Source organism: Zosterops lateralis (genome assembly GCF_965231275.1).
Source record: "Zosterops lateralis genome assembly, chromosome: 11".
Classification (NCBI taxonomy): Eukaryota; Metazoa; Chordata; class Aves; order Passeriformes; family Zosteropidae; genus Zosterops; species Zosterops lateralis.
The window spans coordinates 2,931,800-3,141,946 of record NC_139771.1 but is presented as its reverse complement, the minus strand read 5'-3'; the positions used below and the strand labels follow the sequence as shown (position 1 = coordinate 3,141,946).

The 210,147-nt window shown below is 43.5% G+C and overlaps 9 protein-coding genes across 23 annotated transcripts; 4 read left to right on the top strand and 5 right to left on the bottom strand.

Annotated features, from left to right (window-relative positions):
* Positions 1-1,942: 1,942 nt before the first annotated feature.
* Positions 1,943-22,124, bottom strand: LOC310913778 (inter-alpha-trypsin inhibitor heavy chain H3-like). Its single transcript, XM_083869468.1, has 20 exons — positions 22,010-22,124; positions 18,048-18,071; positions 16,726-16,892; positions 15,603-15,707; positions 15,014-15,176; positions 14,148-14,258; positions 13,560-13,685; positions 13,021-13,137; positions 12,114-12,282; positions 11,674-11,799; positions 11,243-11,424; positions 10,078-10,263; positions 9,633-9,772; positions 9,123-9,277; positions 5,574-5,624; positions 5,093-5,206; positions 4,309-4,513; positions 3,058-3,230; positions 2,480-2,591; positions 1,943-2,380 (listed from the first exon to the last, which is right to left on the bottom strand). Exons 1-20 carry the CDS (start codon positions 22,097-22,099, stop codon positions 2,251-2,253), a joined length of 2,646 nt encoding a protein of 881 aa, XP_083725594.1. The 5' UTR covers positions 22,100-22,124; the 3' UTR covers positions 1,943-2,250.
* A 1,943-nt stretch (positions 22,125-24,067) lies between these two features.
* Positions 24,068-37,820, top strand: NEK4 (NIMA related kinase 4). 3 transcript variants are annotated; one of them, XM_083869323.1, is made up of 17 exons: positions 24,068-24,209; positions 26,557-26,823; positions 27,813-28,010; positions 28,876-28,983; positions 29,645-29,799; positions 30,422-30,563; positions 31,385-31,810; positions 32,221-32,274; positions 32,490-32,630; positions 33,457-33,582; positions 33,897-33,960; positions 34,352-34,458; positions 34,561-34,649; positions 35,266-35,471; positions 35,604-35,737; positions 36,053-36,129; positions 36,428-37,820. In XM_083869323.1, the coding sequence occupies exons 1-16, from the start codon at positions 24,117-24,119 to the stop codon at positions 36,104-36,106; spliced, it is 2,364 nt and encodes a 787-aa protein (XP_083725449.1). In that variant the 5' UTR covers positions 24,068-24,116; the 3' UTR covers positions 36,107-36,129; positions 36,428-37,820. The 3 variants fall into 3 exon arrangements, with proteins under 3 accessions (XP_083725449.1, XP_083725447.1, XP_083725448.1); XM_083869321.1 differs by lacking the exon at positions 36,053-36,129 and having other exon boundaries at positions 24,069-24,209; XM_083869322.1 differs by lacking the exon at positions 36,053-36,129 and having other exon boundaries at positions 24,084-24,173.
* On the bottom strand, positions 36,314-40,594 carry SPCS1 (signal peptidase complex subunit 1). Of its 2 annotated transcripts, XM_083869325.1 has the most exons (5): positions 40,431-40,594; positions 39,445-39,504; positions 39,030-39,116; positions 38,010-38,135; positions 36,314-36,433 (listed from the first exon to the last, which is right to left on the bottom strand). In XM_083869325.1, exons 1-4 carry the CDS (start codon positions 40,464-40,466, stop codon positions 38,013-38,015), a joined length of 306 nt encoding a protein of 101 aa, XP_083725451.1. In that variant the 5' UTR covers positions 40,467-40,594; the 3' UTR covers positions 36,314-36,433; positions 38,010-38,012. The 2 variants fall into 2 exon arrangements, with proteins under 2 accessions (XP_083725451.1, XP_083725450.1); XM_083869324.1 differs by lacking the exon at positions 36,314-36,433 and having other exon boundaries at positions 37,952-38,135.
* Positions 40,595-40,676: 82 nt separating this feature from the next.
* Positions 40,677-47,796, top strand: GLT8D1 (glycosyltransferase 8 domain containing 1). The gene is made up of 10 exons (XM_083869672.1): positions 40,677-40,789; positions 42,803-42,858; positions 42,952-43,050; positions 43,510-43,726; positions 44,372-44,489; positions 44,990-45,074; positions 45,289-45,401; positions 45,911-46,077; positions 46,198-46,310; positions 46,944-47,796. The coding sequence occupies exons 2-10, from the start codon at positions 42,843-42,845 to the stop codon at positions 47,132-47,134; spliced, it is 1,119 nt and encodes a 372-aa protein (XP_083725798.1). The 5' UTR covers positions 40,677-40,789; positions 42,803-42,842; the 3' UTR covers positions 47,135-47,796.
* Positions 47,797-49,363: 1,567 nt separating this feature from the next.
* On the bottom strand, positions 49,364-56,932 carry GNL3 (G protein nucleolar 3). Of its 2 annotated transcripts, none has more exons than XM_083869505.1 (15): positions 56,875-56,932; positions 56,537-56,595; positions 56,290-56,427; positions 55,593-55,706; positions 55,341-55,424; positions 54,964-55,099; positions 54,402-54,505; positions 54,005-54,140; positions 53,454-53,541; positions 52,882-53,065; positions 51,629-51,771; positions 50,803-50,939; positions 50,076-50,299; positions 49,799-49,880; positions 49,364-49,709 (listed from the first exon to the last, which is right to left on the bottom strand). In XM_083869505.1, exons 1-15 carry the CDS (start codon positions 56,885-56,887, stop codon positions 49,621-49,623), a joined length of 1,731 nt encoding a protein of 576 aa, XP_083725631.1. In that variant the 5' UTR covers positions 56,888-56,932; the 3' UTR covers positions 49,364-49,620. The 2 variants fall into 2 exon arrangements, with proteins under 2 accessions (XP_083725631.1, XP_083725632.1); XM_083869506.1 differs by having other exon boundaries at positions 50,085-50,299.
* A 162-nt stretch (positions 56,933-57,094) lies between these two features.
* PBRM1 (polybromo 1) lies at positions 57,095-114,086 on the top strand (the record flags this gene model as incomplete). Of its 6 annotated transcripts, XM_083869504.1 has the most annotated exons (30): positions 59,520-59,567; positions 60,576-60,731; positions 61,464-61,561; positions 62,139-62,286; positions 64,579-64,719; positions 65,359-65,475; positions 65,950-66,018; positions 66,788-66,886; positions 67,297-67,382; positions 71,481-71,572; positions 74,816-75,032; positions 80,524-80,665; positions 81,138-81,235; positions 83,880-84,156; positions 84,942-85,047; positions 86,459-87,101; positions 87,998-88,209; positions 88,998-89,183; positions 90,026-90,183; positions 90,750-91,016; positions 92,803-92,948; positions 93,237-93,394; positions 94,083-94,266; positions 95,435-95,645; positions 98,071-98,272; positions 102,036-102,194; positions 105,883-106,038; positions 108,339-108,409; positions 109,910-110,126; positions 112,683-114,086. In XM_083869504.1, 30 exons carry the CDS (start codon positions 59,520-59,522, stop codon positions 112,853-112,855), a joined length of 5,037 nt encoding a protein of 1,678 aa, XP_083725630.1. In that variant the 3' UTR covers positions 112,856-114,086. The 6 variants fall into 6 exon arrangements, with proteins under 6 accessions (XP_083725626.1, XP_083725630.1, XP_083725625.1 ...); XM_083869500.1 differs by lacking the exons at positions 59,520-59,567; positions 102,036-102,194 and adding an exon at positions 57,095-57,128; XM_083869499.1 differs by lacking the exon at positions 102,036-102,194.
* An 850-nt stretch (positions 114,087-114,936) lies between these two features.
* On the bottom strand, positions 114,937-122,091 carry UQCC5 (ubiquinol-cytochrome c reductase complex assembly factor 5). 6 transcript variants are annotated; one of them, XR_014590909.1, is made up of 5 exons: positions 122,036-122,091; positions 121,609-121,785; positions 118,775-118,847; positions 117,099-118,124; positions 114,937-115,985 (listed from the first exon to the last, which is right to left on the bottom strand). XR_014590909.1 is itself a non-coding variant. In XM_083869509.1 (4 exons), exons 2-4 carry the CDS (start codon positions 121,757-121,759, stop codon positions 118,034-118,036), a joined length of 315 nt encoding a protein of 104 aa, XP_083725635.1. In that variant the 5' UTR covers positions 121,760-121,785; positions 122,036-122,091; the 3' UTR covers positions 114,937-118,033. The 6 variants fall into 6 exon arrangements, 5 of the variants coding, with proteins under 5 accessions (XP_083725635.1, XP_083725636.1, XP_083725634.1 ...); XM_083869509.1 differs by having other exon boundaries at positions 114,937-118,124; XM_083869510.1 differs by lacking the exon at positions 117,099-118,124.
* Positions 122,092-122,276: 185 nt separating this feature from the next.
* On the top strand, positions 122,277-149,933 carry NT5DC2 (5'-nucleotidase domain containing 2). Its single transcript, XM_083869705.1, has 14 exons — positions 122,277-122,607; positions 129,633-129,817; positions 130,522-130,596; positions 132,379-132,434; positions 134,106-134,199; positions 137,830-137,958; positions 140,987-141,047; positions 141,303-141,405; positions 141,889-141,990; positions 143,210-143,291; positions 146,290-146,376; positions 146,806-146,946; positions 147,178-147,242; positions 147,680-149,933. Exons 1-14 carry the CDS (start codon positions 122,364-122,366, stop codon positions 147,939-147,941), a joined length of 1,686 nt encoding a protein of 561 aa, XP_083725831.1. The 5' UTR covers positions 122,277-122,363; the 3' UTR covers positions 147,942-149,933.
* A 400-nt stretch (positions 149,934-150,333) lies between these two features.
* STAB1 (stabilin 1) lies at positions 150,334-203,471 on the bottom strand (the record flags this gene model as incomplete). The annotated part of the gene is made up of 70 exons (XM_083869272.1): positions 203,402-203,471; positions 202,187-202,339; positions 196,382-196,518; positions 194,829-194,944; positions 193,670-193,755; positions 192,576-192,645; positions 191,678-191,773; positions 191,054-191,170; positions 190,128-190,324; positions 189,798-189,931; positions 188,024-188,151; positions 187,735-187,826; positions 186,667-186,789; positions 185,067-185,213; positions 184,429-184,491; positions 183,647-183,760; positions 183,190-183,243; positions 182,309-182,389; positions 181,869-182,027; positions 180,907-180,969; positions 179,506-179,607; positions 178,456-178,542; positions 178,012-178,123; positions 177,326-177,509; positions 177,046-177,139; positions 175,992-176,150; positions 175,033-175,128; positions 174,579-174,674; positions 173,895-173,942; positions 172,922-173,052; positions 172,445-172,556; positions 172,140-172,217; positions 171,666-171,767; positions 171,078-171,185; positions 170,456-170,587; positions 170,133-170,261; positions 169,367-169,423; positions 168,474-168,569; positions 167,217-167,412; positions 166,648-166,743; positions 165,663-165,708; positions 164,938-165,017; positions 163,820-163,945; positions 163,264-163,337; positions 162,842-162,916; positions 162,153-162,272; positions 161,144-161,191; positions 160,938-161,021; positions 160,189-160,335; positions 159,930-160,067; positions 159,254-159,313; positions 158,986-159,162; positions 158,405-158,491; positions 157,780-157,926; positions 157,558-157,623; positions 156,820-157,045; positions 156,076-156,225; positions 155,391-155,495; positions 154,847-154,954; positions 154,496-154,689; positions 153,730-153,874; positions 153,205-153,338; positions 152,726-152,891; positions 152,403-152,509; positions 152,084-152,203; positions 151,570-151,722; positions 151,335-151,451; positions 150,991-151,137; positions 150,656-150,814; positions 150,334-150,384 (listed from the first exon to the last, which is right to left on the bottom strand). The coding sequence occupies exons 2-70, from the start codon at positions 202,259-202,261 to the stop codon at positions 150,334-150,336; spliced, it is 7,824 nt and encodes a 2,607-aa protein (XP_083725398.1). The 5' UTR covers positions 202,262-202,339; positions 203,402-203,471.
* Between the last annotated feature and the right edge of the window lie 6,676 nt (positions 203,472-210,147).

The window sequence follows — 210,147 nt, the reverse complement described above, 5'->3', positions numbered from 1 at the left end:
CTTTGAACAGGCAAGTTGTGCTAACAGAGATTTCTGTGCTTTCCGCAGCAGCCTGAAGTCGCTGGTGTGGCTGGCTGCTGCAGCTCCCAAACCCCCTCTGCAGATGTGCTTTCCATTCTGTAAGTTGGTGCCATTCCACTCTTCCCTTGAATAATTGTGTCTTAATTTGTTGTTTAGTCACTCTCCTTCTGTGCTTTCCAAGCCCCAGAGTGAGTTCTGATGGGTTTCTGATTTCCTATATTCCCTTCCCTTGCTCAGAAGCTGAAGGCAGATGCAGTAAAGAATATTTGGCATTTTGTAATTCCTAATTCCAATGCAGAATAGTGTCAGTGTATATGTAACAGATCTACACATATCTCACAGGATATGGCCCCATACTTCTCTTTTAACCAGCACTGTAGCCATCAGTAGGAGGAGTAAATGTTTTATCTGTGAGCATCTGTCTGCTGCTTCTCTCTCCCCTCTGTTACCTTTAGCTACCTTTGCTGTTACCTCCTGCTTGCAGGAATCTCCCACTGCTTATTGAACAGAAGCCTTGACAAAGCAGACCAGAGCCCCTGAGAGCAACTTGTGGCTCCCAATTCAGTCACAGACAACATTCCTGACACCTCCAGAAATTTGCTTCATCCCCATAAATCAAACAGGAACTCTGGCTGGCCCAGGACTGCCTTGTCTCTGCCAGCCAGGTAGGTCAAGGTCTGCTGTCCACTGCTCTGCTTTATTGTGTTAATGAGCAAGTGAGGAGGGGACCAGCCCCCATGGGCAGAGCCACAGTTCCTGTCTCAGGATTCAAAATGGATCATTGATTTCATTCTGTTCCATCTAATTGATTTTCTTACAATAAAAATTTAGAACCATGTAAACTTGAGCTTACTAGTTTCAGTGTTCTGGTCTTCTCTCACTCCTTTCTGTTGCTCTTCCTGCCTTCCTTGTTTTCCAGTCACTTATTTCCTTCTGTAGAAATTACTGTTTTCTGTCACCATTTCTGTCTGGGTTTAGCAGGCAAAGATCTGCAGCCACTGTGACACTCTCTCTCCTATTTTTTTTTTCCTACAAAACTGCTGCTTTCAGTAAAGGATTCTGCTCCTCAAAAAGGCCCGTATATCTCCCATAAATTTAGCAATAAGTATATTTTTCATCAATTTTTTCCCTCTTTTTCTGTTGCATTTTTGTTCATCTCTACCCTTGTTCTTTCAATTTAAGCTATCACATCTTCTATCATCTGTTTCTCCCACTACACTCCTCTTTTCTCTGTGTTCTCCATTTCAGTTTTCCATACAATGACTTTCTTTGTCCTATTACTCTTGGGGGATTTTCTGCTTTGCCATGTGAGACCACAACTGCCTTTTTGTGGCTGATTTGATTAAAAGAAATCTTGAAGTAAATAAGAAATATGGGGAGAGAGAGAACATGTTTTTGGTTGGCTGGTTTTTTTTTTCTTCTTTAGAAGTAAGAGCTTGCAATTTCTTGCAGTAAAAAAAAAAAAAAAAAAAAAAAAAAAAAAAAAAAAAAAAAAAGAATATATAAATAAATGGGGCACCTGCCCTGAATGTGTTAATAAATTATTTTATGGGAACAGAAGGAAGGGTCTTCCTGAAGAAAGATCCAGTCCAAAAGAGCTATCATAACTCAAATGTGAGTGCTGCTTGCAACCTTGGTGTTACATTCATTTATAAAGATTCAGACATTCAAAAATTAGGTTCAAATTAAAATGCTAAAATACAGAAGTCCTGGATGCCAAGAATCCCCTCCTGTGCTGGCAGCAGCCCTCAGCACTGCACAGTCAGGAGGTCAGGTCGTTCCAAGTACCATGGGATTATCCCAAAATCTGCTCTGGGCTGCCAGATGTCCTCCTGTGCTCAATTCCAAAATGCATCTGGCACCCCAGGCTTTGTGAAACTGGCATGAGAACATTGAGCTGTCAGAATAACAGAACCAGACACTGAGTACTGATACTTTAATTTAATCACTCCTGACACTCAATTATTGACTAAAAATTGGGTAGGGGGTTTCTGTTATGTTTCACAAAGTAGCATTTAAAGTCAGAATTTTAAACCTAATAGTGAGGACACTTCAGAGTATGAGGGATCTTGCTCTTCAGATTGGATCAAATACACAGTAAAACTCTGTAGGAGAACCATCATACTTTGTCCTTGCTAAACACGGTGTGCTCATATGCTTTGAATTGTTCTTATATGTTCTTTCAGACAAATATTGTCTGCCTGTGCATTTGGAGGAGGTTGTAGTTGCTTAAAAGAGAGTGGAGACAATATAATCTGTGTGAACACCATCTATGAGCCCAGCTCCGTTGTCATGGACAAACCAGCAGGGAACATCAACGCCGTGTTTAGGATCTCCTCTGTAATCCTTCTGCCAGCCCCTGGAAGGGAAAACACAGCCATGACAGTACTGAGGTGGGAACTGCTCCTGAACAAACAATATTGCCTAAGTCTTTGCTAAGGACTTCATTATTTTGTACCTTGTTACAATCAGTTCATTGTTTTTAACAATCATTGTGGCATCTGGTTTCTTGGGATCAGACCCAGGATGAACCTCAAGTATGGTGAAATCAATGGGTCGGAAAAACTGGCCTGAAAAGAGAAGTGAAAATTACCATTTCAGGCATAAAAACAGAAGCAAACCAAACAGAAATCCCAGAATTTCTACATTCCTGTACTGGTTTCCATGACCCTTCAGGGTTTTGACTGGATGAGCAAACATTAAGTTTCAGGTAAGGCTGAACATATGCCTGTGGTATTATTGTAACCCAGAATTGCATCCACATCATCTGGATGTAAGTTCCAGCTTCTGACTGCACAGAACAATTACAGCCTTTTCTAGATATCTTTCAAGATATCTTCACTTGATGTGCTCTCTATTCAGTTGAATTTATTACATGTTTTCCAAGTCTTCGGTTTTTTAAAAATCAAATAATCCATATGTTGATCTCTGAAATTTGTGGGAGTGATTATTCTCAGCACAAGTACAATATTCTGTCTATAAACTATGTAGCCTCATAAGGAAAGACCATCAGGGAAACACTAAACAAAGTCATACCTAATAATCCATGGGTCTGGTCAGACAGTTTATCACTTTTCAATGTATACAGTCCCAGGAAATCTTGGTGGAGAGGATGTTTCTTCCATACTTGGTGCAAAACAACAACAAATGAGGCACCACTGCCCATTGAGAGCACCAGATTTTTTTTCCTGTTAATTATCAAAGTTAAACTGAGGAAAAAAGAAAAACATGACTTAGAACATTGTGTTTACCAGAGTTAACAGCAACAGAAAGAAATGTGAGAAGAAGAAACAAATGCAGCTTTATAAACCGCTCAGCGTTTTTTAAGAGAGAGGGTGTGCTACCTGTTTTGGTCCATGGAGTCTCTCTGTTCACAGTCACAGAATCATATTAAAGGACACTGGAAAACGTTACCTGGCCTTTAAACTTTTCAGTAAGATGTTTTCAGCAAAACCTGTCCTTTAACAGTGTAATTAGTCACAGATAGGTTGGTGATATGTACATACAGCACCTCATGCTCAGTGATACAAATTCCATTGATAAAACCATCACTTCTTTGCCTGGATGCTACATGACACTTTTTCCTTTAGTTTTTCAGAGAAGTCAACTCCCAAACTGCCTATTTTAGTGCTGGGATAGAGAGGATTTGTTTCTGATTATGTCAGTGATATCATCCGTGTGTTTATCACAATAAAAAATCATGTCTATGAATGACAGCTCTGCTGCACTACCAGGCCTTGAGAAGGCAGAAATTTTATTCTACACAGTGAAATGTAAAGGAGGAGGAAGAGAAAATGTTGCCTGTTCCTTCTATAAACCTTTTGCATAGGTATAAATGATTCTGTAACAGATCCCATGAGAAATATACCTGCTGACAAGAAAAAATATACCAATTCTGTAACTGCCACAAGTTCCATTTTTAAAATGGAGATCAGTTTTTGGAACACTGTTACGCCACTGAAAGATCACACACTATGTCTGAAGTTACTACTTAAGTATTTGCAAGACAATCCTACACATAGCACAGTATCAAATCTAGTTTTACCTGAGTCATAGCAATAGAAAATCAGGGAAAAGTCTTCATTCAGTTATTTCAAGCAGAGACATTTGTGACTAATTCAGCAGTTATACAATAAAGTAGAGAGCAGAATCCAGTAGGGCTTGAATCAATTGCTTGTGAAGATTCAGACATGAATCTTAGAAGTATATTATTGGTCAACATTTAAAAATATTTTAAGAAGAGTAGAAAGTACTACAAGAGCCTGATACCCTTTCTGTAAGTCTTACCCTGCTTGTTGCAAGGTGACTGAGTCCAGCCAGGTGAAACCTGTTTTTTCATCCCCATTCTGGATTGTGATCCTCTCAGGAGTTACTGTCAGCTTTACATCCAGCTGCTTATTTGCAATACCAAGCCTTCCAAAATACGAGTTTTGGACCTTTGCATCACTATTTGCTCTCTTATCACCAATAAGTTCTCCATTGACTGTGATGCCTAATACAGAAATGAAATAAGTATTGTTTTATAGACAGGACCTGACCAACTGATGTCAAGGAGTGTCTTGAAAATTTAACAACTTAACACATCAACCCATTAAATATGAGTTGAAAAATAGATCAGAATTACTTGTGCATGATTGTACCAAAGCAAAATAAAGTTCTGGGGGTTATTCTGTGAATTTCCACAAAGCCAACAATCATTTTGTTGAGAAAAGTTCAGTTTTTCCCAAAGCACAGAGGGTTTGTGATGGGTACAAAGTCTGAGTGACATCAGTCTCTCTTTACCAGATATTCCAAAAACTGGTGCCTAAGGATTATTTTATTGCTTCCACTACAACTCACTGAGACAAATTACTACTCTCAACCCTCACAGTGGTTTTTAAAGTAAGTTTAAAAGTTCATTTTGCTACAAGAAGTGAAAACAGTCATGGTAATGGTATGCTATCATAGCTACAGGACCTCCTGCTAACTTTGCTGGGAATAAAAGCTTATGCATTATAAAGAGAGAAATAGCCTTTAAACACATTTTGTTAGAAGTACCCTGTATTAAAAAAAAAAAAAGTTTAAAACTCACCTGTAACTGGGTCATTTATTAAATTTAAGATCATGCCAGGGTTTTCATTGATATTGAAACAAATGGCATCTTTTTTTTGTGGTACTGATATAATGAAGTGTGGATCTCCATCAACTGTAAAGGCAAATCACTGGTGTCTGTATAGTGATACACAGGGTCAAAGCTCCACATGAACATTTAATAATGCTAAATATTTAAATTTAATAACTAAATATAAATTATTTAATAGAAAACAGGCAGTTATCAACATGAAACCTACTGATGGGAAGGAGGACTGAGAAAATGACCACATATAATTTCAATCACTTGATCTTTATAAGACATTGAGAGATGTTTAAAAAGTAAATTAAAATACTTGCCCCTTAAAAATTAAAAATGGCTGCTTTTATGGAAGGGAATTATTGAAAATATTAATAAGAATGTGTAATTTAGCCTTAAATACTCTCTTCTGTTCTAGACAGACACTACTCCAGCTACTCACCACTAGTATACCATGTGGGTGGTGATGCATATGTGTGATACAGTGGTGAAGCTGCAGAAGGAAAGAAAGTTGTTAGAAAAACTCACACCAAAATGGAAAATTGCATGGCCCATGTAAGATGTCAGGGAGTTAATATGGTAGGTAAATCAGTAATTGCATCCTAGTTTTTCAAGCATGTAATCTATAGAATGACAGTTTGTGTGCTGGTTTTGAAATAAAAAAAGCTTCAGGATAGAGACAGATTTCACTTGTAGTCTAAATTGCTCTGAGGGTTTCCTTATAGCCCAAGCAACCTTTCTGTAGAACACAAAGGTTTCAGACTTGAGGATTAAGTTATCAGCAAGGAAATGCAACATCATCCATTGAAAATTTCTGACTTTTTGACATTTGGGGTTTTTCGTTGTTTGGGTGGGGTTTTTTTTGGTTTTTTGTTTGTTTGTTTTTGTGGTTTTTTGGGGGGAGGGGGGTTGGTTTTGTTTGGTTTGATTTTTTTTTTTCCCAGAATGAATTACAGTCTTTTCAGTGAAGACTTGAAAAAAGCCAGACAGAGACAGAGACTGGCACTAATCTCCAGAGGGAAAAAAAAAATCTAATTCTCCCATTTCCAGGATTGCTCAGCCAGAAATTTGGTGGATCTGTTGCTGTCTCTTGAATAAAACAGATGCTTTTTGCACAAGTGACTGAACATGTTAATTTAGCCAGAGATGCTGACATCACAGTCCCTTGTTTTACATAATTCCAAAGGAAATGCAGAGTGAAGTCCATCCTCTGTTCTTGGGAAATAGCTTTCAGGAAAAAAATGGTGGTTTGATGAACAGGCATTTACACTTTATAAACTATTTAGCTGAAACTCTGTCACCTCGTATTGTTCAACCTTTAAGTGTGCTTTCAGCAGTGAGCAGAATTTGGTAGTATTTGTTTAAATGCAGTTGTGCTGCCAGAAAAGGCATCTCTGCCTCAGGTAATTTTAGTTGATAGATCCTGCTCCTTTTTAGAAAAGTAAAGTAAATGACTTACCTGTCAAAGGACCTGTGAACATCCCTGCTTGAATGAAACAAAATGGTATTTTAGGAGCTACAAAGACCAAAACTCAATCTCACCTACTTCATTCCTTCTTCTTTCCAAAATCTTGTAATTATGTACAAATTTCTAAACATTCCAAAGTAAAAAATTAGTCAAAGCAGTTTATTTAACATTTACAAAGCAACAATCTTGAAGGGGCTGAAAGCACATCCTGCTTTCCACCACAAATGTTCCTTCTCCAAGAGCATGGGGTTTGCTTTGTCTGGGACTGGCACAACCTGCTGTCCTCTGATCCCTCTGTGCCGCCTTGTTCTAAACTGCACTTCCAGGAAGGAAGAATTGCCCACCTGGTTCCACATTTTTTTGCTCTTCTGCTTTTTATATCTGAAATTCTGTCAGAGTGTCTCTGTGCTCTGGAAGTGGCAATCATGGCATGAATTAAGGCATCTTTGTCTGAGATTGCTACACAGGGAAGTCCCCAGTGCCAGCCCTGCAGAGCAGCTAACTTGTACTGAGCCTGAGTTCTATGGGATTGATTCTGCAATCATCAGAGACAGGAACTAAACTGAAACCACTACATACAAACTCATCCATATGAAAAGTTGTTTATCTATTTATAACATGATCTTGATTGATTCCCCATGAATTTTATGAAAATACTGCATTCTAGATCAAATAAGTAATGTAGGAAATCCATCTCTATTAAAAATATTAAGTAATTTTAATAAGAAATGTACATACCTTCAGCTGTTACCACAGGTAAGAAGCAAAAGGAAGAAAAAGAGAAATTTACAGTTTCAGTTATGCAATTAAACAGCAAGGATTCTGATTCTAATAAAACATTGTAAAAAAACTGTTTGAAAACTCAGCTAGCTATCTTCAGTATTTTGTAATGCCATTTCTTTCCAGTGATAAAACTCAGTATTTGTAGATCAAATGGAAATGTACTGGAAGTAAAAATGGGTTATGTGGTGTAGCAGAACTGCTACTTGTTATGTATGGGACAAGAGCTCTATTTGGATTTGTTTTATTGTTGTGCCATACCTATACTGCAAAATGTTCCTTACTGGTTTTAGTATTTTGTGGTTTTCCAGGCATTTGGATGATTCTGTTAATACTGACTGGATGATTCAGTACATTGATTTGTGAATTGAGACTCCAGGGTGAGTAAAATTGTTTTCTTTTCTTACACAGGGGCAGTGCTTTGAGTATTTTCTCCTATTACTGTTCTATACTCTCTATATACAGAGAGAATTTCTTTGGAAAGAGGTTCAGAAAAGAGGCTCTGTACTACAAATACCTGAAAGGGAAAGCAAAGAACTGAAGATGACTTAGTGGATGCCACTTGTGTCAGATGTTTGGGGGTTCCCATCTTATGGAGGAAAGTTTCCAGTTGCAAACTTTAAAGTCATTATGTCATGTAGTAACTCGAAGGTTAAATTAATCATGAAGGGGTTTTATGTCAGTATTCCATTACAAGAGTCATGAAAAATAGTGCAAAAATTTATCAGCAGAATTCCTGGAGAAAAATTCAGAGTTGAAGGGCACTTAGCAAGTCACTGGTTTCAGGATTTACTGCAGCTGAAAAAAACCACATGAATCTCCAGTATCTCTGTTATGCTAAAATGCCTGAAGTTCCTATGCCAAAATCAGGAGATTAGAAAGTTTTTCATCCAGAAGGCAGCAGAGAGCCCACACAGAGCCTCCAAGGAACTTTTAGGGGCCTTAAACAAAAGTTGGGGAAAAAATAAAGGATGCTGACAGAAGAGACTGGAAAGCCTCTGTCAGACCTGTGGGATGAGGGTGGCTCCAACAATACATGGAGATGAAGTTGGGATGGCTTGGGGCCACTGAGCAGAGAGCACTGCCTTGCTTGGCCAAAGAGCAAAGAGGAACAGAATATTTGTTCCACAGGGGTTAAACTGAGAGGCTGAAGTGTAGAAAAGAGTTTCACTGAGTTCATAATTAGCTAAAATATTGGAGGAGTTGAAAACAAACTGTGTGCTTTCAATATAATCGTTTCTCTTTCTGCAATATATATATGACTATTGTGTTTTACATATGTAATCTCAATCTTTTTACAACCTGATACATCCTGCCTGAGAAAGAGCTCTTGAAAATTTTCCCTTTTCATGCGGAAAGAGGTTACTACATCTATCCCTAGGCTGAAGTATATAGAAAAATAAAGGAGAAAGTGAATCATCTGAATATAGCTGGATTATTAGATTAAAAATGCTTCTTGGTTTTCAGGGTCTTTTTCTGAAATAGTTTTTCTATTTAGTTTAAAATACATTTATTTTAAATTTATACTGCTTTGCCCATATGATTTAGTAATGAAGGATGGTTTGATGGAAATGAGCTTTACAATGAGAAGTAATTTTGCATAAACGACACACGTGCCAGGCTTGGAAAGTAGATTTTTCAGATACATATTTAAAACTGTGCCCACATGAAAGCCTTTCTTTAGGGGAACATCAAAGAACTCTTGGCTTCTCAAATACATTACAATTGTGAAGATGTCTATACCTTCAGTGGGTTTATCAGCAATCCCCTCTTCATTGCCATTTTCTTCTGGTTTTGTTACCACCATGGATGTCAGTGGTGTTACAAACTTGTACAATAGTGAGAGGGCCAGGGCTTGAGCTGTAAGGTTTTCCTTTTCTTCTCCTGTAGCTGTAAGACTGAATACAGGAAGAGACTCCCAACATCAGATTGCTCAATCAAAGTAAAGTCATTTCTCTGCAGGTAATTTATCAATAAGATATATCTGTCACAGTCTAAGAGCACTTCTGATTCTACTGGCTGTCCAAGAGAAAGGCAAAACTGTGATTTATACTTGCAATAATTTAAAAATGTTTCATTTGCAACCTGAAACAGGAATATTGAGGCTAGGGAGCTTGGTGGATCTCCCTCACTGATTTTTATGCTTTCCCATTCGCACCTCAGCTTCACATCCTAGAAACTGCAGGGTCAGAGGGTGTGAGGGGTTTAGAGCTAAGGTATTATTCCAGCTATAATTATTCCAGATATAATTACCGTTTTTCCAAGAGTTGTTCAATGGTAAGATAAGCCCAGAGCCTTTCAATGTACTCTCCAAAAATGTATTGTTGTTCTTGGAAAGCCTGAGCTGTTTGCTCAGCATCTTGCTGTGTAGTGTATGACAAGGCATCATTAGCCTGTTGGGAGTAAGAATATTCTCTGTATCACAAGTGGCAAGGCACTGGCAGAACTTCCCAAAAATTAAGGCCTTCACACCTGAAAATCTTATGGAATTGAAAACCAGTCTGGTTCTACACCAGAAAATTGCCAGTGTTGTATGAGGAATTTTGTCCCATTGCTCCTGGGAATTTAAGAGGTATACACTACAGAACATAACCCAGTTTTTCACATTCACATGGCATTTTTGTTCATCACAATGGAGGCAAAAGAAGCATTCAGAGATTTTGTGTAGCTTACAGAAGTCAAAGAAATCCATACTTACACCTTCACCTCTTACATCTACAGACAAATGGTTTTGGTTGCTGTCTACAAAGCGCCCAGCCACCACAATCTCAGACCCATCATAGAAATGCTTAAAGCTGTTAGTAGTTAGGTCTGATATTTCATTTTCTGGGTAGTTTAACTCCACATCTATGAGCATGGGATTTGACACTTCATCATAAAACCCCTGTAGGATTGAAAAAAAAAAAAAGAAAACATTTAACTATCATTGTTTCTTTAATTTATGAGTAGATCTGTAACCAGAAGCATCCTGCTATTTCAGCAATGAAAACTAAAAGTGTATTTTATAAGAAATTTTTAGATATTTAGTTAAATCTCAGAGAGCAAGGCCTAGAAATCTACAAATAATGGAAATAAGAAAGGACATACAAACTCTTCAGTCTTGCTAAGAGAGAAGAGAAATACTTGAGAATGTGCTGTGAATGATGAGTTCCATCAATATAAATCAAGAGGAATACCAAGCCTCCCATTATTTGATAGAGATAATTTTCTATACCCCTTCTCTGCAAAGATTGACACGAGAACATAATCAAACGAGACTGGTATTTGATTTTAGCAGAGCTTGCAATGAAATCTAATATCTAATTCTTTGGTGAATTCTTTGAATGGCTGCTATTGGAATATGAGAAGTAAAAAAAGACTCTGTATGGCCTATACCAGTTTCCATGTCTTATGCAACTCCAAAATGCTCCTGGTGTGTGGTAAAGATATACCTGCTTGCAGTAAGTTTCTAAAGGAAGAATATCTAGAGCTTTATGATCTTCCTGTCCCTTGACATGACATTAACCACATGATCTGTGAGGTACAGGAGATTGAATGACTGCAGCAATTCCACCAGAGTGTCCTTCAGAACTGTGGCTTGTGTCACCCTATACCAAGTTTTAAACCCCCTGCCATAGCCCACAGTATCTCTCTTTTACTGTCCCTGCACTTCCTGCTTATATAAGAGAAGGGGAAAATTAAATGCAACTGAAGGTCCCTTCCAACTCAAACTATTCTATGATCTTAATACTCTGATCACAGTAGACTCCAGAGTATCTCAGTATCAGATTACACACTGGGATTTTGATTATATGAAAACAATAACAGGAACAGCTTTTTGACCTAATGTATCTCTGATCTCATGTAGATGGTAATTACTGCACCTGAAGCTGCAAAGCTGAGTCAGAGTCAGGATAAATTCGCCGGGCCAATCCTTTATTCTCCAGTGCCATCCTCTCCAGGAAGCCATAGTCAACACCACTGCCAAAGCCAAGATTGTATAAGGTGTATCTACCATCAATGGCCTCCTTCACTGCTTTCTCAATATCATGAGTATTTGATACACCTGCATCAGACCACGAAATAGTTGTTTTCAAAACAGATAAAATGATCACAAAATCAAATGTGACTTGACATGTTCAGGTTTCTTAGGAGACATTACCAAAAGCTGATTTAGTACTATGATGCTGGTATAGTAGCATTCAAATCATGAAAATAACCAAGAGTCAAAGATGTAGGCCAATATTAACTAGCATTGTTTTTTAGTTAATGAACTCTCTTTATTATTCCATCCAACAGAAACTTACCTACTTACCTACATTTGGTTGGCCATCTGTTAACATGATAATTATAGAAGCGCTTCTCTTGGGCACAAGGTTTTGTTCATGAGCAGCATTCAGAATATCAATTCCTCTCATCAAACCACCATGTAAATTTGTCACTGTGAGGCAGACATAGAAATTTGGGTTCAGCAAAGGCTGTCAAAATAAAGACCCCATTTTTCACCGGGGTCTGAAGAGATTTCATTACAGTAAGAATATGAAAGATTTGGATTTACAAGCAGGGAGATGTCTAGATAGAAAAGTACCTGGAGTTTGGAAACATAAAGAGAAATAGATGTTCTGAGTAAAACTGAACTTCGGGAGTGCCTCATCAGTAATCTGAAACCTAACAAACTGTAGCATTGCATTCACAGAATCAATCAATAAATTAACTTACTCAATGACCTATTGGCAAAACCAGTCAAGTACTTACTGCCTTGAGCAGAAATTTGCCTAACAAACTTCCTCGCTTCATCCAGATTCTCAGGAGTGGCCTTGATTAATGTTTCTTTCCAGGTAGATATGTCACTGTCAAATAATATGAAATTGAAGAAGTCATCTTCTTTAATGTCATCTAGTATTTTTAGTAGTGCTTCTTTTGTCTATAAGACAAAGAGATTTAAATATATGATTCAACATTTAACAGAATATGTGCTTACAGATTTTACATCATCAATCTCTCAGCACTGGGCTATTTTTTACTCCTGCACAGTATATATTGCAAAAACTCTTATTCTGTTCTTGTAGTTCCTGTGTCTATTTCAGAGTAACTCTAGAGAAGTCAGCTGCAATAACATCTGGTAAATCTTTGTAGCTGAGATGAAAATCAGCTTTCCTGTCACAGTTGGTTGCTTACAGTGAGAAAAGCTAGCATGCCAAATGGGCTACAGGTTAGTGGAGAAGCTCATAAACAAGCATGCCTGGATATTTTGATGCAGAACCAAAACCTGAAAATTCTGAACATTAGCTCAGTCATAACTCTGAAAAGAGCTGCTGCTTCCCAGATACAGAATGAATAGAGAAAATGCACATAATCTGTATGCATGGCTTATTTTGGAACTGTCGAACACACATGACAACACTCTCTGGAAATGTTGACATTTAGAGTTTTGAACTAATGACATTTATAAGTAAATATAGGCTAAATGTATAGATTTTGTAACACTGCAAACTACTACATCTGGCACTGGGCATTAGAAAGGCCCCACCACCGAGTCACTTTGTACAGCTTGAGCAGCATTTGTGCACTGTAAGGCACTGTGTCCCTCCCAGCACCATCTCCCTCCCAGCACTTTGTTCCAGCTCTTTCACTGGAACTCTACACTAATGTAATAACTCACTTGTTCAATTTCTCTTCCACTCATTGAGCCACTAGTATCCAATACAAAAATAATATTCTTGGACAACTTTGGAAGATTTGATGGTGCAAAGAAGTGCACAAAGTAGCCATTGACAATCTGAAAAAAAAAAAAGTTAAAAAACCCCACAGCACCACTAAGAAGTTTGGTACATTATAAAGGTAAAAGAGATAAAGGAGATATTACTTTCATTTAATTTCTAGCCTCTGAGTGGCCTAAAAAGTTTTAATGGCCCTGGCCAATCTCACTTCTGTCCATGGGCTCAGGAGTGTCATTTAATTGCAAGACTGGGCCTTTAGTCCCTGCCTGAGCTACAGTGTCAGAACATCTGTGTCCAGCTGTGTCACAGCTATACCTGTTCCCATCCATGGACTCCACTCCTGGATCCCACCCTGAAGACTGACTCCTGCTCACACTCAGCTGTCTGTCTCATAGGAAACAGCTGGCCCTCTCTGCTCACTGACTTTTACTGCGCAACTTAAACTGTTTAACAGTTCGGAATTTCAGGTTGTTACACTTACTTGCAAATTATCTGGAGTTGTTCTCTTCACATCATATCTTACAGTAAAATCCCCATCCAAGACAGACTGTGAGCAATTTGCACAGGTTCGCTGCTGATCGAGGGTTGGCTTGAAAGAGATGTGGCCCTGAAAAGAAAAGTCTTCCTTAGATCTGAACCTTAACAGCTGAAAATTTTCTACAGAACACATCTGCATTTTTTTAAGCTGGTATATTTATTTTCATAGACATAAGAATAACCTGTTTTATCAGGTTAGCTACTAGATTGTTTGTATCCATATGTATTTAGAAATTTATTGGTAACTGACACATGAAGGCTGCTATCCAGGGCTTTCTCCATATGCTCACTTCCCCATCTGCTTTGGGCCAGCTCTTCACTCTCAGCACCACCTTTGATAAAACTGCTGTATGTTTTAGGAATTCTACCACCCCCATACAAGAGAAAACTACTTGTTAGCAATCCAGTTTTTCTGTAAGAGATAATCTTACTGGTATCCAGGTTTCCTCTTGCTGCCATTGCTAGCAATGAAATTATTATTTCAGAATTATAACCACAATAAATAAATCATGGAATGTAGTAATCAATGTACCTTTTTTCCTGAAAAAGTTTTTTTAATGGTATTTAGCAGCTCATTGGTGATGAATGTTCCTTCTGCTTCCAGCTCAGTGATGCCCTGGGGCTCAAAGATATCTACTTCAATCTGAAATAGTAATTGAAAATTTACTGTCATTAATTAAACCATGATGCATCAACTCAGCTATTTACAGGAGGATAAGCAATTACAGATGTGAAAGAGGTATTTTCAGAAAAACAAAGAAATTTACTTTTTAAATTTAAAATAGCAGTCCAAATCTATACTTGTTCAGACATATTTTCAGCCAAAGAGGCTTTTTCAAACACAGAAGTTAAAAACAAAGCTAGAAATAAGTAAACTTTAATAGAAATATGTCTTGTTGTAAAGCTAGATAGTGGTATCCTGTGATGGGCACAAAAAGCTGCAGTATTACAGAATGTGACATATGCATCACTGTGATTTAAACATGGTGCTGTTTCACAGTGGTGTGAGAAAGCTGGAGTTTATGCTATAAAGGTATATACAGTTATTCATGTTGGAATTCTGGAAACTTAAATTTTAAGTATTAATCCTGGCTCTAACACAAAGAAAAGAAGATAAGAAGACCAACAATTCCAAGGCATTGTAATGGCTTTTTCAGGTTTCCATTCAAGATTTCTTTTGGAATGCTCAGCAGATGAACAAATTTGTCAGGTTTACAAGTAAAAACCTGGATTAAAACATGCTGGTGAGTGCCCCCCATGGTACTCATGAGAAATGTTATATGGCCTTTAGCTCACCTGTGAACCAACGGGAATGACCATGGTACTCCCCTTTCAACAGATTTACACAATTTCATCATCTCTTAAATTACAGTCAAATTTGATCAGTTTGCCATTTACCTCAAAATCTTTGACAAGCTGCTTTGGTTTTACTTTGATGAACATTTCATATTTTCCAAACTGTCGCTTCAGCAGTTCCTCGTATGTGAGCTCAAATGTGACTTTACTGGCTGCTTTAATGTTGACTGAGACAGTGAATTTTTCTGTTTTTCTTCCTGAAGCTCTGCATTTAAGTGGGTAGGAAAAAGATCTTTATCCTCTTTCACAATATTTATTGTTGGTGGCATATGATTTTTGAAAGGAAGTAAAACAAAGATGAGAATTTTGATCTATTGCTAAAAAAACATCAATCAATTCTCAGAATCATACTCAACCCATAGAATTTATCCAAGTTTCCCTGTGAAATTAGTCCCTGGAATAGGTCACACAGAGTCAGTGGAAGTTGCAGGAATAGCCTGTCCATAGTTGCAGACAGTGCCTGTGCAGTCAGAGGTTGTATTTCCTTTTTACAATTTGTGTTACAATAACTATAACTTAATGATTGTTCTTTGGTCCTATAACGTCAGCAAAGTTCCAGAACACAGCATTCCCAATCTCACAGCCTGCTATGGAGTGATGCTGTGGAAGCCACACAAGATGTGATCCTTACTTGACAAGACCAGCAGTCTGTCCTCTTGAAACAGCCTTCGCATATTGCTTTTTTGCAGCTTCTTTTTCCTTTATAGTTCCAGGATAGGTGACACCATCAATTGTCCTGCAGATGAAAAAGTCCTAGTTCAATTGGAGGTTATCACAGGAATTCTCCCTTTATTGATCTGTTTGCTAAGAACCACTTTCAGAGACCTGCTAGTGCCAAGATTTGGGCGCTTTCACTGAAGACAGGCTCCTCAAAAAATTCAGCTGGAATGAAGAGCTCTGTGCTCAGTATCATAAAAGAATCTAAACCAATTTTTACTTTGAATTAGATCAAAACTGGGCTACAGCAACACAATTTACACCTGCCATATTCCTACACTTCAGCAGCTTCACCATCTCATATCTCATCTCATCTCATCTCATGGCAAACCAACTCTGGATGTGACTCATCTGTCCAGATGTCATTGTCTACAGAGGAGCATTTCATCCTTGAACTCCTTAGAGGACTAAGCAGCCATTTCTCATCACCTCATTCTATCACAGAAGTTCTAAAATGCATTATGAGTGGTTGCGCCCTAAAACTACTGCTCTTCTTCACTGGAGATAAAGCAGGCACAGTGTGATCAGCAGAGATGGATGTGCTTAACTGAATCAAACCCCATCATAGTGAACTGCACATGATTGCAAGTGAAGGCACATGTAAAGGAATAATTCTACTTTCTGTCTTTCATTCAAATATGATTTTTAAATGAAGAGATACATTAGGCTATAATGCCATCAGGGAAATTAAGTAATGGAACTTTCCTGGTTTGATAATACCAGAGTAAGTAACAGGTATTTCTGAAAATGTGGATGAATCTGCAGGAAAGGTCCCCCATTCCCTAAGGTTCCCTTCTATTCATGATGATGAATAGATATAATTGAAAATTAGTCATCTTTTCTACAGATGTACCAATGTTTGCCTTTCTCCACATATCTTGCACGTTAAGTGAATAATACCAGAAAATTACCCAGGAGGTATTTAGAAATCTATTCAAATGGCAAAGTAAAAAAATGAACATTTGGGTTCAGTTTTTTTCCAGTTGAATTAGCATAGATTTTTAGTCTTCTTTAACAATATTGTAAAGAGTACACACATGCTGAAGTTGGTAATGAAGGCTGTCTTAGGGAGTTCAACATCAAAGAAGACTTCCTTGGACGCATTGCCACGATTGACAGCTCGACTGGTGATGACATTGTGCGCAAACCGAGAAGTTACTTTACTATCAATTTTCACGCTATAGATTTCTATCCCATTGACAACCTGTAGATTGAGAAATGAAAAAACACAAAAAGAGCACTAACTGTTACACTCATGTATGTGTTAATCAGTTATGATCATATTTTTAAAGAGAAACCACAGCAGGACATTGATCACTCCAAAGCAAAAAGAAAGAAAGACCTAATATAAGAATTGGTACACAGTTGTGTTTCCTTGGATTTCTATTTCACTGGCATGATGGTGCTATTCTACAAGTTATAACTACAGACTTTAACAAAATACTACCACCACAGCAAAAATACTGCCATTATAAGAATAGGTTTTTTTCTACAGAGAGAGTGAGTTTTTATGGTTATTCAAAGAGCACAACTGTTTACTGCTGCCTCAATTGCTGTATTAGTGACTGTAGGTAACTACAGTCACTAATACAACGACTGAGGAGTGGTTGACTCCTAGAGCAGGGATGTAAGTAATCCTCTTGTTTAAAAATAGACCAAATGCCTCCAAATTCCCTTATATGTTATACTCAGCTTCCTCCCAGCTGGAGCTCAGTCTTTTTTAAACAAGGAAATGGGCAAGGCAATACTTATTTTCTTTGAATGCACAGGTATAAGGTTTCTGGACACTAAATGAAAGCATGGGTAACAACAGATTTTCCCATTGGGAACAACAAGGTCTGCTTCTTGCAGCAAAACCAGCACTGGAAAGAACCTTGGAGATTTTATGGTGGGCCTGATCTCTGATGATTGATTAAAAAGGTCCCCAAACAATCAAAACATTTAACCCATGCTGAAGGGGAATTCAGGTGCCAAGTGGAATCAACCCTAGAGACAAAGTCTCTTGCCTTCCTTAGCAATAACTGCAATATAAAAGGAAAACTAAAACCAAGACAGAATAAAAGTCTGTAAGAGATACAGGTGGCTTCAAAAAACGTAGGTATTTATTCAAATAAAATGAGATTAAAAATAATTCGTTCATTCTCTTTCCTTGTCCAGGAGCTCCCATCAGAGCTTGGAAAGAAACTGTCTAGTTAGTCCTACTGCCTAAAACAGGCAGCTCTGGGCTGTTTCCCTTGTCACACACTCAGAAATATCCATTTTCTCAGACTGGATTCACAGAAACATTTTGTGAACCCAGTAAGAACATTCTTGTCACTATAAAATCTTGGTAGCCCAGACAAAACCAAGCCTTACTCACCAAGTCATTATCAGCATTTCGCTTCTGTAAAGAGAAAAAACAGGAAAAAATCAGGACTTAGGTAGGAAAGCTGCATTTAGAAATAAATCTCTTAGCATCTGTGTCATTGTCACAAGTCAAAAGAAGACCACGAGAAGGAAGGCTTGAGAAAGGTCTTAGTTAATAAACTGAAGTAAATATGAGGGAAGAGCAAGTAAGGGATGTGAGGCAGGTCATAGTTATTTTGCTTATGGCATTCCCAGCTCTGTTGAATCTTGGTTTTCACTTTGTGGTTTTGAAAGGTAAGTTAAACTTTGAATGTGGCTCACTTTATGTTTTGCTCCTGTGCCACAAAAAGTGTCTTCTTCCAGCTGAAAATAAATGTGGACCCTTGAAATATGAGGAAGAATGAGAGGAAAAGAGGCTCAAATGCTCAGTGCCATTTATAATTAAATGTCATTGAGACTAAAGAATAATACAGTAAAATCTGCTTAATAAATAGGTCCTCCTCAAGTATAGATTAGCTCTATGGTGATCTCAAGTAAAACCAAAATATCTTGTTCTCAGAGTGAAATATTTTTCTTGAGAATTCCTAGATCTGGGTCCTGCAGTACATATTTTCTTTTCAAGCTTATTCTCCTTTGGAAGAAATAAAAGGGTTGTATCAAAGCATAAAAAACCCAGTTTACACCTTTTTTTCCCCTGTCACACAAGTCCAAACTATCAGGCAGATGCATCCTTACATTTTTTCAGACTCCTAAATTTTTCCCATTTCAGCCCACCAGCCTCTCATCCTAACATGACCAGGTAGGAAGGTAATTCAGCAGGATTAGAGAAGAGAGGCTGTCATTACAAAAGGCTGCATGGAGGGGGGGAAAACAAGCAGTTAAAACGTGGGGGATGTTCCCATATTTGGTCCCAGAGTAGGTGCAAATATCAGAAGTTGTCCAATATCACGTACTCTGCTCTGAAAGAGAGGACAGGCATTAAACAAACTTCCGGAGTGCTGTTAAAATAACAGCTTGTGTAACTCAATTCCCATCAGCTCAGCTGCAAACACCTTATCTCTTCTGGCTCCAAGAGCCTTGGGGGTCAAATTTTGTGGAATTGTGTTTACCTACTACACCAAATGCAGGGGGAAGGACACAACAAATCAGATACACATCTCAAGTACACTTAAGACTTTCATACCTTTCATAGTTGGAAACTGAGACACAGAGGGTTATTTTTTGTTTATTTTGGGGTTCTTTTCAAGACACTATATTAAACCTATGGTAATGCAAGGTTTGAGGGTGAAGGCTTCTCTTCTGCTGTTATGAGTCTGGCAAAAAAGCAGTCAGTGTGCTTTTCTTTAAGTTCATCTTTCAAACTGTTACTGCCACCCAGATGATTTCTGTGCGTTCATCTCTCCTTTACACAAGCATTTTTGGATTCATTTAATACCTGTATAGAGTGTGCACCGACTCAAATCTGACCTTTCAATATTGGAATTATCTTTTCTCTATCCATACTGTCTTACAGCTTGTCATTTCCCCTTACAAAATACAAACTGAGGCATGAACCCTGGGAAATGAAAAGATGGAACCCTGTGAAATGTCAGTTTGCTTGGCTGGTGCAAACTTTTCCTTACAGTGGAACTACCAGGCAGTTTATACAAAATACAAAAACCCCCAAACAAACAAACAACAAAACCAAAAAACCAACGAGACAAAAACCCAACCAACCAACAAAAAACTATAAAAATGTATATAACTACAAATTCGGCAATTCAACTGAAAGATACTGTATCTGCATTTAAATTTTACAGAATTGCTGTCGTGCACATTCTTTATCACAATTATGGCTTCAACAGTAGGTTTGAAGGAGTTCTGTTTTGGTTCTGTAAATATTTTGAGGGGTACTCTGCAATTTCCATTGAAACTACAGAAAAATGTCTCTGTGAAAGGCACTACTCACTTTGCACTTGGGCTGATCTTCAAGGGAGATACACAATCCAGCTGGACATCACCCAGCTACCTGCTCTAGCTGACCCTGCTTTGCACAAAGAGATTACGTGACTCTGATTTTGTTCTGGATTTTTTCATTTTTAATGATTCACTTGGGTGTAACTTGAGCCATCACTGACATCAAGGTCATTTTGAACTACGTGGGCAAAAAGCAATAGTGTGCCAATCAAAATGATTATGCAATTCTAGACTAAAATGAGAATTAACATCCTCTACCCTGGGTAATTGTTACTTGATAAAATGCTTCTGTATTATTTTCACATATTTGCCAGGTGCAACAATTATAAGAATTTATTATTTTTCAGTTGTGTGACAGCAACAAACTCTTCTTTTGTTTAATACTGTTTTGCTGTGGCAGTAGAAAAGAATAGAGGTGCAAAAAACCTACAGAAATTGGAGAGGAAAAGAAATTTGAGCTCCCAAGAAAACAGAGAGAGAAAAGAGGACTCCATTACAGTACTTGCTGAAAGAAGCCCTGATTGTACAGCTTGGAAAACTAAGCCACAGCACTACTAAAAGACTCAGCAAAGACTGTACAATTATCTTGCAGTGACTGCTGGGAATCCACAACACTGAGCAAGGTATTTGCATATACCCCTGAAGGCTACATAGGAAAACAAGGCATGGAAATTATCTCTGAATCTACAACAACACTGAAGATTTCATAACCCCAAGTGATGCTGATTGGGTGCCACGGAGAAGAGCCCATAATGCAGCTCATTGAAGCACGGTGTGCCAGCACACCCAGGAAACCCTGATGTGGATTTTTGTTCCACTTTCAGCAGAATTTCTGCCAACTGTATCTGCCTGGCTTTGGTTCTAAAAGCAGCTTTGACATATCAAAGGTCATCAGGCAGCCAGAATTGCAGCCACGCTCCAGCACTGGATACTGCTTGCTCAAAGGGGCCAGGACACAGATGGGCACTGAGACCTTCACCCTACAGAGCAATCTCCTCCATTTCAATCAAATCGCATTTGCATGAAGTACAGAACAAAACTGTGAAAATCAACTGACTTTTCCACAGTGCTCTGCATTTATGGATGGAGCGTTACACAGAGCTTTGGCAGATTTCCATTTAGAAAGGCTTTAGCATTGCACGACATACAGAGAACCACAGGCACTATGGTAATCAGCAGGAAAAAGCTATAATATATCTAGGCTACATGATGGTTAAATAATAAGAATCTCTGGCATTTCCAGTTTGCAGCATTAAATCTCATGTTGATTTTTGAAAGTTAGACATGTTATTATCCTGATTTTTAAAGAAAAAGTCTTGGCAAAGATCATAACCTGATCAACAGCAATCAACCGTAAATTGCTTTGTCCTGTTCTACCCAATAACTCAGAATGTCCCTAAAGAGATTTGCCCTCTGTAACTTTTCAGAGTCCATAGCCACTGAGAGAGAGGAAAATAATTTATGGAGGCGAGGAGTAGTGGCCAGCAATTTAACCAAAGAAAATTAGGCAAAACATCAGGCAGCACTGCCTTACACAGAGATCCAGTCAAAACCAGAATGGCTTCTTTGAGAGATCTGTCTCATGTTGTGATAACATGCAAATCTTTGGGAAAAATCCTACCATGTAATTTGGATAGTGGGCATTTATCTTGATGCCACGTTACATCTCTGTTTTCTGCTTCTCAGAGCCAACTTTTCACTTGTATTCCTTGACAAAGTCAGTTCCCTGGCAGCACTGATTGCTTTACACATTTAAATATTTTACTAAAATATGTCACCATTACGTGGTGACAATGATAACAGAGGAAAGGGATGTTTTAAAAAGACAGAGAGAACTTCAGAGCTGGTTTAAAACTGAGACCTACCAGCCTGAGTTCCAGCTTTTATCCTGTGTCCAGCAGTACCAGAGAACACAGAGCTCCTGCTGCCAGCATTGTATGAACTCTCTGATAAATGCTGATAAACTGCAAGAAATTAATCTTTGAGGAATGGGAGCCACACTCACGGTTGATTACTTACCTTGATGTTTCTGACATGTGTTAGCAAAAAGTCTGAGGATGCAAGGGCAGGAATCAATACTAAAATAAAAAGCAATAGACTGTTCCCCATTTTGGAAAATAAGTGAGGTCCCAATTGGAATGATATGAATAAGTATCTAATGCTGTGTTTACCAAGTGTTAATAAATAACCCAATGACAGAAGTGAGATTAAGCATTAGGCATTTGGGAAAAATCAGACACTAAATTTTGAATTAGTATAATCTACAGAATACCGTTAGAAAATCTGTTAAAGAATTCACAGAATATTTCAGCAATGTCTCTTCTGTATAATAGCTCCAAACAGAAAATCACAGCCATTTCTGTACTGGCAACTGAGATTAATCTCCACCCCAGATCCACTTTTTTTCCTAAATGAAAACTGTCATTTTAGATACGTCCTTAAAGGCTTTCCCTGGCTCAAATTTACTGTAGCCATAACACAGCTTGCAGTCTGTGAAAGCCATTTAAGCTCCATTTCAGAAGTACCCCTGTAATCCTCCATATCACTCAGGTACCCGATTTAGGTATCGTTATTTGACACGTATCCTGTCCAGTCTAGAAACTTCCTATTACATGGGCTCCTATTCATCTTAATGCCTGAAACCAGGTTTGAGCTCCCAGGTCTTGCATCTTGCACACTCAGTGTGCACCCAGCCTGTGGTGCAGAACCATTTTTTCTGTGTTTGTTACCTTGACAGTGCTAATTCTCTCTTAAAACCTTTTAGCTGCTTCATTTCACCCATTAATGAAAGACAGACTTCGAGGACTGGGGGGTTACGTGCTCAGCAATAACAAAACACTCTATTTTCTGCTTTTCCTGCAGTCACTGTTGTGAGGTGCCCAGCCGCGGGAGAGCTCCAGGAGCTCCTTTTTACCCAGCCTGGAGATTTTTTAACTAATTCTCTACCCCATCCAAAGGGACGCGATGGCTCTGTGGACGGGCTCAGGGCAGGTGGGGGGTGTTGTGGCACAGCCGTGTGGGCCTCCCTCAGGCTCGGTATGATTTATTTAAAAAAATATGGATATTGATCTAATACCAATATCTAACTATGATGGACAAAGACTCTCTAACAGTTTAAAGTTAGAAAGTGTATGTTTATTACGACGCCGGGCAGCGTGCGGGATCGCTCCCAAATACACACGCGCAATTTACAGATGATCACAGGGTCTTTTATGTACAGGAGCATTGAATACCCAAAACACAATTGTATATTCATAACTCTGGTACATCTCATTCCCTGCTTTGTATGGTAATTAGCCAAAAAGCCATTAAGCATGTGTGGTTTGTTCTTTGAAATGGGTCGGTGTTTGTTTTTTTTTTTTTTTATGGGGTGGGGTCTTAAAATGATGAAGAAACATTGTTTTCTTCAGCTCTGACTTTCTAACCTTTAGTGTTGCGTGACAAATGAATTCTGTTTTTCCAGGACTGTTTGATTTATGATTGTATTGTATTCATGGAGTCTATTGATTATTCAGGATGTAAAAGCTTAGTTTGACAGGTTTTATGATTTATCAGTTTCTTCAATCTGCCTTCTGTTAACAAAAGCGAAGCTTAGCTACTTTACCTCAGCAATACTTATTTTAACTAAAGTCCTTAATTCTTCTAAATCCATGCTTCAGGCACAGGGGTGTCACAAAGCAACCCGGCGGGGACACGCCACACGCGGGGCCATGAGGGGACAGCGCTGTCCCGGGGACACGCCACACGCGGGGCCGTGAGGGGACAGCGCTGTCCCGGGGACACGCCACACGCGGGGCCGTGAGGGGACAGCGCTGTCCCGGGGACACGCCACACGCGGGGCCGTGAGGGGACAGCGCTGTCCCGGGGACACGCCACACGCGGGGCCGTGAGGGGACAGCGCTGTCCCGGGGACATGCCACACGCGGGGCCGTGAGGGGACAGCGCTGTCCCGGGCCCGCTCCCTCACCCCGCTGCCCGCTCTCAACATGGCAGCCGCGCCCGCTTCCAAAATGGCGGCCGCGGCGCCGCGCCCCCGCCGGAAAGCTGCGCGCCCGGCGCCCCACGGCCGTGGCCGCCCCGGGCATCTCTATGGCAGCGGGCGCTGCCCCGGCCCGGAGGCGGGAGGATGTCCCTGGCTGCCTACTGCTTCCTGCGGGCCGTGGGCAAGGGCAGCTACGGGGAGGTGAGCCTGGCGCGGCACCGCCAGGACCGCAAGCAGGTAGCGAGGGGCTGGGCCGCGGGCGCAGCGCAGCGTGAGGGGAATGGCCGGGGCTGGGCTGGGGGTGCCGCGGGGTCTGGTTGGGCTGTGACCCGCACCCAGCTGTGGCCTGGCTTTGGCTGGTGGCCGTGACCTGCCCTGGGCATCGTCTGGGACGTGGCATCGTGTGAGGTGCGGGTTTGACCACGGCCAGGTGTCAGGGTGGGGCTGTGACCGTCCCCAGGTGTTGGGGTGTGTCTGCAGTCCCCCAAGCTGCTGTTTCTGTTCTCTTCCCTTGTCTGTAAGGGAAGAGTACACTTTTTTTAAAGGTGCGGAGAAGACTCTTCCCGGGAAGATTTTGGTTGTGTCAGAATAGAAGCACAAGCATTTTTGTCGGAAAACTGAACTAATGTGTCTGGTGTGGCCAAAGCAGAGGTGTTTGATAGGGAATGTGAGGGGGCAAAGAGATGGGGATGGAGAACATGCCACAGGAACCTCCTGTGCGAGGCTTCTGCCCGGGGTTTTACTGGAGATGATGGAGAAGGTTTGTTCCCAGCAGGGCTCAGAGGGTGTGCCCTTCCCGGATGGGGGCAGTTCCCTGTTTGGAATCCAAAGGCAAATCCCTGTGACCCGTGGCCTGGGTACCCGTGATGGCAGGACTTGTTCCCTCCAGTCCAATGTCCTCAAAGAGCTGCTAACCTCGTCCTAAAAGTAAACAGTTCATTGAGGTCACTTTGACTCGGATACAGGAATCACTTGGATTTCGTTGTGGCGCTGCTGGTCATTAACACTGGCCAGAGCCTTGCTTCCCGTTTGTAGTTGCCTCATAAATATTTTGTGTGGTTTATTGTGTTTTATCTTTTGCCAACTTTTACAAGCTTTCTTCTGTAGCAGGATGATCAGGATTTTTTTGTCGTGGCTTTGGCACAGTGCCACATGTTCTGTGAAAGAAATTGTGTCTTATTTAGGCATATTTGCTGTTAACTGAATGCTGTCAAGTAGCTTTAAGTGTTTAAAACAAAACAAAGTGGAATTCATACACAAATTGGTATCAAGTAAGGTAGAAGAGCATTGCAATAGACTTCAGTAGAGAATCTTGCCAGGAAAACATCCTCATTAAATTAAATATAATTGATGCCAAGTTTAAAGTAAAGCAAATATATGCTAATTTTTGCATTTTGGTGTGTATTTTCTAAAAGATGCTGATATAAGCTTTAATGATTTCCATGCCCAAAGACAAGTTGACTTGTCACATAGAACACAGTAGTTGGAGCATTTCTATTTTGTTTTGAAGTTAGGTGATGCTGTACAGAATTAGCTGTGTGATATTCCTCAAGGAAGCCGATAGTCACAGGCTCTATCCAGCAGGCTTCTGAAACACAAGGTCACAATGTGCTGTGGATTTCCTGGGTAATTGGTTCCCTTGGTACATAGGGGTGTCTCCTAGGCACTAATTAAATGGGCTATTTAATAGGCACAGCCTGGAGAGCAGACACTGAACTGTGTCTGAGGAAGCCAAAATTCAGCAAGTAAAAAGATTTTAAAAGTTTTGATTTAAAACCTCTCTGATAAGAGCAGGTTCAAGTGTAACCACGACATGATTGTTCTGTGGGAAGCTGATAACCCCTAAAGTGATGTCCTACAAAATTTTCATGAGGATAGGGCCAGGTCAGACCTAAATATTGGTGTTGTGGGTGCTGAAAGTGTTCTATGGATTTTATCATCTCATCTTCAGCTTCATGAATGTTTTTGCTGAAACCCAAAATTCATTAGAATTACATTTAATGTAGGACATAGTAAGGAAGCAGATAACTTTTGTATGTAGCTTTGAAAAATTCTTGACCCCTCTTAGTAAAGAATAAAAGAAATTTAGGAATGAGCAAGTGAAGTTTTGTCTTTTTCAGATTACTTTTATCATTGGTTTACACATGACTACATAGTTTATATATATATATTATATATATATATATATATATATATATATAAGTTCACTATTGATGTGGCCTTTCTGAGAGTAATTGTGGTGCACAAACAGGTACTTCAGGCTTAAAAGATGAACAGACACACATTTAAAATGAGATCGAGGAGAAAGAGAAATGTGAACATTACTCAGAAGAAAGGAAAACACCACAAAATTCCTGAGCAGAGCTGTAGTCAGGTGGATGAATGGAACACATCTGTTCCATTTTCATGGTGTAAGGGCAGAAAAGAAGAAACTGTGCATAACTTTCAGCCAAACTGCAGCCTCTATGTTGAATAATGAGTGGAGATTTCAAATACTGCATTTCCTTTAGGTCTGGGGGATTTCCTAGGGCTCCTGCAGAGTGACTTTCATCTCTTACCCTATACCTTGCCTTGTCTTTTGCAGTATGTCATCAAAAAGTTAAACCTTAGAGGTGCTTCCAGCCGTGAGAGGAGAGCAGCAGAGCAAGAGGCACAGCTCCTGTCCCAGCTGAGACACCCCAACATTGTCACCTACAGAGAGTCTTGGCAGGGGGACGATGGCCACCTCTACATTGTGATGGGCTTCTGCGAGGGAGGAGACCTCTACCACAAACTCAAGGAGCAGAAAGGAAAACTCTTGCCTGAGAATCAGGTGGTGGAGTGGTTTGTCCAGATTGCCATGGCACTGCAGGTACAGTGAAGTGTAATTTTGTCACCTTCACCTATAAACTTAATTTGACTTTTTATATATTTAAAAATTCCAGCTAAACTACAGCCTTTGGATTCCTGTTTGGCTGGGTTAGCAGCTAAATACAATGGTTATTAGTACATTAAAAATGGATAATTGCAGTAAAATCAACTATTTTAAATAAGAAATTGCTGGCATATTTTATGTCCACATGTAGCACAGTAGACAGTGGTTACTTTTGGGGTGTTTGCAACTCTTGTCTGAAATGCTTCTCTGGTTTGAAAGTTTACATTAAATTTACAAAATGTAGTTTTTTGGGGGAAAAAAAGCATGTTATTTCAGAAGCATTTTGTGTTCAGTCTTTTTATTGCTGATTATAATGGCAAATTTAGACAACTAATGCATAATTTCTATTAAGCCTTATCCTACTCTTTTAAATTTCTAATTGGAGGTTATCAGACTTTAAAGGTAATAGTTACAGCAATAAAGACAAGATACAGATGTTAATATTAAAGAATAAGAAATTGGATAGAAAATTCTATCTCAAAGTTGGTTGTCGTGGTCAAAAATACACTAATTATGGGTATTGCCTGTTGTTTATTATGACAAATTTTCTTCCCTGTTTACACAAAGCTCACATTGAAATTTCCTCTGAATTTTTTTGTACTAAGATTGTCAAGAAATGAAAGCAGCCAAAAGTGAGTTACAGTCTAAACTTTACATTTTTATTTCCTCTTTTCTGCTGATTTGCAAGAGCCACGCAGGGAGATTTGGTTTAAGTGGTGCCAACTTTTGGGCCCCTGCCTGTATCAGTCACTTTTAATGTTATTTCACCAATACTTTCTTAGCAGGCCACTCCTGACCTTCAGAGTGATTCATGTGTTCTGCTTTTGTGTTTTCTTTCTTTGACTTCTGTAATGAGATTTTACTTTTCAGTTTAAAAAGAACCAATTAGGAGTTAATTAACCTTATTTATATGATTTTTCCCCTAGTATTTACATGAAAAGCATATTCTGCACAGAGATCTTAAAACTCAGAATATTTTCCTGACACGAACAAATATAATCAAAGTGGGAGACCTGGGAATAGCCAGAGTTCTGGAGAACCAGTATGACATGGCCAGCACTCTCATAGGCACCCCATACTACATGAGCCCTGAACTCTTTTCCAACAAACCCTACAACTACAAGGTGCAGTATCAAAGTGTCATTTCTCTTTCCTTAGGAACATTATTTTATTTGTCTGAGATCATTACAATCTTATCTGTGGATTTTGGTTTCTTATTGTTTCCAAGTCCTTTTAATCTTACCAAAGACCAAACAAAAAAAAAAAAATAGGAGAGAAATTTGTAGGAATGTTTGTTTCTGGAACTGTGTTTAGTAATTCATAGCAGGTGCTGAGTTATCACAGGCAAGGTGTTCAGCAGGCTGCCTGTACCTCTCACAGCTGAAGAGATAGAGAATGGGAACAGAAATATCAGTCTCTGTTTGAGGGATGCACTTTCTGAATTTATTATATTCCAGACAGGAAGTTTTACACTCAAAAGTTGTATTAGAAATAACAGTAGCATTAAAAAAAAAAAAAAAAATGAAGGAAATTTTAATGAGAGAAATAAACAGTGTTGTTGTGAATTTAAAATATAACAGAATAAAGGAAACATGTTCCCCTGTTCAGCTCTTGCTGTAAACCACACACTAAATAAATAGGAGTGCAATGAGCAAGAGCTGAGGGGAAACTTCTTCCAATGAAAAATCAAGTGTTTTCATTTGCAGATAGGACTGATATTGTACTAAAAAAGGAAACAAGCAACTTTCCCTCTAAAGATAGCTGATTTCTACACTTCCTGTTGGAAAAAACTTGGGGATATTAATAAAAAAAATAGTTCACTTGATCAAAATTAAAAATAGAAGAGTGAGACTGAAGCCAAAAGTTTGCAATGGAATTTGGGCTTATTTAGCTTTGTGCCATTAAAAGCCTCTTTGAAAGCAGGTAAATAGATAAAACTTGTACAACTAATAAGAAGTTCCCAAACATTTTCTCTCCCCCTTTTTTCAGTCTGATGTCTGGGCCTTGGGCTGCTGTGTTTATGAGATGGCCACACTGAAACATGCCTTCAATGCCAAGGACATGAACTCCTTGGCTTATCGAATTATTGAAGGGAAGGTAAAAACTCCTGATATTTTTTATATGTGTTTGAATTTCTATCTAGAAATTGAGATTATCTTTTTTAATCAGAAATATTGCATGGAGTTAAAAACACTTGCATGTAACATACCCCATCATATGTAAGACTGTTGTTTTGTGATGGTGGATGATAAGATACCAGACCAAGGAAGTTACTCCTTTGTAGATATGGCTAGAGTTCCTCATTATCTCATCCTATAATGAATATACTGATTAATTTTCAAAGTTGTGAGATGACTTTCTTAATTTGCTTCTGGTTTTGCATAAACATCGCATAAAAATTAAATTACTGTGTGATGCCATTTTCCTGTTGTTTAAGATTAGCTTATTTAAGTGTCTTCTTGCTTTGGTATATAATGAAGTTTATATGGATGTATGTTTTTATAAATTTTAAGCCTATTTACAGAACGTTTATTGTTCATAGTAATAAAATTAGGAACAGTTCTTAGACACACAGTTGGAATTTCAGTATTTTGTTTAACATTAAGTAGTCAGGTAAGTTTTAGTATTTGAATAATGAGTCTGGTTTTTATACACATTTTTTATGTAGCTGATCATAATGGTCACAAATAAACATTCTAGCAGTAGCTCCTGTTGATGAATATATTAAATAATATCAGGTGTCCCTTTCCTTTCACAGCTGCCACCCATGCCAAAAGATTACAGCCCAGAGCTGGTAGAAATAATACAAACTATGCTGAGTAAAAAACCTGAGGAAAGACCTAGTGTGAAAAGCATCCTGCGACAACCGTATATCAAACGACAGATTTCTTTGTTTCTGGAAGCCACGAAGGCGTAAGACATTTTCATTTGAATGATTCTGTGCAAAATAGTCATGTTATGGTGGTCTTTTACAACTTCTCCTGGGTTTTGTAGCAGGAAGTAAGTAAGTTATGTTATGTGCAGCTGCAAAGCATATGAACATGAGTTTCTTTGAATTCTTTGAGAAATATGAAGGAATTAGAGTGGAAAATATTTTTTTCTGCAAATGCAGAATAAAACTGTAGTGATTAGAAATACAGACTTGGTAGAAAACACTAACCTTTCCATATGGTTTTTTGAGGCCATTTATCATCTGCGACTTGAAAAACCAAGTGCCTTTTGATATACACTGATATAATTATTTTTCTTTATCAGGTTTAGTCAGTTGTTTTACTGCTTCCAGACAGAACTGACCTTGGTTCTCTGCAGAACAAGTGTATATTGCTGGCAGAATCTGAATTGTTTTTAAGCTCCTTTTCTAGAACAGAAAAAGAGGTTGTTGTGCACAGTCTGTTGAAAAATCCCAGTATCTGATACTCTTTGTATGAAAGCTCTTTAGTGCAGTGGATTTATTTTTTAATTAGTATAATCAAAAGAAATATCTTAAAACCTTGTTGATGGTGATTGAATGAGCAACTTACTTTTTTTTTTACAGAAAAGCTGCTAGAAATCATAAGAAAACAGTGAATTCTAAACCTAAGGACCCTTGCTCTGTCATCTCAGCAAAGAATGAATCCCACAGTGGGAGTGTTACACACCAAAACCACTCCTCTGAGCAAGCCAGAAAATACAAAGTGGTAAGATATGGATTTTTTTATCTTAAAAGAAAAAAAAAGCCAACAAAATCCAAACCCCTCATGTTTTTTCTCTATAAAAAACTCAGTTTTATAAGAAGTGCCTTGAACGTGCCTGAGAATATTAGATCTGAATCCCAGCAATGTGTAATATTCATATTAGGGAAAAAACTGTTTTTAGGTAAGAATGGAAGTAATTAAACACCTGTGGATCAGTGAAACTAATTGCAAGATCTGTAAGATGTTAACTAAACAACACCTGTGAGTTACTCTTGGAGTATTTGGGGTCATACAATTTTTCAAATATTTCATGACAAGTGGTAATAGCTTTTCCCAATCAAAAGCATATATTTAAAACCTAATTATACTCAAAACCAAAACTGTTTGTTAAAATTCCTTCCAGTGGTTATAACAAACCATTTGCAATGGTTAATCATGTGCATGTTTTTGTTTCCTGTAATAAGTCTGTTGTTCTGGGTTAGCGCTTTCAATGTTGAAATACTGAATATATGTGGTGGAGCACATCCTAAAAACTCTCCTAAAAGAGCCAAGGGAGTAGAGCTTTTCTTTCATGGTCCTGGTGAAAAGTAGGTGTATTCCATGTATATGAATCAATACCTGAAACAGGGCATTTGCAAATCTGTATCTCTTTAAAAATGTGGATTTTGACTTTTTTGAGGCTCTTAATCTGTTATTGATCATAATTTCCTTTCAGTTTATGTGCTCTGGTATGTTCTTGATTTTCCTTAAGTGCTTAGAGAGTTCTTTCATATGTGTGTAAAACCCAAAAGACAGTGACTTTTTTGTTTTTCTTTTAATCCTAGGATGAAGAAGTTTGCATCAGCAAATGTAAAGCCACCAAATTTTGTCCCTCGGAGAAACCAGCTGTTGAGTTGGAAAGAAAACCAAGCAAAAATGATCTGAACAGCTTGGGAGACTCCATAGCTACAGTCAGCAGAGTGAACATTGATGTCGCCCTGTCTGAAAGGATGAACTGTGTCAGTGACAAGTGTGGCAGTGAGAGTATTCCAAAGAATAATAAAGCAAAGCATTTACATGTTCCAGGCCATTTTAAAATAACATCTAATAACCCACCAAATAAGGAGGATGGCCAACAGCAAAGAGCGAAACAGGCTTTTAAAGCTGCAAGTGTTGAGTCTAAGCCATCTTCTGTTGATTCTGTAGAAGATGATGATGACACTTTGAAACTCCTGCAGCCTGTATCAAAAGACCGAAAGCAAATTGACCTGGTAATACATTTATGTTTATTTAAAGTAGATTTAACCAGTGGCCAGCTCTTACAATTTAGAGAGCTGCTGCACATATTTTTCTGTCAAAGTAGGATGTTGCTGATGCAATTATTAAGATTATTAAGATTCTTAGGTGGTTAGGAGCCTTGGGTTCAGATTTGCAAAGGGAATATGGTGAAGTAGTTTTGGGATTGCATCTATCTAGATGATTGGAATTCTGTTTTTTATGGGGGAAAAATGTGGTTTTCCAGCTGAGAACAGAGAGGGTAAGAATAGTTTTGTAACTTTTGTTCTATGTTGTAAATAGGCCTGAATAATCTTGATTTGGATGGGGGGCTAAGTGGTGATGTCCTCTCACTGCATTTTGGTCTACCATGAGATTTTTAATGAGAAATCATTATTTGTTGTAGAGCTTGAATTCTACTGAAAAGCTGCTGGCTCCCTTTGTTCCTGTTGTAATTGAAGTAAGTGCCATTCTTTGAAGATTTAGTAGCTAAAGATGGTGGTAGAGCAGGTATTTTATTCCCAAGCAAGAATTTATTGTGGTTGTACCTGTGCTATGTTAAGGAGGTTGCAGTCCAGATATTGAAGCAGCCTGTTTTGGTTTTTTTTAAAGTGTGTTTGTGTAAATCTGGAAATGACAGGTCAGAATTTTTTAAAAAATGCTTTTACTTATTAGGACGATGTCAGTCATGGAGCTTCAGGAGATGCTCAGGGAAAAATGACCTTCCACATGCAGCCTCACAGCTCTGTCAGTGAACCCACTCTCTCACAGCAGCAGCAGCAGAAGAGAGAACTTGCTGAAGGCTGCTCAGAGAAGGTGCAGATACTTGAAAAATACTTCTCTTTCCTTTAAGACTCCTGTGTTTTTCCTCTTTAAACGTGGGACCTATTTTCTAAAGAAGGGTGGGTGTTTTAATGCTATTCTTGTTTCATGTGTGTCTGTATAACTTCAGTGGTGACAAATGCAGCTCACTGCAGGTGACTGTTAGAAGCAGCCCGAGTAAATCTTTGAAAATCCCAGTACCTCACAGGGATAAGGTTGATGTGTTAGATGGGCTGTGCCTTTACTGGGTTGCAGTGTTTCCTAGGAAATTCCATCAGGACTTCTCACTATTTGTGACTACAAGTCAGTACCTTTGTGGATAAGACTACTTGTGGTGGGTAGTGGCTTAGTAGTGCTTTAGAACAGATGTGTAATGGCTGCCCTGAGCTTCTGAGTGCAAACTGTAGGAAGAAAATCTTGGCATGGACGCAGGATAGAGCTCCTGTCAGTTCTTCCACACTGAGCAGGGAGGTTTCTTTGGGGAAAGGCACGAAGCTACAGAAAAGCATGACTGATGATTGATAACCTGGTTTTCTCTTTGGGTTTTGCTATTTGGGGGTGGGGAGAGTTGTTGCAAAGGCCTTGGCTAAAAAATAGTCTGGGAGGAGGGGGATAAGATGTAGGGATGGAAAGAAGGGAAATGGATGCAAGCAGAGATGTGGAGAGGGAAGGATCAAGCTGGGAGATGTGAAGAGGTTACAGTAGGATTCAAAATCTCTGGCATCCAGCTTTACCATGCAAAAATGTCTTCTAGATTGCAGAGTACTTAAACTTTTAATAATAATAAAAAAATAAATTATTGCTCACTTTTATTGTCAAGTTCAGAGCAGTTTCTCCTCGGCCTCTACCTGCTCCTTCTGATGAGACGCCAAAAACAGCCCAGAGGGGTGCAGAACACCCTGAGCCTGCAGATAGTGCCAAACCCAGCCAAGCAGCCATTCCAAAGGTTAGTGATGGAAACTGTGCCTGCTTGTTTTTGTCTCATTCCTTCTGAGCCGTTTGTTCCATGAGTGTGTGCACAGTGAGTAAAGAAATATGTCTCAGTGTGGGATGAGTCTTGCTGAGCCTTGGAGGTCAGAAGCCCATTTTCTAGAGTTCAGATTGGTTGCGTTGAAGACAGTTTTGTAATAAATAATTAAGCATTAAATAATAGCTCCCTCTCCTATATCAATTGAAAAGGACTTTTTGCTTAATAGGTGATTACAAAACAAAAGCCATAATTGTGATTGCAAATTAATATCAATTTAACTTCCTTTGAAGGAGCGGCCCTTGTCAGCAAGAGAACGGAGGAGGCTGAAGCAGTCTCGGGAGATGCTTCCCTCTGGTAATTTTTATGTTTACATGTTAACAGTTTATGCATAAGTAGGCTAATAACTTCTTTGTGAAGAATTGATAACTTCTTTTCTGTTCTTCACTGCCATGTTCAGAATGGTACACTAAAGGGCTAGTTCAGTGTTAAATAAAAAGTTCTGTTAACATGTCTGTATTTTTCTGCTTTTTAGTTATGTTCAGTTGTGTTCTGTGTTGACAACTTGTCTTTGAAATGTACATGAAATGTACAATATTCACTTTCAGACAGAAGCTTCAGTGTGTTATTTTGGCATACCTACCTCCCTGCCTGCCTTCTGCTAGGTGATAAGATTTTTTCTTGCATGAAACTAATTCAGAATACACACAGCTAAGTGGTAATTATTGTCAAAATGTCATCCTTTCAGTGGTTCCAGCGAGACAGTCATTAAATAGTGCAGGAGTTGAAGCGAAGTCACTCGTGGAAAATTGTGTTAAAGTTCCTCAGTCCTCATCAGATCCCAGTATTTCTCAGGTAAACTTTGTCAAAAGTATTTCCTCCATGTAGGAACAGTAATTTATGCCATATTGCTGAATTACTTTCAGCTATTTGAATTTTTGTTATTGATTCTCTTAGAGGAAGAGAGAAGCCCATTGCCTGTCTGATGATGAGCTAAGCTCTTCCACAAGCTCTACAGACAAGTCTGATGGTGATTCCAAGGAGAAGTAAGGATTTTGTTTAATACTGTGCAAATGTTTTCACTTGGACCTTGACTTGGAGTGAAAAAAAAAGGCTTTCACGCTTTGTCTCTGCATAGTGAGTGATTGAAGAAGTATGTGATGTACAGAGGAAAACATTGAATTATTGTCTCTCTGTGACCATACACTTCCCATGCAGAACTTCTGGGCCATGGGATTGTGTACTTCTGGTTTTGTGAACTGTATCTTTCCAGGAAATCAATCTTCCAGCACCAAAGGACATCTACTGTCAGGATGCATTAAAAGCACAAGTTAGAAAGGTGCCAGTGTGCTTCCTTTCCACTGCAAATGAGGCTGAATTTATCTCTGATTTTTGTCAGTGTAAGCAGCTTTCAAAAGATGCAATTTATTTTGTTACCAGAGTCAGCAGCAGCCAGTAGGATTGTGGAGTTTTGCAGTGACTGAGCTCTGAGCCTTGGTTAAATGAAATAGTACTGTTGTTGCTATTGATAAAACTGCACCACAACAAGGAATTCAACATGGAATACTTATTAGGACCTCAATATACTCACAGAAAGGCCATGGAAAGCAGGGTGGAATTACATTATGATGGTGACTGAATTATTTCTTCCTTCTCTCCTAGGAAAAACAATGTGAATGAAATGAATGATTTGGTGCAGCTGATGACGTGGACACTGAAAATGGACTCCAAGGAGAACTCTGAGTGCTGTGTAACCTCAACCCCTGCCCCAGAGTTTAAACTTCATAGAAAATACCGAGATACCTTGATTTTGCATGGAAAATCACCTGATGAATCAGAGGAATTAAAAATGGAAGAGATTCCTTCAGGTCTGTTGCTCTGAGATTCTGTGGAAATACTTAAGAGTCATCCCATATTCTTCTGCAGAATATGAAAATTGTCTGTATACTGAAAGTAAATACTACTGCACTGATTTTTTGATTGGATTTTATTTTTAATAGATATGGTATTGGTCCCTTGCAAGATTAGGAGAATGGTTCAAATCCTGAGATCCGATGTGGTGCAAGGATTGGGAGTGAAACTTCTTGAGAAGGTGTACAGAATCATGGAAGAAGATGATGAAGTGAAAAGAGAGGTGAGTCTTTCATCATAAAATGGTTTAATTTCTTTATAAACCTAGATAAATGAGCAGGGTCTTTACCCTACTGAGATAGGGTAAACCTCGATTCCAGAAAGTCTTTATGTAGTCATGGGAGGCAAGGACCTAAGTATATTGCAATTTTCACTCTTAAGTTTGATTCTAGATGTGGACTATGTTCAACTGCAACTTCTTTAGAAACCATCAGAGCTTTAGAATTACACCATGATCCCTGAGATTGGGGAAGGTATGGGGGATGCAAATAATTTTATTCTGTGCTGTTCCTCCAGTAATAATTCCTTCTATCTCCAGTTTTTACCTTCACATTACTGGCCTTATGCCTCTTATGTCCAAAATAAGAAATAATTTAACATCAATCCCCAGTAGAGGTGAGTGAGGAATACCTCCAGTTCCTTTGATTCAAAACTAGGTTACACTGACCCAGGCAGCATTTGATTTGTAACCTGTGAAGATCTTATATTTTAAATTTTTGGGTGGGATTTGAAAGTCTCTTGCTTTTAGACAACAACAGTGTTCATTTTCCTTCTCTCTCATCTACATTGCCAAGCCTTCACAGGCTTCTTTCAGCTGAGTGCTTTGGTTTTTTTTTTTTTTTTTTTGTCAGTATTTTGGTAGCTTCTGCTTTATTTCAATGCCAGTAAATGTTGTGGGGTTTGTTCTGAACAGCTGCAGCTGCGGGAACACATGAGAGACAAGTACGTGAGTTACTGTGCAAAGGCTCGGCACCTCAAATTCCTTGAAGAAAACATGAAGCTCTGACCAGAACCTTTTCCTTGGAGAAAAGAACTGTTTTCTAGCTCCTTTGACAGACTGAACCAGCTTACAAAGCATGTTCATCCATTGATCTCCTTTGCTGGAATAAGGAGGTGAACTTGCAGAAAACGTTAGTTTGTAGTAATATTTTTCATGTTAAACTGTGAACCAGGCTATAACTTTCTCAAAGAGAAACTGTTTAGTTTTTATTCTCTTAAAAAGTTGCTTTTCATAGATGCAAATAGGAGTGGATACCAAGTTTTGTATACTAAGGAGTGTCAAAAAAGATTATGTTCTGGTTTGAATTTGTCATAGCAAAAGGTTTTTGGTATGGCCTCATACTAAATACAGTAACAAAATCTTTGCCAAGGCTCTGATGCGTTAAACTATAATCTATTACATCAGATAGTTGTGAAAATTTAGCATGAAGAGGCAATTACTAATTCTTGTGGAACTCAGGGTCCTCAGGTTGTGTAAATTGCCAAGTCCAAGTGCTGACAGGGGTGGCTGTATTGCTGTAAGGAGAGACTCAGCTCTTGTGTTTTGTTGCTGAGACAGTCACCAAGGTGGGGGAAAGCATTTGGTAACTGGATAAAAGAAGTCTGAAAACATTTGGCAGGAATGCAGCCATGATTACCATGGTTCCAGCTGGAGAAATCCCTTTGCCTTACAAATACTAATTCCTTTTAGGAATGAAAGTGCCCAAGACCAGAATCACTTAGGGAAAAGATAAAACACTTATTTCTCTTTGTTTGCATCCAGACTGTCTCGCTTCAGCCCCCCAGGCATTGTTGTGTACCATCCCTACAGGAAAAGCACATTTTTTAAAATAATAAAGAAATCAAATGGAACTGAATTTGTAAAATAAAATTATAAATGAACAACCTGTCTTTTCTCCTGCCTGTAGCTAAAATACTGTAACCTCCAGCAGCTGTGAGGGAGGTTAGTGACATCACAGAAGTAAAATAAAATCTGCTGCCTCTCACACAGGACATGCTCAAGTTACAATGTTTCAAGAGCTATTCTTACTTGCTCTTCCCAGGGAAATTTATTTTAAACAAAAACTGCCACTTTGCAATCTCCTCTCCTAGAACAGTTATTTTCAGAACTGTGGGGTATGTACCATTTCACAGTATTTGTTACAACCTGGCACCACTGGCACCTTGTTTTACACACAGAAATATTTCAGTAGAAGTCCAGCTATTTATTACCTTTTAGGCTATGGCAACAGCTTAACTAGAATTAATTTGATTCACTGTTTTCCTGAGATGTGACCTCCAGTAGCCTCCTGAAGCTAATCCCCCAATCCCTGTGTTCCCAGTGCCTCCTCTGAAACTCCAGACCCGTTTCCCAACCTGCGTGCTCCCTGAAGAGCTTGGTTGTACTCATGATAGTGTACAAAGTACTAAGAAAAAACCCAAACATAAAGCCAGCAAGTATTTAAGTGGAAATTAATTTAACAAAACTTAACAAAGTAACAGCCTGGAAACCATACTTTTTAGCTTTTAGAATGTCTCTTTGGCTTCCTGTCTGCTGCTTTCTTCTCTTCCGTGCCCGACTCCTGGACAGGCAGCCACTTGAGGGGGTTGCGGCGGTACATGGGCCACGGAGGGAGGGTCAGCTGGGGGCAAAGGAGGGCAGTCAGAATGTGGACACAGATGTTAAAGAGCTGGTTTGTTCAGCTTATTAGGGAAATCCTCATCCCTAACTCGGTATCGATTAGTCCTAAGAAAACTCATACAATTTCACGTACAATCACAGTTTATGTTGTCAAGTCATGCTTTAACTGTGTGACTAAAACACCCTAGGTTGTTGCAAGGAGGAGGACAGCACCCACCCCGAAGAAAAAAGGACTCCTGAATTGACACCAGCATTCCCAGCACCTCCCACACTGCATTAAGACTCTCCCCTTGCCTGGCATCACAGGTAAGTAACTCAAGGATGTTTAAGTAAGGAGCAGATGGATGATGATGTCAGAGAATTACAGGGGCTTTTCAAAACGTGACATGTGTGCCTTGGTCAAATCGTGCTGTGTCTGAATGCTTGAATGGTGTAAGAACCATGTGTAAAACTGGATTGGGAGTGCCCCAATAGGAATGGGACACCTCTCAGGCATGAATAAGGAATTACTCCTGAAATTCTGTATTCTGCCTCCTTGTCTCCTCAGAGAGCAGGGGACAGCTGCAAAATTGTAATGACAAGCTGCTACTGCACAGAAAGCCTCCCTGTCCTTTCTGGTACCAATGCTGTCAGCTGGACTTAACTCTAACTTTTATTGAAGTGAAAAATGAACTCAAAAGTGGTATTAAATGGCAAAAAAATTTGCTAGCATTTCAAAAAAAGCACTTAATGGGCTGCAAAGCACTTTATGCAGATCAAAGGAAGCACAAATATGTATTAATAAATCAATATCGCATAGCACACATTAGTCTGTGCTGACAGCCCCTCAGTTTTGCAATTATTCCAGATTAACCAGAGCATGTATTTTTTTGGTTTGGGGAATAAACATTCTTACCAAACATGATAAAGCAAATCCAGCCATAACTATGTAGACAGTCCATCCAAACTGTTCAGTGATGTATCCATAGATAAAACCAATTACCTGGAAAAACAAATAACAAAAAAAAAAAAAAATCAAACTTTAAATTAAGAAAAACATTTCCTGGTACATGATTAAGCTACACGGGGGTGGATTTAGGTAGGAAAATACAAGTTTTTCAAAAGCACAATTCATATATTTTTCTAACCTTTCCAAAATTGCCAGACAACAATGAAAGTAAAAGATGGGAAGAAGAAAAGTTTTAATCTGTGACAGTCCCTCTGACTTTATTTAAAGCTTTTAGTGATCCCAAACAATAAGAAAAATACTTTTTAAGATCAGAAAATAAAATAGTCCTTTATGTTCTCACCCACAGGTCTACTATACTTACTGCAGAGACAAGAATGATTCCTTGAAAAATCTGTTCTGCTAATTTTTGGCCCTTGTAGTCCTGTGGAAAGAAACACTTTTTAGTTGGTTATTCAAAACACAGACCTGCTGACTTAACTCTTTCAGGTTAGATCCTACAGTCTACCTGACCATGGGTTCTCAGCGTTTTTGTTCAACTTTCAAACCAGATTGGAATTATTTTTCTTACAGTGGCTGAAAACACCTCCTCTGCAGGCTTGACCACATCACCTAGAAACAGAAGCAAGCACTGACTGATCAGGGTAAGTAATGCAAGTTCAAAATATCACTGTAGCCACTTTAACATCACTAAGTAAAAGCTGTATCACCACAGAAGAGGGTGTGCCCAAGAGGGCACGGTGTGTGTGGCACCCGTGTTTTGGAGAAGACTGACAGATAAATATCTCTAGGGTGGGTGCCAACAGGATGGTGCCAGACTCTCTTCAGCGGTGCCCAGCCACAGGATGAGGAGCAATGGCCATAAACTAAGCCACACGAAGTTCCACTTCAACACAGGGAAGAATTTGATGTTGAGGATGGCAGAGCACTGGGACAGGCTGCCTAGAGAGGTGGCGGAGTCCCTCTCTCTGGAGATGTTCCAAATCCACCTGCTCCAGGTGACCCTGCCTTGGCACGGCTGGACTGGGTGATCTCCAGCCGTTCCTTCCAAACCCGACTAACCTATGTTTGCATAGAAAACGGCCCTCTGGGAGCACACACTGCCTTCTGCCCGTCTATAGCGGAGACAGGAAAGCACAGATGGGCTTCCCCCACACAGCTGCGTAATGCCTTCCTTTTACGGCATCCGAGTCCCAACTCCCAGGTCAAATCCGGAATTACATGGATTCATCCTGCATCCCCCTAGCCGTGCCTCGTACACGGGTGCCAAGATCGCGCAGGGCACACTAAAACCCGCGCCCGGCCGTGCCGCCCGCAGTGCCCCAGTGCCGAGGCCCGGGCGGGCCCTACCATCTGCGTGGGGATGGAGCGGAACACGCTCAGCATGGCGGCGGCGCTTCTCCGGCTTCCTCTCGCTCCTCTTGGCAGCAGTCTGGGCACTCCCGGGCGGGGCCCTGCAGCTGGCGGGCAGCGTCGCGGCCTCTCCGCGGCCCCCGGCGCTGGTCTCGGCGGAGCGGAAGGCGGCTGCTGAGCTGGCCGGAAACACGCCCCGCCCGCCCCGCCCAGAGCTCCGCCGGCCGGGGGTGCCGCCTCCAGCCTCGGGCATCGCGTCCGCTCCGCAGCCGCTACTCCGGGGCCGCTCCGCTCCCCGCAACCCGCCGGACGCGTCTCCTCGGCAACGGCGGGCTCGCCCCGCAGGACCCCGGCAGGTGCGAGGCGCCGCGGGGCCGCCCGTCGGGAACCCGCACTGACTGGGCAGCCCGCGGGCCGCCCTCCCGCCCGACCCTCGGGCTCGTCTCGCGGAGCCGCCGGGCACCGCTGCGGCCCCGGCAGCGCGGAGGGGCGGGCGCGGCGCGGGTTCGGTGCCCGGCGGCGTCGGGCAGCTGGGCGGGCACACCCGCGGGCCGAGCGCTGCCGCGGTGGCGGCGCGGGGGGACGGTCCGTGAGGGGCCGGGGCGGTGCGGGAGAGCCGGAGCGGGATTGTGCCCCGCGGTGTGCGCTGCAGGGAGGCGGCGGAGCGACGCGGTGTGTGTTTTATTGTGGTCCGTGGCCATCCATCGTTCTATCACTGCCCCTACCCGGCTGCCGCGTGTCGCTGAGGCACCGGCCGCGCTGTGTGAGGAGACACCGGCCGCGCTGTGTGAGGAGACACCGGCCGCGCTGTGTGAGGAGACACCGGCCGTGCTGTGTGAGGAGACACCGGCCGTGTCGTGTGAGGAGGCACCGGCCGCGCTGTGTGAGGAGACACCGGCCGTGTCGTGTGAGGAGGCACCGGCCGCGCTGTGTGAGGAGGCACCGGCCGCGCTGTGTGAGGAGGCACCGGCCGCGCTGTGTGAGGAGGCACCGGCCGCGCTGTGTGAGGAGACACCGGCCGTGCTGTGTGAGGAGACACCGGCCGCGCTGTGTGAGGAGGCACTGCCCGTGTCCGTGCCCACCTCAGCCCCGGCGCTGGGAATTGCAGAAGGCTCCGTCCCGCAGCGGGACGTGGCATTGTGGCTCCCCAGGCAAAGCTCCGTGTCCCGCCCCGCTGCCAGCAGTGCGGTGCTGCTGGAGTCAGAGCTCAGCGCAGGGAATTGTTGGGCTCCGCTGATGTGTCTGCCTTGGGGGAGAAATGCAGCAGCGGGAAGGGGGTGGTTCTGGTACATCTAATGGTCACAGCACGGTCTGAGGTGTTTTAATTTAAGGGGTTTGGCGTCTCTCTTAGTTTCTGGAATTTTGCGTGTTGTTAGAGAGCTTTCTATGTGTTACTTGAGAGCTTCTTCAGGCGCCAAGATACACAGCTCTTGTTCTGATTTCACTTTGACCCTTAAATAATGAACAGGCATGTTTGAATTTCTTACCAAAATTGCAGTGGTGTTGTGTTTGTACCCCCTTCTACACGATGGCACTGCCTTCTTTCCCACTTTTATAATCTGTTCTGTGTGATGACACTTCAGCTGAAACTCTGATATATGTATTTTATGTAGAGAGTATAATAGTTTTTAAAGCATATAATGCAGTTTGTTAAAATCTCATAAACACCAGAATCTTGCTGTTGGTTAAGTATGGAAAGGAACCTATAACATTTTATCTTATTGTTCAGGTGCCTCCAGTTCAGATAGTTAAATAGTTTCAACAGTAGAGAAAATATACATAATTTTCCAGATCTTCACAGATTACTTTTGACTAGCAGAAGGAGTTTGGGTTTTGAGGGTTTTTTCTGTCAATGAAGTAAGTGGCAAGATCTGCATGTCTCCTTTTTATCTCTGAGATCTTCTTTAAATATGTCATTGTAATCGGGGGTCCTTAACATGAGAAGGGACTCCAAGAGAGCTGGAGAGGCACTTTGGACAAGGGCATGGATGACAGGACAAGGGGCAATGGCTTCAAACTGACAGAGGGCAGGTTTGAATGAGGTATTAAGAAGAAATTCTTTCCTACGAGGGTGGTGTGGCCCTGGCAAAGGCTGCCCAGAGAAGCTGGGGATGATGTCTGTGCCCATGGCTGGGTTTGGAACCAGGTGATCTTGAAGGTTCCTTCCAACCTGTGATTCTAGTTAGGTACTTCCTGACACCACACTCACTTTTTAAAATGTGACATAGAGTTTTATTTATGTCATGAAACTGACAGAGGGAAGCATTCACTGCCTTTGACACTGAAATTGTTGTGATACTCCTGGTGATAGTGTGCTATGCCTCATGGAAGGATGCACTGGCAGTGACTGCTGTATTTTTTTCTTGCAGGTTTGCAGGAACCTTATGCTAATAAAATAAGAATAGAAAAATGACATTAAGGAAAGGTATGTGTATATGTGCTTGTCTGGTTTTTTTATATCTTTTGTATCTGAGTTTCTCTGGTTATATTGATAAAGATTTTTCTTCTTAATTTTCAGTGAACATTTCCATCCTTATAGTGGCTATTGTCATATTTTTGCTAGTTATTCATCATAACTTCCTAAGCCTCAGTGACTTCTTGAGGAGGGAATTGTCAGGTATGTTGGATTTTATTTTAATTTGAAAAAAAAGAAAAAAAAAGAAAAAGAAAAAAGATTTGGTGGGAAAACACCTGCTCTGGTCAGACAGAACCCACCATGTGGTTTGGGTGAATGGGAGGGGGAAGTTAATGAGGTTTTAGGCATGGCAGGAGGGACCAAAGGTAAGTGCAGACTACTGTAGCTCAGCCTTTTAATACCTTGTGCTGTGTGTGAGTATGTGTGATTAAATGTGTGCAGTTTTCTGTAAATGTGTTATTCTATTCATTAGTATCTCAGACTCACAAAAGCTGATGCTCTGTTTGATCCTGGCTCACTGTAATCCACACGTCCAAGTGTAATCCACACGTCCAATCAGACATCCAAGTGCATGGCAGAGATAATTGAAGTGTTGGGAATTTTAGCGTGGTAATAATAATACATAATAATAAAAACAAGTATGCCATTTTTACTCCACAGATCCAAGTCCTTTAGGACTTCAGCCTATAGATTTCATTCCTGCAGCTCCCCAGAGGCTGATAGATGAGAGCAATGACAAGGATATTGCTGTGGTCATTGCAGCCTCGGATGAGAGGCTTGGGGGTGCAATTGCAGCCATGAACAGCATTTACCAGAACAGCAGATCCAACGTGGTTTTCCACATTGTTACTTTGAATGATACTGTGGATCACTTGAGGTAATGATCTTTTCATTGTATTCCCACAACACGGTGAACTTCTGTATTTCTGAGAGGAGAGCAAGCTTCCTTTCTCTGGAGCTGCATTCCCCTGACTCCCAGTTCCCATCTGCTGCTCCTTATGGCAGCTTTTTGACATAAAAAAGCTGTGGGAGTCCCACCATTCCTCCTGGTCAGGTTTCAGGGATGGAAAAGAAACTTCTTTCCCAGTGGGCTTATATCCAGACAGTGAGGTCGGAGTTTATTGGTGCAAAGGTTGTAAAAGGTACTTGTACATTTCATCTAAGCACTTCAGATGCTGGCAGTCTTGTTTCTCCATTTTTGTAGATTGTTCTTTGATCCTGTTACTCTAACCCCCTTCTGACCACACTGATGGTTTTGGGAAGGCCCTGTGATAATAGAATTGTGTGTCTCTGATAAAACAAGAAGTGACCTCATACCTTTCACATGTCCCAGGTGTGCAGTTGCTGACCCTGGACTTGCCCCTGTGCCCACACAGGACAGCACCAATTACATCCCAGATGTGTTTGTTGGGCAGGGAAGTGAGTGGCCACATCAAGATATGTATCACTGTTAGCTGGATCTTCTCATTTTCCCTTGATTTTATCTCATCTAACAAGATCTGTGCCTTTATTCTTCTTGCAGGACGTGGCTGAGGAGCCCTCTTCTGAAAAATATGAGATACCGAATTTTGGAATTTGACCCTCGTGTCTTAGAAGGCAAAGTAAAAGTAGATCCTCAAAAGGCAGACGCCTTCAAACCAGTAAGGATGACGCTGATTACTTCTTGCAATTAGTAGTTAATAACAATATATTTTGATGTTGGCTTTTGAACACAGCTGGAGATCAAAACCAGATCTGTTAGCATAGAAGCAGTCTTTCATAATCAAATTCCTAAATTTCAGTAAAATTAAAATTCAGTAAAATTAATGAGTGAAATTATCTCTCACTAGATAGTGAGAGATGTCAAGCATGTCAACACTTCAGAGATGCTGCAGATCTATGTGGAGAAATAAGAAATTCTTATATAGACCAGTTTTAAAGTTAGTTTATCAATGCATACATTCATGGTAAACCAGGAATTGATGGAACTTGTTTATTTTAAAATACTTGTAGGATATTACTGCCTGTTTTACTTCCTTGATAGGAGTTGTCCTGGACATTAATGCCATAGATAAGTGCCAGAAAAATCAGTCAATTTCACGTTTATTTGGACACTTTTTTAATTTAATTCTTCACTTCTTTTGCCTTGATGTTCTCACAGTTAACTTTTGCAAGATTCTACTTGCCCAGCTGGGTACCTGATGCAGAGAAGGTCATCTATGTGGATGATGATATAATAGTGCAAGGTATGGGACCTTTGTTATCTGCCACTGGCCTTTTGCTGAGGTCAGTATCTTATCTCTCACAGAACCTAAACATTTATCTACAAAGTTTGTAAATATGAGTGAATTGGGTTAAACTGAGTAGCTCTATCTGCTATAACAATGGACTGAACAAAGCCTAACTTGGCACTTAGTCAGGATTGCTTTTGATTTTTCTGTGCTTGCTTCCATTTTCCAGATGATATTGTTGAACTTTACAACACTCCATTGAAACCTGGACATGCAGCTGCATTTTCAGATGACTGTGACTCAACCAGTAGTAAAGTTGCTGTCCGTGGAGCTGGCAATCAGGTTGGTTTTAGTCTCATTCAGTGATAACAATACTGTAGATCTCAGGCATTTGGAAATGTTCCAAATGCTGTAAACCTAAACGTGACTGTCCCTGCCCAAGCCACTTTCACAAATGGGACCTGCAGTTTCTGTTCAGGCACAGTAAATTACTTGGAACTTTTGCTGTATTTTACAATGAGAGTAATTCTCATTGTAGAACAGCAGGAGGTCTGAGAACATTGAAGGGCCAATTTTTCATTTCTGAATGTATTAAAAGTACTTTATCTGAGACTGGTACCATATTAATAATACAGTATTATTAAGACCATGCAGCATTCTTTAAAATATGCAGTCTATATAATCATATTTTTTAAATGTTACCCCTCTTAAGCTTTCTTTCTCTCATTTTAAAGGAAGGGATATTTACTCTAACAACTTCAACTTATGCCTGTCTGTTGTGACTTGAGCAGGATTTTACTTTAGGAATTTCCTCATATATTTTAAGCTAATTTCTACTCTCTTCCCCCCAGTATAATTACATTGGGTTTTTAGATTACCAAAAAGAAACCATCCGAAAGCTTGCCATGAAAGCCAACACCTGCTCTTTCAACCCCGGGGTTTTTGTTGCCAATTTGACTGAATGGAAATTACAGAACATCACTAAACAACTGGAGAAGTGGATGGCACTTAATGTGGTGTAAGTACCCCAGGCTGGGGCTGGGTCCTGCTGGTGGCATTTCCCTCTTGAATGGAGGACTGTGTGTGTATCTCTGCTGCAAGTGAAAAACCAACTCATCAGCATCCTTTCAACTTCCAGAGAGGAACTCTACAGTAAGACTCTGGCTGGCAGCATCACAACACCTCCACTGCTAATTGTATTTTACAAGCAACATTCCAGTATTGATCCCATGTGGAACGTCCGACATCTCGGTACGTGTGAAGCATTTCTGATGCTGCTCCCCCAGGGGGTTTTTCCAGGTCTGTAGCTGGACACCTTGTTGATGATGTAGCAAAGTGACCTTTTATTCCCATATTCTGTCCTTTGTTCTTAGGGAAAACAGCTTTGCAATTCCATCTTGGGGCTTGTGGGCCTCAGTCTTTCTTGAACTGCTGGGGGTTAGTTCTTGAACTGACTTACAAAATCCCTCTCATTTTCCACAAATATATTGTATCTGATGTGATCCAAAGTGCTTCTTCCAAAACTGTTGAGAAGGACAGTCACATCTGTTCTACTGGTGAAACCCCAGTGCTGGAGGAGCCTTTTCAGGTTATGTTTCTGATGAACAGTACACAGGCTGCTGAATTCATCTGGGTGTTAAGCAGGTTTTAAAGAACTTGGAAGTTAAGGCAGTGTATGAAAATAGACACAGAGAGATCAAAGTGACATTTAGTTCCACCTGATTGTTTTTCACTTTACTCTTATTTCTGCCTCCCCTTTTACCTCTTTTCTCCATAAATGATAAGATTTCCTTCATTAAATCCTTTGCTTTGCAGTTAACATTTTGCATGATGGTGTTTCTGCTGCCTTTATTTCAAACACTAATGCTTCTTTTTCAATTGAAGGGTCTAGTGCTGGGAAAAGGTACTCTCCTCAGTTTGTGAAAGCTGCCAAGCTGCTTCATTGGAATGGACATTTCAAACCCTGGGGAAGAACAGCTTCCTATGCAGAAGTCTGGGAGAGGTGGTATGTCCCTGACCCTGCAGGCAAGTTCAACCTGCTCCGCAGACACTCGGAAGCCTATGAAGCAAAGTAGAGTCCATTGGAATAATGATGACGTTTTCTCAGGAAACCTCTGGAGCCAAGCAGAACTTTTTTTTTTAGCCAACTTGCATTACAGAGCCGACCTTGCCTTCTGGAGTACAAGGTGATGCACTTATTCAGGTGCAGTTCTGAAATGCACAGGTCCAAAGGAAGCTCACGTCACCTGTGTGACACAAGATGCTACTCCAGCAGCACTACAGAAAGCAAGGGGAGATCTCCACAAACTAGCACTTTTGTTTTTGTCATTTCTGTTGTGTTCTCCTGCTCTTTAGGACAAGTCTTCTAGCAGGGGATCATTTTGTCAGTTACAAAGTTTCTAAAGAACAAGATAAAAAGTCAGCTGGTGCTTGCATCAGTAAGTCTTGCACAGCAATGTACTGTAATTAAGAGCTCCCTGGGTTTTGTTTCGTTGTTTTGTTATCCTGTGAAATAATTCCCTCAAGAACCCTTTCTTGCATGAAATCTCCTCCCAGCCATTTCTGTTTAAGTCTTTCTTACAGAATTCTGCAAAATTGAATCCTTTTTGGAAGATAAGTCCTTCAAGTATTGTTTCACTATGCAAAATGATTTTAAATGCCAGTGAACACTAAACCATTTTTTGTAAAGTGGTGGATGAAACTTTGTTCAAAAATAAAGCTAATTGTAACATGCTGACTCCAGCCTCAGGTAAATGGCAATCTAATTCCAGTCTTGATGCAGAAGTGTTTCCTTTGTACACAGCAGCAAGTGATTAAAGCCAAAGTGAATCGATCTGGTCTTTGTGAAAGCCATCTAATTCTAAAATAATACAAACTACTTATTTTGGGGACCAGGCTCTATTAATTAATTCAGATTAATTTTGTTATTGTTGTGTTCCTCATAGTTCTCTCCAGTGAGCTATGCTCTATTTTTTCCTGCTGTGCCTTTCTGCATCTGGAAACTCATCAAGTGAGATGCCTATGCCACAGATAAGTTGTTTTGTTTTTTTTAATAGTTGTATTGTTGTGTGATAATTATTATCAGCTGGTCTATCCCTGCAGCCACTGTGCCAACTACTCAATTTAAGAGAGATTTGCATTCAGGCTTGTGAAGAGCCTCTCGGTGGCAGCTGAGTCTGCCTGGTCTGAAACCAAGGGCAGCAGAGGTAAAGCAATCCTTCATGACTGAGAATATGGTTTTAGTTCTGCTTTAAAGGGATTTCAAACTGCTGCTCTCATTTGAGTCACTGCCTGTAGTTCTGTCTCTGTCACAGATACCTCGATCTGGTTTGTTAGCTGTTGTTTCTTTTCCTGGATTTTGATGAACCATTAGAACAAGAACCATTCTTGCCCTTGAAGCAGTTAGGAGTAATGAAGTAAATTCACTTACCCACTTAGAAAGATTTTACTTGGATTAGCTGACACCAATGTAATTCAGCTGAGCAGGCTGTGTTTTAGCAGGCTTAAAGGAACTGCCTCTTTGTGTATGCACTTTACACCTTTTTAAGCTGCCTATGAGAATCTATGCCTCAGCCTACACTGAGGGAAAACACATTTATCAAAGAAAACAGAAATTATACTTTTCAGTTAATAGGAAGAAAACAGATGCATAGGAGTTATGTAGTGTAAGGCATTAATTGTGAATTAATTTCTTAATTGTATTCTTAACACTTGATTCTTTGAGCAGCTGCAGGGCCTCTTGGCAATTCTCTTGCTATCCTACTTCTGCTACAGGTGAGCACAGCAGCACATCCTTATTGCACAGGGCCTTGTTTTTCTTTATATTTACCAGTTATTGCCACGTGTAACAGGTGCCATCAGGAAACAACACTCTTGTTCAAGAGCACTGTAAGATCAATCAGCTTGTTCCCCAGTAGAGATGGATTACTAATAAAATCTCATTTACCATGCCCAGTGAAAGTTCAGAACATAAAACAGTGTTTGGGTAAAGTACTTTGTATCTAGCTTAAATAGGGAGCATTTTCTAGCCAACCTTTACATGTGAAAAATTCTACAAGTTTGGCAAAATTGTATACCGAAAAGTCACTGTCTAAAATCATGCTCTAGGAGTAAAATCTTTGTAATTCTCTAGGAAAACTGAGATTTTGTACAGGAATGAAAATTTACTGTGAAATTTATTTGTTTGAACGTGATTAGAATGAAACATTTATCATTTATTTTTCAAAGACAATGGGTTTATCCTCTTGAAAGGTCTTTTTATAAGGCAAAATGAACAGACTAAGTGAGTCTATTAGGATTTTTTTAAAATAGGCTTTAATATAGGAAATAAACTTTATGAGAAAGCTGAATAACAATCAGTTTCCTAGGCCAGTATAAAATCTGGAACTATCAAGGGAGATGCACTATGATGTACATTATTTGACAAAGCAATGATTTGAGTCTTTGCAGCAGCTCTGGTTCTGCAGCACTCCTACAGCTTCTGCTGCAACCCCAGTCCTCCTGACTGTTCTGAAAGCCAGTAGTAGCTCTGGCACCAAACAGTGCCTTCCCACCTGATTTGTTATACATAGTCTGTATTAAAATCATAGGCATCATCTTCATCTGCTGGTTTATCTAGGCTGAAGGACAGTGACCTGGAGCATTCATTTCCTGAGAAGAGAAAATCGTGTGTTAGTGAAACCAGTGCAGATCCTGGAGGTACCAAAGCCCATCCTTGTGCCAGGGTTCTGAATACACACCTGCCCTCTGCTCTGTGGAATTTGTAAGAGTCCTTTGTTGTTTTCCAGGCTTTGCTTTTCTGGTGACCTGGACTTGGCTTTCCTACAAGTCAATGGTCAGACATTATTTAAACATCACTAATGCAATCTCCCATGCAAATGAAGCCTGACAGAACCTGGGGAGAGTGTGGATGTCCTCTTTTATAGCTGAGCCTCACTGCTGAGGCCAAGTGACTTGGAACAATGTTGTTTCCTTAATTGAGGAAAAAAGCCCAACCCCAGTGAAACCCTCATTTACCTCTTTGACATCATCATCATCATCATCATCTTCTTCCACATTATCTTCATCATCATCACTTTCTGTGAATTCTTCCTCCTCTTCTTCCTCTTCCTCCTCCTTGCTTGTTTCCATGTTTCCCCAGTCTGATCCTTCTTCTATCACTTTATTTTCCTCTATTGTCCCATTTGTCATTCCAGCTGACTGAAAAGCAATGCTGCTTGCTGGGCTGGGGTGCTTTAAAGCTGCAGAGAACACAGGGAGTGTCTGTTCAGTCCCTTTTATTCAGCACAGACATAATGCCCAGCCCCCAAGAAGGGACACTACAGTTCTGCCCCCTCCTTGCCATAGACAGGACTCCCACACAGGGTCCTGCCACCAAGGCAAGGACAATTCTCTGAGAAAAGCTTTCCCTGAGGCATCTACAGAAAACTGCTAGGATCTGGAAAACCTGGATTTGAGTATAGGTAAGTTTCCCTAAGTGGGTTTAGATTAGATAGCAGGAAAAAATTCTTTGCTGTGAAGATGGTGAGGCCCTGGCAAAGGTTTCCTAGAGAAGCTGTGGCTGCCCCACCCCTGGAAGTGCTTGAGGCCAGGCTGGAGGGGGCTCTGAATAACCTGGAGTGAGTGAAAGGTAGCCCTGCCCACTGCAGGGGGTTTGGACATTTTGGTCTTTAAGGCCCCTTCCAACCCAGGCCAATCTGTGACCCTGTGGTTATAATGTAGTCTATCACAGGAACAGTCCTACCTTGAACAGTGTTGCTGTTTTCTTGGTCCAGGTTATTTAAATTAAAGCCTTCCTGCATTTCAGCTATTTTTTGTTCTGTAAGATAGGGTGGTGGTTTCTGAAATTCGGGTGGTTTTGAGTAGTACTTTATTCTGGCTCTGAGAAAATAAAAATCAGCATTAAAAAACAACTCAAGATAGCACAGTTAAATCACAGTATTTAAAAATAAAACCCAGAGTACAAAGCTCTCAAACTAGTAACTGTTTAACAGCAGTTCAATTGATACTAAAACTTGACTCTGAAGTTGTCAACAGTATTAAGGGGATAGCCCACTCCTGAGAGGAAAACACAATGGCACTTTGTCACCACAGATCACCTGCCTGTAAAAGCATCAGTGTAAAAGCAGCTGAGCCACTTGAGCAAGGGAGACAGTGACAGTCAATTACTGAATCTGTGTTACATTTATTCCTACCCCCAGAATATAGGAACCACCCTAAATTTCCTCAGAAAGTTTGCCACATCCTTTCCTGTCCAGAAGAGGACAACATGGACTTGGTATTTGAGAGGAAAGCAGATTTCCATTACAGAAACTATCTATGGAGTAAAGTACAACAGGCTGTGACTCTTCTCATGTATCTTTCACTATTTTAGAAAATTATCTGTGGATGGCATTCCCTAAATCTGCTGGACAATCCAGCTCTTTACCCAAGTAAAATGTGAGAAAGGAAGGGAAAAAACCAGCCTCTCCTTTTTAAGTACTTTGCTGGACTCAGTGCTTCTGCTGTGCTGGTTTAACAGTGAGAAGAAAAAGGTGAGCAGCACAGAGCAAAGTTCACAGCATACATACCCTGTCCAGTCACAAAGCACTAATTTAGCCGTATTTTCTATGTCAGGAACACCTCCCTTTTTCAACATGCCCCTCTTCTGAGCCAGTAAAGATAAAAAGTCTTCAGGGTCCCTGAAATCTGGAATATTATAGTGCATCATTACCTAGGGTAAAAGAAAATGGCACATTTAGAAAGAGATGCCCACCTTTCTCATAGTTTTAGGAATAAAAGAGCAAATAAAGTTGGAAAACAGTGAGGACAGAGTAAGTGAAAAGCTGTTTTTCTCTCACATGTGGGAGTAAACATTACAAAGCAAAATGCCTACTTCATCAACAAACTCATCTGCCATTCACCCAGACTCGTGGGTGTACAGAGACAGCAAACTGGTCTGTGAAAACAGTTCTCACAGAACTGAAAGGCAATTAGGCTTAGGTTAATTTGCTTGAAACTAGAGTGAAATCAGAGTTGGATCTGAGGTCTTCACTGTAACCATAAGACACAGAAAATAATCATCATTTTTCACTCTCTGATTGTGTGGTGATGAGGTCTTAAAAGCAATGTTTACTCTGGCTGTCAGGATTGTGGAATGCTGTTCTGCCTTGTGTTTGTAAGGATGAAGGATCCCACTTGGCATTACCACTTTGCATGGTTAGGTAAAGCAGTTCAAACCTATCAGAATTAGCTAAAGCAAAATTGTTACAGTGCATTTCCCACTTCCAAGCAAATGATTCTATATAAGGAAAAGTTTCCATTTACCTCTGAACATGTAAGGAAGCAAAGCTACAAAGTTCTGTGCCCTCTTTACCATGGGTGGCTCAGTGCCAGGACAGGGCACCCATTGACTGGGCTTTGGAAACGTTTCTCAAAACCTGTAGCTGTTGCCATTGGCAGTTTGCCAAAAGAACCCTCCTTGATCGTTGTGTACTTAACAGGGAGCACAGAGGTGCTCAGGACTTTTTGGGGTGTCTTAGCCAGGTGTAAGGGGCTTTCCTACATCTGTGCAGGGCATTTGTTTTGTTTTTGTATAGTTTGTTATTTTCTCTCTTTAATTAAAACCTTTTGCTTTACAAAACACACCCAAGGAACCCTCTGGCAATTATTCTAAGCCATTCTGAGAAGTGCTGGACCCTCAGAACTTGATACATTTTCGAGGGCTCATTACATGCTGGCCTCGTGTAAGATTGTATCACAAAATGAACTTTCATTATTGGGCCTAAGAAATCTACAAAGAAGCGTGATGCAGTGAGAGATGCAGAAAAAAGATGGAGCTCACCTGCTGCTTACTGCAGTGATTTATGATGGCTTTTACTCCTTCAAGCACATCTGCTGAGTCTGATCCTTCAGGGTCTATGATACTTCTCAAGGCCAGAGCCAGGGCACTGTTGGAATGATCTGCAACTATACTTGGACTGTCCAGCATCTTTGTCTGCTTATCAAGGTGCACAGTTTGCACAGACCTGTTCAGAGAGAAATGCACTGTGAGCAGATAACCAGTGAAGGGCTGGTAATGGTGAGGGATGCAAGACACAAAGCTCAGTGTTGGATTGAATGTACTTCATACATTCAGTTTCAGTGAAACATACATACAGTCAGTTTCAGTGTTTTGTCATCATGTGCTTTGTGTAGGATAGAAATTTAAACAAACAAAACATCAAGTTTATACACTGTATCCCCGGAGAGAGCTTGCATCACACACATCAATACCTTTCTTTCATCTTGCGAATTTTAATGTGCATTTAAAACTGCACACTGGTGGGCTTTGCCCCTATGAATTGAAACACAAACTCAAGGTAACTGAAACAAAACAAACAAGGAAAGGAACAGCTTTTATCAGACTGAGCTTACTTGGTAACACCTCTTGCCAGGCCAACATTGCAAGCACGCTTTCCTTTGAGGCTGTTGATTATGCTGCTCTTTCCCACATTAGGGAAACCTGAGGAAAAATCACATAAATCCTTGTAAGTTAAATAAGAAAATGGCTTTTTAACACTGATCAAAACAGCTTCTTCCAGGTATCTTTGCTAAGGTAAGCATCAGTGTGAGATCAGAGTTGGATCTGAAGTCTTCACTGCAGAAGTAAGACAAAGAATGTATCCTCATTTCTCACACTTGTAGGATTTGTGGTGCTACATTCCCTGGGATTTTTGTCAGGTGTGAGGGAGGCAGTGCCAGTGGAGCACATATCCTGCCTTCCTTGTGCTCCCACAGATCCCTATGCTACACATGATAGTGCACCATGGATCACTGTCAGCTGAAGTACTACAACACTGAGAGCCTTAGATCCAAGGACAGTGACTAGAAAGGTCATTAGCAAAGCAGGTGTTAGCAGTTTTACCCAGTCTGTTATACAGGATCCAAAAACTTTACGGGAGAAGGAATCTCGTCCAAACACTTACCTACCACCCCAACCTGAATGGCTTTGTCTTGTGTCTTGCAATACTCTTGAAGAAGCCTCAAAAGGCATTTGCTTCCAAAATACTGAGAAGTTTCTGAGAAATCAACACGTGCACGTCTTTTTGTGACCTGTTCCTGCTATAGGATTCGAAACAAAAAAACCCTGTGGTCAGGAGCTATTAATGAAGATAAAATATGTATACTTAGATGTATTTATCTACTGTAATTTCAGTAGTAAGAATTCTTCCACTGTACTGAAAAGCTCAGTCAAAGTGTAAAGGCACATCCATCAGTCACAGAAGTGCAACCAAACCAGGGGAAAAGGAATTTTAAAGATGTTTCAACATGTATGACTGCAAACACATGACTTTCTCATGGGACAGCCTGCAGTGCTCTTACCATAGTCTTGTCCTTCGTCATTGTTGCTGACTTAAAAGCAACTGTTGGAAACTCTTTCTTCAGATAATTCAACCATTTCTCTACGTTGTCCTTTGGCACTAAATCTGGAAAGAAGAGCAGTTCTTTCACTTCTTAAATTAATCTTATCAGGACAAATAACATTTGGCTGAGAACTCCAGTATAAACTGGGTACATTCCCCAAAGGCACACAGTCTCTTTTTCTGCCCTAGCAGAATACATCACAATTACATTTCTGGCCTCTGTATTTTAATGCTGGGTCCTGCTAGAAGACTTTGTATGGTACAGAATGATGTTCTGTGAAGGATTATCTCACAATTCTTGCAAAGGCTACTCTACCACAAAGTTCCCTTTGGTCTTGTTGTTGTTCTTGGTATTTTATTTCCTTTATTTAGCTGCTGGTAACTTGGTAATTTCCAGCCTTTTTAGCGAGCTCAGAGTTGGATCTTATGTCTTCAATGGAATCTCAGATTCCTTTAAAATCTTCATAGCTCACCTACCACAGAACCACCAGTAACGCTTTGAGAAAACCTGTGTTTCTTACCAATTTTGTTCAGAACCAAGAGCAGCTTTTTGTTTCCTCCAGAGCAAGTGACAGCCTGTTCCAGCTGAGGACACCGACAGCCCATTGGATCTCTGGCATCCAAAACCTCCAGAACCACGTCTGAGGCCTCAAGCACCTGGGTCAGGAAAAAGACAAGAATCAAATACAACATCACAGACCAGATGACAACTCTGCTACAGCTGGGGCTTACGTAAATAGTTGTTAACACTTTTTGTTGTAAAGTCCTTTACTTCAGTGTTCTGGTTTATCACAGACAGACTTGATGTTTTAAACAGTACTACAAAAAAAAGGAAAATAACAAGTAGTTTTATTGCTGACTCTCATCGAATGATCTAAAAATAGTTAAAGCATTTCACCTTCATGAGCTCTCTGCAGAATGATTTCTTAGAATTTTTATTCAGCGGCTTTTTTGTCTTTCCTTTAGATTTGCCAGAGGATTCCTAGAGCAATAAAAAACCAAAAGGAAATTATTAAATGAGGATTAGTGTAATATTTGTGTACTTGTGTGCATATTCAGCATGAAAATGTAACACATAACATTTTAAGAAGGTGCAGTTTCAGGATGACTTCTACAGGGTCAAGGAATCAAAATCATTCAGGACCCCTACCTTTCCCTCTGCTTTGTCCTTGATTGTGGCTGCATTCTTTTTAGCTTCCAGCTTCCTCTTCTTTTCATGTTCTTTCTGTCTGTTGAGCTTCTGCTTTTGTTTCAGTTCTTCAAGCTGTTTGCAAGCAAAAACCCAGGCCAGATAAAATATCTCTGAAGGTGGTAAGGAAGAATGTTCTTTCTCCCCATTCCTGACCCAGGCTCCTGAGACAGCTCAGTCAGAAGTCCTGACTGTCCAGGTGACTCTGGGAACTCTTTTTTTTGCATCCATTAGCTTGATGCCAAAACAGGCGCTCTGCAGCCACCAGTGCGGCTGATAAAGGTGCTGCTCCCATGTCACACCAGTGCACACTGTAGACTGCAGATCCCCATTTTCTGTGTAATCACATAATACCATGATTTAACTCCCAGCACTCTGATCTCTGTATCCCAGCACAAGGAAGTCTGACTGCATTAGAAATAACATCTGCAGCATGTTCACATGCACAGTGAGGAAACAAAGATTAAAAGTAAAAGACCAAACCATTGCACACTGTACAAAGCTGGATTTTTTTTTTACTTTTCCAAAGCACAAGTCTCCTGGGACCATCTACAATCTGCCAAAACTGCGCCTCAGAGTGGAGACTTATGCCCACAAAGCTTCCTTAAAGAAAGGGATGTCTCAGCTCGTGTCCTCTTTACCACAAGCCCTGCTTTACCCTCTGCTTTCTCTGCTCTGCTTCCCGCAGGAGCTCTTCCTTAAACGGCGCAGCGCTGGGAATTCCGGGGTCCTTCTTGGGCTTTTTGTGTCCACGTTTCTTGGCCTCCTTCCTGACTTTTCGGTGGTGTTCTCTGATCTGAAGACATGCACAAGAAAACTTTCTCAGTCTAAGGCAAAAAACTTCCTCGTACCGTCCCCCAAATCACCAAACACCGCGCCGGGGGCCGCGCCCGGCCGGGCCTCACCTTCTTCTGGATCTTGAAGCGCTTGTGGCAGCTCAGCCTCTTGCTGGCCTTCCTGAGCTCTGCAACGCAGCGCGCCCGTCAGCGCCGTGTACCGACACACACACACCCCGCCACCGAGCCCCGGGCCCCAGCCCCGACTCCCGCTCTTCGATCACTGCCGTTCGCTCGGCCACGGCCGGCCACCACCCTCCCGTTCCAGGCCACCAACCGGTGCCTGCCCGGTGCCCGGCCCTCCCTGCCCGCCCGATGCCCGGCCCTCGGTGCCCGTCCCGGTGCCCGGCGCTCCCTGCCCGCCCGATGCCCGGCCCTCGGTGCCCGTCCCGGTGCCCGGCGCTCACTCGGCCGCTTCATGGCGCCGCCACGTGCTCCCGCCGGCGGGCGCTGCCGTAAAGCGTGCCGGCGCTGCCCCGCCGGGGTGTCGCGCGGGCTCGGCGCGTTGGGCGGCTGGGCGCGCTTTGCGGCAGCGGCGGCGGCGGCACCGGCGGTGTCGGGACGGGCGGTACCGGCGGGACGGGCCGGGCCGGGCCGGGCGGACCCCGCGTACCCACCCCGGGTCGGCCGCGGCTGCGGGAGGCGGAGCGGAGCCGGCGGGGTGAGCGGCGCGGGTGGGGCGCGGGCCGGAGCTTGGAGGCCGCTGCCTCTCTTTGTGTGGCGGCGCCGCCCGAGCGCGCAGCGGCCCCGCCGGGCCCGGGGCGCCGCCCGCCGCTGTCACCTGCCCCGGCCTAGGCCGTGTCGCCGGCTCGGGGGCGCCTCGGCCCTTCTCGCCCTGTCCCCGCCGGGATCCCCGTCCCGGGCCGGGCCCGCGGGTGACAAGGGCCGCTCCCGGGGCGGGCCCGGGGACAGCGGCGGGTCCTGCCCGCTCTGGCGGCAGCGCGGGGCGGGCCCGGGACACCGAGCTGTCCGCCCGTGCCGGGAAAGGGGGTTTCTTTGTCTCCTGCCGGGAATAACACCGAACCTCCCGGGCAGGGCTCCGGCGCTTCGGAGAAATTACATATTTGGTATCTTTGTTTCTTGTCCCGGTGTGGATAAAACGATGGATGTGTTATTCCTCTCGCTTTTTCGCCAGCTTTGCCCTTTTCCAGTGCCTGGTTGCTGCCAGCCCCCGCTTCCCATCCCGTAGCAGATTTCAATGGGATCGGGAACCGGGGGAAATTCTGGCTGCGTTTCCCTCCCTTGTTCTCCCTTTGCTAAATTTACCGTGTTTTGTGGTTTTGGTGAAACGTGGGAGATCCAGATAGCAATAAGTGCTGCCCGTGGTATCTATTGGCTTTTAGCTCTCCTCTACCTAGAGGCAGAAAATGAACCGTGTGCTAGAATGCAATGCTTTATTTTAAGTATATTTTAAGTGTGTAAAACGTGTTCGTGTCGGGAGATTGGAGGGAGTGACACTCGTGGTCCTTCTGTACATCTTTTGGGAGAGACAACCTTTCTCCCGTTGTGTATATCAGCATAGATGTGGATTCGTGATGGCCAAAGCGTTTCTCGCTGTGGTTTTGTGACATTTTTATGGCTGGTGGGGGCAATTACCGAGGAGATGCTCAAGCTCCTGTTGCACTGGAGGTGGTTCACTGGTAGCGGTGTTGATTCTCGGTGTGACTGTTGGGGGATTTGTGAGCCAGCAGTGCAATTGCAGAAGCAGCTCTGGGAGAGAGGTTCTTCAGTAAAACTGTGTCCTAGTGCACAGCTGGGTTGTCTGTGCTTAGGAGTGTGGCAGTCTAGGGAGAAGTTTGTGTTTTGGTGCCTCACCTTCAGTGAGAGTGTCACATCAGCAGGTCTCTCACTGGGTGAGTGTGGTCTTGTCCAGACTGATACATGTTCTGCGTGGTTATTAAAGGAGAAAAACGTGTTTTGGAGGCTGTGTATGAGTGCTGAGGGCATCCTGATCACAGCAGTGTCAGAGGATGGCTAAGAGCCACAGCACTGTGCCTCAGACAGTGAACATGGAGCAGTTTGCAGGCTGGTGCTGGTTGGGAGGTTCCCAGATCCTTATTTCAGGACGGGACTGGACTGAGTGTACTCTTGGGTTCCTGACTGAAGCAGAATTATTGATTCTGGTAGTCCCTCCTGCCTTCCTTCCACAGCCAAGGGATGTTTCCCAGCACGTGTCTGGTGGAGCCACTCCAGCCTGTAGCCCTCAGATAGAAGTTGGAGGCAGTGCCGAAGCACAAGGCTGTTGTCAGTTCCCAAAGTGAATTGTCTGCTGATAAACCACAGAGCTGCTCTGCATGTCCATGTTGTGAAAATGTCCAGAGTGCTGAACAGGAAAAGAATCTCTCTGGGGTTTGATTGAAGGCAGGAGTTGGAAGAAATACATAAAAGCAAACATTTTGCCATAAAATGGTTCTGTTTATTTCGCACAGAAAAAAAAAATCAAACTTGGAGACTGCTTAGAAATTGAAACAGTGTATTTTTAGTGTATGGCTGCATACTTATTGCTTACTTCTGAGTATAAAAATCCACTCTGAAGAGTGATGGAGGTGCATCATCTTAGAGTTTATTAAGTGTTTGTTGACCTTAAGATTATGTTGTTATAAGCACTGTGCTGCTTTGCATTCTCTAACTTTTACAGCTTTCTGGTTTGTACTCTCAGGTCAGGTATCACTTCTGTTTACTTTCTGCTCTGCTTGATGAATCATTCTCTAGCAAGTGGCTGTGAAATCTGTAATGCATATTCAGGAACATTAGGGAAATGTATTTTTACTGTGACAATGACAGAAGTGTCTAGCATTCTGTGTACAAAATTACTTCGTAGAATTTCTGCTGGGCTAAAAAAAGTTGCCTGCTGTTGCTTGCTTTTTTTCTCTGTCACTGTAATTATCCACTTTATTCTTTGATTTTATTCTTCGTCTACCTACTCTGAATTTTCTTTCCTCTGTCTTTCCTCTTTCTTGTCTTCCAGTTGTGGCTGTACTAACACCATTACTGGTTTGGCACTCTTAGAGTGTCCCCCTCTGGCAGTATCTGTGCTTGCCCATCAGACACCATGAGGAGATTGGCTTTTCGAGGTGCTGGTTCCACTCTGGTAAATCTGGTAAATTATCGATCGTATCTCCATCCCTCTGCCTTGGCCTTTTGCTTTTCTTTTTCCTGACTGTTAATTATTCCTTATTCATCTCATGTGTGTGCCTGAAGTGATCTCTGTCTCTAGCAAAAATGTTTGAACAAAGTTATGTTGTGCTGCCACACCTTGTCAATTGTCTGAGTGCCTCCTAAAAGAAATCCCTGGATTTGGTTAGAAAATGAGGATAGTCTGGGATAGATGCATCTGTTCTGTCCTCAACCTTTGAGATAGCCACAATAAAGATACTTTTCTGATGCTGTCACTGGAAATTGGGAAATAACCAACAACTTGTTCCATAAACTACCACAGTTGTTGGATGGTGGTTATTCATTTGTCACTGCTTGTCTTGGTAAATGCAAAATTATGGCCAAAAGAGAAGGGGGCTTTATCTGCTTCTCCATGGTTGAGCCATTCATCCCACACATCAAGTGGGAGTGGGAGGTCCCATGGTGATCCAGACCTTTTTTTTCACTTGAATATAACACAAGGTATTCTGTGGCCCTTTTAATTTGTAATTTGTTTTGGTTGTTTGTTTTTTTTTCCTTTGTTGGTCTGGTTTTTGTGGGTTTTTTAGTTTGATGTGGAATGAAGTGTTTTTACACCAGAACTGAGCATGTGTCTCTGTACAGCTGTTTTCTTGAAAATAGTGGTTCTTGGTTAGTTGTCTTGCATGGGATGGGGTATGAAAATGTAGAGAGTTTGAGAATATATTCTGCAAAGAGCTGCTAAGTTCACTTCCATCAGTGTGAGCTTGGGAGTTTCTGGCTTTGCTGTCATTGGTGACTATAAAACCAGGAGCATTTTGATTTCCATTTACTCTTGGGAATTTCCACAGAGTTGGAGTTCACAGAAATGGCTTAACTGACCTGTAGCATTTGGCAAATGCACCATCAGCAGCTTTGCTAGCTCTGCAGGCAGCTCTCAGCAGAGGGTTTGAGTGCAGGGCCAGGGCTTTAAGAATGTTTCTGTTCATTATAGAAGAAGTTGGATTCCATGGGTTCCAAGAGGCGAAGAGCTACCTCTCCTTCCAGCAGCGTCAGCGGCGGAGACTTTGATGACGCCCATCACTCCACCAACGTTCCAGGCCCCAGCAGGAAGAGGAGGAGACTTTCCAATCTCCCAACTGTAGATCCTGTTAGTGCCTTCTTACTGATTGCACCTTTTTTTCTTGGGGGCTCCCTGTATCCCTGTCTGGAACGTGCTGGACTGTAAAACTAGTGATCATATGGAGCACATGTACACTGGTCCTGAATCACTTCCTGCCTTGGTTTAGGGCCTCATTCAGCTTTGGCTTTCACTTGGGCTTGGTCACCACTTCCATCTTTTTCTTTGCTGTTTTGTTTTTGCTGCTTTTCTCTTTTTGCTGATGATTTTGGCAGATGGAAGGATGTTGGAGAACGAGCTGAAATCATGATGTGCAGAAGTTGAGAGCTGTGTCTGCATAGCGAATATAGAGGGATGAGTGGCGAATGGCCCTGAATGATTGCTGAAGTGTACAATGCGTCTGCTATGCCTTTGCATGAGCAGTCAAATGTTAATTAACTGCAGGGCAGAAGAACCCCTGTTGTTATTGTAGATGCCTGTAACTCGGAGAGAATTGCACTGAGTTAATTTACATTTTGGGTGTTTTACTTAGAATTAGCATTGAAATAAAGCTCCCAGTGTTCAAAAAATTAGTGGAAATCCTGCAGTACCTGGCACACTTGTCAGGTATCCTGCTAAAGTGTGAGGTGCTCCAGTTGCTTCTCACTTCTTCTTTAGGGCATGCTGTGGATTGGCAGCTTGTCCTTCCCTTTGCGAGCAGGCTTTTGTTTGTTGCCTCCTTCAAATTCTCTCCCTTTTCCTTCTTGTATTGTTGCCTTTCAGATTGCTGTCTGCCATGAGCTGTACAACACTATCAGAGACTACAAGGATGAGCAGGGCAGGCTCCTCTGTGAGCTCTTCATCAGGGCACCCAAGAGAAGGTGAGGCCACAGCTCTGGTTAAACCTTGAACCTGAGATTTAATCAGGGCGAAGTGGAAACTGATAAATACTTCAGCAAAAAAATTGTGAAAAATCTAAGCTACATTTGTCATGTTTCACATCAGTGTTTGATCCAAGTGTTTGATGTAATTATTCAAGGGGACGTGCTTACATTGGTGCTCTTTTTTCAGAGGGAAAAAAAAAAGATACACTGAATTAACTAAAAATGTTTTTTGTGACTCCTGCCTAAAACATCTATGCCTTTGATTATTAGATACTCTGTATAAGTGATGGGATGTAATACTAAGGACACAGCTTGGGAAGGTTAATAGAAGTGACCCTTGAAAATGCAGGAGATAAGTAAGAGGCTGAATTTTCTCTTAAACTCAGAAAATTGAGGACAGTAACAGAACATACATGAAGTGAGCTGACTGATAGAGCACTGTCCAGATCTTTTAGCTGTAACAAAAATGTATTGGAAGTTTCTTAGGTTTATTTAGTCATAAACATGCACAAGCTATGCTGTGGTTTGGGTTTTACTGCTTGGAATATGATGCTTGTTTTTGTCATTGCAACAGAAATCAGCCAGATTATTATGAAGTGGTTTCTCAGCCAATTGATTTAATGAAAATCCAACAAAAGCTGAAGATGGAGGAATATGATGATGTGAATGTGCTCACTGCTGATTTCCAGCTTCTCTTTAACAATGCAAAGGCTTACTATAAGGTGAGCAAACTACATGTAAAGGCTCAAATCCATTGTAAAAGGAGTAGAGATGTTCAAATTCTGCCTTGGTTTGGCCAAACCTCTTCAGTTTAGCCTGAAGTATTATTGGTAAGAGAACAGCACATATTGCAGTTATTTGGATATATTGCCGTAATGTTGACTGTGTTTTTCTAAGATGTCCTAGTGTAGCAATTGTTCTGTGGAAAATTGTAAAATAATGTGGGGATGATCTTCATGTAGTTTTCCAAAAGAGATCAAAAGCAAAAATGGAGATATAAGCTGAGAAAAATATTCCTCTGTTAATGCCTTCTCATTTTACAACACCCTCTGTGTAACCCTTTGAAATGGAGAAAGATTTATTTTTTTTTCCTCCCAAAAGGAAATATTTATGCTAAAAGCAATCTTATGGTAGGAGTGTTGAATCTTTCTCTTCCCTTTGTCACTTAATAAAATGAAAAAAGAGGCACATTGACTGTCATGGTTAGTGATGATAGATGTGAATGTAATGTCAGGAAGACAACCCCCTTGGCAATTCCCCCAAACTGGCTGTGTGTTTTATTGTGGATGTTAATGGGTTTTATTGCAGTTTTCATAAGGAAGTGGGGGGGGAAATTGGATTAATATTGGTTAATGAAAGACTATGTTAAATCCATAAACCATTGAAATTGTATGTGGTGAATGAGATGATACAGCAAATCTGAACCTGCTAATATTGCCTTTCACATGTCTTTGACTTTGGAGATGATCCAGATGGTTGCCTTCTGAATAGCCCAGCTAGGGTAGCCAGGTGACATCCAGAAATGCAGTGTTTGTTTTGCTTGTGTGTGTGTGTAGCAGCTTCTTGAAAATTATCAGATTTATGGGTTAATGCATTTGCACATTCAGCTTCCAGGAGGAAAAGTACAAAGATTTCCAAATCCATTTTGTACTCCTGGAGCTTTGCAAGGCACTCAGTGTGAAAACCCCAACATTAATGGGTTTTATGTGAAGGAAAAGGACTTGATGGCAGGAAAGAATGATTGGGGTTTTACAGAATGTGTGCTGCCTTTCCTATAGAATTGTGGCCTCAAAATTTAACTGTGTCGTAGAGATCTTGCATTGGACTAAAAATAGGCATCCATTATTCCACGATGAAAGAGTGTTGGCATTTCCAGAGAATTATGGGGCTGTGAGCTGGAAGTGTGGCACACAAACTTAACCTCTTCTTTTCGCCTTTTACCTTTCCCAGGCAGCTCCATGGCATGGACAAACCAGGGACAGTGATTGATTGTCAAGGTCTTTATTCCAGCAGGTGTTTTATTGGCAGTGCTCCAGCAGAACAGCAGCCTTTGGGTTTTTTTGTGTTTCTAGTCAAGTCTCTTACTCCTGAGCATCTTGCATTAATACAGAAGGAAGCAGATTTGTGGAACAGGACACCCTTAAAAAAATCTGCTCTTCATAAGAAACACCTGGTCTAATGTGCTGAGAATGTTTAAGCCTAATAAGGCAAGATGGAGAACGTTTCTCATTAGTATTACAAGCTGTCAGAGGTTGAGAGAGTGAAGTAAGGGTGCAATCAGCAGTAATAAGGTGACATTATCAGCAGGATTACCTGAAATAGAGCCTAAATGACAGAGGAAAGGGAAGGAGAAATACATGGGTGGAAAAGCTGTCTTTGTTCTGGGTAATGTTAATATGCACCTGCTTGTCTGCCACTACCAGCTCTGTATTTTTAAAAGTTAATTTTCTAACTAATGCTTCTACCTCTTCTAAAAGATTTATCTGGAGGTGTACCCAGGTGGTAGTGTGTTGTCAGGTTCTTTGGAATTTCCCAGTTAATGCTGAGTGTAAACCATTGCAGTACTTTCAAAGATATTTATTGGCATTCTGCTGCAGAAGTAGATTTTCAAGCGCTGTGCAGTGACAGCAGTATTGGCTTAAATCAGATTTCTGGGATACTGAAATTTAGTCTGTTTTAAATGTTGGTGTTGTACTTCAACAAAACCCAGTGTTTTCTCCAGATTCATCTAATTGTCTTGTCCAAGCCTCAACTCAGCTAATTTTATTGCTGAGTTTTCAGAAAGACTTGGATGTTTTCGAGTGATACAGATTATATTGTCTATATGTTTTCTGTATTTTCTAATGCTTATTGTGATTCTTAACTCATCTGTTGAAAAACAAGTGAAGCAGGAATTTCCCAAGTTTTCTATTACTCATTTAATATATTTAATACCTTTCAGCTGATAACTTACAGATTTCCTCCAGATGAGAATGCCCTGAATTTTGACTGGAATGTTTGATTTGTTTTTGCAGCCAGATTCTCCTGAATATAAAGCTGCCTGCAAACTATGGGAGCTGTATTTGCGCACAAAAAATGAATTTGTTCAGAAAGGTGATGCTGAGGATGATGATGATGATGAGGAAGGACATGACAATCAAGCAAATTCTGAATTAGTAAGTGTGGGCATGACAGCTGCAGAAAGGGGAGGCTGTAAGTGGATGTCAGCTGACTCTGAGAGGGTGAAAAATCATTGAGTAATATTTTCATTGTTAAATTATGCCCCAGAGGGTATTTCTTATGCAAGTCTATTGGTTAATCACTTCAGAGCATTGTATGTGTGTTTATTTTTGCCTAGCAAAAAAAAAGCTGTGAGGGTTTCTGATCTGGGTAAAAGCACAATTCTGGTTTAGTTGGAATAATATGAAGTGTGCTTGAATTAATGCCAACATTGGGTTTGTTACATGCAAGATTCATGTCTAATGACATCAGTTATCAGCAAGTGCCCCGTTCAGTCAGTGCAGCTGTTCCTGGAGTGTTATGAGAGGAAATTTAGGCTAGCCTGGTTTTTGTGATGCTGGGATGCATTTTCAGTAACTGAGATGCGTGTCTGCCAGTCTGCAGTGTAAAGCTGAAATTAGTTTCCTAGTGTACCTTTACCTACATAAACAATGGTGTCTTCAAACATTGCATCCATATTTTGTAGCTCATTTTTTTCTCCCTTTGAAGTGTAAATTCCTATATTTCAATGCAACTTGAAGCACTCCACTCTGGCTGCTATTAAAACGTTTTGTGATTTTTGTTCCCTACGTTAGTCATCTCCAGGTTACCTGAAGGAAATTCTGGAGCAGCTTCTTGAAGCTATAGCTGTTGCCACAAACCCCTCAGGACACCTCATCAGTGAACTGTTCCAGAAACTTCCTTCTAAAGTGGTGAGTATTTTAATAATATAGGTTGTGTTCTAAGTTGGAAGCCTGGACATTTGTATAACTGATGTTACTGGCTGTGGTGGCCATGCTCAGGGCAAGCCAGCCAAGTTTCTCTGTTTCTGCCTCATCACAGCAAACTCCACCTTTTTTTACTACTGTTTTGGTTTTACTACTGTTTCACAACAGTGGTGTTCTGTTTTTGTGGTGAATGTTTTAACCAGCAGAATAAATATTCTGAAAACCATCACCATGGATTTGATTTTCAATCAGAACTGGTCCCTTATGTCAGTTTATTGAGGAATTATAATTCCTTGTGTCTGCCTTATGACCTGGTTTGTCTAAGTTGAAGCCTAGTGCTGTATTTTGAGGCTTACATTGTTCTTATCTTCAGTTCATCTAATGGCTTGTTTTGTGAGCTGTTAGAACAAAAGCTTTGTGACTGTTTATAGTAATACATAAATTATTTCTGTTTTCCAGCAATATCCAGATTATTATGCAATAATAAAGGAACCCATAGATCTTAAAACTATTGCCCAAAGGATACAGGTATGAACATACTAATGTGTCAGAGTACAGCCTTTTTTAACAGTATGCATTCCAGAGTTATTAGAAGTCAGGATATATAGTGGCAGAAAAGGCAATGTGTTTGCCTCCTGCTCTTAAAAAACCTGCCCACTGTGGTGATTCAATGTCCTGTGCTGGGTTAGTGCTGCTGAAGTAGCTGTGTGGAGGATCAAGCATTGGGAGCTGTGGAGTTCTGGCTTTGAGCCAGAGTATCTCAGGTTCCTTGATATTTAATGGCTTAAAGCAGTTCCTTGGCAAGTGCTGCTCATGTAAAACATTGGAGTACTGGGGTTTGGTTGTGCATTATCATCACCTACTTCTGTTCTAGTGCTATAAATAGATGTTTTGTACTGATGCATTTTTCATCTTACTTCTCCAGTAATTTGAAGTACAGTTCCATAATTCTAACATTTTGTATAGTAGGGAGAGGTGGGACATAGACTGATTGAACTAGAGAATAAAGTTAAAACAGCATTTTGTCAGAACTCTTTAAATGAAGGTAGTATGATCTACTGAGTGGTCTTTTTCAATCTTAGCATTCATGAGTTTTATAAAGACTTAGCATATATGTATGTTACTGTCTTTGTCTGATTACTTTTTCTAGATACTTATCTGTTGTCTTTACAAATAAATTGTTTTTCCATGAACGTTTCCTTTATTGAATATAAATTCCTTTGCTTTTCACTATTGGCTTAGTTCTCATGCTGTCTGAAGGTTGCCATTTTAACCAGTTCTGCTTCTTGTTGTATAGAATGGAACTTATAAAAGCATTCATGCCATGGCCAAGGACATAGATCTTCTGGCAAAAAATGCCAAAACCTACAATGAGCCTGGTTCCCAAGTGTTCAAGGTTAGTTTCAGTTGTTCATAGTGTGATTTGAGTACAGATTTTCTTAACTACTTTCTGTGCTGGTTCATACTTAAATAAGTCTTGAGCACAAAGCTCTCAAGACCCTGTTTGCATTTTTTTATTAGCTTTTACTGGGTTTTTCTTTTTTATATTACTTTTAGTAGAATTAGGTACAAATGACAAAAAATCAGCTAGAAGCTGCTCAGGTCTTCTATTCAGTTTTTTCAGGCCACTTAAAAATACTGTGTGGGAGTAATTCAGGAAGACTTTGTTCCATGCTTCATTTCTCATGCAAAATTGTTTTATATCTAAATGTAAAAACACTTCAAAATTTTTTTAGATAGCTGGATATATCTGGTTACAATATTACTCACTTTCAACATTAAACAAAAAGATCTTTTAATTGACAGGATGCAAATGCGATTAAAAAGATTTTTAATATGAAAAAGGCTGAGATTGAACACAGTGAGTTGGCCAAGTCAAGTCTCCGAATCAGGTACTGCAAATAGAGTTCTTTCTATAATCTCATATAAAAACCTCTGTTGGCATTCCCTTAATTGTGCTGTGGAGAATATTGTGGGAAATTTATGGTTTGAAAACTTAATATTGTTATAAAAGTTGTACATTGGTTAAAATATTGTTTGAAAGAAAGCTTTTTTCATTGAAATACTTCTGTGATGAAATATTTTTGTGATGCACTTGATTATGAAAAACAGTGTCAGTGGTTCTTTAATAAGTTATGGCCATATTCCACCACATTATTAATAAGTTAATAACAGAAAATGAATAATGAGGAAAATGCTTTGTTTTATTGAAAAATGCTGGGTATTCTTGAACCTTGTTAGGAACTGAAACCAAAGAGCTCACAGGTAGAGGCAGAAACATAGGAACAGAACCTTGGGCAAAAGATACTTAAAGGGAAGTCTACTCCTGTTTGAAAAGCAATTTTAGCTATGAAAAGAGGCACAGGAACCTGAAGGTCTGGATTTATGAATCAGTGAAGCAGAGATTTGGCCCTGAATATGCAGGTATAAAACAGAGTTGATAGCTCTATTTGTTTCATGGAATGATTTTACTAAGGAAACAGCATTTTCTTCCTGTGAAAATCCATAGTGTACAGGGAAGTGATGCAGTCACCATAAATGTTTCTTAACTGAAATGCAATTAAATTTCTTCTCATATAAACATTTTACTCACTAGTAACACTCAAAAGTAGGTTTAGATATTATTTGCCAATGTGAGCTGTGTCATTTATCCCAAATAAATTAAACAATGTCCTGCAAGCCATTCAAGAAGCTGGGAAACGCTTACAGGGTGGAATCTCTTTATATATTAGAGTTGTTTATTGCTGTTTGGTGCTGGGAAACCACTGTTGTCCTTTCCTGCAAAGGTTTGCATGGTACAACTGGAAACACTGTCACTGCCTTACTTAAGTGGAAGGTAGTTTAATTTTTTCTGTGTTATGGTGGTAGCGTTAAAAGTGTTGCCTTGGATTATTGTGTGAAAGAAGTGGAAGTTGCCTGGTTGATTTTTACTGCTTGATGTTTTGGGAAGTGGTTTTTCTGGTTGGTTTGTTCAGCATCAGCATCCTTCCCATGGTAGGTGAATCATTGTTGGAGCATATAAAAATAAAAAGCAGAAATACTCTTTAAGGAGTAATTCCTGAATAATTTTCCTTCTTAAAAGTATGTGTAGTGCCAGAAGACTTTGATTTTACAGATACTGAACATATATATGTGTTTGCTTAGCAGTAACTAGAATTACACAGAGGTTTTCTATTTAAATTGTGATTGTATTTTATTTTTCTCACTGGCCATTGATGAAGCTCAGGATGTTAGGGGGTGTGTCATATTTATTTCTGAGACTTAACAGTTTTTCTTTAAAATAAAGCTGATTGTGTAAGAAGGGATGACAGATAAATCACACTGATATTTGTTAGCTGAATTCCTCTCTTGCACTGCCAACCCATTTCCACTTCTCAGCTGCCTTATTCTAGATGTTCTCTTGAGTATTGTGTTCTCAACAGACCTTCAAATACTGAAGTAATCTGTCAGAACCATTGACAGCTCCCTTCTTTGTTTCTCTAACTTGGGGGGAAAAATAATGCCTGAAGGTGGCTACAATAATATTGGGCTGAATGCAGAAAAAAATTTGGGATAAGAGAAGAAGTGTCATGAAAACCAAACCTTTCACCTGCTGTTGTGTATTGCGTTTTCTATTGAACCATTTGTTTGTTTGTTTCTTTCTTTCTCAAGACTCTCAAGCTCCACAGAATCATTATTTTTATTTAAATTCCTAAATGTTTAATTGTCTTAAAGGGGAGTTCTCCTTTAGCTATTGCTGATTAGAGTAAACATAAGTTCACTTCAAGTGCATTTTCTATATTTTTCTTCTGAATTTACATCTGTTGTTCTTTCTCATTGATGGCTCAAACTCAAATAATCATAATGTTTCTAATCTAAGTTTTATATGTTGCCCCTGTGTCAAAAATGTTTTTTATTGCAGAGCTCGTTGTCTCCTTTGCCATACTAAACTAATCTTTGTGGGTGCATTTAACTGTCCTCCCTTAAAGTGGCAAAATTTAATTGCTTGATAATAATATGCACTGTCAACCAACTTGACAGTGACTTGAATTGTTGATAAAACATGACTGGACCTGTATGATTGGCTTATCTGGATGCTAAGGAACATTTTGTTGGCTCCTTTCACTGCTGTTTAGGCTGAGCTGTGTGTACAGCTATCAGTACTTGACCTAAACATTTCTTTCCTCTGACTTTATAAAAAAAAATCCACATAAGTGCTGGAGCACTGAAAGGATCTCAGTATTACTTATCTTTTAGCTTCCAGACATCTGTCTCTGAACTTTTTGGCTGATCTATCAAAGTGATTCTGTAAAAAGCTTTTTTCTTGCTGCGTCTTTTCATGGGTTTATGGTGGGCCTGTTTCTTTTCCTCCCCCTTCCTTGGCTTGCCTCTCCTGCCTTAAGGACTGCATCAAATTTGGCTGCTTCCAAGCTGACAGGTCCTTCCTCACAGGGTAAAGGCAGTGTTGGGGATGAGAGAAATTCTTCTAACAAATATTATCGGTAAGTAAATTGTGCCCTTGGAGGAAAACCTGAGTCATTATCCTATGGAAATGCGCTAAATTTTGTTCGATTTTCTTCCTCATCCTTGCTGTGCTGCTGGGCTTTGGGTTAGGATGAGATTAATGCTGTACAGAGATACTGTAGTTATTGCTGAGTTATTGCAGCATGTGCAGCCCTTCCTACTGGCTGATGGACAGTGGCAGTGCTCTGTGGGGGTACAGAGCACACTGTGCAGTGTGACAGCTGCAGCAGCTGGCACAGGGTTAAAACCGCCTGGGCTGCTCAGCTGGAGAACCTGCTTGTGGAAGTGCATCCTGGACCCAAGAGCTGAGCCACTCAACAACAGCAGAGCAGGCAGGGGTGGGTCAGGATGCTGGGGCTGGATCTGCACTGGCAGTGGGAAGGTGAATTACAGCTCCAGGGGCCCCTGGCACCTTAGGGCAGCACAGAGGAGAGGCTGCAAATGGATGTGCTCATGATCCAGGTGTGGACTTGCACACCCTGTCAGTGGTATTGCAGTAACAATGACCCAGGTGAATGAAGGTTTTCTGGTGAAAAGAGGCAAAGCACAGCAAGGACAGAACCAGAAGTGGCTTCATCAGGCCACAGCCCAGTACTGCACACCAGCACTGCTGCCCTGCAGGACTGTGCAGTCATGGACTAAAGGAACTCAGTGGGTGTTTTAGAGGCATGGCTCACAGACTAAGGGAATGATACCTGTGTGTTTGTATCAAAAGGCAGGAAAGGATGTATAGGAAAGTGTAGGGCCCAGGCATGCACTCAGCCCATCTGCTTTTCCCCAGTCTTCCCTTGGCTCCTGCAGGACAAGGCTGAGCCTCTTTCTGGAGGTGCCTGAAGAGCTGATCTTGTAAAAAGGCAGAGAATGTCAGGCAGAGCTTATGTAGTGTGATATGAAATACTGTGCCCCAGGTTTGGGACTAAAGAGAGGGATGCTGAAGAAGTCTTGGTGAGATTGTAGCTAGTGTGGATGCCAGTTTAGTCCACCTAAGAGGCATAGGAGCAGGCACTGTGTGTGCTGAAAATGCCAAAGGTGGGGATGAGGGAATGGAAGGAGATAGAAAATACAGCTTTTAGTGTGTTGAAATCCTTCCTGCAGACAAATCCCAATAAAACAAGGTCAAATAACAAAGTTATTAATTGGGAGAGACTTCTTATCATTCCCCTTCACTTGCAATTAATCAAATACTTAAGTATACAAAATAGGACAGAAGATAGTTGGCTGGAGCTCAGTTTTCTGACTGTGTTGGATGGACCAGCTCATAAAATAGAGGCAGACTCATGGCTTGGTAAGAATTTCTCCTGTTAAAGGCTCCAGCCTTCTTTAGTCATGGCTGTGTTCCTGCTTATGGAGTCATGAGCTTCACTTGTTTGCTCACACACTCTGGGTGACTGTTAATGGATAATGTGATAACATTTTCCTTTGTTTTCATTTTAATTTTCTCTTTTTTTTTTCGTTGTAAAATTTCTTTAACTTTTTCTCTTTCATAGTAACAAAAGATCAGCCCAAGGGGATCGTTTATCAGCAATAACCATGGCATTGCAATATGGATCAGAAAGTGATGAGGATGCAGCTTTGGCTGGTAGGAACTGAAATGCAGTTTCTCTAATTCCTTTCATTAAAATGTTCACAATGAGCAAATCTGTAGAGCTTCTGATAAACTCAGATACATTTATTTCAAAAATATTTTGCACTCAGTGTGTAATTCCTTTGAATCTTAGAGCTGGTGAGATAGGGTAGGCTAAACTTGCTGGCATACTTTGATTTTTCTGTGTGTTTCCAAGTATACTTATACAAGCTTTAGGAAGCTCTTGCTTGGTTGTATTTCTTCTAAAATGTAACAGAAAATACTGGAGAAGGCATTGGGTGCTCCATGCAGCAAAAGGGATTGGTAGCGCTGGAATTGTTTCTTCGTTTAATTTTTTTGTTTACATTGTTTCTTCATTGATGCTGAAAGATGCATCTGTTCAATATGTATTATTGGGGCATTTATTTCTTACCTGGTAATTGAACTACACTCCTCACAGTTTTCTAGTGGATAGGTATGTAGAATCTTTTGCATTTTAGCTCTTGCTGTAAGCAAAAGCATTTTAATTCCATAGCTCAGAGTTTGCTTATTGCTTCAGAGCAGCTGTTTCCTGGGATGTGTGGGGAGTATTTATTAGCTGGGTTTTGCTTGTTTGTTAGCTGTTATTTTTTTCCAAATCGCAATGCTGTAGAAACATGTAACTTCTTATGTTTTAGTGATTTAAATTCTTGCACAGATCTTGAACCACTTTCAGGTGTCACCTTTGCTATGGACATTATTGTAATTTTCATGGGACCTCTGTGTGTGTGTGTGTGTGACTTTTCTCTTGCTGCTGTTGGAGCTCTGCTATCTTTATTGCATTCACCTAAGAGGCAGTGTTATTTTTTTGGGGCAGACTTGTCACCTCCTAAGATTTTCTGTCCTTCCAGTGTATACTTGGACAACTCTATACTGTCAGTCTCTGGGTTTATCTTTAAACCAAGTGATATTTTTATTAATTGTTCCACTGTCTTTTTTTTTTTTTTTTTCATTCCTCTGATGCTTGTTAAAGTAAATGAGAACAGGGCTCCATGACTGAACATTAATAAACTCTCTCCTTCCTGAGACAAAGTACTGAATCTTTATGAGCTTCTGTGGTTATAGCTGTTGCCTAAGCAATGAACAATATCAGTTTCCAACTGAGCATTTATCCTGACAGCTGCAGATGGTGTTTTGGTGCGATGGACTGTGTAGAACATTTCCAGCTCCAGAGTACAAGGAACTTTGGCAGCTCCCTTGCTCCTCATTATAAGTCTATAGAGACAGGCATAGGTGGTCATTAGCTATTACTTGCATGTATTTAATTTTGTAAACAAGGGTGTTTCGTTTTTACAGTATCATTTAGAGACTGTTGAAGACTGGATACTGCTTTTGTTTTTACTGGCAACCATATTCAGTTGGACATTGAGCATTTATTGTTGTTTGGGTGCTTTGGGACCACAAAGGAGACAGTGGAGTTTGTTGTGGTATCTGCAAACTGTGTTTGTGATAACAGCAGCACAAAAGGGCAATAACTGCCTGTCCCTCTCCTCTGCCAGTCCTGGCTGGAACCTGGTGCTAGTGTACGTTAAAGAATGTACAGTCTTGCATCACATTGTTTCCTCTATAAGAGCAAAAATATTATTATTGCAAAAAAAAAAAAAAAAATTTTTGTCTTCTAGTCTAAATAATACATTCTTCTTTGGCTCTTAATAGAGAGGTTCTTAATAACCTTAGCCGAGGTTTCATATTAGGAGATCACTATAATTTTCTAGATATGTAAGAATATATGATGTTTACACATCACTTCTAAAAAACATACACATCATAATGAAAATATTTATAGCTGTATATTGTATAAATATAAAAATACAGTAAAACTGTAATACATAAATGCTTTCATTTTAGTACATTTTAAAATTACTAATTAATACCTAATTTACGTAGATTTCTATTTAAGGAATGCCTTGTGTTCTACTTTCAACACAAAGAAAGTACATTTCTTATTTAGGGTATTAAACTGTTTTGTTGCTGGCTCACACATAGCAGAGAGCAGCAAATACCTGACTAGTCCCTTTATGTTTTCTCTTTCTTAGAAACAAGTTATTCTGCTTTTTCTGTTTGTTTCTTACTTTTTGGTGGAGCGCTCAGAACTGAACAATTTGAGCAAACAGACCAAACTCTTTGAGCAAACTAAACCATAATCTATTTTTGAAACTTTACCTGTTTTCAGTGATAGCTCCAGTGGTTTGTTTCTACCTGAGTTATTCTGTCCAGCTCCTGCTTTGCTGGCTGTGGTGTAGTGAATGCTGGGTCATTAAGTGATGCTGATGCCTGGTTGTGTTTTAGCTTTACCTCTGACCCTGGTAGGTCCCACACACTGATGTAGATCTGGAGTCAGGCTGCAGAGGAGCAATGACAGCACTGTGTTTTTACAGTCTGAGTGTCCCCTGGTTTAGTCACCATTTCTAGATGACTTTACTGAACATGGATAGAGAGCTTGAAGCTGTACAGCCTCCTCTGAGCAATAATAATGGAAATGCCAGCTGGAAACCTGGTGTTAGAGAACTGTTTTGTGTAGCTGAATTACCCAGTGAGTCACCTGCCAGGCTGTCCTCCAGACTCACAGAGGGGAAAAGGGGTGAATAATTTAACTCTAGCATGTGCAAAGCCATGTAGGTTTTGTTATGTCTGTCTGCAAGGTACAAATTGCACTGTTTGTGCTACTTAGAGGTGTAGAAGAATTGGCCATTTATTGCTTCCCATCTTGTGTTTCCAGTATCAGTGTTTTCTCATTCCCATTGTGTTTTGATTATTCATGTAATGTTTCTCCTCATTTATCTGCAGTAAGTGTTAGCTCTTCATAGCTTTTCTTTCATTGATCCTAATCCTGAAACAAGATAACCAGAAAAGTTTGCTATGAAATTTTAAAATACTTACTATGAATTTTTTAGGCTTATTACATCATCACTGTAAAACGTTTATTTCTTCTTCATTTGCTGTATGTATTAGAGAGGCATCATCAGGCTTTAGTGTCAATTTTTTTCTGCTTCACAGTTTTGTATTGAGCTGTGATTAATATTGTCTTAAGGATTGCAATGAAGTGCCTTCTTTTTGTCAGCTTGAAGCTCATTAGGTATGTGTTGTGTCATTTTCTGAGGTATGAATCTGACTATCAGAGTGGGGTTTCCTTTTCTTCTGCTTTAGACCTTTATCCACCAAAAACCCCACTCTGAGTTGCCCTGCTGAGTTTCCTGTTTTTCCTTTCTCTCTGTGCAGCTGCTGCTCGTTATGAAGAGGGAGAGTCTGAGGCTGAGAGCATTACCTCCTTCATGGACACCTCTAGTCCTCTTTACCAGCTTTATGACACAGTCAGAAGTTGCCGGAACAACCAGGGCCAGCTCATCTCTGAACCCTTTTTCCACTTGCCCTCCAAGAAAAAGTATCCTGATTATTATCAGCAAATAAAAACACCCATTTCATTGCAGCAGATCAGGTAAGAAAACAGAATGCAAACTATATCTGATGTGAAACTATTCAAGAGTTTCTTTTATTCTCAGGATCTTCTTTTATGGTCAGGTTGTTGGTACCTAATGCAGTGTTTGCACCATCTCTCCTCTACATCTGATTGCTGCTTGTTTCAGCTCGGTCTGCATTAGTCTTTAGATCATCTGTGATACATGGCTGCTGGTCCGTTTATTTTTCATTGAATTTCATTTTTTATGTGCCTGAAAACTGCCATGTGGATCATTCTGAAGCCTGTATGTACAGCAGAGATTAAGGTTTTCGCAGGACTCCCCATTTTTCTTTCTCCCGACCATGATGGCTTGATTACCTCTTACTGTCATATTTTTTAAGTTAATACTCTTCAGTGTGAATTGTAGGAAGATGGTTGCAATTACAATCCTCCTGTCTAGGTCACTGAGTAACTGTGGAGAGTAATTATTTTCATGATGCTGTAGCTGGTCTGGACTGAAGCCAGCAGTTCAGCATTTATAAATCTGTGAGCCATAAAGGTCCGTGAGCTGCCAGAGTGCAGTTGTCAGATTAAAGACCTGAGTGAAGTGAGCAGTGACTTTTTTTAGTGGCTCAAGATAAACCAGTACGACGGATGTGAGCAGGGTCCTGGGAGCATTAATAGGATTTAATGGTGCTGCCCAGGCTCTGGGGCCCAGATCTCCTGCCTGAGCCACATCCTGGCTGTACCAGTCCTTCAGCTTCAGTGAGGAAGCCCTGCACCCTCCCACTGCTCATCCCTTTGTCATCCACTGTGATCCACAGGTCTGTACGTTTTAGTTATCCATAATACAAGCTGTCAGACTTGATGTAACTGTTGAATGAGCAGTGTCTTTGTTAAATCAGAAGCTAACAAAGGTGCTTTTTGGTTTGTCAGAGGGTGTTTTGCATGTGCTGGGGAATAAAAGCTGCCACACTGGTTATCTCTCCATCAGTGGCTTTAAAGCATTTTTTCTTATGCCTTAGTACAGCTATAATAGTGGCAAAGAAAGTGTCTTGCCTTGAAAAAAGCACAAAATCTACTTGATGAAAAAACAAACAGTGAAATGGAGAAGAATCATTGACAGTTTGTGCCTAAATGTACCTAAAAGTATTGGCTTGAATTATATATAAACAGATTTGTTTGGGAGAGATTTTCCTTTAAAAATACCCTTGATATCAGTTATAGAAGAAATAACTTGCCATAGAGAGGCAGCTGCATTTCTGCTTTGCTTACAGTGTAGGCAGATTGCATCTGGCTGTGTGAGCAGCACAGAAATTCCATACAAGTGTATGAAGAACTATAGAAAAAAGTAACTTGACTTACTGCCTGGGGGCTTAGAAAATAAAAAAAGGAACAGCCAGGCTTTTTAGAAATATCACCAATTAAAGTACAATGTTTGTAGAAGTCTAACGTGCTGCAAATTCTGAAATTCAGCTGTCTTTTAAATTACCATGTAATCTTCACTTCTTGCTGTACCTAAAAAGCCTTAAAGTCATGCATATGTACACTTAATTGATGTGTTTTAGGGAAAACTGAAGCATCATGGCTTTGCTGATACTGCTAATATGCCTTTAAATATTCAAAACTGCCACTCATTAGGGGTTGGAGATTGTTTTTGGGGGTTTGGGGTGTTTGGTTTTCTGTGGGTTTTTCCCCTTCTTTTCTTGTGGTGGTTTTTTTTGGTCTTTGGTAGTTTGGGGATTTTTTTTTTTTTTTTTTTTTTTTTTTTTTTTTTTTTTTTTGAGATATACATAAATAGAGCATATCTTCTGTTCCCAGATGGGGAGGGAAAAGCTTAGTGTCCCAGTGAAAAGCTGAAGGAGGTGGAGTGAAGCCTGCCATTCCTGTTCCATGTCTGTTTGGCTCTGGCATCTGGCTGCCTCAGCTGTCCTGCCAGAGGGAGCTGTGAAATGTGTGCCTGTTGCAAATTTTACAGCTAGTCATGTATTTTAGGAGAGGTTGTGTGTGCTAAATGCAGGAAAAGTCTTTAAAAGAATACACCATTTCCAGAGGGAGTATGTGAGTGTGTTTTGGTTTAGTGAGATTTTACCTATCCCAGCCTCTCAGTCACTTTGAGTGTTATGAACCTCAGTCATTTGAGCTGAATGTTCATCCTGAAGTTGTTGTGGATGTGGGAGGTAATCATGCTGATGGCTTTTAGTGTCTTCTAATTTCCTCCTGGCTTGCTGTTGACAGAATGACAGAACAACTGAGGCTGGAAAGGAGATCATCCCTGCCCACAGCCACAGCCTCGTGTCCAGGACATTGTCCAGTCAGGTTTTGATGATCTCCACAGATGGAGGCTCCACATCCTCCCAGGGCAACCAGTGCCAATGTTTGACCACCCTCACAGCAAAAAACATTTGTGTTCAGCTGAAATTTCCTCTGTTTCCATTTGTTCCACTCACCTCTTGCCCAGTCAGTGGACACAGCTGAGATGACCCTGGCTGTCCCTTCATTCTCTCCCACAAGGTGTTCAGCACATTGATGAGAATTCTTTGCCTCAAAGGGGGCAAAGCTCAGGGCTGGAGAGCAAGAAAATCCCGTTTAAAAAGAGAGGCATGATGCTGTCAAGGCTGTGACTTTGAGATGTGGTAAAAGTGCCTAATGCAAAGTTGACATTGCTGGGGAAGAGTCATTCTGTTAATTACAAATAACCACACGAACAGTCAGGAAATGATGCAGGAGAATATGTTTGGTTACCAAGTGCATAAGTGCTAGATTCTGGCAGGATTACAAGAACACTGTTCCTCATTAAATTTTACAGTGTTGAGAAGTATGATCCCCAAGGCAAGTGGGTCAGGCTTTTCTATACCAGAGGAGGAAGGTGTGCCAGGGAATTCTCTGGCAGCAGCTCCCTCTGAAACATATGTGGGAGTTCAGGCACTGAAATTGGGATCTTCACGACACACCCTGCCTGGGGTTGCAGTGAGATTTAAAAATGTGCCAGGATCTGGTGTAAAACACACTTGGGTTTGTGTGATAGGTCCTTTTTGGGGAATTCAAATGAATTTTTCTTATGAATGTGACCCTTTTTGGACAATGCTCTGTGCCACAAGAATCTAAATGTTGCATTTATGTGATGTGTTGAGGTTATCTTGAATTTCATGGTGGCTCTTGGTGGTTTTGGATTAGTTATGAATGGTTTGAGTGGAGTTTATAGTAAATGTCATCACCTGGTTAAGCGTATTTTGCCATATAACTTAAACAGTTTTAGCAATATGGCAAATCAAGGAGTGGAACCAATTCTGAAGTAGTACAGACTGCTGCCTGGGCTAAAGTTTGAAGGATTTATGGACAACTTTTGTGGTTTTGTTTGCTTGATTGAAGAATGAGTCAATTGGGAAGAGAACATTATGTCCATAATATTTTGAATACATTGTAAATTTTCACTTTATCTGAGATTTAGGAGTTCTTTCATTCATTTTGTCACTTAATGTAAGTTATTATTTGGTGAATATTGTATATTTCTTGAAATCTTCTGTTTCTGTGACCTGTTTTTCTACCTTAGGAAGTACTTTCAGTGCATGTTGTATGTGAGACCTTTATAAAATCACAGGTTCAAGTAAAGAAGGTTCCCAATGTATTTTATAAGAAGACTGTCATGTTCAATAGGACATTTGTCAAATGCATCTCTTGATCCCACTCATTCTTTGTTGGTTGTTTTTCCCTGAAGAGGCTGGAGTAGCACTTCACAATTTCTGAATAAAAGAAAATAAGTTGCATAACTGATCTTAGCCTGTTGTTTGGATTTTTTCAGTAGGAAATTTTTAGGCTGTTTTTCTCGTAAATGGAGCTTTTGGTTATATGGAAAGAGTATGTCTCACTTTCAGTCCTTGCAGATATTCCAGCTGGAAGGACTGATGAGTTTGCAGTAGACATTTTAGGGAGTTGAATGCCAACTTACAGTATTCTTTTAATTAATATTCTGATTACAACCAAATTAACTGTCATGCCAGCGTTGTTTTGGGCTTAGTGGTTTTATGAAACTGTAGCATTACTTTTAAACTTTTTTTCCTCATTTTGCAGAGGTAATTTTGTTTAAAGGGAAATTCTTTCTCATTTTACTCATGCTTTCAGGTACAATTATATCCCTGTCAATAATTTTCACAGAAATTTCTCTTAGTTTCTGGGATATAATTTGTGTTATGTTGGCAGTGGCTTTCTGTAGAGCCGTGGGTTTGCTTAGTTTCAGCCTCACTTTGTGAAATAAACTGATGTTTATAAAATCCTTTCTTCCCAAGATTGGTGAGATGGCTTGTTAAAAATTTATTGTGAAGCTGCACTTCATCCTCTAATTCCGGGAAAGTCATAGTGCTTGAGTTTTGTTGAGTTTGAGTGTAATTAAATCTGTTCAAAGTACTTATGTAAATAACCTACCTAATAAAATCATCCTATTGTTTGCACCTACAGAGAATGGTTGGAGAGGAGATTCTTTGCAGGCCAGAACAGGATTTCTTCTGTGCCTGTACATTTTTCATTCCTCATGTCCCTGGAAGTTGTCACTTTTCAAACCATTTAGTCTAAGTCTGGATTTTTACTTTTGCTTCAGGCCTTTGATGAGCACAGCTGGGAACGTAAATTGTTTGTTTAAAATCAGATTTAACTGCACCTTCATTGTTGGGCAGTCGATAAGCAAATGGTGGTAGGAGCAAGCTTGGGACTGAAAGGTTTTATGTTAAATTCATTTTGTGGTAGTGATAATAATGCTCCGTCCAGCAGGGACACATTCAGCCAGTCCTGCAGAAACCAGCCTGGGTTTAAAGGTGATGTGTGCCTGGTGAATGTGCCAGGAAGGAGGGTGAGGAAGCTGCGACAGGTTTTGGAGCTTGTGCTGCTGCAGATTAATATTTTCTATTGTGTATAATGAAGTATTGGAAGGTTTAAAAAAAATTGGCTCTAACTTTCAGCAGTGTGCAAGAAAACACATTAAGTTAAGCATTAGCTCATGTTGATTCATTTGTTTAGCATATGAAAAATGATTTTTTTTTGTTGTTATTACTCTTCCTGTAACTGCATTTAATGTGAAGTGCACTTTGCACATATCACCAATCATCAACTAGGTGTTTTTTAAGAGAAGGCACAAATTGGAGGGTTTAACAGGAGAGGTGCTGGGTGCTCTTGGCTCTCCCTGAAGATGAGTGGAATTGATGGAGGGAAGGCGGTGCCTGGGGCTGTGCAGAGCTGGCCTGGGCAGCTCAGGGGGCTCAGCAGGCTCTGCTGCTGCCTCACCTGTAACATCTCATGCGAGAATGAATACAGGACCTCAGTCTCCACAACTTCCAAAGTTACCAAAACCGTTCTTTGAGGAGATGTGTTTCTCTGATATAGTTACAAGTGGAAGATGTTACTAGAGAATCAAAAAGTAAATCTCATTTCTGTAATTAGAGCTCCTCGACTATTGATTTGTCATGAAAATGAGGATACTAAAGAATTGTTTTGCACTGTGTAACAAGTGAAATAGCTGACTGGTATTTCTCTCTTGCAGAACCAAGCTGAAGAACCATGAGTACGAAACTTTAGATCAGTTGGAGGCTGATCTGAATTTGATGTTTGAAAATGCCAAGCGCTACAATGTCCCCAATTCTGCCATCTATAAAAGAGTGCTGAAAATGCAGCAGGTTATGCAGGTATGTGGAGGAGAACAAGCAGAAGGATATAATTTCACATGTAAATTTATTTCCCTAATAGATATTTTTCCAAAATAATTTTTAACTGGACCTTATTTGCAGAAGTATTTTCTTGCTTAGGGGGAAGTATGGGAATGGAGAGCATCATTAAGTGATTTTTCCTCAGCCCACTTGCTGCCTTCTGTGATTTCTTTCAGTCACTTTATTCCTTACTGTGCCTCCTAACCTAATTAAATTGTGAGAAAATTGGTGATGTAGGGGTTTTGTAGAGTTTGCATGTAATTGAATAAGGCTAAAACCCTTCAGATTTCATTAAGTGTTCCAGCTAACTGCTGTAGTCTGAAATGGCATTGTTTTCAAATTGGTTCCTCAAAAGTTGATCTGTCAGTTAGAAAGAACTCTACTGCTCTTTAATTCTGTTCTGAAAGTGTCAAGCAGTGAGTTTGGCTTCAGGGGTTTGTTCTTTTTTCAGGCAAAGAAGAAAGAGCTGGCTAGGAGAGATGACATTGAGGATGGGGACAGCATGATTTCTTCTGCTACATCTGATACTGGAAGCTCAAAAAGGAAAAGGTATCTGCTTCTGTAGTTCCTGCAAGCCATAACATTCCTGCATCTCCTTCTGTTAAAAGGAGTATTAAACCAGGGTTTTGGCATTTGTGTAAGGATTTGTAATTCTGAAGCATCATTAATTGTCGTTTCTAATTAATTCAAAACTATTTGCTGACTATTATTTCCCTAGTTTGGTCTTTTAGTTGGCACTTGTTAACATCAATTCAGTAAGTAAAATGGGCACTGTATATGCACTGAATTAGATGATTTTGTCAGTGGATTTCAGGATTTTTTGGGGGGAGTTGTTTTATTTTACCCTGACAAATAGATAAACTGGTTATAAGAGGTTGATTGCTTAGGGCCCTGTAACAGAAACCAAATTCTCAGTGATTTGCAATAGACTCTTCTGCTGAGCATAATGATGGCTTATGGAAGGTATTCTTTACAGTGATAGCTGATAGCATTTCACTCCAGCCAGAGGTAGTTTCTCCAGTCTGCCTTATGGTGTCATTTGAAATAAATCCCAGCTCAGATAATATTATTGCAGTGGTAGCAACAGCCAGTGTAAAATTGCAGTTTAGCGTCTTTCTTTGGTGTTGCCTGTGAACATCCTGGATATTTATTTGTTTTGTCAGAGGAACAAGAGTTGTGGGGGGAGGAGGGGAATGGAGTAGAGCCATCAGCAAAGGGTCATTGAAGAACAATCAAATAAATGCAAAAATGTACAGTTATTAAAAATCTTCAGAGAGAAAATGTGAACATGGATTTAGGAGGTGGTGCAGTCTAGGGATGCTGGGAAGAAGAAATGTAATGGAAAAGAAAAGCAGACCACAGAATCAAGTAATCAAGAAGGAACAAACTGCAAAAATTGCTAGCTTTGTGATCTTCAGATTCAAAAAGGAGTACTAACCTAATCAAGCAAGTCAAATTGTCATCAGTGAGCTGCTAACCTCATGCTGCTTTTGATCACCTTGTGCCAGACAACACTGAAATGCTTAAAAGGAAAAAATCTGTCAGGTCTTTTCATCTAAGAACAATATAAGAGGGAAAGGAAGAAGGGATTTCCTGTGTTCATAGGCAAGGGAGATCAGAATGATGCCTGAAAGAGCACCTGAAAAGGCTTTTAATGTTGTTTCTTCGATACTTGTTATCCATTCACTTGTGGAAGGATAGCAAGGAAAAGAAGATCATAAATGCTGCTGATCACAGAAGTGAAGCAATGGGAGGAATTCCAAAATGTTACTGGAAAAGGAAACCAGTAAGCCATGCAAAATACATCCTATTGGGAAAATAACAATTACCCAGAAGAAAGTTGTTTGAATGTCCCCTTTTATGTATCAGATGCATGACATGAATCTTGAGTACTGGCAGGCCTTTTGCTGTTTCTGCTTTGGTTTTATTTTGCCTATGTCTGTTGAAATGAGTGAGAAAACATGTTAAAAGGGGGAATTTGGCATGTTCTGGCATTGCTCATCTGCTAGTGGGAACAGCTAACCAACATTTGCCAACAGTGGCAATTATTGGCCTATAGAACATGCATGTTGAAGGTTTTTGTTACTAGTTTTCTTCAGTTATTTCACTGATCTCATCAGGAAGTAAGAGGTATCTGAGGCATGAGACTGTGCTGAATTAGGTATATTTTAAATGTGTGATGAAAAGATCCACATAATGGGAAAGCTGTGTTGCAGTTTGGTTTCTAATAAGTTGTACTGGGATATTTTGCACATTTTGCAAGGTAGTTTTTGTGATGGTTGTTGTCTTTGCAGATAATATGACAGTCAAAGTTATAACTACTTGAATTAGTTGTAAGGACATTGCAGATTGGAAGCCTGTTTACAAGTGCCTCGTAATGAGTGCATTGCTGAGTGCCACAGTATCTGAGCTGAGACTATATATTATTGTCATAAATTTTCTTCTCTCTTATTTAATTTGCTTATAGGCCATGCACTCTATGTGTAGGAAGCCATATACTATTTTGTGATAAGCTGTGTCTTGGTTGTGCTGTCAGATTTCTTGCGATAACCATAACAGCTACACAAAGGGTGACTGTAAAATTTGTGGGGATAGCATGAACCATTTTCTACCTGGGTTTGCAGTTTTGGTGAGCTTTATTGACTTCAGACTTCATTTGGATTGACAGATATTTAAGCAATTCTTTCTACTGCATCCTTGATATCCTTACTTGGTACTGAAGAATGTACAAAATTACTCTGCGATAAATAGCTCATGTCTTTGATATTCTGTGTTCATTAGAAATAATCATGAAGGTACTGACTGGAGGTTTTTACCCTGTTCACTCTGGATCTCGAGATCTTGGATTCAGATGCGTGATGCTGCCTGGTCTGTTCTCTCTGCAGCTGGAAAGTGCTCAGAGCTCTTTTTGGCCTTTGCACATTTGAAAAATGAGTTAGTTGGTTTATTTTGTAGGACATGTGAACTGAAGGCCAATGAGAGAATGGAGTTGTTTCCTGTTTCTGTGTTAGGCTCCTGGTTATGATGCTTGTTGTCATTTGCAAATTCTAGTGCACTATTGAACTTCTTGTGTGTGTTTAGGTGGTTCTGGTTGTTTCCTCATGGTAGAGGGTACTACCATTTTGATATTAGTGTTGGAAGTGGGGATAAGTGACATTTATTCTTTTCCTTTGTGCTCTTCTTACCCTGACAGTAAAAAGAACGTACGAAAGCAGCGGATGAAGATCTTGTACAACGCGGTTCTGGAAGCTCGAGAGCCCGGCACGGGCAGGCGCCTCTGTGACCTGTTCATGGTTAAACCATCCAAAAAGGACTATCCAGACTATTACAAAATTATCCTGGAGCCAATGGACTTGAAGATGATAGAGCACAACATCCGCAATGACAAGTACGTGGCGGAGGAGGCCATGATTGAGGACATGAAGCTCATGTTCCGCAACGCCAGGCATTACAATGAGGAAGGCTCCCAGGTACTCACTGCTGCTTTGCAGACATAAACTGCTGCCAGGATGGTTTAAATTGGGCTATTGCTTGTATTATTTATTGTAATTGTTTATTGAACTAAAGTAGAAATTCTTAGAACTACTGAGAAGGGATGTCTTAGAAGGAGAACAGCTTTGTTTTCATGGAAGTGGAGAGCATGAGATACCAGACTAGAAGGCCCAATTTGTTTAGTTCAGCAAAATGAGTCTGAAAGGAATGTGGTTTTCATCTAGAAGTATTTTGTTGGATGTGTCTCTATTATGATGTTTCTCAGGCAGTAAGAATGATGTGAAGCAGGGTGGTGGTAAGAAACCTCCAGCTGTTTCTGGTAAGGAGTTTGATCAGCTACTGCACAGGACTTCATCACCAGGATTGGGTTTGAAGACCTCAGGGCTGTTTCTTTGTACCTTGGTGGAATCACAGTGGTTCAAGGAGTCTTTCATTGCTCAACAAAAGGGTTTGGTGAGGAAGTTGATAACACAGCTGCCCCTTGCCATTTTGTAGTCTTTGGAATAGAAATGCAGCTTAACTGGATAATGTCTTCAACATTTGTAGCTCTCTGATTTAGACAGTGCCATCATTCTGTTTACCTGTGCAAGTCAGTTAAAAAGAAAGGCTTATTTCTCAAATGTACACTATAATTAAAATACTCAGTTTTGCTTTCAGCTTTTCCAAACTAGCATTTAAGTGTTTCTTAGGAGCTAGTTCTAAACTAGTCTAAACACAACAAACCTTGTTTTGGTTGGATTGTGTTTACTTTATTAATTAATAGGTGTACAATGATGCCCATATGCTGGAAAAGATCCTTAAAGAAAAAAGGAAAGAGCTGGGACCCTTGGCTGAAGATGATGATGTTGCATCCCCTAAACTAAAGCTAAGTAAGACAACCTTGTGCGTTACCTTGTCTCATTTCAATACTTAAAACACAATATAGGTGAACAGATCTTCCTTTTATAATAGACATGTTCTGCACAGTTGATAACACTGACAAGGAAAGCAGAATTATATTTTCAAAATCTTGATAGCAATGACATGTCTATTTTTTACAATAGAATTAAGTTGCTGCATGTAGTGATTTCTAAGAAAAGTGACTTAAAGTAAAGAAAAAGACTTGGGAATGGGTGGAAAGATTAAGATTTAGTCATATAATGTTATCCAGATGTTAAATGGGCATTATGTGCTCAGTCAAGTAAGAGGCTTCTCAAATTGAACAAACCTTTTAATTTCACTGGTTAAATGTCTGCGATTTCCACAGAAAAATTAAAAAAAGTGAACTCAGTTTGACAGATTATTAAAAGCCACGAAAAATGTGGAAATGAAGTTTGCCATGTCTGTTCTCGAGCTGTTGCCCTTACAAACTTGCTACTACTCAAATCTTATGTTGTCTTAGTATGTGTTCAGAACTGAGCAAACTAAGATGGATAAAATTGCACAAAAACCTTAAAGAAAATAACTAGAGAACTCTCAGGCAGAGTCTGTGCAATGGAGTAACAGAGATCCTGAGTTAATCAAAAAGTCAACCTGATAATCCCATGAGAGGCCTTGATTTACGTTTTACTTGTACTAATCCTTTCTAATGTGGCATAAACGTCATAAAGGAATCTGATAATATTTTGAATACTTAGTGATAGCAAAACCCCTGGGATGACAGGATTTTTAACAGCTACAGAGACAAATTCATGGAGAGCTGTAAGACCAAAATGAGTTTAGAGGAATTTGTTAACGATATTAGGTAGGAAAAGATGTTTTCCATGCTGAAGGCTGAGGAGGCCTTTGCCAGGTGGAGCATGGAGCAACATATTCTGTGTTTGCCAGAGAGAGCATTAAAAAAAAAATTCATAGAGTTATGAAAAATAAAGAAATGGAAGGGGCTCCATGTTGTGCTCACACCATGAAGTTCTTCCATGAACAATTCTCCTGTGGAAACTGGAGATTGACAAAGAAGTGTGTCACTATAGGACACAAAACGAATGACACGCACACCATCAGGTTGTCAGGGCAAAAAGAGAGAGGTTTATTTTTCAGCTTCGACTTATATAGATTTTGGACAATGACCAGGGATTGGACAATGAGGTTGCCACCTCTCCAATCCCACTGGTCAAACTAGAAATCCATCAATTATCCTTCCTCCATAGAGGAATGTAAATATCACTTTGTTTACATAACAATCCGTGAGAAACTCTGCTACAAAAACAGAAACATCAGAAGGCTGAGAAAGATCAGGGCGACAGAAGTGTATAAGTTCTCAGCTTTGTCATTTTAACTGCCTTTTTGTTTCTGTCATGTTAGGTAGGAAGAGTGGCATTTCTCCCAAGAAGTCCAAGTACATGACCCCAATGCAGCAGAAGCTGAACGAGGTGTACGAGGCGGTGAAGAACTACACGGACAAGCGTGGGCGGCGGCTGAGCGCCATCTTTCTGCGGCTGCCCTCCCGCTCCGAGCTCCCCGACTACTACCTCACCATCAAAAAGCCCGTGGACATGGAGAAGATCAGGAGCCACATGATGGCAAATAAGTACCAGGACATTGACTCCATGGTGGAGGACTTTGTCATGATGTTCAATAACGCCTGCACGTACAATGAGCCGGAGTCTTTGATTTATAAAGACGCCCTGGTCCTCCACAAAGTTTTGCTTGAAACTCGGAGAGAAATAGAAGGAGATGAGGATTCTCATGTACCCAATGTCACTTTGCTGATTCAGGAACTTATCCATAACCTCTTTGTATCTGTTATGAGCCACCAGGATGATGAGGGCAGATGCTACAGCGACTCCTTAGCTGAGATTCCTGCTGTTGATCCCAACTTCCCGAATAAGCCTCCTCTGACTTTTGATATTATCCGAAAAAATGTTGAAAATAATCGCTATAGAAGATTGGACTTGTTCCAGGAGAACATGTTTGAGGTACTGGAGAGGGCACGGAGAATGAACAGGTGAGCAAACCCTTATTTTTCAGGAATCCTTTATCACGAGTTTTGCATTTAATGTTAGACAAAACCTGAAGTGCTTTTTAAAGTGTTTGCTTTCCTTGATATGGGTGTTTAGAAAACTAGATCTCACAAGCTCTTATCAGGTCTTCAGGGGAATGTTTGCTTTGATTTGAAAACAAGGAGTGAGTTAGTTTTCTCCTAAGAGATTATTCTGACAATTATCTTCCAAAGGAGCACCTTACGACAAACAGATTCCTGCTAACTTTCAAACTGAAAAAGTGAAGAGAGCTGTTCTCTAAGTGCTCAAATAGTGAATTATTCTTTTGAGGCAATCACACTTGGGAGAGTTGTGGTAACACTATGCAAAAACACTTGCAACAATGCAACAATTAACGCTTGCAGCTTTTTGTAGTGTTTTGCTTGAATTCAGTAGCCTTTTAGGGAATGCGCAGATGAGACCTTGACTGTGGAGAGGAGGTAGAAAATTATCTTAAAACATCTACTAAGAGGAGTATGGACAATTAAAATAAGTCAATTTTGTTAGTAGTGCTGTTATTACTCAAGTTTTCAGAGGTTAACAGATTGTAGAGGTCCAGTGACAAGTAGTCTTGGTCACAACTAGTTACCTTTGATTTTCCTGGCATTTCAGGACTGATGTATACAAAAATACTATTTTGGATAAACTGTAATGCAAATTGACAGTGGACTAACAGGTGAAGCTTCACTTAATGCTTCATGGATTTAAGTCTCTGCTGCTGCTTATGAGTAAGCACAGAAATCTGTTGGCAGAGTGAAGCTTTCAATTGATCACAAAGAGTGGTGGTTGATGAGTGTGTTTAGGCTCTGGTTTGACCCTGCACAAACTGTGTTTTTTCTCTGTTGCTCATGTTTTTGTACAGGACTGATTCAGAGATCTATGAGGATGCAGTGGAACTTCAGCAGTTCTTCATTAAAATTCGAGATGAACTGTGTAAAAATGGAGAGATTCTGCTGTCACCTGCTCTCAGCTACACCACCAAGCATCTTCACAATGATGTAGAAAAGGAAAAGAAGGAAAAGCTGCCCAAAGAAATAGAGGAGGATAAGCTCAAAAGGGAGGAGGAGAAGAGAGGTAGCTACTTTTGTTTCGTTAATTTCAAATGTACTAAATGAAAAATATAGCCACACGTCTGATATGTTGCTGCAGCTTTGCCTGCTGAAAGGACCTCAATAGTCTGCTTGTCCCCCAGTCTTCCATTTTCAAGTTATGAGAGACTTACTTTGTTATGATCCTTATCAGCCAGGCCAGAGGGCTTCAAGAAAGAGAAGTAGGTAAATATTAACCCTATGTGAACTCTTTAATCAGAATGCATTGGGGTAGTAGTAATATTTCAAAGATATTAAAAAAGAAACAGATTTTTTTTACTTTTGTTTTCTGCTGATAATAAACCTAACAATGAATATTCCCATTGACCTTTTAGTCATTCTCTTTTTGACAAATACTGATGCTGTGGTCTATGATCAGGCTCAGTTGCTAAAGAATGGAGGTTTGAAAAGCCTTTTGTGTTTTGGCTACTGTGGATGTGAAGAGAAGTGGGCTTGCACTGTTTTGTAGGGCATGAGGCCTACTCTGAAGGTCCTTTATTTCACAGTTCCTGGTTGTTTCTGTCCATGTTCCATTGTGCACCATGTTTAGAGGAATAAATAAGGTCTCCAATTGCTCCTTTCCACAGAAAGGAGCAGAGCTGTTGGCAATTTTGTCCTTGAATCCTCTTTCTAACATGGTCATCTTCCCTCATAGATGGCAGCAGCAATAAAGTCTGGTTACTTCAGGCTCAGAGTGAGGCACTGACGTCAGGAATCCTGGCTAATATGGAAATGTGACATTACTAACATCTGTTTTTCCCTTCTTGAAACAAGAAGCTGAAAAGAGTGAAGATTCCTCTGGATCATCTGGGCTGTCAAGTTTGCATCGGACCTACAGCCAGGACTGCAGCTTCAAGAACAGCATGTACCATGTGGGGGATTATGTGTATGTGGAGCCTGCAGAGGCCAACCTGCAGCCCCACATCGTCTGCATTGAGAGGCTCTGGGAAGATTCAGCTGGTAAGGATGTCCTTGCTGCAGGAAAACACTACAGTGAAACTTATTATTATTATTTTAAGCTTCCAATTTAACTTTTTTTCCTGTGTAGATGTTATTTACTTTATTTGTAGAACTGTTTGGAGCAGTGAGGGTGTTTTTTTTTGTTGTTGTCGTTTCTGAGTTGTTTTTTTCTAAAGAATAGTACAAATAGAAAATTCTTTGGACAGCATGTGCTTTTTTTGGTGTTCATATCTACCTACCCTCAAATTGTAATCCTTGCAGGGATGGGATTCTGAGTGGGATGGACTCCTTGTGGTTTAGGTGCAGAAGAACTGTTTTTCTGTGCTGAGAAATCTGAACCAAAGTTGGGCACTGGTTTCCTTTGATTTAGAAAAATAGTACATATTTGTAACTTCTTTATAAATCATTGTTATCAATTTGAGTTTGTCATCATGTAATTTGTCACAGCATAAAATGAAAGAAATAGTTCTTAAAAATCTTAAAAACAGTTACCTCAGATTCTTTAAATAACCAGGTGATTGTTGTGTGGACTTCAAAGCCATTTCAAGGCCTGAAAGTCAAGATCTATAAATAAGAACAAATTTCTCCTTTAGTTTGCTGAGTCAGGTTTTACTAGAGAAATAACAATTTGCAGGCTTTTTTAAAAACCTTGTTTTCCTTTTCTGAAAAGTTGACTATTGCCCTGTTGAAAAGCAGATTGCCCTTAGTATAAATGACTACATGGTCATTTGATTAATCAGTCAATTGCTAATTGTTCTTACTTGGCTCATGCACTAGAGAATGTAATTTTACATTTTTTTCTTTCTATCTCCCTTCTCTTTTTTGTGTTTTCTATTTTAAAGGGGAGAAATGGCTCTATGGCTGCTGGTTTTATCGACCAAACGAAACTTTTCACCTTGCAACACGAAAATTCCTGGAGAAAGAAGTTTTTAAAAGTGATTATTACAATAAAGTTCCTGTTAGCAAAATTTTAGGCAAATGTGTGGTCATGTTTGTCAAGGTGAGAGACTGTTCAGACTAATTTATAAAACAAGTAAAGCTTTCTGCTATTTCCTGCAGAGCTGTAGGCACCCTTAACACAGACACATTCCACTAATACCTAAATAAAGTATGACTTGCTTCTGTGGGCTGTTGGGATCTTCCTTTGCTTCCTGAGATAAGTGGTTCACCCAGGTGTTGGAGTTTCCCTGTGCTGGTTGATTTGTGCTTATGGTCACCCCTGGCTTGGTGAATGCGTCCTTTATCCAAGTCAAAGCTCAGAAATGTTGTGAAGCTGGTTTTAGGCTGCAGATCTTGTACTTGTTAATGTACTGGATTGGTAAATGAATAAAACCTAACTCTTCTCACATGCCAACCCGTACTGAATTAGCTCCTTCTCCAAGGGTGACATTTCTTGTTTCTTGTTATTCTTAGTAAAACTTGGACGTCAAACTGGAAGAAGAAAACTCAGCAAAAAGCCTTCTGACAGAAGCATAGAAAGCACTAAATCCATGAGAGGGTGTTCAGTGTGAGTCTGTGGGGTGTGGGCGTTGCTGAAATATTTCCTATTTTTCCTTCAATCTGCAGGAATATTTTAAATTGTGCCCTGAAAACTTCAGAGATGAGGATGTCTACGTGTGCGAGTCTCGCTATTCTGCGAAGACCAAGTCTTTTAAGAAGATTAAACTGTGGACCATGCCTGTGAGCTCTGTCAGATTCGTCCCACGAGATGTGCCCCTGCCTGTGGTCAGAGTTGCTTCTGTGTTTGCCAATACAGACAAAGTAGATGAGGAGAAACACAGTGAAACACTGGAGGACAGTAAGGTGGGAGAAAGTATCCTTCATCTTGAAAAGGTATGCAAGGGGAATGTTGTTTGTATTTGACAGATATAGAGTGACAAAATATTAGCCCTCATGGTTTGGGTTTCACCACAATAAAATATAAAGAATGTTGCTGAATTTCTTAGGGAAAGAAAACATGATTTATATATATAGATATTGAACTACCTTGACTGAGGCCTAACCTGAGGCCTAAATTGGGGCCCAAGGCCTGTGACACAGCAAAAAATTTCTCAGTTAGCTGTGGCATAGTTAGAATTAGGTATTAAGGTGTTTGGGAAAGATAATAGGGTGTTGAAGGTCACTGAATAGAATTGTTAGCATGCAGGTGTAGGCCACCTTAAGGGTGAGCCAAACAATGTATGTTTACATTTTTTACTCTGCTGTGTGCCAATGAAAATGTGTCTGTATTTGTAAACTATCTGAAAGAGTATATAACCTGCCATTTTAGATGAAATAGAGGGACTTTGTAGAATTAACCATATTGGTCGTATCTACGTCTGTCTCAGTCCAACCCTCTCTTAAAATTGGGATCCCTGGCTTTTAAAGAATATAATATTTCTGTTATAAATTGTATTACAGACATTTGTAAAATAACACAAAATATAAATAGATGTAACAGAAAACAATAAACTGTGTAAATATTTGTTATAAGCATCTTTCTTGTGGCCACGTGATGGGGTTGGTTGGATTTTTTACCACTCCAGAAAATAACACTTTTACTGTAAAGCCTGCCCTAAGCCTAAAGCACCAGTAAAACAAAAAGTCTCATTTTAGTTCATGGCAGTGCTGAAATGCTTTGTGGTGTAGCACTTCAGTAAAGCGGTCAGTAGCTAGGCAGCAGTAAGAAATACATATATTATTGTATTGCTTGGGGCCTGTCTGTAGTTGATAACTAAGTAGTTTATTGCCAAAATGCTTAAGAATATTTCTGTCCAACATAGTGGATAAAATGGTTATTAATTATACTTAGACTAAGAAAACAAATAAATTTAGGTAAATGTATTAAAATCAGTTAAATTTAATTAGTTTTGTCTGAAATAAATTTAGAGCCATGAAAAAATAAGAGACATTAAATATCACAAATCACTAAAAAAACCATGAAAAATCCACTTTGTATTTTCTAACAGAACCTGAGAACACAGTACCCAGCACACCCATTCTCAGATACCTAGTGTGTATTAGTCTGTTTATTCACATCATGACAAAAGATGAGAGAAGGAAAATTCATGGTGTCTTTTCCTTCCATGCCTTGGTGAGACAGCCTGTGTTTCTTTGGCTTCCTGGAATCCCAGGCTGAAAGATTAAATGAGGCACAATTTGAGTTTTTACTAAAAAGTAAGAAATTAAATAGGGCAGATGGTATGAATTTGTAAACAATACAGGGAATGTTCATATTATTGTATAAGAGAGTTGAATCTTTTTTTGTGTGTGTCTGTTAGCTTGGCCATATATTCAGTTCTTGCTTCCTAAGCACGTTATTGGGCTTCAAACCATCAAAGCTGACAAGGCTTGGCTTGGCCACTTGACATTGAAGGACTTGAACAAAAAAGACCCCATAAATTACTATCCTGGCAAAATTAGACCTTTGTGAAATACGAAAGCTTATGACAGACATGGAAGGTGTCTTCAGCTTTGCAGTTTTAATTCAGGAAACTTGTGCACACATCTCTGCTTAGTGCTTAGTTGTTTTTGTTAACACCAAGATAGGGCAAAGCCCTTTACTGGTACCTGGCATCTCTTTATTTCCGTGCTTGGTTTTGCTCCTTCCTCAAGTTTCTAAATGCTTCTTCTTTTGCAGGACAAAGAAGATGTTCCAGTAGAAATGTCCAATGGGGAACCTGGTTGCCATTACTTTGAGCAGCTCTGCTACAATGACATGTGGCTGAAGGTTGGGGACTGTGTCTTCATAAAATCACACGGGCTGGTGCGGCCTCGAGTAGGAAGGTAGGGGCAGCTCCTTTGTTTGCAGTTTACAGCTGTAAAAATAACTTGGATAAAAGGGGCTGGTTGCAAAAAGGTGCGAAAGAGAATGGGAAAAAATGTGAGTGAAGTGTTACAAAGTCTTGGTAGGTTGAGGTGGAATTTTAGCTGCCTAATAGAAACCTGGTCCACTTGTACATTGGAATTGGCTGTTCTGTCTTCGTTTTCCACTGATGGTCTTCCTGAACATCCTACTGCCTCATTTGGGAGAAATGGCTTTGCATTTATGTTGCTGGTTTGGTTTCTGTGCAGAATTGAGAAGATGTGGGTGCGAGATGGAGCCGCCTATTTCTTTGGTCCAATCTTTATACATCCTGAAGAAACTGAGCATGAGCCAACTAAAATGTTCTACAAGAAGGAGGTGTTTTTGAGTAACTTGGAGGAGACCTGTCCCATGACTTGCATTTTAGGTAATTATTAACAGCTTTAATCTGATGGACATCTTTTCCTACACAGTCTGAAGTGATTGAAGGCAATGTGTAGGCTTGATTCCAAGTATGCCTTTTTCACTGAGGGAGGGAGGAGATATTGTTCAGTGAGTTTCTAATATCCATTCCTGCCTGTGGGACCTGTGGTGAGAATTCACTATAAGGAAGCTTTCTTACAATGAGGGAATTACTTGTATGATATGAAAGTGAACATTGTTTGCCGCCAGAGAACAGAGAACAGAAAACTCCCATTACTCTTGGATATTAATGTAATTACTCCAGTACATATTACCTGGAAAGTTGAAAGGAGGAGGAAGAGGAGGAGGTTGAAATTTCATTTGTTGCAGAAGATGATGGCTGTGTACTGTGTTTTGGAATTATGATGCTGTGATAAGTATGGTAACTGACAGTGGTCATGGGGGCTTGTGATTTTGTGGGTTCTCTAGCTCTTAAAAAAAAAAAAAATCCAAAAGCTGCATTAAGTTGCTGTAGGTTTCTTGTGAGCGCCATTATTTGGTTGGAATATCAGTTGATGTATTTTTCGTAGTTGCGCTAAATTCCAGGAATCTTCCAGACTTACAAGACAGGCAAAAGAATGGACTTTCCACACTTTTGAAAAGAAAGTCTGCAAGTGTGGCTGCCTTCTTACCCAGCTCTTTCATTTCTGCAGGAAAGTGTGTGGTTCTGTCATTCAAAGACTTCCTCTCCTGCAGACCAACAGAAATCTCCGAAAACGATGTTTTTCTTTGCGAGAGCCGCTACAACGAAAGTGACAAACAAATGAAGAAATTCAAGGGGTTGAAGAGGTTTTCACTGTCTGCCAAAGTTGTAGATGATGAAATATACTATTTTAGGTAAAAATGTGAGGGGAATGAGGGGCTCACCTGAGCACTCTTCTGGATTGTTGTGGACTGGCAGCTAAGCCCCCATCCAGCTTCTTGGTCACTGCCCCGCAGTGGAATAGGGGAGAGAATTTGAGGGGCAGAAGGAAGAAAAACTCCTGGCTCAAGTTAAAAACAGTTGGAAAAGTGAAGCAAAGCTACATGCACAAGCAGAGCAAGATAAGGAATTGATTCCCCACTTTTCATCAGCAGGTTTAGCTTATGAAACAGATGTTTAGCTTTTTCCTAGAAAGCAGAGCCTTGGCACATGGAATGGTGCCACTGGGAAAGACAAATGCCATAACCCGGAATGTACCCTGTCCTTTCCTTCTCCCCATATTTTATTGCTGAGCACAGTGTCAGAGTATGAAATATCCCCTTGGCTGGTTTGGCTTAGCTGTCCTGGTTTCTCCCAAATCACTGCCCAGCCCCAGCCTGCTGGGGCACAGAGTGGGGAAGAGGAAAGCCCTTGATGTTGAGCTGTTCAGCACTAATTAGAGCAGAATGTGTTATCCACACTATTGACTCACAGATCCAAAACAATTAACCCATCCCAGCCTGACCCAGGACATCATAGAAGTCAGAGGTGTAATTTCAGATAACCACACTCTTGGGAAGAAATCCAGATAGCATCAGTCTTTTTATGGTCTTAATACCAATGGATGTTTTCTTTTTCTTCCTCTGACTTCAAGAAAAGTCATTACTTTGTCAGATTGGTGCATTCTTATGGATATTGTGAAAATACTTAAGTGGTCATTATGAGTAAGGAAAACCTGTTGGTGAACATTCATATTAATAAAATAAAAATATTAAGTTCTAACTTAAGTAAAATGTGAAATCTAAGGAAGCTGTGGTGTTAACTGCCTTCTATTGTAGAAATTAAGTAGTTGTATTGAAATCCCCTTCTAACTCATAAAACATCCTTCTAACAAGTGACTGAAAAGAAACACTGGCCATAGACACAAAATTAGTTCTGCTCAGGGTTCTGAAATGAAGCATAGGCACCTCTCGTCACCATTATTTCTATATTGTTCAGTCAGAAATTAAGAAAAGTTTATTTTCTCTTCAAAAACAAGTTCTTTCTCTTGGAAGATATGAGTCTGTTCTCAGCTGCTTTTTGTCTTCCTCCTCCACCTTCCAGAAAACCCATAGTTCCTCAGAAAGAGCCATCTCCTCTACTGGAAAAGAAGATTCAGCAGCTGGAAGCAAAATTTGCTGAGTTGGAAGGAGGTGATGAAGACATGGAAGAGATGGGAGAGGAGGAAGGGGATATGACTGAAACACCTTCTATGCCTCAGCTTCAGGCCCCCTTAGCCAGTGATTTGGATATAATGCCTTATACTCCACCACAGGTAAGGACTTTCCTTCAGGACCCCTTAAACCTTTATATTCCACATTCTTTTCCCAATCCAAATGAAGAAACTAAAATTTTATCATATACAAACAAAGGATTTGTACTGAAGTTTACAAGTATATGGAGTAAATGACATGAAACAATTTTGGCATATCCAATACGTTATCCAGGTGATAGTGTTTCATTCCATTAAAATATTTTTAAAGAAAATCATTCAGCTGAGAAAAATCCAGGGTATATTTTTATGTATTAGTGTTGTTTCTAATAATGGGGTTTTCTGTGACACTTATTCAGAAGTATCAGGCCTTTACATAAAATTCAAATGAATATATAATATAATGATTTATATAAATTTTCTTACACAAGCCCTGGAATTTGTGTAACTGAGTATGAAAGCAGAATGAGGAACTGCTTTAGCTAGAAAATTCAACTAACCAAAAAAGTTGGTTTGCAACTGGATTAAATCCTTTATCTGTGTCAGCACACGCCCACATCCAAGCTAATGCCAGTCTTAAAGAGGCAATGGGAATGATCTGCTGGGAACAGGAGGGAGTTTCAGACACTTTTGTGACCAGCAATGTGAATTTCTGCTGCATTACGTTGAAAGGATGTGACCCCAGGGTAGAAAGAGTTGCTGAAGTTGAAAGCTTTTGCCTGGTTTGAGTGTGATGTTTTGCTATGTGGGCAACCACCAAATGCATTTTCCCTTGCAAGGTTGCTCACTGCTCTTGTTTAATGTGATGAATTTTATAATGGCAGCTTGAAAAATCTTGAAGAGTGTTCCAACAGAAGTGGAATTTTATCTAACAACTGTTAAACCCCAGAACTTTTAAGCTTTTTTTTTTTCTTCTGCCAACAAAGAAGCTCTTACAACACCTAAGTGAGGAGACAAGACAAGTGAATTTGTGGTATTGTGAGGCCTGGCAGATGGGTGGGTGATGCTTTCCTACTGCAGTTTCTGTGAATTGAGTCAAAGTGCTTGGAAAAAAGATGTGCAGCTTCATTTGCTTCAGCAATATGGCTGAGAAAAGGCATAAAAGGGGCTCTGATTGATTTCTTCTTTTAACAAGCCTGAAAGTAAATATGCATTTATCTGGCTCCAGTGGAAAAGACTGTCCATTTAAAGTGTGTGTATGGGAGATGGAAAAGAACTGAGAATGCAAGAACCAAATTCGGAATTCTTATGATTTCTCCAAGTCCTGTTTGCCCTCCCAAACTGGTGGGGAGGCTTTTACATTAGGTTACTGTTACCAAAATTGTTGCAAGAACTACATAGGCTAAAACAGCTGGTAAACTTGTAGCTCTCTATTTGCAGATGTATCAGGGGCCAAACATATAATTAGATTTCCCTCTTTTTGGTTTGAGAATTCTCCATCTGCCAGTGTGGGCTTGCCGAAGAAGCCAGGATGGAATTGTATGTGCTCTGTTCATCACCCCAAACCCTGGGTGAAGTTTTCTTCACTTTCTGCAGACAAGTTGTCTTTAGGTTCATAATGACAACTTCAAGGGTGGATTGCAACTTAGTACAGTGACGTTTAGAATCACATTTAAATGGGCCCTCAGTTCATCTTGCTTAAACTGATAAAACTTTTTAAGAATTTTGGTATTAGTAAAACTTTGGTTTTGGCTGAGTGGAGAGTTGAACTGTGGGCTCAAAGCAGCAAGTAGAAGGAGTCAGTAGCATGGTCAGGATTTCAGGAGAGGAAGGAAACAGTTGAATATATTTTTGTTTCCTTTTTTACCTCCACCAGATACTTGGAAACAATGGCACTTTTCAAGCTGTGACAGATTTGTAATGTTTAGGGTATGAGAAAGCCCTTCAGAGCGTTTTGATGTGATGATACATTTATGGATCTTACTGGTCAGAGTATGGATAAATTAGGGTCTTCTATGACAAATATAGGTGGAAGCGCCTTCAAAAAGAGGCTCCAGCTGTGCCATCTCAGTACAGAGATGTCAGAATAGGTTAATTTTTTAGTGGCTGAAAACATCAAGGAGCTCTCACCAAGGGGCATCCATAGTAGGAAAAGCAAAGGAGCAGAATTTTTGTTGCTCATCAACATAAGGACATGATGTGAATCTGTGGTGCAGGTAAACAGTGATCAAAACTGGGCTTTGGTTTTTCAGGGAGAAATGGCTACTTACGTAATGAGAAGTGAACACAGGAGAGAAAGGAAGGTCTGGCAGGCAAAATAGCATTTAGAAGGTGGAACAAGGGAGAGTAGGCATTGCAAAGGCCAAGGAAGAAGTGGGGAAGCATTTTCCTAAAATGTGCAATGGCAAATAAAATATTTTACTCAACCTGTGTTGGCAACATCTCTGAGCAGCTCAATGGATGAAATCTGTGACATGACACAATTCCTTTTGTTCTCTTCTGGCCTTCTCTTTTGTACACTTGTGGTCATAACTGCTTTTTCTCACAGTCCACTCCCAAGTCTGTTAAGGGCAACACCAAGAAGGAGGGATCAAAAAGGAAGATCAACATGAGTGGGTACATCTTGTTTAGCAGCGAGATGAGAGCTGTGATTAAAGCTCAGCACCCAGACTACTCCTTTGGAGAGCTCAGCAGGCTTGTAGGAACTGAATGGAGAAACTTGGAAGCAACAAAGAAAGCAGAATATGAAGGTAAGTAAAAACTGAAATGCTGAACTCTTTTCTGCCTTTTTTTCTTTCTCAGCACTTTCTGTTGTTCACATGACGGGCTTAATAAAAGAAAATACTTACGTTTGTGTTCTGGACATACTTTAACGAGAAGTTCATATTGAAGGATGACTAAAGAGGAGCAAAGAGCATGTTTCAGTTATGTAGAGCACAGCTGATAATTTAAATGTCTTTGCCACAAGTAACCAAATTAACAAAGACCAAAAAATGGGGACAAGGTAGAAGTGATGTGGAGCTCCTGGGCTAGAAGTCAGTTGGAAAAATATTTTGTCAATGTTTCCTTAAAGAAGGACTGATGGGTATTTTGGACAAGAAGCTCTTGAGAGCTGTAGCAGCAGGTAAGAAAAGCTTACAGGAGAGCAGGGAAAGTTCATTATTAACAGTACTTAGAGCCCTAAGAGGCTTTGTAGTGTACTGTAAATACAACCTATTTTTCAGTACAGTATTAATCAACTTTTGTAACTGATTTTGTCAAGAGGTTTCATATCCTGAATTAAGCCTAGGAATATTTCATAATCATGAGATACTTTAGACCTATCTTTCATCCCTTTCCTCCCTTCTTTTCCTCAATTCCTTCCCTCCTTTCCTTTCTTTGCCTCCCTCCTTTTCTTCCCTCCCTCCTTTCCTTCCATTCCTTCCCTCCCTTCTGATAAATAATCATTGTGTTTTAACTTTTATTTGATTAAAATAAAATGCAACTGATCTTTAACAGCCAGCCCTTACCCAAGCCAAATACATGGGCTTAACATCCATAGTTATTTCTCTAGTTAATAGCATGTCAACCCTATTAACTACTGTACTGATGCAACATTATTGAAAGAAAATGCTACTTTGGATAGGAACATTTCTACACCCTTGAAAGTCATGGCCCAATTAAGTTATAACTTTTGAAATGAGATTTGATAGGTTTTCTGCACACTCATAACTTGAAGGCAGCTTTGATCTTGAGGCTGGAAGCTTGCATGCTGTCACTGTCCACTCTCAGCCACCACAGTCCCTTCTGACTTTTCAGTAGCACCTCTTTGCAGCTCTGGAGGATAGCACAGTACCCTTTGCTCTGTGCAAGTTTGCTTTGCAAATGCTGCAGAGGGAAATGGTAACACACTTTCTTTGTGAGACTACTGGGGCCTTACTTTGTTCTGTAGTTGTTTCATTTTACATCCTTCTAGGTGCATGTGTGATCTTTTTATTGGCAGATCCCTCCTTAAAGCCTCATCCTTCATCAGGAGGATGGCTGGCATGTCACTGCTTCTTTGCTTAGAGCAGCTTAAATTCCTGCACTTCTGCAGGAAGGCTCTGTTTGTCCACTGTGTTAATGACTGTCTGTGTGCTTCCATTTTAATCTTCCTTCTCAATTAAAATTTTCCGAAGCTTTTGGAGTTTGAGCTTCAGTTTCCCTGGCTTGGTGTCTGTCCCAAACTAGACTTACTTTTACTTGGTTTGGAGGGGTTGGGATGGGGTAACAAAGTGTCCAAACTGTGTTTGCTTACCCTGTGTGAAAGGAGAGAAACTCCACTCCTTCCCCTGTGAAAAGTCAAAATTCATGAGTTCCCTGGTGTGAGTGTGAACCAGGGAGCAGGGAGTGGGCTTGGTTTGACACCTCAGTTAAAAAGGGCCCTTCTGTTTTCTGGTGAAAAGTGGTTTACATTTTAGATCCATTTTGACCCACAGAAAGTTTTGTTGGTTTATGCGCAGGGTATTAGTTGATTTTTTTAGCAATAATTGAGTAACAAAGAAGCAGTGTTAGTGCATGGCTAAATAAAGTAAAATAAAAGGGATTGAGGGAAAGGCCTGTTGTAAGGAAAAGCTCTGTTCAAAGCATAAGGTCTCTTTCCTGTCTCTTGAGATGTGTTGGAAATGTTTGAATGTTCTCAAGTCCTGGCCTATGTGATTTGGGTTTATTATTGAGTATTAGAGTGAATGCTTTAGGCTGAACTTTCAGATACCTCCTCGAGTTCCCTTTGGCAGTGTTATTCCATTTGTTACTTCTATGGTAGTCAGGGCATGGATAGGGGCTAGATAAAACTTGAGTACTGTCCTACATCAGGTCCTTCTTCAAACCTCAGCACTCTGAATTCTGATAAAGCTGAACAGTTAACAGTAATTTCTCATTCATCAGAGTGTCTCTTTTGCTTTTGTTTGACCATTTTTGTTTTTTAGCTGCCCAAAAGTAAGTGAGACTCAGAACAACTGCTTCATCTTTTCCCGAAGTGCTTGCAGTGCTCTGGAGAGGATTTTCTCATTTTTCAACTTCAGGATCTAGCTTTAAATATCTTGTGTATTTTGTGCTCAACTGCATCTGAGTTGCCTGTATTAAATATAGGAATTTCGCTGCGTCGTCATCACTCCCTGAAATTGCAGAAATGGGAAGAAGGAAGGAAATGCCTTTGGAGATGAAGCTGATCTTTGAGTGTATGGAAATAGTGCTAGAAGCTGCACAAACAGGTTCTAGAGGAGTCAAAAGTGTGATAGATGTGAGAGCAGCGGCAGGATGCATAACTTAATCTCCTTGATGAACTTCTTAGCCTTCTTTTGACAGAGGACCTTGATTGCTGGCTTAGTGGCAGTTTCCATCTTTCACCAACTGCAAGAGAGCTCATAGCCCTGCATTCACTGTCGTTAAAATTTGCTGGAGATGTATCCTGCATCCATTTATTCTTCCTTATTCCTCATTGTGCCTGTCAGACACAACATTCAGAATAAACAAAGCAGGAACTTACATGGCCCTGAAGCACCTGGAGTGGTCATTCAGTATTTCTCCTTTTTTGTTTGCTTGGCTTTTGTTTTTTTCTTTCTTCTTCCCATGACCCTTTGCCCTTCCCTTAATATAAAATTGTCCTCTGGTCAGATTACCCTGCAGTAGATCTTTTGTTCTTGCAGTCACAGTGAGAGACTTGATTGAGATAATGACCAGATTCATCCTACAAAGGACACACATGACCTCCAGTGAGCAGCACAATGTGAGTTAGACATCTTCAGAAAAAAAAAAACCAAAAATCCTCATAGGGGACAAAACGGGGAAATGACAGAAAGAAGCAGAGAAAAAATATTTTTGGTTTATCAAACAGCTGCTTGTTATGTTCCAAAAACTAAGGACCAGTATGCACTAGGGAAACTTTCCAAATGCTCCCCGATTTTGCCACCACTTTTCAGCTGCATCAGTAGTAAAATACACGGGGAGCCTACAAATGACTGTGCCACCAGCTGGCACTGCTGTCTGCTCTTGGTAGCATTCTTTAAGGCACACCTGGCAGATGTGGGGCTTCAATTCCCACAGCAGCTGGTAGAGGATCCACCCAAGAGCTGCTGGCCTTGGCTGCAACTGCTTTGGCTGAGCCAGTGGTGTCAAAAGAGGGAATGTTTTGCCATGTCCTAGTGCGGACCGAGCCTAGTGCTGGACTGCTGCTTCATGTTGGTAACACTGGTGTTATTATCATCAAATTTGTTCTTTTAATTCTTTTTTAATTTAGTTATTTATTTTAATTATTTTAATTTTTTTAGAAAGAGATAAAACTTTGTGGAATATTTTTCATGAAAGGTTCTCTAAAAGTCTTAGCTGCAGCCACATGAAATCAAATCATATGCTGTATAAAAAAAGATTCATCTGTTCTACTTTATATTTGACTAAACTATGCCAGTGTCTGACTCTAGTCCTTTTTAATGAACAGATAATATTTTGAAAGTCTGGGTTACAAAACAGAACTGAAAATCTAAAATACTTTTACAGAGCGGGCAGCTAAAGTTGCTGAGCAGCAGGAGAGAGAGCGAGCAGCACAGCAGCAGAATTCCTCCCCCCGGGCAGGCACTCCTGTCGGGGCTCTTATGGGGGTGGTGCCGCCACCAACACCAATGGGAATGCTCAATCAGCAGTTGACACCCGTTGCAGGTAAAACGTAGGAGCTATGACCATTTTTTCCTCATCCACTTTATCAACCCCCTTCATAACTCTGAACACTCTCTTGGGTCACATTGGAAGCAAAAGCTCAAAACTCTTCAGTCCTTCTTCATGATGAACGTGCCTAGTGCAGCGGTGGCCTGGTGTCCAGCGTTACTTGCTCCAGTGGAGAGTAGCCTGTGGAAAGTGCAGGGAAGCAGGGTGCTCCTCCTGCAGTGCTCCTGTTCTGGTAGTGTGCAGTCGTGTTTATTCACTCTGCCCTGCAGAGTTCACCTTTAGCCCTGCTGGGGCAGGAAGGCAGCAGCTAAATAGTCTTCTAGTGCATGCAGCATCTGTGGCAGTGGTAAAGCAGGAGGGAGATTGTTGGGGGTTTAATTGTCAGGGAGGTGAGAGGCCAACAGAGTCTAACCCAGATTTTAAATCCAAGCAAAAGCTTTGTAGAATTGCCTCTTAGGCACTGGCAAGCAGAGCAGATGAGGATCTAGAGCCGTTGCAGAAACAAAGACAAAATGACAACATTGCTGGTTTTATCAGGTTATTTTTCAGAATAGAACTGAGCTTGGAGAACTCTTCCACGAGGTCCCTGTTGCTGGGTGTTGAGCTCGTTACCAGTTGTAATCCGGCTTGATTTCATAGGGAGTATGCTCAGAGTAAGTATTTTCAGGATCAGATCTGAAGACAATGTAGTCCACTGAAGATTCTTGTATGGAGATCAGCCATACATGGGTGAGAAAATTAATTAGATGTGACCTGATAGGTTATTTTCCTTCCCCAGTTTCTAATTAAAATAAGAAGTTGCTTCAGTCAAGGTCAAAATAGTGCCAAGTAGATAAAAGTGAGTATTTGGAGGGTTTTGGTTTGAGTTTTGGGGTCTTTTTAACTTTCTCTTAAGACATTCCAATTATTCCATTTATTCTTTTGTCATTTTTCTTTGTCTTTCCCATCTCATAGGCTGTGGCCTTAGTTTGAGCTGACAGCCTGAAGTGTTTTTCATCATGATCTCTAAATCCCTTTTCAGTAAATAGGCTGCATGGATGTTTAACTGAAGGCACATTCCTTAGTTGGTTCATGATCTCCAGGTCACAAAGCATTTGTCTACACTGAGTTGCATTTTTCTTTTGGCTTTTTTTCACTCTGTGGTAATTTCTATCTGAACTGTTTACAGTTGGTGTATGTTTGTGTGTGTGTGTGTACACTTATCTGTGCATATATTAAGGAAAAGGAAGGGGAAAAGAAGAGTTTCCCAGTGCTGATCTCTTTTGTAAATAATTTACTTCAGTCTAGAATATGTAGAAATACCATCCTCTTGTGGTTGTTTTCTTGGTTCGGTTCTTGGGTTTTTTGGCACTGAGTCCCTTCTCCATTTTTTGGAAGCAGGTGTTGATGGGCAGTAATACTTGCTCTTAACACTTGCTTAAAACTTCCCCCAAAATGTGCATTCTGCCAACTACACATGCTACCTTATTTCCTGTGACAGCAAACTTCTATTTCAGGCCATTATCTTATTCAAGCAGATCAACACTCAAGGCTCTTCACTTAGGCTTTGGGAAATTCTTCCTTAAAATAGATGATGGAACAGATCCTTCTAAACTCTACTTTTGTGGCCCATTTGAAAAACAGTCTCATCTTTTGGTTTTCACAAGTCCTACTTGGAAGTATCTTGTTCTGTTTGGACCTCTTTCACATCCTCCTCCATCTTTGGATTGCTTTTCTCTAGTTCAGAGAGCTTCTCCATCACAGAACTTCTTTATGGCCCACAGGGCCAGGAAATCTGGAAGCCTTCTGAGATGTATTTCTCTTAGTGTGCAGCACTTTAGTGTCTTCTACATTTAGGTATTGAAAAAAAATTTACTTAACCTTATGTTGTTATAATAAAAAGCAGGAGAAGTAATTTCAAAGACATCCTAAATCACAGTCGTGGGAGCTGGAAATAGTTTGACCATGATTGCTAATTTAAAATAATAGTTTGCAGTTCATACATGGGGTGAGAAAATGCTGCTCTTACTCAGACTGAGCTACAAGAACTGATTTCTCATGGAGATTTGATGGCACCTTTATTAGCCAGTTGTTGAGTATTACAATTGGAAATGTAGAACTGTGCTTCCATGATTGATAAATATGGGTTTGATTCCTTGGAGAGTTTTTTGTTTGTTGCTTCTAAAGCTTCAGAAGTACATTAACTGCACTGAAGATGTGTCAGCAGCTTGGGTGCACTGGAGGTACCAGGCAGCAGACACAGTGTGAAAGCTCTTTATGCCAAGCAGGCTTTTGTTGTGTTTCTTCTTTTCCTTTCTCCATTGGAAATACAGATTTCCCTGTAATAAAGATATAAGGTTCCAGATATTTGATATAGGTACCTACAGCATATTTCACATGTCAGTCTAGGTGCCCTGTGGAAAATGAAGACTTGAGTGAGATTAGTTCTTCATTTTCTTGGTGTTTTCTCCATGTAAAGCTTTTGAGATTAGAGATTTCTCACTTCTGTAACACCCTGAGGAAGTGACAGGTTTAGCTTTTATTTTGGAGCTGCTCCTCCTGTTTAGACCCTGAGCTTGTGACAGCTTTGGCCAGTCTCATTCCAGAAATCTCTGTTTTGAAAGCCTTTTATGAATTACAGGGAGCATGGCAAAGACTCGGTGGTTTCTTGGAGCAGACTGTAGAAGCCCCAGCAAATCTGCATTTCTAACTTACCTCATCTCTCTAGACCTGCTTCTGTCCTCTGTCATCTTTTCATTGTCTTTCAACCCCTTTCCTTGCTTACCTGGCAGTGCATCCATTTAAATAAAACATTCCAGGGCCTAACAAGCATAGTGCAGTTATACTGTGTAGGTTCACTACATAGATAGCAGAAAATCTGAGCCAAAGCCAGAGAAAGCTCTCGGTTTTCTTCCCTCCCATACAGAAAACTAAATTTTTGAGCAGCAGCACAGAACAGTGTTTGCAGTGTCACTGAGTTTCCTCTAAAAACACCTTACAGACATGGACAGTGAAATTCTGTGAGGGACTGCAGCTGCTCCTTTTAAGTCCTTTCACTTCAATATAATGCCATGAGCATAAGTTACTGCAGCCCAGCACTTTAAACACAAGTATAAAATTTGTGTTACTGCCTTAGTTCATACTGGAGATGGTTTAATAAAAATCACCCATCACTGCCATTAGTTTCAAGTATGTGAGTGTTGTAGGGCTTTTGTGCATCAGTTTTGCATGTGTACTGCAGGAAAATGTCTGGGGTTTTCTTTTTGTGGCCTCTGAACTAGCCCACAGAGCAGGACTGTCCATGGGGCTGGCCAGTCAGTGTTGTGTTTGTAATCTGTATGCAGATGGCAGAGCTTTAAGCTGTATTATAACTGCTTGCATTAGTAACATTTAATTGTGGCTGAATTTATTCCTCGTGTTAACATATCTGAGTATTCAACATTTATTGCCCCATGAGAAACATACAAATACACTAAATACTAATTCATCAAAAGTACAGTGTTTCGTATTTACAGCTTTTATTTTTAGTTTTTGTTCTTTTTATTTTTTCTTTTGCAAGATACTAATTGTAGCGTTGTCTTGCTGTACTAAAGGTGCTTTTTGTGGCGTGTGTTGTGTGTGTGGATAGTGCATGTCTGTGCGTACTGTGTAGACCATATTGCATGTTATTGATGCATGTTTGAAATTTATTGTGTCCTTCAAGGCATGATAAGTGGCTATCCACCGGTGCTGCCACCTTTGCAGGGCCCAGTTGATGGCATTGTTAGCATGGGCAGCATGCAGCCACTTCACCCAGGGGTGCCCCCACCCCACCAACTCCCGCCAGGTATGCCAGGCATCCCAGGCATCCCACCACCCGGTAAGAACCTCATCCTCATTCCCTCTTTATTTTCATGGTCATGTACTTGGTCTAACCCATTGTTACAGGAGTTCTCTGCAGCTTGTTCTGGTCGTGGCTTTGGTTTGTGAGCAGCAGCACTGCTGAATATGAGGAGTGTGCAAGACACTGGCACAAGAGCATGTCCATAAAGGGTGCTGGAGAAATGTGGTGCTGCTCCAGCAGTTTTGCTCCAGCCAAAAAAAGCCTCACTGACTGTGTTTGAGTTTATCAGAGGTGTGAAAAGCTGAAATTAGCCTGTTCATATCCTTATGTCATTTGAACAGCATCTCTAAACTCATCCTTTTCTTATTTGAAGTGGGCTTATATATGAAATTTATTGTTCTTATTCCTTACCAAAGTCTTTTTCAGTGTGTTAATGTTGGACTGCACTGAAATGAGCCTGGTCATGTAAGACTCCTTGGCCACTGGGGCACTGATGTGTTATTGTAAAACAGTGTTCAGATTAAACCTTGCTGATAGAACAGTGACTGGAAACATAGGGACAAGGTGAATTCAGTATTCTCTATGCCCAAATTTTCAATTGATTTTTGGGAGCATTTCTACAGCATTTGCTCTATTTTTGCCACACTTTTGATGAAAAGTGAGGCTTAAATGAAACAAACGTTTTTACCAGTGCTAATGCCATTAACATGTCCCAAATAAGGGAGTAAACATTCATCTGCCCTCTGATCCTGTTTCCTACTGATTCATTTTTTACCTCTGATAACCTGTGTGCCTGTGAAAAAGATGTCATCCCTCTTTCAGCAGTAAACAAGCTGTGGACAAAGTGGTCTCATTTACCTCCCCCTACCCCTTGCAACCATGTTTATCAGAAGCTCTGTTAAGAATTTTATCTGTATGTAAATCATTTGGGTTGGGGAGTTTTTGTTTGCTTGCCTGGTGTTTATGAAATCCATCAGCATTCCACGTGCAGCTTGGCTGGAGTCCACCACTCTCAGCGATGGCGCCCAGAGGGAGCAGGACAAAAGCTGTGCAGTGACACTTAGCACACATCAGCCAAATGTGTGGGAGGTGAATCCAGGACAGTGCATCCCTCTGAAGGGCTGTTCCCACTGCCATGGGCTGGATGTTTGTGTTTAAATCTGACAGGATGTGGATTAGCAAAGAAACAATGTCTGGGAGTGGAGAACCACGTGTGAAGTGGTGCTCAACTGGGCACAGCAGGTTAAGGGTGAAGATGTGTTCTGGTGGTGGGAAGAGGAGGATGCCTCCTCCAGACCCCTTCCCTTTGGACTAAAAATAATTCCACAGCTTGTGTTACCAAGGTTTTTTCCCAACTTCTGACATGCTGTTGGTACAGACACATTTTAAATGGGAGCTGTGATCAAATGGAAAGTGCATTAAAAACACTTTAGTGAGTGAAACCCAGTGGCACATCCTTTGATCACTGATACAGAAATCATGCATTTAATTCATGTAAATTAAACCCTCAGGAAAAGCACAGTTAGTCTGCAGCTTCTCTGATGAATGAACACAAGAAGTGGCACAAACAGAAAGAAAGGCAGCAGCACATGTAGTTTTGGGTTTTTTTCCAGACCAGAGCATCTGTATGTAAAATATCAGGAACTGCATGACTCTGATTTAGATCTGTACATTTTTGTATGTAAGACTGACACAGTTGTGCTGCACTCTGCACAGCATGGAGAAGTCCCAATATGCTTGAGAAAAACAGCTTTTATATTTTTGACGTTGATTTTAAACATTCATTGTTCTGTATTTAAGGCTCTTTTGAAGCTTAACCTGCAACTTGCAATTTTTATTAGTGAGATCTAACAGAATTTGTACAAAGGCTTGAATTTCATCCTGCTGTGAGCATATTTTACAAAACTGAAAACAAGGAGATGTTAAGTGTTGCTAAAACAGATCAGGATTTCCTTTCTTAAAGGAAAGGACTTCAGGAAGATCCTGTCAAGCCAAAGATGTATATTATAAACGAAAAGATGCAGTCAGGCAATCACTTAGTAACATGAAAAAACCTGAAAAGCAAAACCTATTCACTTTGCATTTCTCTAATTAAAACAATTCAACAGGCCACATATCAGTGTTTGGTAGTTGTCACGTTGGCTTTATTTATTTTTTTTCATTCAGAAACTTGTTAAGTTTTTTACTGGGGGCGAGGGGAATATTTGAATGTTGAACATCTACTTAAAATAACTGTGAGCAGTGATATCAAAGTATAAATTCTTACTGTAGAAGACCAAAGAGGTATTTGTCACTGCTCTGAAGTAAGACTAATTATTTTATATTTTGGAATATAGGTGTTATAGGCCAAAATGTGTCCCCTGTGGTAGGCACTCCAGCACCAGGAGCAAGTCCTTTTGGACAGCAGGTGAGTCATTTTTGTGTTATTTATGAGGCTCTAAGGCTCAGAATCAGTATTTGAGCAACATCCCAGTTCAGACATGTAGGGATGCGCATAGACTTTCCCAGGTAGAACAGAAATGAAGTGTTCTGATGTGTTTAGAACCAGTTAACATCTCACACTCAGAGAGGATGTCTGGATTTGCTGGTTGAATTGCTACACTCAGGAGGTTTGTCCAGTGAGATAACTTCAGTATAAACAAGGCAGTGTTTTGTCTTAGTTTTTTGCTAAACTTAAAAAAAAAAAACTTAGTTAAAAAACTTGTCTAAGTTTTTGCTGAACTTAAACTTAGTCTTAGTTTTGCTAAACTTTATCATTTCAGCATACTGTGAGCTGCTGATAATTTAGGTTTTGCATGCTTCATGACACAGACAGGACACTGCCCATTTTATCAGCTGTTGACTAGGTAAAAAATATTTGTATTTCACAAACTGATGAAGCAGATATTCATTGACAGTTCAGAATTTGTGAGCTGGGTAACTGTGATGATGTGATGTTTCTTCTCAGTGATTAATGCAGATTAACTGCTCAGAACATTTCCAATTTTGTTGACTAAATTTTTGCATCATAGACAGACGTGTTTTTGTCTTGAGGGTTTAAAGAAAGGGAGGGAGAGTGGCTATGCATGGGCAGATAGTGCTAGGATGGAGGAGAATGGTTTTAAACTAAAAGAGGAGAGGTTTAGGTTAGATGCTGTGAAGTTTTTTTATTCAAAAACACTGACACAGGTTGCCCAGAAAAGCTGTGGCTGCTCCACCCCTGGAGTTGTTCAAGGCCAGGTTGGATGGGGCTTGGAGTGACCTAGTCTAGTGGAAGGTGTCTCTGCACATGGCAGGGGGTTGAAATGAGATGAGCTTTAAGGCCTCTTTCAACCTAAACCATTCTGTGAGTACCAGAAGTGGTAAAGTGTTGATGTCATGACATTGAGTTATTCCAGATCATGGGATATCTGTACTGAGAATTCTCAGTACTGCTGGTTAATCACAGTGGTAGGAATTCTTATGTGTAGCTGGGAATTTCCCTGCCTGAGATTTTTGCCTGACAGTGATTCTGTGGAAATAACCCAGTTGTCCAAGGATCCGTGTCCTTGGATACAGTTTGGATTAGATGTTTTAGAGTTAAATTTTGCACTTCAGAGACCACAGTATTTCAGATCAAATTGGAGAAAGCATGAAATAAAAAGGAGGCAAAAGGTGTAATTAAGGTTAGGAGAGAGGAGTTATGGTGATGATAACCAGAGTATATTTACATAAATCAGAAATACGAACAATGTCTATTGAGTATGAATGGTCGGTTTGCACTTCCTCCCTCTGTGCATCCCCTACACAAAGCGTGTGTCTCCGGGGAAATTTTCTCAGGCTTTTGCATGTAACCTCCATTGCATGAGAATGCCCCAAGGCTGGGGAGTTCCCTGCAGCCCCCCTGTGTGGCCCCTGTGGTGTGACCCGTGCCTGGCTCTGATTGCAGATCGGGATCCTGGGCCCACCGGGCCAGCAGGCGCCGCCACCGTATCCCGGGCAGAGCCCCGCCAGCCAGCCCGTCATGCAGCAGCCCAGCACACCCATGTTCGTCTCCCCCCCACCAAAGACACAGAGGCTCCTCCATTCTGAAGCCTACCTGAAATACATTGAGGGGCTCAGTGCTGAGTCCAACAGTATCAGCAAGTGGGACCAGACCCTTGCAGGTAAGGCTTTGGGTTCCTTGCAACCTGTTGTTTTTGCTTTTATAGAAAATGCGAAGTAAACCTCCTGTTTGCTTATTAAAATATGTACATGCAGTTAATTCTTAAAGACAAGTCAGCAGACTGAGAATATATATGTTATCCACAGGCAAATTCCACCAGTGTTGTATAAACCTAAGAATCAATAGTATGGGCTTAAATACTAAGAGAAAAAAAAGAGTATTATATATCGTAGAGTTATATTTGCCTTTTTCTAGAATACACCACTAGGTAATTGTTGCAATGGATTTCCCACACCAAATAATTGTCTATGAGGGAAAGAGTTTTGGTTTTCTTCTGCACATATAAGGATGCCAAGCTAGAATCTTCCATAGCCTTCTCATCTGTGCCAGCACAGAGAAACCTGTTGGACCTTTTAGGTTCTCCTCAGAAATATAGTTAGTTTCTATAGGACAGCAAGCCAAAAGCCCTCCTAAAACATTAAGTACTTGAGAAGGAGCACAGAGGTGCTCAGGGCTTTTTGGGGTGTCTTAGCCAGGTGTCAGATGCTTCTCTGACATCTGTGCACGGCTTTTGTTTTGTCTTTGTATCATTTGTTTCTTTTCTCTTTTATTAAAACCTTTGCTTTACAAAACACACCTGAAGAGCTGTCTTGCTGTCGGGTTATACCTTTGTCTGACCCAGAGGTGGGGCAATTGAGAGGCATTCTAAAAACTTTTATTCTATTTTCAGTCATGAAGGGTGAGATAATACAGGTATTACAATCCATGCCATCACAATCAGAAGCCAAACTATTTCCTAATTACAATACATTATAAGTGTTTCTTGGCCTATCAGCTTTTGCCACACAATGTTATAAATTCCTTAAAGCCAATCATCTAAAATTACCCCTCATGGGTCCTGCTACAATGCATCTTTCATAGTTCTGTTTCTCCAGAGTATCTAGTCTATTTGCAAGGCCATAATTTGAAATTTGTTTCCAGTTCCATTTCTCTCTCAACAATATCTGTCCTATTCCATGGAATTTCTAAGTCAGCATTTTTTTATCTCAAAGTTTGCATACAGATACTACTATGTGAGCCTTCTACTGTAGGAGCATCTGTGGACAGCAGGGAGAACGAACTTTGCAGACCTGAGATATTCTAGAAACATGTGGTTTTATTGCAGGGTCATGGGTAAAAAGGGCTTTGCTTTCAGCCACCAGCCTCAGCTGAAGGGAAGCCCCAAAGAGAGAGGGAGAGACAGAGGGTATGAGGTGAGGGAGGTAAAAGAGCTAAGAGGGGTAAGAGAGGTGATAAGAGTGCAGGGGTCAGAGCGGTAAGAGAGAGAGGGGTAAGACCGGTAAGAGAAAGAACGAGGACCTTATTACAATACATTATATCTCCTTTTGTGTTGAATATTCTAATTTACAGTGACCAACCAGCGTGAGATACAAAACCTACAAACTTTGCATGCAGCCTATGGGAACTACTTTATTACCATGTCATCCTATATTCTAAACTCTAAAGACTACTTTTCTTATCTACTTTTTCCCTGATGCCTCGGCAGGGTGGAGAGAGGCTACATTCTTGGGCCCTTTTGTTTTCTGTCCTTCAACCTGACTCCAGCTAATCCCATCTTCCTGCCTGCCATGATCACATCTCAAAGCTGCCCTTCATTTCTATTTCACTCACAGGTTTTACATCTCTAGTATTTCTTACTAGGCAATTATATTCGCAAGCCCTTCCTGTCCCATCTTTCCCAACACTGTACAAATGTCTTGGGTTGGTTTTCTCACCTAAGATTCAGGTTGTTTAAAGTCCTTGGCCCTCTAAAAGCCCCGAGTTGGTACAAAGAAGCGGAGTCTTCAAGGCCTTGTTTTCTGGTTTCTCATGATGTTTATTATTTGATATCTCAGAGTTTTTTCTCTGCTCCCAGATGAGGTCTGGACAGTGGCTGGGACACGAGGTGACTGCCCCCGATGGGGTGTCACCTCACATTTATACAGATAATTACATGTAGGTTATTTACTATTTTGTACCAATGCCCAGTGCTTACACTAAGAGGGTCACTTCTGCTTTGACCCAATCCACTCTTAACTACCTTATATCATCACCACCCCAGAAGATGAAGGATGAGGAAGAAGGAGAGGGACACGAGGTACCACCCAAATTCCACCATCTTGTCCCCCATTTACCTCTATTCTAAGAATCCTAAAACTACTGAATTTTGCATATTCTACTGTGCTAAACTACTATTTTCACTTCCTGGTGATTTGCAATTCCTCTCTTTGTGCCGGAAGTTTCTCCCATGGGCTAAGATCAAACTCAGTGTCTTCCTGGGCTCTGTGCCAAGGTCTCCAACCTCCCTGGACTGGCTCCACATCCCCCGGGTCCCAGGTCATCCAAAGGGATCCAAGGGATCACAAACCCATTTCTCACATCTCGCAGATATTATTAAACCATTTCTGAGAAGCTGCAGGCCAACCCTCAGGACCTGACACATCCTCACGGGGGTCATTACGGGCTGGCCTCGCGTAAGATTGTATGAGGTAACGGGGGCATTTTTTGTGTTGTGCAGCACGGAGAAGGGACGTGCATCTGTCCAAGGAGCAGGAGAGCCGGCTGCCCTCGCACTGGCTGAAGAGCAAGGGGGCTCATACCACAATGGCCGACGCGCTGTGGCGCCTGCGGGACCTGATGCTGCGGGACACCCTCAACATCCGCCAGGCCTACAACCTGGAGAACGTGTAGGCACGGCACCCCTCCTGCTCCAGGAGCTCATGGGACAATAGCTGGTGCAGTTACTGGGTGGGAAGAGATAACCAACAATAATTTGTATTGCATTTTACTGTACATTGCAAGACCATTTTTATATAAGGACACTTTTAATAAGCATATTTCACTTTTTGTTATATTAAGTTGACTTTATCAAAAATACACGGATTTTTTGCATATGTTTCCTTTGTTTGAAAGGCGATTTCATAATTGGTTGAGTGTAGTCAAGGATTCATCTTTCTTATACTTATTGCTGAGAATCTGATGCCATTGTTTTTATATTAAAAAAAAAAAAGGAAAACAAAGTATTTACAGATTGATACAGTGGAATGTGAATTAGTCATAGTTTACATCCTATAAGAATGTGTGTACCTGTGCTTGTGTGTGCTTGCCACTTCGGGCAGAACTGCCTGGGTGTGAACAAGGAGGATCTCTTAAAAGAAGCTAAAGGTAAAATATGCTTTGGCACTAAGGAAAATTGGCATTCCAAGTCACCACTGAGGCGGCTGAGTGGGCTACAGCAGCTGTGGAAGTGCTGGTGTGGATGGGACAGGGGTGTCTCGATTGCTCATGTTGTCCAGTCCTGCCCAGTTTTTTAACTGTGTAGCCAAGGCCATTGTGATCCTAAATCAGTCCCACGATCTCTGTGCTGGCAGGCCCTTAGAGGGGAAGTGTTTCATCTGCCATGGACTGTGCTGGGGGTTCTGTGATGTCCCCAACCCCCAGCAGTGGGACAGGGAAGCTCCTTCCCTGAGAGATTCTGTCTGTGCTGGAAGAGGCTCACAGAACTCAGAACCAGCTCAGGTCTTGGAAGGTAAGTTAGGGGAGAAAATGGAGTTGTTCTGTTAGTGAAGTAATGTGATGTTTTTTTAAATTCACTCATACTCTGTTCATGATTGGGCATTGTAAGACATTTTTGTATCCTCTCTTTAAGTGTATTCATTAACCTTAGTGAAAGTTTTGCAATGCAAATAAGAGTGAAATTTGATGCTTAAATTAACTTGAAAGTAAAATACTGCTGTATGGTATGGTATGTGTAAGGTCAGCATACCCAGTACATTGGAGAAATAGAATACTTGCATTGCAGCCTTCAAAGGGTTTGGGGTTGTTTTTTCTTTCTTTTTTTTTTTATCTAAGTAAAGTAGGTATCAACTCTTCTTGCCAAATTTCAAGGTTGTGGCTGCCTTCTGCTAAAGACTTACCTGTCCTCATAACTAACCAACCTTTTGGACTACAAAGTTATTTGTTTGAAGGTAAATCCTTTCATTTATTTAATTTTGGAAAAATAATTAATACTTTTGGATTGCTTTAAGTAACTGGGAAAGCTCTATGAATTTAGGAAAAGTCAGCAGGACTTTTGTCCTTCTGGGCACTGTAACTCAGCCCAAATGAACTGATTTACTGATACATTTCATTTATGCTAGAGATGTTCATCATGTGGAAGTGAGTTCTAAAGTCTGTTAGTACAGAACATTTTCATTTCAGTCTATTTGGCAGAAGGTTAAATTAAATATTTTCCTTCAAATACTGGATATCTTGCAGTTTGTTTTGCTGATGGAATTAATACTTGTGAGGGAAGTGACACTTGCAAATATAAGCTGTGATTTAATTTTACTGGCCAATTCCTCTCCCTCTCCTATTGCAATCCTCCAGTCATTGCACAAAATACCCCAGGTAATTACAAATAGGCACTTAAAGTCAGCTTAGGTCAGATGTGCAATGGACTGAAGGAAATGGAGCAAAACAACATAAAGGGAAATGACAGTTTTGAACTCTACAAGTAGCACACCCATGGTACAGAAATTCTTTACTGGCCTTTGTAAATTACCAATTTTATTTAATAAAGTAGAAATTGAATAGTCTTAAACCACCCTTATAAAATGTGTTTCAGTTACTGTAGGTTTTGCAGTTTTTAGCCACAAAGATGGGATGTTGAAGTGAATCAGGCAGCAAAATCCTAGTTTTTGAGCATTTGGAACTATCATGAATTGTACTCATACACCACCAGTTTCTCCTACTTCTCAGCATTAACAAAAATTACACCAAAGAACCTGGGATTAATTTTAATTAAATTATTGTTTTATTTATTTTCTTTTGAGGACTGGATGGGACTCCCTTTGGAGCCTGTATAACTCAGATGTTTAATTTATCTGAAGGTCAGTGATGAGCAGATGTGCAGCACTGGCTCTCTCCTGCTGAGCAGCTGAATCCCTCCTTTCACTGCTCTTTCTGGCCCAGGAGCAAGAGATTTGAAGTGCAAACAAAACCTGGCTCCTCCCTCAAGGCAGTGCAGAGCACTACCACTAAGCCACTGGGCTGGCCCTGATCAATTATTTTAAGCCTTATTTATTTCAAAATCGTTTCTCTCTATACTGGAGGCGTTTCAGTCGATTGCAGTGAAATTTAGGATATAATGGCTACAGTCTAGAATTCAAAACCAGCAAAAGAAACTTTTCTCACTCTGGTTTGAAAAAAAAAAAAAAAAGAAAAAAAAAAGACATGTCTATCTGTCTCTTTTCCTTCTTTGTGGGTGTTTGAGCCCCTCATCTGTTTTTCACTGCCGTTCATTGTACTGGCATAAACAAAACTTTCATATTAAAATAAAAGGACGTGTGGGCAATGGTTGGCTTCTGTGAGAATGGAAAATAGATAAAACTAAGGTATTTTCATAAACCAGTTGGAAACAACTAATAATTATTTGTTCGCTTCCTCAGTCCTTCCCTTCCATGAGAAAATTTACTGTTTGTGTAAAAATTCAAAATGTTGACGTTGGTGACTTTTTTTCAGCATATGTTTTTGTACCTGGTTTATCCATGCTTGGCTTTTCATTAGATCTTGAATTCCTGAAGGCTGAGCTGCTAACCAGGTTTATAATATGTATGTACCATCACTTTGTTTACCTGAGTCTTTTTAATTTGAATAAAAATAGTTTGCAAAGTGTTTTGGATTAACCAGGTTTGAGTGTTCCATTAAGACTTTTGTTAGGATTTTATTTCAGGTAATTCTGGCTGTTGCTGATCCAGATGTCCTCAAGTCCTTCGTACATGTGTGCTTGTGTGTGGATAAAATATCCTTTTTCTATTGTCCTGTGTATTTTGAGATGTGCCTGTAGGTGATAAGAACAGTGGTGTTAAAAATTGAGCCATAACAAATGTGAACAGTGAACCTTGAAAAACATGTAAAGCATTGAGAACCAGCTGAGTGGAGATGCTAAGATTCAATCAGTCCCAGATGCCCCCTTATTAATTAGTTTGAAAATAAACAGCAAGCCTTAATTTCATATGGATGCTAATGTGGTTCAGCACTGTCTTCTGTGTAGCTGTTTAATAGAGGAAATTAGATGAGTAAATGAAAAAAACATCTTTTACTCAATTAAATTAGAACCAAGGATAGAAATTTTCTGTACAAACTGCAAGAAAAATTAAGTGGTAGAAACCTCTCAAGGTGCCTGGCATAAAATTTAGAGAGCTAAACAGAACACAACATTATTTAATTAACACACAACAATGTTTTCAGCCTGGGGGATAAATGCTGCCTTTCACACAGGCTGCCAGCTTCACAACACTTCTACCCTTCTCTTGCAGTTGCCCAGAGAAAACTAATTCTAATCATCCTCCACATCTTATTTGCTCAGTCTGAGATATTAAAGATCAACCATAAATGTATGTAGCTCCCCCTTGGCTGCAAGTACACAAAATTGAAGTTTCAGAATGTCTGGGCCCTGAACATTGTGTAAGGAATGGGCTCTGGTTCAGTGATGCACATGAAATTTTGATTAATAAAACGAAACCTTAGATTCATTTTTCCAGCTGCACTTTCCAGCAAGTCTAATTTGACTCTCATCTTTGGTATGAAGCACCAGCATCCAGAACTGATTTCAGGAAGTTCCTCAGGAACAGCATTCATCCCACCAGTGCCAGGAAGACTTTTTCCCCTTTCTCTGAAGGAGCTGGGGATGGCCATGAGCAGAGTGCAGGTACAGTTTGGATCTGTGTATTAAGTTGCCTTGGTTTGAAAAGACAGGTGTCTGCCAGGAAGAGCTGGATCTTCCCTTGGAATGGAGAATGTAAACCCCCCCTCCCTCCAAATTATTATAATTTTGAAATTAAGGGTCTTTCAGGCAAAGATATGGGAATAGGAATAACAGTTCTTTACTAGGAATATTAAAAATTTAGTAGTAAAAAAAAAGGGGCAAACAAACTAAAAAGAAACCACTGACAGAGTCAGAATACAGCCTGACCCTCTGTTGGTCATGGTGTTGGGAAGAGTCCAGTTAAGTCTTCCTGCAGTGACAGATGTGGTTCTGTTGGAGCAGAGATGATCCTGTAGAAGGGTGGAGTTTTCCTCTGAAGGTCCAGTGGTGGTGAAATGAGTCTGGTCTTCCTCTGGGAACTCAGTGCAAACAGGCTGTGCTGCTGTTCTGAATCTCAGGTTTGATCCAGGTGGGAATGCTGGGCTCCTCCCCCTGGGTGGAGCATCTCCCCATGGGATGATGGAATTGTATCAGCCCTGCAGTGAGCCTGGATGGCCCATGGACAGCAGAGATCCCCTAGAGGGAGGGTGGGTGGTGGAAGAGATAAAACACCTCCCCCAGCCGGTTTCAACAGCTGCTGTAGAATGCATACTTTTGGTTACATCTTGCATTGCAACCCAAGACATAAGTCCAAAGTGAAAACATGCCTCCACTGATGACAGGAAGAGTTTTGCTCCAGGGAAAAATTCCCCAATACATCAGATGGCTGTTAATTCATTTTGCTGCTTTTGAAAAGCTTGGACAAAACCTCTGCAGTCCTGTGACAGAGAGGAGTGCAGGCTGGGCACAAACACTCTTCCTTGACTGTAACTTCTTTCAGCTCTTCCCTGGCTCACCACAGGTTTTTCAGCAGACAGCTGCATCCTTGTGTGCACAGCTGCAGGGGAATGATCAACAGATCAATTTTTCCACAGAATCATTCTGGATTGGTGGTAGAGTTGTCCCCTCTCTAATGCTGGTGTGGTGAGCAGCAGTGCTGGTGCGTAGGTGTTACTGTTTATTCCCAGATGACTTTTTACTGCTCCTGCCTTACTGAGTCGAATTTTTCCACGCTTGGTATCCATTGCCCTGACTTCCACAGTTTGGAAAGCTTGCAGCAGGAATGCTTTGCCGAGTCTCACTCAGAAGCTGTTGCTGTGGCCATTGCAGAACACATGAAAATGCTGTTGGTCAGTGCCGAGCTGTGCTCCAGGCAGACACTGGCTGAATTCCCTGCAGAAGGAAGGGATGTGCTCAGCCCTGAAGCTGCCAGGGGCTTGGCAAAGCTAGAAGTGAAGGCTGTGATCCTGGCTCACTCCAGCAGCCTGGAACAGCCACAGTGTTCCCTGAGTCCCAAGCCAAAGGAGAGCTCTTGCTTCCTCCCCGTTCTCTTTGCCACAGCAGATGGAGGGGGGAAGCTGGAGGATGGGAGGGAGACAGGGATATGAGAGTCAGAGAGTACTGGAGAAAGCACAGAATTAGAAGTCAGCAGGAATAAAACTGCAAAACCAAAATAAGAATTTGGTTGTTGAAGATAGAGTGTAGTTTAAAACTGACACTAAATCCCCAGCTGTGGAATGGGCTGTAATTCTGCAATGGGGAGTTGCAGCTATTCAAATTTCCAGCATTAGTGAGAGACTGGCAAAATCTAAAACTGCCAAAGGGGGTCAGCACTAGCAAACACACTGAGGATTGGAGACTGCAGCTCAGATTTCTAAATGTCAAGCTTCATCTTCTGTCATAACATATCTATGTTGCCTGAAATGGTACGATGCCAACTCAGAGGATTTTATTCCTGCAGCAGTCACCAAGATCAGTGACGTGGAACTCCCTGACACCAGGCATCTTGTGAGTGATTGCAGCCTCTCTCCTTTTTTGTTTACCTGGCTGGAAACATCCCAGAGACCTTCCAGACAGATGTGCCTGGTGCTCTCAGTTGCCAGAGGGAAACAGTCACTGCAAAACAAGCAAGAGGTCTGAAGTGAGAACTGGGCTTGGCTCACGGCTGTCTGAGGGACACTCTGCTACTATTACAGGAGGGCTTAAGGGAAGCCACTGGAAGTTTTCACATCAGGCTCCCAAATCCTGAGAAATAACTAGAGCACAGGGCACTTGATTGAAAAAACAAAACAAAACAAAACAAAACAAAAAAAAAAAAAAAAAAAAAACAAAAAAAAAAAAAAAAAAAAAAAAAAAAAAAAAAAAAAAAACAACAAAAAACAAAACCAACCCATATAATGGAAAAACTTGTTTTGTGAAAACAGAGCACAAAAGAGTTTAAAAAGGCTCAAGCAATAAAATCAGATGGAGTAAAGCTCAGCAGTTTTCAAAATCTAGCTTTTTATTATTGCTTTATTCTTTAATGTACTGCTACAGTCAGGTTGACTCCAGTGCAATGATCTGTGACTGCAAAAAGCTGCTTGTTCACGGGTTTTGGGCTCTACCTTGGAACTAAAGTCAAAGGATCTTATTCTGAAATCAATGCTTTTCCTCGAGTGATTCATTTGCTCCTCAGTCAAACTATACAGTGACACAGTCACATCTTTAATTCTGTCTGGTTTTATCCCTTGACAACACAAGTAGCACTAATCCTCCAGATCAAGTCCTTGGAAGGCACAGCACAAAAGTTCCCCTTTGTTTGCAAGTGGAGAACCTGCACCTTGACCTCTACAGAGCTGCCCTTGTCTGTGCAGTTGACGAAGACTCACAAAGCCTGACAGGAGGCAGCACAGCAACATCTGTAAGGGCATGAACTCCCTCGGGGTTAGTTTTAGGCTGACCTTAAGAATTGGCTTTTTTGTTGCACCTTCAGCCAGCACCCCTACGCTCAGAAATTAACCCATTGTATCAATGTAGGATCCTCGAAATTACCCTGCCCCAGTCACCGACCCCCCCCCCCGCCCCCCCATGCTCCCAGCTCACTGTTCAGGGAGCAAACACTGCTGGGACACAGCACTGGCCCTGTTTTCCTGCTTTGGGGACAGATTCCCACCCCAGGGCTCAGAGGTGCCAGGACTGACACCGCACATTGCTCTGGTCCCTGTCAGATGTGGGCGGCACAGCCCAAACACACGGGTCACTTTCCAAGCACTGTGGGCTGAGCAAACACGGAGCAGTAAATCTGTGCTCTCTTTATCCAGTTAAAATTGTGCCACACAGCAAAGAAAACAAATCATCTGCCAGAGCAGTTCCTGTAAGTACAAAAGAATCTAACTCAAAATTATTCTGAGATGGATGCACCATGTAATGTTTCTTTCCCACTGGTCTCATCACAAGGGGAGTGTTTCACCAGGCAAACAAAAGCAACAGCCAGACTGTTTACTCAGTTTACTTTATTTAAAAGCACTAGGCAAACATTAAATTATTGGCAGAGGCCCAAATACAATGAAATTTTAATTTCATTTAAATACGAATATTACAGATATGGAAAAACAAAACTGCCCAAATCATCTGAGTGTATTACACAAACATGTGGATCACAGTCCATCTTGCAGAGCCAACATCTTCCCCCACCATCAACGTGGCAGTGCTGCTGCTTTGGCACTTGGACAGATAAAGCACTCAGGAGCTCCCCCTTGAAGAGTTTCAGCTAAAATTCCCCCTTCTCCTTCCTTGCCTCGTACTGTCTTTCAGATTGTTTCCTACGGTAAACATCATCTGCAGAAAAAGATGTTTTGTATTAGAGTTTCCCCAGTGCAAGATGGTGTTAAATACATGAATCCTGTCATCTCTTTTTAAACTTTCCAATCCCAATTTCTCTTGCAGATGCTGACTGACAGGCAACTGGAAATTCAAGCCAACAGAAATCCTTATTGCCACTTAAAATAGCTCATGTTCTCTCTCCCATATAGGCTAAAGTTCTTCCCATCATTCCCAAGGAAATGTGCAAAGTGCAAAGCAGTTGCTTCTTGTCTACTTTCCCACGAGGGTAATTAAAACTACAAATGCTCCAACCAGCTGAAAGGAAATTAAATTATAGGCATAAAGTCAATGCCTGAGGGCTTCTCGCCTGACTTGAGTATTTTAGTCTTTTTTATATAAACAAAACACATGAATATTCCCACCTCCATGGTCTTCCCAATCATTCTTCCTGCTTCCCACTGCCTGATACCACATACAGTTGAGCCGATCCTTTCAATGAAGTACACAACCATTTCTAGCAGGGTTTATTAAAGGGAGGAACGTCACATTAGAAATAAATGCTCTGACCTGCAGAAACTAAATGCCATTAGCCAACTTCCCATGAGCCATCTTCATACTTATAAGTTGTAAAAGTCACATTTCAGATGACGCCACACCTCTGCTTAAATGCTGGCAAACCTGACAGGTCCTTTTCAATCATTGCAGAATGATTTGAGCTGAGAGGGACCTTAAAGATCACCCTGTTCCACCCCCTTGCCATAATCAGGGACACTTTCTACTAGACCAGTTTTCTCCAAGCCCCATCCAGCCTGGCCTTGGACACTTCTAGCTTCTCTGGGCAGCCTGTGCCAGGGCCTCGCAATCCTCACAGGAAAGATTTTTTTTCCCTAATATCCAATCTAAATGTACCCTCTTTCAGCTAAAATGTTATTCAGCGCTCTAAACCCAGGATTTTTGTTTGTTTCTGCCGGGGAGGCGGAGGCCGAGGAGCGGTGTGGGGTGTGGTGTGACCGCCGGGCCGGGCCGGGCCCGCGCTGTGTTACCGACCGCGGCCGGGCCGGGGACCCGCACTCACAGAAAGTCTCTTCGCCGAAGCGTACGTTGATCATGAACCACTCCATGGCTCCGCCGAGCACGAAGAAGAAGGGCAGGAACCGGTAGAAGCCAAAGCGCCGCTGCCCGGGCACCAACTTCAAAAGGCTCTTCAACCTCTCGCTGACCAGCATGGCCGGGCGGTGCCGGCACCTACGCCCTTCCCGGGCGGAGGAGAGAACAGACAGAGGGGGGCGTGTGAGAGGCGGGCCGGGCCGGGCCGGGCCGTGCCGCGGTCACAGGATGACGGGGGCCGGCAGCAGGCGGGGAGCGGCCCCGGCCCGGGCGGGCCCCGCAGAGCCCCCGCGGCCATGGCGGCCCCGGCCCGCGCCGCCTCCTCCCCTCCCCCGCGGCGGGAACGCGCGGCCAATCGGGAACGCGCCCGCCGCGCGCGACCCCCCGCCGCTAACCTCCCGCCAGAGGGCTCCGCGCGCGGCCGGGCAGGGGCACGCGCCCAGCGCCCACGTGACCCGCGCTGGCGGCGCCTCTCCTGATTGGCCGGGGCGGGGCGGGGGCGGGGCGCCCCTGAGGGCCCCGGCCCCGCCCCCCGAGCGCCGCCCGGCCCGGGCCGGCCCCTCCGGGCGGGGCACAGCACAGCGCGGGCCGCCCCTCGCCCCGGGGATTGGCCGCCCGGCGGTGCCGCCGCGGGCCGGGCAGCGGAGCCGAGCCGAGCCGAGCCGAGCGGAGCGGCCCCTCGGTGGTGCGCGGTGCCCCGAGGCTGCGGCGGCCGGCGGGGCCATGGCGGCGCTGGGCTCGGCGGTGCTGCGGAGGGGCGGCGGCGCGGCCCCCCAGCTCCTGGCCGTGGCCCTGTCCTGCCAGAGCTGCCGGCACAAAGCCACCGGGGACAGCGGGCACGGGCAGCCCCGGGAGCAGCACCCGGCGGCCCCTGGCAGAGTCGGCGGCCAGCCCGTGCTGGCCGAGGGCGCCGACACCAAGACCTACCTGTGGGCCAGGTACCACGAGATGAAGAAGCTGGTCTACGGTAAGGGGCTGCCACGTCCTGCCGGGGCCGGCCTGCCCATTCTCCTTTCTCCTCTCCTTTCTCCTCTTTGTATCCCGGTGCCTTTCCCCGCCCCGCAGCCCCGGGGATGTGCCCGGGCTGTGCAGATGCCGGGTTAGGAGCCTTTCTCCCCGGCCACGCCACCCACATCTCCCATCGCCCGCGGCTCCCTGCCGTGGTTTTATCTCACTGAAATCTGGTCTTGATCTTCCTCTCCCCATCCTGTGATGTGCAGATTCCTTCTCTGCAGATTCACCCGCTGGACTCAGCGTTGCAGGACGTGCAGGGTATATAACTTTTCATACCTACCCTCCGTACATTGTGGGCAAATGGTCTAAATGAAGGGCTGGTTGCCTTTTTCTCCAGCTTGCCCTTGGCTGGCGTGTGGAATCGCGGTTGGACTGGGACAAATGGGGATGCTGAGTGAAGGGGTGACAAGTCCAAGTCGCCACTGGCACAAGGGTGATCCTGGAGAATACTGATGGTCCTGGGGTGTGTCCTGCTCCTGAGCTCGGTTGTGCTCCCCGTGTCACACCTTTTGCTCATGAGGGCGTTTTTGCTTCTCTGACTCAGAAGTTACCTGGCTCTGTGGGATACTTTGAAATCCTTCCAGGCGAGGAGAGAACTCAGAGTGCTCACCAAATCTGTCTGTGTGTAAAACAGGATTCTGTTTTTTTTTTTTTGGCAGCAGCAGACCTCCACCGTATTAAACTCTCCTAAAAATAGCTTTAATGACATGAGAGCAGGGATCCTTTTCCTGTTGGTTTCTTGATTCTTGGAATGCTGAAGGTGGGCACTGTAGAGAGTTAGGAACTGTGAGTTTGTGCCTGCTCTAACAGAGCTCTCCCTTGGCTTTTGTTTACCCAAGGGCTCGGATAAGGACGACAGTCAACCATAGGCATCTGGAAGAACTTTCTCCCTCTTCTGAGATAGGCAAGGTCTGTCATTCCTTCCTCCCCCATCTTCCAGTCCACTGGATTTGGCATAAAATCTCGGGTCCCTCATGAGGCTCAAATGTAAAGGAATTGGCTGCTGATCCATTAGGTGCTCAGCCTGCTGCATTCCAGGGTGAGAGCTCCTTTCCCAGCACCGTTGAGGGCAGTGCAGGATGCTGACAGAGGACTGGAGCTTTGGCAATACCCTCCAAGACTGAGTGGTGGTTTTAGCCCCACGGCTTGAAAGAAATTCCAATTTGCAATGCTTGCATTGCTGTTTGGACCTTGCTCAAAAGCATCATTTTCTTTTCCATAATGGGATTGAAGCCATAAATGCAGATGTGTGTTAATAGGCTGTGTCAGGGTCTCTTGGCAAAATGCTTGGTTTGCTACGTGAGGTTGTGAAGTTTGTGTTCATATAACTCTGTTGTAGTGCCAGAGATACAGTTATTAATTGAGGTGGAGCAGTAATCACCGGTAGTAAATGCAAAATGAAGTCAAGTGAAGTAGCCCAAGTGTTACAGAGCAGACTCTTCACAAACCTTCAGGTAGCCAGCAGATATGTTGAAGGCCCTCCTTTATTTAAAAAGTAGCTCCCCAAACTGAAATTTCAAGACTGTTGTTATTCAAGTATTGTCAGGAAGAGACAGAGTTGGTCCAAGTTGGTTTTAATTGTTGCTTTGATGACTAAACAGTTGTGCAGAATGTGGTATCAGTCTGTTCCTTCATGCTTGGTTTCTAACTCTGGTGTGAAGGTGAATGTCTTCTCAGTATTGCCCTCAGTATTGACACTGAGCCTGGGCAGACTCCTGTGGTGCCTCCTCCTCTTTCCCCCTCTGAAAGGCCACCTTTGTGCAGTCCCTTGTCCTGTGTTGTCACTTATTGCCACTGCTTTGGAGAGAGCTCCCTGCCAGGAGAATTCATTGTGTATTTTCAGACCAGTCCTTGCTTAGGAGCAGGTCCAGGGAGCACTGTTGCATTTCTGCACCATAAATGCCGACTGAGTCGGGCAGGGGAGGATGTGCAGGATGAGTTTCTGTGCAATAAAGCTCAGTGGTGGTGCAGGTTTGGGGCCAGAGCAGACACACAAGAAGTTCTCAACTCGTATAAACACATCTGTGCTCTGCCAGGCTGGAGTGGGGTGATACAAATGACAGGTCATCGCTGTTACACAAAGAGAGCCTCTGAGGTCAGTGTTGACTCAGGAGAAACTGTTCTCTTCATCATCCCCCCTGCCTATTGCAGCACTGGCTCTTACCACCAAATCTCATTACCTGTAAAAATTTGAGGCACTTACTGTGCTTTGGATTTTTTTTTCCTCTGGCAAAAGGAAAAGTACATCCACAGTAGTCAGAGGGATGGAGTTGAGCAAGGCTTGCTGTTTTGTGATCTGATAAATGTCAAGGAAGGTTGATAAGCCCTCTCAGTAAACTTTGAAGTCTTGCACTCTAGGAAACATCCAGTCCTGAAGCAAGAAGACTGCCAAGCCGGTGGCTTTGGCTATAAGCAAGTGTTTTTTCCTAGGTGTTCCAAATCTGTTAATAGTGGCTATGTTAACTCAGCTTTTCTAGGGAACTTTTACAATATCTGAAAACTTCTTGACTCTGCATGACAAGTTTGAGCATGGTTAAATGTGAGAAGAGCCAGAACTGGAAGAGTGACCAGTTATGGAAACTTTCCAATTCTGCTTTCTTGGATATAACCCATTTTTCTTGTGAAGAACTCTTGTAGCATTTATCTAGTGCCTTTGTGTATTTTAAAAATGTCATTTTGGAATGAAATTATACTTTTAAAGATTGCTTTTAGTTAATGTAGATTTCATTGGCAGGAAATCACAAAATCTTTAGGCATAATGGCATAAATCCAAGGTCTTTTAACATGGTGTCTCTGAAATTAAATGGTCTTTAGATAATATTATTTCCCTCCTACTCTATTGGTAGAAGGATTTGCTTTGGCTGGTGGGAGTGCTTTGCAGGAAGTGGCACAAAACACTTCAAGAGGATAAAGGGCTACTTGGAAGGGAGGAAAACTGGCAGTTTGTCTTTAGAAAGCAACTTAGTGTGAACAAGGGAAACTTTTCCATTCATGAAGAACATGGAGGATGGTGGCCATCTGCTTCTCTGTACCCTTCTTTTCCCTGCTTGTCTTACAAAGAAATTAATACAGATGTCTGCAGTGTTGGACTTCTGGGAGTACAAAGGGTGTGAGGATGCCGATGAGCTGCCTTGTTTGTGTACAATTAATTCTTCACTAACATGCTGGACCTGAGGCTGAGATAACAGGAGCGTTTCCTGCGGGATGCCGTTGGCACCCCGGGAGATCAGAAAAGCAGGAGACCGTGCCTGGCACCTCCTGCCCAGAGCGTTTTTCACATCAGAAGGGGCCAGATGGTGTCTCTAGTGGCTGCTCACAGTTAATTACCTGCTTTTGTTTCCATCTCTGCTCTCCTGTTGGGTTATTGCTTTCTAACAATGCAGGTTATTGCCTGGGACGAGACACCTGTACTCTCAGGGAGACACCGATTTAAGCAGCTGTCCAGGTTCTCACAGTGGGAAAATGAAGGAGCTGTGTGTTTATTTTGTGTTTGCACCCAGGTGTAAGAGATGCACGATACCAAACACGCTTTCTTGTGGTCTGCCTTTGCTGCTGAATTTCAACATGTGCCTTAGACATGTAGGCACTTCCCTAAAAGCTGTCGGAGCTGCAAACAGGAGCAGATTGTGCAAGCAGGCAGATTCCTGGGGCTGCATCCAGTGCAAGAGCAGCTTTTCCCACACTGTCCTCCGATGTGCTCACGCTGCTTCTCCCTTAGATCAAACTTCCTAGGGGAAGTGCTGAGCAGGCAGTGACTAACTGATATTGTCTGCCTCTCTGGTTAGGACCCAGACAGAAAGAGTAGCTGGGATTATTGTTCGTTTCGGTCTTCATTTTGTTTTGTGTGGTTGTTTACTTTGTATCTGTCCAGCAATCAGTTATGGTGTCTTGGCAGAGTAAAAGCTATCGTTCTTGAAAAATGGCATCTTCATGAGCTTCTGGTGGGTGTCTGTTTTAGTTTAACAATTGCCAGGGAATCTGAGACAAAGATCCCTGGCAGATTACTGCGTGTGGAACATCAGCAGCGCCCAAGCCTGCAGCCCAGGACTTGATTAAGCACTAAGGATTGGTAACCACCCAGGAGGTTATCTTTGAAAAACAAAGAAAACAAAACACCACAAAAAAAGCAAACCAAACCCCCAAACAAGCATAATTAAATCAAGCTTCTTGAAACCTGGCTCAGTAACGCTGAGGCATGTTTGGGTTCTTGTATTGAAACTGATTTTGTGTGTGCTCCCAGGTTGTGTCTTTTCCCTGCTATAGTTGGAACTTGCATGGAAACTGTGTGAGTTTAAGGAGACAAAGACCTGCAGCTCTGTTGAGGAGGATGCTGCAAAAGGACAATTACACTGAGACAAAGGTCCATCATGAATCTCTAGACTGAACCTCAGAGATTTCCTCCTTCCCAGAAGAGCAGTGACTTTGAAATTACTGTAAATTCAAGATGCAATACAATGAGGGGAGTAGAGCAAGCTGAGAGTTGTGAGTGATGTGGAATAGGAAACACAGCAAGGAGCTGTGTGGTGCTTGGGGTAGTGAACGTAGGGAACACGTTGTGTGTGAGGCAGTGGGTGTAAATCATTTTGGCTGGTGTGCGCATCCCTTTTCAGCCCTTAGGGGGTAAGAGAGAACACGCTGTGTAAGTGAGTGACAAAATGTGGGTGGGGAAGAGGCTATCAGAGGACAGCAGAGAGGCTCTGTACCTTGGAGGCTGGCAGGGATCAGCATTACTTCACTCAGTGAGTCTAAATGTACTTCATAAATTGTGCTGTGGCACAGTAACTGCTCATGCTTCTGATCACAGACAGGACTTGCCTGGTGAAGCTCAGACTGCCCTCTCCTTTTTACAGAATTCTACTGCTCTCTTAGTTTTCCCTGACAGTATTTTTGCAAAAGTTGTGGCCAGCATGTGTGGTTGGATCTAGAAGATTCTCTTGTCTTCTGTGAAAAGAGAGGTGAGATTCAAGGCAATGGTATTTTGTGATGCTCTCAAGCTATCAAAATGTGTTGTCCTGAATCTGTTAGCAAAAGGGGAATGTTGGAAGAGCTTGACCTCTCTGTAGGGACACTGTACCAGCAAGTTGGGTGCATTTGTCATGAAAAGAAAAAAGTGCTTTAATAGAAGAGGAAAGATCTGCACATTTCCCCTGAGATGTGATTATGGTTGTGTCATTGTTTTCCTTGTGGGGAATAAAAATAATACCCAGCAAATCCCAGTGTGATAAAGGTCTTTCCACAAGTTGACTGGAGGTGAGGACAGGAAGTGGAACTTTGTTTATTTATGGTGCAAAGAACATTTATGATTAAAGGATAAAAATTGTCATCATCTGAATCCTATTTACATTTCCCATCTTTTAAAATCTCGTTGGAAAGTGCTTGGATCGCATCCGCTCTCCTAAGCCTCTTCCAGGAACTTTGCCACCAGCAGAGCACTGACAACAGAGTTTTTGTTCCTGGTGTGTAGCCAGTAAGTCAGCCCTCCTGCCTTAATATGCTGCTTTATTTTCTAGTGATTCCTCTCCACATGTTCTGGTGAATTGTATCTGAAGGCCAAAGGGAGGTCAGTTGGGAGAGAAGTATAGGTATGTTTTGTTACATAGTGATTGTTTTTTCCCTTGAGAAAGAAACATTTTGAAATATTTGAATCTATTTTTTGGTTACCTCTCGGAATTAGGGCTCACAAAAGAATTTCAGACTTTTGCCTGAATTCTGTTATAATTCCAGACAAAGTCTTTATTGGGAAGGGCTGGTATCTCTTTCTAATAATGTATTTTTTGTCCTAGACACAGATGGAACTTGGTTTTATAGTAAGGAAGCACTAAAGAACCAGGACAGGGGCCCTTGCTAAAAGCCAAAAGTTAAGGTAGGAAAAGAAAAAAATCCTACCCACTGATGCTGAGTAGGATCTGGAAAATTCCTGCTCTTCTTCTATCATTCAAAGAGACAATTACTCATCTTTGAGGAGGGAGGAAAGGTCTCCTTCCCCTTTGTCCCCATCGGGGTTGTGACCAGGCAACCTACTACAAGGAACTATTTTTATTGCTCTTTCTTGCAAGGGACAGTTCTCATGGAGCAGGAAGCCCGTGAGAAGATCTGTTCTTGCCTCTCCCATTGCAGTGGAGGGAAAACTCTCTTTGGACTAGCTCTGGGAAGGAATCTATATGTAGGTAGTTTAGCTGCTTGGTCACTTAACCCCATTTTCTCAGTGGTCTCAGTGTTATTCCCAAGGATCTTGAGCAGTAACCCTGTTTTGCAGTGACAAACCACATGCAAGGACTGAGCTGTGTCCACAGCTGTTTATCAGAGGAAAGCAGATAACTTGTTGCTATCAGTACTGCATGCTCCAGGAGCATAACTTAGTATTTTTCACATGTAGGTGTTTGTACAAAACTTTGGTTTTTCCTGCCCATTAACACAAAAATTTAAAAAGTCTTACTGGTACTTGAAGGATTTCTCTAGTCTGGTTGCCTCTGTGAGAAACAAAAAATGCCAAAAGACAAACTTCAAAATTTCTGATTTGGAATAATCTAGACTCTTCCAAGAGGACAGTTGGCCTGTTTGCTTGTGTGAGTCTAAAGTGAGGGATGTGTGTTTTTGTGGTGATTTCTCACAGCTGCCTTTCACATTGAAGCCTGCAGAAACTGCAGCTGCTCTGAGACAGAAATCTGACACTTCAAACTTCGGGTCTGCTTTGCTTCATGTAGACCAGAGACCAGGGGGCATTGTTTTGCTGCTTCCTGACAGAAAAGGTCAGTCTGACTGTGCAGATGGACAGAGAGCATTATCTCCAGGTGCAGCCAGAGGTTTCACAGTGTGTTTTTTCGTGAGGAGATTACTTGAGTGAACTAAAGGCAGCAGCTCTGTGCTCTTTGCTGCTGCTCTGTGGCATTTCCAGCTGCTGTCGGGTCCAGAACAAAAAGTCCAAGCTTCAGTAAATGCTCTCAGTTTCTCTAACCTCTCCCCTTTCCCTTCTCTTAGATCTCCTTCCACCAGGAGTCTGCAATCTCCTCAACCCTGCTGCCATCTATGCCAACAATGAGATCAGCCTGGCAGATGTGGAGATCTATGGCTTTGACTACGATTACACATTAGCACAGTATTCTAATTTACTACACTCCATGATTTTCAACACTGCCAGAGACATCCTCATAGAACAATTCAAGGTAATGAGATGCTAAAAGCTTGCTGGTGTTCTTTGCATGCCCCAGACATGCCTGTGCAGGTATTGTGCACACATGTCAATTACTTCATTTATTGAGATAAATTTAGTATTTCACAATCTTTGATTGTAGAATTAATTTCCTTTGAGATAATTTAACTTGATGTACATTCCTGAGGCTTTATAAATGTGGAGTGGGAGCCTTAGTGTAAAAAAGTCCTGGTCAGCTGTACTCAGCTATGGGAGTTATGCCTACAGATTGCTGGCTGGAGGTGCACATGGAGGCAAAGCAAAAACCATAGGCCAGCACTGAAGCTGTGCAGGACTTGTGCTGGTCGATGGGATGATGCCTTAGAGCATGTCCCAGAACAGACACCCTTTGCAATGGGTGACTGCTTATGCATTTTTTCTCGTTATGTCTTTCTGTTTAGAGGGGCTCTGCAGTGCCAATCTTTGCCAAATATCTGCATTGGGTGGAGCTTATGAGAAGTGTCCTCACTGCCTCAGTGAATCTGATGCTTTTTCACTACTGTCTCTTACATGAGCAAAACTAGTTTTGGATATCCTGACTCTTTGTCTCATTCCATTCATCCACTTTCTGTGCTGAAGGGGCAAAATTAGGCAGGGCTAAACGAGCTCAACAGGTGCAATGATTTTGTTGATTATCTGATGCTTCTGCTCTAATTATATCCCTGTTTGTCTTCCCAGTATCCGGAAAAGCTTGGGAAGTATGACTACATTCCAGGGTTTGCCATACGTGGACTTCACTATGATGTACAAAAGGTAAGCTGTACAAAGTTCACTCTCCTGGGCTTTGTCTCCCACTGTTATGTTTTTAGTGGAAATACTTTATGTCATTGCTTGCAGTAACATCTGCCACCATATGACCAGTGAATCTGTGTGACTGTGCTTTTCACTGCTTGGGTTCTTCCCCAAGGAAAGATGTCTATTGGGCCAGCCTGACCTCCAGCAGAACTGGACATTCTAGCAAAGTAAACAGCCTTGCCAATTTAAGTCAATTAATTCCACGGGCTAATTAATAGAAAACTGAGCTTGTTTATGTGATCATTTCTGCCTTTCAGGAAATTTAAACAACAAAACTCAATCCTGCATCTACAAGTACTTGCCAGGGGCAGAGGCATAATGTCTTACGCTAATAATAGAAATGACTTGTCAGGAGAATGCTTTAGGAAGCCTTCCCCACCCCCACCCCGAATAATAGGACTGTCTGGAATAAGATCCAAGCTACTTGAGATGCATACTTTTTAGGAACAGGGGCAAGCTGAGTGCAGGCATTAGCTTTAACCCTTTTCAGTGCTTTGGTCCGATTCCCTGAAAGGCTGATGCCCAGTGATGTCATGCTGGCTGCTGCAGCCAGGTGGGAGCACAGCTGAGAAAGTTGCTTTCTTATATTTTGAGTTTGAGCAAATTCAGGGAAGCAGACAGTGCAGGCTGGAATGTGTGTGCTGTTCTCCAGCAGGAGGGGAAAAAAAGAAAAAAGAGAATGAAGGAAAAAACTGTAGAGATTTTCTGTCTTTTGTCCTAACTGTGGAGACAGCATGGCAGCAAAACACTCATGCCTTTGGCCTTACCAAGCAGTAAGTAGACCTGTGGGAAACTGAAGGTTCTTTCTCTGTTTAAATCTTTGGCTGCTGTATTCAGAAACACAGGCGAGTGGCCTGGCCAAGCAAAGCACCCTTTGAGTGGGTAGAAAGTAGAGAACTCTCTTTTCTCAGGATCAGAGTTTGCAAAACAGAGAGAAATCTGAGTTTTGCGTAAGTGAAACTTGCAGCGTATTTGCCTGCACTCCTCATAGATTACTGGGAGGTGTGCCCACAGTGTAACAAGATGCACTGATACAGTGTCCTTAATGAAGAAGTTTGATACCATGTTCCTTGTGCAAGCTGCGGCATGATGTGGGTTTAGTGTGAGGCTGCTTTCCATGCCCAAGGATCTGTGTCACAGCTTCAGGAAGATGGATGGAGAAGAATGGCTCATGATTAGGGGAGTCTGATAGTAAAAATGCAAAGGAAGCTCTGTTACCAGCCTGGTCTGCTCCTGAACATCCCTCCTTCAATGTCTTCTGGAGAGGGGAGAGCTCTTGTGTGAGGACAATGACTGGGTGCAGCTGTGCTCTGAACTAAAACTTGCCCACTTAGTTCTGCTTAAGACAAATGTGGGGGGAAATAGATCTGTGCACACAAAGCTCCTTTGGAATGTGTGTTTTCTTGAAGGGAGATGAGAATAGACTCTGAGTCACAGAAATATTGTTGTCCCTGTTTTTCAACTGCATCCCTGCCTGCCTACAAACTGGGGTGTGAGAGACTTTGGCTCATAGAAAGATGGTCTTTTGCCAGAGAGGCCAATAAAAAGTCACAGTATGAATAAGTGTGTCTAAAAGTAGCTGGAGAATAAGTGCTGTCTAAAGTGCACAGATGTGGGATGCTCATACTGAACTTTATTTTCTAAATGTCATTTGTGTGGAACTTCACACTTTAGTAAGGTTTCAGTGTAAATTTTAACAATAACCCAATTCTAACAGTAAATATGTATCCTTTATCACAGAGTCTCCTCATGAAGATCGATGCCTTCCATTATGTCCAGCTGGGGACTGCATATAGGTCTGTCAGTTCTGAAAATCATTTTCTAAATGCTTATATATGCAAAAATAAATCTCTACATCTAAGTGTATGTTCATGGCATATGTTGTTCTGCTTCTTTCCTGAGCAGAGCACAGTCTTGTGTGGCTCATCCTGTTTGCTCTTCCTTCAAATGCTTACCTGGCATATAATTGCAGGGAGTTATTTTTTCTCAAGCATTTCAAGCCAGGTGTGGGTGGGAAGACCTAGAGCTTTTTGTAATGGTTAATACCACATGTGGTCATGTACACGGTGTGGTGTTTTAGCTGCAGCATGGCTGGGAGCAAACAGAGCCAATAGGAAAGGGCTCCTCTGGATGTGCTTCACACACAGGCCCGTCTTTTCCAGGCAGGAGTGTATCCCAGCAGTGCTCTGCTGTGCTGTGGAGAGTGATCTGGATGTGCAAATTACACCTTAAAGCAACACAGACATGCCAATAAGTAATAATGCATCAGAATCTGGGCTCACTTTAGGTCCTAGATTTTTCCTTTAGATCTCCAAAAAGAGCTGTGTATGCTTTGGAATAAGTGGCTGAAACAGTGCAGAGCAAATTTTTCTCCTGAGAGTTGTATGACTGGAGACTGAGAAAATACCTTGCCCCAGAGGAGTGAGGTTGGTGTGTAAGAAGTAGTAATTTATAAATATCAATAGCAAATCTCCTGTAAATCCTATGATGCATTTCCTGAGCATGGAAGCCAATGTGATTTTTTTCCTTGCTCTCTGCCCTTTTGCTGTTAAGCTTCAGTCACAGTAAACACTCTAAGAATATTAAGAAGGGAGTTTCATAACCAGAGAGAATTGGCTTCTTTGAGTGCCAGCTCGGGGGGGGTGGGGGGACCAGGAGTTTGTACTGCCCCATATTTTACTTCACATCTTCATAAAGAGATTTTTAGTGAAAACACATTTTCTTTATTGTTTTTTCCTAGTGTCCTTTTGTAACTGTCTTTTTTCGAGTATCCTTCTTAACTGTCCTTTGCTGTTGAGCACAACTGAGGCAACATTTAACTTCTTAGATGCTGTATCATAACTGAGTAGAAAAGGAGAAAGGGAAGGTTGCCAACTGCTTGAGCAAACAGTCATCAAAATTGTGCAAGAAGTAAAACCTGCAGCAGTCAGGTAACCTGATGTTACGAACTGCACAGATCATCCATACTCCTGTTTTTGGTGTTTTGGGAAAAGCAGCTTTCTCTGTTGAATGGTCTTAGTCAAGATCTTGTTTAGGAAAACTGAATAAGAAGGAAACTCCATTTTCTGCAAGCCCTTTTCCTACACCATTTTATTAAAGGTGATGTGTCTCATGGAAACAACACCTCCAAACCAAGTCAGTTACTCAGTGCTGCCCAAGTCAGGTCGCAGGGCTGATTTGGAGGGGCAGTTCTGTCAGCAAATTGACAGCAGAGAAGTCTCTGGCTGGGCTCTGCTGGAATGTGGATAAAGCCCCTCAATTAACTTGTAGGAGCGAATGAGGTATCTCAAGAATGTCTTGGGAAAGATTTTATGTGGATCTCTGTCCAGCTGCCTGCCTATCTCTTTTGAGCAGGAGAAATGTTTGAGCTTTAGGAAAGAGCCTGTTGGCCTGTCCTGTTTTTCTCTACTGTTTGCAGCAATGTGCAGAATGTTGATTATTGACAAACTGTGTTGTTTTGTGTCCAGAGGGCTCAAACCGGTGCCTGATGAAGAGGTGATTGAACTCTATGGTGGTACACAGCACATCCCCCTGTACCAGATGAGTGACTTCTATGGCAAGGTATTGTAAGCCCTTGGCTGCTCTTTGAACAGCTTGGAAAACAGAGGGAATTGTGTGCACATGTAAATGACTGCAGCCCCCCTTGGAAAGGCTGGGTCCCCAGTGAGCTGCAGTGTGTGTTTTTGTTCTAGTGGGAATATGCCCCAGAGGTTATTTAGCAGTTTAGCATCTGAAAGACATCTGCAAAGCATTTCCAAATACCAGGGCTATTGGCCTAGAGCTGAGTGGCTTTGAAGACTGATAGGGAGATGTTCCCTGCTTGTTCCTTGGCCAAATCTTGCTCCCGAGCTACCGGGGCAGCCTGCTGTGCTGGTGTTTGCAGTGGTCTGTTTGGGAGGGGGTCTGTGTGTGTAGCAGCAGTAGGGTGCTTGCACTGCCTTTCTTTGGTTTTGGGTAGGGTTTTTTCCCTTCATGTTAAGGACCTCCCCCCACACTCCTTTAGAACTGCTCAGAGGGTATGATTTATAGGGTTGTAGTCCATGAGCGTAGGGAGTAGTAAAATACTGACATTCTGTCTGTAGGAGCTGTAAAAATCCTTTGGTTGCCTGAATTAGAGGAAGTGAGGAGAGATTTTTCTTCCTTGAGTGTCTCATGTGGTGCAGTGGCCAAACGGGACCTTCACATCCCTTCTCCCAGAGCTGCTTTGTTTCTTGCCTTAGTTCCTGTGCCTTAGGGGAAGCTGGAGGGAGAAGGGCACACTTCCTCTGGTAATACCCCTGAGACTCTGCTCTGTGAAGTTTCCAGCAAGGTCACTTCTTGATTTTTCTTTTTCTCTTTTGGGAACAATTAATCTGAGTGGTTGCTTTTTGGATAAGTATATAGTCTGTTTATAGCTCAATGATGTTTCCAGCTTTGAAATAGGACAATTTTGTTTAGGATTTGATCTCTGTCTGTAAACTGCCCTTGTTTGGCCTCCTCCTATCGAACTCTCCTCACTCCTGAGTCAAACTTGAGATGATTTTGTCTTTCTTATTTAAATAATTGTAAACATGAAACCTGCTTCAAGTTGTGGCCTTCTGTAGGACCAGGTGCTTATGCTGAGGTGCCTTTCTGTGCTCTGTATGTACCAGGTCCTTTCTTCTTTCCTGTAGTTGGTATTGAAAAATTTGGCCACAGAAATAGAGATATCAGCTCTTTGTGAAGAGTAATGTAATGGACTCCATGAACTAATAGGTGGATCCCAAAGAGAACAAAAGTATTTACAACTATTTTAGTATTACAGCTAGTAATGGTAAACTATTTTCACTATTACAACTACATAATTTTACTATTATATCAGTATTTACAATTAATGCAAATGCATTCATTTGCATTCAGGAATATCTGCTCAACCTGTGCCACTGAGTGGGGAATATTTCCCCACATTAGTGAGAAAGATGAAAGAAGGGTTGACTGTTGGTGTGAACAGGTGCAATGAGTTTGTGAGGAGGGAGCTTTTGCAGGGGTCCTTGATTTGTTCTCCTCAGTCTGCCATGCTGATGCTGCTGTGTGAGCAACAGGAAGGTTGCTAACAGGCTACAAGAGAGTGGGGCTGATACAGCTGAAGTGTGTAAATAGTCTCCCTTAAGGGTTTTCCTGGTTCTCTGTTAGCAGGAGTGTGTGGACAAATGCCAGCATCCCAAAACCTGCAGTAGGTGGGCACAGATCTATCCCAGGGTTTGACACTGCAGCTGGTGTGGCTTTACATGGGATGGCCTGTAATGAAGGTGGAGATCTCATGGGTGTTGTACAAAAAGCACATGTAAAGTTCTGAAAGCACACGCCAATTTTTGTCATGACTCCTGTCACTATGTCTGCCTAAGGAAGTCAAGGCCACTAAAGGGAATTGGGAGAGGTGGAACTTGGTAGAAAAAGGACACAAGGCACACAGATTAAATCCAAGTTGACAAGGTAAATCTTTGCTGTTAACACTGAACATTTACCTGTCTCCTCTGTACTTCAGGTATTGAGAGGTAGGAGAGGTCCTTGTTCTGCTGCACTCAGCTAAATCCCATACCTAGTTCAGTAGGAACTGCCTGTCTTTGTCCTTCTTGCTTCTTTCCCAGAATCTCTGAACAGGAAAAAAAACGATGAAGTCTGTTTACAGAATCTTTTGGTTTTGCTATGGAAGAAATATTCCCTTAGCAACCAGACATCAAAATGGACAGAAGTGTAGGAAGGATCCAGTGAGTATCCTGAGCAGCACCACTGTGTGTGGTGTGTGGCCCTTTGTGTTGTCTTCTGCTGCAGGTGAAATTGTCCTGTGCTGGGTGGATGGAGGTTGTAAAACCCTCAGCACACCAACATAGCTTTTGATTGCAGCATTTTTTGGTAATACACCTCAAGCAAAATGTTGTTTGTTGTTCCTTTGTCCTTTTGACCCCAATTTGTATTGCCGCAGGTATTGCCTTTAGACAGGGCTGGGCTTGTGCCACCCTTACCCAGCCAGGTAAGGGTGAGATGTTCTCTTGTTACACATCCTGGCATGACAGGGGCCACACATTTGTCATTAGGCAGCAGGGGCCCTGTCAGTTTTCACCATCTGCACCTTCTCTGGTTTTCTGGATGCTGCTTTCATGTCTGTCTTTCACTCAGCTCTAATAAACCCTTTCTGAAGGGGGCCAGTACTATCCTACAGCGTTGCAAGTTCACAGCTGTCAGTCCTGGATTGCTTAAAGCTCCTGCAGAGACATGATGGAACTGGATTGCCAGGGCACTGCTGGTGACCAGGGTCATGGGGAGGTTTGTGTGCTTCCCACATTGCTTTCCATATATGGGACCTTAGTAATTTCCCCATTCTGCTCTGGAACTTTATCCCAGGAAAATGAAAAAATTGATCCCAGTTTCATGTTGCAAGGGAGACTCACTGCAGTCCTCTGCACAGCTGGCACCTACAGAATAAACAAAGTTTATTTTACTGGAGAGCCTCTCTGGGCCTAAAGTTGGCTCTTGGCCTGCTGTTAGTTCTGTGATTGATAGGCAGTAAGGACAGCAAATCTGTATGAGAGCTGCAACTCTTCCTAATGCAAGGGGAGTTATTCCTTGGTCAGGATATAATTGTCCATTTCCACTTGACTGCTGGAGGTATGGAGTTCTTTTTGCTCTTTTTGCTTTGTCTTTTCTGTAGTGTCAGACAGGCACTGACAAATGGCTTGTTGGAGTGATTCTTACACTGCCTTGTGAAACCTCACTGGAGTGTGATTTGGGCAGCTTTGGTGCCCTGTGTCCAATGTCACAGCCTGGTTTAAGTGAGCAATGTGGCATCTCCAGCAAGGCTCCTGCTGTAGCAGAGGATTGTCTGTTGGCACCTGTATTAATGCCAAGGGTCCAGGTGGGAATCAGGGGTTGAAATAAAAATATTTGGGACTGACTCCCTTCCTCCTCCATTTTTACCCTGTGGTATTAATGATGCTGGGTTTATTTAATGATTTATGTGAAGGAGACACCTCTTTCTTAAGGCTGATGTTTTGGTTGAGAAGAGAGGGCTGCTTGCTGAGTGCTGGGACTTCCCACACTAGTGTTTTTTTTTTCTGTTAGCCTGGAATATATTTCAGATGATGCTGGGTGATGTGAGTTTGTTTGTTTGCTTTACTATTTTTTTTCCCCCAGTATTTTTGGTTTAATGTCTTCCTTTCATTTTTTGCTTTCCAGGGTCCATCACTTAAGCAGTTTATGGACATTTTTTCTCTTCCTGAAATGACACTGCTGTCTTCAGTCATTGATTATTTCATCAATCATGGCATTGAGTTTGACCAGGTGCATCTCTACAAGGACATATCTGTAAGTGAAAAATGTCAACTGCCCCACAACTCACGCCACATCAGAGCTGTGAGCTCTGCAGCACCCACGCCCAAGGGGTTGGCAGTGACCAGCCTGGTATGGCAGCTCTGCTGTCCCTTTATATCAAAGCATTACCAGGGAATATTCAAAGCTGTGTTTTCAGAACATGTCTGGGCTCTGTCTGTACTACAGAGCTGGTGTTTCTGGTGTACCTTGTGTAGGAGTGCCTAGGCTGCTTAGGCTTAAGGTCCTTTCATGGGAAGTATGTCACAAAGCTTGTGTAAATCTTTTCTGGTTCTGCAGACTGAAATTGTTTTCCTTAGTATCTCATTTTTCAAAGAATCTTGGTCTAGCCATGTGCCAAACAGTTCACTTTTTACAGTGATTGTTGTAAAACACCTGTTCTTGCTTGCTCTGAGAACCCTGTACCCCTCTCAGCTGCAGAGCAGTCTGATCCAGTGGGTGTAGCTTTCACGTGTCATTTACTCCAAAGTGTTAAGTGGCACTTGAAAGGGCTGTGTGGGATTATCAGCGTTGTTGGGACTGTTTGACTTCTTACTTAATGCTGTAGACAAGATGTGAGTGCTCGAGATTGCTGCTCTGGGTGACTTATGCTGACAGACAACACATTTTCCTTATTGCACTCCTTTTTCCATGGAGAAGGGTTTTTGGTTGGTACCTAGTGGGAATCTTAGACTCACCCACTGGCTGTTCAGTTCTGGGAGGGAAATAGGGCTCCATGGGGAAATGGGGCTCCATGTCTGTGCTGCTGCTCTGTGATAAGGATCCACCTGTCAGCTGTGTGTCCTGACCTTCTGTTGGTGCTTGATAGGAATGTGCCAGCCCATTCCCCACAAGAGCTTAACATATTTCAGGGGTGTTGTGTGTTTCTTCTCTTGGAGTGGGGAAAATGGGAAGAGGGGATACAGCTGATTCCTGAGGCCTGTTGTGAGGAGTATCTTTGAACTTTCTTTTGAGGTCAAATGGATGTGTTCCTAAGTGAAATCTTGAGAGCAGGGGGGTGGTTGCCATGGCTGATACACGTCCAGTGCAGGGCAACTGGTGTGGTCCAGCCCTCAGACTCCTGAGTGTTAATCCTGGCTTTGTCCTCTTGCTGGACAATCCCTGAGGAACAACTAAAGTAGGCAAAGAAGAGAGCTATGATGGAAAATCTGTGGCAATGCCTGAAATCTATATTGAAACCAGAAGAGTTCTTGCTTTTTTTCCAGTACAGTGAGGACAAATAAACATTTTTGCAAAAATTATTCCCTTGTAGTACCCAAGTTCAAGTGCAAAGAAATGCTTTGTGAATACAAACACAGAGATCCTTCTGTGCCTGCAGACAGGTGTCCCAGAGGATTTGCATAGCCCAGCACTGACATAACCTGACACCCTGCTGGAACTCTTGGTGGTACTGCTGATGCAGCCTGTGTGTTTAGGAGCAGGTTAAGTGCTATAGGCACTGCACTGAACCAAAAGGCAGACCCTGGGGTATGGGAAAGGCTGGAGCTGACAGGTAATTAAAGTAGTCCTGTCACACCAGTTTGGTCACTTCATATTTGAGAGTAAGAATGTACAGTTTATCCTGCTTCAGGCATTTTTTGAGTCCTGTTTGACACCTACCAATGCTCCAAGATTTTACCTGCAGAAACATTATAGTTTTCCTTTTTTAATTTTTTTTTCTTCTTTGTTTTTTGGAGGGCAAGAGTTTAGGCAAAGGGCACACTGAAATTTTTCTTCTCTGCGAAGGTAGTTTTGACACAAATCCGAAGTTCTGCTTGCTTTTAGTGACAGTGCTGGTTAAAAGAAAGTTGTTTTCTTCTAGAGCTCCTGCTCTCTGTTCAGGCTCCTTCCAATAAGGCAATAAGATGTGACCTCTGCCTTTTTGCCCTTCAAATCCACATGATGGAAAGAAGCTTCTAAAACTCAATTTTGAAGCAGTAATGCCTCCACCTTCATCATCCCCTTTTAAGTTGTAAACTGTGGTTCTCTCCAGCTCCGAAGGAATTTTTTTGGAACTCATGAGGTTTCCCCAGCACTGCCATGAGACCAGATAACTGTGTGGCAAGTGTCATTGTAGTGATGGCAGTGGTGAGTGTGGGACTCAGTCTGAAAGGGCAGTGAGTGTGCTCCTGAAGGGGCACACAGTGTAACAGAAATTTAGGTGTCCTGGGGAAAGGTAGCATTTGTTTACCTGTGTAAATTGTCAGGGATGAAAATGGTGCTGTTCAAACAAGCATTTGCATGTGCTAACACTACAAACTGTGTTGCTGCTCTGGAAATGGTTTTGTGGGTCTGGCATATCTTGCTGCACGGAGACTTGGGCAGAATCTCAGTTGGGTGTGTCCAAAAATTTGCTGTGTCTTGGCTTCTGGCCTGGAAAATAGAGGATATTTGGATGCCCTTGACAACATCTGTTTTAATTTGCTTCCCTCCCAGCTGTGTTTTGTGCCACCCTCCTAGTGAGAGCTTCTGCTCTGCCTGTGCACACTGCTCACCCAGAGCTGGGAGCCATGGCCCTCCTTGACTTTGGGGAGCACCTTGTGATCAGAGGTGCTCTCCTCTGCTGCTGTTCACCCTGGCCACACTACTGTCCTTTGGGTCATACCTGGCAGAGTTTCTATAGACACAGGGAGGAAGAAAAGCCACCTGGTGTCTGAGACAGCACAGTGTTGGGGCAGTAAATGGCTTTGGAGTAGCACAGCCTTTATTGCCTTGGAATCAGTGGGGTAAGATGTGCTCGTTTCCAAGTGCAGGAAGGAATTTGTGCTTTCACAGATAAGTTTTGAGGTTTTCCCCATTACAGTGCATCAGCAGATCCAGCTACCCTGTTCTTCTTTTGGCGTCTTGGTGAACCTTGCAGGCTCTGCAGCTTTGCAATGATGGAGTTGTTTTTTTTTTCATTCAGTAAGGAGGGGATGTATCATTACTACCTTTGTCCTCAGTGGTGGCAGTAGGTTTGCATGCTGGGAAACAGGAATGCCATGTAGTAAAACTGACACATTTTCCCCCCTGCTCTTTTCTTTAGGATGCAATTAGAGATGTTCACGTGAAAGGAGTGATGTACAAATGGATTGAAAAAGATCTGGGTGAGTTATATAGAGCTCTGGTGCCAAATTCACTTGTCACTTGCTCAGTCTTTCTCTTTAGATAGGACTGATGGGGATGAGGAATGACACTTTGTCACCATGGTGGTTCATTGCCTCCCTGCCTGAGGATCTAACTCAGACCTTTTGCATCTTTAGTAGTATAGTGGCTAGATTTGGTTTAGTTTGGTTTGGTTTATAGAAATGTGGTCAAGACTTATGCAAAGTGTTCTGATTGATGTTTCATTCTGATAACAGAACGGTACATTCTGCATGGGGATGAAATCTATGCTGTGCTGAACCGCCTGGTGAACCACAAGAAGAAACTGTTCCTTATCACAAACAGTCCCTTTAGCTTTGTGTGAGTACCATTATTGCTCATTAATGGTCACCATGGCACAGCAAGAGTTGTGCAGGGTGCTCCCTCCCCTGAGCACCTGGGATTTGTATGAGACAGGGTTTTATGGCAGTCATGGAGTTTTCTGGGAATTGTTTGTGGTGAATGTTGCACCCCCGGCATTGATCTCACTTCTTGAAGGAGTTACAAGGCTGTGGATGACCACAACATTACACAGCTGACACTTTCTATTGCCTCTAGCAGTGTTTGCTGTATCACAGACTTCCCTGGGCTTCCAGTGGTGCAGAAGAAAATGTGTGACAGCTTGAAACAAAGCACAACATCAATACTTCATACAACGAGACAACCTTGGGAGGTTCACAAATCAATGTTTTCTTCTCTGTTACTGAAATAAGAGTGAATTTAGGGCCTACTGTTGTAAAGATGCAGTGTTGGATGAAAAAAGGAGTAGTGAAGCTGTTAATTTTTCTGTTTCTTTGCCCTTAGGGACAAAGGAATGAAGCACATGGTTGGCAAGAACTGGCGGGACTTATTCGACATGGTCATTGTGCAGGCGGACAAGCCCAACTTCTTCACTGACCGGCGGAAGTATGTGACCAAGGGTTCCTGCAGGGAACTGCTCCTCTGGCCTGACAGAAAGCAGTGCTTTGCTAAGCATAGTCTAGCTCCAGGAGGTGTTCAGCCTTCCAGTGTTCTCTCAGATACTCTCTGAGGAGGCAAGAATTGACCAGGCTGGGAATAAGGGGATAGAATATGTAGAACCAAGCAGAAAACGTGTTTCTAAAATTGGCATGAGAGATGGCCATTTCTTGTCTTGAGAGTGGGACAAAATCATTCTTTCTTTCTCCTCTTCCCCGCAGCAAGTATCTGTGTGGTTTGTTTTTTGAGGTTTTTTTGGGTCTTGTTTGTATTGGATACATGCTGTCTGGGAACTGGCAGCTCTGGAAGCTTTTGTACGTGGCAGCTGGGTTTTGTGGTCAGATAGGAGCTGCCAATAGACAGGCTGCTGTCCTTACTTTGCTCTTTGGCTTCTTTGCTTTGGGAACTTGTGTCTGCTTAGTTGGGGGGATTGGTCTGTTCTTTTCTTTGTATGCATTTTCCTCCCCCACTACCCAGACCGTTGGCATATACTGGAGTTAACCAATGAAATGGAATGCTGTGTAAGCTGTGCTGGCCTGGTAAAGGTTTTTTTCATGGCCTGCAGGTGAAGTGCTTTACAAGCACAGCCTGGATCTATGATGATCTGGCCCTCTTGGAAATAAAACCTATGGCTGCCTGGTGCCTAAGATCCACTCATGGAGTGGAGAATGTCATGGCAAGCCTTCAGGAAAAACAGGAGACAGCTCGGCTCACCTGGTGAGCTCAGCATGGGGACTGCTTTCCATCCTCTCTGCAGACTTGCTTTATCCTATTATGGCATTCTATGGTCTTTGTTGGGCTGGGGCATAGCCAGGTTGGAAAAGCACACAGAGTGTTTCATGGCAAAGCCTTCTTGGCCTTGGCATTTCAGAGGGAGTCATTATGGTTATTTTCTTCCTCTCTGTATGTGAAAACAAGAAGAATTGTTAGGGATTTTGGAAAAAAATTGTTACAGTCAATGGGAAGCATTTTGAAAAGGTATTTCCCTTTCATGCTTTCTCTTTCCCTGAGAAAATAGTGCAGAAGGCCCAGAAGGTCATTTAGAACTCATATAGAGCTTTTATTTAAAGTTGTAGGTAAACAAGTTTTGTGATTCAAATGTTCTGGTTGCTGGGTAACAATCATCAAAAATCAAAAGAAGTTGACATCTCCCCCCATTTTTTCCCAGACCTTTTCGAAAACTGGATGATAAAGGCTCACTGCAGTGGGACAAAATAAACCAGCTGGAGAAGGGAAAGATCTACAAAGAGGTAAAATGAATGAGTGCACAAGGGATGTCAAGCAGGAGTCTGAAATGGTGGGCACTCATAACACGCCTGCAGTTTCAGAAATCACTGGAAAAACAGGACGATCTGCTTGGTCAGGGTGAGGGGAAATGATGGGCTCTGCTGTGGGATGCTTGTTCATGTTTGGTGTTTAAAAAGTAAAATACAGAAGTCCTTGAAAAGGGGTAGAGGGTGTGCTTGTAAGAAGGGCTCAGGGCTCTGTGCTGCCTGTGGGCAGTGGGAGACAGAGCTCCCTCTGTCCTCAGGAGCTCTTGCTGGCCTGGTAGGACACTGTCCCCCAGAATGCCTTCAGCATGGTCTTGGCACTAGGGATGGAGGGACAGGGACAAGTGGGAAAAGGCAGAGCAGGGGCAGGTGACTTAAGGTGTGGGGTACTTGCTTTTCTGCCCAAGGGAACCTGTGCTGAGTTCCCTCCTCCAGGCTGGGTTTTCCTTGCTGCTGCCTTGTTTGTGTGAGATGGGGTGGTGGGGAAACATCCCCTGGATGTGTGGGAGGAGCCAGTGAATGTCCCCTGCCCCTGTGTACAGTGAAACCTTCACCCTGGGAGGTCTGCTCTGATTGTCCAGCATGGCCAATTGAGCACTTTTCCCTCAGCTCTTCCGATTGTCCTAGTCCTGAAACTCTTGTCCTGGAGGGGCTCCCAAGAGTCTGGTAGAAGGTAAAAAGGCACAGCTCTCTGAAACCTGTTGTGCATGCAAAATATCTTCCACACCTCACTCCAAATTGTTCTCCATAAGGTTAGAAAAGGTGGACTTGTGTAGAATAAAGAAATAAGGAATAAAGAAACAAGGGTGATCAAATAGGGTGCAAAGCATCAAAGAGGGTATAAAACCTGGCTCCTGACTCTCCCCTTCTGGAAGGACTAGCATGTCTGAAGATGAGCTGCAGCTCTGGTGAACTTGCTGCTGTGGGTGTTGTCCCTGCAGCTGTTCTGTCCCCTGAGACAAGTTGCATCTGGCTTTAGGACGGTTTGTTCTTGATTATTTGAGCTGTCCAATCCCACGGGAAGAAACTGTTAGTGAGATTGAGGTCAAGTAGCTGGGACCTGACCTGTGGTAGCAGAGTAGGTCATGTCCTTGAGAGTGCTGTTGGGAAACCTCTGTCTGGTGGGTCTGCCAAAGTGCTGGGCTGGTGTCCCATCCTCTGCCAAGATCTAGGAGCTGGGAACATGCTAGTAGAGCTCATTCCCAGTGGATTAGCTGCTCCCTTAGGAGAAAGGCACACCTCACCCATGGAGTTTATTGCTGCATTAAATCCTGCTCTTGATTCACCTACATCTTGTGGCCACAGGTTTCCCACCCAAGTGAATAGTGCACTGAGGAAGGGAAAACATGAGGGAGGAAGGTGGGCTGGGTAGCATTTTGGGCCCCTCTCCAGTTCTTCCCCACAATTATATTTATCTGACTGCATTTAGGTTGTTGCCTAACTTGTTCTTAGGATGTGATGAAGCCCCTGGTTGTAGCCCACCCTGTCTCCAGGATTTTTGGTTTCTTGGAGTGCCACAATACATTTCTTTCTGGCACGTGTTAGTGGCAATGGACCTGTGCTGGTGGTGTTGCCAGGGGGCTCTGAGCTGTTCTTGTCCTCTGAAGCAGGCTGGATGGCAGATTTTTGCTGTGGGTATCCCATGAATGGGACCTCGGGGATTGGTGTTTTGCCCTAGGGACTGGGAAGTGGAAGTGATGCCTTCTAGTCCCTTTGTTCCAACTGATCTGGTGTTTTCTGTATGTGCCAAGTTTGTACTCCCATCCCTCTCCAGATCTGTGACCTTGGGGGAAAGGAGGGCAGGATCTGGAGGTCTCAGAACAGGTCTGTGGCTCCGTGGAGCTCCAAGCACAAGTTTCCTGGCTGTCAGGTCCATTGCTGTTTGAGGTGACTGGAGCACAGCAAGAGGACTCTCCTCCTTCCAAGGCTGTCCTCCATTTCCTTCTCTGCCAGTGGCTTCCTGAGCAGCCCTCATGTGAGCAGCAGCAACTTTGTGTCCAAGAAGTGCAGAGGCTTCTCAGTCCTGTTTCTGTGCTGTTGAGGGAAGTCTGCTCAGCTCCAGGGATGCTGCAGCAACAGAAGGCTCAGCTCCCTAGTCCTGGGCAGCCTTAGCTGTACATACAGCAAACTGCCAGTGGCTGCTGGGGGGCTGCCTTGTGTGTGGGGCTTTCTGGCCAGGCTGGTGCTGGTGCTGGAGGGTGCTGGCTCCCTCCTGCCACTGGAGACTGGCTCTGGGGATTGCTGCTGAGCAGCTCATAGGTTTGCACTGACTGCTTGTGCTGGTCTGCTGGCATTGATGGGGCCATTTCCTTTCTTAGTGGGCTTTTTTTTCATGACTCATGTGGAAAACTTGTGTGGAGATGGAAGAGTAGTCCCTGAAGTGCCTTCTGTGCATGTATGGATGTTTGGAAAGCCTTGAAAGCTGCTTGGTGCTGTGCTTTAGCTGGTGCTTTGGGGTTTGGTTTGTTTTGCTCAGCTGTGAATCTGTGCAGGCTGCCTGGCTCTTTGGCTTGGTTAAACAATTCCCCAGGACATGTGGGTGCTGTTAATCTTTGGGGTTGGGATGTACAACAGCTCCTGACTCCAAAAGCCTTGCTTGGCAGTGCTCACCTTCCCTGTGGTGCATCCTGTGAGGTGAAATCATTATCACCTTGAGACCAACAACTAAACCTGGGGTTCTTTCTGCCCATCCTCAGGCTCTTCTAATTTAGCTGTCTGTTGGCCTCTAAACTGCCTCCTTTTGTTGACTTTTAAGACCATGTTGTCTTCTTGACTTGCTGTGCCCTAGACCACAGAATTTCCCCTGAATTCCCTGTTTGCAAAAACTCTTTGGAAGAAAGTGAAGTGAGGTGGGGAAGGAAAGAAGGGTGTATATAGTGGGGCAGAGAGTAGGTTGACATCCCATGAGAGTGCTCACACTTGCATGTGGTAAGGTGGCCTGTACCCGTGTTTCACTCTGAGCTCCTGTCACTTGCAGGGAAACCTCTTTGACTTCTTGAGGCTGACGGGCTGGCGTGGATCCAAAGTGCTCTACTTTGGTGACCATCTGTACAGTGACCTTGCGGTGAGTGAAATGTCTCTGCTCTCCAGTGAGGCGGGAGCCATCCCACACGGCTGCTGTGGCTGCAGCTGGGCTGGAGATAAGGCAGGACCTGCTCTGAGTGCTCAGGGCTGGGCTGGGTGCCCCTCTCCACAGGACACATAGGCTTCCCCACTGCTGTCAGACAGATGCAAGCACTGAAGAAAAGGCTCCTGAAGTACTTTCTTTGGGTAAAGTGTGAATTGAGAGCAGTTTGTATTGATCCGACCTTTTTAGGTGCTTTATGCAACTGATCTTAGTGACCAGGAGATGGTTGTTACTGGCACGGGCCATGGATGGCTGTCCCCTGAGAATGTGAAATGGGAACAAATACACTCTTCTAGGAACCAGGGTTGTGTTTGGCTTTCAGTCTTTATGTTGAATTCTTGGTTGTTTTTTCACCCTGACCTCCAGGACCTCATGCTACGTCATGGCTGGAGGACTGGAGCCATCGTTCCTGAACTGGAGACGGAGATCCGGATCATAAACACGGAGCAGTACATGCACTCCCTGACCTGGCAGCAGGCTCTGACAGGGCTGCTGGAGAGAATGCAGGTAAACAGCTCCTGGCTGAGCAGGACAGGTTATATGCTGCCTTCTGAGTTTGAATTTTGGGTTTACCATGGGGATTAGGGGATGTACCGTCTTGGCTGTTTTTCAAAAATACCTCACCCTCCTCCTGGTGCAGTGGGCTCTGGGTTTGTGAGTTACAGTGGGAATTGCAGGGAGCTGACGTGTGGCCTGCAGGACTGATAGATGTGATGCTTTCTACTGATGTCTTTGCAGATGTATCAGGATGCAGAGTCAAAGCAAGTACTGCTGGAGTGGATGAAGGAACGGGAGGAAATCAGGTAAGCATTTCCCCCCCTCACTTGTGAGGTCTCTTAGGGGTTTCCAGGCCCTGTTTTGTAACCTGCTTTGGGGACAATGCTGCTGCAGCTGCTGCACTCTGGTCTTGCCTGGTGTCACTTGCCCCTGGGTGGGGGCCATGCAGCAGTGCAGTCCTGCAGCCTGGGAGGTTGGACTGGTTTGAAGGCAGGGTGGGAAAGGGGAGTGCTGAGAGAGGTTGGTGGGCTGTCTGCTACAGAACAGGTGGAGTAAGAGTGCATTGAATATTCATCAGTCTCATTGCACAGGGACTGATCTGCATCATGGCCTCGGGAAGCCGTACTTGGGGTGATCCCCTAATCCCCCCTAATCCTCAGGGAGTGGGGTGGCTCAGGGCTAAAGAAGTGGGAAGAATCTGTGACCACAGTTTAGCTGCAATACACCATCTCTTTCTTCTCAGGTCTCTGACGAAGAACCTGTTCAACCCCCAGTTTGGAAGCATCTTCCGCACATTCCACAACCCCACGTACTTCTCCCGCCGGCTGGTGCGGTTCTCTGACATCTACATGGCCTCCATCAGCTGCCTGCTCAACTACGACGTGAATTTCACCTTCTACCCCCGGCGCACCCCTCTGCAGCACGAGGCTCCGCTCTGGATGGACCAGCTGTGCACGGGCTGCATGAAAACCCCCTTCCTGGAGGAGATGGTGCACATCCGGTGAGGGGCAGGCACTGCAGGCACAGCAGCGCAGCCGGGGCTGCAGCGGGGCCGGCCCGCTCGGCCGGCAGCACCTCTGTCTACCACTAAAGGGCGTCTGACACTTGCGTTTGTGTGTAGATGGTGTGTTTATTTTCTCCTTTCACTGGCTCCATCCCTTTCCCTGAAGTGCACTGCAGGCTGGACAGAGGATGGGTGCTTGTGCAGGGAGTCCTCTCTAGGAGTAGGTGAGATGGAGGGGCCAATGCTGGTGGATGGGACACTGCCCCTCCCTGCTCTGTGCCCAGACAAGTGGCTCAGGCATGGAGCTCCACATCTCCAGTGCTTAGTGAGAACAACCCACAGGAGGTGTGACAAGGTGTGCCAGGTCTATAGCTGCCCCTACAGCCTGGGACTGCGGCAGGAGTGACTCTGCAGATGGACAGGGAGGGTCAGGGCTGCCAGCTGGGCAAACAGTCAAGCCCAGCAGTGAGTGCATCAGATGACAAAGTAGCAGCAGTGTTACCAGTCCAGCAGCCCTCAGCCCCATCCCACTTCCCACCGACTGGTCTGTCCAGCTGGGGACTCTGGCAGGTCATTGGGCAGGATGCACAAGCCTTGGGTGTGGGAGTAGGTCACAGGGTCTCAAAGGTACTGTTTGGGACATGGCTGGTTTTTGAGAAAGCTTAAAGCTGTGCACTGTTGGTATTTCTGGGTTTGGTGCCATGTGGCATCAATACTTTGGCAATTGATGTGGTATGGTCTGTTGGAGCTGCAGAGGGATGTGTTCAGCCCTTCAGGGCAGGGGCAGGGTTGGCAGCAGAGATGGTGACCTTCCATCTATGTTCACTGAGGTGTGGCCTAAGGTGGCTGGAGGGCAGATGAGGATGTTTGGGGAGGGGGCTAGTGTGAAGTGCTGTGGGGAGCGTGGCCAGGCAAAGCCCTGTGGTGCCTCCTCAGCAGAAGGAAGAGCAAAGAGCTGCTAATAGTAATGCCAGAGGCTATAGGATAGGACAAGGGTGACAGTCAGGAGGCTCAGGAAAGGTGAGAGCCGATTTAGGATGGCAAGTACAGAAAGTGGGCTCTGCACCTGGCTCAGGGCCTTGCTGGTCCTGTTGAGGCTACAGACTGCCCCACAGCCATGCAGGGTGTTGGGGAAGAGGGCAGGTGAGGTGGAGAGGGGGTGTTGGGAGTTTGTGCCACTCTATACTGGTTGACCCTAGGAGACAGGAGATCATGCCCTGGGTGCTGTGTGGGAAGTGATGGCGATTGCCTTGGTTCTCCATCTCTTCCCCTCCCTGCCACACCATTTGCAGATGGCAACAAGGGTGACAGTGCCAGCTTGCTCAGGGGCAGTCTGTGTGGAAGTGACAGGGAGGGGAGAGGGAACAGAGAAAGGAGGGCCTGGCAAGCAGCAGGCACAGAGGTGAATGAGTGACTGCAGAGTGGGTAAAGGCTGTGGGTTTGGAGGGAGCTGGGGATGAGCAGAGGGGAAGGCACCAGGGACTTGTGAGCAATGGGCCGTGGTGATGGCTGTAAGGGCTGAGGGTGTCAGTGTGGGGGCAGCTGAGGAAGAGGAATCAGGGGGGTGTGGAGGACCCTGTGCCAGGACGTGTGACTCAAAGAAAGGCACAGTGCGTCACTCACACACACACACACACAGAGTCTTCTCCTGCATGTGCCTCCCCACAGCTCCCCAGGCTGGCCTGTCAGTCTGTCACTTGTGTGTCACTGCCTTGTCTTTGTGCCATGTGCCAGCCTCTCGCACACTTTCAAGATGCCTTGTGCTCAACTCAGTGGCTTGGACAATCTGTTAACGTGGCTGCTCTAATCAAACTCCTGTAGTAGGTGCATGTGGCACTTGTCTTTGTGCTGTGTGTAGTGTGTAGCTCAATAAACGTCTGCAGCATGTGTAACTAACTGACTAACCCGCTCACTACGCTCACCGGGGCTCCTCTGCCTGCCCACGAGGCACAACCACCGGCAGCTTGGGCTGAAGCCGGGGTGGGCATTGGGCAGAGCACGGAGCCCTTACAGCGGCAGTGCAATCAGGGGGACCCGGAAAGGGTGTTCGGGATGGTGACTGACGTGACTCGTACCTGACCATGGGGCATAGGATCGAGGCCCTGCGGGCCCCGGGGGATGCTGCACGTCAACACCGAGGGCCGTACGTCACTGGGAGCGGCCGAACCAGGCCCTGGGTGCTGGAGGTTCAGGCAGGCACCACCTCGTACAGGCGCCGGGCGGGGGCGAGAAGGGGCTGGAGCTCCCACCTGCTGGGGGCGGCCGCTACCGGCGGGGCGGGCGCTGGGAGGGCGGGGCGGCGAGGCAGGCGCGGGCACAGCCGGTGGCGCTGAGCTGTTTATTTCCCGGCGGTGCGGAGCGGTGCGGTGCGGAGCGCTCGGGGCCGCGCGGGGTCACTGCGGGAACGCGCCGGAGTCGAGGCCGGCGTCCGCCAGGGGCGGGTCCTGCGGGGAGAGAGGGGCGTGAGCGGGGCTGGGCGGAGGGAGGGCGGGGCGAGGGGAGGGAGGGCGGGGCGAGGGGAGGGAGGGCGGGGCGAAGGGAGGGAGGGCGGGGCGAGGGGAGGGAGGGCGGGGCGAGGGGAGGGAGGGAGGGCGGGGCGAGGGGAGGGAGAGAGGGCGGGGCGAAGGGAGGGAGGGCGGGGCGAGGGGAGGGAGGGCGGGGCGAGGGGAGGGAGGGAGGGCGGGGCGAAGGGAGGGAGGGCGGGGCAGGGCTCACGTGCAGCAGCTCGTAGTCGGGGGCGTGGCCGCCGTACAGCGGGTTGGGGATGGCCACGAGCGGGCGCTGTGGGCGGAGCCTGGCGGCGCGCGTGCCCGCGCGCTCCGGCCGGGGCCCCGCCTCCTCCTCCTCGTGCTCCTCGTCCCCGCGGAGATCGGCCTGTAACGGGAGCGGCGGGTGCGCGGGGCTCTGGGCACGGGCTCCCCCTGCCGTGCCGCCCCCTCGCACGCAGCCGCCCGGACCCCGCACCCCGCACGCGCCCCGGCCGATCCGTCCGCCCCCCCGGCTCCATCCACCGCCCGCGCCCCCCGTCCTGCTCCCCGGCTCGCCCGTACCTGGTAGTACCCGAACTGTCCCTGCTGCCGCCGCCTCTTCACGCAATAGTAGGCGGCGCCGGCGCCCGCAGCCAGTACCATCGCGAAGGACAGCGCGGACAAGGTCCCCGCGGCCACGGAGGCCGAGCCCTGCACCGCGCCGTTCACCTGTGCCCAAAACGGCGGCCCCGTCACGGCCCTGCCCCGGCACAGCCACGGCACCGCCCCTGCTGCTGCTCCCCAGTGCGACCGTGGGCAGCCCTCCCGAAAGGAGCCGTGCCAGAGGGCAGAGGACAAGGCCAGTGCTTGGGATGACTCTGTCACATCATCCTCTGATGCCAGCCCTGTTCGGGCCCCAGACTCACCTGGCCAAGGTGAACAACGGGCGGGATCCTCAGGGGCTCTGCTATCACATGAATAATGCCATTGAAAGCTATGATGTCCCACTCCACAATCATCGTGTCATTGATCCCCTTAGCGTCCTACAGCACAGGACACAGATGATGTCACCTGCCCAGAAAGGCTCCCCATCATTCCCTATTTCAAGAGATGTGGTGAAAACTTGTGGGTTTTTTTGCCCTCTGCCAAGGCTAAACCTACTGAGTGCTCTGTACTGTTGCTTGCTGAGAGGTCTGATACATGGAGGTCATATCCTGACTGGGATGGGATGATGGTGCCCGTTGTGAGGTTGGAGCTGAAGAGGATGACATTGCTGGATGACACATGGAGCTTCAGTTCTTCTCCTGTCAGTGTCTGAATAAGCACCAGTGCACAGGGGTGAGAAATGGATGAGCTGGTCTGTCCCTTTCCTTGCTGCTGTGCAGCCCCCCATCCAAGCCCAGACTCTCTCCATGGCCACAGATAACTTCATTCACAGATAACATGGCACAGAATGACTGTGCAGAGCAGAGGGAATTTGCCACCCTTAGGAGTGTCAAAGCTCAGCTGGAGAAGGCTCTGAGCATCTTAACCTAAATGACTCTTCTGAGCCAGTCCACAGGTCCTCTCTGACCCACATTCCTCCTCCTTCCCCAGACTATTTCACACCATCATGTCAGCTTTGGTGACACTTGCTCTCCTCTGGGGCTCTGACAGTTCATCCCTGCTTGCTTACCTCATTGTCTGCAAAACCAGAATTCAGAGGAGCAAAGAGAGTTTTGGGAGCAGAGACATCAGACAAATACATGAAAAAATCCAGTCCTTCTTCCGTGTCATTGGCAAAATCGAGCAACATCTGGAAGAGATGGGAGATCTTCCCCATCAGCTGGGACATTGCTGGCAGCACAATGCCATCACCTTCCCCAGCCCAGGAACCCCCCAGCCCTGGAAAGAAACCCACCCTCTGTGTCTGTAGCCTCTACCTTGCACACAGACCAAACCCCAACTTCTCCCTGTTCCAGCTGCTCCTGCAGAACCAGAAGAGTGTCGCTTACAGAATAGAAGGTGGAGAAGCGGTCCTGGTCAGCCAGCACGTCGGGCAGTTTCCCACTGCACCAGTACCCATCTCCCACAAACCCATCACGGCAGGTGCAGGTCACATCTGCAAAGGAACGCCAGGGTGTGATGGGACTCACCAGTGCTGGCTGGATCAACCAGCTTTTGATTTCTGGATACCTTCATCATCTGGACACAGGTGTGGAGAGAAGGGGTGTGCCCGCCTGCCCTCATGCTCCAGGGCAGTTCCCTGCCTTGCTGCCCTGACACAGCTCTTGTGCCCAACAGGGCTGTCCCCGGGAAAAGTGCTGGCACTACTCACCCTTCTCCTGATAGCAGAATGCATCCCAGGTCTCGCTCAGGTTGCTTCGGGAGCCATAGTCCACAATGCCCACATGGCTGGACCCACAGCTGGGGTTGGGGTAGGCTGTGGGGTATCCAGCTGTGCCATTGTCCAGCCAACCCACCAGGCACAGATGGAATCCCATCTAGAAAATCAATTATTGGATTAAAAATAGCTCTGTCCCAGGTTTTCCACCCCCGTGAATATTCCCATCCATTGGTTGTGCCTCATCCAACCTACCCCCAACACTCAAGGTTTGGGCACGGTCACAAGTCCCGTCCCAATGTGACTGGCAAGACCCACCAACCCTCCTGTTTCATGGATGTAGATGGAGCAACTGGGGCCTGAGGGGATGAGAGGTGACCCACCCACATGTCATCCCTGGGCTGGCCCAGGCCCTGGGAAATGCATGGCCTGTCCCAGCCCCATGAAGGGACAGAGCCACCCCCTGCCCTGACCTGCTGTGCTGCTCCCAGCTGCTGGAATGTGGCCAGGGAAGCGCCTTCTGCAGCACAGGCTGCCTGAGCCTGCTCATAAGTGAAGTCATACTTTTTTCGGGGTGACTGTAGGTGAAACACACCCATGGTCTTATCTGCAAAACCAAAGCCCAGGAGCATCAGTACAGGACACACTGAGCCACCTCCCTGGGCAGCTGTGTGGCTCCCTGTGTGACTGTGGGCAGCGCTGCCCAGGAGGGTGGGATGTGGACAGGGCACAAGTGAGGGAGAGGCTTCCTCTGCGCTTCTCTCCTTCCACACGGGAGCCACTGCCACCAGAGCTCATCTCATGTCACACGGGAGCAGACTAGGATGGCTCGTGTAGGGAAAAGGGAAATGTGAAAACCACACAGGCTACAGAAGTGAATCCCTGTCCCCTTGGCCATCCCAACCTCCAGTTCTCCCGAGGGGAGCTCCAGGCCAAAGATGAAGGACGAGGGAATGTTGTCTCTCGGTGGAATATCACCCCTGACCCTGCACACTCACCGTGGAAGTGCAGGTCAGTGCAGAGGGCCTCCCGATGGCACTGCCCGTTGTCCTGCAGGCACCGGTCTGTGGGGGGCACCACCTGCTCCAGGCACTGGATCCCGTCACCGACATAGCCCTGCTTGCACTCGCAGCGCCGCTCGTTCTGCAGCACAGGGGGAGGGAGGGAGGGAGGGAGGGAGGAGGGCGACTGTGTGAGTGCAAACACACAGATGCCACCTGGGGATCCTCGCATCCCTGTGGAGGTGGGGAGGAACCTTCAGAACGCTCCTCGAGCCTGCTGGGGCTGCGGCAGAGCTGTGAAAAACCAGATGACCTGTTCTACCCTCACACCCAGGTAATGCCACGTCGAGTCCTTGGCATGTGCCATTTGTTTGAGCTGAGCTTTACGGTATGTGGCTCCTGACTCTTGCACCACACCCTGCTCCCAGGCCCATCTTCTGGCCTGTGGTGATCAACTTTTGTTCTTTTGCAAAAACGGCCAGCATTGTCCCTGAAGGGCCATCCAGGAGCCCTCAAAACAGCCCAGGAATGACACAGCTGACACGGGTTTTGCTCCTTAGAAAGAGCAATGGGGGGAAAACGGCCTCAGCATAACATCCCCAGAACCATCACAGCAGCACAGCCCCTGCCTGGTGGTGACACCCGCGGGATGAGCGCAGCACCGGAGAGGAGGGGCAGGTACTGCAGCAGGGGGGACACTGTGACACGGCTGTCCCAGGGCACCCAGCTGGGCCATGTCCCCGGCCCCGGGGGCCGCGCTCACCGGGCCGGTGCTGATGCAGAGGGCGTGTTCGTTGCAGTCCCCGTTCCTGCCGTCGGCGCAGCGGTCGATGGGCTCGCAGATGTAGCCGTCCCCGCTGTAGCCGGGGCCGCAGGCGCAGGACACGTTCACGCCCGTCTGTGAGCACTGTGCGTGCCCGGCACAGCCCCCGTTGTTCTCGCTGCACATGTCGATCACTGCGGGAGGGAAGTCCTGGGTTAACCGAACCTTCTCAAGAGGTGTCCTGGGGGTCAGCCCGGCTGTCCTGCCGGTTGTCACCTCAACACGGCCACCGGCAGATGGTCCCCGGCTGCCCGGTTCCCCCCCAGCCCAGCCTGGGTGGGCGCTCCGTACCTGAGCAGGTCCTCCCGTCCCCCTCGTAGTGCAGGTCGCACTCGCAGAGGTTGCCGGCGCGGCAGGCGGCCTGGGCGTGGCACGGGGGATGGCAGGTGGGTGTCACCGCTGAAACCAGAGCACACCCGGCTCACGGTGACCGCAGGGCTGTGACACGGGCACGGCTGCCACCGCCACCCTCTGCCCCAGGCCACCTCTCTCCTCCCCCCCGTTCTCTTCTGCAGGTGCCTTGCCCAAAGACTCCATCAAATACACCTCAGATCTTCACCTCGGCCTCAAGCCCTTCTTGGAGCGCCTCTGAGCCCAGGGACTCGTTCATGATCCAGTAGAGCTTTTCTCTTCCACCCCTTCCTCACCACCTCAACCCTTGTGAAATTCAACAGCATGTGGCAGATCTCGGGGTGAGCCTCACGACTGAGAGCTCCTTTTTGGAGATATTTCTGAACAGCTGCTTGAACTACCCGGCTCCTGGGAAAGCAGCCGTGTGGCAGCAGGTCCCAGGGAATAGCAGGTGGGCCCCAGGGCACAGCTGAGCATCCCTCACCCAGTCTGATCTCACAGTGCTCCCCAGTCCAGCCCTGGGCGCAGAAGCAGAAGCCGTCCCCGTGCAGGCCTGCATTGCACACGCCGTTCTCAGTACAGTTGCACTCTGTGAGGAATGAGCAAACACAGCATTTATGCCTTGGTGGAAAGGCCCTGGGACAGCCATGTGGCAGAAATGTGGCATTGTGGGCAGGTGTGAAGGTGGGCACGGGATCCTGACACATCCCTTCCTGCCAGTGCTGGCCCCCTGTCACACACACCCTTCACAGAGGAAGAGAAGCCTCTGCACCCACAATACCCCATCACTCTTCTCCCTTGCACACTTCTGGAATGTGTTTCTCACTCTGAAACATTCCTAGAGACCCCGTGGGGCCCAGTTTGGGATAGGAGGATGGAGGACTCTCTTTTCCCTCCCTTTACTTTGATCTCACATGGGGACAGATCCCTGCTGAGCACGTCCCAGGTGATGCTCTTTCTGTACAGGGTCCATCACAACTCCTGTGTCCCCCAGCTCAGAGTGCAGTGAAATATTTTCTCCCAAACCGGGTCTCTCAGCTGTGCCCGACAAACGAGGAGGGCTCTTTGACCCCGTGGCTTTATCAGCTGGGCTGCAAGGGGGCCAGGCCAGCGCCTCTCCTGCCGCCCGCGGTGCCGCAGCCCTGCAGAGCCCCGCCCGGCCGCGGTACCTCGGCACTCCGGGCCGTATCTGCCGGGCGCGCAGAGCTCGCAGCCCGTCCCGATGAACTCCTGGCTGCAGTTGCAGATCCCCGAGCCGCTGATTTTGTCATCGCAGGTCCCACGGTTGTTGCAGGGCGCCTCCAGCCCTCCTGGGCACACTGCAAATGGGGCACCTTAGTGAGGCTCTGGTGACAAGGGGACCCTGTGCTGGACGGGGGCCACCCACTGCCCCCCACAGACCCCACAGACGCCCCTGAGCTCACGGGGTGCTCGGACCACAGACAGCTCAGCAATCTGGGGACTGGGTGCTGAGGACATCCCATGACGGGAAAACTTAGGAGTAGGGGCAAGAGGGACAAATTTGGCACAGCTTCTAGCCTGGGAAGAAGCCCTGCTGTGATGTGCTGGGTCTGTGCTGTCCTGCCCTACACTAACAGCAGACTCACCCAAGGACGTGAAAGCTGCCCATGGCACAGAGGGCAGAGGAATGGCTGAGCCTTGACAACATCTAGAGGTGAGTGACATGTCTGAGAGCCACCCCCAGCAGCCCAGTGCCCAGGCTCTTCACAGAGACAAGATTTCTCCAAGGAAAGGGAAGGGAACTCCCTGTTGTAGTCCCAGGATACTTCTCCCTGCCCTCTCCACAGGCTGGGGCTCCCTGCCCACCCTTCTCCAGGGAAGCACACTCATAGATGGAGGATGTGCTGAACCAGTAATGTCATCTGCCCGCAGGGGACAGGGCGTGCCCTTACCCCGACAGTCCCGGCCGTAGTGGTTGGCACAGCACTGCGGGACCCACTGGCTGGAAAAGCAGCTCCTCCTGCAGCCTCGTCTCAGAGGCCCCCTGGAATAGAAGTGTCTCCTAAGGGGGCCCCACGAGGACTGCTCCCAGGCCGGCCGCAGCAGGGAGTTGCGGTGGAGCAGGAAGGTGTTCCTCAGCAGCTGATTTCCATAATAATAGCAGCGCTTGATTTCCCCCTGTGAGGAAACAGGCGAAACACAGAGTTTGCCACGCTGGTCACTGACAAGTCACCTTGACTTTCCTTGTGCCACTCATTCAGTTTTTTGACAAGTAAGAGAGGCTTCCTAACGTGTGCTGGGGCTGGTGACAATAGGGCCCCAGAGGAACCTCAGGGACATGCCAGAGGCCAGAGTGAGAGTGGGGTACAGCCACTGCCTCCCACAGCTGCTCACCGTGGGATCCCTGAGCCACTCCCAGGCTGAGCTCTTTTGCTATAAAGCACCCAGACCACCCCTAGTGCTGTTGGAGTGTTGGAGGGACCCCTATGCCACTGTCACCCACCAAGCAAAGAGCCCATATTTTTCAGCCCAGCTCCTGCATGGCTCGGCAAGTCATGGACTCTGTGACTGAGCCAAGGGCTTGCCACATGGGGGTGGGCCTTCATTTTGCTGCTAAAACATGAAGGGCACATGGGTGTTGCCATCAGTCCCCTAAAAAGTCTCCCTGGTGACAAAGCTGTGAGCTTTACCCCTTGAACAGAGCCAGCAGGGCAGGGTGGCTCGAAGCCACAGAGTCCGCAGCTCCCTGGAGATGCCTGTGGAGGGGAGAAAGAAACCTCACAACAACTCAATCTGTGCTGCTGCCTCTCTTGGCTGCTGAGAGCTTTGCCAAGGAAGAGCAGCAAGCCCTCCAGACATCCCTTTTCCCAGGCACAGGGTTGCACGGGTGGCCCAGACCACAGGTGCTTTACCTGCAGCTCAAGCAAGGTGAACTCATCACACCGAGATCCCAGATCTGGTGGCTCCAACAGTCTGTCAATGCCATAAGCAATGCCCCCGTTGAATTCCATGTGCCTCTGGATGATGGTGGCCTCACCATTCCCCACCAGAATCTCTCCCTAACAGAGGAAGAAAACAACTTGTGATTCTGGCACATCCTATATCCTGGCTGTACCACCCAAAAGTTGCTTGGTTTTGGCTGCCATGGCTTCTTAATCACCCCAAGAACTCCAAAATCTCTATGCAAATGTCCTTGATCATCCTTCCCACTTGAACACTTTTCACAGCCACCTGTCCTAAGGGTGGCCTCTGTCCATGCAGCATGTGCTCTCTAAAGGCTGTGGCACCACAGGGTTGGCTTTGCAGCTAGGTCATTGTGACATTCATGTGCAGGTACCACACACCTCTGCACTTCCCTGCCAGCTGGCCATGCCTTGTGCCTCTTAACAGCCCAGCTGTAGCCAGGGAATGGGGTGTCCCAGCCTGCAAACACTCCAGCTTTGTGTTTACTCCCTGCCAGAAGCAGCAGTTGCCCCACGGCCATGCCCAGGGACACTTGCCTCATGGGAATCCAAGCTTGGAATCACCAACACTCACCACGTGGGCTTTGCTGCAGCTGAAGGAGATGATGGAGCCGTGCATGGTCCGTATGGTTTCAACCTGGGGCACGTTACCAGCGACAATCTGAGAGGGAAAAAGAAGAATGTGAAGGAGAGACTGGCAAAACTGGCAGTCCATGTTAACACATGGTGAGGACAGGGGTCAGTAGTCAGCCTCGGGGGGTGTGGCAGGCCCTGAAGCTGTGTGGGTGGCACTGCACAGCTGTGCTGGGTTAGTCCCAGATTCCTGCACAGTGAGAGGCCAGTGGGAAAAAGCAGGGCCTGGCTTTGCTCAGCTGGACTCTCCCCTCATTCATCCCCCTGTACACAAGAGCCTGTTGGTGAGCCCTGCAGCTCCCCAGAAGCTGATGACAGGTTTCAGCTCAGCCACCAGAGCTTCACACTGATGCTGTACGTGCCTTAAATGCTCAAACAGCTTTGGGTCTTCTCAAGACAAACGATACACTGTGTGTTCTATGGCAGCAAAATGTTTGTCAAGGTCACTCTGACACAGCCATAGCAGCGAGTGGCCCTTGGTGTGGCCCTGGCAGCTCTAAGCCCACGTGCTGTCACATTCACCTTTGTGTCCCTGATCATGTGTGCTTTGAGGTAGGAGGCCAGCACGTCCCGGTGCTCCCTGCGGTACAGGAACTTCTGCCGGCTCTCCGGGAGGGCACTGAACGCGGCATCCGTGGGCCACAGCAGCGTGAACGGCCTGTGCACCGGGTTCCCGAGCAGCGGCAGCAGCTCCGCGTCCTGCCCGAGAGCACAAAGGGAGAGGAGGTGACACAGGTGTGCAGGGGCACACGGCGCCTCCCCCGAGCGGCGCGGGCAGCGAGCGGCTCACCTGCAGCAGCTTGCTGTAAATGCCGTACCCAAAGGCCTCGGCCACCGCCGTGATGTTCTGCTGCAGGGGGAGGAGAGCAAACAACTGGCACCGAGGGTTCCCCACGCAGGACCAGCAGTGCAGGGGAGAAACCAGACAGGCAATAACTACAGTAGCTAAACGCAAGTTTATCTCTGTCACCATCATGCTGTTGATTTAGCCTGGAAAGGGCTGGCATTCAGCAGCCACCACTTTTCTGATTCATCCTGGATAGACGCTGCTGTGGCAGGAGCTGGGATAAATTCCAGCACTCTGTTGTGCTGCACAGAAAACGTGTTATATTCTGTAAAATGCAGGCTCTATAAGTGCCTAATGCTTGCTTAAGGAGTCACAGAGAGGCATTGGCAAACTCATGCTGCAACCTGCTCTGTGCTGGAAAAGGAGTGTAATGGTTGGCACGGGACAAGATCCTCCTGCCTACATCCAGAACTGTTGTTCCCTAGTGATGGAAAAGGCTCCTTGTGTTCCAAATATGGCTATGCCACAAGAGCTGTCACCTTCACAAGCCAAATCTGTGGCCTCAGACAACCCCTAGGCACTCAGGGATCAGCTTTGGGCTGAGGCAGCACTGCTGGGAGAGAGATCCTGTCCCTGAGCTCACCACAGCCCTGACACCAGGGCATGGCTCCAGCCTTACCTGTGAGAGCTTTGAGGAAATGTTATGGCCCACCAGGTCACTGGGAATGAGGATCTTGTTGATGAAGTGAATGACCCCGTTCACACCCACGATGTCACTGGTGAGCACTTTGGCTTCCTCATTGAGAGTGATGCTATTCTGGGAGAGAGGGGACCTGCAGGACCTGCATAGCCACAGCACCAGCCTGGGGGTGCCTGTGGGCCCTGGGCAAGCCACAGTGCCTTCACATGACATCCTTTGGGATAGCAAAGGGAATTACCTCGTTCACTGTGATCTTTATTTTGTGGCCAGATAAAGATGTAAGGGATTCCTGGCCTTCCAGGTCACTGGAGAGCAGCTTCTGGCAGCCCACCATGTGGTAGCGAAGCAGGTCCCGGAGGAGACCTCTGCTCTTCCACTCCTCAAACTACAGACAGAAAACAGGAGTGAGCTCACACCAGGGCACTTTGCCTCGCACACAGAGCCCCCAGTCCCAATGAAGGAGACCTGGATTGCCTGAGTTCCCTCTGACTCTTCCCTGCAGGGAAGATGGTCCCCCCTAAAACACACTGAAGGCACAAAACTACTTGAGAGGTTTGGGAAATTTCAACCAGATTGACTAGTCAGTGTTGGAGTTAGGATATGCCATTACACTGACACCATACTCTTATTTCTGAGAAGGAGCAAGGGCTCTGTCACAGACACATGTGAGCCTTGCTGTCACCAGCCCTATGGGCACCAAAGCCACCACACACCACGGATCTGGGACAGTGCCTCTGAGGCCCACAAAACATCATCTCCAGCAAGGGTCTCCTTACAAGAGGAGATTTGTCCATCCCTGTCCAGGATGTTGCCTCAGTGAGATGCCTCCAAACTTCTGCTTTTACACTGATGGAGAACAGAGGATGCCTTTAACTCTCCATGGTGCAGCCCCTTTGCCTTGATTCACTGGGCAGAACAGTCCCAGAGGGGACATTGCCACTGCAGCTGTCAAACCCCCAACAAAGCTTGGCATGGGAGGGCACTTACCACTGTGGTGTTTCCTATGGAATCTGTCTGTGGCACGAAGACAGTGAAAGGCCCTGCCCCACTGAGTTCCTTGATGCTTTCTGCCTGTTTTAGAAGAGCATTTGTGGGAAGGGAAGCAGAAAACATTGTTCCAGTTAGCAAGACCCTTTGCAGAAAGCCCGAGGTGGGATTTACTACACAGAGACAAAGACAAAGCTGTCACCAACCTGTATCATCCTAAAGAACATGGATGCATCTGGAATCCTTCCAAGCTCCTTAAACAAAGGGAATCAGCTGGTGTTAGCAGGGTCCCTTCCACTTGCTCCTCACCAACCAGCACACTGACCTGTTCCTTCCACTCTGGGTCACCCTCCCACCCCAAAGAGACACCAGTTCTCCCTGACACAACAGAGTGAACTTCCCTCCCTCCCCAGCTCTGCAGGCACAGATGACATGGATGTTGCAGTGAGCTCTGCCTGCACCATTCACAAGTGCTGCAGGATGGGGTAGACAGAAGATGAAAGCTGGCTGGTCCTGCAGCACCCGTCTTGTGGGTGACTGTCCTGTGCTCATGGGACACCTCAAGTGCTTCACAAAAATCTCTGCTTTAATCTCACTGTGCTGCCACTGCCAGTTCTGGGATGCTGTCCAGAGGGCAGACATACCCCAGCAAGGCAAACACTCTCTCCTCACCACTCTGGCTTTCAGTAAGAGCAGAGACACACACAGTCCATCTCTTTTCTTGTGGCTCTGCTGGGGGCACAAGCTTTTATTTGCCACTGCCTGATAAAGGTCACCAGCTTGCCCAAGGACAGCCATTGTACTGGCAGGAGAACTGGACATGGACTTCTGCCCTCCAGACTGGGACCCAAGTCCTGGCATGGCCACAGAGGACACCTGCCCTCATTCTGCTGGGCAGAAGTGAGTTGTCTTGAGAAAAAACAATGTCATCCCCATTTGTTTATGACATGAAGCAAGCATCCCCTGGAGGTGTGGCCAGTGTTGCTGACAGCAGTAGTATTCCCTCCCTTTGGAGCAATGTCATTTTGCCATGATTCTCTCCCATAGCTGGCACAGCAAACACACCTCTGATTTATGGAGAGTTTGCTCAAAGCACCTCTCTCCTCTCCCACACTACACAGGTGTCAATGTGACACCGAGGTCTGCTCATCCTCTGGAGAGGAGGGAGTGTTTTGCTGCAGGGCAGGGACACAGAAGGTGCAGCACAGCTCTCACCTGATGCATTTTGCCCCGGCAGGTGAAGCCATCCCCAATGCTGTGCCAGGAGCAGGAGCAGTTCCGAGTGCCAGGGCCCGTGTACTTGCAGAGCCCAAAGGGGCTGCAGCCTCCATTGTTCTGGCAGGGAAAGCAAAAGGCTGCTTGGAGGGGCTTCTCCAACCACCTGAATTGCTGCAAACTCCATCCAGCCCAGCGAAAGGAAACCATCCCTCCTCCCCCTTGTTTAGTGCTTTAGAATAAACCTCATCCAAATTTTTAAGGGCTTCCCAGCACCAAATCCTCCCATGAAATAAAATTTCCACACCTCACTTTGGAACACAGACAAAGGCCCCTGACAAAGGGGCCCTGTTTCAGAGGGACAGTTTGACATGGCAGCAATGCCATGAGCACAGGACACTCTGAGGCTTTTGAGCACATCCCACATGAAGTGGACACACAGGAAAAAGCTCACGTGCCTCCAAGCCTATGTCCTACTTTCCACCCTGAGGCAATGCTGGGTGACTGACATAATTGCAGGTGACTGCAGGAGGCAGTGGAGACCAAACACACAAGGAAATCCTTCAGTATGTGGAAAGGCAAGACTTCAGCTCCAACCAACCAGGCTAATGCTGTTTCTGCTGTTAACTCTTGGGAGAAGGGAACACTTCCAGGCCTTCACCTCTGGAAGCAGCCAAATGCAGACATACCTGCTCACACAAGTTGATGGGGTTGCACTGGCTCACACCATCCCCACTGTAACCAGGCAGGCAGTTGCAGGCGACCTAGAGGCAGAACAGAATGTTGGGCTCAAACATGAACCCAATAAAGGAAACACACCAGGGCTGCCCTGGGCAGAAGGCAGGTGGTGTAGCACTCATTGCTGCCTCTGTGAATAACCAAGCTTGTGTCCACAACAAATATAACCCCAGACTGCCTTCAGCCTCTGGCCAGCAAAGCCATCTGCTCTCATGGAAACAGCAATGTTTGCATGCTCTTCCAAGGACCCTTCTCTACATGGAAATGAGTAAGCATGAAGCAGGGCACTGCAATGGACAGGGCTGTCTCTAGGAGAATTACACAGCTGTGACAACTTCCTGAAGTTGCCCTGACATCCACCCTACACACTCACCTTCTTTGGGCCTGTTTTGATGCACTCTGCATTGGTGTGGCAGCCTCCATTGCCTTCCAGACAGAGATCAATTTCTGCAGCAAAACAACAAGGCCAAGTTATTGCTGAGGGCTGCTCAAGGCAGCTGGGAACTGGTGATCCAAAGAGGTATTGGGAAAGCAACAGGGAGAATTTTCCAGCTTAGAGAACACTTTCCTGGGAAAGTGTCTCATGATAGCAAAGGAATAGGGTGCAACTGCAAGTTTACTCCTGACACATGTGGGGCTCTGAGCTGTGACAAATCTGCCCACAGAAAATTCCAATCCTGTCTGGGTGTATTTTAAAGAATATGAGAGGACTGGACTTCCCCATGTTCCATCTTGACCCAGAGCAGCACTCAGTGGTGGGAGACTCCCCTCACCCTCTGTCTCTGGGCTTCTCCATAACATACATAAGAGCAAGACACTTTGCAGGAATCTTTTTGTTTGAGAACAAAACACTGGTGTTTTGGTCTGAAACTCCCCTTAGTGTTGATGCTGCTTCTCTGCTACCCCCAAAACATACCCTGAGCACTCACCCAGGCAGAGTGTCCCATCCCCAGCATAGCCCTCCTTGCAAGCACAGGTTCTCTCTCCTGGGGACACTTTGGTGCACACAGCATGCTTGGAGCAGCCACCATGGTCAGTAGTGCAGGGATCTATTTCTGTGACCAAAAACAAGAGGAGCAGAATCAGCTCAGAGCACCTAGAAATGATCAACTGTGCCAGAATGATTATCTTTCTTAACAAAATAACAATATCTTGTTAAAATCCCTTTTTTTTTTTTTCCCACAATGAAAATGTTGGTTCTTTAAGGACATGGGGCTTCATCCAGGCCTGAGAGAGGTCAGTCCAAGTCAATAAGTTGATCTTAAGTAATCTCCAAATTGGAAAACTTTCCCTCACAGCATTTGCTCACTGACCACTGATGGTTAGATGAGAAAAAAATATAAAATATATATTTATCTGAACAACATGCATGCTTGGGATTTTTTGTTTGGTTGGTTGGTTTTGGTGTGGTTTTTTTTTTTTTTTTTTTTTTTTTGGTTTTGTTTTTTTGTTTTGTTTTGTTTTGTTTTGTTTTTCTTTTTCTTTTTCCCCCTTACTTGCTTTCCAACAAGGGCAATACTGAAAAGAAGTTGGAATGTCTACCAATGTTTTGGCTGTAACAATTTTTGTTACAATTTTATATTTTTTTTCCCCAGACTGTTTGCTTTTGACATAAACAAAGTTTGTAATGTAGCTCTGGTGAAGTATCCTAAAATCCCACCTCATTTTGGCTCTACTGCTGCACTATTACCTGATTTTGGTATGGCTATGAAACAGGAGTATCACAAAGCTCTAGGGAATTGAAACACCCACATTCCAAGGATTCATGGTCAAAATTATTATTACTTTGCCACCAATACTGTGACATTAGAACGAGTACAATCCATTCATGTGCATCAGGCAGCATGAACTGCCCTCCTACACTTGCCTGTCTTTTTATCCCTCTCTTGCAGGCTTTAGCAACATCAGGACCATCCTGTGTAAAGCTCTGGACTGGAAAACATCTCTAGCAAAGCATGGCAGAATTCATGGTGCATAGCTGAGAGGAAAAGCATTTGAGTGACCTTTCCTCTGACAACTTGGTGCCCTTTATTTCAGCTGGACACACCTGAGCAATGGGTCCCGTTCCCTGTGTATCCAGCAGAGCAGAAGCAGGTCGGTTGGGAGTCTGTGGAACTGTTGAGGCAGCTGAAACAAGACAGGGATCAACAACCACTGACAACACCTCCTGATTTGCTCAGCTGGTGGGAAGCACTGTACAGATCTGGCATATGCAGGAGGCCACAATGATCACAGGAGGCACATTCCAGGTATTCCTCCACAGCTCCAAACCCTCTAGTCAGGCTGGCCAGGAGCTGGTGTCCAGCCCAGGCCTCCCACAGTGCACCCTCACCACAGAACTTCTGCAAGGTACCAGGGGGATGGCACATCCCTGCCTAAAACAGGAATCTGGATAATGGATGGAGAAGGGAGCACGAGGGACTAATTCCAGCCCTGTTTAATTCCTTGGCAGGGGCAGAAAGAGCTTGTAAATGGCTGGTTGATTTGCTCCATGAATAAGGCCAACCTTAGAGTACCTTGGAATCTCTGCTTTCTCCCATCCACACATGCTGAGGGAACTTAGAATGGATTTATGCTCAGACAGACAAAATCCCTGATGCGATTACACATGGCTCAGGTCCAAAGAGAGTTCCCAGAAGGGAACTGACAATTATACATCTTTGATGAGCAGGCACCTTCTGCCAGCCCTCTGCCAAGCCCTAAGCCAGAATCACCTCTGTGTAAAACTCACACAAACCTACATGGATGACTCAGCTCCTTGTCTGCACTTACTTGGCCATTTGGTGGCAAGTGTTATTGCATAAATCAATCTTGATTCCTGCAAGAAAAAACACAAATATAACTTGGAATTTTCAGCTGGGGCCACTTCTGCCACCTAGAGAAAAGGACCCTGCAAACCAGGAATGATGCTAACTCTCTGTTCTGTGTGGCAGCAGGAAAATCTTATGGGATTTATGTTTTGGCACTTTGAAAGGGAGTGAATTTAATGTTCTCTGGCTGAGCTAATGGGTCAATTTGATTTTATCTGTGTGGGCTCTGCACTGTTAGGAACAGGAACAAGGACTGAAACCTTGTTAATCCAGAATACAGAGCCATTTGGTTTTGGTCCTTTTGAAGCAAAAGATGAACTACTTTCATACTTAACATTTACACTAGATAAGGCAGCTCTGCTTGATTTCTATTTCTAAATTCACAATAAAATCAACCTTTGTGTGGAAACATCTAAAATCCCAAGGTATTTAAAAGCTCAGGTGTCTCCTCACCCAAATGCTGATCAAAATCCCAAATCCATCTTCAATGTGTTACTTTGACACACAATGACAGATTTATTAAAAACTGCAGACCACAGCCTGAGCTCACCTGAGTGAGTGAATCTGTGAGCAGAAAAAGCAGCTCAGCAAACACACTGAGGCCTTTTGAAAATTCAAATCAAGCCCTGCCACCTTCTTAGGAAAGCAACAGGAGTCATGATCAAGGGGCTGGTTTTGAGGTGCCTCTAATCTCAGTGGAGGTAGAAGCAGGGATAGGCTTTTCTTGGTTTACCAAAATAACCCAAGGACTCTTGTACAGTTGGGGAAGTCACAGCAACTGCAGCTTGTGTGCAGGAATGAGAAAGCAGAGTCTGAAAAGGTTTTGGGGGAATGCAGAGCACATGTAACTCTGTGGTCAGAGCAGGCAAAGCTGCTCTGGCAGCTTGACAGGATCACTCAGATTTCTCTGCCACTGTCACACCAGAGGCCCCTTCCCACTCACGTACTTTCCTGGCAGGTGGGGCCTGTCCAGCCTGGGAAGCACTCGCAGCTCCCATCCCCTCGCAGCCCGTCGTTACAGATCCCATTGTCACAGGCACATTCTGCAGGGCAAATACAGACACCACTGTCAGTCCAGCCAGGGCTCACCAGCAGTCGTGCTGCCATTTCACTGCCTGCTCTGCTCCTAATCCAACACATCCAACTGCCCTCAAGAAAATGTCACAGGAGTGTGAAAAGAAAACAGCACAGGAGTATCAGCTCTTTATTCCTCACTGCCAGGCCAAAAAGGCCAGGAAGGGATCACCTGCCTCTGCTTGCTGTAGTTTGGGTGGCAGCAGGAAGAGCAGCACAGCACATGTTTGGTTTGAGGATGCAAAACGGGGCCACTCCTGTGCCTGGCCACAAGTATTCACTCCTGCTGTCTCTCTCCTGGAGACCTGGCAGCCACTTGCCTGTCTCAGAGTCTTGGGACCTTTCTTCTCTCCCACCACCCTCCTGAGAGCTGAGATGTGGCCACTTTTCTGCCTTTGCCAGCAGTTTGGTAGGGCCAAGCTGCCACAGCCACCGGTGTCACCTGCTTTGCAGTCGGCTCCGTATCGTCCCACTTCACACATCTCACAGGCGGTGCCGTGGAATCCCTCCAGGCACTGGCACCCCCCGCTGCCCTGGATCCCGTCCTGGCATTCCCCGTTCCCGGAGCACCACTGGCCCGGCTTCCCAGGGCACATCTCGCACATGTGGCCGAAGTAGCCGGGGCAGCAGACAGACCTCTGCAAAACCAACGAGAACAAGCTGGGGTGAGACATCGTGTGCAGCACAGACAAGGTACAGCTTTGTTGTGGGAGCTGCTTGATTCCCCTCTCTGTCTGACAGACATAATTTCTGACAACACATGGAAGGAACAGGGAGGATGGAGTGAACACCCTGAAATGGGGTGTTCTGTTGGCCAGAGCTTTGCCCTTGAGAAACACGGGCCCTTTGGTGAGTAACTGAAATATCCTGTGCCCTTCCAGCCTGTGTCCTCAGTGTGTCTCTCTGCTGGGCACAGAGAGGCTCTGCCAGGGGGTGATTTGGTTCCAAAGCCTGGTTTAACTGCTCTCACTTCTTTCTGCATCTACCCATGGAGGGAAGAAAATCATGATGGACAAAGTTGGACAGTACAGATGGTGAGAAACACCATCTAATGAAGCAATGCAAAAGTGCCAGATGAGGTACAAGTGCTGACTGAAACTCTCTATCTGAGTACAGTAAGTCTGGCTCCCTCTCTCCCTTTTCAATTTCCCATTTCCTCTAAACTTTCCAGATGACACTGTAATAACACCTATAACATGTCAAATTCACACAAGTCTTTCTTTTACCATTTTCTCTTTGAGTGTTTTCTTTCAGAAACCCATTTTCACAAAACTGGTAGGGGCCACAACACACACAACATGAGACCTTCTGCTCCCCCCTTTGATTCAGCTCCAATGAGTCATCAGCTATTCGGGGAAGGCACAGGCACAAGCAGAATGCCATCGTTCATGCCTCATTTCCTTAGGAAACCAGACTGCAAACATTCAACTCCTTCTCTTCCTCTGCAGGACAAAACCCAGAGCAACAATACCAAAGCACCAGATCTCAATCCATCACTGCCCAGACATTTCTGCAGTTCTTTTGTTATCCCAGTGCCCTCCACCTCCAGGATGGAGACCAATTCCCAGACAACCCCAGTCTCAGCTATGCAAAGGCACAAACACTGCCAGGACTTCAGCACAGCCTGCACTTCCATTGCTGTGCTTCTGACACCATTTTGCTTTGGCCAAAATAGACGAGAGGCAAATGTTTTCCTCACCAGAGAAATTTTTGCACAGGTGAAATGGCAGCCCAGTGTTATTGCACCCGCTGAGCGCAATTCACAGTGAGCGAGATTCTTGCTTCCAGGAGGTTCCTGAGGATATCATCAACACAGACATAGATAGGAGATATTACCATACTTAGACAAACAATGTACATTTTGGTGCATATGCCAGTGTTCTTGCTTTATATCTGACAGGAATAGCCCTAAAAATCTGAACTATTCAGAGCTGAGACCAGTGAGGCATCTATGGATGTGAGGTCACCACACAGAATCTATTTTTTACCTGCCAAACCCAGGGTACATGTTAGTCTGAATAGTGAGAAAAAAAAGAATTGGGAACTTTTGGGCATAGGGCAGAGCAGTGAGGCCTAAGAAGCCAGATGTAGCTGCTAGGCAATTCACAGCCAGCATGGAAATGAAATGCTTAGTTATTTTCCTCTCTGGAAATGTTTGTCACTCACTCATAAACAAGCTACAGGCACAACCAGCCCATCTGTATGAACAAATCAATGGTCCAGGCAGGGAAATTGCTACAGGCACCCCTAAATCAGCTTTCCTTGATGATAATGCCAAAAGGGTCAAAGATAAAATAATAAAAAATGACATAATCTTCTTCCCTGTTAAGTGGGAAAACTAAAGGGCTCTTGAAAATCAGACAAAGTCTGGTGCCAGCTCTGGGTGGAGTTTCATGATTCATGTCCATATTTTTCCTCTGTTACCCTCCCTTGGTTTCTGCTTCTTCTTGCAAACCTTGGCAATGGATGAGCCACAGAGGACTCAAAGGCAGATTTTTTCAGATATCAACATGAAACCTATAGAGCAATAGAAGGACCTCAAAGCATTATCTGCAACCAGTCTGTGAGTTGTCACATGAATCCAAGACTCACCACAAGAACTGATCCAGGAGGACACTTGATCCCCTTCTCACACTTGCCGCACCTTGACTGGGGCACAGAGAACAGGACAAGTCACAGGTGTGCCCTCTACCCACATCACACCAAGGCACTAATCTTGAATTACAAATGCTGCTCTACAGGCTGCTGCCTGGGACAAAGATGTTTTTTATCTCTGTGGCTCAAAACACCAAAAGAAGAGATCATATGCTACACATTTCCTGAGTCTCAGGGAGTTTTGTAGCCCTGGGGCTCCTTCACACAAGGCTGCAAATACTTTTTTTCCTGATCTGTAGCAGGCAGAGTTACCTCAGTCTGACAGTGCAGTCTCCAGGTTTAGTGGTTCATTTGCCATGAGCCACAAAGGTACATGCAAGCTGGACTTTTGGCCATGACTCCCGGGCAAACCAGGGAGCATTTTCTAAGGGAGCTTGTGGTCATGGCATACAAAAATTGGGCTGGATTTTCATTCCACAGCTGAATGTCTGGGAGTCCCTGCACTAGCCATGCCCATGGCTGGCACTGTGAGGGAAGCTCAGAAAGGGAACTGAACATGATCTGCGCAAGAGCTGTGTTATATCTACAGAATCTCCAGGTAGGAGGTGCCAAATCTCCACTATGCCCCATTTCATGAGGCTCATCTGGGCTTACATCACTGTCCCATCCATGAGGACAGCCAAGGCAGGTTGTCTGTTACCCATCAGCTTGGCTCAGCAGGTGGAGGAGCCCTGTGAAAGGGTGTCAGCTCCTTGGCCATTACCTTCAGTATGGTGGTGGTATTGGCAGTGCAGCGATTCTTCTGGACCTGGAGCACCTGGGACACCCCGATCAGGATCCCATTCTTCGTCTCAAAGGATTGTCCATCCAAAGGAATGTTATTGATGAACTTCTGCAAAGCAGGAGATAACACTGAGACAATAACCTTCAGCTCCTTTTGCATGGATTGCTTGGCAGCTCCAAGACAATCCCAGCAGTAAAGTTGTGAGGGTGTTCAAAAGAGAAATGGGAGTATTGAGTCAGCAGCTTTAGGAAGTGACAGGTCAAGCCAGAGCCTCAGATGGCAGAACAGTCTGCCTCCCTTACCTGAGTGCTGTTTTGGTAAAACATCAGCCAGTAGGAGAGCCCTAACATGCTGTTCTTATGAACTCCACTTCTCAAGTCTGCAGGCAAGAGCTTCTCTCCCAGTACAATGTGGTACTGCACTGTTTCATTGTCCTAAATCCACAAAAATACAAATGTTTGGAGTCTTTTGACTTCCTAGACTACAATTCAGTCAGAGGTATGGCATAAGAAATGTTCCTAAGCACCTGTAATGGCTAATTAAGCCCACAGAGCCTAGTAACTCTCTGTCACAGATAAGTGATCATACTTGATGACTTTGATACTTGATGAACCCATTAATGTTTTTTGGAACTTTTCAGAAGTCTGAAAATTTCCACAACCAGCCAGGAAGTGGAACATGTTATGCCATCCATCCACATACTAATTTACTCTGCAATTGGGGTTCAATTATTCTTTTCACATACCACTGCAACAGCCCTGGAAATCCTCTCATTTCTCTGCCACATTTCTTCCAGCCTTTAGTATCAGATATTCATCCCCTCTGCATGCTGAAATCCCATGAGCTTGTTTAGCATTTGGCAGTGTACATCTCCCTGCACCCACCACAGCACATATTCAAACTACAAGCAAGCCCTGAGCTTACCAGCTGGGTGAGATTGGCAGCACGGCAGTACTCATCAATGGAAGTATTTCCAGGAACAAAGACTGTGTATTGTTTAGAGGACTCAACTCTCCCAATGAGCTCGTACTCCTAAAAAATGTCCAAACAGTAACATTAGCAATTACCCTTGTACTCACCAAAACCCACACCACATGTGAGATCAATTATAAAGGCAAGAGGAAATGCTTGAAAATGGGATTTACAACTTCTGCTCAGCCACACACATCTGATTGCTTGCTCCTTGTCCTGGCTGACATAAGAGCAGCTTCCCAGCTATGAAAAAGCCTTCCCTTTCTTCTGGTTTTCTCTGCCTTGTACAGGCATCAGAGCACCTGCAGTAGACAGCTCATCTTCCACTGTAACACATGCCAGCGATCTAGTCATCTAACTGTGATTATGTAACTCTTTGGCTGCTCAAAAGCTTCCTGAGAAGATCCCTCATGTAGGACACACACAATCTCCCTTTTTTACCAGGCAGTCCAAATTGAGGTCCCCCAGTACAGTGTAAGGTGGGAATTTGCTCAAAAGGCTGTTCTGACAGTGACAGCTGTGCTCACCTCCACTGCTTACCTCTAGCAACTCCTTAAATGTGCTGAAGGAGGCTACTGTGCTGAGCTGCTCCTGCAGACCAGGAGGGCTTGGTGGGATTTCTCCTGGGGGTGGCAACAAAACCTGTGGAAAAACCAGGTTCAGAGCAAGGCTGAGCCAGGGGCTGAGGAGGATCACACTGGACTCCTGCCCTGCTTGCAAGAAAGGCAATTAAAAGGCCTCATTCCACACAGTCCTGTAATAGCCTGGACTCTTCTACCAGCCAAGAGAAGGGGATCTCTCCTCCCACTGGTCCCAGAGACAAATGTTTTAAACACTGAACACTGCTGCTCAGGAAACAGCTGTCAGGACCTTGTGATAACCTCATATGTTTTGCCTTTAGTTCCCTTCCTAACCATCCAGACATCTGATCCTCCTTGGCCCTATCACAGAGGCTGCCACACAAACCAGCTGCTACAACTGCAGCATTTCCCAGTGCCACATGCACTGACATACCTTGCTGAGGATATGGATGATGCCATTGCTGGCAGGGATGTCACTGACAACTATTCTTGCATTCTGAATGATCAATACCTGCACAAGAACCAGAGGGAGAAGCAAAAGGATTAGGAAGTGCCAAGCAAGTTCAAAACAAATATGTTGTTCATTCAAGGCTGTGCATGGTTAAACTTGGTTCAGTTTTTGAAAGATGCCTGCATTTGAGAGCACCAGTGTCCCACCCAGGCTCCCCACTGGATACTGCAGCCCCTCAGCAGTTAAATTTGAAATTGGTACAGGAGGCTTATGTAAGAAACCCTTACACCACTTGTGGTGTTTATCTGCCATCTGGTCTGTGGGTTGAGAGTGGATAATTCTGGCCCATCGTGCTTTTTGAGATTTTCAGCGGTGAAGACACCTTCAAGAAGGTGGGCTCTGAGGGGGACAAAATCAGATAAAGAAATGATTAGGGAACTGTTGGTAATGACAGGGAGATAAGACCATACCACCCAACATTCACATCTCTCATGGGAAGTAGTTTAGCCTGTGGAGAGAACAATGGAGAGAATTGTTCTGATGCCATCCGACTGGGAAAATCTCTCTGCAAATACATGAAAAATAAACCTACTTCCCATGGTCTGTGGTCTGTTATGCTTTAAATGGCTACTTAATTTTTGTATGGTAGATATTTAAATTTGCTTCTATAGATATTTCCTTATTGCACAAGAAAAAAAAATCCATCTCATGGCTCTGTTATTGTTGTTTGGCCCAGTAAAGTGGAGGTAGGAGGCTCCTCGTACCTGACTAAAAATGGCAGCATGTAAGGGGTCAACCAGAAATCCTTGTCAGCATTGCTCATGTTCTTGATAGCTGCCTCTGATGGCACCAGGACAGTGACATTAGCTCCTGCTGGGATGCTGAAGAGAGATTTCTGTTGTCCAAAGCACAAAAATGAACAAATAAGACACGCCACTGCCACATCTATAGTGCAAAAATACACCCAACATCCATCCCACTCTCACAGTCATGTGGAAGGGATATGAAGGAACAATCTCCTGGGCTCTCCTGGGCATGACAATCGATGAATGTCACAGGTGGTTTAGCCAAAACAGCTGACATCTGATTGCCAAGGGAAAACCTGCTGCTTTAAGCTCTACCTTCCTAATTCAGTTTTTCTTCAAACACATTCAATCATATCCATAAATCCTTTTTGAATCCCCAACATCAGTCCCTGAGGGAGGGACCAAGATAACTGCTGGCAAAAGCAATTTTGTATGCAGGCAGGTCAGGTGAGCTAAAGCTCAAGTTAGAGGCTGCCCATCATAGTGTTTCCACGGACTTGATGCAGTCTCTGAAGGGTCTCTCTTATTCCCACACTAGAGACAAGGAAGCAGCAACGAGAAAAGGAACAAACATGCAGTCTAATGTCCCAAAGGAAGTTCTTCTGAAAAAAAGCATTATAACACTACCTCTTTTTTCCCTTCTGTGCTGTTTTTTGATGGCCAGGAGCTACAGATGGTACAACCATGAAAATTAAGTGTAACACAGCCCCAGCTTCCTCTTGTGAGAGAAACAAAGCCCCCAAGACACACTCATGACCCTCGTACCACAAACTCCACAGCTTTTCTACACGCCTGCTCTGTAATAATTTCTCCTTTGTTTTGTTTTCTCTAAAGAAAAAGACAAATGGAGTTGCTTGTCCTCTGACTGACTCATTCACAGACTTCACCTCTACAGAACTTACCCATGTGGCAGTACTGTGGTTTCTCTTACCTTAACCCAGTCATAGAAGCCTGCAAATTGGGAATTCCTAGCCAGCTCCTTTCAAATAGAAACAACAGAAGGGTTATCTCTGCTGAGCACAGGGTACAGTGCTGGGGGACTCAGGGTGGGGGAAAGGAGCCCTTTGCAATATCAAATCTGGCAACAATGACTGACATTCTCACTTCATAACCATTACAGGCACCATGTACTGTGAGGAGAGATGGGCACTTCTAAAATCAAACTTCAGCCATTAAAAATGTATTTCCAAATATATTTTGGAAAATAAAAGATTAGCACATAAACAAACTCTTTTCAACTCATCTGCAATTCATCCATGTGTATCAGGGACAAAAAATTGAATCTGCAATGGCCTTTGATATTTCTAACGATAGAAAATGGGCCTGAAAGCTCCGACCTGAAAAACTTTCTGCATAACAAATGAATGATGACTTATTGCACAGGACAGGTGCTTCACAAGGGTGAAGCAGCTTAGAAATTATGGTTTCACTGGCAGTAATTAGTCCTGGCATCACTTCTGTCCCTGTGGCCTTGGAATACACCTGGGCTTCACATGGATGCTGGTAGAAGGAGTCAACTCAGGTAACAGGGAAAAGTAACAGGGAAAAGTAAAGAGAGAGCAGAACCAGTTCTGTCCAGTCTCAAAAAGGCCTCAGACATTTGCTCTTCACTAACTTTTAGAATGTCTCCATAGCATGTCATGCCATCCCCAGCATAGCCTTCAGAGCAAACACAGGATCTCTCTCCTCCACCAAGAGGTACACACGTGGCCTGCAAGCAAAGGAAGAAGAAATTGGAGAGCAAACACAGGATATGTAGTATTATACCTATCTCAGAATTGAATTCTGGCCTTCCAAGGGCTGGGATAGAGTAGCACCCACAAACACCTTTCACCTGCTGCCTTTAGGGTGACACTGAGTGTTCCCCTCATGCAGCTGAGCCCAGGTGATTGCTTTGCTTGTGTGAACCCACAAAAAACAGAGGATCCATCTTTGGAGAACACCAGTCAGGCCAATAAGATGACATAACATAAACCTTTGCAATTGTCTCAATGCCATGTCTGCTGCCAAACCTGTCAGTGAGTAGCTGAGCCTCCCCTGAGCCTGAGGACAGCTCTGTAACCACTCACCAGGTCATGGCAGCCCCCATTGTCCATGAGGCACGGGTTGATGGCATCACAGCTGTGGCCATCTCCAGCATAACCCCTCTTGCAGACACACTTGCTCTGCAAGAAAGAGATATTTCAGTTTTATAGAATTACCAGAGCATCCTCATTTACTATCCAAAAAATGTCTAAGGCAGCAAAACTTATCCTGAATTTATTTTCCCAAGTTTTCTTCCTGGTCCCTCAATGTGGAAATGTGGAGTTGTTTCCTCAGCAGAGCATCATCCTCTATCACAGCACACAAGCTGCCTGGTTACTCAAGCACATTGATCCATTGCATTGCTTGGCTGTGGGGGTCACTTGAAGATGATGGTTTCCCCCTTTATTTCCAGGTTTTTAGGGAATGACACAGACTTTGTGAATGGCAGAAAGAGGAGTTAATTTCAAAGTTTCTGCTTTCAAGATATCTAGGAGAGGATTTGCACATCTATCTCACCTCACTAAAATTCTGCCACAGCTTTTGTACGTTTTTTCCAGCACATTGTGCAATGTTCCCCATATTCAGTGGGGAGAAGCAGCACCCTGAGAAGTCTCCTCTCATGTGAACCTTCCTCCTACCTCAACATGCATTGCTCTTTGCCCAGCCTCCTCCACAGGCTGTCTGAACACTGCATGTGCTCTTCAGTGCTGTGGTCTGGGGACAGGGAGATGCAGCAACTGGTGCTTTAATCAAACTGTCTTACAGAGTGTAGTCGTGTCCCTTTGCTGCACAAGCCCCAGAGTCCAGCAGCAGCCCTGAATACACCAGAGCACCTCACATGCAAGTGCACTGTGATGCTGCAGCTGCAGCTGGTGTTTCTGGCAGTGCACAAGCAAGCTTGGCTGCTGGCCAGCCCAATTTCTACCTCTGGCAATCCAAGGCCACCTCAGAGCAGCTGAGGGAGTGATAATTGCACCTCCAGGCTGCTTATCTTGGCTCATACCTGTCCAGGGCCGATGTAAAGGCAGTCGGCGTTGGGGTGGCAGTTCCCCCTGCTCTCCAGCATGCAGTTGTCAATGGGCACACAGACCTTGCCATTCCCAGTCCAGCCCACATTGCACTGGCAGCTGGCAGTGCCAGGGCCTGTACTCGTGCACAGGGCCTTCAGGAGAAGGGAGAGAGAAGGAATTACACCCAGCAGACGGGAGAGAGTGCAGTGAAAATACAGCAACAAATCTCCTTCCTCACACTGTGGGGAATTTCTGACTGACTGACTCTGATTCCAGCACTGGGGATGAAGGGTGGAAACATCTTCTCCAGAAAAGTCATAGAAAACTTCATAATAAAGTGACTCTGGAGACGTTTTGTGTTTTAAGAGAGGTAGACACTTGGGTCTGAGGTGGCTCAGAACTCACAGGACATTCATTATCATCATGTAAAGCTTTTCCATTACACAGTAAATATTCCCTGAAGAGGAGGACCACATCTCCTGTCTGGATGTCTGGGATGGAATCAATGATAGAGGGCAGACCTCTCTCAGGAAAAGACCTACTTTGTACCCAGTGCCATCCTATTTTCTTGTATATGGCCCAGTGTCTTCTTCCGACTGCAGGGTCTAATTTATTATGAGATCTGACCCTTTGGCAGTAATTTCCAATATGAAGCACCACAGCCTTTAACCATGGATAAAAATGTAGTCTTGATGGTTACTGGGAATATGAGTTGGATCTCACAGTTAAGCTACAGAGAAAGTAACACGTTACAAGAGCTTGAGGGGAATATCATTGCAAACCAAAAATTATCTGTACAACTAATCTGTGTGGCTTATAAAATATCTGGTATGAACTAGCCAAATTATCCTTGAAGTGTCACATTTTGGCACCAACCCAAATGATTGACATCTTTACAACTACTATGCCAAGACACTTGTTACCGCACCTCATCTGACAGACAGGAAAAATTAGCACATAAAATCTGTAACAGTCCCAGGAGTCCCGGATCCCTACCCTGACTGAGAGGATCTGCCTCTCCACACTTCACAGTCTGACCCCACTTACATTCTGTGAACAACCTCCCCGTTCTGGCTGAATGCACAGGTCAATGGGCTGGCAGGAAAACCCATCCCCTTCATATCCATCCTTGCAGATGCACCTTAAAAGTATAAACACAAAAGGGACACAGGTAGAGCAGCCCCTCAAGCAAGGAAGGTTTATTACTAACAGGTTGGCTCAGTTACTCAAACAATCCTGTGCACCAAGTGCACAGACACACACACAGAGCCACAGGGGCAGCAGCCCTGTGCCTGTACAATGTGCCCTGAATGTGCCAGAGACTGACCTTGCTGTGTCATTGAGGCTGCAGACAGCGTGCTGGTGGCAGTACTGGGACAGCTCACTCAGGCCACAGTTCTTGGATGTCCTGTCACAGAATTTCCCAGTGTAGCCTTCCTTGCAAGACCAGGACTGACACACCCCTCCACTGCCAGGCCTGTTGTCACAGACACCATTGACACAACCACAATCTGTCAAGGACATGCAGTAAGAGCAGTAAGTACAAAAAGTACAAAATCCACCACAGTTGTAGATTCCCAACTTTCCTTCACAATCTCTTGTGTCACCAAATAATCATTCCATTTGTTTGGTTTTTTTGACAGAGGGATGTCTGCTGAGAGACATCCATCACAAATCAAGCCTGGCCAGGGAACAGATCCTGTGACTGCCTGGGTCCATGTTTTCTATAGGCTGTAAGAACAGACTCAAATTTAGGCTATCAGGCTCAAGGTCATTGTCAACTGTCTTTTGTTTCCTAACAGGAGACACCTAAATTAGGTTGATGTTTCCAAAACATCACCACTGTCATATGAAACATGTTTTCTCCACTGTTGTTTGAAGGGACACACATGATGGCATTTTTTGTCACTTCTTTTATGAAAGATATTATGATACTGGTCTTCCCAGAAGGGGAATTTGCCCCATTATCCTTGTTCTAAATTTTCCTTTAGTCTCTCCATCAGAGTTACTAACCTTCATCACAGTTCTCGCCGTGCTTGTTTGGGCTGGCACAGATGTGGCAGGCTGTGCCTTTGAAACCTTCAAAGCAGTGACAGTTGCCATTCCCTTGAATGCCATCACTGCACTGGAAAGAAAACAAGAAAAAAACCCAAAGTAATTGAAACTCAGAGAAATGCCAAGGCATTGATGATATCCATCAGAGGCACTTCGATACTCGCAATAACAAACAAGGCTTTGAAGAGTGGTGGAAATAATACAAGATCCCACAGAGCCAGAGCTGTGCCCAACAGCCATGACCTAATTCACACTAAATATGTGCCATTCTCCCTGGATCTTCTGCTACCACCTATGTGGGCTTATCCCTGGAGCATAAACTCTGAACTTATCTCAAATTAAACTCTCCAACCACACTGATGCACCTGCTCATTTCAATGCAGAAGGTTCTTCCACACTTACATTCCCCCGGCCATAGCATGGACTAGAAAATCCCCCTGGGCATGGCATGCAGTCTGGACCAAAGAACCCTTTGCAGCACCCAGGTTTCTGGAAAAAAAAAAAATAAAAAAAAAAAAAAAAAAAAAAAAAAAAAAAAAAAAAAAAAATTGGTAAGGTATGAAATGACTTGACAAGAATTTGCTGAAGTACTCCTGTGCTCATAATTCTCAAATTCTGCTCCTTGTCTCTGCCATGGAAGGAAACAGAATATTGTATTTAGCATCTGTGTTTCTTAGGAGCTCCTGCACTTAAATTATTTTTCAACAAAGACCCTCCTCCTGCTCACAGCCAATTATTCTCAGAACAAACCATTATTTTCTGTTTGTTCTGTGACTTCAACACAGAGGATGCATGTTTTTTGTGACCTTTAAATCCTTTAATAGCACTGGTCCACTCACTCTTGCTTTATCCTTGCCCAGGCCTGCCTTCCCATGGAGGGGTGCAGCAGACCTGGATTGCAGGCCTTGTCATGACTGACCAAAGGAAGAACAATCATAATACAATCAGCAGTATTTAATGAAACATCCACAAATCATTCCATAGAGTTGGCACTGTGAGAGCTCAGGAGCTGCAGATAAACACGAGGTCCATAAATTCACTCACAAACCATCTGACAGTGGTTCATAAACAGGATGCAATCACTTCACAGCTTACAGCACTTTCCCTGTGCTCAGCTTCCTTTGGGAGAAATGCTAAAGCTGGGACACTCCAGTTAACACTGCACCATCATGGCTTCCTACAGCTTGGCTGGTCACAACAGGGATGCCTTATTTTATTTATTTATTGCACTCAGGTTTAACTGAGCTGCCTTCTAACATTTGCAGGAGGTTGGTACACTGTTCTCTTGGACAAAGGAAAAGCAGGTAGCTCATTTATGTGATGATCCTGGGGACAGCTTTCCTTTTGCTCCCATCCAGCCTTCTCAGCTCAGAGGCAGAGCTCTTCTTGGTGAAGAAGGAAAAGCAGAGCTGAGCTCCTTTCAGAGGGAATGTGTTCCTCCACCACACTCACCATGATGGTTTGATTGCAGTACCTAGCGCACCCCTTCTTCAGGACATTCAGGCCCTGTGGATCATGGATATAAACACATTCCTTTGGGGAAAGTGTGTGTTCCTGCACAAACAAAACAGGCCATTAGCACTGTCACCTTCCTCTTTGCTCCTTTTTCTGCAGAGAGGAATTGTGCCTATCTCTGAGCTGGGGAAGTTCACTGGGGAGCCAAGGTGAACAGCACACAGTTGTGGCAGGCCTGGGATGCACCAAGGCACACAGTGGCCTCCTCTTGCTCCCAAGAGTCCCCAGTCCTGAGCCAACGTGCTGACCTTTAGTTCTAATTGTAGTATCTGTGATAAGGGAGAGAGCAAGCACAGGGGAAGGAAGGGAGGGAGAGGAGACAAGGGGGAGATAAGGGTGGTAGGGAGGAGAAATAGGGGGTAAGAAAGAGGGGAGGAAAGAGATAGGAGAAGGAAGGGAGAGTGGGGCATAGAAAGAGTAAGGAGAGAATGAGAGAGTGAGGGAGGGAAGGAAAAAGACAAAGGTGAGATGAAGAGAGGAAGACATAGGAGAAAGGGTTGCAAACAACATTGGAACAATGCTCAGTGACCTGTCTTGGAGTTGGGCACAGGTAGAACTGGCTATGATTCTGACTTTGCCAGTCTCGATCAAGAGAGGAAAATGAGCAACTGATTTTGCAGATCTCTTCTTCAGACATCCATGCTAAGACAGCATTAGCAAGTCCTCCTGAAAGTCAGACCTCTCAGAGGACACCCAAGAGTTTAAGGGTGGTGAGCACCCCTCTGGCTTTCACAAACAACATCTTGGGTCTGGCCTTCACACTGCAATTTCCTGGAACTTGCTGTTCTGCTAAGCTCAGCATGGGATAACAAACAGCAGCACTCCTCCTTCCTCTACCTTCAGCTAGCTCTGCTTGTCTCTGAATCAACAGGGAGCATAGGCCAGGAACAAACTCTTTCTCACCCTCTGCAGTGCAGAAAGGTTGTTGTGGCTCTCTGGGTGTGATATGGGCAGAGGCAGAGGCAGTACTGGATGCTACTTGTGGAATTAGGTTTGCTTCTGAGACTCTGGAGGAGCTGGCAAACCCTGCACGTGAACAGGCAAAGCTCTGCCTGAGGCAGAGAAGTGCTAAAACCTGCAAGTCTACAATTTCATTTAGACCAGAATTTCTCACTGTGCTCCACATTGATTCAGCAAGCAGACTCCAGAACAGGAGAGTGCACAGAGCAGTTAGTGGGCAACAGTCTGGGATCACAAAGCTTGGATACATACCCTCTAACAAGCCTCTCTACTGGCTGCCTTTCCTGCTCCCTCTTTATCTGAAAGTGGCTTGACTTAGAAATGTCAGTGTGTCTGTCATTATGCAAAGAAATTACAGAAATAACTACAAAAATTTACCATTTCCTTGCTGCCAGGTGGGCAAATGCTGTTGTTGAGGGCCTCACAATCCACACAAGAGCCCTGTTAAGAAAAGAAGAGGCAAAAATGTAATCTTCCCAAAGGAACCTCTTACCCATGCCAAGAATGCTACAGAGCTACTGTTCCCAGTACAAATATCTAAAACCTCACAACATATATCTGAAATATTTAACTGCTATTAGCTTCCACACTCTGAAATGTGCCAAGTTTATCACTTAAATAAAATTTCTCATGTGTCTCAAGGACATGCTTTTGCCTGCCTGAAGCTGGGGTCTGTCTGCACTCTCCGAGCTTCTCTGCCAGTAGACATCCTGCCAGGCTGGAAAGCACTTTGGGCATCCAAGCAGCAAGACTCACTGAACCAGCAAGTTATGTGGACACTCTGGCCCCTTGGGATTCACTCTGTCTCTCCAAACCTCTTGCTATTCAGAGCCTCATCTTCTTTCCTCTGTAACCTACCAGTGATCAAGCTGGGGAGCAAGCATATGTCATATAAGGTGTATGAAACAGTTCATGTGAGAATACTCCACAGCATTTGTAGGTCCTGGTACTGAATGCCTGCTTCCTGTCCAGGCTACAGGACACCTCTGCTGACAGAGGTGGGGACAAAGCACTGCCAACTGAGTTAGCAACTCTAGTGGGAAGAAGAACACATAAAGGAAATGGCAAATCTACTTTGGAATCCAAGGTAGGATAGGTACACGGAAAGAACAACAACCTACAGGGAACATTTGCTGACTAGCAGGAAAGCAGTGCCAAGTGCAAGCAGAAGAAACACTGACAATGCTGCCAAAGTTCACACCAGGGTTCACAGGACTCTCAGACAGACCACATTTCCCAAATGCAGTTTACACAGGCTGCTTTTGGCCCTCCAGGTGAGTGTGCAGTGCACAGCAAGAGCCAGCTGTGCTTGAGCATGAGAATGGGAGAGGCTGACTTACCATCACAATCTTGTGTTGCTCTTCATTGCATCTGTGAGGCAAAATGGGAATGATTGAAGGAGGGATGAAGATGCCATCCAAAGTATGAATAATACCATTTGAAGCCACAATGTCTCGTATGTTTAAGGGGATCCCTGATTCATCCATCAGAATTCTTCCCTGATGCAGAAACACAATTTTAGCCTGTTAGGATCAACTACATAAAGCCAATGTGGAAACAGATGGTTCACAACAGCAAGGGCAACCACACAAATGGTCAAGCCTCTTAGTGGAATCACAGATTGGATAAGAAGCAAACTAATTAAATTACCTCATTTAAGTCTAGTTTTTTAAGCAGAGGAAGAAGGAGAGACTGGCTGAAATCCCATTGTGCAGAACTACATAGAGACCTTTTCCTACCACAGAAGGGTTTGCCCCAGAGGGTTTTGATTCACACTTACATCTGCACTGATGTTGATGGTAAGTATCTGGTTAGCCATTGTAACAATGTGTGGCATCATTATCAGCTTCTCTACAGTCACCTGAAATAAAACACAAGGTGGGTGTACCATGAAAAAGCAGGGTCATTTCAGTGCAGCCTACAGAATCCTCCCATGACTCCTGCCACTTGAAAAACTTCTCAAGAGGACTTAACATTTACATTTCATGAAATACCTTAAAAACAATAAGTCAGAGGGTAATCCAGGACTTTGTGTGAACTGTCTGCAGAATCACAAACACAGCAGTGCTGGTGGCAGCTGCCTTGGTTTTCATTCCTTGTTTAGGTAACTATCCAGCACAGCTGAAATCAAGTCTCTCTAACAGTGTCTCTTACTAATACAGCTGCAAGAAGGGTCAGACTAATACTGTTTTTTTCTAGGACATAGTCAATAAACAATGAAAGTTCAGCCAGCAGCAAAATAGAGAACATATTTTGACTGAAAAAATAAGCTTAAAGACAGAAAAAAAAACGTAAACTGAAGCTTCTGTACTCAGAAACTTAATGATTTGAGTTGACAGTTACGAGAATCAGGACAAGTATGATTTTTGTGCCCTGCAGCAAACTCTGCTGGACAATATTTTCACTGTAAAGGCCATCCAATTAGGGAGCACCAACACTCCAGAAAAGTCAGTTTCTTGAAGGAGAGCACAGCTGTCCCTTTTGGCAACTCCTTTCATGGCAAACATTTTGCCTCCTCAGATCCTGAGCCGCATTTCTGCTCCTCCAGGGGAAGTCCAAGAAGCAGCAACTGAAGTCATCAACACTGTGACCTCTATGCCAGACAAAGGTTGATAAGGTGTTGGTCTGAGGGAGGTCTGGGGTTAGAGCTGCCTGCCTTACCGCTGCTGAAGTGTAGATGTGATGTTTCACCAGTTCCTGAAGCTTATTTATGCCCTAAGGAAAGAAGAGAACATGAGAATTAGATACCCCTTCAATGCTCAGCAGTAAGAGGAGGCAACTACATTGTCTTCTAATTAGTGATTGACAATGCCAATGCCTATAGCAGTGAATTCATTTGGTGAATAAGTTCCTTCATTTTCCCCTGCCCAAAGCTCGGGTGAGGAACGAAAGCCAAAAACTAGATTTAAGCAATCTGACTGACCATATTTCTCACTGCAAGTTCCCACTCTCACCACCCACTTCTCTCCTAGAGCCTTACAGAAAAAAAGACATGGTTTAGCCACCCCCAGGAAGAATAACTTTCAGCAGGGACCAGATCCATTACACAAAGTCATTCCAGCACAGCCCAGTGCAACTCAGCCAGCCCAGGATGTCTTCCAGTACTATGGGCTCCCACCTCTGTGAAAAGATAAATGAGCCTTCCATCTCTCAGCTTATCCACACCATCATTGCTGGGTACAAAGACAGTGAAGGGGCCTGGTCCATCCAGTATTGCAGGCAGGCCACAGTTCTGCAAAAACAACAGAAGATTTCATCATGGCTCTAACATGGGCTGCTGAGGCGGGGGGGGTCCACCAGGAAGTGAGAGGAAATATTAAACAACTCACTAAAGTTGTAAACAAAATGTGCAAGAGGCAAATGGACACCAGGGACAGGTGTGTGATATAACAGAAGTGTCACAAAACCACAGCTGGGACAATGAAGCCGCTGGTGAGAATGCAGCAAATGTGAACAAGCGAGCCCTGGGCTAATGCTCCCTGCATGCTTTAAACACTCAGAGACTAAACTGTGGTCAAGAACTAAACATGCTTTGGAGAACAACTCTCCAGGATCAAGGGGAAGGGGACATGGGGAGGAAGATGGGAAAGAGGCATGTACCCTTGCTGCTTGTGCCAGGTCCCCTAAAGATGTGAAAACTCCAATCTTTTCCATTACATTTGCTGAGGTAAAGTAAGAAAGAAAAAAAAGAAACAAAGAAAAAAAAAAAAAGAGAGAGAGAAAAAAAAGAGAATAATAATAATAAATTAAAAAAAACCAACACACAGAATAAAACATCCAGAAAGAAAGCCAAACCACTGAGATGTATTTAAATGCTATTAAAAAATCCCCCCAAATCAGCAGCAGGTTTTTGTACAGAAGCAATAGCACAACTTTCTGGGCAGACACAAACTTGCCTACCTCCAGTATAGTTTCAAATCTACTGAAGATCTCCATTGAAGCAAGGATCTCACCAATGGTTTTCTACAAGAAGATACAAAGAGGAAATACATGGCTGGGGCTGAAGCCAGGTCTGAGGACATACTTGAATGCCCAGCTTGTGGTTTGCATGTAAAGATCTACAGGAGACCATCATCCTCAAACAGATGGGCATAATCTAATGATTATTTGTTCTCATTTAACACACAGATAACTTTTTGATTATAATTTCAAAATCCACTACAGATGGATTAAAGAAAATCTTCATTTGAATATTATGTGAAAAATGCTTTTCAATACTTATCCTGTAACATACATATTCTGTAAGACACGGCTGAAGAAGAGCTCACTTGCTATGATTTTATTCATAAAAGTAGAATTCTCTTCTCATCCAAAGAATCATTGCAAGATTTTTATCTGACTTATGCAGGACTATTAGCTACTTTTAAAGGTATTTTAATAATACGTAACAGGCCTTATGAGGGCTGAAAACAAAATAAACAGCCTTTTCCATTTTAAAAAAGCCTCACTGATTTGGAAGATTAATGATGAAAATTACTTTTTATAAAGTGTTTATTCTGCTGTCCCATAAAAGAGAAGAAATATGAATGCTTCTGTACCTGTGGGTTTCTGAGGTTGTCAGTGCTGGTTTTTTTCCTGATGCTGTTGACAATATGTATGATGCCATTGGCTGCTGGGAGATTTGATTGCAAGATATTGTACAGCTCCCCTGGCAGATCTTGATACCGGAAAGATTTGATGTATGTCTGAGTAATAATCATAATAGAAAGTTATTTCCTTCTGGTATATCTGTGTTACCATGATACAGCTATTAATCAGTCCTTACGGGTCAGCAAGGGATAGGCACAGCCAGAGTTAGTCTTGAAAAAGTAAATGTAAGGGATGGTGTGGGCGTAAGACAAGCACCCCATTCTACTTGAGTTTGGATGATATTTTGATCCTGAGTGGTGTTTTTAAGTCTTAATACATAAAAAAGGACCTCACATGGGACACCCTGCTCCAGAATTAAGTTTGTGTATGAGCAATGCTTGATCACAGCTCTGGATCACAAAAGGATGCCCTGGCCACCACATGCTGATTTGGAGGCAGTCCTGGAACTACAGCTTTGACTGCAGCTTTTATTGACTCATTGTGCCTACAAGAGGTTGTCACAACAAAGCCGGAGGAGTCAGGCTCACTGAATTAAATGGCATGTGTCTGGTCCTTCCACTCTGTATGGCTCCTTGCCCTGAAGCCTGGTGTGTGAGGGTGTCCCAGGGTTAACCTACAAACTGGGCATCCAAATCTCAGTGCTGCAGTCATGACTCAAGTTCAGGGAAGCACAGCTTTCCTGTGCTTTTCATTTTACCATATGCATTTTCAATTGCTCCTCCCTACCCTAAACTTCAGCTCACTCATTTCACATCACTCAGGACTCTGAAACAAAGGAAGGGGAGTGTAGACTTCTCAGATCAAAAGGCTCCTGAGTAAACAAACAGGAAAGAATTTTAAAAGGAGCATTGACACACTCAGTTCGGATTCCCTTGCTCCCAATAGTGCTTTGTCCTTTTGATGTATTATGACCTAGACCTCAAGGACAAGGCTGGATCCTCAGAGAGGAAACACAGGGCTCTCCCCCTTGGCCACCTGTGAGCATGTATGCAGGAAAGGTGCAGGATGGAGAGAGAGAGCAGTGGATACCAGGAAATGTGAGTCAGTTGGAAAAGGAAAAAAGAGCCTTCCATATCAGAACACAGCAATGAAAACTTCTTTGCTAGGAGGACTAAGGAAAATAAAATAGAAAGAAGAGGAAAGAGAAACTAGAAGAGAAAATATTCAGCATGTGTCTGTGTGTAGCCACACAAACTCCAGGAGAGCATTCAGTCTGAAGGGAGACTTTGTTGCCTCTTCCACATCAGCCACATGAATATTGTAGCTACTGATGGTATAGAGAAAAGGTCTCTTCTCCAGACCATAGCGCATATAGAGAGCATGGAAAGCCCATTCACATGTCAGATTCTTGGTTGTCTGTGAGACAGGAGATGTGGTTGCTTGGGGTGTCTGGTCTTAAATCATCTTCCTTTAGGCTGCACAAAGGAGCAGCTTATTTTGATCACAGAAAAAGGTTTTCTGGAGAAGAAAGCCCATCAAGGAAACCATGCTCAAGCTCCAGCCTGTTCCTATGTGAAACCAGGCCCAGGTCTTCAGGAGATTTCTTACTTGGCTGGTGAATGTCAGCTGATGTCCTGACAAGGTCCACATAGTCTTGGCTTTTATCATGTCTTCTATCATGTGCAGACCAGGAACAATGTGCATTCTGCACAACTGCTCAGCAGTGGTGTCCTTTGGGGAGGAAAGCCCACACAAAAAAGAAAAATGACACGTTCTTTCAAAAACTTCATTTACCACAACTCCACCTTTCTCCCAGCTAACACACACATAGAAATTTTTAGCATACAAAACTGAGCTTTCCTCTTCTTTTTGATTCACTGGAATGGCACTGGCAAAACCCTTCTGTTTGTGTACACATCCAAGAGGGAGACTGATTAACCTGCAAATAACTTTAGAGGAATCCCCTGGACTATTGGGGGAAACCTATGGGGCTTGGACAAATTAAAAATTATCCTTGCATGCTCCATATTATAAAATTTGCTGAAGCTCCCAAAGTGCAATCTTTGCCTATCCTGGACAATGTAGGTGGTCTAATTTCTGCTGAAATTACATTTAGTTTCTCCCTTTCTTCTCTGGCTTTACCATCATGGGTATTTTTTAGAACAATCTTCTGTCAATACTGATTTAAGTGGAACTGATCCTTGGGGGAACAGGTAGACTAGGTAACTTGGGGGACTCTCCTGATATATTTCCTATGGATTCTATTTTTGACCATAAGCCGAAATTCCAATACTTCGGTGTAATACTTGGCCCCTTTCGAAAATCACACCCTGAGGTAGTAAAATACCACTCAAAGTTTTAAGAATTGTCATACATAAGAAGTTTAAGCTTTGAAAGAAGAATGGCCAGAAAGTCTTCTACTTCCTGACATTAAAAAAAAAAAAAAAAACAACAAACTCTGTCAGTATTGAGGAAAGAAATAGAGGTTTTTAAAATTATGTGAGGGATGTAACATCCTCTGTAAGACTGCAACCTAACTAGACAATGAAAACTATTCCCAAGAGATGATTTCTATAATAGTGCCAATCTCTTGTGTCAATCAGTTTTTTACAGGCTACAGAGCTCAGGTGGGAAAGAACCTTAAGAGAAAAATTTTCTAAAACCAAGAACACTTACATTGAATTCCATTCTATCAAGAACAGGAAGAAGGGATGGTACAAAGACTGTGAAGGGCCCATATTTAGTCAGCAATGTTGAGCACCCAGAAGCTGTAAAAAGAGGGTTAGGCAGCAACGGTTTAGCCACAGTAATAAATATTCCTCTTGTTAACAGCACAATTCAATCTACACACTATCAGCCTGGTGCAAGCAAGAAGTATTTATTTACAAGGAAGCAGAGGGAGTTTGGCACTGCTACCCTGTCCCCAGCTTGCTTCATCCCCCAAGCAAAATAAAAAAGCATTTACCAAACATTTTCTTGGCAACGTTCAGCTTCCTAGTGAACCTTCCTCGCAAATTGTGCTGATTTATCTCACCCAAGAGATCTTTATAGCAACTTCTCCCATCTCCAATCTCCCCTTCTTTACACACACAGCTATGAGACAAGGATGAAACGTAACAAACCATTATAAATCACTTTACAATATATTCAACAATTGCCAAGTAGAGCAACATGTCAGTATCTACACTTGAAAGACCAATCTCAGCTCAAAGATCTTAGAATCATAAAATGGGTTGGGTTGGAAAGAACCTTAAAGATCACTTAGTTTAAACCCTTCCTGCCATGGACAGTGACACCTTCCACTGGACCAGGTTGCTCAGGGCCCCACCCAACCTGGCCTTGAACTCTTCCAGGGATCTAGGTAAGGGCCGAGTAACTTCTGCCTAAACTGAGTGACAGGAAAAAAGATGCACATTTCTGCCAGGCAAGCCAATTTATATCTACCCAAAGAGAATGGAGATGCTTTCTCAGATACCACCAACATAAGAACAATCTGCTCTAGAGTTCAGGATATAGATTGTCACAATATAATTATTGACACTTTTCTAATTAGATATTTCGTCATTTGTAGTAATTTCAGCGTCCGAAAATCTAAGGTAATGCATAAAACACACAGGGTAACAATCTATCAAACCACTCCTATGTGACCCCTTGGCTTCAGTGAGAAGCCAGTCCAAGCACATCAGGTAGCTACAGTTTGTCTGGAACTCACTGGGGAGCCCAGACAGGTTAATGACTTTTCCAGAAAAGCTTATCTACATGTGAAAATCTCCGTCCTGGTTCACACGGATTTGTAGTCATCACTCAGAGACTACCAAAGATGTTTTTTCCCGTTTGGGCTTTGTCCAAGTATCAGCTCTGCTCTTTCTGTTTCAGCCATGCAAAAACATGTGACACAGAAGAGGAATTTGACATCACTCCAGCCTCAGAGGGCTCAGTGCCAGCTGCTGGGAAACAGATCTGTAAGGCAGGGACAGCACTGAACACTCTGTCCTGCACTGTGCTAGCAGATCTGCAGAAAGGGAAGCCACTGTGTTTCACTCTTGGCCTGGAACACACAAGGAGCCAGTGGATGCTAATAGTTTTAGCAGCATTGGAGAAGGAAGGATCAAGGAGATGGGATTGCTCTTTCCCTTTTCAGTGGCTCAGAGAAGCTCTACGTTTTCTTGAAATCACATAAAATTCTCAGTGAAGCTTTCTCTGGTGTTTGAGAGGCCATTACACAAAAATGATCCTCTATCCACCCTATTTCTCATCTAAGGGGTACAAACTTGAAGGTGTTTTGCGTCAAAGGACTACGTGAGGTTTGGTGTTCCTTCACTGAATTTCCCCCTTCTCTGTCACTCTGCAACTGTATTTATTGCTTACAGGCCTGACTGGGAGAAAGAGACAAAGTCTTACTCCTCAGAAGCAAATGTGTGCAAACAAGCCACCCATCTCCCTTTTAATGATTGATTATTAACTTCTACCACCCCTACCTTGGGGAGCTACACCTCCAGCTCACATCACAGAAGACTCTGCCACCCCAGATTTAAAGCATTTTGTGACCCAGTTTACCATGACTGATGTAAAACTCTACTTCCTATACGTTTGTTACAAACAAGTTCTTCTCAAAAGGCGACTCTGGCCTGTACTCCTGAGATCACCCTCAATTTCTTCAAAATTCAGCTCATCCAAACCAGGTTTCCATTCTAGCTGCAGAATAAGCTTCTTTATTTGCAGTTTTCAAGCTGGCTTACCTCGGAGTGCCCTGAGAGTTAATTTCACAGGTGGCAGTCAGGTCACAGAGGTACTGCCGGCAGTCGCTGGGGAACGCCAAACACTCTGATGAAGGAGTTCTCCTACTCGTCCCAGGCTTGCAAATACAAGTTGCCTAAGGGAAGGCAACACACTGATCATAGAGCTGCATTCACCATCTTTTACCCTGTGAGTTATCCTACAAAAGAGCTGTCTGGTTTCCCTTTGCAAAATCTGAGGTGAGGGGAGCAGATTTGACCAACACATCCATCAGTTCATGTGAAGAACTTCTCCCCTGGCCATTTTTGAGACCTTGGCTGTTATTGCCCTACCTCTCCTGGACGTCTGTAAACACAAATTGTAGAGTTCTCTGGGCAGCCTCCATTGCTGTCAACACAAGGGTTGATGGGCTGGCAAATCTTTCCATCTCCTTGATATCCTTCTTTGCAGGTACATTCATATGCACGTGGTCCAAGAACTTTACATACAGCAAAGGGGGAACATGGAGAAGGAGCACAAGGATCCTCAGCTGCAATTAAAGAGATTAGAGGTGAGCAGAACCAAACTTCTGTTTTCAAAACAGCACTTAATGCAGCACAGCACACTGTCAGGCATGGAAAGAATGGAGCATAAGGAATTTGTACTATTAAACTTCTAAAATTTCACACAGAAATGAAATAATTTCAAACAGCAGACATTTGGGGGGTTTTATTCTGAGGAATTTGGATTACACATTTTCCATGTTACTTCAGTTACTGAAGTGTGAGTGACAGAGGATGCTTGGATTGATTCTGAATTTGAGGATACACGAAACTGCAGTTTGGTCAGCAAAGCCTGTAAAGAGCCAGTGAAAACAGTTATCCATAGCTAGTTGATCACATGCATCTTATCAACTTTTTTTTGAGGAAACAAATTCAAAAACTTAAATTTGAAATCAGTGATTAACTCTTTGGACTCCACACCTTATTATTTAAACTAGTTCAGACTCACCAATATCCTGCTGTCACTTTTTAGTACATAATTATAAGGGAGTGCTGGATGGAACCTGCAACTCTAATTCACTTCTTGCTTTTATAACCAAGTGAGAGGAGAGCCAAAGCTTTGCCCTTAATATTACAGGTATTCCTGAAAAAATGAGTTTTAAATCTCTGCAGTGAAGTAGCCATTTTGTTCACAGTAATCAAACTCCCCATCTGACACCAGCGTGATGGGATTTTTTCTAAACAGGACTATTTAGGGTCACAGAGAAGTTTCTCACCTTGGCAAGTGCTGCCCTGTTTTCTGTAGCCCAGCTTGCAGTCACACACAGCTGTCCCATCCCTCACCACACACTCGCTGTTGCCCTCGCAGGTGATGCCTTTGCAAAGGGGGAGCTCTGCAGTTACACAGCAAAGAGAGTTTCCCTTTGAGCATGTGGGGCACTGGTAGAAGATATAATTCACTGTTCTGGTTCACCTAGTCACTCTAGAACATTCACCTTACAGAATAACTGGAAATAAAGGCAAATGTGGTTTCCAAGGACCCCAAACTGGCACAAAAGCCAGAGGATATGAGCAGTGTGGGCAGATCTAAGTTCCTGGCAGCCTAGGTAGTCAGATTCCCCAAGCCTGAGAGAAGGGATCTGGCTGGTGTCCGGAGAAGGAACAGAGGCATACAGAAATGGTATCTTAATACCATCTTAATAATATCTTAACCCCTTAATAACATCCTCACAAAGCGGGGAGTAGACCCCAGCTCTTCCCTCCATCTCTATCTCCAATGCTCAAATCATCTTTCCTTCACATTCCCAATCTATTCAGTGCCTCCCTGCCCTTTTAGGGACACCCAAGCCCATGTCATAGGTGTGCTCTCCCAGCCCCTGTGCAGCTCCCAGAGTGTTTACCTTCGTCACACCTGGGGCCTGTGTAGCCTGCATGGCACGTGCAGCTCCCATTCCCAGTGACGCCGCTGCTGCATTCCCCGTGCATACAGTCACACTCTGCAAGGGAAGCCCAGACAAAGCTTCAGCCCTTCTGCTACCAGGAAATGCACAGGGTCCAGGAACACATGGTCAGCAGCCATGGGACTTGGCATCCTGATTTCCCACCAATAATCCACTAGCTCCTTTGAAAATTTGGTCATGCTAGTCAGAGCTTTGAGGGGGTAAATTGCGTGTCCTGGGCTCAAGAAGGTGAGGTAAGAGCAGCCCTGAATGCAAGACCTGGACCAGCTTTTCAGGTGTGTGTTTTAACACATGAGCACAACCACCAAGATCACACTTGTCTCACCTGTGTGGACACAAGGGAGCAGGAGCTAGACAAAAGGGGCTCCTGTAACAGCCAGGCTGCACTGCCCATAATTCACTTCCCAAAATGTCACACATGAGAGGCAGCACAGTGTCTAATCATTATTTTATAGAGGGCAGCAAGGAAGAAGCTGGGAGACAAGTGGAGCTGTTATAGGAACCTGAAAAACAGTTGGGAAGTGAGTTGTGGGTTGTTTCAGGGATGTAGATAATGGTCTGGCTAGAAAGAGAGAGGAGAGTGGTATAGTCCTTGTAAGGAGGGAGAGGGGTTTACAGTAGGAAAAATGGACTGTTTGAGTGAGAGAGTGAGAATCATTTATTTAATGGGACAGTGCAGAAGGGCACAAAGACAAAATTCCCAGACACCTGCTACTGAACACTACCAGCTCTCTGCCACCTTTGCCCTCTTCAGCACCTTCATCACTCAGTCTCTTCCTACTCCTTCCTTGTTTTCAGTTATCTTTGTGGAGGTTTCCCTTGAATGACTTGTTCTTACCTGACTGACAATCTGGGCCGAAACGATTCTGATCCCGGCAATTCTGGCAGCCATACCCACTGTATTGCTCCTAGAAGGGCCCCAAAATGTGCCAGATGTTATTTTTCTATATCACTCTATTGTTTCACACATACTTTAAAGTCTCTCCCCATTTTTGATTTTCTGTGACATCTGAAGAAACACAGTGAAGAAAACTGATCTGTTCAGTGCTCCAGGACTAACCAGCCCCCATGGCAAAGGAGATGCCAGTGTAAGCTGACACACACAGGGCATGCAAATGCCAGGAAACTCTGATGGGCACTGAGGAAATAATATCCTAATTAGAGACAGACAGAAATGTTCTAGCTGGCTCCTGACATCTCTCTGAAAAAGGAATCTGGAATTCATTAATACCAGTGGGATTTTTTACATTGATTTTACAAGGTTCAGGGACTTTCAGCACACATTTTAGTTGATATAAGGTGTCTTTGAGTTAAATCCAAAATCAGCTTTTCTCAAAAACGAGTCCAAGAGGTAGGATTTGAACTGCTAATTAAGAATGCTGTAAAAATATACAGTTCATCAGGGGAAGTTTCAAGTCTGACACTGATTCATTACCCTATACATTTTAGAAACAACTCTCTATTCAATTCAAATGTGCAGGAATTGTTTGGTTGTACTATGTCTGGAGTGGGAAAGAAAAATGAAAAAATTATGTCCCCTAAATTCTCTTTCTCATCTCTCCTGCTTTTCCTGAGAGAGGGAGCCTCTGCCTACCTGGGTACAGCCCATTAATAGCTGAGTGTCTCAGGACTTCTTGCAGCCACAGATAGACACAATTGTTTCAACTGATCAGGGGTTAAATTAATGCAATTCTTTCCTTATTTCACTCTTGAGATTCTTCCCAACTCCACACCATCACCAAGAGTGTTTTAGTGCTATTGCCAACAACACCAATGCTGCAGGAAAACCACAGACACTGATGCTGGGATAGCAGGAGCTGCAAATGGCCTTCCAGGCAGAAGGGCAGCCTCCACCCACCTGAACCCACAGGCAGCACACAAACAACTCCCTCTGACAAAGCACATCATCCTCAGAGTAAATCATTCACTGACCTTGCAGATGCAGGTCCCGTTTTGCTGTATACCATCCAAGCATGTCCCATGGCCATTGCAGGGATTTTCAGAGCCACCTGGACACTCTAGCAGGTAAGAGACAGGACAGATAAGATTAAACTGAACAATCAGCACCTTTCCATCTCCTCCTGTCCCAGGTATTCCAGCTGTACAAAACAAAGGCCTCTTTACCAGCAAATTATCCAGCATGCCTAACACTGGCCCAGAGGTGAAAGGTCTAAGGAAAAGTCCCAACAAGCCATAACTAAATTTCAACAAAGGCACTGAAACATCTTTTAAGGTCGGGCCACTGCTGCCAGCAGCACTGAGAGGTGAAGGCAGTTCTGGAACTGGGAACAGACAGGAGCTTGCTTTGCAAAGACACAATTTTCAGCTCTCCTTGACTTCAAGAAGAGCTGGAAGTGTGCCCAGAAAAACTGGGTCCCCACGTATTAAGAGTGGGGTACCTCCAAGTTCTGAGGACAATTTCTGATAGTTCTGAAATCTGTGATTTCCCTGATGAAACTAGTTGCTTATTCAAAGCCAGTATGAGAACAAGGCTCAAGCACTCATTCTCTCATTTTCTGCAGAACTGGAGGAGGTCTTTCCATATTCCATCAGACAAACGTGAGAAAGGTTTAGCTTAGTAGATCTTGATTTCAGATTTTTGAGACAAGACAAAACAAATTCTCATTTCTTGGCATAAATCTGAGTGTGAGCTTTAAGATGGTTATTTTCACCTTGGGTTGGGATTGCTAAGTATTTTCTGTGCCTGAACTAACTCCAGACTATAGGGCAGCACACGTGGCACACGCGCTGCAGACAACAGGGATAGCGGAAAGATCTTCCTCTTCCTTTGGAAACTTTTGTAAAGAGGAACAAAAACATCCCTTTCCAAAAGTTTATTTTTATAGAAGAGACAAAAGGAAGTTCCACCACAGGAGGTTATGTTATGTGTTAAATGTAAGGGATTCAACTCATCTGGAGCAGAGATTATATGCTGAACAGACAGATCTCCTCCCAGACAGATAATAAAGACCTTGTGAGTGTTCAAGGAATAATAAAAACGAATCACCTCAACATATATTTAATGCCTCCTATTAAAACTGGTTTGACCTGTTCAACAGCTGGAGGTTGCTGTAAACCCCCCAAAACTTACCATAGCACTCTGTACCCCAGAATCCTGGACAGCACTTTTTCTCCTCAATTTCCTTCTTACACATGTGATGGCACCCTGGCAGGGAAAGGGTATTTTCTCCTAACTTGACAGAGTATCTTAAAAAGAATAATCCAAGGTTATGATTACACCACAAATCCAGCACAGGCCTGCTGGAGGGTTTCTAGGCAATCACACTGCAGCACCCTGAACTCTGAAGGGAAGGAAGGGCCCTCATCCCCTGTTCCATGCACACACACAAGAGGTTTCACTCCAGTTATGTCTTCTCTAAAGAGTCCCATTTATTTGAGCCTTAAAGATTGGTTAGAAGAAACCTGTCAGGGACTGGGCATGAGACAGGATCTTGCATCAGGATGGAAACCTTGGGCCCTGAAGGGTTAAACAGCACAGAAACAAAGTTAGGATTTCCAGGGTGACTCAGCATTTGACTTCATATCTAAAATAAGTTTGAAAGAGCAAAATCTCCTTTCAGGACTCATCCCTTCCTGTCTTTTACTAAAGACACCAGATCAAAATGCTGTAAATTTGGATTTAATAGCTATATTATTCACAGATTCTCTAATAACTCTTGGACAAATGCCTTAAATCCCTCAAAGAAGCATCTTCTTCTCAACCCATCATCCTTCCCCTCTACACACAGTGAGTCTTTGGTGGCAGTGCTTCTTGTTCTGCACGTACACAGTACAAAACTATTCTTGGGTCTGTCCAACAACCACCACAAGAGTAGATAACACACAGAAAATCTGCATAGACTCACATTATTCTTACACTTAATTTTATTTTTGGCACCACATCCTTCCCAAAAGGAACTTGGAAATTGTCTCAATAGCCTTGCTGCTTTGGCTTCCATCTGACTCCTGTGTGTGTGCAAAAACTGCTATAATCTGCAAAACTGCCACCACTATTTTTAAAGTATTTTGAGGGAATCAGACAAAGAGCAGACAATGGAGCTGTATATTAACAGTTAACATTCACTGTAGAACACACACACAAACAATAATCTATAGTGTTTCATTTTACAAAAGCCTCCTAGTAAATTCAGTTTTCCTTCATCCTTTTCCTACCAGCCAAGCTCAACAGAGTATGAATGCATGAACAAGCAATTGTCATAAAATGAACTAGGAAGGTTAAAAGTTCAGAGGATTATTGCTGGAAGCTGGGAGGATGTACAAGGAGAACTATCATTATATTTTTTTCCTAATAAGTCACTAAGGAATTCTGGGTCTGAAACAGGTTTTTATGCTAGACAGACCTCTGTTAAATTGCTACAGCAGGATTAGCAAACTGGGTTTTTTTAGGGCAAGTTAAGAGGTTATTGTCATTTAATTTGCTCTGTGTATATAGAACCTGCCCAGAAAAAGTCCATGGGATTTGCAAGAAGACAAAAGCAACAATAATAGGGGCCATAAACCCATCTGAAAACAAAACTCCGTGGACTTTTACAGCTTTATGTGTGTGTTCTCCTGAAGACACACACAGACCCTGCACAGAAGGGCTGTGCCAAAAGCATAACACAGTTAGAAAACATGCCTTACCTGCAGTCCCTCACCCCTGATCTTTGGGTGGTCTTTAGCCAGCCTCTTGGACACATCATTTTAGGCACTGCAGCACAAGAAGTACATGCTGTGTTCAAGGTGAACATCGTCTTGACATTGCATCGCATGGATTTTAACTTAAAAAGAAAAAACAGAACGGAAACAGCCCCAGATTAAATTGTTATCCTAGGCTCTTATCTTGCCAATCTTGTAATATCTTTATCAAGTTGCACTATTCATTAGATATGACTGGGGAGGGCAGTGGCCATTGCAGCTGCTGGGAGGTGTCACACACTCCCATGGACTAACCCCCCCCTGCCATGGTGCTGCATGTTCAGGTCCACCTGGATCTCAGCTAGAAGCAACAGGGCAGATCACAGCTATCTTATCCTTCCCCTGTGACCCACAGGAAATGTTCTAACCATTTCTAAAACAATCACAGCTCTGCACTACTAATTTCAGCTGATCTTTTACAAACATGTGGTAGTGGTGTGTGAGGACAAGCCCTAAATTAAAAACCCTTGCCAGAAGACACTGAATTAAAAGGCAACACAGTATTTATCTTTTCCGTGCCACTGATAAAATCCAGTTCATTGCTGTTCCATGGGTCTGCAGAGCTAACTGTGTTAGTTCAGTCTATTTCCCAGAGCCAGGAGCTGCTCACAGAAATATTTCTCATGACAATTGTCTATGAGGAGGCACAGGGAGGTGGATGAAAAGGAAAGGTGCTCTCCACCTCTGAACATCTTGATGCTTTGACCTGGGGTGAGAAGGACTCCATAAACATTGCCATGAAGATCAGGTAGGACACTTGGATATATCACATGGCTGGTGAATAACTCATTTAAGTCCTTCCATCCAACCAGAATTACTTTAGGGGTTTGGTTTTCCTCACAGGGATTTCCTGCACAACCTTGCTTCTCCAAGTGAAACACAGATGACAAAGTACAGCCTCAGAGTGAATGATCATCATCACCTGCCAAACTGTCATTAAAACTTGTGACTTTGCTCTGAAAGAGTTTCCTTGAATTTCTAAACTTCTGGAAACAAGGAACTGCATGGAAACCTCACTGGTAATTTTGAAAAAAGACAGTATTTGCCATTGCTGATGACAGAGAGAAATTGGGAGGAATGAGCTGTGTATGCCCCAGCAGGTCATTGATGGAAAAAACCCACAGAGCTCATCCCAACTGTGCCTCTACAGGTACTGTATTTTCTAAAAATAAAAACATTAGATCAAATTTTGGGAGGAGGCCTTGATCTGGAATTTTTAAGCCAACCCTGAACAATGCTGATAATGCAGCAGCCCTCCTGTCCCCAAAACTCCTAGTTTTGGATTCCCATCAGCAGTCTCAGCTTTTCTTCCTCTGAACTTAAGCCCAAATGCATACATTTGCCTCAAGGCAAGGGAGGAAGTTCCTATCAGTTATCAAGAGCTCAGGAAGGCCCTCCCAGATGACTGGCAGCAGATTCTGTCAGCAAAACCTCCTGAGAGATAACCCTCATGTCTCAAGTCCACAGGAACATGTTCCTGGAATATTTCCGACTCCTTCTCTCTGACTGGAGTTGTTGAGGATTTTCTCATATTTATGGATCTACCTTCTGCAGCCACACATGCAAGGATCCACCTTATGCACTGCCACCCAGTGAAGGATATTATTTCTGTGTCTGTGGCTGCCCTTCCCATGGATATTAACTTCTAGTTGTGCTTCTGAGGTCTTCCTATCATACAGCAACCTCCAGTTCCCTGGCAGCAGAATCCCTAAGGAACATCTTACATCAAGGACTCCTTTGCATTATAAAGAGCTCAAAACCAATCTGGGATCCACCAAATCCACCTCTTCTGTGAGCATCAGCTTTACTGACATCATCCAGTAGAGCAGATATCAGCTTTGCTGTTCCTTACGCTTCACACAGAGCAGGCAGAGGAGATTTCCCATTTTTCATGGAGCAAAACAGAGAAGACAAACAATATGGATGAACAAACAAGGTGCTGCCTCCAGAGTACTGTGCCTCTAAAGAGCAGCAGTGCCATTGATGGGGTAGGGAAGAAGTCCATCCAGCTATCTGATTGGATCTTAAATTAGGACTCCACATTAAAGCTGGGCTTTTGAAAGGAGCCAGCTGAAGCCAGGCACATGGGTCTCACAGAACAGCACAGCTCCAACTTTAGTTCCACCAAATCCCAGCATTAGCCTTTCCTGAGACAATGCCTTGGAAAAAGGGATGGGAAGATGCCTGAGCAAGAAATACAAATGTGGACTCCTTCCTGTGAGTTAAAATTATGCCACAAACCTTTACCAGGTATCTGAGCTGCCGTATCCTATCAATGAGACCAATAAACAGTACAGCACAAAGCACTACATTAAAATTCTCCAACCTTCTATTTCATCTGTACTTTCAGGCATCAGACACAGTTAGGCCATTAAATGTGTTCTCTGTCCTGGTGGTGGAGGAAGACACCATTATTCACACATTACTCTATTTCCCTTCTCTTTCCTTCATCAATGTGGCTCCATTTCTCAATGGAAATGAAGAGTGGGAGAGGTGGATGTCTGTCATTCCTCCCTGTTGGCATGTTTAATTACTTGCAGACCTCTAAGACAAGACAGTTATTGTGGAATCCCCCTGTACCCTACTGGGACACTTGATAGGCTTTAGGCAGCTTTCCAGTAAGATCTTCCCCTTTTTATAAGGAAATATGCTTGTGTCAGCAGCAAAGACAGGAGGAAAGAGGAAGAAAACAGCTGAGTGGAAAAGTATTAAAAAAAAAATCCTTTCTAATTTGAGTGACAGAACTGATGAAGCAGTGATTTTTCTGGAGAGTTTTTCGTCTTAGGAAAGCAGAAGAGGGAATCAAGGGACATAAATGCAAGAGTCTGGATACTTAAATTTTGGAGAGGATGAAAGACAGACAGAAGTTTGAGTCAGAAGTGGCTCTTGGGGCACAGCCTCATGGAAAACAATGATGCACTGCTCCCTTGGGCTCATCTTTGACTGCTGTTTCTAAGTGCAAAGCCACTGGAAAGGAAGCAGCAAGAGGGAATATCTGTCCCTGTGATGCAGCAGAGCTGCCTGGTGACAGTCACTGTTCTGATCAGGTGCTGTTGTGAGCCTGGACTGGGTCACAGTTTGTGTACAAAGGAACAGGAAAGGAGGACTGATGCTCTCAAATATCTCCAAAATGAAAAGAATTTTTTAAAGCAGAAGACATCCAGCTGTAGCCAACAGAAGTTAAGAGCCAGGGTGCTTCTGTCTTCCAGGCTGTGCTGTGCTCTCTCCCTGCACTCAAATGCTTGTGCAAGAGCAACCACTGCTCTCTGCACTCAGCTGAGACACATCAAAGCTTCTGGATGCTGCAGTGTTTCCTTCCCTCCTCTCTGAACAGATGTCCCTCACTTCTCAAGTGCTCGTTTCTCGTATTCCACCTCAAAAGGATAAGCTGGGAAGTATTTCGTAAGGGCTAGATTCATTCCCCTCGTAAGGGCTAGTTTCATTCCCCTCATTTTCACTCTTTATCTTTTCCTCCCAAACCATAACACAAATCCTTCTGCATGGTAAAAATCTCAAGGAAGAAAGAAAAATACATTTGGACGTCAGTGTTCGGCTCCAGCAATCCTGGGAGCCAGTTCTGGAAATAGCCATTATCTAATGAATCACCAAGTTTCCAGTGCATTTGTCCTTCACAAAACAGAGCTGTAGACACATGCTTGAGTCATTATAGTCATGTACCTCATTTTCACTCTTTATCTTTTCCTCCCAAACCATAACACAAATCCTTCTGCATGGTAAAAATCTCAAGGAAGAAAGAAAAATACATTTGGACGTCAGTGTTCGGCTCCAGCAATCCTGGGAGCCAGTTCTGGAAATAGCCATTATCTAATGAATCACCAAGTTTCCAGTGCATTTGTCCTTCACAAAACAGAGCTGTAGACACATGCTTGAGTCATTATAGTCATGTACCTCCCCAAATAGTTCTCAATAACTCTTGAGCTGAACAGAGCAGCAGCTCCTGGACACACAAACTCTTCACACTCGTTCAAGGAAGACACTTTGTAGCATGAGGATGAACAATGAAGCTCAGAGATCATGTAACATGAGATCTACTCTTGCCCTGTGTTTCCCAGCATCTCAGCTGCAGAGCACTGGAAACATGGGGATGCTGAGACCACTCCCCTCATTCCCCACCTGCCTCCAGCAAAGCCTGGGACTGGCCTCCTCCCAGCAGAAAAACTTCCACAGTTCTCACATCTGCAGCATCTTCCCCAGCCCACAGCAAGAGGTATAAAACACCGAATCAGACTAACAAAGTCGTTGTCATGTTTGAACCATTAAAACTGAGCCCTGAGGTAACATCACTGAAAAACAGGTAGCACACAATGTCCCTTCTCTCTCAATGGCCAAGAAAAGCCTCTTGTGGAATCACAGCACTTTTATTCCAGTCAGATCCAATGGGTTTTCTAAACTGCCAGAGAAGGCTTCATTAGATCCTTTTCTTCCTTATCTCCCATTATAACCTTTCAAATGTTTCTTCTCTTTCTCCATAAAACGGGAACTTTTGAGGAAAAACCTCTAAAAGGGAGTTATTCCTGGATTAAATAAACTGCTCCAGAGGTGATTCAAAACATTTAACTTCTCTATAAGTGGGTACTCACAACTTGATAATGTAACTGTTTCATGTCAAGCCAGACTCCTTAGTAATTACAGAGATCAACAGTGTCTCCAAGTAGAGAGACCTACATTTCCACTTCCACCAGCTGAAGATACGAGCCCATGTCTCTGAACACAATCTGAAACTCATCTGCCTGGAACCCACATCTCCAGCCAGATGAAATCCACCCCTAGGGACACTTCATGTTTGTGCTCAAGTCACTGCAATGATCCTATAAGCCTTCCTAGTACTCATTTATGGCCCTTTCCTGCAAGAATCTACACAGAAGCTTCTACCCAAAGGTCTGATACTGAAGCATCTTTCCAATCCTCTGGCTTTTTCTAAATCAAGTCCTTAAAACTCACAAGTCTGTCCACTCCCCATAAGGCCCTGCTGTGTCATTCAAGACAAGACAACCCTCCACAGGGTGTTTCCCCTTCCCAAGGGAATTTCCAAATGCCCCCCACAACTCCAGGATTAGCAGGCCAGTTCATTCCTCCAACAGCAGGACACAAGGAGGGGGATGGCAAAGACAATATAACGTGAATTAGTGTGAATGCCAGCCCACAGGAACTGGGCTGCCTCACTGTGGAATCTAGAGAGCAGATCTACAAAGGTATCACACATTCTCCTAGGTGCTGCTGCTAAACACAACAACAGAGATGAAGGAATCAAAAGAAAATCAACAAAATTGAAATAAAATGGAAAGTATTCAACAATCCTTACTAAAGAGCTTTTGGGAAATATACTTGGATCAAACTGCTGCAAAGGGACATTTTGATGAGACTTATTTTTTTTTTTTTAAAGTAAAATTCTCCCAGGAAACTTATGGATCTGTCCTGATGAATATAAAGTTTCCACTCCACATACTGAAACTAGCAGAAGATGCTGAGTATTTCCCTCTGATGCTGTTTCTTTCAAGTTCAATGCCGAACATAGACATGAATTTAATGTGATTTAAAACTCAAGCAGCATCCTTCAACCTTATATTTAGTTCTTCAGTTTGGACTACAGAGAAGATACCTTGCAGCCCTACAGTTTTTACTGATTTTATTCTGCACCTAACTAAATGTAGATGAAAAAACGTGTCCTTTGCTCCCATCCAAATACGAAGAACTGCTCAATGAACATTAAACAAAGACCCGCAGACTTACCTTCTGACTCTGGCAGTCAGCTGTGGGAGTGAAGCATGCTGCTAAGAAGAAAAACAGCAATCCAGGAGGATGCATTTTCAGGCTTTTACAGGCAGGACCCTTTACACAAAAGGGGTGGCGAGGGAGGCTGCAATTTCTGTAAGATAACACCGCCTACTAAGAATCAGATCCAAGACAAACCAGAGGTTAAAAGTAAACAGGGAGAGAGCATTTTTGCACTGTGCTTTTTGGCTGCAAAGCCTTCAGAAATGGATCTGCCACTTCTAGCGTTATTTCTGAATCAACATAACCTTTTTCTTTCCATTCTTTTTTTAAATGCACAAGCAGAACTCCTTAGTAAAAGGTTTACTCAAAACAGGAACATCTACGGATTTCCTCTTACATATCAGTTCAAAACAGAAGGAAGGAAATCCTTAGTTTTCAACTAATTGGAATGAAAAGAGGTTAACTGTATACTTAACAGAAGGCAAATCCAATGGGCAAACTTAAATTCCATAAATTTGTGAAGGGCACGTTAATTTCCTTTTGCCACTGATGTGAATATGTCCATAACATCTCAAAGTGAAGTTAGAGCTGACCACTGCCTATCCTAAAGTACACAAGAATAAAGCAATGCCAGTGACAGGCTGTGCTTCAGAGCAGGAATGGAGCACATTGCATCAACCAATCAATCAATCAAGCACTTTGGGTAGGCTTTGATATTTTTTTTAAATAGTTGTCTTTCTCAGCAAGAAAAGCTGGTGCTATGGCAGCAATGGCAAAATTTATAATTTTCCAAACACTCTGCTGACAGCTTGATGAATCAAAGGAGCACTTACACAGCACTCAGAACAGGAAAGTTTCAAAACAGGATTCAAAAAAATACACACTAACCTGAGGTACAGTCTGCAATTTATATTCTCCTTTTGAACATTACAAAGAATTGATTATTGACATATTTTCCATGGCCTTTGTCTTCCTGCACTGCTAAGAGAGCCCACTATCCTGAGCAGTCTAAGGACTGCTTCTGTTAGCAACAAATCTCATCAAGAAATGAGGCATCTTCATATTTCCAAGCCATTAACAGTACATGAATATGCCTAAATGAAACCAGGACAGGGAGCTATTCTTGTGTTTACATAAATTATGAGAGCATTAATACCTTTTTCCCCCTGCATCCCCACAAAGACACACATGCTGTAACATATGAGGTGTAATAGGAAGCGCTGTACTTACTGTTAGTCGTGCTTTACTTCTGCCTTCATCCTACAGGGAAAGGCAGCATGATGAACAGCCAGCCCTGCTATATATCCTGCACTAACAGGAAGCAGATAAGGCACACAACCATCCACTGCAACCCATGTGAGCAGCACCAGCCCACAGCTCAACCTGACAGCTCAGCCCACTTGTCCTGCCACAGGACAACTGCAGCCCTGGGGTTGTCGCTGCCCAACTGGTGCCTGTCAGGGTCAGAGGGCTCACACTGCTCTGGAAACCATTTGGTTCTCTGAAGGTCTTCAGAATGAGGCAGAGCCATCATGGCTTAAGCCAGCTCTGGTGGGACAGGAAAGTCACAAATGGACAGTGGGGACATTCTTGTAGAGAATGGAAGCTGTACAGTGTCTTCTTGGCCTGCAGTCATGGCCCTGAGCTGCCCATGGAAACTCAAGGATGAGGCTGCTCCTCTGCTCCATGCTGCCCCAGAAAGATAATAAATATTGTTTCAAGAGCTGGCTGTATGACACATTAAGGGATTAAGCTGCCAGCATTCACACAAGGCTGATAAGATTTTAAGGTGAAAATAGCTCACCCTGTGGCACTTGAAGATGCATTGGCTTCTAAATGGCTCAGCACTGAAAATGGTACAGGGCAAGAAAAGACACACAAAGACTAATTCCAGGGCCTTCCACTGCTGTTTATCATCACTGTATCTGACCTACTGCAGGGAAACCAGGAAGGGAGAGAAATGCTTGGTGAAATTCCTGTCTGAATTAAATAAATCAGATTCACAGCAACATCAAAAGGTTCGGAGCCAGCTTCCTTATCTGACCTCATCTCAATTAAAGGCTAGCAATACAACAGCAATACACAGGCTAAAAATGCAAACAGTGAGTACAGCAGCAGAGCATAAACTGAAAAATCAAAAGGTCATCTGTCATTAGACACTGCTTTCCTGATCAAGCAGCATAAGCAGTGTGTGTTTCAGCCACTGCCTATGAGCTGCTCTGAGAGAATGCAAATTTTGCTGACCACTGCTGCTGGATCTGGAACACCAAAATCTGCAACAACTTTGGATCTTCATGACTCTGGAAATTAGTAAGAAGGTGAAACACCAAACACCTTTAAATTAATACGTGGCCAAGAGCCATTAATAATGTTCAGTGCACAGAAGCCAAGGTGCTCTCAGCAGCAGTTCAGGTGGCAGTGCCATCAAAGATGGCAACACCAGCAGAGAAAACAGCACAAGAAGCAAAAATGAGTCAAACAAACCCAAATTACTGCTCCACTCACAGTTTCTGTTCTCTTCTGAGAGATGGATTCTGTCTAGGTAGATAAACGTATTTTCTATACATCTATAAAAACTTTATGCCTTAGAGGCAAGATGAATTAGATCAATTTTTTGATTCCACTGTTTTGTCCAATACTCTTCAAAACTGTCAACAAGTAGAAATCCCAGTTCCCTCACTCTTTTCAATATTAGACCCACTCATGCACAGAGGCATTTCTACAAAGTATTTAAAACCCCCAAAATCTCACAAAACAAGATCCTGAGATCTGTCAGAGAGCCTTCATGAAAAGAGAAAATTTAGGCAAAACTTGTAAAGATCTGATGACAGAACACACAAACAGCCCTGTGCAGGCAGAGTAGGAGGGTTTTGTTCACATTCTAATTAATGCTTGATTGAGATAGGACTGTGCACATTCAGTTTTAAAACGTACAGTAGGAGTTGTCAACTGTCTGCCCATGTGTTTATCTGTGAGGTTTCACACATGGACTTGTATCTGTTTTGGAAAGCATGGAGACTGACTTATCTGTCAAGTGTCTCTTGCCCACATAACAGAAGGTGGCTGGTTTAGCAGGAAAAAGTCACAGATGTGGGTCTCAGAAACATCTTCAAACTCTGGTCCTGACTTCTTCAAAATGACTTCTACAAAACACTTAAAATTTATTTTGCGGGCTCAGTCTCCCCAATCATCAGCAGCAGGAACACTCAGGACATCAGCAGCAGGCAGCTGGAACACTCAGAAATTTCCTTCTCAGGGAAAATTCCCTCTCTTTTTCTTTATGCAGCGATGACAAGCTGTGTCCTTTAAAGCAACTTATCTAAAACCTAACATTTTTATTGTGTACACATTAACATTAAAGTTGAGAAGCTGCTGGCAAAAATTACTCAACCTGTTTCACAGGAAAAGAAATCAAATCCCCACCTGGATAAAGGCAAAGGATAAGGCTATAAACCCTCCCAGACTCCTTGCCTGTGTCACACACTGTGGTTTAAAATGCTGGGTCACCAGCTCTGCTCTGCGAAGTGTGTGCAGCTCTGACTAGATTGGGCAATTTCCTGCTACTGAAATCTTTAGTTTAGAAACTACAGAGCCAAAGCAAGTGATTTACATCCAGTCCACCCTGTGACACAGCTTCTCTGGGAACTGCCCATTTGGTTACATCCACAGAGAGAAAAGGACTCTTGTTCAGCACTTCTGGCAAAGTTGGGAAAGGACATTAAATCCCTTTGCTCTGAATTGTAAGGGTGTGAGAAGGATGCAAGTCTGGAAAGGATTAAGCAGCCAAGCCAATAGTGCTTGTGTGTAGGAAGGGGGCCAGCTGAACCATATTTACCCAAAACATTCTCAGGGTCCTGGTGAAGATGCAAGGGCACAGTCCTAATTTTCCCTTCCTTCTGGCAAGTTGAAAGAAGCAAAAATTTTAAGGTTTGCTCATAAAAGCAAAAGAACCTGCAAGGATTGCACGGAGAATAGGAGTCTATTTATCCTTCTCTTTTTCCCACAGACACAGTAGTCCAATTCCAAGCAGACAGGTAGGGCTGCCTGGGCACAATGCTGTCACACAATTCAGAAAGAAATTGTGCTTGCTCACATCCAGTTACTCCAAAACCTCTATGGGCAGCAGTACCAACATCAGTAAATAAATGCTTTAAGTCTGGCCTATCACTTTCTCTTGACTCAGAGTTCTTTACATGTTCTGCTGCAGTGAAAACCAGTGACATTTTCCCATCTCTTGATTTTAGTTTTGTACCTTTCCTATTTATTAAGCAGCACTCTGGGATTGTACTGGAAAGTCAGACTCTAAATTCCTCACAGATATCCAATATTAATTGGAATTCTGGGTAAAACTCTTTGTTTCTCACTACCTGCTGACAGGAGCACGATGGCAGAGGTGTTGAGCTCTCCCAGGAAGTGCTGCTGACTCTTCAGCCCCTGTTGTCTATAAGGGATAGGAAGGGGCTACAATGTGCTTGGCTCAAGATGTAGCCAACAGTTTGCCAAGTCTAGCACTGAATGTCTGCCTGAAACAGATGGAGATGGGAGTCAGAATCCTGATAGCTCTGCCTGTCTCTGCCTATCTCTGCTATCTTTTCAGCAACTTCAGAGATGCTAGGAGTTCCTGTCATCCCCTCTTGGAGACCCTGAAGACTGAGGGGCAAGGGTTTGGTGGCCACCTTATCACCTCTGGCTACTGCTCTTCATGCACCTATTCAGGTAGATTTTTTCAGTGTTGGCCATTCTTCTTTTAGTGTTTTCTGAGTCTAATGAATTTCACATCCTCCCATTTTCCACATCAATTTTTAGCTTTCCAAGTTATTAAATGCCTTTAATTATCAGGTGGACATCAAGAAACAAACTTGTACTCTGCTCTGAGCCACAACTTCCCACTTTTCCTCATGTTGCTGTTTTTCTGCCTAAGATTTGGCATGTTTGAAGATTAGTATTGCAGAAGTAAACTCTCTGATCAGAATGCAAGTAAGATGCAGCAGCACTTCGTGTTATATCAATTTAAAAAACCCCAACTCATTATCAAGGCTGATAAGAACAAGAAGGCAAATCAGAGGGGCTGATGGAAATACATGACTGTGCAGTGCATCTACAGTCAGGCAGATCAGAGTCCTGTAAAGCAGCACAGGAATGGACACAGGACAGACAGGATGCAGGTCACACTGTCATTTCTTCTTGCAGAGAAAACAGTGTAGCCCAGGTCAGCACCTCATTTACTTTCCTTCCTGTTGAGGTTCATTTGCAATTTTAAAATTGTAATACAAGGGAAGTTTTAAAACCTTTGGGCAGATCCTTGGCAGACGACAGTAAACAAAAATAATTGTCTGGGTCTTCCTAGGGTGGCAAAAATCTACATCAGCTGCAAATCACAGAAATTGGAGAGCTCAGGAGATAACTTTCCTGACAAAGGTTCCCCCACCTGTCTTTGTGTGTTTCTGGTCGTAACTTCAGCTACTCAAATATTGTCTTGATGTTGAACAAGGGTTGGAAGCTGGAAAGAATTTTAGGACAAAGGGTTACTAAAGAGAAATATGCCTGCAGGGCTTTGTAGTGCTCTTGCAAAAAGAGGGGGAGAAATCAAGACTATTCTATGTGACCTCAGCTGTTGACAGTGACTTCATTCTGCAGAGCTTTCTGTAGAAACTGAATGTGCAAAACTCTAGGAAATCTTCATGAACTGAAGCAATCAGTTTAGTTTCAAGATGAATGATTGTACATTTTCAAGAAAACCTCACTTAAATTCCTGTATTTAAGAACAAAAGATTACATTAAAATTAGACAATAAAGACAACAGGTTGGCACTGAAGAACGACAGTTTATAAAAATTTTCAGCCTCATACTGCACTTAAATTAACAGAAATGCACAAAGCACTGACTCCAGCAGGTTCTAACACAGAGCATCTCTCCTCTGGAGACTGGCTGGGAGAGCTGGAGCTGTTCAGGCTGGAAAAAAGAGCAGGCACAGGGAGACCTCACTGCAGCCATATCGGCATTTAAAAGTTTTTTTAATGAGGGAGTTTCTACCTTGGCAGACAGTGATGCAACCATGGGCAATGTTTTTTAATTAAAAAGAAGATATTTAGATTAGATGTTAGGAAGAAATTCTTTATTCAGAAGCTTTGGTACAAGTGGGCCAGGGATGCTGTGGACGCCTCATCCCTGGAAGTGTCCAAGGCCCGGCTGAGTGGAGCCCTTAGAAAATTAATCAAGTATGTGGCATCCTTGCCCATGGAAGGGGGATTAGAATGAGATTATCTTGAAAGTCCATTGCAACACAAATCATTCTGTGATTCTATGAAAGCAGCAAGGGATCAGATATCTGGTAGCAGGAGAGAAGGGGATTTCTTGTTTGGGGTTTGGTTGGGCTGTAATTTCTAATTTTTTTTCCAGGTAAAAATGGAAAAAGACGTGAAGTATCAGGGGAAAAGCTTTATCTAGCCCATGCTCTACTTTGCAGATAATAAAGGATGATTTATTGAAAAATGCCCTGTAAATCAACAATTCTGATGGCACCACAGGCTAGACAGTTAATGCAAGAATCAAAACATACTGCAGTATGTACTGAACATTTCATTAATCTTAAAATGTGATCAATGCTTACCAAGATAACAAGGAGGAATTACAGCTGTTTTCTGGATTAATAATCTGATCCAAAGGGACAGATTCTATGTTTTAAACAGCTGTGAACGTAAATAGAATTTCAAGTTTAACAATTGCAAGAGATGTGTTTTTGCTGCAATAAAATATGAAAAAGAGGCCTTACCTGCTCAAAGTATATAACAAACAGGGCACTATCCCTGCTAACTCTAATGTAAGATTATCTGATACCCACTACTGTATTAAAATACCTTTATACAGTTGGGTTTTACAGAAGATGCTTAAAACAGAACTCATGTATGTCTCAAGCACAGGGCACCCCCTAGAACAGCTCTTATTTATAAGATGGAAGCAGGGCTGACTTATCCAGGAGCAGTGACAAGTAAAACCCCCACATGAGAGACAGATCTGTCCATGTTGGTTCAAATCCCAGGCACTTCCAGAGGACTCCTTACAGATTCCCTTTGCATTCATTTGTAAATTCACTTGTAAATTATCTGGTCATCTGGTAAGTTCTCTAACGCTTTTGAAAATCAGACTGTTTAAGTTGCCACAGGTTCCTCAAGTGTTACTCTGGACAACTACTAATAAGGGATTAACAGAGCTGCTTCAGAAATAACTAGCGAAGACCTAAGATTTAATTACTTTATTCCTAGGGTGCTTAATTCAGAAATTAGCTTTTTCTACCTAATTATAATTTGGCTTAATGAACATAAGAAACTTTGAGATTTCAGAGCATAGAAGAGCACCAAAATACAGGAAAATTTAGTTTTCTCCAAGAGCCTGCAGTACCTACCTTAACTGTTCAGTTCAATCTAAACTTAAGGAGTTATGCTTCCTCTGCCAAACTGGGAGCAGAGCTGCAGTCCAGTTATGCTCCTCATCTCTGCTTGCTTAGGGAACTCCACTGCAACTTGCAATACAATTTGACTTTGGCTGCCTGTCTTTGTCATCCTTGCAACTGACTGCAACACTCCTGGCTTCTGAAATCCAAAAAGCACAGGCAAGCTCTGCAACAGCATGGAAAAATACTCTGTGAAACCACCAAATTCCTAACACCACTGTAGGCTCGTCATTCCTGGAGAAAACTCATAACTTGCTTGGACCAGGCCCTGAGCAATTTGTTTGAAGATTACTGTTTAAAGTTTGACTGTTGGATCTCCAGAGGTCCCTTCCAACCCAGATTTCTCTGTGTTTAAGGGGCATCAGTTTTAAGCAGTATCAGCTGCCACATAAATATCAAAACTGTTCTTCCCTTCTTAATCCTACTGGATACAGAACATTCTTTTTTAAAGTCTCAATATCTGTCTTCATAATAGTGAGGAGGGATTTTACTGTCATGGGGGAAACTAAAAACTTGTTGGGCACAG

Bases quoted from the DNA above. Each gene is read 5' to 3' on its own strand.
- SPCS1 (XM_083869325.1), bottom strand. From the start codon at position 40,466: ATGCTGAGCGTGTTCCGCTCCATCCCCACGCAGATG. The intron at 39,505-40,430 runs GTAGGGCCCGCC...TTCTTTCCACAG, and splicing joins GCTCCATCCCCACGCAGATG to GACTACAAGGGCCAAAAATT. The intron at 38,136-39,029 runs GTAAGAATGTTT...CTTTGCCCCCAG, and splicing joins GATTTGCTTTATCATGTTTG to CTGACCCTCCCTCCGTGGCC.
- LOC310913778 (XM_083869468.1), bottom strand. From the start codon at position 22,099: ATGGGGAACAGTCTATTGCTTTTTATTTTAGTATTGATTCCTGCCCTT. The intron at 15,708-16,725 runs GTGTGTACTCTT...TTTCATCTGCAG, and splicing joins TTCATTACCAACTTCAGCAT to GACAATTGATGGTGTCACCT. The intron at 13,686-14,147 runs GTACATTGATTA...TTTTCTTTTCAG, and splicing joins AAACTTTTTCAGGAAAAAAG to GGCCACATCTCTTTCAAGCC.
- GNL3 (XM_083869505.1), bottom strand. The intron at 53,066-53,453 runs GTAAGCTCAGTC...CTCTCTGAACAG, and splicing joins CTGGCAAGAGGTGTTACCAA to GTCTGTGCAAACTGTGCACC. The intron at 49,710-49,798 runs GTGTGTATTCAG...TTCTCTTCTCAG, and splicing joins TTCCACAGAGCAGAGGGCAG to GAAATGAATGCTCCAGGTCA.
- NT5DC2 (XM_083869705.1), top strand. From the start codon at position 122,364: ATGGCGGCGCTGGGCTCGGCGGTGCTGCGGAGGGGCGGCGGCGCGGCC. The intron at 134,200-137,829 runs GTATTGTAAGCC...TTTGCTTTCCAG, and splicing joins TGAGTGACTTCTATGGCAAG to GGTCCATCACTTAAGCAGTT. The intron at 146,947-147,177 runs GTAAACAGCTCC...ATGTCTTTGCAG, and splicing joins GGCTGCTGGAGAGAATGCAG to ATGTATCAGGATGCAGAGTC.
- UQCC5 (XM_083869507.1), bottom strand. From the start codon at position 121,759: ATGCTGGTCAGCGAGAGGTTGAAGAGCCTTTTGAAGTTGGTGCCCGGG. The intron at 118,848-121,608 runs GTGAGTGCGGGT...CTTGTTTTGCAG, and splicing joins CTTCGGCGAAGAGACTTTCT to TGACTGTTTCCCTCTGGCAA. The intron at 118,310-118,774 runs GTAAACAAAAAA...CCCATCCTCCAG, and splicing joins TCTGGGATGTTTCCAGCCAG to CTTCCCCCCTCCATCTGCTG.
- GLT8D1 (XM_083869672.1), top strand. The intron at 44,490-44,989 runs GTAAGGATGACG...ATGTTCTCACAG, and splicing joins AGGCAGACGCCTTCAAACCA to TTAACTTTTGCAAGATTCTA. The intron at 46,078-46,197 runs GTAAGTACCCCA...TTCAACTTCCAG, and splicing joins TGGATGGCACTTAATGTGGT to AGAGGAACTCTACAGTAAGA.
- NEK4 (XM_083869321.1), top strand. From the start codon at position 24,117: ATGTCCCTGGCTGCCTACTGCTTCCTGCGGGCCGTGGGCAAGGGCAGC. The intron at 24,210-26,556 runs GTAGCGAGGGGC...TGTCTTTTGCAG, and splicing joins ACCGCCAGGACCGCAAGCAG to TATGTCATCAAAAAGTTAAA. The intron at 31,811-32,220 runs GTAATACATTTA...TATTTGTTGTAG, and splicing joins ACCGAAAGCAAATTGACCTG to AGCTTGAATTCTACTGAAAA.